Here is a 213,698-nt window from a genome sequence, read left to right as displayed (position 1 = left end):
CTGGCCAACATGGTGAAATCCCATCTCTACTAAAAATACAAAAATTAGCTGGGCATGGTGGCGCGTGCCTGTAATCCCAGCTACTTGGAAGGCTGAGGCAGGAGAATTGCTTGAACCCGGGAGGTGGAGGTTTCAGTGAGCCGAGATCACACCACTGCACTCCAGCCTGGGCAACAGAGCAAGACTCCGTCTCAAAAAAAGAAAAGAAAATGTCCTTATTACAGTCTCAGGTTTCTCTTGCCCTCTGTCATCCTAGCAGTGTGGCTGGTTGGTTGGGATCTTCGTGTCCCGTCTCAGCACACTCGAGCTCTGAAGTGAAAGTGAGGAAGGGCAGGGATGGGGGCACTTGAGCACATCCTGGGCCCTCTGACCTCAGACCCAGGCTCTGCCCCACCAAGTGACCTTGGGCAGGGTACCTTCTTTGAGCTTCGTTTCCTCCTTGGTGAAGGCGGATAATAGTGTCTGCCCTGCACACAGATGTGGACGCAGAAGCACGTGGTGCCTGCCGGGCACGGGAGTGGTGCACAGGGCTCACTGCTGTCGGGAGATTGATTGCTGTTGTGGAAACGGGAGGGTACTTACAGAATGAAGCACATTTTTTACATACACTACAAATGAGTGTGTGCTTTTTAAATGGATTTAAAATTCAAATGCAGATCTGCAGTTTAATCTCCCAAGTGCTGATTTTTCCATGTATAAAGTAGGAGAGTGTAACAACGTATCGGAGTGAGGGGCTAGGGAGAATGTGTATGTGACCTCGAGTACCTGGCATGTAACACTCAGTATTACACTCCTGCTATTTCTCCAGAGCAGGTGAAACAGACGGCCAGGAAGCACACGAAGAGACACTCAACATCACTGCTTATTAAGGAAGTGCAAATCAAAACCACAGTGAGACGCCACTTCACACCCACGAGTTCGGCTAGATACAAAAAGATCGCAACAAGCGTTTGCAAGGATGTGGAGAAATTGGAGCCCTCACACTGCTGGTGGCAAAGTGGTAACACAGGCAGGCAGGTCGTCAAAAAGTTAAACATGGGCCGGGTGCAGGTGTCTCAAGCCTGTAATCCCAGCACTTTGGAAGGCTGAGACAGGCAGATTGCTTGAGCCCAGGAGTTCACGACCAGCCTGGGCAACCTGGTGAGACCCTCTCTCTACAAAAAATACAGAACAATTAGCTGGGCATGGTGGTGCGTGCCTGTGGGCCCAGCTACTCGGGGGGCTGAGGCAGGAGGATCACTTAAGCCCCAGAGGTCAAGGCTGCAGTAAGCCATGGTTGTGCCACTGCACTCCAGCCTGGGCAACTGAGCAAGACCCTGTCTCAAAAAAAAAAAAAAAAAGATAAACATGGTGTTACCATTTGACCCAGCAGTTTCATACCCAGGAGAATTGAACACATATGTCCACATAGAAACTCGTACACAGAAGCCAAAATGTGGAAACCCACGTGTCCATCAACAGATGAACGGTTAAACAAAATGTCCATCCATAGAACGGAATATTATTCAGTCATAAACAGAATGAAGTACTGACACATGCTACAATGCGGGTGAACGTTGAAATCAGTAGGTTAAGTGAAAAGCCAGTTACTACATATTGTGCGATTCCATTTATACGGAATTTCTAGAATAGGCACATCCATAGAGACAGATAAGTGGTTGCTTAAGACTGGGAGGGAGGGGGAAATAGGAGATGACAGCTAATGGGCAGTTTTATTTTTGATGTAATGAAAATGTGCTTACATAAGCCGAGCAGGCATAAAAAGAAAAAGTACCCTAAGATTGTGATAATGGTACAATTCTGTCAATTGCATAATTGGTGGATGATGTGTGAATTATGTCTCTTACGATAACAACTTTACTGGCGTTACCAGAAAAAGATAAAACAATTACATTCCACATTTGTAAGTTTATTGTATATTTATTGTAAATGTGTTGCATATTGTATTAGTCTGCCCAGGACTGCCATAACAAAATACTTCAGATTGGGTGGTTTAAACAACAGAAACTTGTCTTTTCACAGTTCTGTTTTCTGGAAGTCCCAGATCAAGGTGCTGGTCCGTGTGATTTCTGGGGAGGGCTCTCCTTGGCTTGCCGATGGCCTCCTTCTCTGGTGCAGGCACGGGGGGAGAGCAGGCGAGCCCCTGGCGTCTCTTCTCAGAAAGACGAATCCTGTTGGATGAGGGCCCCACCCTCAGGACCCATGTAACCTTAATGACTTCTGTAGAGGCCCCATCTCCAAATACAGACATGCTGCAGTTAGGTCTTCAGCTATTTAGGGAGACATAAACGTTCAGGCTGTAACTCCTATCAGGTGTATTAAGTATATTCACCCCTGATTTTAATAACGTTCTCACTGGTGCTTTGTGGCTGCAGTACAGTTGAAATCATAATGATTTGGACTCTGTATTTCAAGTTTATCTCATTATGTACCTACTGTCTACCTTGCCCTGACCTAAGTGCTCTGCAAGCAATTTTCTTAAATCCTTACAACCACTTACCAGGTAGATATTTGGCAGAGAAGAAAACTGAAGCTTAGATTTCCCCAGGTTACAGCCAGCAACAGAGGATAAGAATTTGAAACCTAGGCCTGCATGGCTGCCAAGCCTTGCCTCGTCTGTGGCACTGTGGTGCTTTAATCAAGTTGGATATACTAGTGGCTCTCTGGGTACCTAGTGAATTCTATTTCCCATCTTCCCAGGATGGCTTCTAGGCAAAGTCCAGAAATTACTTGTGGCAGCTAATGCAGGTGACAAGCCCCTAGGTACAGAATAACCAAGTCCCCTAGAGAAACTGGCAACGTGTACACTAAGAAGTAGACAAGAATAGTGCAGCATTGTTTGGAAACAATATTAGCCAAATATAAAGTAAATCATCAGAGGACTATCAGGCAGCAGTTGGAGACTGACCTAGAGCGACACGTGTCGACATGAATCTCAGTACTGAACAAAAAAGCAAGGGGCAGAAGGCTACAGAGTATGGGGCCACTGACATACTGCTTTAAGACTTTCAGAATAAACGTCTGAAGGTTATGATGCCAGTGTGTCTGCAGGAAACTTGGTTAGGTGTCTGGGGGAAGACTGCCTCTGCTCTGAGCGCACGCAGAGAAGGGATGAGGACTTCAGTCCACCAGCAGAAGCAGAGCACTGCCATCTCTGCCTACCTGAACAGACCACACCCAAAAATTAAAATGCAGGGTGAATTCACGGCTCACCAGCTTTCTGACCTGGAGGTTCAGAGGATCCCTGGGGAAGCATCCGCGTGGGCACAGGTGGGAGGACCTGCTCAACATGGGCGCTATTCTGCATCGTTTTTCTTTCTTTCTTTCTTTCTTTGAGATGTTGTCTCGCTCTGTCGCCCAGGCTGGAGTGCCGTGGCACAGTCTCGGCTCACTGCAAGCTCTGCCTCCCGGGTTCACGGCATTCTCCCGCCTCAGCCTCCCGAGTAGCTGGGACCACAGGCGCCCGCCACCACACCCGGCTATTTTTTTTTTTTAGTAGAGATGTATTTTTAGTAGAGACGGGGTTTCACCATTCACAGGATGGTCTCGATCTCCTGACCTCGTGATCCGCCCACCTCGGCCTCCCAAAGTGTTTGGATTACAGGCTGAGCCACCGCGCCTGGCCTCTGAATCATTTTTTCTATGTCATTTTTACTAATGGCTTTAAACATGCCTGTGATCCTAGCATTCTTTTGTGGCATGTTTACATTCAGCATCAGAAGCTGCGAGAATGCCTACAGTGCCCTGATGAGGTTCGGGTTGCACTGGGTGGCCTCAGATGCCCTGCAGAGGAGGCACTTTGGGAGGCCGAGGTGGGTGGATCACCTGAGGTCAGGAGTTCGAGACCAGCCTGGCCAATAAGGTGAAACTCCGTCTCTACTAAAAATACAAAAACTAGCTGGGTGTGGCCGGGCGTGGTGGCTCACGCCTGTAATCGCAGCACTGGGAGGCCAAGGTGGGTGGATCACCTGAGGTTGGGAGTTCGAGACCAGCCTGGCCAACATAGTGAAACCCCGTCTGTACTAAAATACAAAAATTAGCTGGGCGTGGTGGTGCATGTCTGTAGTTCCAGCTACCTGGGAGGCTGAGGCAGGAGAATGGCTTGAACCCGGGAGGTGGAGTTTGCAGTGAGCCAAGATCATGCCACTGCACTCCAGCCTGGGCGACAGAGCAAGACTCCACCTCAACAAAAGAAAAGAGCATTTGGAAATTTATTATTCCTGAGCAGTTTTCATGCAGCACGGAGGCAGCAATTCCCATAGTGAATAAATATGGGATTATATGTTTCAAGATGAAAGCAGTCAAAAGATATGAAAACGGTTGACATAGTTTGCTAATAACCTTACCATTTGTTCTTTAATTGAATTTTCAATGCCAGCTTGCACCATTAAGTCATTGACATTCTTCTGTAAGTCCTCAATGCGATTTCCCATTTCTTCCAGTACAGTGTTAAGGAGCTCTGCGTAGAGCTGGAGTCCAGAGCCGCCAAGGCACAGCCAGGATGTCCTCAGAGACTCCGCCTCCCATGGCACATGCAACTTTTGAAATGAGGGAATCAACGACAGGCCTAGTGTCCATGCAAATCAGCTTCTTTCCCTGAGTTTTCCTCAGTGTGTCCCTTTAACCTTTAAACCGTGAGCTTAGAAAACGTGGCTCCCCTTGCTTGGACATGGATTTGGGGACAGGAGATTGTCTGGTATATTTTAGTCAAACTCTGGGTGTGTAAAAATAAATATAATGGAATTAACTCTTTTTTGTTTGTAGGGTCTTGCTCTTCCCCCAGGCTGGAGTGCAGTGGTGTGATCACAGCTCACTGCAGCCCTGAACTCCTGGGCTCAAGCGATCCTTCTGCCTCAGCCTCTTGAGTAGCTGGGACTATAGACTACCACCCAGCTGAAATTAACTAAAAAACTAACATTTGTATGGTTTAATTTTATGTTTAAGACTCATTTTTGTCCTGTGGGAACCCATTTACAAAATCAAAAGTTGCCGGCACACAATATTTAAGGAATATATTTAATTGTGTAGCATGAGCTCAAATTGGGCAAGTCTTGGGGCAATTGTGACCCTTAGCTAGATTTGCTCCAACTCCAAAAAAAATTCGATTCTCATTCTGTTTGATTTCATGTTTCTAAGACAAAACAGTGAGTTGGTGAAGTTAAACTAAACTAAACAAAGTTTGGGAGAGCCATATCTGGGATCCTGTGCTTCAGTGTTATGCTCTGTGGGGTCTGTGGTCTAGGGTGCACTGTCCGGTTGGGGACTGATGGAAGCCCCACTGGGAAGTGTTACATGTTTGTGTTTTTGTCCTTTATACTTGCCGCACAAGACATCCTGTGTTGCCAGTCAAGCAGGAGGTAGAGCTTTTTTTTTTTTTTTTTTTTTTGAGACGGAGTCTCGCTCTGTCACCCAGGCTGGAGTGCAGTGGCGGGATCTCGGCTCACTGCAAGCTCCGCCTCCCGGGTTCACACCATTCTCCTGCCTCAGCCTCCTGAGTAGTTGGGACTACAGGCGCCCACCACCATGCCGGGCTAATTTTTTGTATTTTTATTAGAGACGGGGTTTCACTGTGTTAGTCAGGATGGTCTCAATCTCCTGACTTCGTGATCTGCCCACCTCGGCCTCCCAAAGTGCTGGGATTACAGGCGTGAGCCACTGCGCCCGGCCGGAGGTACAGCTTTTGCTATAGGTGAGGGGTAATTAACACATCAGGAAGCCACATAAAAGCACAGAAGTAAATACTGGGAAATCCTAAGTAAACTATTACCTACTACTAGCAGACCACAAAAAGATACTCCATGATAATCTACCAGTCCGAAAGAATCACAGCATTTGTTAAAGGTAGAAAAGGATATTTCTGAGGTTTAATGTTGCCGTCAGAGCTTGAAAATGTTCCTGAAGTTCCTGAAATAGATTTTCTGCCTGAAAAAATAAACCGTAAGACAGTTGAATAAATATTTACTGTTGGCATATGAGTTTGTTTTTTTTTTTCTGACATGAAGTCTTTTGTTGCCCAGGCTGGAGTGCAATGGCGCGATCTCAGCTCACTACAACCTCCGCCTCCTGGATTCAAGTGATTCTCCCACCTCAGCCTCCAAGTAGCTGGGATTACAAGCGTGTGCCACCACGCCCAGCTAATGTTTATACTTTTAGTAGAGACGGAGTTTCACCATGTTGGCCAGGCTGGTCTTGAACTCATGGCCTCAGGTGATCTGCCCACCTTGACCTCCCAAAGTGCTGGGATCACAGGCATGAGCCACCACACCTGGCCCACGTATGACATTTTAAATATCATGGGATAAGGCCGGGCGTGGTGGCTCACGCCTGTAATCCCAGCACTTTGGGAGGCCAAGGCGGGCGAATCAGGAGGTCAGGAGATCAAGACCATCCTGGCAAACTAGGTGAAACCCCGTCTCTACTAAAAATACAAAAAATTAGCTGGGTGCAGTGGTGGGCGCCTGTAGTCCCAGCTACTTGGGAGGCTGAGGCAGGAGAATGGCGTGAACCCGGGAGGCGGAGCTTGCAGTGAGCTGATATTGCACCACTGCACTCCAGCCTGGGCGACAGAGTGAGAGTCCGTCTCAAAAAATAAAAATTAAAAAAATAAATATCATGGGACAAACCCATCCATAAATCTGTTGACTTCTGACAAAGGTGCTAAGGCCTTTGGATTCAGAGGGAAAGGAAAGTCTTTTCAACAAGCAGCGCGGGAATCATGAGGGCCACGTGCAGACGAGGCAGGGACCCATCCCCCTCCTCACACCACACACCATGAATGCAGGAGGATCACACACCTTGGCCCAGAGCCAAGGCCATAAAGCATGCAGAGGAGGACGCAGGAGAAAATCTCGTGACCCTGCGCGCCTCAAGAATTCTTATGAAATTACTTACCGGGTCATACAGAAATATCACCATTGCTACTGAAAGCGTTTCCTGTTTATATACTGCTTTGTAGTTTACAGACTGACGTCCCACACCATTCACGGTGTAATCTACTCCTCACCCTGCGACTGTATCCAGGGTGAGATGAGAACAGTGAGGCTGAGAAGCACAAAATTCTCCCAGCTGGGGGTTCAAGATCCCAGGGAGCCCCACGTACCATGGTGTGAATCTAGAATCCCGTCGACATAGGAGGAGGCCCCACCTCTGAACCATGCCAGGGCTTTCTACCTTTGTCAGGAAATTTACGTTAGGGTTTGCACAACGCCCAACACATTCCTTCAAATTCCAGGTCTCTTCCTCACAGCCAGTCCTCTTGTGGGCCTGGAACTCTTTGGCAAGTAGGAAGGCCCGGGGGGCGGGAGGATTTCCCGGAAAAGGCCGGAGCCCTGGGCGCTGCGACACTCGTGGGTCCCCTTTCGGGCACCCTTTGGCCCAGTTGTTTCCCCACTGACCCCGACCTCAATGCCCCCCAGTACTGCAGGGCTCCCCCGAGGACCGCAGGGCCCCCCAGGACAGCAGGGTTCCCCCCTGCACCTCAGGCCCCCCCAGGACCGCAGGGTCCCCCAGGTCTTCAGGGGCCCCCCCAGGACCACAGGCATCCCAGGCACTCAGGACTCCTCAGGACCACAGGAGTCCTCAGGATCGCAGGCCCCCCAGGACCTCAGGGCCCCACGAAGACCGCAGGGCACCCCCAGCACCGCAGGCTCCCCCCCAGGACCTCAAAACCCCCCAGAACCGCAGGGGCGCCCCCATCCAGAGAGAAGCAGGAGTGGGGGAGGGGCTCACCGCGTCCCGCAGCGCGCGCCCGCCGGGGGCTTCAGGGCCCCGCACGTCCATGTGGACCGCGGGCCGGGGGCGTCAGGGGGGGTCCCGTGGGCCGCGCGGACCCGGCGCGAGGTGCCGTCAGCTAAGCTCCGCGATTCCCGTATGGGCCGCCGGGAGGCCTCGGGCGGAGCGCGCTGCGTTCCAGGGCGGAGGCGGGGCCGGAGCAGAGAGGCGGGCGCTGCACCTGCAGGGACGCAATGTCACCGAGCGGCCGCCTCGGAGGACTGGTCCGCGCCCCCAGGCTCTGCGGCTTCCCGAGCCGAGCCGAGGCCCCGGGACGGCCTGGGCGGAGCCGCCTTACTCAAGAGGGCCCGTGGGCGCCACCGGCCACCTACACCCCCAAAATGCTCCGCACGGGCAATGCATGGGCCTCGGTCACCCCTGCTGCGTTTTTCAGAGACGGGGGCTCGCTCTGTGGCCCAGGCTGGGGTGCAGTGGCGACTATGGCTCCCCGCAGCCTCGACTTCTCGGGCCCAAGCGATCCTCCTGCCTCGGCCTGGCCGGTAGCTGGGACCACGGGCGCGCGCCACCAGGTCCGGCTAATCTTTTTTATGTTTTGTAGAGACGGGATCTTACTATGTTGCCCAGGCTGGTCTCGAATTCCTGGGCACAAGTGATCCTCCTGCCTCGGCCTCCCAAAGTGCTGGGACCGCAGGCCTGGGCCACCACGCCGGGCCTTCCCTGGCCTCTTTCACACCTGGGTTGTGGCTCGTCACCTTGTGGGTGACCTCCCAGGACGGTGTTTTAGGGTTACCAGTCTTGTTGCCGTGTCTGTGCCCCTGTGCAGCGCTGTGGGAACAGGGCTATGTCTGGTCACCCCAGCATCCCTAGGGCACAGCCCAGTGACCACACCTGGAAGCTCTGGTGTCTCCATGTGCGGATAAATAAAACACAGCCACCCAGCACCACCGCTGTGGCGTGGCGGTTCCCGCCAGGTTACTTCAGGGCGGATGTCTGTGGCCTGAACCCTAAAGGCCAGGCGGCGAGTCCAGGCCACGGTGCCCAGCGAGGAGCAGGTGTCCCTGAGAACCCAAACAGCCCGGAGGGGATGTGAGAACCACCACAGAGAGCAGGCCCATCACACAGACGGCGCAAAGAGGCAGAAAATTAGCTCAAAAGCAGCTTAGGGACAGAAGCACGCTCATCTCTAGAGTTGTCCTGCTGCCCACGAGTGCCCCACATGTGAGTCCTAATAAACTCACCTACTCACCAAGCTGGACTCCGCCCAGTCATTCTTTGGTCTCTCAGCAACTCCCACTTTAGGGTAAGGTTTTAAATGTGATTCTCGGTTTTTCTCATTACAACCGGTCATCAGGAAAACACAAACCAAAACCACAATGAGCTCCCACTGCAACCCACCAGCATGGCTAGAATCAGAGAGACAAACGTAAGTCCGAGAGGCGTGTGGGGATTGTGGCCCCCGCCCCACGCAGCCGGTGGGCTGTGAAAGGCTGCAGTGCTGTGAAAAAGTCGGGTGGGTCCTCAGAAGTGAAGCAGTTTCCACAGGGCCCAGCCGCGCCACCCCTAGGCATATACCGAAGGAAACCACAGCGCGAGTGCACCAAGTCTACTTCAGCATCAGTAATGCTCAAAAGGTGGAAACCACCCAAATGTCCACCCCCGATGAGTAGGTGACAAAATGCAGATGATAGAATATTCCTCAGCCACACAAAGGAGTGAGGCGCTGACGCACGCTACGAAGCAGGTGGGCCTCTGGAACAACGCTGGGTGGCAGAGGCCAGGCGTGAAGACCCTGAGTGGTAAGTCCATGGAGAGTTGGAACAGGCAAGGCCACGGAGACAGAAAGTTGACTGCTGTTGCTGGGGGCTGCAGGGACGAGGGACAGTGCGGAGAGATTTAGGAGGTCTGGGGTTTCTTTGTGGGGGGACAAAAATGTTCTAAAATTAGATCGTAAGAAGGTTTCACAACCCTGTGAATATACTCAAAACTGTTGAATTATGCCCTTTAAATGGGTGGATTTTGTGGTATGTGAATTACATTTCAATTAAGCTGTTAAAATTATTTTTTAAAAGCATGGCCATTTTGCCACTTTTTGTGTGCTTTTAGCATCCTCCTCTTTTTTTCTGTCTCTGAGAGAGGCTGAGATACAAACTTAGTTGTAGGGGCCAGTGTGGACGGCTGAGAAAGACGCGGTGTGGGTGGAAAGTGGCTGCTGTGCTGTGGCTCCCGGCCCACTCCCGGGACCATTCAGGCCTAAGGAATCCTGCCGGGCGGCTTCTGGCTTCTCAGGAAAGCCAGTGTGAGTGGCTGCTGAGGAGGAGGAGGAGGCAGGGCCAGAAGATGCCACAGTACAGGGTGGACGGCCTGCACCCAGGAAAGCCTGCCTGGCGTGGGGGGCAAGGAGTACAAGCCGGTGGTGTTTCCATCAGAAACACACCTCAGTGTCAAGAACCAGAAGTCACTCAAGCTAACTTAGGGGAAAAGCAGGAAATTACGCCTGTAGAGAGGAGGCAGACACAGCGGGCTGGCGTCAGCCCCTCCAAGCTCTTCAGAGGGCGCTCATCTCTGGAGGCGGGAGGAGATGGGCAGTGGTGCCCCACGGCAGGGCCACGACAGGGTTCCTCATCAGCCCACAGGCAGCTTTCCTAACCACAGACAGCTAAATGAGCAGGGAGCCAGTCAGACTGCCCTCCTTCCTCCCTTCCAGAAAGTTCTAGAACACCCACTCTTGCCTTACTCTGCAGGCACTGAGCTCCCGGAAGCTTTACTCCAGGGACAGCCCAGCATCAAGCTCATGGCTTCAGGGGACGGCTCCCTCGTGGTGGGGGCAGGCGCAGACCCAAGGGCTTTCAGTGTCTCCAGGGCGGGGCTGCTCCCTGGCTGCCGCTCTTCCCTTATTCAGGCGGAGCAGGGACCACAGAGCTCTTGACAGCACTGAGCTCACCAGTGACTTACTTTGGACAGCCGTGAAGGCAGACTGGCGTTGGGACTTTGGAGAGCTTGTGGGCATCCCGTGGAACCCGTTATCTTCAGATGTTCACTGGCTGACTCTGGGTGCAGGTTCAAGCTGGGCACCCTGTCCTCATGGGCTATGCGTTCCTAACCACAGACAGCTAAACGAGCAGGGAGCCCCACCAGCCCACACGAGCCTGGAACTGGCCCTGCAGAAGACGAGACGAGCCTGCCTCTGACCTGGGAACGCCTCTCTCCTCTCCAGCCGGCATCGGCCAGGCTCATATGGGGCCGTCCCTCCAGCCCTGGCTGCTTTTTCAGCTCAGGCTTCTTGGACAGCCCGAGTAGGACCACCCAGCATCGCTGCACACAGCAGCCTCAGGCCTCACCGACATAGGCCGGGTGGTCTGCGGAGATGACAGGACTGCCTTTCTTTTTTCTGGGATTGGGTTTTGCTGTGTCACCCAGGCTGGAGTGCAGTGGTGCAATCATAGCTCACTGTAGCCTTGAACTGGGCTCAAGGGATCCTCCTGCCTCAGCCTCCCGAGTAGGTGGGACTACAGAGGCACGCCACCATGCCCGGCTACTATTTTTTATTATTTTTCTAGAGACAGGGATCTCCATATGTTGCCAGGGCTGGTCTCAAACTCCTGGGCTCAAGTGATCCTTCCACCTTGGCCCCCCAAAGCGCTGGACTTACAGGCACAAGGCCACGCTGGCCAAGGACTGGCTTTCGAGCAAAGCTCTTCAGCTGGATCTGATGGAGACAACACAGTGAAGGGGTGGGTTGCCCCTCCACACCTGTGGGTGTTTCTCGTTAGGTGGAACGAGAGACTTGGAAAAGAAAGAGACACAGAGACAAAGTATAAACAAAAAGGGGGCCCAGGGGACCGGCGTTCAGCACACGGATCCACACTGGCACCGGCCTCTGAGTTCCCTTAGTATTTATTGATCATTATCGGGCGTGGCAGCAGGATAATAGGATAATAGTGGAGAGAAGGTCAGAAGGTAAATACGTGAACAAATGTCTCCGCATCATAAACAAGGTAAAGAAAAAAGTGCTGTGCTTTTGATGTGCATATACATAAACATCTCAATGCCTTAAGGAGCAGTATTGCTGCCAGCATGTCCCACCTCCAGCCCTATCTCAGTAGATGGAATATACAATCGGCTTTACACCGAGACATTCCATTGCCCAGGGACGAGCAGGAGACAGAAGCCTTCCTCTTATCTCAACCTCAAAGAGGCATGCCTTCCTCTTTTACTAATCCTCCTCAGCACAGACCCTTTACGGGTGTCGGGCTGGGGGACGGTCAGGTCTTTCCCTTCCCACGAGGCCATATTTCAGACTATCACATGGGGAGAAACCTTGGACAATACCTGGCTTTCCCAGGCAGAGGTCCCTGCAGCCTTCCGCAGTGTTTTGTGTCTCTGAGTACTTGAGATTAGGGAGTGGTTTGAGGTTAGGGAGTGGTGATGACTCTTAACGAGCATGCTGCCTTCAAGCATTTGTTTAACAAAGCACACCCTGCACAGCCCTTAATCCATTTAACCCTGAGTTGACACAGCACGTGTTTCAGGGAGCACAGGGTTGGGGGTAGGGTTACAGATTAACAGCATCTCAAGGCGGAAGAATTTTTCTTAGTACAGAACAAAATGGCCCTCTGCTCAAATTCTACAATGCCAATATGGACTGCAGGTCTTCAAAGTGGTCTCCTCTACCTTAGGAGCACAGCAAGAAAATGACGTGCATTCTCGATTTCACAGCTACTGGAGGAGTCATCGGCCAGATCGGCCTAGCAGTTGTTTCTTTTTGACCCGATAAAATTATGTTTAGAATAGCTCTCAGTTTTCCTGCTCATGTTTGGCTTAGGATAAATATAGAAATTGTGCCTTCCTCAGCATATGCTGCCTGGGTGGCGCATGAACTGACAAAAGAGAAACTGCCGAGTACTAGCCCAGGATGAATAATTGACCATGGGAATCTAAATATTAAAGAATATTAATGTGTATTCTGAAGTTACAGAAATTAGCCAGTGTTTCCCTGGTGTGAGGACAGACAATTGGGAAGAAAACAGTCTGGGTAAGACTGAAATAGCTAATTACGCGAGCGAAGATGCAGACTACAAGAGCAGAATGTAGACATGAAACAAAGCTTTAAATTAGAAAACCGAAGTTTTATTTTGGATAGCTGAAAACGTCCCAGTCCAACCAAGTGTAGGGTGCAGCTGTCTTTATGAAGCATGGGTGCCCATGGAGGTGCCCAGTTGCCCCTCGGATCCAGTGTGGATGGCCTTGTTTCTGAGGCCCTAAATCTAAGACGCTGCTGATTTTAGGGTGCACTGTTATTATCAGAAAGGGAGAAACGCTGCCAATTAAACGTTAAGTTCAGTTCTTATTTTATACTCATTAAAAGAGCTCTTTTATAATTATTGATGCTGGTTGATGGATACATGCCTTTCATTATGTTACTCTCTTTTGTGTTTGAAAAGTTTTATTTAAAAATTATATAAAAGGAGTTCTTTTGGGTATAGATTTGGGTATACAGATCTGAGTAGAGACTGTTGCTCCTTTCTTTTTTTGAGACAGGGTCTTGCTCTGTTGCCCAGGCTGGAGTGCAATGGCACAATTACAACTCACTGCAGCCTTGACCTCCTGGGCTCAGGTGATCCTCCCACCTCAGACCCCTGAGTAGCCGGGACTACAGATGCACACCACTGTACCCCACTAATTTTTGTATTTTTAGTAGAGATGGGGGGGGGTCTCGCTATGTTGACCAGGCTGGTCTTGAACTCCTGAGCTCAAGGGATCCACCCACCTGAGCCTCCCAAAGTCTTGGGATTATAGGAGTGAGCTACCGCACCTGGCCCGCTCTGTTTTATTGATTCTAAAATAATTGCAATATTTTCATAAGTTTAATTTTCATTGTTAATGCAGTATCAACCAACTATTTTCTAATCCCATTAATTATTTACTATGCAATTCTGGTCCTGTTTGAGTAAGTGGTCTTTCCAAGAAGTCATGATTGTGGGTAATGAGGACCTCCTGTACCATGCAGCTTTTGTGGGTGTGAATTTTAAAACAGTGGCTCTCAAATATGGCTACACATCAGAACTTCTGGGGAAGGCTTAGAAGGCTTCCCTGACTGGCACAGTCCCCTTTATCAGTGCTCTGCGGGTGGGCCCGGGCACTTGAGCATTTGTGGTTTTAAAGCTGCCCAGGGGTTTCGGTGTGTGACCGAGTGGCTTAAGCTGTGGAATATAGCTTTAGACCTGTGGTAGGGAGGGCAGCACAATGGAAGTATTTTACATCAGAAAAGTCCCAGCTCCTCCTACTGTCCCTTGTGACATTTTGTCCACAAGCTGTAATCACCCAGTACATTGTTACTTTATGGCTTTTAACAGTTGTCTTTAGATCAATTAAGAATAACGAGGTTGGCCGGGCGCGGTGGCTCACACCTGTAATCCCAGCACTTTGGGAGGCCGAGGCGGGCGGATCATGAGGTCAGGAGATCAAGACCATCCTGGCTAACACAGTGAAACCCCGTCTCTACTAAAAATACAAAAGATTAGCTGGGCATGGTGGTGGGCGCCTGTAGTCCCAGCTACTCGGGAGGCTGAGGCAGAAGAATGGCCTGAACCCGGGAGGCGGAGCTTGCAGTGAGCTGAGATCGCGCCACTGCACTCCAGCCTGGGCAACAGAGCAAGACTCCGCCTCAAAAAAAAAAAAAGAATAACGAGGTGGTTCACGTGTATAATCCCAGCACTCTGCGAGACTGAGATGGGTGGATTACCTGAGAACAGGAGTTCGAGACCAGCCGGGCGAACATGGCGAAACCCCGTCTCTACTAAAAATACAAAAAATTATAGGCCGGGCACGGTGGCTCACGCCTGTAATCCCAGCACTTTGGGAGGCCAAGGTGGGCAGGTCACGAGGTCAGGAGATCGAGACCATCCTGGCTAACACAGTGAAATCCCATCTCTACTAAAAATACAAAAATTAGCTGGGTGTGGTGGCAGGCGCCTGTAGTTCCAGCACCTGAGAGGCTGAGGCAGGAGAATGGCGTGAACCTGGGAGGCGGAGCTTGCAGTTAGCTGATATTGCACCACTGCACTCCAGCCTGGGTGACAGAGCGAGACTCTGTCTCAAAAAAAAAAAAAAAAAAAAAAAAAAAAAAATTAGCTGGGCATGGTGGCATGTCCTTGTAAGCCAAGCTACTCAGGAAGCTGAGGCAGAATTGCTTGAACCTGGGAGGCGGAGGTTGCAGTGAGCTGAGATTGCGCCATTGCACTCCATCCTGGGCAACAAGAGCAAAACTCTGTCTCAAAAAAAAAAAAAAAAAAGAAAAAAAAGAAAAATGAGAGACATTAATTCTCTTCATTTATTCTGCCTCTGATGCTTTTCCTTTCCTGATGTAGATCTAAGCTTCTGACCTGTATCATCTTCCTTGTCTCTTCTCTAACATTTCTCACAGGGCAGGTCTACCGGCAATACATTCCCTCAGTTTTTGTTTTTCTGAAAAAGTCTTTATTTTTCCTGCACCTTAAGGATACTTTTGCTATATGGAATTCTAGGTGGGCAGATTTTTTTTTTTTCAACTGCAACACTTTAAGGATTTCACGGCCAGGCGCAGTGGCTCACGCCTGTAATCCCAGCACTTTGGGAGGCCGAGGCAGGCAGATCACGAGGTCAGGAGATCGAGACCATCCTGGCTAACACTGTGAAACCCCGTCTCTACTAAAAATACAAAAAAATTAGCCGGGCGTGGTGGCGGGCGCCTGTAGTCCCAGCTACTCGGGAGGCTGAGACAGGAGAATGGCGTGAACCCGGGAGGCGGAGCTTGTAGTGAGCCGAGATTGCGCCACTGCACTCCAGCCTGGACAACAGAGCGAGACTCTGTCAAAAAAAAAAAAAAAAAAAAAGATTTCACTCTACCCTTTTCTTATCTGCATGATTTCTAACAAGAAGTCCACTGTCATTTTTATTCATATTCCTCTTGTTAACTTAAAAAATCACACAACACTGCATTTAGAAAAGGAGACTATTTCTTAAATAACTTGCAAGATAGACATCCCACAAGACCAGACACAGGCCCTTCAGAGGAGGAGAGGATGGGGCAGGAGCTTTATGCTGACTTGGTTGGCTAAACATACTTAACAGGTTACATGAGGAGCTATGAATATTCATGAAGGGGGTCTGGCCATATGTATCATATCACCCATGTTCACTTTGGGGTGGAGATGTAACATTTAAATGTATCACAGTCAGGCCCTATACATCAAAAGGTCTTTCTAAGACTCAAAGGCACTTGGTGCACAGAGTTTGTAAACCAGCCGGGACCAGCCATGGTCAGTGGTCTCTTACCAGGAGAGTTACTGAAATCTGTCTCTTGTCTTGTCAGAGGTGTAGCTGTGGCTGGTGGACGAGGGTTCAGTCAGGCAGGTTTATTCAGTTTGAATGTGACAAGCCTAGGTGTGGTTTTTTGTTTTGTTTTGCTTTATGTTTTTTGTTATTTGTCCTGATGGATGTTCTGTATGTTTCCTGGATCTATGGTTTGGTGTCTGTCATTAATTTGGGGACATTCTTGCCATTCCGCCATTTCTCCTGCCCCTTCTTCTCTTTCCTCCTTCCGATTCTCCCATTGTACCAATCGTATCCTTTGATGTTGTTCTTGGATGGTGTTTTCTGTTGGTGTAGTAGGCTGTTCTTGCATTGCTGTAAAGAAATACCTGAGACAGAGTAATTTATAAAGAGAAGAGGTTTAATTGGCTCACAGTTCTTGCAGGCCATACCAGCATGGCACCAGCATCTGCTCAGCTTCTTGGGGGCCTCAGGGAACTTTTACTCATGGCGGAAGGCAAAGTGGGAGCAGGCATTTCACATGGTAAAAGCAGGAGCAAGAGAGAGAGAGAGTGAGGGTGTGGGTAGGTGCCAGACACTTTAAAGAAAAACAGATCTCGGGCGGGCGCCGTGGCTCATGCCTATAATTGCAGCACTTTGGGAGGCCGAGGTGGGTGGATCAAGAGGTCAGGAGTTTGAGACCAGCCTGGTCAACATGGTGAAACCCCATCTCTACTAAAAATACAATAAATTAGCCAGGCATAGTGGCGCAAGCCTGTAATCCCAGCTACTTGGGAGACTGAGGCACAAGAATCACTTAAACCCAGGAGGTTGCAGTAAGCTGAGACTGTGCTGTGCTACTGCACTCCAGTCTGGGCAACAGAACGAGACTCCGTCTCAAAACAAAAACAAAAACAAAAACAGATCTCACATGAACTCAGAGTGAGAGCTTACTCATCACAAGGGGATGAAGCGATGGTGCAAGCCATTCATGAGGAACCCGCCCCCATGATCCAAACACCCCCTGCCAAGCCCCACCTCCAAAACTGGTGATTATAACTCAACATGAGATTTGGTGGGGACACACGCTCAAACTAGATCAGTTGATTTTTTTTTTCATCCCCTTTTCTCCTTGAATTTCAGTTTGGGAAGTTTCTGTTGACTTATCTTCATATTCACTGATTCTTTCCTTCATTCTGTCTAGTCAACTAATGAGCATTCTTTATTTCTATTGTGTTTTTGACTTCTAGCATTTTTTTTTTATTATTGTTTCCATCTTTCTGCTGACATCACCTATCTGGTCTTGCATGTTGTCTAATTTTTCTGCTAAAGCCGGTTTATCCAGGAGTTTCTGCTCTGGGTGAGCAGCTCTCAGGTGCTGTCTCTCCCTGGATGTGCCTGTCTCTTCAGAGCAGGGTGCCAGTTTGTCTGGCAGCCTTAGTTCTCTGATGGGCCCATGAAAGGCTGCCCTGCTATTCTTTGCTGTAAGGATGGGGGTGGTGACTGCCAAGCACGTCACATGACACCAGTTGAAGTTGCGGAACTTCTGAGCCAGGCTCCTAAAGTGAGACTTCCAATCCACCTTCCGTACAGGTTTCCTTAAAAAATGGGGTGCGCGACCAGCAAGGTGGCTCACTCCTGTAATCCCAGCACTTTGGGAGGCCTAGGTGAGAGGATCCTTTGAAGCCAGGAGTTCAAAGACCAAACTGGCCAACATAGTGAGCTCCCCGTCTCTATAAAATAAATAAATAAATAAAATAAAAAGAAATAGGCTGAGTGAGAAACAGTGGCTCCAATCTTCCTCTGATGTCCCAGCTCTCAGAACAAAGTTGCTTTGTTTGCTTTTCCTTTTATAAGCACCATGTGTTAGGCAACTTCTTAAGTGGTTCCCTGAGGTATTCATGCTCCTACGTGACACCTTAATCTGCACCGGGCCAACCCAGTGACCTGTTTCTCATGAGCAGAGCCTGGAAAGCATGAGGCACAGCTCTGCTTCCTCTGTGTCACAGCTCTGATCTTGTCAGTCACTCATTGGCTCCTGCAACAAATGACCACAGCTAAGTGGCTTTTACAACAGCAGAAGTTTATTCCTTCACAGCTCTGGAGGCCAGAAGTCCAAAATCACTTTTAATGTGCTGAAATCAAGGCATTGGCAGGGCCAGGCTCCCTCGCATGGCTCCTGGGGAGAATCTGCTCCTTGTTTCTGGGGCCTCTGGTGGCTCCGGCGTTACTTGGCTTGTGACTGCATCACGTCCATTTTCAAGGCTCCATCTTCATCTCTGCTCCATCTTCCCGTGGCCCTCTCTTCTGTGTGGCACCAAATTTCCTTCTGCCTCCCTCTTACAAAGATGCATGTGGCCGGGCACGCTGGCTCATGCCTGTCATCCCAGCACTTTGAGAGGCCAAGGCGGGAGGATCGCTTGAGGCCAGGAGTTCAAGACCAGCCTGGCCAACACAGAGACCCTGTCTCTGTTGTATTTATTTATTTTTGAGATAGGGTCTCACTTTGTCACCTAGGCTAGAGGGCAGTGGTGCGATCCTGGCTCACTGCTGCCTCAACCTCCTGGCCTCAAGCAATCCTTCCACCTCAGGAGTAGCTGGGACTACAGGTGCACACTACCATGCCCAGATAATTTTTCTATCTTTTGTACAGACGAGGTCTCACCATGTTGCTCAGGCTGGTCTCGAACTCCTGGGCTCAAGAGATTTACCTGCCTCAGGCTCCCAAAGTGCTGGGATTATAGGCGTGAGCCACAGTGTTTAGGGCCCACCTGGATAATCCAGGACAATCTCTCTATCTCAAGATCCTTAACGACATTAGAAAAAAAAATTGTTTTCCCATACGAGATAATATTTACAGGTTGCCTGGATTAGGACTTGATGGCTTTATAAGGGCCATTTTCCAGCCGTGCATGGCTTGGTCGGCTTCTCTTGTTTGCAGAAAGCTATGTGACAAGCGCAGCACCTGCAATGAGCTGTGATTGGCTGATGTAGACTGGGGGTGGGGGCTCGGACCCCCGGCAGGTGGTGTTCGAAAAGGTACAAACTCACTCTGCAGTCATCAACTCACCTTTCGGGGTCCCTCTGAGGCGTGAGGCCTGTGGGGTGACGTCCGAGCATGCCAGATTTCGTCCACTGAGCCGGGCTCCTGGAGGCCCGGTGCACAGATGCAGCTCTAGGCCCCAGGCTGCGGGCACAATTTGCCCCATGCTTCCACAGCCTCTGGATTTAAGATAACCGAGGATAGCGTCTGGGACCCCAGTGCTCCAGTGAGGGTCAAGGAGGTCCGGAGCTTACTCCAACCTCCAGGGCAGAGAAGACAGATGATCCCAAAGGCTGCTGGGCTCAGGGTAGGGCGCGGCTGAGCAGGGGCAGCTGCTTTTTCTCTCCCAGGCTTCCTGCTGTGCCTTTTACTCACCTCTACGTTCCGGGTGCTGGGGCTCCGCAGCGCTGGCTCTAAAGAACTCCCAACGCCAGCCTGGGGGCGCAAGGCAGGAGCGCCCTGTTTCCTCGATTGTTGGGGATTTGCTCCTAGTTAGGTGGTGACTGTCCTTATGATCCCCGATAAAACCAGCCGGGCAGGGGGCAGGGGGCCGGGATCGTGGAGAAGAGGCCGCGGCTGGCGGGGAAGCAACCCTCAGCGTGGACCCCTCAACCTCGCGGCTCGCCCCTTACCCGTGCACCCCTCGCCTCACACCCCCGCGCCCCTCACCCAAGCGTCCCTCACCCTTCACCCGCCCGCCCCTCACCCTACACACACCCGCCCATCACTCGCGCACCCTTCACCCCTCACCCAGGCGCCCCTCACCCCTCACCCGCGCGCCCCTCACCCTTCACTCGCGCTCCCCTCACTCTTCACCCGCACGCCCCTCACCCCTCACCCGCGCGCCCCTCACTCTTCACCCGCACGCCCCTCACCCCTCACCCGCGCACCCCTCACCCCTCACCCCTCACCCGCGCACCCCTCACCCCTCACCCTTCACCCGCGCGCCCCTCATCCACGCGCCCCTCGCCCTCAGTCCTCACCCGCGCGGGCCAAGAGGGTCCTGGGCGAGGGCAGCTCCCCGCGGGCGGGTGTGGGGCTCGGAGTTGGCTTGGCATGCGAGGCCGGCAGCAGGGCTTCACGCACGCCTGGCCCCCGAGTCTGTCTTGAGGCTCAGGAGCTGCCTTTTCTGCAAATAGGCGCCCAACGGTTCAGCCCGGAGAACTACACGGGGATGGGGAGAGGCCGCCCCGCGTTTCTGCAGCGACAGCGACCATGGCCGCAACCACGATGATGACAATGGCCACGGTGACGGCCGCGCGTCCAGCCGGCCCCCCGGTGACGGCCCCGGCGCATCTGCTCGTGGGGCACTTGCATCGGAGCGGAGACCCGCGGGGGGCGCTCCGTTTTCCGAGACCCCGGCCGCCTCCGGGCGCTGCAAACTCCGAGCCGGGTCCCCGGGTCTCCTGGGTCAGGACAGAGCTGGACGAGACTCGTCCCCGGGCGGCCCGCATTCAGGACACGCGTGAGGGGGGCGTCCGGACCCTGCGCCCCCGGCCCTCCAGGACGACGCCCTCCGCTTGGATGGCCGCGCGCCGGGACAGCTGGAGACGGGTTGACGTGGGCGCCAGGCCTGAGGGACCGGCCCCGCCCGGCTGGTATTTCCCGACCGGGCGGGAGGAGCCACGCGCCCCCACCGCCCCGACAGCCCCGGCTCCCGGCCCCGCCTGGGCCCGCCCTGCCCAGCGCGCTCTAGGACACCGCGGCGCCTCCTCACAGCTCCCGCGTGGGCGGGGCCCGGCATTGTGACGTCACGGGGCGGGGTTTCCCGGCGCCTGAGCGGACTGACGCCGAGACGCGCGCGGGTAAGCGGCGCGGGGACGCGGGGCGCTGGGCGCGGGGCGCTGGGCGCGGGGCTGGGGGCGCAGGTAAGGAGCGCGGGGACGGCGCGGGGTCCTCGGGGGGGCGGCCTAGGGCGGCCGAGGACGCAGGGCCGGGGCAGTTGGTCGCGGCCTCCAGTCCCCTGGCTTGGTCCTGTGGGGTCCCCGGCCCGGCACCTCCTCCCGCGAGCCGTGCGCCCCCATCCTGGGCCTGCGCCCCCTTACCCCGAGCCGTGCGCCCCCATGCTAGGCCCTGTGACCCTCCCCCGAACCGTGCGCCCCGATCCTGGGCCCTGCGCCCCCTCCCCCACCCCATCCCGGGGCGCGCGTGGACCCCCGCCGGCTAAGCGCACCTGGGCGGTGACCCCAGGGGCTTCGCCCATCCTCGACCCCGGCGCTGGGACCCCTCCCTAGCCCCCTCCGGGAGCGTCTCGGGACCCCCAGACACCCCCACGTCCCAGGCAGGGGCCGCGCCTCGCGCGCCCCGGGCCCCGGTCGCCCCCGCTCTGCTTCGGGTCCTGCGGCTGGCGCGGGTCGGGTCGGGTCCGTGCGCGCCGCCCCAGCCTCCCTGGGCGGAACTCGAGCAGCTCCCCGCTCCCCGCAGGCCCCGAGGCCGCAGGAGCGCGCGGAGCGGCGATGAGCAGGCGGCCGGTGGCCCGCGGGGCGCGGAGCCCGTGACAGCCTCGGCCAGGCGGGCGCTGCGATGGAGGCCGAGGGCCTGGACTGGCTCCTGGTGCCACTGCACCAGCTGGTGTCCTGGGGCGCGGCCGCGGCCATGGTCTTCGGAGGGGTGGTGCCCTACGTCCCGCAGTATCGGGACATTCGCAGGACGCAGAACGCCGACGGCTTCTCCACCTACGTGTGCCTGGTGCTGCTGGTGGCCAACATTTTGCGGATACTCTTCTGGTAAGTTGGGGGCTTGCTTTCCTGGGCTGCACCCGGAGAAGAGGGTTTCTCCTTTGGGGTTTCTGGTTGAGGCCGGGGGAGCAGCAGCGTCCACACCTCCCGGCCGGGCCAGCGTCCCACTCTGCCGTGGATGGGGTACGTGGCTGCAGGCAAGTCACTTCTTAGGGTGAGATTATTTTTCCAGAAAAACGGTGGGGTTGGAGCACAGAATCTCAGAGAAAATCTCCAGATCCGCCTCCTCGCATAATGTTCCACATGGGTACTTAGCAGGGACCTCTCAGCTGGGCACTGGCCTAGGCCTGCCTGTGGAGAGGAGCCGTTCCTGCCCTCCTTTTTCATGTTGTATAGTTTTTCTTTGTTGTTTTGAGAGAGGGTCTTGCTCTGTGGTCCAGGCTGAAGTGCATGATGACATGACAGCTCACCGCAGTCTCCACGTTCCTGGGCTCAGGTGATCCTCCCATCTCAGCCTCCCGAGTAGCTGGGACCACAGGCGCACCACCACACCCGGCTAATTGTTTTTTTTGTATTTTTTGTGGAGACAGGGGAGTTGGGGGGGGTTGTCTCACTTTGTTGCCCAGGCTGGTCTCGAACTCCTGGCCTCAAGCATCCCTCCCCACTGGGCCTCTGAAAGGGCTGGGATTACAAGCTGAGCCACGGTGCCTGGCCTGCCTTATTTAAATAGGAAGTCACTCTCTCTGGAGACTGTCTTGTTCCTCTCCCCAACTTCCTCTTTGTATTTGTATTAGGCTAAGGAAATTGAAATTAATTTTAACAGTTGTTGAAGCCAGACATAATTGGGAGGGTGAGTTTTCAGAGGAAATGAAGAGGTCTCACAGCTGCATTCTAAGGCCAAAAACGTCTGGAATTTTTCTTTCTTCCGGGTGATCCCAGCCTCTCTGTCCGGGCAGATTGGACGGTGTCTGCTGCTCTTCCTATGAAGAGGGCCTGGTGGAGGGGTGGAGAGGAGTCCAGGCAGCTGGTGTCAAGAACTCTGCTTCTGACTCTGGTCACTGAGTAATCACGCACCTGCTGCTTTGCCTGTTAGTTTTGTTTTGTTTTTTTTTTTGAGACAGAGTCTCGCTCTGTCGCCAGGCTGGAGTGCAGTGGTACAATCTCGGCTCACTGCAGCCTCTGCCTCCTGGGTTCAAGTGATTCTCCTGCCTCGGCCTCCTGAGTAGCTGGGACTACAGGTGCCTGCCACCATACCCAGGTAATTTTTGTATTTTTAGTAGAGACCAGGTTTCACCATGTTGATCAGGATGGTCTCAATCCCTTGACCTCATGATCCACCCACCTTGACCTCCCAAAGTGTTGGGATTACAGGCGTGAGCCACCGCGCCTGGCCTGCCTGTTAGTTTTTAAGTCAACCTTATTGAGGTGTGATTTGCATTCCATGAAATACACCCCTTTCGTGTCCATTTGATGAGTTCTGATGCTGAGGTGTCCCGTGTTCATGAGCCGGGGTGCTCCCTGCTCCGTGGCCTTCATCCCAGCCCTGGCCCGGGGTGCTCCCTGCTCCGTGGCCTTCATCCCAGCCCTGGCCCGGGGTGCTCCCTGCTCCGTGGCCTTCATCCCAGCCCTGGCCATGGGCAGCCATTGGTCCATGTGTCCCTGGGTGTTAGTTTTGCCCCTGCCAGGGATTTTTAGGTGAGCGAGTGGGTTGGCTGCCTCTTCCCCAGAGTTGTCTCTGAGGCAGGGAGGTTTGTCCCCTGCAACCACCTTGGAGGAGGATTTTGGGTCCCAGTCCCGTCTCGAGGTTTGTCTCTGGGCCAGGCTGCATCTGAGGGAGGTTCAGGGGTGCTCATTTTGGAGACTCCTTCCTTCTTTCCCATCGCCTGCTTTGGAGACGTGGCTGGCGGTGCTGCAGTGGCCTCAGTGAGCGTAAGGTTGACTGGAAGTAGGTTTCTAATTGTCTAATGCTGTTGTTTACTTTGAGTGCATGTTGTGGGGGTTGGGGAGACGCTGGTCGGCAGGCCACCTGCTACAGCCCCAGCTCACGTGTGTGTTGTGAAGGAGCACTGCACTCATCTTTAGGGTTATAGAATACATTTTCTCCAAAATAATGGAGGAAAATTGCCTGAGAGTGGATAACCATATGGGAAAGAAGTTCCGCTTAGAGGTTTCCCTCCCCAGTATGCTCATGGTTCAAAGTTGCTAAAAGAAAATAAATTAGGTTGGGCACGGTGGCCCGCTCCTGTAATTCCAGCACTTTTGGAGGCCGGGGTGGGAGGATCACTTGAGGCCAGGAGTTCAAGACCAACCAACGCAACACAGCAAGACCTCGTCTCTACAAAAAATTGAAACATTAGCTTAGGTGTGGGGGCATTACCTGTAGTCCTAGCTACTTGGGAGGCTGTGAAAGGAGGATCACTTAAGCCCAGGAATTCGAGGCTGCAGTGAGCTGTCCTCCAGTCTGGCCAACAGAGAGAGACCCTGTCTCAAAAAAAGAAAGAAAAGAATGTATCTAGTGTCCATCTAAGTATCTGGTTTGGAGAAGTCAGAGATTAACCCAGTTTCCTGGCGCCATCTTGTCATTGCCTCATGGCCTAACTGGCACTGACGTAGAGGTTTGAAGCTGGGACTGGGAGTTCTTGCTTACAGGCCTTGGAGAGACACTTGAGCTCTTTGTGGAGCACAGGGCAGCCTTCCAGGGAATTCTGAACTTTGTCCATGGGTCTCTTCATAGAATCAACATCCTGGGCTGTCCTGGTCATGCATGGCTTCCGTGACCACTGAGTGCACATGCAGGGCCCCAGTGTGTTCCAGAAGATGGTGGGATGAAAGCGGGGAGAGCAGAGGGCGCTCGTTCCTGCTGGGCGTCCCTCCAGCCTGAGGATGCGCCATCCCTGCACTCCACACAGCGAAGCCCACCTCCCTACCTACCACACATCCTCTTGTGCCCACCAGGTCCCCAGGTCCTGCTGTGCAGAGGGGGATGATGACCCCTTCTGTTTCTCTCTTGGGAGCCTCTTGTGACCCCCACTCCTGGCTTCCCCTCTCCAGGCTTTGTAGGTTCACAGCCTCTTTGATTTCATGGTTTGTAGGGCAGAGGATTTCTGCTTTAGCAGAAGTGACACGCGGGATGCATCACACACAACCCCAGCTCCACGCATGCGCACGCACACTCGGTGTTTGGGTTGGGGGTGGTGGGAGCAGGAGAGCAGAGGTGGGGCGGGGGCAGGCTCCGGTGAGAAGGGGCTGGGGTGGGGGCGGAGAGCAGAGGTGGGGCTGGGCTGGGCTCTGGTGAGAAGGGGCGGGAGACGGGGAGAGCAGAGGTGGGGCTGGGGCAGGCTCCAGTGAGAAGGGGCCGGGGTCCAGGCAGAAGGGGCTGGGGGGAGTGGGTGGGGGGGAAAGCAGAGGTGGGGCTGGGCTGGGCTCTGGTGAGAAGGGGCCGGGGTCCGCCAGCACAGTGGTGGAGTTAGAATCTTCACGCTTCCAAAGCTGTTGGGGCATGGTCCTCAGAGCTCCAGTCCCTCTGGGCAGCTCCCCGTTGGGGATTTGGGGTGCATGGCATATGGGGCTCTGCAGTCCTGCAGGGGCTGCTTTAACAGTACAAACCCAGGGATTCTGAAACATAGGTCACTCATGTTTTTGTGTCTTACAGTCCTTACTACCATTTTGCAAAACCAGCATTCAGCAGATCACACTCTGCGGAATGCCAACATTCAGGATTTGGCAGGTTGGTGCCAGAAGCCAGGAGAAGGGCTGAATGATGCCTCATAGCTGGCGTTTGCCGGCTGTGAGTATGTGGAGGAAAAGCGGAGAGGCCAGGCGGGGATCAGGCCACACTGGGCTGCAGGGCCCTGGGAGCCTCAGCTCCACCCACAGTAGCACCCAGGCTGGAGCACTCTTAGATGGAGGAATGAAAACATTGTATCAGAGAGGTCATAACATTTTGTTACTAAAGGTGATAGCTTTAGTGGTGCCTAAGAGTAGATACAAAGCTACAAAGCTTCTCTTCTGCTGGATTTTTTTTTTCTTTTAGACAAGAGTCTCGCTCTTGCCCAGGCTGGAATGTAGTGGCACAATCTCGGCTCACTGCACCCACCGCCTCCTGGGTTCAAGCAGTTCCCTGCCTCAGCCTTCCAAATAGCTGGGATTACAGGCGCCCGCTGCCACGCCCAGCTAATTTTTGTATTTTTAGTAGAGATGGGGTTTCACCATATTGGCCAGGCTGGTCTTGAACTCCTGACCTCGTGATCCACCTGCCTTGGCCTCCCAAAGTGCTGGGATTACAGGTGTGAGCCACTGTGCCCAGCCCTGCTTGAGTTTTTCTGTGAGATTTTGGAACATGGAGAAGTTTTTCTGTGGGCCTGGTCAGTTATGGGGCACCCTCTCTACTGTCTCTCCCTGTGGATGGGCACCTGGGCATGATCACCTGCAGAGTCCACCTTAGACGAGGTATCTTGGTGCTTCCCGAGGAGCAGGCTCCTGCACCACACAGGTGGGCTGCCTGGCACCTGCCGTGAGAAGAGGCATGGGAGTCACGCCCTCCGGCAGGAGAGGAAAAGTGCTCTCCTGAGTTCATGGCCAGCACAGACTGTTATCACTAAAGGAAGAAAAAGTTAAGTTGAGAAGTAAATGTGGCATCTATTTTAATTAGCTTTTAAAATTACTAATGCTGCTGGATTCTGTTTCGTTTTCATTTTGTTCCTTGTGCATCTTTTGTGGAACACTGTGCTTTTTGAAATTTTGTGTTTTTCTTTGTCTTCACCCTAAAATTAGTTTACTATTCACCTCCGGGCACCCTCTCACTTCATTTTAAAAGGCCTCATTCTTTACTGTGCATATCGAGTTTCTCTAGATTTGATTTTTGATGTGTGGATTATGGGGAAGCTCAAACCTTGATTCACCCGCCTCCTCCTTCGTCTGGTCATTCATTGCTTCTGTTAAACATTTAAAAAAATGCAGGTGGCCTTTCACACAGAGTGGCCAAAATGGCTCACGTGCAGCCTCATTGCTGGAGGTGAACGTGGTGTGAAGTGGCCTCCGTGTGTCCCAGGGGACTGGCCTGTTTTAGATGCTTGCCCAGCGTCACCTCCTCAGCCTCAGGTCTCTGTGGGTGGGTTGACCAGCACCCAGGCCGCTTGGTAGGCAGTGGAGAACGGCCCTGGAAGTGACTGTGAGCTTGGCTGTATCCTCCAGCCTTGGGGGTTGCGATCTGTGCTTTATGGTGCAGAGGCTGAGGCCTGGAGGGGGCCGGTGTGGGGGCTGGAGCCAGCCTGTGGGCAGAGTGCCCGTGCCCCCTGCACTCCTGCTCCTGCAGTGTCCCTGCACCTCCGGCCTGTGCCTCAGGCCCAGAAAACCCTGTTCAAGCTGCCTCTTTGCTGCTGGCCGTCCTCTGTCCTTGGGCCCATCACCCTCCCTTCTTCTCTTTGCCTCTTAGTCTTGCCTTGTGTGTTTCTCAGAGGCTTCCTAGGGAAGCATCCAGTAAGGCAAGGGGACCATGGTGGCCCCTGCTGACCTGGGTGATATTCCTGGAGGTACAGCTTGTGTGCCTGCCTGCCTGGCCCCCTGTCCACCCTGGGCCAGTGCTGCTGACCTGGGTGAGATGCAGCTTGTCTGCTTGCCTGTCTGGCCCCCTGTCCGCCCCAGGCCCAGGCTACTGTTTTCTCTGCCCTTCCCTCTGCTCCCTGAGTCTCTGTGACCTCAGGCAGCTGCTCCCTCTGCTGAAAAGCTCCCAGGAGACAGGGAAGGGCCTTGGTCTCTGAAGCCAGCACAGAGGGAATCAGCATGGCCACCCTCTGAGGACTGCATCCTGGCTCCCTGTCCTCCCAGGAGAACGTCTGTGGCTTTTTCCTGGTTGCTGTGGGAGCCTCACCTTCAAGTGGAACCTTCTTACCTGCTGGGCTGGCTCACCTGCTGAGGGGGCTACGGGGTTCCCCTTGTTCCTGCTCTGAGTTGATAAGGCAGTGCTGAGGGGGCTATGGGGTTCCCCCTGTTCCTGTTCTGTTGATAAGGAGGTGCTGAGGGGGCTGTGGGGTTCCCCCTGCTTCTGCTCTGTGTTGATAAGGGGGTGCTAAGGGGCCTATGGGATTCCCCCTGCTTCTGCTCTGAGTTGATAAGGGGGTGCTGAGGGAGCTGTGGGGTTCCCCCTTCTTCTGCTTCTTGTTAAGGGGGTGCTGCATGGGAGCTGGAGAGAGGTGGGGGCTGTGGTGGTTGTTGCTAGGTCTTCCAGTTTTTCAGAAGTTGGGAAATGAGGCTGTTATGTAGGATCTCCTGACTTTGACATGTTGGTGACCAGTTCAAGTTTTGAAAATTCCCTTCAGGCCAAACTGCAGGCTGATTGAGATTCCCGCGCTGGAACAGTCAGGGGTTGGGGCTTTCTATGAGTGCGTGCCACACAGCCCAGCCTTGGAGGTGGTGGCTCTGCAGGCACATGTCCCAGCTCTGTGGCGGCTCTGGGGAGGCAGAGACCGCAGGGAGGCAAGAGACTGCCAGTCATTGGCCTGTGGTTCTGCCCTGCAGAGGCTCCTAGCTGAGCTGAAGAGATGCTCAACCCTGGTCAAAAGTCAGCAAGAAGGCCTGGGAGCCTGCAGCTAGAGGAGCTCGGGGCCAGGGAGGCGTGGGGGCGGGGGTGGTGCAGAGCCTTGGCTGTCTTCTCTTCTGTGGGAGTGTGTGTGCATGTGGGAATTTCGCGTCTGGCCCACCTGCTGCTCTGCACACGATCCCCGCCTTCCCCAGGCAGGAAGCAGGGCTGCTGTGAGCTAGAAACTGGGCTTCTTGCCTGGTGGCAACCCGGAGGCTGCAGGGAGGGCCTGGGGCACCTGGGCTGAGCTGTGGGAGGGGACTCAGGGCCACTAGACCCGGGTACCAGTGCCTGGGCCACTGGTTCTGGGGAGCGCCAAATGTGCCGAGGGGTTCTGAGTCAGGCTGTATGGGGGTCTTACGGCCCCTCCCTGGAGCCCCACCCCACCTGGAGTCTGGGAGATGGGCAACAGGTGCCTGGTCACTGTGGTGTTTGCCAACTCCTGGGCTCCTTCCCCGGGATGCCGCTTGGGGCCTGGGAGAGGTGGAGTGGGTGGGCAGTCTTTCCTGCTGCAGGTTCGGGACTGGGAGAGGCGATGTGGGTGGGCCTGACACAGGGTCTCTCCGGCTGCAGGTTCAGGACTGGGAGGGGCGGCGTGGGTGGGCCTTCCTCCTGACCCAGGTGTCTCCCGCTGCAGGTTCGGGACTGGGAGAGGCGATGTGGGTGGGCCTCCCTCCTGACCCAGGTGTCTCCCGCTGCAGGTTCGGGACTGGGAGAGGCGGCGTGGGTGGGCCTCCCTCCTGACCCGGGTCTCTCCCGCTGCAGGTTCGGGACTGGGAGAAGTGGCATGGGTGGACCTCCCCCCTGACACCGCGTCTCTCCCGCAGGTTTGGGAGGCGCTTTGAGTCCCCGCTGCTGTGGCAGAGCGCCATCATGATCCTGACCATGCTGCTGATGCTGAAGCTGTGCACCGAGGTCCGTGTGGCCAACGAGCTCAACGCCAGGCGCCGCTCCTTTGCAGGTTGGTGGCCGGCGCTTCGGAATAAAGTCCCAGGGAATCAGGGCGTAGGTGACTCTGGTGAAACAAAAGCCACTCTAATCTGTCCTGATCCAAGCAGCTTTCATTTCACCAAGTGGTGCTGTTATCTCCAGCTGATAGCGTTTTCAGTATGTTAAATGACTTCAGTTAAACGGTTTATGACTTGAAGCAATTCAAGATAATAGTTTCTTCACTGGAAGTTGGGTGAGGCCTCAACACATCTTCACGGTTCCTCTTGGCTGTGAGCGCCATCCCAGACGCTTTCTGTGTCAGAACAAGAAGTGCTCACCTGTGCCTGGCCCATCAGGTCAGACGGTACCAGGTCAGGCGTTTCGTCTGTGTGCGTGGCCTGTACACAAAACACACCCTTTCAGTTCTGCTGTGACTCACGGGCTACCTTAGCCAGGGTCTTCCTCACAGACCTTGTTAAACAGACCCCGAGTCACCCCGCAGGGTCAGGCAGCCCCTTTATCCGGAGCACACTGCAGTGTTGACAGCTGGGCAGGACCAATTACATGCTCAGCACACCTGGCTCCTTAACCTTTGGCAGCTTAGAAAATAGAAGATACTTCTTCCAGTTTTTGCCTATTGCACAGTTTGTTCCAGTCTGAACTCTGTTTGAACATGCAGGCTGGCGGGCTTCTTGTGTGCAGGAGGGTTAAATCCTTCCTTTTGTTTTTCTTCTAATTACTAAATCTAAGACAGCACTCACTTTGGCTTTGAGAGAGAGATTGATCTCAGCCATCACTTGGAGAAGAGTATCTTCCCAGAGTTTAAGTTTGGGGCTTCTGTGGATTTGAGCTCTTGCCGGGGAGCTGTGTCCCTGTGTTTCTATTCCTGACCACTACTTCTTCCTGTTGGAGAGGATTCCCACCTCTGCCTTTTTGTCTGCTTCTGTTTCTAGACTGAGGTGACTGTGTGCTGCTTTCAGCCTCTGTAGAAACCAGACCAGCCTCCAGCCAGTGTGACCTGGGCCAGTTAGTGTCGTTGGGGCCACAGAGATGAGCTCCAGCGTCTTTTCTGCGGTGTTGTGTTCTTTCTCCCCATTCACGCCATTCTCCTCTCCTCTGAGTCTCTGCTCCGTTCCCTTCTATTGTGTTTTGGGTTTGAAATTACACCAGAGATGGTGCTGATGATACCACAGATCTTGCCTAGAAAGCAGGCTTTCAAGAACCGGCCGGATTCCCCGCATGAGGAGTTGCGGTTTTACATTTCTGCTTAGGTGACTCGGTCTTGCTCCCCGCAAGGCTTTTGCTCCTTCTCTGGACCTGAGCTCCTCATGGCGTGTTCCCTGCCCCTTTGAACCTCAGTATTTAACTTGGAACAAGAATGTTCTCACTGTGGGAGGGCCGGCTGGCCGAGAGAACGGTTTGTGCCTAAGATGCCCAGTGCGTTGCTGGGTGTTTCTGCTGTCCTCGGGCTCTGGACATGAGGCCAGACCTTGTGACCTTGCTGGCAGTGGCTTGATGCGAGGTCCCAGAGACGGCAGGTTGTGAGTGTCTAGGCAGAGCAGCCAGCGTGGGGTTTAATGTGAGTGTGTGTTGGAACACTGGGATACCCCTAGAAGCGGCATCGTAAGCTCCCCACCTGCATTCATTTTACCAGCAGGTGCAGGTTCAGGCTTGTCTCAGAGGAGAAGGGAGTGGGATGGTGGATGCCTGGCGTTCTGTGTCACTTCTTCCAAAGGAGTACTTCTCTTCTGGTTACCCAGGATGAGTTAAAAATGTGAGTCCCAGTTTCCAGAGCTAGGCCTGGAATCTGAATTTTAAACACCCTCTGTGGGTGTGCAGAATAATGGCCCCCAGAGACGTCCGTGCCCTGATCCTGGGAACCTGTGATGTGCCACTGTACATGGCAGAGAGACTCTTGAGGGGGCTGGTCCTGGATTATCCTGTGGCATAACCTAATCCCAGGGGTCCTCAGACGTGAACAAGGGCCGCAGAGGAGATGGTGAGGTGCTGGAGCTGAGGGCCTGGCTCTCTGCCATGGGTCGGCCGTCGCTTTACAGGCAGCAGAGCCCCCGACCACAGGGAGCTGAGTTCTGCCCGTGCTTGAATGGGTGGGAGACACAGCCTTGGTTTTAGTCCAGGAGACCACTGGGCCTCCGGCCTCCAGAATTAAGATAATCAGCCTGCATTGTGGCTGCCACGTTTGTGGTACCTTGTTACGGAGGCGATAGGAAGCTGGGGCACCCTTTCCTCAGGCCTGGAGTATTTGGGAAGCAGTCCAGGGCCACCACGAGGGGTAGGGGGCCAGGCTTCTGGGGTCAGCCTGGGTGACCTGTGCCTGCCCTCCCTCGGGGAGGACTGAGAACCAAGCTGCATGACTCCTGGGCCCCAAATGACCTCAAGTGGGACATCCACTCTTGAGCTCTGTGTCCTGGGGTGTAGCTGTGTGTGTTAAAGAATTCTCAAGATTTACCTCTGCAGCACTCTTAACATTGGAGTCCGGTTTGAGTTTATACATGTCCACATCCCCTTGGTGGACGGGCCAGGCCTGTTCCTGCAGGGCGCCTTGGTGAAAGGTGTGGGCTCATGTCCTCTCATCTGCCAGGAGAGGGGAGGGCAAGGCAGGAACATCACTGGAGTTCAGACTGAAAGCTCTGGCTTCTGGCCGCCCGATCGGTAGCTCCTGCAGCACAGCCCTGTGCCAAGCAAGGTGGCCAGCCTTGTCTTCCTGTCAGCGGCGTCACCTTTAAGGGAAGGTTGTTGGCTCTGAACATGTTCTGTTTTTTTTTTAAGCTTTTAAGTTCAGGTACATGTGCAGGTTTGTTATATAGGTAAATTGCTTGTCACGGGGGTTTAGTGTATAGATTATTTCTCTAACTCCTGAACTCCTGACCTCAAGTGACCCACCCACCTTGGCCTCCCAAAGTGCTGGCATTACGGGCGTGACCCACGGCGCCCGGCCAGTGTGCAGATTATTTCATCACCCAGGTATTAAGCCTAGTACCCATTGGTTATTTTTCCTGGTCCTCTCCCTCCTCCTGCTCTCCAGCCCCCGACAGGCCCTAGTGGCTGTTGTTCCCCTCTGTGTGTCCATGTGTTCTCACCATTTAGCTCCCACTTACGCGTGAGAACGTGCGGCATTTGGTCTTCTGTTCCCGTGTTAGTTTGCTAAGGATGATGGCCTCCAGCTCCATCCGTGCTCCTCTGAAGGATACGATCTTGTTCTCTTTTATGGCTGCATCGTATTCCGTGCTGTATACGTACCACATTTGCTTCATCCGGAAGAAAATCTAGATGATTTTCATTGATGGGCATTTAGGTTAATTCCAAGTCTTTGCTAGTGTGAATAGTGCTGCAGTGAACATACGTGTGTATGTGTCTATAGTAGAATGATTTATATTCCTGGCGTTTATACCCAGTACCGGGATTGTTGGGTTGAATGGTATTTCTGGTCTTTGAGGAATCACCACACCATCTTCTGCAATGGTTGAGCTAATTTACACTCCCACCAACAGTATGTAAGTGTTCCTTTTTCTTCACAACCCCACCAGCATCTGTTATTTTTTTTTTATTAATAGCCATTCTGACTGGTATGCGACGGCATCTCATTGTGGTTTTGATTTGTGTTTCTCTAATGATCAGTGACGTTGAGCTTTTTTTCATATGCTTGTTGGCCGCATGTATGTCTTCTTTTGAAAAGTGTTCATGTCCTTTGCCCACTTTTTAATGGGGTTATTCATTTTTTTCTTGTAAATTTAAGTTCCTTATAGTTGCTGGATATTAGACCTTTGTCAAATGCGTAGTTTGCAAAAATTTTCTCCCATCTGTAGGTTGTCTGTTTGCTCTGTTGATAGTTTCTTTTGCTATGCAGCAGCTCTTTAGTTTAATTAGCCCTTTGTCAATTATTGCTTTTGCCAGGTACATTCTTGAGCCTCACCCTGAGGGTGAGGACATGCCAAGGGGGACCATGGGCCTTGAGAGGCACAATTCTTGGCAGACCGATGAGGACATGAAAATAACTTATGAGGAAACGTTTGAATAGCTGCATTTCACTGTGCTCATGGATGGTCAGACGACCTAATGAAATAAAAGCGGAAATGTTTTCCAGCTATCTTTTATAGGGATTTTAAGTTTTGAAGGTCACAAATTCAGTTTGAAAGTTAATATAAAAGAAACATAAATGGTATTAAGAAAGAGTAGGTTACTTAAAAAATTAGATACATAATTTGTTGTCTGATTATAAAGAACAGTGCATGCTCATGGTAGACATTTGGGGAAGACAGAATATAAAGTAAAACAGCTTCTGGCCGGTCGCAGCGGCTCATGCCTGTAATCCCAGCACTTTGGGAGGCCGAGGTGGGCGGATCACGAGGTCGGGAGTTCGAGACCATCCTGGCCAACATGGTGAAACCCCGTCTCTACTAAAGATACCAAAAGTTAGCTGGGCGTGGTGGCGCGTGCCTGTAATCCCAGCTACTCAGAAGGCTGAGGTGGGAGAATCACTTGAACCCTAGAGCTGGAGGTTGCAGTGAGCCAAGATTGGGCCATTGCATTCCAGCCTGGGCCACAGGGCGAGACTCCATCTTAAAAAACAAAACAAAACAAAAAAACAGCCTCCACCCCACCCTCCAGAGGTGACTACTTTGAACCTCGTGGCATGCTTTCCAAGTCTCTTCCTTTTTTCTTCTACAGTCGCCTTTCACAAAATTGGCATAATTTTCAAAATTATGATCAGACTTTAAAAAGAAACCCTCATTCCACTGAGATGTTTTCCCAAGCCCTTTTCGCTGTGAGTCAGGGTCAGAGCCCCTCACTGGAGGGAGATGTCCCACAGGGCCCCGAGTGCCCAGCCTGAGGAAGGCAGGGCTGGCATCAGCACGGTGCAACCCCTGGGTAGAGCTGAGCCTCTTCGGCCAGGCCATGGCTGACTGCGGTTGGGAGTGAGTGCACACCTGTCTCTCGTGTGCTGGGTTATTTCTTTTTACCTTTCACTTTGCATTATGGAGAATTTCAAGCGTTTACCAAGTAGGTAGGGTGGCATAAAGCCCCGAGGGTGATTGGACCCACAGTTGCATTCAGGTCTCCTTCCTGCAGGTTTTTCTTTTTTCTTTCTTTCTTTCTTTTTTTTGAGACAGGGTCTCACTCTGTTGCCCAGGCTGGAGTGCAGTGGTGGTGTTATCAAAGCTCATTATCGCCTTGAATTCCTGGGTTCAAGCCAAGCGATCCTCCCACCTCAGCCTCCCAAAGCGTTGGGATTACAGGTGTGAGCCCCTGTGCCTGGCAGTATATACAATTTTGTTGTTTAAAAATCCGTGGGTTCTCCCTTAGCTCCTCTCAACTTTGCCCGTGGTCTGTATTGCGGCATCAGTGCCACCTGCATTTTTAACAAGATTGCTGAGTACTCCTGCAGGCTGAGTTTTGGGAAGCCCTGCAGTGGAGATGGCACTCCTGGTGTTTCCTCGTGTCTTTATGTCCCTGGGATGTGGAGAAGGACAAGGTGTTCTGTCCTTGGCTCTTTCTGTGAAAGAGCATTTTAAAAAGATAACGGACCCCGAGGCCCTATCGGATCCAGGTTTGGTTCTTGTGTTTCGCAGGATGGTTGCGTCATTCCATCGGAGGTGCGTGTGGTCAGCGGCCACTGTGGGGCTCATGCTGAGGCCGTCAGCTCATCAGGGGCTGCAGGATGTTTGTTGTCTGTTAGCTGGAGCCCCTCTGCAGAGAAATGGGCGGGTACCCATTGTTCGGCTATCCACAGGTGTAATTTATAAAGGAAATGCGGGTCTCTTTACCAGTTTTCAGAGTTGGTTCCCTAGCATCTTGCCATGATGAGTGCATGTTTCTGAGTCATTCTGAACATGTGAGTTGGACGTTTGGTGTGTTACTGGATTATTATGCTTGTTAACGCTCCAGTTCTTCCCTCTGGCCGGGGAGCCGCGTCAGATGCTGCTGGGCCCTTTCGACCCAGCATGAGGGGTCTCGCTTCTACACAGGATCCTGGTATAACAGGGTGCTCGTGTGGCGGCTACATCTCCTGCCCCAGACCTAGAATCCGTCGTTTCTCCAAGGAGCTCTGGTATCTGGGACACAGTGTTTGGAGACCACGGCCGAGGCATGTGTGAGGGTTGGCCTACAGGTTGATTTTTTGGCTTTTTCAGTGGATGGAGCTAGGGAGTTTTTTTTGGTGAGGTGAAATACTTCATGAGTGGACACCAATTCTTTCCATTTGACTTCAAACCTCCAGGCCTGGCCGTGTCGCTTAGCCTGAGCTCTGCCTCCCTTCTGCCCTCAAGGACCCCACAAATAATGGAATGTGGCATCCTCATGCCTCCCTTAGCCCTCTCTGTGCACGGCAGTCTGAGGGTCACCATGCCAGCGCCGGCCTCCCGGTTACTGAAAACGTTTGTTTTATTGGGGGTGGAGGTTTATATGCTCAGGATTGCACATCCTCAGGACACTTCCCGCTGGGAACGGAGGTCAGGTCGCTGCTGCATGTTACGTCACCAGGAAACAAACGCACCTTGTCAGGGGTGCACCAGCAACTGGATACACGGGGTCATTTGTTTCATTTTAAATATTGCTTTTATAAAGTTTAACTTTGTTTTATCATGTACTTTTTTCCTTTTAAGTTCCTCTTAGGGGTTATTTGAGAAATAATTGTCTGTGGCTCAAAGTCAGGTGGTTGAATTTACTTGAAATTTGTCCCAAATCTCAACACTCAGAGTTCCAGGCTGGAGGCCAGGGAGAGGGAGTGGCTGCTGGTTAGTCAAGGGTTTCTTTTTGGGGTGCTGAAGATGTCCTGAAATTAGATAGTGATGGTGTTTGCACAACTGTGGATATCCTAAAAACCATTGAATTGTACACTTTAAACAGGTGAGTTAGTTATAGTTCAAGAAAGCTGGAAAATGTGTTGTATGTAGGGGTCATGTGCCATCTTGCATGCATTTTCAGGGGTTTATTGAGATTCTTGGACGTCACATTAGGAATCCCTGTATCTGCCTGTGTACCTCCCATTGGGGGCTCGCCTGGGCCACTGTGATCATGTGCTCTTCCCTGGTCCCAGGCTGTCTGGCACCTCCCTGTCACTATCACCCCTGCACTCCCCATACACGCCGTACCGACAGGGTACAGTGCAAACCTTTCTTCATGTGCCAACAGCAGTGGTCTCCAGTCGTGACATGGACCAAAGTCCCAGGAAGCAGGTGATGGCCTCTGTGGCCCAGCCAGCCTCCTTCCTGCTGGCCATGTGGAACCATAACTTGTTGTGTCTCTCTTGTTCCAGTCTCTTTGGCTACTCCACAAGTTACCCCAAATCTTAGGACTTGGAAGGACAACAATTATTTTGCTTGTGAGTGCATTTTGGACAGAGCTTGGCAAGAATAGCTGGTCTCTGCTGTCCTCAGTAGCATCTGGGGAGGCTCAAAGGCTAGGGCTGCAGCCCTTGAAGCTCATTCTCTTGCTTTTTCTCTCTCTCTCTCTCTCCCTCACTCGCTCTTTGGCATGGCTGGTGCTAGCCATCTATCTGCTAGGACCTCCACCCAGGCTCTGCTGGGACACCCACCAAGTCCTCCTCATGAGACCTGGGCTTCCTCACAACATGGCGGCCAGGTCCCAAGGGGGAGCTACCTGAGAAAGCAGGTGGAAGCTGTATCTTTTTTATGACCTAAGTCTTGGAAATCACAGCATTGCTTCTGTGGACTGGAGTGGTCACAAGCCCACCCATGATCAAGGGGAGAAGACACTGACACCACCTCCTGATGCCGAGTGTGGAGGAAAAGGAAAATGTTGCTGGGCCCTTTTTGGATCCTGAGTGCCTGGTCTGGAGGACGTGTTCAGCACAGATTTGTGGAAGTGTGTGACTGTTGAAAATGTTCCTGGCAGCTCTCTCAGCATCAGAACTCTGCATTCCGTCCTACACAAACGTGGATCTGATCACACTGCTTTCCGGGCAAGGAGCCTCAGGTAGCTTGAGGCTGTGCCTAGGACACAGCCTGGTGTGGGATGTGACTCTGCAGCCTGAACCATGTCTTTTTCCCCAGCCTGCCGGCTGGCTGCCTCCCACCATTGCCTGTTCACAGTCACACCTGGATGTGAGAAGGGAAACAGTGTGGACTGAGCAGTCCTGCCTTGGGTGGTCCCTCCCTCCCACCCCTTGAGGATCTTGGTCTTTAGAAGAGGCGCCCGTGGAGAGGGATGTTGTGTAAATCAAAGCAACAGAGAGGACGAGCTGAGGGACCCATAGAATCCAAGAGGCAGTGCTGGGGGAGGCTGAGGGAGGAGAGAAGACTGCACTTTGTATGCTGCATTGGTTTATAAAACCCTCAAATTTGGTAGAAATATTGCAGTTCCTGCCTTGTGAGTGGAACAACACCCTAAGTCCAAGTAGCAGAGGGCAGAGGTCAGAGGTCACCTCGTATTTGCTTTTAGCTGTTCACTTGCAAAATTTCCATTTTAAGTCTACATTGCCTGGGGCAGGCAAACACAACCTTTGATCCTACTTCTGCTTTCTGATCCCAGGACTTATTTGAGTCTCTTGTTTATCAACTGTCTTCAATCCCAAACCCCATGGGGCTTCCCAGGAGCCACCTAGAGGCCACACTGTTTTCCAGGACCTTGGCTGCTGTCTTGTCCTGGGGCTGCGCAGATAGGGAGGTTGACTTATAACCTGTCATTGCCAGTGCTGGGCCCTGGAGGGTGCTGGGTCCCTGTCACATTGTCCCTGTGTCTGTGTTTGTGCAGAGGTGCTTGTCAAGTGCATGTGCGGAACCAGCTGTCCTTTTACAGCAGAGTGTACTCTGAAAACAGCTTTATCAGGCAGCCTTCTGAAGAGTTTTGACCTGGGGCAGCTATATTGCAGCCGCAGCTTGCATACAGATGAGTTTCTAGGAAAAGGGAAGCAGGATCTGCCTGGCTGCTTTCCATCAGCATAGCACGCTTGTGACGGGCTCCCATGCTGCCTTTCTCCCGAGAGATTAAATGGAAATGTGGTAACTTTCAATTTTTGGCTCAATTTTTCTCCCATTCTCCCCATTCACTTTTTTATGATATTGGAAGAGGTTAGGTTTGCAGAAAAATAGTTCAGAAAGTGGGTTTTCTAATGCACAAAAACCAAAATCTTGTGATCTTTCTATTCTGGTTTGTTTTTTTTTTTAAAGAAATGCAAAAAGTTCTGGGAACACAGCTGTTTACCCATGTTAAAACCAGTATGTTTCTGTCTTTTTCCCCTTTCTGTTTCTGTCTCCCTTTTTAATGTGTAGCTGCAGATAGCAAGGATGAAGAAGTCAAGGTTGCCCCCAGGCGGTCCTTCCTGGGTATGTACCCTGCGCGTGCACTGCCCGCAGCACGTTCCTTTTGCTTCATTCCTGCAGCTGTACTTCCTCCTGTTGTTGCTTCCATCTGTGCATGTGCGTGTGTCATCTTACCAAGCGTGGCCGAGTCTACAGCAAACTAATCAACTCCTAGCTCTGCTGTTTTCAAGCATGAAGTAGTTACTAGAAGCCTGTCCATGCTCTTCTGTGTGTGGGGAGATGGGGGCGGGAAGGGGAAGCGAGAGGGAGACAGGAAGGGAGGAGAAAAATTTAGAAGACAAATTTTGGACTTTGTTAAATTTATTCCAAAGTATTTTATCCTTTTTGATGCTATTGTAAATGGAATTGTTTTCTTAATTTCAGTTCTGCTGCTTCATTGCTACTTTATAGAAATGTAATTGATCATTGCATGTTGATCTTGTATCATGCAATTCTGCTGAACTGGTTTGTTCTAAGAGTTGTTTAGTAGATTCTCTATATATGATTCTGTCATTTGCAAATATAGTTTTAATTCTTCCTTACCAATGTAGTTGCTTTTATTTCTTTTTATTGCTTATCCTGGTTATAAGCGGTGAGAGTGGATGTACCTATCTTATTCTTCATTTTAGTGAGAAAGCATTCCATCTTTCATCACTAAGTAGATGTTAGTTAATGGATTTTCCATAGTTGCCCTTCATTAGGTTAAGGCAGTTCCCTTTTATTCGAGTTTGTTGGGTGTTTTTATAATAAAAGAGTTTGCCAAATGCTTTTCGTGTCTGTTGAGATGATCATGTGGGTTTTATTTTTTATTCTACTATGATGATGTACTACATTGATTGATTTTTGTGTGTTGAACCAACCTTGCATTCTTGGGATAAATCCATGTGGTCATGGTGTCTAACGCTTTTTATCTGTTGCTGGATTTTATTTGCTAGTATTGTATTGGGGATTTTTTGTATCTGTATTTGTAAGACATAATGGTCTGTAGTTTTCTTGTGATGACTTTGTCTAGATTTAGTATTAGGATAATACTGGCCTTATAGAATAAGTTGGGAAATGTTCCCCTCCTTTTCTATCTTTTTAGAGTTTGCAAAGGGTTGACACTAATTTCTCTTTAAATATTTTTAGAGTTATCCAGTGAAGCCATCTGGGCTTGGGCTTTTCTTTGTGGGAAGTTTTAAAATTATGAATTCAATCTCTTGTTATAAGTCTATTCAGATTTTTTGTTTCTTTGTAAGTCAGTTTTGGTAGTTTGTATTGGAATTTTTCCATTTCACCCAACTTATCTAATTTGTTGACATATAATTTTTCTTAGTATTCCCTTATAATCCTTTGTATTTCTGGAAAGTCATTAGTAATGGTTCCTCTTTTATTCCTGACTTTAGTAATTTGATCCCCTCCTTTCCTTTCTTTTTTTGGTCAGTCTAGCTAAAAATTTGTCAATTTTTTGTTCTGGTCAAATAGCCAACTTTTTAAAAGGTGTTTCTTTTTCTTTTCTTTCTTTCTTTTTTTAACACAACACATCCACATTGCCCATCAAAGAACCAATTTTTGGTTTTGTTCATTTTCTTTATTGTTTTTCTATTCTGTGTTTTATTTCACTCCAATATTCTTTCATTCGTTATGCTTGCTTTGGGTTTAATTTACTCTTTTTCTTAAGGTGGAGGTTAGAACATTGATTTTTTTTCTTTCTTCCTTTTTAATGTAGTTATTGACAGCCATAATTTCTCTCTAAGCAGGTGCTTTACCTGGATCCTATACTTTGGTGTGTTGTGTTTTTGTTTTCATGCACCTAAAAGTATTTTAAAATTTACTCCAAGATTTCGTCTTTGACCCACTTATTAGGAATGTGTTAACTTCCACATATTTGTGAATATCCCAAAATGTCTTCTGTTATCGATTTCAAATTTATTTCCATTATAATTGTAGAATATACTCTGTATTATTCCAGTACTTTTATTTATTTATTTTTAATATTTGGAGACAGAATCTTGCTCTGTTGGCTGTGGTGTGATCTTGGCTCACTGCAACCTCCGCCTCCTGGGTTCAAGCAATTCCTGTGCCTCAGCCTCCCAAGTAGCTGGGACTATAGGTGTGTGCCACCGTCCCTGGCCAATTTTTTTTGTATTTTTTGTAGAGACAGGGTTTTCACCATGTTTACCAGGCTGGTCTCAAACTCCAGAGCTCAGGGCACCCACCCACCACAGCCTCCCAAAGAGCTAGGATTATAGGCATGAGCAACCACGCCCAGCCAGATTCCAGTACTTTTAAATAGAGGCACATCTTATGGCCTAGCATATGATCTGTCCTGGAGAATATTCAGTGTGCATTTTGCTGTGGTTGGGTGAAGGTGGAGGGTTGTCTGTTAGGTCAAGTCTACGATTTATTGTTCTTCTGTGTAGTTGTTACGTCCATTACTAAATGTGGGTGTGGAAGTCTGTAACTATTTTTGAATTATCTTTTTCTCTTTTCACTTCTGTCAGTTTTTGTTTGATGTATTTTGGGGCACTGTTGTTTGTTAGGGACGTATATGCATATTTTCTCTTTTGACGTCTGTGTCTTCTGACGTTAGTGTCATCACATGCATGTCTCCTGTGGTTGCCATTTGATATATTCTTTCCATTGTTTTACTTTTAACTTTTTTATGTCTTTGAATTTAAAATGAGTCTTCTGTATACATATGATGGATCTTTAAAAAAAATCCATTCTGGCAATTCTGCCCTTTGATTTGATTATTTCATTCACACTTAATGTTATAATATGTTCAGATTTGCATCTGCTACTTTACTTTCTGGTTTCTGTATATCCCATGCCTTTTCCCCTTAGCTGGTGCTCCTTTACAGCTTTCTTTTGTATTAAGTAAATATTTTCTAATGTAACATTTTAATTTCTTTAAATAATGTTTTCTGAATTATCTTCTTAGTAGTTACTTGAAGGCTTACAATATTCATCTTAACTTATCAGAATCTACTTCAAATTTATACTAACTTAATTCCAGTGACAGGAACCTTACTCCTACATGGTTCGATTTCCTCCTCCCTTTTTAAATGGTATGATTATTATACATATTTTGTCTACATATATTACAACCTAACAATATATTTTTCTGATTGTTCCTTTATATACATTTTATGTCATTCAAGAACTTGAGAAAAGAAAGGAGAACAAACATATATTATGGAATTATTATATTAACCTTATTTACCATTTGTGGTTCCTTTCATTTCTTTCTGAGACTGAGTTACCATCTACAGTCATTTTCTTTCTCTAATACAGTTTTGATCCCATCTCATTTGTGCTATTAATATTATTGTCAAATATATTACATTTCTTTATGTTAAAGGCCCCCAAACAATACAATGCATATTGTTTCATGCAGTTACTTTTCAAGTCAACTAAGAGAGGAAAGGAGAAAACATGTGACTGATATCATCTTTTATAATAACTTACATCATTGTCTTTACCTGTACTCTTTTTTTATGTGGATTTGAATTGCATCTGATGTTACTTGTTTTCAGCATGAAAAATTTGTTTTCTGTAAGGTCTGCCTACTAGCAACAGATTTTCTCAGTTCTTGTTTATCTGGGAATCTTTGTTTTCCCCTTATTTTTTAAAAAAAGTTTTACTAGATGTAAGAATCTTGGTTGATGATTTTTTTTTCTTTTCAGTGCTTTGAATATGTTATTCCACTGCCCTCTGGACTCCATTGTTTCTGATGAGAAGTCAGCTGTTAATCTTATTGGGGTTTCCTTGTAAGTGATAAATTATTTTTCTCTTGCTACTTTCAAGATTTTGTCTTTGTTTTTTGACATTCATCATTTAGACTGTGATGTGTCAGGGTGTGGATCTCTTTATCAGGCTTGCAATTTGTTGAGCTTCTTGGGTATGTGGATTAATATTTTCATCATATTTGGGAAGTTTTCAAAAGTCATTATCTCCTTGAATTTTTTTTTCTGCTCCCCTCTCTCCTCTCCACAATCTCACCCATTCTGCATGTGCTGGTGCCCTTTCCTGTCATCCCACCTTTCTCTGAGACTGTGTTCTTTTTTCTTAATTCTGTTTTCTGTTTGTTCTTTAGGTTGCATAGTCTTTATTGATATTTCTTTGAATTCACTGATTCTTTTGCCAGCTCAGTCTATTGTTGAGCCCTTATAGTGAGTTTTAAAATTTTAGTTGTGCTTTGCAATGCCAGAATTTCCACTTGGTTCTTTTTTTAGAATTTCTGTCTCTTTATTGATAACCTCTATGTGATCAGTTGTTGTCATCATATTTTCTTTTAATTCTTTATGCATGGATCCCTTTAGTTATTTGAACATATTTATAATAGCTATTTTAAAGTCTTCTTCTACTGAGTCCAACACCTGTGCCTCTTCAAAAGCAGTTTGTGTCCTGCTTATTATTTTTTTCCTGTGTGAACCACACTTTTCTGTTTCTTTGTATAACTCATTTTGTTTTCTTGTTGCAAGCTGGACATTTTAGGTAAACTATAGTAGCAGCTGTGGATACAGATTCCCCCACTTGGGGGAAGGATGACTTACTGTTTGCTTGTTTGTTTTGTGATTTGGCTGGACTAGTGCAGTCTCTGGACCTCTTCTCCCTCAGATGTGGTGGTTCTGGCTGGCTGTGACCCTCCCTGATCTTCCCGTTAAGCTTCTGGTGGTCAAACCAGCTGTTGGCCTCCACTCATTGATGGCTGCTGGCTGATTTGATGATGCCCTGGGGGATGTATTCCCCACAGCTGGGCAGGGTGGCCATTGGGGCCAGTGTTTGGTGGTGGTTCTGTTCCCAGGAGTGCTCCTCTTGGTTGTCCTTTCTGGTTCTGTTTGATAAACTTTGAGCTCATCATGGAGCTTCTAGCTCCTCTTAGTTGCTGGCTGCCGAGGTCTCTGTTGTTTTTGTTAGCATCCTTACACTTGAACTTGTACCTGCTCTAAGTAGGGAGTCCCTCTAGGGAGAGCTACGGAGCTCTCTATCCTGATACCGCCATCCCCAGGACAGAACCTCTGGACCTCTGAGGGTGACAGCTCTGCTCTGAGTGCTGCATGGGAAGTGAGTTGTTGCCTCTGGTCTTCTTAGTTTGCCCCTGCTTGTGTGAAACCTCTGCCAGTGAGCAAGCTGAGGCAGGGACAAGGGATGCTCAGTGTCCTCTGCCCCTGCGCCATGGGTGGGGGCTGAGTGGAGGAAGGGAGCCTGGGCAGACAGGAGCTGAGCAGGCGATGAAGAGCTTGGGTGCCTGCCACTGCTGCAGTGGCACTGGGGGAGAGGGAGCCTGTCTTCTCGGTTGCCTGCTGGGAGTAGAGCTTTTGTCACATGGGGATGGGGAAGCAGGTTGTGGCCCAAGTGTCACGAAGTTGCTGTTCCTGCTGCCACTTAGGTGGTTTTCTTGGATAAGCGTTTCTCCATTCGCCGTGTGTCCCTAAGACACATTAGGGACTTTAAGTGGGTGCTGTTTGTAATGTTCACCAGTGGCAGTGATGTTGCTGGAGAGGGTCTGTGGAGAGCCTCGCACTGCTGTTCTGGAAGAGCCTACCGCCTCTGTTGTTTCTGACCTGGCTGAAACCCTGATGGCTGGAAGCATGAAGAAGGTTTCAGGCTGGCAGAGCAACGCTCTTGAGTTTCTGTTCAACGGCTGCATTGAGTAAACGCAGCAGCCAAGCATTCTCCATGGGGTGTGTCATGGAGGAACTCCTGGAACTGTCCTGAAGTCCTCTTTAGAAGTAGGTAGCCCAAAACTTTCATTTTAAAGTGACTTGGGGAAAACTGTTTATTCCAGTGCCATCTGGGCTGGGGCCTTTCTGGGCTGTTTCTGCTGTGTATGACGCTGTGTTTGTGTCCTGATTTCGGGCAGAAGCCGTTCAGGCTGGAGGGCCATGGCTCCCTTGGCTGCGGTGACAGCCCAGCCCCTCACCTCTCTCACCTGTCCACCGTTGGGTGCCCCACTGAGCAGACTCTGAGCAAATGAGGGGCCCAGAGATGTCAGTTAGGATAAAGGGGGGGAAAAGGCTCCTGAAGATGAGAGGAGGCTGAGAGCAGGCAAGGCCATTCTCCCAGGGCCTCCCTGGCTCTAGCTGAGGCGGCTGCAGGAATGTGTCTCAGCAGCTGTTAGGGCAGTGCGGCGGTGAGTGCTTGTCTGTCTGGGCAGCCTTGGGTTGGGACGCGGACGCCTGTCTCGGCAGTTGCTTGATTTGTCCTTGCCGAGTGGGAGGGTGTTTGTTTCCTGGGGTCCTCTTTGGAAGCTGGCACGGCTGGCCCTCCCGCTCTGGCCCTAGACGTGCTCAGTCCCCACTCAGCCTGTCCCACTCACTGGGGTTGGGGCGGGGGCTCTGTCACTCCCCGAGGGTCTCTGATGTGGGTCTCTCTGCGTCATCCTCTGGCCCCAGCTGTGTCGTCTGCCTGTCCCTGTTGCCGCCTGCTGCACAGGTGGCAGGATTAGAGGGGTCAGCGAGGCCAGTGCCGGCCTCGAAGGCTAAGAAGGGCATTTATACTCATTCTGCAGCAGGTGGTGTGGCCGTCTTTGTTAAAATCCTTTTGCGTCCCTGATCCTTAGGATAAAGTAAAAGTGGGCCCTGGTGGCCTCGGGGGCCTCCTGTCTGTGCTCTCCCGACTGTAGCCTGTGCCCCCTCAGGTCCCTCCAGATGAGCCCCTGTGTGCCCACCCGGGGTCCTGCTGAGCCCTGCCTGCAGCTCCGGGCCTGGGCAGTGCCTGTTTGTTCCCCTTCCAGGTGGCCGGGCCGTTTCCAAGGACAGGCTCTGCCTGCTCAGCTGGAGTGGGGTGGAGAAGCAGACGCAGCAGGTGGGGCTGGGACCTGCCCTGAAGGGCAGCTTGCAGGAGGCCTGGTGAGCCTGGACCAGGGATTTGAAGGAAGTGAGAAGTTTTTTCGTTTTTTTGTTTTTTCCTGGAGAGTCGATTTGTATTTTTAAAAATACTGAAACAGTCACAGAGTTAAAGTGGGAGTATGATACAGTTTAGCTGCTGGGAATGGCCGTCACTCCAGGGAGCGCCAAAGTGCTTAAAAGAACAGTTTCTTTGCCAACACTTGTGGTCAGTAACCTGTAACAGAGCTACAACTAGGAAAATTAGAGTGGTGGTAGTCACTTATTTAAGAAGTCATTCAGGTAAGCAGCTGCACCGTCTGTACCCCTTAAGTAGCAAAGAAGCTGTTACAGTCTTCTGAAAACTATCACTGTGAGTGCTATAATTCTGAATGTAATGTTTCTTAATTAGAATTCATACAAGAATCATGAAAAAAAAAAAAAGAGCAATTTCCTCCCCTGCAGAATGTCCCTGAGCAGTGTGGCCCAGGAGGCTCCGTGGCCTGGTGAAAGGCACCCTGTGGCTCTGGGGTGGAGCTTGGCGTTACCGAGATGCCATTCACGTCCTGTGAGCGCCCATCGAATGTGCGATCTGTGGGTCCCGAGGGTGCCTGCAGGGGTCTGATGTGCCCAGGTTCTTGTCGCATGGCAGTTCTCCGTTCAGTGTTCGAAACCAGTGCTGTGATGCCCTCCAGCCGTCCCAGTCCCAACAGGAAGCTCTCTGGCATTCTCTGTCCCTCTCATGTTTATTACTGGAAAGGGCTCCCCACCCAGACCCCAGGAAAGGACTCTTGGGTCTCGCACAAGAAAGAATTTGAGGTGAATCCATAAAGTGAAAGCAAGTTTATTAGGGAAGTAAAGGAATAAGAGAATGGCTACTTCATAGGCAGAGCAGCCCCAAAGGCTGCTGGTTGCCCATTTTTATGGTTATTTCTTGATGATATGCTAAACAAGGGGTGGATTATTCATGCCTCCCCTTTTTAGACCATATAGGGTAACTTCCTGATGTTGCCATAGCATCTGTAAACTGTCACGGTGCTGGTGGGAGTGTAGCAGTGAGGACGACCAGAGGTCACTCTTGTGGCCGTCTTGGTTTTGGTGGGTTTTGTCCGGCTTCTTTACTGCAAGCTGTTTTATCAGCAAGGTCTTTATGACCTGTATCTTGTGCCGACCTCCTGTCTCATCCTGTGATTAAGAATGCCTGACCGTCTGGGGACGCAGCTCAGCGGGCCTCAGCCTCGTCTTAGCCAGCCCCTGTTCACAATGGAGTTGCTCTTGCTCCAATGCCTAGGACACGTTGGCCATCAGATCCTCTTACACCAGGCTCTCTCATGTGCTCCTGTAGACGTGAAAACATGACCTGATGAGAAATCGGATCTTCCTTACCCATTAGGAGACAGTCTCCTGGTGCACATTCCCCAAGTGGTAAAATTGCTTTTTAATCCAGGAGCAGTTGGACTGGAGCTGGTCTGTTCCCACAGGGCTCCCCATGGGGGGTGCTGGAAGAGATCTGTCTGTGAGTTGAGGGCAGCCACGCCCGTGCGACGGAAGCTTCTGAGGATCAGCTGTTCTCTGCTCAGTGCATGCCAGGGTGGGCCTCTGGTGAGCCCCCCAAGCCTGGAAACATTCGTTCAGCATTGAATGCCTCGTTTTCAAGCCTTATCTTTGGTGCCGCTCTCTAGAAACACATCTCGGGAAGTCACGGCGTGTGAGTCTGCACTGCCGGCTGTCAGCTGTTCTGTTGGCACCTTGCGTGACCACGGGTGTGCATCCTAATTGCGTTCTTGCCCTTTTGTTCTTGTTCTCAGAGCCCCTCCTCTCCCACAGCCACCTGCCCTCTTGGATTTCTGTCGGGCTCAGCAGTGCGGGGGCCTGGCTGCTTTGGAAAGGGGGGTGCCCTCCCCTCCCAGGTCCCTCGGAATAGGGCCAGCTCTTCTGGGAGGACTGCCAGGCGCCTCTCTCTTATTTGCGGATTTAAAAAACTATCAATGAAAATCTCCTGACACAGGAATCTCTCAGAAGTGCAGAAAATGTTCTTTTCCACCCGACAGATCAGGAGTCACCATGCCCACCAGGTGTCCCCCGTGTCCGCCGACTTCTCCTGACTGAACTTAGAGATCTCATTTCCCGCTGTCTGAGCCACCCCAGGTCAGCCTCAGCCAGCGTTTTCCTTACCCAGCTCCTCCCCGCCACCTGCTCCGATTCCCCAGCACATGTGAGCTGACAGCTAATGGTAGATGGCTGCTAAATTTATTTCAAATTGTTCTGGATACAAATGACAGCACCTTAATTCCCAGACTTGCAGTTGAAGGAACTATTTTCAACTTCAGCATCAGAAAATGCTGGATAAGTATTTACTAATAAGTAATAAGTAGATACTTTTTAATAAAACAAGTAGATATGTCTGCATCTTTTGGTATAAGACAAGTCACATACATTAAAATTTTCTATTTCGTTATGCATTCAAATTAGAGAGATAATTTACATAACATTCAAATTAGAGATATAATTTACATAACATAAAATTCACAATTTTATCACCATTTAAAAGTGCACAGTTCGGTGGTTTTTGGTGTATTTACAGAGTTGTGCAGCCATCACCACCGTCTCATTGGGGGGCCTTTCATCAGCCCCAAAGAAACCCCTTCGAACCAGTTTCCTTCTTTTCCCCAAGTTCCGCCTTCCCCCAGCCCCGACGGCGGCTCGTCTGCTGTCTGTGCGCTCGCCTGTGCTGGACACTTCATGGGAACAGACTCATTAGCGTGTGGTTCCCGTGTCTGGCTTCTGTCACTTGGTGTCCTGTTTCAAGGTCCATCCGTGTTGTTGCATGAATCTGCCCTTTCTTCCTTTTTGTGGCTAATACTCCACCGTGCACCAGGCCACATTCTGTTTGGAAATCTGCCCCCACCTGCACCCACGCATCTCAGCTGCCTCGCCTCGTGCCTCTCACCCTGCTGTCCCTCTGCCATCCTCGGGAGCCTCTCCGCCGGCCCAGGAGTGGTAAATGCACGAATTGAGGGTGTTTGGGGTGTGCGGTTAAGCTCGCCAGTGCCTTTTTTTTTTTTTTTTTTTTTGAGACCAGGTCCCACTCTGTCACCCAGGCTGCAGTGCAGTGGCACAGCCATGGCTCACTACAGCCTTGAACTCCTGGGCTCAAGGGATCCTCCTGCTTCAGCCTCCCAAGTAGCTGGGATCACAGGTGCGCACCACCACACCCTGCTAATTTTTTATTTTTTTTTTGTAAAGATGGAATCTCATGATGTTCAAGACCTCCTGGACTCAAGTGATTCTCCCACCTCAACCTCCCAAGGTGCTGGGATGACAGGTGTGAGCCACTGCGCCTGGCCATGTTTTAGATTTCGATGGAGTCCAGTTTATCTTTTATTCTTCTTTTGTTGCCTGTGCTTTTGGTTTTACAGCTAAAAATTCATTGACAAATCCAATGTCTTGAAGTGTTTCCTCATGTTTTCTTCTGAGAGTTTTAGTTTCAGGTCTTATTTTTAGGTTTTTGATCCATTTTGAGTTAAATTTCGTATATGGTATAAGGTAAGCATCCAGGTTCATTCTTCTCTCAGAAACTGTTTAGTGAGGATTTTCTGTTAGTCATTTGCCAATTGACTCCTTCCTGGGGAAACTAAAATAGGTCTCCCAGAGATGGACCTTAGACCTGGTTTTCCCAAGTCCCTTAAACCCTCACCTGGCGTCCTGTGTCCGCAGCCCACCCGTGCACAGCCTGCCCATCCACCACCTGCCCATGCATGACCCACCTGTCCACAGCCCCCCTGCCTGCCCGTCCACCATCCACCCATCCACCACCCGCCTGTCCATAGCCCGCCTGTCCACTGTCTGCCCATTCACAGCCCCCCGCCTGTCCGTCCACCCGCGCATCCACTACCCACCCATCCACCACCCACCTGTCCACCACCCGCCTGTCCATGGCCCCCCGTCCTCCACTCACCCGTCCACGGCCCCCCCCATCCACCCCCTCACCGTCCACAGCCCCCCTGTCCATAGCCCATCCTGCTCAGCCCCCCTCACTGCAGCTGGGCTTCTTCATGAAATACACAGGATCCCACGCCCTGCTGCGTTCTGGGGGGTGCCGCATACCATGCCCATCCTTCCTCTGGCCTTGCTTCCTGTGCAGCCCCTTTCCAGCTCGGATGCCGAGCAGCGTCTCACTCAGAGTGAGAGAGGGTGGAGCAGGAAGAGAGGCACAGATCTAGGGTCCAAGGGGATGGGGAGAAGGTGCACAGCCTGGCCACCCCTGCCCTTACTGCACTGCCAGCCCCACAGGCAGCCAGCCCCTGACACCCCTGGCCTCTCTGCCCTCTGATGCCCCCAAGCCCCCCTAACCTCACCACACCCCAACCCCCCCAATCCCTCTATCCTCACCCCTCAGCACCCCCAACCCCCTCGACCTCACCGCCTCCCATCACCCCACCCCTGCAGCCCATGCCCTGGCCCTGCTGCTGTAAGGAGAGGTCAGGTGCGGGCCTTGCAGGCTTCTTGGCAGGTTTGTCTCCGTTCACCTTTTCCCTGCCGCTGTGTCCCCTGGACTGCACATGTCCACCTGCCTCCTTTAATTTGCTAATTTCTGAGAGTGCTTATGAGTGTGGTTTCTACAGAATACGGCATCTAGCAAATGACATCGTGCAGGAGGGATATGGTACGGATTTACTGAGCCGCACCGTGGCCGAGGCGTGTTGTAGAACTCAAGATCAACTCGTTGAATCCCCAGAATGTCCTAGGAGTGGTCTCTGTCTCTTCCTGGTAACATCTGAGGAACAGGAGACCGTGGTTAACCCGAGGGGGGCTGCGCCCCTAACCCAGGCGTCAGATCCAGTGCAGGGCACTCCCTGCACTCTACGGCTTCTCAGAGATTAAGATTAATTTGAAGGATTTTAGCTTTTTTTTTTTTTTTTCCCAAAGAGACAAGTGTCTCTTTGTTGCCTAAGCTGGCCTCAACTCCTGGGCTCAAGCGATCCTCCCTCCTTGGCCCCTGAAGAGCTGGGACTGTAGGTGCCCACTGCACCTGGCCTGATGTCAGCGTCTTTTATGTTGAGTTATTATTTGTACCAAGGCTCCTTCAGGGGGGCATGATCAAGAACACATGGCTCCTCCCTGACTTTGACCTCTCGCTCAGTTCCCATCTCTCCTCACCGACCCTGACCTCTTACTCTGTTCCCAAGTTCCCGTCTCTCCTCCTCTGACCCTGCCCTCTCCCTGGGTTCCCGTCTCTCCTCCTCTGACCCTCGGCTGCCCCTCATGCTCTTGCTCGGTTCCCATCTCTTGTCACTGACCCTGACCTCTTAGTTCCCAACTCTCCTCCGTGACCTTGACTTCTCACTTGGTTCCATCTCTCCCCACTGACCTTGACCTCTCCTCAGTTCTCGTCTCTCCTCCTCTGACCCTGACCTCTCCCTCGGTTCCTGTCTCTCCTCACTGACCTTGACCTCTCCCTCAGTTCTCGTCTCTCCTCCTCTGACCCTGACCTCTCCCTCGGTTCCTGTCTCTCCTCACTGACCTTGACCTCTCACTTGGTTCCGTCTCTCCCCACTGAGCTTGACCTCTCCCTCGGTTCCTGTCTCTCCTCACTGACCTTGACCTCTCCCTCGGTTCCTGTCTCTCCTCACTGACCTTGACCTCTCACTCGGTTCCGTCTCTCCCCACTGACCTTGACATCTCCCTCGGTTCCTGTCTCTCCTCACTGACCTTGACTCCTCACCTGGACCCTAAGCTGTGCTGAGGCTGCTTCTCCCTCTCGCCCTAGACTTCGACCCCCACCACTTCTGGCAGTGGAGCAGCTTCTCGGACTACGTGCAGTGCGTCCTGGCCTTCACGGGTGTGGCGGGCTACATCACCTACCTGTCCATTGACTCCGCCCTGTTTGTGGAGACCCTGGGCTTCCTGGCCGTGCTGACCGAAGCCATGCTGGGTGTGCCGCAGCTTTACCGCAACCACCGCCACCAGTCCACGGAGGGCATGAGGTAGGCCGGGGATGCCGCCACGGAAGCACCACTGCTCCAGAGGCACCACGTGGCTGCAGATTTGGTAAAAATCAAACGCCTGTGTGTCTGGCTGTGTATTTCCCACGTTGACCTGTGAAGCTGCCGGTTAAAGAATAGCAGGTTTATAGGCCTTGGCCCCTCGACCTCGCGCTGGAGCAGATGAGCTTGTGTGGGCCGCATGAGGGGCAGCCGAGACCCAGCACGGGGTTGGGAGCTGCTCCTTCAGGGCCGTTGAGACGGAACCTTCCAGTGGGAGGGATGTCCGAGTGCCTGGCCAGACGGGGCAGGAGGAGTGCAGGGCAGCCAGCCTGGCCCAGGGTCAGGGCGGGTCTGGTGGGGCAGGGAAGGTGGTCTGGGGGCTGCCTTGGACACTGTCCTCGGTCTTTCCCCACTGGCCCCAGCACGGCCTCCGGCCTCTGAGGTATGTGGTAGAAGGCTGGGCAGGCTGACGTTCGGAACCACAGACCATGCCTGGGCGCCCTGCACCAGTGCGTGCCTGGACGTCCCCGTGACCGCCAGAGGTAGGGCACAACGTGAGCAGCATGATGCCCACGGGCTCAGTCAAGGTCCTGGATGGAAACTGCATTGTAATAAAAACAGATCTGCTCGCTGTGGCGGGGGCAGAAAACTCTAGTCCCTCACACTTTCGACCCCCAGGCCCGCTCCTCACTGAGAATCCCCCCGGTGCCCGCTCCTCACTGAGGACCCCCCCCGCTGCCTGCTCCTCACTGAGGACCCCCCCCGCTGCCCGCTCCTCACTGGGGACCCCCCGGTGCCCGCTCCTCACTGGGGACCCCCCCGGTGCCCGCTCCTCACTGGGGACCCCCCGGTGCCCGCTCCTCACTGGGGACCCCCCCCAGTGCCCGCTCCTCACTGGGAACCCCCCGGTGCCCGCTCCTCACTGGGGACCCCCCCCGGTGCCCGCTCCTCACTGGGGATCCCCCTGGTGCCCACTCTTCACTGAGAACACCCCGAGCCCCCACACTTTGCTTGAGTCTGGTCTCCGACACAGATGCTGAGGCTGTGATTTGGAGGGAATGTTATTCTTGGATTTGTTATTTGTGGGAAACAGCCTGGAAGAGAGGGGCTGACGCGTTTTTGTGTTGGAGAACGGGTACCCAGGGGCCACAGCACTCTCTTGAGGGCTTTCAGAGACCTCTGAGTATTTGCAGGTTTGGTGTGTGGGCAGAGATGTGAGGGCCGGGGGTCGTGTGTAGGTTCAGTTGCCCGTGAGAGGTAAAGGTAGGAGGGCTTGTCGTAGGTGTGGGGTGGTGGTAGGGGGTGAAATGTAGGTACAGGTCAGGGTTATAGGTGTGGGTTGCAGTTACGGGTGTATGGTGTAGGTATGGGTGTGGGACGTAGGTACAGATGTGAAGTGTAGGTATGGGTTGGGGTGTGGGGTATGGAGTTCAGGTGTGGGCTGTAGGTACAGATATGGGGCATGGGTCCAGGTGTGGGGTGCTGGCATGGGTATGAGGTGTAGGTATGGGTTAGGGTGTGGGGTGTGGGTTGCAGTTATGGGTGTGGGTTGTAGGTAGAGGTGTAGGGCATGGGTCCAGGTGTGGGGTGCTGGCATGGTGTGAGGTAGGTACAGGTTGGAGTGTGGTGTGGGGTGCAGGTGGGGATTGGGCTGCCCTGGTTGGTGTGATTACAGTGAATCAAGACCAGGGGGGTTGCTGGGGTTTCTCGGGTGAGGGTGCATGGAGGCCCGAGAGGGTGTCCATGGCTGGAACAGGCTCCCTCACTGTTGGGTTGGGCAGTGGCAGCCCTGAGGGCTTCGGTGTGGGGCCCAAAAGGCAGGGATGCTCCCAGAGAGAAAGTGGGTCTCAGGGCGGGCATCGTATGTAGGCTCCCCGGCTGGACGTGGGCCTCGTCCGGCGGAGTGTGGCGTCCCCAGCCACCCCACAGCTGGAGATCCTGTGGGCAGTGCCCGCGTGCTGAGCTTGCGACCTGGAGATCTGTGGAGGTGCCTGGGTGCCAGGCCTGTGCCCTCCAGAGCATCACCACAGCCTCGTGGTGAGGGTCTAGCGGATCCGGACACCACATGCCGGCCTCCTGGCCCCTCACAAGGAGCTGGCCGTGTGTGGCCTTGGCCTGGCGAGGCCTCTGAGGGGGCTGCTCACAGGGGCCCCAGGCTTGGCAGGAGCCGTTGCTCTCGATTCCAGGGGAGCAGGTTTTGCTGTTCAGCGCAGGCATGTTGTTCAAGGTCTCAGCCCAGGGGCTGCCCCGTCGGCTGGGGGGACGTGGGAATCCTCTTCAAACCCGAGTTTCCAGATGCTGGCCGAGGCGGCCCTGCAGGCAGGCCTGTCTTAGGCCCCGAGGTCTGCTCTTCTCACACACGGGGAAGGCTCCAGAAATGCCTGTGGAAGGGGGGTCTGTGTGTGGAAGAAACACATTGGATGTGCTTTTCCTGTTCTCACTCACTTCACCACAAGCAGCACACACACTTCCGTGTGCAGGTGTCTCCCCAGCACCGAGCAGGCAGTCGGTCCTGCGGCAGGCACCGCCGGTTGTCCTGACCCAGAGACAGCGCCAGATGCCACCCACACTTAGACACCCATCACAAATCTGGGCCTCTGGAACTTCTGGGCCATGTTAGAGTTCCATGACCCCTCCTTGGGCTCTGTCAGCTTGCTGGAGCGGCTCACAGAGCTCTGGGAAACATGGTTACTGATATTTTACAAAGAGCATTTTAAAGGACAGACATAAACCGCCGAGTGAGGGGATACACAGAGGGAGCTGTGGAGGGGTCCCCAGGCAGGAGCTTGGTCTCGTGGAGTGGGGCTGTCGCCCTCCCGGCACACAGATGAGCTCCTGTTCACTCTCCTGCCGGCTCCCGCAAATTCAGCTCTCCCCGGAGCCTCCCAAAGCCTGTCTACTTGGGAGACCTCATTGGATAGGCGTGATGGACAACGGTGTTGAAATGTGATTGGACCTAAGGGTGCGACGTGGACCCAGCAGGGTCTGTTGAGATTCTTCTGTCCTCTGTGCAGGCTCCTTCCTCCAGGATGTCGGCAGGACCCTCTCTGGAATGAGGGTTAGAGTCCTGCCTGGGCAGGTGAACAGAGGGCAAAAGGTCAGAGAGATTCTGTTTTCTGAGGCCTAAAGCACCCAACGTCATGACAAGAGCTACAGAAGCACTGTGGGTACGGGAGCACCACGGGTATGGGAGCACCACGGGTACGGGAGCGCCGCGGGTACGGGAGCACCGTGGGTGCGGGAGCACCGTGGGTATGGGAGGGTGCGGGAGCACTGCGGCTATGAGAGCACCGTGGGTATGGGAGCACCACGGGTATGGGAGCGCCGCGGGTACAAGAGCGCTGCGGGTACGGGAGCACTGCGGGTACGGGAGCACCGTGGGTATGGGAGGGTGCGGGAGCACTGCGGCTATGAGAGCACCGTGGGTACGGGAGCACTGTGGGTACGGGAGCACCGTGGGTATGGGAGCACCACGGGTACGGGAGCACCGCGCGTACAGAAGCACTGTGGGAGTTAGCAGCCTGGAACCGTGGATGAAAACCCGTGTGTGTGGGATGCGGATACACTTACACACATGTAAAATAGTATTGGGGGTGCTGTGTGGGCGAGATGGGAGCCGGGGTCATGGGCCTTTGCCTGCATTCTTCTCCTTGGCTGCGGAACTTGGAACGTGTCTCAGGGATTCCAGGAGGTGCAGGTGTTCTACCTCTGAGTTTGCCCTGCTCCCTGGGTGAGCGCCAAGCCCCTGTGAGATCACCTGGGCTTCCTTCTGCTTTTATAAACCTCAGGTGTGGCTGGGGACGGGATGTCACAGGCACCCCATCTCCCCATCGGGCCACAGGAGGCTTGGCCTCTGTCCCTGCCGGGAGGGCCGGGCAGAAGACGGGCGACCCACACAGCTGGCACGTTGTGAGGGCTTGGATGGAGTCCTGAGGCTGAGGGAGATGGAGCAGTCTCTGCGGAGGAAGTAGGCAGTGAGGTCAGCCAGCTTCAAGTGCGGGACCGCTGAGACCCTGTGCATCCTCGTCAGGAAGGGGGACCAGGAGCAGCAGCGTGGGGTCGGCTCGGAGTGATGGAGTGTGTGGTTGTAGTTATGGTAATGAGCGCCCCGGAGAGTCTGTGCACTGAGGCCCTGGCCTGGCCCTGGGGGGGTGGGGAGGGGGTGGGGCTGGCCCCGCCCGTGCTGCCGGCCATCCTGCGGCGGGGAGCTTCAGCCCTCCCCAGGCCCAGTCTGCGCTTTTAAGAGTGACCATTGGGCGGTTTTCCCACTGGAACACAGAAGGCGTTTGCTGCTAGAACACACAGCCAGCCTGACCCCATGCCTGCCAGCCAGGCAAAGTCTGGGGTCTGCTTGTGGGGACGTTGCCTCTGCATGGCGTGAGGGAAGGTTTTGGGAGGGTTCTCACTAAACGGGAAAGGGAACAAGACCACTCCAGGCCCAGCCTTTGTGCCGCACGTCCTTATTTCTGCTGCTCTGACGCCGCGTTTCACCTTGGCCCTGGGTTTTAGCATCAGCCGAGTGTGAATTCTGGAGGCCCAGCAGCTGCCTTCCACCACCTGAGACGCCACCTGGCAGCCTGGGCAAGGCAGGGCCTGCAGGGCTAGGGCCGGCGACCTGGGGGCTGTTCCTGAGGCTCCCTCTGGGCAGGGCTGAGTCTGGAGCCGGCTCCACTTGCACGTCTGAAGCTCCGTCTGCTTGGGCCTGTGGGCCCTGCCCACCTTCCTCCCTTGGCACTGCAGCTTGTGGGGCACAGGGTCCCCACCTCTGCCCCCCTTGCTGTGTGGTCTTCTGGCTTCTCCGCATGGGTCCAGGCCACCGCTCCGTGGATCTTCAGCCCTCCCCGGCCTGGGTTCCACTCGCTCTCCAGACGCAGCTTGGGCAAGGGGGTGTCTCTCCCCTTTGCCACTTCCTGGGTGCTCCTGTGGTACCTGCCTGTTCCTCCGGGGCCACGGCAGCCTTGGGGTGGGCTGGAGTGACCCCCCACTTCCTGCTGTCAGACCACCCCCCATCTGGAGGCAGGTCAGAGACGTCTCAGGTTCCTTTGTGCTCCGATCTGCCTGATGGGGGCGTCGTGGTACCCCCAGCCCTGTCAGGAGTTGTGATTCTTGAAGCCATTGTGGGTAGTGGTTTCTGAACGCAGGTTTGATAGATCATGTGTGCTTCCTGTATAATCTCCAGGGTCGTGTTTAAGATGACGTATTTAAAATGTGCACACACACGTACTTAACAGATACCCAAAAAACCAAGACTTTGGGCTGGGCGCGGTGGCTCACGCCTGTAATCCCAGCACTTTGGGAGGCCAGGGCAGGTGGATCACAAGGTTAGGAGTTCAAGACCAGCCTGGCCAAGATGGTGAAACCCCGTCTCTACTAAAAATGCAAAAATTAGCTAGGTGTAGTGGCAGGCGTCTGTAATCCCAGCTACTCAGGAAGCTGAGGCAGGAGAATCACTTGAACCTGGGGGGCGGAGGTTGCAGTGAGCCAAGATCGCGCCACTGCACTCCAGCCTGGGCAACAGAGTGAGACTCCATGTAAAAAAACAAACAATCAAGACTTTGGTGGCGAATGGTGACATGAGCCTGAAACGTGACAGCCTGAACTTCAGCTCCTTTTCTCTGGGGACCTGCTAGTGCCACTGCCCTAGGTGAGGGAGGCGTAGATGCTGCCTGGAATCTTCCCTGGGACCCACAGCCTCAGCTCCACATTAAACCGAAGGTCTCTAGGATGTTTGATAGGAAGTGACTCAAGAATTCCCGAGTTGATCTCGTAGCAGCCCTGCTTCTGGAAAGTCCTGTGTCTCGTGTACTTGCACACACGTGCACAGGCCGGCATGCACAGTTGCCTCCATGCACACGCGCGCACACACACACACACAGCCATGCACACACGGTTTCCACCTGGGAGCAACTGCCGGAGGCATTTTTGAACAGTGACTTCCCTTTAGAAAATACTACGTGGTTGTAGTTTCTGAACCAGTAATGAGATGTGATAAAGCTTCAGAAACAGCTTTGCTAATTAACACAGCAGGCTCCGAAGGGCGGATTTTCTGAGAGTGTTTGCATTCCTCTTCCTCCAGTTTTTACTGGATTTGAAGACTGTTCCCTGACAAGGATTGGAGGGTGAGGTGGGTGTAGATGATGAGGGCAGCGGGGGTGCGTTGGTGTTGACAGATGGGGAGGAGCCTGAAATGCGGAATACAGACACCGTGGCTGTGGAAGAGCCTGGGCAGGTGCCTGTGTGGACCCCAACAGTGTGTGACCACCGTGGCCGAGTGAGGATGGGTGACCAGGCAGGTGTGGCACGGTGCCTGCAGCAGGTGAAGCTGAGGCTCAGGCCGCCCCACAAGGAGAGGATTTGAACTACGGCAGTCCTCACCCCTTGGGGCTGCCCCTGTCCAGCCAGGACATGGGCTGGATCCAGAAGCCGAGCTCTTACCCAAACTCTAGAGCAGGCTGTGTGGGTCCTCAGCCTCTGGGCATGTGGCATGTCTCCCCTGGGGCCACGTCTTCATGACACTCAGAACCCCCCCTCACCCACCGTGCCTTTCCTTATGCGTTTGATGCAGAGCAGGCCCCTGTGGTTCTGAGTGGAGTGAGTGCTGCACAGGACGCCTGGGTTAACAGGAAGCAAGCTCGGTGCACGCAGGCTGACCCATGTGACAGGAGGGTTCGGCGGAGGCTCTGGAACATTACAAAGTGTGACCCGCCTGAGATGTGACTCACATCACAGCATACTCACGGGGCTGCCAAGCCAGCACCACGGTCTCATTCCAGAACATTTTCCGCACCCCAGGAAGCAACCCCGCGGCCACTGGCAGTCATTCCCACCGCCCCAGCCTCCTCACCCCCGCTGCCACTCCTCCACTTCCCATCTCCATGGGCTTGCCTTTCAGGACACATCACATCAGTGGTGCCTGGTGACACGTGGCCTGGCGATACGTGGCCTGGCGATATGTGACCTTGTGCTTGGCGTCTTTCCCTGCACTTCGTATTCTCAGGGTTCATCCATGCTGCAGAAGGGGTCAGCGTTTCTTTCCTTTTTGTGGTTGAAAAATGTTCCTTCCATAGATTTGCCACGTTTGCTCTTCCGTTCTTCAGCTGAGGGACATTTGGTTGTTTAACGTTTATGCTGTTACATGTGATGGACACTCATGAACGAGTTTTTATGTGGACGTAGTTTTCCCTTCTACCTGGGGGTGGAATCGCCGGTTGGATGTCACCCTGTTTCATAATTTGCAGAGCTGCCAGCCTGTTTTCCGTCCCCTCCCTGCTCCCGTCCCCTCGCTGCTGCTGTCCCCTCCCTGCTGCCGTCCCCTCCCTGCTGCCATCCCCTCCCTGCTCCCACTCCCTCCCTGCTCCCGTCCCCCCCACTCCTGTCCCCTTCCTGCTCCTGTCCCCTCCCTGCTGCCATCTCCTCCTGCTACTGTTCCCCTCCCTGCTCCTGTCCCCTTCCTGCTCCATCCCCTCCCTGCTGCTGTCCTCTCCCTGCTGCCTCCCCTCTGCTCCCGTCTCCTCACTGCTCCTTTCCCCTCTCTGCTCCTGTCCCCTCCCTGGTCATGTCCCCTCTCTGCTCCCGTCGCCTCCCTGCTCCTGTCTCCTCCCTGCTCCTGTCTCCTCCCTGCTCCTGTCCCTTCCCTGCTGCGTCCCCTCCCTGCTCCCGTCCCCTCCCCTGCCCTCTAAATGATGTAGCTAGGGGGGTGGGGGGTGGCTGGGATTCCAGTCCCCGTGCCATGGTGGTGGAGCCATCTTCTCTGACAGAGCGTCCTGGCAGCTGGAATGTCCCCGCAGCCAGCAGAGCCCAGCCCAGTGATGGCTCCGTGCCTGCAGCTGCCACCTGTGCGTCAGGGCCCCGGGGACGCTAACAGTGAGGGAGCCGGGCGGTGACCTGGGGACAGGGACAGGTGGTCCTGGGATCAGGCTTCAGCTGCACGTCCTGCTGGCCCCCGTCTGACCAGGGCTGTGTCCCAGCTGGAACTCTGGAGCCCTCTGTCTTTGTTGGTGTGTGCAGACCTGAGCTCTGCCACTGCGGAATCCTCACGGGGAGTGGGCCGGCCGCCTGCCTCCTGGCCTGCCTGGCTCCCTGGGGTTCTGTGTGTTGGAGGCGTCAGCAGGGAAGGGGACGGAAAGATGTCCAGGCCCCCACTGGCCCCTCAGGGCTAACCAGCCCCCTCCTAGGGTGGGCTCCGAATGGGCCTGGGCTCTGCCTGTGTGGCTGGGGCCTCAGGAGTGGCCCCGACCCCCGATTTCCCTCCAGACAGCAAAGCAGCCCAGGCTGTTCCAGGCTCTGCTCCTCCTTCCTGGGGGCTGGGCTCAGGCATCACCTTCCCACTTGTCCCCACCCGAGGCCGTGGTGTGGGTGCTGCAGTGAGCCTCTGAGCCCTTCCCCTGCCACACCTGGCAGCCAGGGGCATTCCAAGTTGCAGACCACATGGCTTTACCTGATTTTACAGTGGGAGCTAAAAGCTGTCTCTCTAGGTCTGGGTTGCTTGCTTTGACTGTTTCACTGAAGATAGTTTGAAAGTTGTTCACAGTTAACTTGTGTGGCCGCTGTGTGAGGAGGGACGTTGTCTGTCAAAGCAGCCAAAACAAATGTGCCCTGGCCTCCTCCGTCTACACTGGAACATGTGCCCTGGCCTCCTCCGTCTACACTGGAACACGCCCAGCCATATGGGAAACCCTGGGCAAAATAGACACAGTCGGCAGATTCTCCGGGGTGCCACGTTTCTCTATTTTACACCTGTCTTTGGTCCTTTATATAGGATTTGTATGGTTCGTATGGTCTCTTTTAGAATGAGAAAATGTTAAATTACAGCTTAAACTTGCCTTAAATTACAGCTTAGTTCATTCATGTGTGATGCGAAAAAAATGCTCAAATTTAGAAGAGAGTGAACTAGAAAAAGTCTTGTAGTGAGATGGTGGGGAAGGTTGGGGACTCTGTTGTGAGATGGTGGGGAAGGTTGGGGACTCTATGGTGAGGATATGGGGAAGGTTGGGGACTCTGGTGTGAGATGGTGGGGAAGGTTGGGGACTCTATGGTGAGGGTGTGGGGAAGGTTGGGGACTCTGTTGTGAGATGGTGGGGAAGCCTGGGGACTCTGGTGAGGTGGTGGGGAAGGTTGGGGACTCTGTTGTGAGATGGTGGGGAAGGTTGGGGACTCTATGGTGAGGATATGGGGAAGGTTGGGGACTCTGTTGTGAGATGGTGGGGAAGGTTGGGGACTCTATGGTGAGGGTGTGGGGAAGGTTGGGGACTCTGTTGTGAGATGGTGGGGAAGCCTGGGGACTCTGGTGAGGTGGTGGGGAAGGTTGGGGACTCTGTTGTGAGATGGTGGGGAAGGTTGGGGACTCTATGGTGAGGATATGGGGAAGGTTGGGGACTCTGGTGTGAGATGGTGGGGAAGGTTGGGCACTCTGATGTGAGATGGTGGGGAAGGTTGGGCACTCTGGTGAGGATGTGGGGAAGGTTGGGGACTCTATGGTGAGGGTGTGGGGAAGGTTGGGGACTGGTGAGATGGTGGGGAAGGCTGGGGACTTTGGTGAGGGTGTGGGGAAGTCTGAGGACTCTGGTGAGGGTGTGGGGAAGGTTGGGGACTCTGTGGTGAGGTTGTGGGGAAGGCTGGGGACTGGTGAGGTTGTGGGGAAGGCTGGGGACTCTGGTGAGGTTGTGGGGAAGGTTGGGGACTGTGGTGAGATGGTGGGGAAGGTTGGAGACTGGTGAGATGGTGGGGAAGGTTGGGGACTCTGTGGTGAGATGGTGGGGAAGGTTGGGGACTCTATGGTGAGGATGTGGGGAAGGTTGCGGACTCTGGTGAGATGGTGGGGAAGGTTGGAGACTGGTGAGATGGTAGGGAAGGCTGGGGACTCTGGTGAGATGGTGGGGAAGGCTGGGGACTCTGGTGAGGGTGTGGGGAAGTCTGGGGACTCTGGTGATGTTGTGGGGAAGGTTGGGGACTCTGTGGTGATGTTGTGGGGAAGGTTGAGGACTCTGTGGTACTCTGATGGGGAAGGTTGGGTACATTGTGGTGAGGAAGACTGGGGACACTGTAGTGAAGTTTCTGGACTCACCCTTGAACTACACATGCATAGATCTGGCCCTAAACTACATCCCAACAGCTTTGTGAACTCAGTGTCATTGTGGACAGTTGACTGCTTAAGTCCCAGTCTTGTCTCTGAGTGTTGCACATGAAGGACAGATCCAAAGATCAAAAGGAAGGTTTTGAAATGGAATTAAATTGAACTGCAGTCCACCAAAAACAAGTCAGACCTCACACCCTGAATCTAACCACATGAAGTGCTTGGTGGCAGGAAAAGCAACACTGTTGATAGGACCATGGAAGACTCACATCTCACTGCATAATGTTCAGAATGTCCAAGATAAAAACCAAAGTTATGTATGAAGAGTTAAGAGTTTCTCAGCTGCCAACGGAAATGACAGTCAATAGAAACCAACTCAGGCTGACAGATCAGACTTATCCAAGATTTTGAAGTCACTGTTGTAACTGTGCTCTAACGGGTAAGAGCAAATGTTCTTGGAATGAACAGGAAGACCAAACATCTCCATAGAGAAATAGAAGTTTAAAGAAAACCAAATAGATAATTTTAAATTGAAAAATACAATAATCTAAATAATAATGTATTTCATGATAATGTATTTCATGACACAACTGTAGAATGGAGATGAGAGGAAATAGTGAAGTTGAAGGCAGATCATTAAAAAATGTCCATTCTGAACAGGAAGCAATTGAAAAACAGTAACAAAAACATGAATAGAGTCAGGGACAAATTCCAAAGGTCTAATATTCTGTCATCTGAGCCCAGAGGAGAGGAGAGTGTGACACAGAGGAAAAATAGCTGAAGAAATAAGGGCTGAAAACACCCAAAATTTGGTGAAAGACAAACATAGATGTAAGAAGTTCAGTGAATCCCAAACATATCACATCACAATCAAACTGGTAAGAATCAAAGTCAAATAAAAAATGTCGAAAGCAGTTAAGAGGAAAAGGATCCAAATTACTATGGGTTTCTCACCAGAAACGAGGGAGGTCAGAAGGAAGTGGCACATTTTTCAGATGCTGCAAGAAAAGAACGTTTGACCCAGAATTCTATATTCAGGAAAAAAAAAAAACATTCCTTTAGGAATCAAGGCAAAATAAAGACCTTCTCGAATGAAAGGAAACAAAGCGAAGTCATGGGCAGCAGTGCTACTCAACAGGAAATACTAAAAAATGTTCTTCCGCTGGAAGAGAGCAACTTGGGACTCCAGGAATGAAGGAAATATAATATATATATTTTTCTTCTTAAGTTATTTAAAATATGTGTGAAAGTTAGCAAAAAATACAACATTGTCTGGTGGGGTTTTTAGTGAATGTAGCTGTACATGACAAGTCCAATGTAAAAGAGGGAGATGATAGTGAACTTGGTGCTAAGACTTCTGCATTCCACTTAAAGTAATAAAATATTGATCCTAAGGAGACTTTGACAAGTTAAATATATTATAGTCCCTAGAATAAGATTTTTCAACAGCAGCACTATTGATACTTTGAACTGGAGAATCCCTTATTGTGGGGGGGACTATCTTGGTATTATAGGATGTTTAACAGCATCCGTGGCCCCTACACACTAGATACCAGCAGTGTTCCTCCAGTTGTGACAACTAAAAATGTCTCCAGAAATTGCCAGATGTTTCCTTGGGCAGGGGTGTGAGGATGGGGTCATAATCACTCCCATTTGGGAACCAGTGCCCTAGAGCACTAAAAGAACTATACAGGCCTGGCACGGTGGCTCACGCCTGTAATCCTAGCACTTTGGGAGGCCGAGGTAGGTGGATTGGCTGAGCTCAGGAGTTTGAGACCAGCCTGGGCCACGTGGTGAAACCCATCTCTACTAAAATACAAAACATTAGCCGAGCGTGGTGGCGGGCCTTTGTAGTCCCAGCTACTTGGGAGACTGAGGCAGAAGAATTGCTTGAACTGGGGAGGCGGAGCTTGCAGTGAGCTGAGATCACGCCACTGCTCTCCAGCCTGGGTGACAGAGCGAGACTCCTTCTCAAAAAAAAAAAAAAAACAAAAAAAACAAAAAAACTATACAAAGAGATACAGTGAAAAATCAAATAGATAAATTAAAATGGGATATTTTAAAAATTTCAAATAATCTAAAAGAAGGCAGGAATAAAACCGTAGGGACAAGCTGAGAACAAAAAAAATTAAAATGGTCGATCTAAATTCAAACCTGTCAATAATAACATTCAATGTAAATGGCCTAATCATACCAATTAAAGGACAGCAATGTTCAGATTAATTTAAAAAGAAACACAAGACTCAGCTACCTACGGTTTACAGCAAACTCACTTGAAGTCTGATTACATCCATGGCGGATGCTGGGGTGCAGGATGTATTGACCAGGAGGCCATGCAGTGAGAGATGCATATATGAATCAAAGAAAGCTTGGAGTCGCTGTATTAATATCAGGCAAAGTAAAGGACATTTGCCTTGAATAAAAAAGGACATTGCATCATGATAAACTGGTGAGTTCACCAAGAAGATACAACAGTTCTGAGTGTGTATGCATGGAACCCCAGAGCCTGGAAGTCCATAAGGCCAGAACTGACAGAAATGCAAAGACAAATCCCCAGTTGCACTTAGGGACTCCAGCTTTCCTCAGTAACTGATAGAAAAAGCAGACAAAGTTAGCAAGGATGTAGAAAATCTGAACACCATCAACAGCCAAGTGAACGTGCGCATTCTTTTCAGATGCCCGTTGGGCATTCACCAAACACACCATATCCTGGGTCATGAGAATTTTTTTAAAAGAACTGAAATTGTGCAAAGTATTTTCTACAAATATAATATAATTAAGCTAGAAATTAATAGCAGAAATAGATCTTAAGTCTCCAAAGGTTTAGAAGCTAAACAACACACCTTTAAACAATCTGTTAAAGAGGATGTTGAAAGCAAACTATTGAAAATATTTTGAACTGAAAAATACACCACCATATCAAAATTTGTGGGATGCAACTAAAGCAATGCTTAGAGTTAAATGTGTAGTATTAAATACTGACTTTAGAAAAAGAAAGTTCTCAAATCATCAATCTAAGCTTAAGAAACTAGAAAATGAAATGCAAAGGAACCCCAAGCCAGCAGAAGGAAGGAAATAACAGAGCTAACACCAAGCAACAAAAATGAAAACAAAACTGCAGCAAATATAAAAAACCAAACCGAAAGCTGGTTCTTTGGAACAAATCATTAACTGATAAACCAGTGTCCAGAATGACAAGAAAGCACAGATCCCCAGTATTTGGTATGGAAGAGGATATTCTGTAGACCCCACAGGCATCAAAAGAGTACAATGAACAACCTCATGCCCATACATTTGAAAACTTGGATAAAATGGACCAATTCCTTTAACCCAAGAAGAAATAGCTTGAATCTCTCTTAAATAGATAACCCGTATCTATGAAGGAAGTTGTAGATGCATAATCTAAAGTCTGAAAAGGCTCTTTTTCCAGAGAAGCCAGAAATTGTGTCTGTGTGTGGGTGTGTGTGTGTTTACACAGAGTTACCAACTGATTAAAAACAAAGTGTTGAAACTCAAGTGTGAGCTGATGCTGCATGCCAAGTAAAGCCACGGGCTTTGTGTGGGAAGTAGCCTGTCCCTGAAGCAGGCGTGGTGGTGGCTTTCAGGCCTTGAGTCTTGTTCGCAAGCACATCCTGGGAAATCTCAGCCGTGTGTGAAGGTCAGGCGAGCGCTCTGTTTCCCATCCTGGTGTGAGGGGTCAACCGGAAGCTGTGTGGGGCGAAGGTGACCGGCGGCAGGGTCACCGCGCAATGCTCGGGCGCCTGCTGTGTGCATGGCTAGCGCAGGAAAGGCAGGCGCCTTTGCACCGGGGCTGTGGTCCCAGGCCCGGAGCCCCACCCCAAGTCAGCTGTGCAGCCCTGCCTGGGCCTAAAGCAGGCAGGGGGGGATTCCGAAGCCTGGGCTGACTGCTGGGGTGTGTGAGAGGCCGAGGGGCCCGCACCACCTTCCCCGGTGCTACCCAGGCACCACCCTGTCTTTTTGTCTGTGGAAGAGACTGGATTTTGTGGAGCTGGAGCTGCATCCAGGGGAGGACACATCCCAGAGAATAAAAAATGGGAGGAAAATGCCCTCTGTGGGTCAGGGCCTTATAATTTAGCTAAACCGACGCAAGTGGAAACAGTCCCAAAGCCTCCTGGTTTTTCCCAGTGGGTGTAATGATAAAGCCGGATTTATGTTCTCAGAGGCCAACAAGATGCTCCAGAGCCGAGCACTGTGGGCTTGGGAGAGAGGAGGGGGTGCAGATGCCGGCTGTCTCCTGCGGGTTCCTAGCTCCAGCCCTGAACACACCCGGCCATGGCTGTGCCTGAAGACCCTCACGCAGGGCGGCTACGGCACCCAGGTGCCCACCCTGGCTTATGAGCGGGACGGACGCCCCAGGGTGGGGGAGGGCTGTGTCCTGTCCTTTCTGTCCAGGCAGCGCTCCCCACCCAGGCTCTGCCTCTGGCTTCAGGAGCTGTGGAAGGGTCAGCAGCCGCTGATTTAAACATTTCACACGGGAAAGTGCAGCAGCACTCATGTTCACTGCTAGGCAAGCCAGGGCGTGAACACAGCGGTGGGGGAAGCGTGTTTGGACTAGGATGGTGGGTGGCGGCTGGTCCCTGTTCACTCCAGGAAAGGAAGGTTTGCATCTATCACCAGGGAGGGAGGCTGGCAGAGACCCAAAAGCAGCTGCTCTGCTCCACTTGGCTATGTGCCTGGGGGCACAGATCTGCGTCCTCAGCACCCTCCCAGGCCTGGCCCCTCCCAGAATCGCCACCGCCCACCAGGGGCCCTGACCTCAGCTGCTCGCCCTGCTGTCCCCTGTAGCCTCGAGCTGGTCTCACTGTTCTTGGGCTTGCAGAGCCCCAGCCAGGCGGCAGCTCCTGAGGCCACAGAGAAGTCAAGGGTGGGGGTTGCATAGGACAGGTGGGGTCAGGGTGTGTCCTTTGGCCCCCTGGGGTGTCCCTGACCCCTTGGGGTCAGGCAACACTCCCCACCCAGGCAGGCCCCAACCTCCCAGGGTATCCCCCTGACCCCCTGGGGTGTCCTTGACCCCTGGGTCACCCTGTAGAATGGGTGTCCCCTCAAACCCCTGGGTGCCCCCTGAGCCCCAGGCCTCCCCGCCGACTGCCTGGGGGTCCCCTTAGCCCCCTGGGTGCCCCTGAGCCCCAGGTCTCCCCACTGACTGAGCCCAGGTTGCCGCCCTCCCCACCGCTGACCACCTGCTTGTGTCTCCACAGCATCAAGATGGTGCTCATGTGGACCAGTGGTGACGCCTTCAAGACGGCCTACTTCCTGCTGAAGGGCGCCCCTCTGCAGTTCTCCGTGTGCGGCCTGCTGCAGGTGCTGGTGGACCTGGCCATCCTGGGGCAGGCCTATGCCTTCGCCCGCCACCCCCAGAAGCCGGCGCCCCACGCCGTGCACCCCGCTGGCACCAAGGCCCTCTGACAGTGGGGAGGATGAGGATGTGGGACCGCCAGCCGCGGGCACTGGTGGGTTCTGACCTCCCCGCGGGGAGAGTGGGTGCTGTGGTCCCTGCAGGTGTGGCGGAGACGGGGTACGGGCATTGGGGTCTCCATCAGCCTCTGTGGGGTGTCTCAGGGTGGGCGGTGGGGCTGGGACGCTGTTTGTGCTCAGCGGGGACAGCCAGGGTCGATTTGGCCCCGAGGGTTTTGGATGTTTTTAGGGTGACATAAAAAGCAAGTGTTTTCCCCGTTTCCTCTTATGAAACACCGTCTGAGCCCAAGGTACACATTGGGCGGCCTGCAGGAACCTGCTCCAGGTGGACACACGGGCCAGCAGCCGCCAACCTTGAAGCTGGGGTGACCTCAGGAGACCCTGTAAGGCCTGTGAGCGGAGCCCTTGACCCCGTGACACCCTGGCCAGACACCCTGCTTGGACTGGGGTGGCCTCTGCTACCCAGGGGTCTGGCACGGGGGAGGGCCGGGGCTTTCTCTGCCTGGTACACACGGAAAGGCGGCTGTGTGGACGCAGGGTCACCGTGCTCCTGGTTTTCTGACAGTCGGTGTTTCCTGGGCCTTTGGAGCGGCTGCCAGGCCCGAACGCCTTGTGGATCTGCTGTGTCCAGCCCGGCTGAGCATCGCCAGGGCTAGCTCATGCTGCTCTTGTCAGCCTCTGGTTCTCCTCGAGTCCTTGGGGACGTGGCAGATGCCAGCGACCATCAGACAACGTGGAGGCCCTCATGGGCGATGGCTGAGGGGGCCGAGCTGAGGCTGTGCACACGCAGTCCACACGTCACTCTTGGGCTCTGCTGGCGGAGATCCCCTTCTGGGTGCAGACTGCACCTCCGGATGCAGTTTTGATGTCCATCTTCCAGGACGGTCTCGGGTCCAGGGAGTGGAGGGGGCTGCCCCTGCCGTGCAGGTCCTGGCCGATGGCGCCTTACCCTGCTGCCCTGGGCTTTTGGCCTGAAGCAAATTCCTGAGTGGGGTACTGGGGCCTGCCGCATCCTGTCCTGTCCACTGCCCACCCCCGTGTGCCGGCTCCCTCACTTCTGGCTGCAGTGGGAGCCGCCAGTCTGACCCTTGTCACCCCACGCTCTGCCCCCACCCCGTTTTCAGTTTAGCAAGAGATCACACCACGTCAGCAGCCTTGCACTGACCGCAGCCGGCCCCCAGGCCTCAGAGTTCTGGATGCTTCCGTGCGGCTCCAACAGGCATTGTCTTCCCTTCCGCAGGCGGAGGGGCCGCTTCCCGCAGGCATCTGAGCTCTGTGCCGGGGCCGTGGCCATGGGAAGATGTTTCACGCTGCCTCCTCCTCGAGTCTTCCTCGGAAACACTCTTGAATGTCTGAGTGAGGGTCCTGCTTAGCTCTTTGGCCTGTGAGATGCTTTGAAAATTTTTATTTTTTTAAGATGAAGCAAGATGTCTGTAGCGGTAATTGCCTCACATTAAACTGTCGCCGACTGCAGGTGCAGTGACTGCTGAATGTACCCCGTGTGGCGACTTGGAATCAATAAACCATTTGTGGATCCTGTGTGGTATGAGTTGACCCTGGGCAGAGGGAAGGATCTGGCTGTGGTCCTGGCCTCTGCCCAGACACACCCTTGTAGCCTGGGCCACCTTAGAAGGCCCCTGTGTGACCTGGGTTCCTCCAGGGCCCCAAACAACAGCCCAGCCCCCTCGACCTGTCACTGGCCTGTGCCTGTGGGCCGGCAGCCCGGGGGTCCTTTTGGCTCCTCACAGACGGGTCTGGCACTGCCTCTAGCTGCCCTGGCCACATCCGCCCTTCTGCCTTCCACCACCGAAGGCTTAGAGCATGGGAAGGGTCTCCTGTAAAGGCCAAGAGAAGTGTTTCCAGATTTGCGATCTTGGAGCAGCACATACAGATGGAGCTGTGTGTGCACAGCGATTTTTTCTGTGCAGTTTACATTGAAGGCAAGATGTGAGTTTCTTTGTCCAGTAAAAAACCAGGTGTGTGGGTGCAGGGCAGGATTTGGGTTGAAGGGCCCATCTGGGTACTAGGAGAGGGCACAGGCCACGTCCAGGCAGCAGCCTGGGGGAATACTGGAGATGATGAAGGCTAGCGTGTCTGGAACGTCTCAGATGCAAATCGCCCTCCTCAAGTGCTGGCAGGCGGTGCCAGATGAACCTGAGATCTAGCGCAGGGATGGGGTTGTATGTCTTCAGGGTGTGGAGATAGGCGGTTCTTGGGGACCACTCTGGGTTTTAACAGGAAATGGGAGCAAGGTCTCAGCCCCGCACTGCAGGGGCCGTGGCAGGTGGGGGCAGCGGTGGAAATAGCTGCGTTTCTGAACTCTCAGGTCACTGCCACCCTGTGATGCCTTCTGATGGTTTTAAGCAACAAGCACCAAGGAAGCAGGAGGCCGAGGAAGGCTCCCAGTGAGGGCCCCTCCGTGGGAGAGAGTGGGTTGTGAGAGCCTGGGAAGTTCACGTTCCCCTCACCCCATGAGGAAACTGAGACCTGCCCTGAGCCCCAGCCCTGTGCCCTTCCCAGGGGCTTGTGTGAGAGAGCGGCCCACCGGGCACCTGTAGAGTGAAGAGGATGCCCAGGGGCTGGGTGGGCCACTTGCTCAGGAGGAAATGTACCCCCACCCCAGTCTCAGCACAACTGCCTGGCACCCCCATCCTGGTGACCCAGGGTGGTCTCCGGTGGGCCCTGGTCCTGGAGGGCTCCAGGATTCCCCCACCAGACCCTGCAGCCCAGGGTGGGGAGGGGCAGGTCCGAGACCTCCTATCCCCCGTCATTCCCCACCTCTGACCTGGCCCTCACCTCTGACCTGACCCTCCGAGGAAAAACAACTTGTGTTTATTTCTGGGGGTCTTCGTGGTGGTCAGCACCTCACCACACAGGAGGAATCCTTCTGTCTTTGGGGGTCACCAGCAACGCTGGGACAAGCAGCAGAGGGTGGGGGGCACCGGCCTCCGCGTGTGGTCCCTCGGGCTGTCCTGCACGGGCCTCTCAGACCGGTACCAAGCTCTGCTCATTCCTGAGCGACACCCAAGGCTGTCACTGTGAGAGGGAAGCCCTCAGTGCACAGCCAGTCCCCAGACCCTCCCCCGCGCTGTGTGCCTGGCGTCCCCGGACCCAGCCATGTCGTGGGCACCTGGGGCACCAGCTGACCTGCCTGTCGGGGGAGGCGGGTCTGAGCCCCAGGTGGTCCCGGTGGGCTGTTGCCTGCCATGGAGAAGGGGCTGGGGCTTGCACTCAGGCACTCACCGGGGCCATGCACGTCTCCTGCCCTTTCTCCACACCTGCGTCCCCTACAGACTCCTGCTGCCGTGTAATGGACAGTGGGACCCTCTGGTGAGGTGTCCCCCTCCTGCTTCGGGCTGCGACCACCATGTCTCAGGTTTCCTGGATGAACTCATTAAAATGAAGCATAGAGCAGCGCGATGTCGAAAGTTCCTTCCCGAGGAAGGAACTGCAGAGAGTGGCCCAGAAGAACAAGGCCATGTTCTGGGACAGGAGGGTCCCAGAAGAACAAGGCCATGGAGGGGTTGCAATGCCACATGCAAACCTTGTGCAGAGGGAGTGTCAGGAGGCCCTTGTCACCCTCCGGAGGTCAAGCCTTGAAGATTCCCTAGGGAGGTGGTGTCAGGGGATGGAGGTTAGAGGTCAGGGCTGGAACCCTCTCCCCCGACCCCCGAAAGGGCGGTTACTGGGGTGGCACTGGGGGTGCTGTGAGCATTGGCTCAAACCTCTGTCCCATCCCTGGGAAGGTGATGTGGCCTTGGGCAGAGGTGGATGCGGAGAGCCTCCTTCCGCAGGGACCTGCCCATTCCGGATGCCATGGGGGCTTGGCAGGGGCCGTGCTCCCTCCTCCCTGGCTGGAGGCAGGAAAAATCAGAAGGGGGATGAAGTCATCCACAGCAGGCGTGGAATCTCTCGGACTTACTAAATTTATTTTTAGCTAGGCGTAGAAAATTAAAAATCCAAGGAAAGGGGTGGGGCAGGAGGACAAAGGCCAGTGACTTTGCCCAGCGCTGCCACGGGGAGTCAGGCAGGGCCCCGCCAAGTTCTGGGGCTGCTCACGCACGAGGGCCGAGGACGCGGCCGGCAGGAGCCGCTCCCCCAGGCCAGACGCCCCCCACCCCTTGGCGCACCTCGGGGGTCCCGACGCTGCAGCTGGAGGGGTCAGGGGGTCTCCGTGCGGGCGGCGCAGGCGTCAGCGCCCTGCCCGCACCCACAGCGCATCCGCGGAGTCGTCGGCCAGGCCCACGCTGTCGGGGCCCTGCGAGCTGTCCTCGGTGGCCGTGGCCGAGTGCGTGCTGTCCTCCTGCAGGGCCGGCTCGGGGCTGGCCGCGCGCTGCTGCTGCTCCTTGAGCTCGGAGTAGGAGCGCGAAAAGGTGTGGAAGATGGAGGTGACCGGGAAGGCCATGAGCAGAATGCCGCTGAGGATGCTGCTGAGCGCCACCACCTGCCCGGGCAGGCTGCGCGGGACCATGTCGCCGTAGCCCACGGTGGTCATGGAGATGACGGCCCACCAGTAGCTGGCGGGCACGCTGGAGAAGTCGCGGCGCGCGCCCAGCTCGCGCTCGGCCAGGTGCACCAGTGGCGCGAAGAGCGCCATGGCCACGCAGAGGAACAGCAGCAGCAGCCCGAACTCGCGCGCGCAGCGGCGCACGGTCAGGCCCAGCGAACGCAGCCCCAGCGAGTGGCGCGCCAGGCGCATCACGTAGAGCACGCGCAGCGCACGCAGCAGCCGCAGCACCAGCCCCGCGCGCTCCAGGAGCTTGGTCCCGCCCGGGCCTGCCGCCAGCCCCAGCAGCAGCGACACGTAGAACGGCAGGAGCGCCAGGATGTCGATGATGTTGAGCGGCGCGCGCAGGAAGGCGCACTTGCTCTCGGCCTGCAGGGAGCGCAGCAGGAACTCGAAGGAGAACCAGGCCACGCACACGGTCTCCAGCACGAACAGGCTGCGGCACTTGGGGGAGCACTCGCCCTGCGGGGAGAGGGGACACGGGGTTGGGGGCGCAGGCCTCTTGGAGGGCTGGGGGCGCCTTGCCCTTCCTTTCCCAGGACCAGAGGCGTCCCCCAGGCCACCCTTACCGCCCCAACCCACGGAAGCGGGTGCAAGGGATATTGACAAACAGGCCCAGTTCCTGTTGGAAAAACCCAGAAAACCAGCAAGATTTCATGGTGATCACTTCGGGCTTGAGAGCGGATGCGCTTAGCTGACCCAGGAAACTGGTGAAAATAATGTTAAAACCCCTGACCTTTTAAAGCCTTGGGAAATGGTCTTAAGAGCAAACAGCAAACGAAGAAACATCTATTTATATGTGAAAATTCTGTAAGAAAGGTGAGCATTTGTGGTATCTGTGTCAAGACTGCATCCTCCTTCTCAGCTTGGCCAGGGGGAGACTCCGCGTGGAATGGCTGCAGCCACGGACACAGCCCCCCACCCCCACCCCACCCACAGCTCCCAGTCAGGAGGGCTTCTTCCCTAGAAAGGGGCTGACATCAGCATCTCACATTTCCGCCCTCAGCTCCTGGGGCTACGTCCTTGGGGAGTCCGGTGGAGGGGTGGGGCTCCCTCCTCCTGCCCAGTCCCCACTCTCGTGGGCGGGAGGCTGGCCTTGGGTGTGGCACACTGAGAAGGCAGGGCCTGACTGCCCTTGCTGCAGTGATTCCAGGCCAGGAGAGGCCAATGGGGTCTCAGGGTGCTATGCCCCCATCAAGCTCTCAGCTCCTAGAGAGGGAGGGTGTCATTCACACTGAGGCTCGCAGCTGTCCCCATCCCCCAAACCCCTGGCTCACTCTCAGCTCCTAGAGAGGGAGGGTGTCATTCACACTGAGGCTCGCAGCTGTCCCCATCCCCCAAACCCCTGGCTCACTCTCAGCTCCTAGAGAGGGAGGGTGTCATTCACACTGAGGCTCGCAGCTGTCCCCATCCCCCAAATCCGTGGCTCAGAGATTCCTGCCTGGAGGGAGATGAAGGAAGTAATCTCTTCTCAAAGGAACTGGCTTCATTTGCAATGGAACATGAAGAAGTTTACACCGAAGGGCACTCTCAACGCTATTGGAGGTGGTGGTGAAGGGAATTAGGATTCATGCGTGTGCTGACCATGTAGCCTAGACTGCAGGCTGGCTAGGGTGCCGGGGAATGAGGGGAGAAGACAGCTGGCAGGAGCCCTCCTGGGGTCAGAGCAATGTCAGGCACACTCAGAAAGCAATGAGAAGGAGCTGCGATATGAGCAGGTTGTAAAGGAATAAGAGAGCTTTCAGCTGGCTGCTAGGAGTTTAACTACTGGGTGTGGTCAGTGAGACAGAGAAGAGGTTGCTCCCCAAGCCCTGTCATCCCAGGGTGACGGTGGCACAGTGGTGCTTCGACACCGAGACTGTTGCTGGGGAGGAAGAGGGGCACACAGGCATCACAACAGTAAGCCAGCCAGTCACCAAAAGACTAAACCAGTGAATAACAGGCCCAGGATGGGGACTACCCAAAGGGCTAGAATATCTTGTCTAAAATGTCTAGTTTCTAACAAAGAATGACAAGGTATGTGGAGGAGGAGGAGGGAAAGAAGAAAAAGAAAAAGAAGGAAAGTATGACTCATACATTAGGAAGAAAGCAACAAAAACTGCTGTGAGAGTGACCAAATGTCAAATTTAACTGAATGAGATTTCAAAGCAGCCACTATCAATATGTTCACAAAACTAAAGGACGCATAAATGAACGTGCCACAAATAGAGGCTGTTGGTAAAGAGACGGACATTTAAAAAAATACCCAAACGGAAATTCTGGAATTGAAAAGTGCAATAATTGAAATAAAATAATTTAAAAATCACTAGAAAAGCTTAAAAGTAGATTTTAATTGGCAGAGAAAAGAATTAGTAAACATGAAGAGTTTGACAGGAATTATGCTGGAGAATAGAAAAAGAATAAACCACACAGCACTTTGGGAAGTGTGGGACACCATTATATGCACCAATATATGCATAATGGGAATACCCAAGGAGAGGAGAGAAGGGAAAAGAAAAACTATGCAGAGAGATAATGCTGAAAAAAAAAATTTTTTTTTAAACAATAACCTACATATCCAGGAAGCTCAATGAACTCCAAGCAGGATAAACACAGAGGCCCGCAGGTGGACACATCATAATACAAGTAACGAAGGTCAAAGACAAGGAAAAAGTATTGAAGCAGCAAGACCAAAATGAAGATCACTTACAAGGGAACTTCACAAATAAATGGCTGACTTACCAGCAGAAACACTGCAAGCCAGAAGGCAGTGGGATAGCATATCCAAAGTGCTCAAAGGAAGAAAACCCTGCCAATCAAGAATCCTATATCCAGCAAAGTTACTGCTGAAAAATGAAAGTAAAAAATAAACACTTTCCCAGGTAAACAAAAATAGAGAGAATTCACTGCTAGCAGACCTGCCTCACAAGAAATACTAAAGAAAGTTCTTCAGGCTGAAAGCAAGTGACCCCAGATGATAATCTGGATCGACACAAAAAGTGTAAGTAAAGGTAATTATGTAATTAGAAAAGACACTATAAATGCATTTTTTAACGGATTTGAACAGCAACTATATAAAAATAAGATGTATATAACATATTAAGCTTGCAGCATATAGAAATGTAATATATGTGCAATGTATTTGCCAATAAAAGCACAAAGGAGGTGTGTGGGAGCAAAGGTGTAATGGTCTAAGGAAATGACAGATAGTGAAGCAAAGGCAATACCTGTAACAATGTGTATCACTACAATCGCACCAAAAGGGAGAAAAGTGAATACAGCTATATAGGCATAATATCTCCATCTCACTGGAATTACGCACAAACCTGAAGCAGGTTCTGATTATTTGTGGTAAACTCCAGAGCAACCACTAAAAGAAAGAACTAAAAAAAAAAAACTTTAAAATATCATTAGTGGGCTGGGTGTGGTGGCTCATGCCTGTCATCCCAGCACTTTGGGAGGCCAAGGCAGGTGGATCACCTGAGGTCAGGGGTTCGACACCAGCCTGGCCAACAAGGCAAAACCCTGTCACTACTAAAAATACAAAAATCAGCTGGGTGTGGTGGCATGCATCTATAATCCCAGCTACTTGGGAAGCTGAGGCAGGAGAATCGCTTGAACCCGGGATGTGGAGGCTGCAGTGAGCAGAGATTGTGCCACTGCACTCCAACCTGGGCAACACAGTGAGACTCCATCCCAAAAAAAAAATACATATACATATATCATTAGTGGAATTAAAATGCTCCATTAGAAAATATTCACCCCATGCAAAAGAAAGCAGTTAAGGAAGGATACAGAAACAACGTGCTCTGTGAGGTGCATGAAACAGAAAATAAGATGTGGCAGACACAGACCCAACTATATCAATCAAAACATTAGATGTGAATGGAGTGAACAACCCAATCAAAAGCAGACAGAGACCCAACTATATCAATCGTTACGAATGGCGTGAACAACCCAATGAAAAGCAGACACAGACCCAACTATATCAATCATTATGAATGGAGTGAACAACACAATCAAAAGCAGACACAGACCCAACTATATCAATCGTTATGAATGGAGTGAACAACACAATCAAAAGCAGACACAGACCCAACTATATCAATCGTTATGAATGGAGTGAACAACACAATCAAAAGCAGACACAGACCCAACTATATCAATCGTACCATTAGGTGTGAATAGAGTGAACAACCCAGTGAAAGGCGGACACGGACGCAACTATATCAATCATAACATTAGATGTCAATGGAGTGAACAATCCAATTAAAAGCAGACACAGACCCAACTATATTAATCATAACATTAGATGTGAACGGACTGAACAACCCAATCAAAAGCAGACACAGACTCAACTATATTAATCGTAACATTAGCTGTGAATGGAATGCACAACCCAATCAAAAGTAGACACAGACCCAACTATATCAATGGAACCATTAGATGTGAATGGAGTGAACAACCCAATCAAAAGCAGACACAAACCCAACTATATCAATCATTATTAATGGTATGAACAACCCAATCAAAGGCAGACACAGACCCAACTATATCACTCGTTATGAATGGAGTGAACAATGCAATCAAAAAAAGACACAGACCCAACTATATCAATCATTATGAATGGAGTGAACAACCCAATCAAATCAGACACAGACCCAACTATATCAATCGTACTATTAGATGTCAATGGAGCGAACAACCTAATCAAAGGAGACGCAGACCCAGCTATATCAATAGTACCATTAGATGTGAATGGAGTGAACAACCCAATCAAAAGCAGACACAGACGCAGCTATATCAATCATTATGAATGGCGTGAACAACCCAATCAAAAGCAGACAGAGACCCAACTATATCAATTGTAACATTAGATGTGAATGGTATGAACAACCCAATCAAAAGCAGACACAGACCCAGCTACATCAATCATAACATTAGATGTGAATGGAGTGAACAACCCAATCAAAAGCAGACACAGACCCAACTATATTAATCATAACATTAGATGTGAATGGAGTGAAGAACCCAATCAAAAGCAAACACAGACCCAACTATATCAATCGTTATGAATGGAGTGAACAATGCAATCAAAAGAAGACACAGACCCAACTATATCAATCATTATGAATGGAGTGAACAACCCAATCAAAAGCAGAAACAGAACCAACTATATCAATTGTAACATTAGATGTGAATGGAGTGAAGAACCCAATCAAAAGCAGACACAGACCCAACTATATCAATCGTTATTAACGGCATGAACAACCCAATCAAAAGCAGACACAGACACAACTATATAAATCATTATGAATGGCGTGAACAACCCAATCAAAAGCAGACAGAGACCCAGCTATATCAATCATAACATTAGATGTGAATGGAGTGAACAACCCAATCAAAAGCAGACACAGACCCAGCTATATCAATCATAACATTAGATGTGAATGGAGTGAACAACCCAATCAAAAGCAAACACAGACCCCACTATATAAATCGTAATATTAGATGTGAATGGAGTGAACAACCCAATCAAAAGCAAACACAGACTCAACTGTATCAATTGTAACATTAGAAGTAAATGGAGTGAAGAACCCAATCAAAAGCAGACACAGACCCGACTATATCAATCGTTATGAATGGAGTGAACAACCCAATCAAAAGCAGACACAGACCCAACTATATGAATTGTAACATTAGATGTGAAAGGAGTGAACAACCCAATCAAAAGCAGACACAGACCCAACTATATCAATCGTAACATTAGACGTGAATGGAGTGAAGAACCCAATCAAAAGCAGACACAGACCCAACTATATCGTTATTAATGGCATGAACAACCCAATCAAAGGCAGACACAGACCCAACTATATCAATCGTTATGAATGGAGTGAACAACCCAATCAAAAGCAGACACAGACCCAACTATATCAATTGTAACATTAGATGTGAAAGGAGTGAACAACCCAATCAAAAGCAGACACAGACCCAACTATATCAATCAAAACATTAGATGTGAATGGAGTGAACAACCCAATCAAAAGCAGACACAGACCCAGCTATATCAATCATAACATTTGATGTGAATGGAGTGAACAACCCAATCAAAAGCAGACACAGACCCAACTATATCAATCATTATGAATGGAGGGAACAACCCAATCAAAAGCAGACACAGACCCAGCTATATCAATTGTAACATTAGCAGTGAATGGAGTGAAGAACCCAATCAAAAGCAGACACAGACCTGACTATATCAATCGTAATTAATGGCAAGAACAACCCAATCAAAAGCAGACACAGACCCAACTATATCAATCGTTATGAATGGAGTGAACAGCCCAATCAAAAGCAGACACAGACCCAACTATATCAATTGTACCATTAGATGTGAATGGAGTGAACAACCCAATCAAAAGCAGACACAGACACAACTATATCAATCATAACATTAGATGTGAATGGAGTGAACAACCCAATCAAAACCAGACACGGACCCAACTATATCAATCGTTAAGAATGGAGTGAAGAACCCGATCAAAAGCAGACACAAACCCAACTATATCAATCGTTATTAATGGCATGAACAACCCAATCAAAGGCAGACACAGACCCAACTATATCAATCGTTATGAATGGAGTGAACAATGCAATCAAAAGAAGACACAGACCCAACTATATCAATCATTATGAATGGAGTGAACAATCCAATCAAAAGCAGACACAGACACAACCATATGAATTGTAACATTAGATGTGAATGGAGTGAACAACCCAATCAAAAGCAGAAACAGAATCAACTATATCAATCATAACATTAGATGTGAATGGAGTGAAGAACCCAATCAGAAGCAGACACAGACCCAACTATATCAATCGTTATTAATGGCATGAAGAACCCAATCAAAAGCAGACACAGACCCAACTATATAAATCGTTATGAATGGAGTGAACAACCCAATCAAAAGCAGACACAGACCCAACTATATCAATTGTAACATTAGATGTGAAAGGAGTGAACCCAATCAAAAGCAGACACAGACCCAACTATATCAATCAAAACATTAGATGTGAATGGAGTGAACAACCCAATCAAAAGCAGACACAGACCCAGCTATATCAATCATAACATTTGATGTGAATGGAGTGAACAACCCAATCAAAAGCAGACACAGACCCAACTATATCAATCATTATGAATGGAGTGAACAACCCAATCAAAAGCAGACACAGACCCAACTATATCAATTGTACCATTAGATGTGAATGGAGTGAACAACCCAATCAAAAGCAGACACAGACCCAACTATATCAATTGTACCATTAGATGTGAATGGAGTGAACAACCCAATCAAAAGCAGACACAGACACAACTATATCAATCATAACATTAGATGTGAATGGAGTGAACAACCCAATCAAAACCAGACACGGACCCAACTATATCAATCGTTAAGAATGGAGTGAAGAACCCGATCAAAAGCAGACACAAACCCAACTATATCAATCGTTATTAATGGCATGAACAACCCAATCAAAGGCAGACACAGACCCAACTATATCAATCGTTATGAATGGAGTGAACAATGCAATCAAAAGAAGACACAGACCCAACTATATCAATCATTATGAATGGAGTGAACAATCCAATCAAAAGCAGACACAGACACAACCATATGAATTGTAACATTAGATGTGAATGGAGTGAACAACCCAATCAAAAGCAGAAACAGAATCAACTATATCAATCATAACATTAGATGTGAATGGAGTGAAGAACCCAATCAGAAGCAGACACAGACCCAACTATATCAATCGTTATTAATGGCATGAAGAACCCAATCAAAAGCAGACACAGACCCAACTATATAAATCGTTATGAATGGAGTGAACAACCCAATCAAAAGCAGACACAGACCCAGCTATATCAATCGTACCATTAGATGTGAATGGAGTGAACAACCCAATCAAAAGCAGACACAGACGCAGCTATATCAATCATAACATTAGATGTGAATGGAGTGAACAACCCAATCAAAAGCAGACACAGACCCAGCTATATCAATCATAACATTAGATGTGAATGGAGTGAACCACCCAATCAAAAGCAGACACAGACCCAACTATATCAATCGTTATGAATGGTGTGAACAACCCAAACAAAAGCAGACACAGACCCAACTATATCAATCATTATGAATGGAGTGAACAACCCAATGAAAAGCAGACACAGACCCAACTATATCAATCATTATGAATGGAGTGAACAACCCAATCAAAAGCAGACACAGACCCAACTATATCAATCGTTATGAATGGAGTGAACAACACAATCAAAAGCAGACACAGACCCAAATATATCAATCGTACCATTAGATGTGAATGGAGTGAACAACCCAGTGAAAGGCAGACACGGACGCAACTATATCAATCATAACATTAGATGTCAATGGAGTGAACAATCCAATTAAAAGCAGACACGGACCCAACTATATCAATCAAAACATTAGATGTGAATGGAGTGAACAACCCAATGAAAAGCAGACACAGACCCAACTATATCAATCGTAACATTAGATGTGAATGGAGTGAAGAACCCAATCAAAAGCAGACACAGACCCAACTATATCAATCATACTATTAGATGTGAATGGAGTGAACAACCCAGTGAAAGGCAGACACGGACGCAACTATATCAATCATAACATTAGATGTCAATGGAGTGAACAATCCAATTAAAAGCAGACACAGACCCAACTATATCAATCAAAACATTAGATGTGAATGGAGTGAACAACCCAATGAAAAGCAGACACAGACCCAACTATATCAATCGTAACATTAGATGTGAATGGAGTGAACCACCCAATCAAAAGCAGACACAGACCCAGCTATATCAATCGAACCATTAGCTGTGAATGGAGTGAAAAATCCAATTAAAAGCAGACACAGACCCAACTATATTAATCGTAACATTAGATGTGAATGGAGTGCACAACCCAATCAAAAGCAGACACAGACCCAACTATATCAATCATTATTAACGGCATGAACAACCCAATCAAAAGCAGACACAGACACAACTATATAAATCATTATGAATGGCGTGAACAACCCAATCAAAAGCAGACAGAGACCCAGCTATATCAATCATAACATTAGATGTGAATGGAGTGAACAACCCAATCAAAAGCAGACACAGACCCAGCTATATCAATCGTAACATTAGATGTGAATGGAGTGAACAACCCAATCAAAAGCAGACACAGACCCAACTATGTCATAACATTAGATGTGAATGGAGTGAACAACCCAATCAAAAGCAGACACAGACCCAACTATATTGATCATTATGAATGGCGTGAACAACCGAATCAAAAGCAGACACAGACCCAACTACATCAATTGTACCATTAGATGTGAATGGAGTGAACAACCGAATCAAAAGGCAGACTGGATTTTAAAAAATAGTTGAACTATATGTTGTCTACAGGAGAGACACTTTAGATTCAAATACAGAAATAGATACAATGTAACAAGATAGGAAAAGATATATCATCCAAACAGCAACCACAGGAAAGCTGGAATGACTGTACTAATAGACAAAATAGACGTTAAAACAAAAAATATTATTAGAGATAATATGTAATGATCAACAGGTCAATCCATCAAGAAGATATAACAATTAAAATGTATGCACCAATAATACAGCAATAAGTAAATGAAGCAAAAACTGAACACAAACAGAAATTGAGAAAGAGACATTCCATAATAATAGTTGGAGACTTCAATACCGCACTGTGTTGTTTTTTTTTTTAGACGGAGTCTTGCTCTGTCATCCAGGCTGGAGTGCAGTGTTGCGATCTCGACTCACTGCAACCTCTGCCTCCCAGGTTCAAGTGAGTCTCCTGCCTCAGCCTCCTGAGTAGCTGGGACTGCAGGCTTGCACCACTGTGCCCAGCTAATTAATACTGCACTTTCAATAATGGGTAGAACAAGTACACAGGAGAGTCAAGGAAACAGAAGGTGTGAACAACACCATAAGCCAAATGGACCTCACAGACATCCGTAGAACATGGCACCGGACAACTCAATATACATTTTTTCAATGTGCACACGGAACAGACTCCAGAACAGGACATATACCAGGCCACAGAACCAACCTCAATACATTTAAAAGGATAGAAATAATACAAATATACTCTCCATCCACAATAGAATATTAGAAATTAATAACAGGAGAAAAATTGGGAACCTCACAAATATGTGGAAATTAAACATATTCCTAGATAATCAAAGAGGCCAACCAAGAAATCAGAAGGCAGTCAGACTTGGAGATGAGTAAGAATGAAGACACAACATATCCAAACTTATATGGTGCAGCTAAAGTAATGCTTAGAGGGCCAGCGTGGTGGCTCATGCCTGTAACCCCAGCATTTTGGGAGGCCGAGGCAGGAGGATCACTTAAGCTCAGGAGTTGGAGACCAGCCTGGGCAACATGGTGAAACCCCATCTCTACGAGACATACAAAAATTAGCTGGGTGTGGTGGTTCATGCCTGCAGTCCCAGCTACTTGGGGGGTTGAGATGGGAGGATCCCTTGAGTCTAAAAGGTTGTGGCTTCAGTAAGCCATGATGGTGCCACTGTATTCCAGCCTGGGTGACAGAGCGAGACCCTGTCTCAAAAAAAAAAATAAAAATAAAGAAAGAAAAAGTAATGCTTAGAGGGACATTTATAGCTTTCAATGCCTATAAGAAAGAAGAAAGATCTCAAATTAATAAGCTCACACTCCACCCTAAGACAACTGGGAAAACAAAAGTAAATAAAACTTAAAGCAGGTGGGGGAAGGAAATAACAAAGATGAGAGCAGGAATTAATGAAACAGAAGACAAAACCCATAGAGAAACCAATGAAACCAAAGGCTAGTTCTTGGAAAAGATCAACAAAATCAACAAATCTTTAGCTCGTTTGAGCAGAAGAAAAAGAGAAAATTCCATTGACTAGAATCAGAAGTGAAAGCGGAGATGTGATTCATGCTCTTACAGACATAAAAAGGGTGATAAAGCAGCACTGTGAATAATCGTGCGCCGTCACAGTAGGTAACAGGTAAAATGGATCCATTCACAGAAAAACAAACTACAGAAACAAGAGGAAGGAACAGAATCTGCACAGACTAATCATCAGTGAAGAGACTCAGTCAGAAACCCTCAAACTATCCACAAGAAAAGCCCAGGGCCAGATGCTTCACTGAATCCAGCCAAAGGGTCAAAGGAGAATATCCACAGCCACAGAAACAACGATGTCTTGTCCTCTGCAGCTGGAGGCTATTATCCTAAGCAAATTAACGCAGAAACAGAAGACCAAATACAGCATGTTCTCACTCGTAAGTGCGAGCTAAACGTTGGGTGCTCATGGACATAAAGATGGCAACAGCAGACACTGCAGACTGCCAGTGGGGAGGGGGAAGGGGCAAAGGCTGGAAACGTGCTGTTGGGTGCTGTGCTTGGTACCTGGGTGACAGGACCAATCCTACCCCAAACCTCAGCATCACACAATATGTCCGGGTAGCACACCTGCACACATACCCCCTGAACCTAAAATAAAACCTGAGATTATTAAGCAATTAAAAAAATTTTATTCATAAAAAAGGAATTAATACCAATTCCTCACAAACTATTATGAAAATACAGAAGTGGAGAGAATGGTTCCCAGCTCATTCTATGAGGCCAACATCACCCTGATACAAAAACCAGATGAAGTATCACAAGAAAACCACACGTGAATACCGATGTTAAAAGATTCAAGAAAATATCAACAAGCTGAATTCGGCAGTGTAGAAAAAGAATTAGACATCAGGACTGAGTGGGATTTATCCCAAGGATGCAAGGCTGGCTTAACATCTGAAAATCACTTAACGTGATACATCATATCCATATTATATAAAAGAAAAATCACACAATCATGTCAACTGATGAAGAAAAAAAGCTTTTGACAAAATCCAACATCTTTTCATGACAGAAACACTCAACAAGCAGGAAACCTCCGCAAAAAGGGCATCTATAGAAACCCCACAGCTAACATCACACGTGGTAACGAAAGACTCCGTGCTCCCTCCGTTCAGGAACGAGACGCTAACGCCTGTTCTCGTCACTTCCAGTGGACTCTGTACCGGATGTTCCAGCCAGGGCGATCAGGCAGGTTAAACAGAATGTGCACAGACGCCTACTAGGCCAATGAGAAGGTCATGTCATGTTGGTTCACAAATGACAGGACCTCGTATATAGAAAATCCTTAGGAATCCACTAAGAACATCCATTAAAACTAGTGAGTTCAACAAGGTTGTAGAATATGCGACAACAATCAATTTTATCTCTATACACTCGCAATGAACGATGTAATTCCCTTCACAACAGCATCAAAAGGAAGAAATGCATCAGAATAACTAAAACAAAAGAACAAAAAAACTTACACTTTGATAACTACAAAACACTGTTGGAAGAAACTCTAAATTTTGACCATTTGATAGAGAAAGAACAATTTGTTATCAAGCGGTACTGGGGTGCCTGGATGTCCACACACAAAAGAATCCAGCTGAGCGCTTACCTGAACCATACGCAAAAATTAAGAAAAAATGGACCAAAGCTCAAAATGTGGGCGCTAAAGTTACAGAACTTTAGAAGGAGACTTGGGGTAAAATCTTCATGACAAAGGATTAGCCAAGGGCTATGAGATATGGCATCAAAAGCACAAAAAATTGATAAACTGAACTTCATAAAAATTAAAAACTTTTGTGCCTCAAAGGACAACAGCAAGAAAGTGAACAGACAACCCACACAATGGAAGGAAGTATTTGGAAATCAGATATTTGATAAGGGACTTGCATCCAGGATAGATAAGAAACTCTTACAGCTCAATAATAAAAAGACAACCCAATTTAAAATTGGGCAAAGGAGGGCCAGCGTGGTGGCTCATGCTTGTAATCCCAGTACCTTGGGAGGCCAAGGTGGGCAGATCATTTGAGGTCAGGAGTTTGAGACCAGCCTGAGTAACATGGTGAAAACCTGTCTCCACTGAAAATACAAAAAAAAAATAGCTGGGCGTGGTGGTGGACGCCTGTAATCCCAGCTACTCGGGAGGCCGAGGCACGAGAATTGCTTGAACCTGGGAGGTGGAGATTGCAGTAAGCTGAGATTACCTGGGCAACAGAGTGAGACTCTCTAAAAAAAAAAAAAATTGGGCAAAAGGTCTGAAGAGGCATTCCTCAAAGAAGAGCTCTCAACTGTCAGGAAGGACATGAAAAGATGCTTGACATCACTGGTCATCAGGGAAATGGGAATGAGAACCGCACAGCGGCCTCAGGAGGAGGACGCCACCGTCCCAGCCCCACCGCGGCCTCAGGAGGAGGACGCCGCCGTCCCAGCCCCACCGCGGCCTCATGAGAAGGATGCTGCTGCTGTCCCAGCCCCCCTGCAGCCTCAGAGCCCCAGATGTGGGCTGGGGACCTTCTCAGGAGTCTGCAGCCTGTTGGCACAGCTGGTGGAAGCCCCGTGGACTGGTCCCAGCGTGCCACCCCAAACGTGGTCCCCACCGCGTGGACGGGACTGAATCTGGGCCTGGCGGGTGCTCCCCATGGCCTCCTCCACCCGAGGCCTAGGTCTGGGTGCTTCCCGTGGCCTCCTCCACCCCCGAGGCCTAGGTCTGGGGTGTGGGTTTTGTCCTAGCATTTTAAAAACTGTGGTAAAATACATGTAACAAGACACCATCTGAACCGTTTTAAAGGGTGTTAAATGCATTCAGAATGTTGTGTGGCCTTCACCATCTGTCTCCAAGGCTATTACCCTGTGAGCCCGAGATGGTGGCCCCGTCAGACATCCACTCCCCATTCGCCTCCCTCTGCAGCCTTCTCTGACCACGGACCACAGTGAAGTCTTGATCGACATTCAAGGCGGGTGGGCTGCTGCGTGGATCCCTGGCTCCAGTCCATTCCCGAACCTCACAGGCCCTGGGAAAAGTGGGGGAGCCACCCCCCGAGCCCCAATCTGTGCCCGAGGGAGCCCCTGCAGAGCCCCTCCCACCTGGCAACGTGTCCGGGTGCAGGAGGCTCGTGGCCAGAGCTCAGGGGCCTAGGCGCTCTGAACCACCGGGGCTGTGAGCCCTCGGGACGCCAGGCTTGGGCATCCACGGTGTGTGAGCCCCTGGGAGGCTGGATGCGGGTTTGAAACCCTGATGCGCCCAGCTGGGTGGGGGGGGCATTGGGACTTGGGTGGTTAGAAAGTTCTCAGCTCAGGAGGTGCCCAGGCCGAGTCCTCCCTCCCACGTCTGTCTCTGTGAGGCAGTGACCAGGAGGTGGCAAATTCAGGCCGGAGCTCAAGACCCGTGAACCTTGAGACATCTGCTGAGAGGAAGCAGCACAGGGCATCTCAGCACAGGTCGGCCCCAAGGCAGCCCCGTGGCTCTGAGCCCAGTGTGTCCTGGAAACAGTCCCGTGGCTTCCGGCCCAGGGCGGCCTCCGCCTCTGCTGTCTCAGCATTTCCGTCCCTGTGTCCTGTCCCCATGTCCTCACAGGCATCTCCCTCATGTCCCCTCCCTGTGTCCCTGTCCCTGTGACCCTATATCCCCGTGTCCCTGTCCCCATCTGTCCCGTGTCCCTCCCTGTGTCCTTGTCCCTCTGTCCCCATGTCCCTGTGACCCTATGTCCCCGTGTCCCTGTCCGTGTCCCTAGGCATCTCTCATGTCCCCATGTCCCTGTCCCTATGGCCCTATGTCCCTGTCCCGTGTCCCCATGTCCCTGTCCCCATGTCCCTATGTTCCCATTCCCATCTCCCTGTCCTGTGTCCCCATGTTCCTGTCCCTGTGTCCCCACAGGCATCTCCCTCGTGTCCCTGGTGTGTCCCCATCCCATGTCCCCTGGGCAGGTCACTGGGTTGCACACCCAGGACTGAAGCCAGGCTGGCCCCAGGGCACTGTCCTAACCACTGGTGGATGCTGCCTTCCACGCAAGCCCTTCTGAGGAATCCTGTGTCCCTGGCCGGGCATAGGGACCGGTGGGGCAGGAGCGCCCCCCTGCCCACAACAAGGAGGGGCCCAGTGCAGCTGCAGCCACAGAGCCAGAAACCACCTGGACCGGGTCTGCCCGTGGTTAGAAAGAGACCACCCGCAGAACCACAGGTGGGATGGTCGGCGGGCACGTTTCCGGAACTTTCAGCCCAGAAAACAGACCCTGATTGATCAGATTTGATGCACCTGGTCTACTTGGCCAACAATCAGGTCAGAAAAAAAGTCTACGTTCAGCCTGGCTCACCCAGCTTTGAGGCCCGCACAGCCACCGCCCTCTAGATTGTTTGGCTTTTTTTGTGCTTTTTAACAGATGTTCACGGTTTTCTGTGGGGTCCCAGGGCCGGCTCCTGCGTGCCCTGGCTGGGCGGGCACCTTCAGACTCTGCTCCACAGCCCTGGGCTGCTCCGCGATGTTCTGTGCTCTGAGCAGGCCCTCCTGGCAGCTTCTGCCCTCTACTGTCAGGGTGGGGTCTGTGGTCTCGGGTTCAAGGGATGGGGACTGTGAGGGGTGTGAGCAAGGACCCCGAGAGCTGGGCAAGTGCTTCTTTGGGGAGGGAAAGTGGACCGCACACTCAGAGATCAGTGTGGGTTTCCCAGCCCTGGTGTCAGGACGCTCTGATTATCACAGTTTCAGGGATGGTGTCTTGGCTGCATCACCGACCTGCACGCTACTGTGTTTCTGTGAATGGGAAAAGCAAGTTTGCTCCCACGCACAGGAACCTGTGGGTAAACCGCTCCCGAGTTCCTGGGCCCCGGGATGAGCCCCCCCGAGGAACACAGAGCCGGGCGGACCCCTGCCCCCGTGGCTCCCCATCACGAAGCCACGAGTCTGTGGGCCTCGGGCGTGTCCGGTCTCTTTGGAAACCACAAACATTTCTCAGCTCTAGGTAGAAAACACAAAAAGCAACGATGAAAGGAATCCCAGAATCTAGAATTCCTGCCCCATGGGCCTGGGGAGCTGCCACGCCCAGGCCCAGGCCCAGCCCCAGCCCTGCTCCTCCACTGCATCGGGACATCACAGACTGGCTCTCCCCCAGGGACCCAGTGGCCGGGGCTCCATCCCACTGGGGGAACCAAGGAAGGGAACCAGCCAGTCCCTGCCAGGCCAGGGCTGAGCACAGAGGCGCCCTCACCGGAGGACGGGAATCCAGCAGTGGTGGGGGCTGCAGAGCTGGGGGCCTCCTTGAAGGACTGAGAACGGGAGTGTGTGTCATTAGGTGGGACCTAAATAGGGCGAATTCTCTTGGGGGTGCAGGTGTGGGGCCCACAGGGAGGGGCGGGAGGAGGGCTGAGAACAGGGACATGGGGCATGGGGAGGGGCATGGGGACGGAGCCCCTGTAGCTTCTGTGCTGTGCTGGGGAGCTGAGCTCTGGCTTCATGCTGGCAGAGAGAGGTCGGCCTGTGCCACGGAAATTGCAGGCGGGAGGCTGGTGGGAGAAGAGGGCCCAGCCTCCGGGAGGCACTGGGAGAAGAAAAGATGGCAGGGCGGGGGTTGGGATAGAAACGTCAGGACGTGGGGACTGGCTAGACGGGGGCGGGGGACGGTCCCCACCCAGGCACACCCGAGTTGGGGGTCAGTGGGCCGGGCTGCATGGAGCCCTCGTGGACGTGCCGGTGGGGACGCCGGTGCAAGTCTGTGCTAAATGGCAGAAGGGGCTGCAGCCGCCAGGACGGGCCCTGTAAACGGCATCATCCACTATCACCAAAGCAAAAACGAAAACATGCCTGCTGGGAACGCTGTGAGCTCACCAGCCAGCGTTTACCCAGGGTACCTGGCAGTGGAACAGCTGGCTTCTAAGACATATAAGCACATCCTCACCTTTACCAGACAGACACGTCTTCACCTTTGCCAGACAGGCCCCTCCTCATCGTTTACTAGAAGGTTCTCTGCTGAGTTGGTCCCCAAGCAGCCACACAAATTCAGCCCTGTCCCCACCAGACAAGCGTCCCCTGGGTCGCGGCCACAGCCAAGGTTCTGGGGCCCAGGGTGGTCCAGGCGGGGCAGGGTATAAACTCGTAAAACTCTGCACTAATATATTTTAAAAGCCTTCAAAGACTGTGTGCACTTTGACCTAGAAATTCTATTTTGGGGAGTTGTCAGGGAACGTCAGAAATGGGCCCAAAGATTTATGCAAAAGGACCTGCTCGCTCATCAGAGCTCAGCTTTATGGGTCTGGACAAATCACGGTCCTGGAACCACCACTACCGCGAAAACGCAGCGCAAAGACGCAGGACAGCTCCCCCAGCTTCCCCCCGCCGTTCCCTGCCTCACAGCCAGACCCCGCCCACCCGGTCTTGGCCCCCAACCCCTGGCTTTCCCAGGTATCCCGTAGACGGGATCGCAGCGTGGCTTCCGGGCCTGGCCTCTCCCGCGTCAGGCCCTGCGAGCCCATTCGTGCTGTCCCGGGCACCCACCCTTTGCTGCTTTTCACCGCGCACTGTGGATGCACCGGGATTGATCTGGCACCTGCCGTCGCGGTCCGTGTCGGCTGCTTCCGGGCTGGGCCGTGCTGAATAAAGCCGGCTGAACACTCGCTCTGTACGTGACACACGCTGTCCTTCCCGCGGGTACGTCCTGGGCGTGGGCGCTGGTGTGCGATGAGCGCAGATGTACCCGGCCTCCGCGTGCCACGCGCAGGTGTACCCGTCCTACGCGCGCCACGCGCAGGTGTACTCGGCATCCGCGCTCCACGGCAGCCTCGCCACTCCATGGCCTGCAGGTCCTGAGCCTTGCCGGCCGCGCACCCTCCTTTGAGCTTGCTGCTCTCGGCTGGTTTTTAGATCAGGGCCCTTCTAACATGTGAGTGACAGCTCCTGTGGCTTAACTTTGTATTTCCCTAATAACAGTTCAGCGCTGTATTTGCCATAGGCGTGTCTTCTTTGGTGAAGTGTCTGTTCAAAACTTTTGTCCCTTTTAAAATCAGGTTATTTTCTTACGGTTGAGTTTATACAGTTCTTTATATAGTTTAATTACAAGTCCTTTGTTAGATATGTGATTTACAAATATTTTCTCCCAGTCTGAGGCTTGTTTTTTCATTCTCTTAACAGTCTTCTGTGGACAAAAGTCAAAAGAATTTTTTTAATAGAGATGAGGGTCTTGCTATATTGCCCAGGCTGGTCGTGAACTCCTGGGCTGAAGTGATCTTCCCGCCTCGGCCTCTCAAAGTGTTAGGGTTACAGGCCTGAGCCCCCTCCCTAGGCCAGGAGTTTTAGATTCTAATGAAGTGAAGCCTATCCATTTTCATATTTCATGAATCGCGCATCTGACGCCACGTCTGGGAACTCCTTCCTTACTCTCCATTGGCAAGGCCACCTCTATGTTTTCTTCTACAAGTTTATGGTTTTAAATGTTACATGTTTAGGGCCACGGTCCACCTTGAGTTGAATTTTTGTATAAAACGTAAGGCATGGGTTGTGTTTTTTTAAAATATGGGAGTTCAGTTGTTGTAGCCCCATTTGTTGAAAAGACGATTCTTTCTCCGTGCCCGGCCTTTTCCCTTTGCCAAACGCCGGCTGGCCCCATTCATGTGGTTCTATTCCTGGACTGTGTCCACGACCCCACGCCTGTCCTTTCCCCACACTGTCCTGCTGTGGCTTCAGAACAAATCTTGAAAGCAGGCAGTGTTAGTTCCAACTGCTGCTTTTTCAAAACGGTTCCTAGGCCTTTCCATAAAGATGTTACAATCAGCTTGTAAATATTGCAGAAAATGGGATTCTGAATGGGATTTCACTGAATCTGGAGATGGACTATGGGGAGGGTGGACATCTTAGTCACACCGAGTCTTCAGCGCGTGAGCACTGCAGGCCTTCGTTGATTTCAGTCTTTATCAGTAATTATCAGCTGTATTTAGCTGTAATTATCAGCACGTAGATGGATCCTGGACCTAGGCTGTGAGACTTGCACGTAAGCAATTCATGGTTTTTGGTGCTATTAATGAACTTTAAAAAATTTGAATTCCAATAGTTCGCTGCTAGCAACTCCCTTAATTTTCTTAAGCTTTTTTGTGGGTTTCCTGGGAATTTCTACACAGGCAGTTCTGTTCTCTTGCTTTCCAATCATACGGCGTGTTTCCACATAGGCAGTTCTGTTCTCTTGCTTTCCAATCGTACGGCGTGTTTCTACATAGGCAGTTCTATTCTCTTGCTTTCCAATCGTACGGCGTGTTTCCACATAGGCAGTTCTGTTCTCTTGCTTTCCAATAATACGGCATGTTTCCACATAGGTAGTTCAGTTATCTTGCTTTCCAATAATACGGCGTGTTTCTACATAGGCAGTTCTGTTCTCTTGCTTTCCAATCATACGGTGTGTTTCCACATAGGCAGTTCTGTTCTCTTGCTTTCCAATCATATGGCGTGTTTCTACATACGCAGTTCTGTTCTCTTGCTTTCCAATCGTACGGCGTCTTTCCACATAGGCAGTCCTGTTCTCTTGCTTTCCAATCATACGGCGTGTTTCTACATAGGCAGTTCTATTCTCTTGCTTTCCAATCATATGGCGTGTTTCCACATAGGCAGTTCTGTTCTCTTGCTTTCCAATAATACGGCATGTTTCCACATAGGTAGTTCAGTTATCTTGCTTCCCAATAATACGGCATGTTTCTACACAGGCAGTTCTGTTCTCTTGCTTTCCAATAGTACGGCGTGTTTCTACATAGGCAGTTCTGTTCTCTTGCTTTCCAATAATACGGCATGTTTCTACATAGGCAGTTCTGTTCTCTTGCTTTCCAATCATACGGCGTGTTTCTACATAGGCAGTTCTATTCTCTTGCTTTCCAATCATATGGCGTGTTTCCACATAGGCAGTTCTGTTCTCTTGCTTTCCAATAATACGGCGTGTTTCCACATAGGTAGTTCAGTTATCTTGCTTTCCAATAATACGGCATGTTTCTAGATAGGCAGTCCTGTTCTCTTGCTTTCCAATCATATGGCGTGTTTCTACATAGGCAGTTCTGTTCTCTTGCTTTCCAATCGTACGGCGTCTTTCCACATAGGCAGTCCTGTTCTCTTGCTTTCCAATCATACGGCGTGTTTCTACATAGGCAGTTCTATTCTCTTGCTTTCCAATCATATGGCGTGTTTCCACATAGGCAGTTCTGTTCTCTTGCTTTCCAATAATACGGCGTGTTTCCACATAGGTGGTTCAGTTATCTTGCTTCCCAATAATACGGCATGTTTCTACATAGGCAGTTCTGTTCTCTTGCTTTCCAATCGTACGGCGTGTTTCTACATAGGCAGTCCTGTTCTCTTGCTTTCCAATCATATGGCGTGTTTCTACATAGGCAGTTCTGTTCTCTTGCTTTCCAATAATACGGCGTGTTTCCACATAAGTAGTTCAGTTATCTTGCTTTCCAACAATACGGCATGTTTCTACATAGGCAGTTCTGTTCTCTTGCTTTCCAATAGTACGGCGTGTTTCTACATAGGCAGTTCTGTTCTCTTGCTTTCCAATCGTACGGCGTGTTTCCACATAGGCAGTCCTGCTCTCTTGCTTTCCAATCATATGGCGTGTTTCTACATAGGCAGTTCTGTTCTCTTGCTTTCCAATAATACGGCATGTTTCTACATAGGCAGTTCTGTTCTCTTGCTTTCCAATCATACGGCGTGTTTCTACATAGGCAGTTCTGTTCTCTTGCTTTCCAATCATATGGCGTGTTTCTACATAGGCAGTTCTGTTCTCTTGCTTTCCAATCGTACGGCATGTTTCTACATAGGCAGTCCTGCTCTCTTGCTTTCCAATCATATGGCGTGTTTCTACAAAGGCAGTTCTGTTCTCTTGCTTTCCAATCATATGGCGTGTTTCTACATAGGCAGTTCTGTTCTCTTGCTTTCCAATCATACGGCGTGTTTCTACATAGGCAGTTCTGTTCTCTTGCTTTCCAATCATACGGCGTGTTTCTACATAGGCAGTCCTATTCTCTTGCTTTCCAATCATACGGCGTGTTTCCACATAGGCAGTCCTGTTCTCTTGCTTTCCAATCGTACGGCGTATTTCTACATAGGCAGTCCTATTCTCTTGCTTTCCAATCGTACGGCGTGTTTCCACATAGGCAGTTCTGTTCTCTTGCTTTCCAATCATATGGCGTGTTTCTACATAGGCAGTTCTGTTCTCTTGCTTTCCAATCATATGGCGTGTTTCTACATAGGCAGTTCTGTTCTCTTGCTTTCCAATCGTACGGCGTGTTTCCACATAGGCAGTCCTGCTCTCTTGCTTTCCAATCATATGGCGTGTTTCTACATAGGCAGTTCTGTTCTCTTGCTTTCCAATCATATGGCGTGTTTCTACATAGGCAGTTCTGTTCTCTTGCTTTCCAATCATACGGCGTGTTTCTACATAGGCAGTTCTATTCTCTTGCTTTCCAATAATACGGCGTGTTTCCACATAGGTAGTTCAGTTCTCTTGCTTTCCAATAATACGGCATGTTTCTACATAGGTAGTTCAGTTCTCTTGCTTTCCAATAATACGGCATGTTTCTACATAGGCAGTTCTGTTCTCTTGCTTTCCAATCGTACGGCGTGTTTCTACATAGGCAGTTCTGTTCTCTTGCTTTCCAATCGTACGGCGTGTTTCCACATAGGCAGTTCAGTTATCTTGCTTTCCAATCATATGGCGTGTTTCCACATAGGCAGTTCAGTTATCTTGCTTTCCAATCGTACGGCGTGTTTCTACATAGGCAGTCCTATTCTCTTGCTTTCCAATCGTACGGCGTGTTTCCACATAGGCAGTTCTGTTCTCTTGCTTTCCAATCGTACGGCGTGTTTCTACATAGGCAGTCCTGTTCTCTTGCTTTCCAATCATATGGCGTGTTTCTACATAGGCAGTCCTGTTCTCTTGCTTTCCAATCGTACGGCGTGTTTCCACATAGGCAGTCCTGTTCTCTTGCTTTCCAATCATATGGCGTGTTTCTACATAGGCAGTCCTATTCTCTTGCTTTCCAATCGTACAGCGTGTTTCTACATAGGCAGTCCTGTTCTCTTGCTTTCCAATCGTACGGCGTGTTTCCACATAGGCAGTCCTGTTCTCTTGCTTTCCAATCGTACGGCGTGTTTCCACATAGGCAGTCCTGTTCTCTTGCTTTCCAATCGTACGGCGTGTTTCCACATAGGCAGTCCTGTTCTCTTGCTTTCCAATCGTACGGCGTGTTTCCACATAGGCAGTCCTGTTCTCTTGCTTTCCAATCGTACGGCGTGTTTCCACATAGGCAGTCCTGTTCTCTTGCTTTCCAATCGTACGGCGTGTTTCCACATAGGCAGTCCTGTTCTCTTGCTTTCCAATCGTACGGCGTGTTTCCACATAGGCAGTCCTGTTCTCTTGCTTTCCAATCGTACGGCGTGTTTCCACATAGGCAGTCCTGTTCTCTTGCTTTCCAATCGTACGGCGTGTTTCCACATAGGCAGTTCTGTTCTCTTGCTTTCCAATAATACGGCGTGTTTCCACATAGGCAGTTCAGTTATCTTGCTTTCCAATCGTACGGCGTGTTTCTACATAGGCAGTTCTGTTCTCTTGCTTTCCAATCGTATGGCGTGTTTCTACATAGGCAGTTCTATTCTCTTGCTTTCCAATCGTACGGCGTGTTTCTACATAGGCAGTTCTATTCTCTTGCTTTCCAATAATACGGCGTGTTTCTACATAGGCAGTCCTATTCTCTTGCTTTCCAATCGTACGGCGTGTTTCTACATAGGCAGTCCTATTCTCTTGCTTTCCAATCGTACGGCGTGTTTCCACATAGGCAGTTCTGTTCTCTTGCTTTCCAATCGTATGGCCTGTTTCTACACAGGCAGTCCTGTTCTCTTGCTTTCCAATAGTACGATGTCTACTTTCCTTGCTTCACTGCTCTCTCTAGGACTGCCAACAGGTGCTGAAGAGGAGTGGGGAGCAGGCATCCTTGGGTTGGTCCCAATCTTAGCGGGAAGACATTCAGTCTTTTGCTATGTATGTTGTTAGCTGTAGGTTTTTTTTGGTAGATGTTCTTTATCAGGAAAAGGAAATTCCCTTCTATTCCTAAATTGCTGAAAGTGCTGTTTTAAACATCATGAATGGATACTGAATTTAGTCAAACGCTTTTTCTACATCTGTTGAGATGAACAGCTGGCATTTTTTCTTTGGTGCATTAATATTGTGAATTACATGGGTTGGTTTTGAGTATCGAACCAAGCTTGCTTTCCTGAGAAAAACCTCAGTTGGCCGTGATGTGCTGTGCTTTTTATGTCTTTACCAACCCCGATTTACTGATGTTTTGTTGAGGAGTTTCGCATGAGTTCATGGGAGACACTGGTCTTTGTTTTTTCTTTTCTTGTCATGTCTCTGGTTTGGTATCAGAGGAGTACTGGCCTCTTGGAATGAGTTGGGAAGGGATGCCTCCTCTTACATGTTTCTGGAAGAGACCATGTAGAATTGGTGTTATTTATTCCTTAAATTTTTGTTAGATTCACCAGTGAAACTACCTGGGCCTGGAATTTTCTTCCTGGAAGGTTTTAAACTATGAATTTAATTTCTTTAATTACCATAGGATTATGTTATTTATTTCTTCTTGAGTGAATTTTGGTGACTGAGCATGTTTTTAAGTTAATTTTTGTTTTATCAAAGTAATTGTACATATAATTTTTTTTTTTTTTTTTTTGATACAGAGTCTCACTCTGTCACCCAGGCTGGAGGGCAGTGGCGCGATCTTGGCTCATGTGATATTCAAAACCAACCCATGTAACTATCCCTACTTCTAAATGCTGATCCGGCCATTTATTGGCATATTAATGTTACACATTTTGGGTGACTTTGTAGAGTTGAGAATCTGGGTCTCCCACACACCCCACCTTCAACCACCATAACTGTAACCTCTTTTCTGCAGACATTGTTACATCCCATTTTTGGGGTAAGATAACTCATGCGCGTTCACAGTGTTAAGAAAATGTGAACATGCTCATTACTGAGCCAAGTCGTGCTCTACAATTACATTTTTTTCTCATAGAATGTTTTGTTTCTCCTGAAGTTTTATGGTTTCATTCCAGAACTGCTTAGTGCCACCCGCCTATGACCCTGGGGGCCCCTTCCTGTCCTGCCTTTGGTGGGACCTCGTTTCTTCCCTCTCACCATGGAAGCTTTTAGAATATTCTTTTTTCCCTGAAGTTTCAGGATGAGACGCCTTGACACGCGTGCGTTTCCATTCAGCCTTGGGGATTCGTGCACTGGTTGGGATAAGTCCGGTGTCTTGAATTCTGAGCCAATTCTGAACCATAACACCCTTTCTCATTCTTGCCTTTCTGGAACCCTGGTAGGCCAGAGCGGGACTTCTGGATTAACCTCCCAGCGGTGCATCTTCCCCCTGCCTTTTCATCTTTGTCTTTGAGTGGTATCTTCTTTCCTAAATGTGTACTACTTCTTTTTTGATTAGGGTAATTCCATTTTTAACTTCTGAGAGATTCTCTTCACCCTCCGTTCCTTTTTCATGGCGTCTTGTTCTTGTTTCATGGACACAGCCCTGCTCTGCCCTCTTGGCGTCCCTGATTATAACTCCTGATGTTTCCTGTGTTTCCCCAAGCCCCATGTCTATCCTTCTTTCAGGCTCCATTCTTTCCCAATGTGCCTCACTTCCTCGAGATGGGGGCGCTAAACTGCTGCTTGGACGCCCTGTAGCCTGGGTGGGGCTTGCCAACCACTGGGTTCACTGCCAGTGTCCAGACAGTGCTGGCCTTCGTCAGGCCCTGTGCACCAGCTGATGTCATTCTCCCCTTTGAGGTGCCCAATTCTGCCAAAGACAGGTCCTTTGGCTCCTGTGGGGGCTGGAGGTCTGGCTGCAGCCATCCTGGGCAGGGAGGGGTCTATGGGCAGGTTCTCCCTCAAGGCCTCCTGCAGCCTGGCACGCTACCACCCTCCAGGGGCCTGACCCCCACATCCGGGTCTCCAGGGAGGCAGCATGGGGCCAGGAGCTGGGACAAAGACGGGGGAGGCAGGAGCTGAGCTCACCACCCATTGTCGTCCCCATTCCAGCCCCAGTTTCTCCCATAGTTGCTGGGATAACAGAAGCCTCCAGAGCGGCCCATGGTGGGCTGCCGGCATCTCCCACAGGTCTCGCTCCACAACACAGCCGTCACCTTCCACAGCCACGGCCACCATCTTCCTTCGTGCGGAAAGCACCCATCGGTCACTGTATCCATTCCTGCCTGCACCGTCCATGTGGATTTACACTCTTTTCTCCCTTTACAATCATTTCAGTTGGGTTCAAGAAGTCAGAGGAGGTCAAAAGATGTAGCCAATCCATTACCTAATCAAAAGTCCAAGTATTATTTTTATTAGAAAAAAAAATCAGGAACTTAAATGTTCTGTATGAAAGGAGAGCAGGCTGAATAAATTACGGAACTGCCAAGGGGAGGAATGCAGCACAGCTGTGTGGAGGGCTGCCCTTGGGGAAGATTTGGGGCATCAAGCGCCCCCCGCACACTGCCACGTGGGCATCCGGCGCGCCCCGCACACCGCCACGTGGGCATCCGGCGCCCCCCGCACACCGCCACGTGGCATCCGGCGCCCCCCGCACACCGCCACGTGGGCATCAGGCGCCCTCCGCGCACTGCCACGTGGGCATCAGGTGCCCTCCGTGCACTGCCACGTGGGCATCAGGCGCCCTCCGCGCACTGCCACGTGGGCATCAAGTGCCCACTGCACACTGCCATCTGAAGCAGCCAGTCACCAGGCAGGATCTACACTGAAGTCTCAACTAGAAAATATGTGTCAATAGGAAAAGACCAGAAAGGCAGTCTCAGAACCCTTCCTGTGGCTCTCTGTGTGTAATGGGACTAGTGAGGGTTCAGCTTTTCCTCCCAGGCATTTACACATTTCCTGGCACGTTCACACCACGCGGCAGCGCCGGTGCCATCGGGAACCGCAACGTGGGACGGACAGTGTGGGGACAGCTGTTCTGACAACAGTCTCAGGACGTGGCCACAGGAACCTGGGTGCCAGGCGGAATGGGCATGCAGCCCGGTGGGCAAGGGCAGTGGAGGATGGAGTGGGGCCAGGCTGAGCAGGCACAGGGACCGTGACCAGCTGCCTTTGAAAAACTAAGTGGGTTGGGAGCCCTTCTCAGAAGGCGAGGTCTCCGCTGACATGGTGTCCACCCTGGCATCAACCTTTTATTCCCTAGTGACAGTAAACAGAAGGACCGAGCCACATTCCCCCAATAACCACGGCTGCAGCTGCACTTGTCACCCCGACCGAGGCTCCAGAGATGCCAAGTGTGGGTGCTCCTGGGCCTCTGTTCTCAATTCAGAGCACAGAAGATTCTGCGGCTTCAGCCTGCCAGGAACGAGGCTGATTCTGAGTGCCGTGACTCTCGGGGGGGGACGGGGGTGTGAGAACAAGGGGGTCAGGGAAGGCTGGGTGCACTTGTCCCCAACGGCGGGGGAGGGCTCAGCATGCAGGGACCCCGCAGCTCGCGACTTTCCTGTTGGGGTCTGAGGTCTATTTAGTGTGTAGTCAAATCCTCAGCCTTCTGCGTCCCTTGGCTGCTGCCTGTGTATCTCTTGGAAGCTTTTTCTCCTCCACCAACCTGTCCACCGGGCAAACAGCCACGGCCACCGAGAGCCGGGAGCCAGCCGCTGGAGGGACCCAGCCTCACCAGCAGTCATTTGCTCAGCAGCGACTCTGTCCGCAGACTTTAACCCTTCGCTCCCTAAGTACCTGAAAGAAAATAATTATTGACTCATTTTACTAACTATGAATTCATAACAGTCTGACTTTGAACTGAATTGAGGTTTTTTCTTTTCACTCATCTACAGAAAAGGCCTCTTGCGTCAAATGAAGACAGAAAAGCAGAATATTAAATGTATGTAAGGGAACAAACTGTTTCAAAACAGCACAACAGGCCTTTGCCTAGAATGTGCTCGCCTGGAATTATCTGCACCGAAGCAGACGTGTCAGTTCGATTTCCTGCGCACCCTGCGTTAACTCGTTTTGTGCCTTCGTGTCTGGAGAAAATCGGCACAGCTTCCCCTCGGCATTCTGTCCTCTCACCCTCCCCTGGCTGAAATGAGCCTGGCCGTCCCAGGGCCCCCTGACCCCAGCACATTCTGAGGTTTCCTCTGAGCACGGTGTTCTGTGCCAAACACCATGAGAGGCATCTGCAAGAAGGACGCGGAGTTGGTGGCCCGGGCCCGGCACGGCTGGTGCCCAAGAGCGAGACCAGGCGGTCTGCAGGTGCAAGTGCTCATGGTGCCAAGGGCGTCGTTGATGATTCACCCAGCTGTGCCGAGAGAGGGGGCCGGCCCTGCCCTCAGGGCACCAGCGTCACAGACACAGGTGAGCAAGCTGCTCGCAGAGGGCACCACTGCCTGTGGATGCAGAAGAGGGCATCCTTCCCAGGACAGAATCGTTCCAAGTCACGAGTTAGAATTCAACTGGGTCGAACAACGGCTCAGCACCTGCAGCCCCTGTCCTGTCCCTGGGCCGCTGGTTTCCACTGCTGTTTCCCGGGAACTGCAGCCCACAGCAGTGGCCATGCCGCAGGTGACTCCTCTCCATTAGGTGCTCTGCACCCAGCCCAGTCCCACCAAGTGCCCACACAGCGTGCTTGCAACTTTCCACAGCGCCAGCCCGATCATCCCTGCCTGGCTGGGGCCCTTCTGAGAGGCCAGCTCAATCATACCTGCCTAGTGGGGCTTTTCCGCAGCGCCAGCCTGATCACACCTGCCCGGCAGGGCTGGGCCTGTCTGTGGGTTTCAGTCCAGCTTCACTGTGATGGCAGCGGCACCAGGCAGGTCCTGGATGTGGCGCCAACACCCACTGCCCCGGCAACAGCAAGGTCCAAAACGCCGCAGACCTTCCGCTGCTGTGGCCCGTGAGCTGCGGGCACTGCACCAACCCCAGACCTGGGCAAGAAGCAAGTCAGCTCTGAGCTCCTGCCCCCGGGGTGCTGGGCAGTGTGCCCGCCTGGGGACTGCGTGCCGGACATCGGTGCAGTGGGGAATCTGTTCTTACTGGCTCAACAGGAATTTTGATTTAGGAAAGAAGCAATCCCAACTCTGCATCAGTGCGCTGGGCATCGGGGATCGGGGGCATTGGGGATCGGGGGCAGACACTAAGTGGGCTGCAGGCCAGTCCGACTGCTCTTCACAACCGCCTCCCCCATCAAGGTTTTCTGCACTTAATGGGGGCTCAGGACAAGTTCAGCAGCAGAGACCCAGGCCCCCCAGCAGGCAGAGGCCCCGTGAACACCACAGTCTTGCTCTTGGCCAGACTTGCACCTCCCCGACTCAGGACCGCTGTCCCCAACCCCGTGCCAGGGTCTGCGGTGCTGCCGTGTAGGGCGGGAAGGTCTGTGGTGCCACCGTGTAGGGTGGGACGGGAGTGATCTCTTTCCTCCCCATTGTCAGGGTCACGGCTGACCCCATAACAAAGGCCGACAGGAGAAACACACGACAAACTCACAGTGGGAGTTTTACTGACACAGGAGCCTTCGGCATGAAGACCCTGAGATTTAGGGAAACAATCTCTTTGTATGTGGAGGTTCAGTGAAGCTGGAGTGGAAATGGGATTGGCAGATGGAAGTGTGTGCTCGGTGGTGCTAGACCAAGGGGAGCCCCCAGGGCCGCCTGTGCTCCGTGGTGTTGGACTGAGAGGAGCCCCCAGGGCCGCCTGTTCAGATTTGGGCTCTGGGCAGTGCTCTTTCTTCCCGTGATGGGGCAGGACCCTCTGGAATGGGGGTCTGAGGACCCCATCAGACAATGTATGGCAATCTCCTCATGGCCAGGCCTCACACAGAAGAGTGGGGAAGTTAGGGGGATAACTCCGGCTAGCTTTAAAAGGGGTTGTGGTTTCTATGACCCACCCTGGCGAAGAGATTCTAGTTTCTCTGGTAGCCTTGGGTGAGATGGAGGCTGGGAGATCACAGGGCAGAAGGTGGGGAGCTGCTTTGCTGCAGAGGCTGTCCCGCTGGGGTGTGGCTTTCTGAGCCCCATCAGTCTCCTCAGGGCCTGTCACATACCTGGAGACGCCCCTCTCCTGACACCCTCCAGGAACCCCCACTCCTACCACAGGAAGGAATGGCGATGGGGAAGAGGGAAGCCTGAAGTCCCGGCCTGCGCTGGCCAACGGGGCAGGAGCACACGTGACCGTGGCAGAGCCCTGGAAAGGGACCCGGTGCCCCTGGAAGCTCTCCCACCACCGCGCCTGGGCCGGCCTCCTGGAGAGGAGGGAGCGGAGACACACCAGCTTCCACCTTGGAGACCCCAGTTGATGCGGCAAGGACAGAGCATGCCAAGCCCAAACCCAGCCTCAGAATGACCCGCAGACAGACAGCTGCCATCTGAACCCAAGGAGAAGCTTATGCAGTAGGAGAGAATCAATTCTGGGGTGGGCCCCCCGCTTTGCACTTTTCTCTTTGTTCTCCAGAATCCACCGTCATATCTTCGTACACATTTCTCTAGATTTTAAAGATTATTTTGTGAGAGTCCAAAACACCCACTAGGACTCTGACTGACGCGCCGTAAGTGTGTGTGTTAATTTGGGGAGTGGCTCCCCCCTCGGGGCAGGTGTGCCCCGTTCACTCCTTTCTTCGCCTCCGCTGTGACGGCACTGCTCCCGATAGACACAGAACCTCTCTTGCTGAGATTATTTCTAGGCCTTTCATATTTTTGTTATTAGGGTGACTGGAATAGTTTTTCTATTAAGTTTTCTATGACTGATGGCATAGAGGAAGGTGGCTGATGGCGGTGGCTGTACAGCTTTTCTTCAATCGGCCAACAAAACACAGTTCAGGAGCAGAATCCCTACCTCAGCCTGTAATGGGGAAAGGCGGGAGGCGCTGTGAGGGCCGAATGTGAGGGCCAAGGATTCCCGAGGCAGTCAGGAGACAGCGCCTGCCTGGCCTCTTGACCCCATGCTTGACCTGAGGCTGTAACCGGATCAGTTGTTCCCACTGGGTTCTGGGGCAGGCAACTGTCCTCGGGATGTCCCCGTCAAAGCCCGAAGTGGCCCGAAACGTGTCTGACTCTTCAGTGGCCTCAGCATGAGCATGTCACTGACAAGGATGTCCCCTCAGCAGCGAGGCCGGTGCCTCTCACAGGCTGGACCTGGACACCGCAGCTGCTGCCTTCTTTGGGCTAAATCCACTCCCCACCAAGTCCCAGGAGCCTCCTGGCCCAGTGAGGCAGCTCAGCGGACACTGTCGCCAGCTCTAACCGCGGCCGCTCTGTGGCCTCCCCTGCTTTCCTCCCAGACTCCTGCTTTCCAAATCGCAAAGTTCAGATGCCGCGAACAGACACTGAGGACATGGGGTGTGCCGGCTCCCAGGAAAACGCTCCCGTCCAGGGCTCCCCGCCAGACAGCTAGGGCCAGCTCCCAGGAAAACGCTCCCCTCCAGGGCTCACGGCCGGACAGCTAGGGCCAGCTCCCAGGAAAACGCTCCCGTCCAGGGCTCCCCGCCGGACAGCTAGGGCCAGCTCCCAGGAAAACGCTCCCATCCAGGGATCACGGCCAGACAGCTAGGGCCAGCTCCAGGAAAATGCTCCCGTCCAGGGATCACGGCCAGACAGCTAGGGCCAGCTCCAGGAAAACGCTCCCGTCCAGGGCTCACGGCCGGACAGCTAGGGCCAGCTCCAGGAAAACGCTCCCGTCCAGGGATCACGGCTAGACAGCTAGGGCCAGCTCCCAGGAAAACGCTCCCGTCCAGGGATCACGGCCAGACAGCTAGGGCCAGCTCCCAGGAAAACGCTCCCGTCCAGGGCTCACGGCCGGACAACTAGGGCCAGCTCCAGGAAAACGCTCCCGTCCAGGGCTCACGGCCAGACAGCTAGGGCCAGCTCCCAGGAAAACGCTCCCGTCCAGGGATCACGGCTAGACAGCTAGGGCCAGCTCCCAGGAAAACGCTCCCGTCCAGGGCTCACGGCCGGACAGCTAGGGCCGGCTCCCCGACGCCCCTCACAGCTGCATACAGGCCAAGCGCAGGCTGGATGTGCTCAGAGGGGCCGGTGGCCACGCAGAGGATCTGGGAAGACTGACAGGAGGTGGCTGGGGGGGGGAAGGGGGGCGGCAGGAGCGGCACCCGTGGGCCAGCACGGGGAGTGACAGAGGGAACGGGAGTGTGGGGGAGGCCTGGGGAGGCGGGGAGTACACAGAGACCCCTGCAGGGCACAGAACTGAGAAAAACAACAGCCTGGGAAAAAACAAAGTCCACGAAGAAGAAAGGGGAAGTCTCCCAAGTGATATGGACAGGAGGCGAGAAACGCTGGGTGGAGAGGGTGGTCCCCCGAGAGGGCCTCAAGCCTGGGACCGAGGCCCAAAGCCAGAACTCTCATTCCTGTTTTCCTGCCCGAGTGCTGCCTTTCCAAAACCACCCTGGCCCACCCTGCCGCCCATCCTGTCCCCAGGCCCAACCGGCAGAGCTACCTGGCTTCTTCCTAGCAGGTCCTTTTGTGAGCCTCCCCACTATTTCTGCACACTGACCACTCCTGCTGTGTCATCAGAGGAGGACAGCGCACGCTGGCTCCCGGAGGGGCGGTCCCCACCCCACAGACCCTCCCCATGGCCGCCACACAGGGGGCCACACGAGGCTTCACTTCCCTCGTTTGCAAAAGGGGAGAGAGACCTCGCTGTGTGATTCTGTGTGCTGAGCACTGTCCAAAGCAAGGCACGTAAATTATTCAACTTAATCTCAACAGCTTTGAAGAATCTGCATTTGGTTGGTGAGGAAACAGGCTCAGAATGGAGAGAATGTTTCAAGCCCTGCCGCTGTCAGAGCCAGAGCTGGATGGGAGCGCCAGTCACACTCAGAGTCTGAGAACTAAGCCAGCCCGCAACTGCGCCTCGTACTGTAGCAAGAAGAGAGACCGGAGACCTGGGAGGGATTTTATGGAAAAAGAATTGGCCGGGCGCGGTGCCTCCGCCTGTAATCCCAGCACTTTGGGAGGCCAAGGTGGGTGGATCACCTGAGGTCAGGAGTTCAAGGCCAGCCTGGCCAACATGGTGAAACCCGTCTCTACTAAAAATACACAAAAATTAGCTGGGCGTGGTGGTGCATCTGTAATCCCAGCTACTCGGGAAGCTGAGGCAGGAGAATCACTTGAACCCGGGAGGTGGAGATTGCAGTGAGCTGTGATTTCGCCATTGCACTCCAGCCTTGGTGACAGAGTGAGACTCCATCTCAAAACAAACAAACAAACAAACAAACAAAACTGAAGCTTTGAAGCTTTTATATCAGGGATTTTAGCTTTTTTTTTTTAAAGTGAAAATCCAAAACACAAATCTTCTATGTTTTCCCCATCAAATCTGTGCAGGAAGCAGAGCAGAGAATGCAGCCTGTTAACTTCCTCCCCTGCCCATGGGGTTTCCAGGCCCTGCCGTTTGCAGGCCTCCATGAGCCTCTGCAGGGTCTCTGATCCCTCCACAGGGGTGCCAAGGGCTGAGGGGTGTGCGGCCGGCCGCACGTGCAGGAGCGCTGCCATCACTGGGCCCTGCCCGCCTCCCAGAGCTCGGTCCGGTGGCATTGTGCGGCCCCAGAGCAGCTGGCCCCGGTGACACATCTGCTGCGGGTCCCCACTCGGTGCTGGCAGGAATTTGCTGCCAATGTCGCAGTGGCAGACGCTGCTGACTGGCACCTGCCTCCCTGGTAAAGAGCAGCCGCAGCTTTGCTCAGGCCTGTGGCCTCTGGGTTAGGATGTGATGCCGGCCCCTCCGCACCGCAGACGTCCAGGCCAATGGGACGCAGACGGACGCAGAGGCTCCGCCAAGGCGTCACAGGGGGCCGCCTTCCCCTCCCTCTACTACCCTTGGGTGGAGACTGGTGGTGTGGGAGCCTCCCAGACGCAGGGGCCACCGGCTGGTCCTGCACTGCCCACTCGACTTGCTGCCGCAAGACGTCAGCCCCGCCTGACGTCCCCCGAGATCCTCAAGTTTGGATCTGTTGTGGCCCTAACACAGCCCTTGTTATACCACATGGATGGGAAGGGGCCATGGCCCAGAGCAGCTGCCCTAGGAGCCCCACTGCCTGCTCTTTCTGAAGAAATCAGCTCTGAACGCAGAACCTGCCAGCTGGTGCTCAGGTCCAGGACAACTCTGCCTGCGGTTGTAGGCACAGGCCACACCCCACGTCCTGTCCACACCCTATGTCCATCCTTGCCATGAGGCCGGTCAGGGCTCCAAGGGTCCCCCACAGGACAGGCTGCGACAGACGCAAGCACGTTTTGCGCTGCCAGGAGGCGGGAGGTGCGATTTGTCAGCTCATAAGGCTTAGCCTCACGCAGGTGCAGGTGGACAGAACACCCTCACGGCAGACCCCGGAGGCCTGCGCCTGACGCGAAGGCTGACCCTCCCCAGTGCAAGGGACTCCTCCTGCCTGGCCACAGGCTAGGACCTTTCTCCTGCCTCAGGCTCGACGGAAACCACAGCTCTGGTCTCTCGGTGCTGGTCTTTGGGTTGGAACTCAGACCCAGGCTCTGCTGGTCTCAGGTGTGCTGACTGCAGCGTGGGGCCTCCAGCCTCCAGGACCGGGTGAGCTGACGCCTGCCAATCAGCCACACCCTTTCATCCTGCACCTCTGGAGAACCCTGATCAACACAACTTGCAATCCACAAAACTCGCTCTGTGAGCTGACACAACTCGGTGTCTGTGACGTCTGCCCACGTGCAGAAGAAACTTGGCCACCAGCTTTTAAAGCTGTTGCAAAAATGTTCTCAGTGAATTCAATGCTTCAAATCCCAGTCATGAAATCTATAACTAATTATACTGGTCTCAATTTAATCATGTGAGTTTAAAAGAAAAAATCAATTCACAGAGCCAAAAATCAGCCTGAATGTACAAGGAAGCAATGGATTTTGAAAAACAACCTCCAGCCAGAAACTTCCACCAACAGCGGGCAGGTCTCCAGTGAGCAGACGCACAGTCTGTCCTGGCCTCCAGCCAGCCCGTGGGTGCTCACACCATCCAGGCCGCACAGCAGCCGCCCAGCGCAGAGGGAGCGCGCAGCTCTGGGGGCACGGAAACTGCCACCACCCATCCCTCCAAAGCGCTCCGGATCCTCACGGTGGGCGTCACCAGGCCACATCCACCGGCAGGAAGCCAACATTGGTGCAATCCTGACCATGGAGAGCCCACGGGACCCCAAAACCACACCACGTCATTGCAATCATCAAGCCCTGTCGCTGTCAGAGATGACAGAAGACACCGCTCCCTGCCGATTATTCCGCAGCCATTAGGGCCCATGGCAGCTGAAGCTCGTGATCCCGTCTGTATGTTCACAGGGCGCCTTCGGCGTGGGGGGCTTCGTCTGGGAGCAGACGGTGGGGAGCAGAGAGGTCGCTCGGCCTCCTCCACGTAGCTGTCCACAGCCTAAACTCCCGAAGGCCACAGACTCACTGGAGGTCCCATGAGGGCAACGGGGAGCACAAGCGGTGCCCACCCCCAGGTGGCTGGGGGCCCAGAGGTGGGAGGTCCTGCCTGGCTGAGCCTCCACCAGCTGGAAACGGGTGACAACTCCCACTCCAGCTCTGACCTCAGACCCGTCTGTGTCCCTACAGCCTGGATTAAAACATCCATGCCACGGCTGCGGGCCGTCCCGCGTGGTGGTGGCAGCGGCTGAGGTGTCTGCAGGTCGTGACCACTGGTGACCTCTCCTAGGAAAGATGGCGAGGTTGGGGGTGCAGTGGGTGTGTTTGGGTTTAGAATGTACTTTTTGAGGGTCAGAGAATCCAGGATAACTTTGGGGGCCACAGATGTTTAGGATTTGGTTTGTAACCTCTGTGGCCACAGGCAAGATAAAGAGTTGAGCAAATCACCCTAACGCCTGGCCACGAAGATGCTGTGGGTTTGGGATAGAACGGATTTTCTCTCCTGGGAAAGGCCCAGCAATGGAGTGAACGATCCCACGTGAGAAGGCAGAGGACAGAGCCTGCTTGGACAGCGCAGGGCGGGTCCAGGTGTCCACCTTCCGGTCCCCAGGGCCGTCCCAGCACATCTGTGGGCCAGTGCGTCCCCTGTGGGCTGGGACTCAACAACTGCTCCCAGTCCAGGCAGCCCAGAGCCAAGCACACACTGACAAAGCCGGGTTCTCAGGTCCTGAGCACTGCTGGGGACACACGGGCGTGCTCTGCTCATACATAACTGAGGCTTCCTATTTCTTCCACACCCACTGTGTCCAGCAGACCAGGCGTTTCCGTGGTCCCTGAGCCGAGCCCTCCCCACAGGGAGCTACTGCCCCTGTGCAGGTCGCAGCCCAGGGGTGGGAGACTCAGCGCGGGGCGGGCACTGAAAGCAACCAGCACCCTGGGCTTCCCTCATTCTCCGAGGTACCCAGGAGACCCGGGAAGCTGTCCCAGCTGGACTCTGGCTCGGGGTCTCCCCAGTGTCTGCAGGGCTGTGTGTAGGGGTGCTCACGGCTCCTGCACCCCTACCCCTGCACCTGGGACAGCACAGTGCGTGCGGGAAACCCTGTGGAAGCCGACCCGTGTGGTGGCCGGACTCAGCCTCCCGCACACATCCCATCAGAGAGCTCACATTCTGTCAGTAACACCGACTCCTAGTTCTCAAGAACTCGTGTCCTGACGAACAGCATTGAAGCGCTCGCACCCACGTGCTCTCCAGAGAGCACCGAGTTACGGTCCCACCGCCGTCCCTCAGCGGCTGGCCTGGGATGGTCAGCCAGTGATTTGGCTCCTCTGAGGCTTGAGCTGGGCTGGGACTTGCACTGTCTGGGATTCAGCATGTATTTATTTAATTAAAGTGAGGCTGAGCGTCTTCTCACGGGAATCACCATCATTTTACGGTTCCCACATCCCATCAATCAAGTGGACAGAAGGTGACGTCCTTCACCAGCCCCCAGCTGGACGCTTGGAAGCACCCTGGCTTCCGGTTTTGTTACATCACCAACACGTCAATTCTCATGCTTTGAAATATTCTCTTAGGACAGGAGTGAGAACCACCTTTTCTTGGCTCTTCACCCACACAACTGAATCGCTTCAGAAAGAGACCTTCAGTCAGTCAGCAGCAGCTGCAACACTCGGACGCGGGTCACCAGGCCCCACGCGGAGGGCGACTGCTTCTTAACCGGACGCTTGGACACGGGTCACCAGGCCCCACGCGGAGGGCGACTGCTTCTTAACCGGACGCTTGGACACGGGTCACCAGGCCCCACGCGGAGGGCGACTGCTTCTTAACTGGACAAGCGATTTAGGGGCACGTGCCAGGAGTGTGAAGGGCTGGGTGCCAAGGAGCCCAGGGTTGTCCCTGAGAGGATCTGGGGTTTTGGGGTGCACAGTAAGGGTTAGGGCTGGTGTTCCTGGGGTGACTTCTGTAGCTGGGGCAGCCCAAACTTCTCCTATTCTCTAACGTGACACAAATGAATTTTCCCTCCTGGATATTCGACCGAGGACAGCCAAACACTCCAGCACCTTTTGGAAGCACGATCAGGACCTGGACCTCATGGGGACGACGGGGGAAGGCAGCCCGGCCGCCAGACACCCAGACTGCAGGCGGCAGCCGACTTCCAAACCTGTATTTAAGTCACATTGGCACTCGGGCCGCGGGCTTGGGTCAGTTCAGCTCCTTGCTGTACCCTTCAATGAGTGTCCCCCAGGGAGGCAGGGGCTCTGCGGTGCTGACGGTGGGTGCTCTGCCCCGAGGGGTGGAGGGGCCTCCACGCAGTCCAGGGAGGCCGGTGCCGAGGGGAGGGGTGCCCGACCCCCACCGGGTGGGGTGCTCTGCCTCCTGGTGTGGCCATCGGAAAACGCAGGGAGACTTTTTCAGGGCAACACTCAGCTACGCCCGTTCAGACAGTCATAGCCCCTTCTCCATGAATGTCACCCTCTGGCAACACAAACCCCCAGGCCCAGGGCCCGGAGCTCACGGTCCCTCCCCAGACACGACACACACTGAGCTCACGGTCCCTCCCAGACACGACACACGCCGAGTTCACGGTCCCCCCCCAGACACGACACACGCCGGGCTCACGGTCCCCCCCCAGACACGACACAACGCCGGGCTCACGGTCCCCCCCCCAAGACATGACACACGCTGAGCTCACTCCTTCCCCAGACATGACACATGCTGAGCTCACTTCTTCCCCAGACATGACACATGCTGGCAAGCTTTTGCCTTCTCTTGTCTCCTCATGGTAACATAGGTTGACCCACAAGGACATACACTTCTGCCCAGGCCTTGTCAGGTTAGTGGGACAGGACGGATGGGGCAGGAAGTCTAAGACAGGGGCAGGAAGATCCACACCCAGATCTAGTCACCCAGATCTCTCAGCACCCAGACCTCAGCACCCAGACCTCTCAGCAACCAGACCTCGGTACCCAGACCTTGGCACCCAGACCTCTCAGCACACAGACCTCTCAGCACCCAGACCTCAGCACCCAGACCTCTCAGCACCCAGACCTCGGTACCCAGACCTTGGCACCCAGACCTCGGCACACAGACCTCTCAGCACACAGACCTCTCAGCACCCAGGCCTCTTAGCACCCAGATCTCTGAGAACACAGACCTCTCGGCACCCAGACCTCAGCACCCAGACCTCTCGGAAAACAGACCTCTCAGCACACGGACCTCTCAGCACACAGACCTCAGCACCCACACCTCAGCACCCACACTCTCAGCACACAGACCTCTCAGCACACAGACACACAGACCTCAGCACCGAGACCTCTCAGCATACAGACCTCTCAGAACACAGACCTCAGCACCCAGACCACAGTACCCAGACCTCTCAGCACCCAGACCTCTCAGCACACAGACCTCTCAGCACCCAGACCTCAGCAACCAGACCTCTCAGCACCCAGACCTCAGCACCCAGACCTCTCAGAAAACAGACCTGTCAGCACACAGACTTCAGCACACAGACCTCAGCACCCAGACCTCTCAGCACAGACACCTCTCAGCACCCAGACCTCAGCACCCAGACCTCTCAGCACACAGACCTCAGCACCCAGACCTCTCAGAAAACAGACCTCTCAGCACACAGACTTCAGCACACAGACCTCAGCACCCAGACCTCTCAGCACAGAGACCTCTCAGCACCCAGACCTCAGCACCCAGACCTCAGCACACAGACCTCTCAGCACCCAGACCTCAGCACACAGATCTCTCAGCACGCAAACTTCTCAGAACACAGACCTCAGCACCCAGACCTCTCAGAACACAGACCTTTCAGCACCCAGACCTCATACCCAGACGTCTCAGCACCCAGACCTCAGCACCCAGACCTCTCAGCACACAGACCTCAGCACCCAGACCTCAGCACCCAGACCTCTCAGCACTCAGACCTCTCAGCACCCAGACCTCATACCCAGATCTCTCAGCACCCAGACCTATCAGCACACAGACCTCTCAGTACCCAGGCCTCAGCTCCCCAGACCTCTGCACCCAGACCTCTCAGCACACAGACCTCAGCACCCACACTCTCAGCACACAGTCCTCTCAGCACACAGATCTCTCAGCACCCAGACTTCTCAGCACACAGACCTCTCAGAACCCAGACCTCAGCATCTAGAACTCAGCACCCAAACTTCTCAGCACACAGACCTCTCAGCACCCAGACTTCGGCACAAGGTCCTCTCAGCACACAGACCTCAGCACCCAAACTTCTCAGCACACAGACCTCAGCACCGAGACCTCAGCACCCAGACCTCTCAGCACACAGACCTCTCAGCACCCAGACTTCGGCACACAGAACTCAGCACCCAAACTTCTCAGCACACAGACCTCTCAGCACCCAGACCTCGGCACACAGTCCTCTCAGCACACAGACCTCGGCACACAGTCCTCTCAGCACACAGACCTCAGCACCCAGAGCTCTCAGCACACAGACCTCGGCACCCAGACCTCGATTCCATTGCCGGAAGCCTTCCTGGCCCTGGCACTGTCCTCCAGCCCTGAAACAATGGGGTTGGGTCTCCTTGGTCCAGAATGACCAAATGTTACACAATTCTCTAGGCCCCGGATACCCAATATTTTAGCTCCACGTTGTCCAAACTTTGAAGGCCTGATGGGCTGAGCAGTTTCCGGTGGCCTGTGGACCGGATGCTGCTTCGGAAACTGAATGTAACTTGGAGCCTCTGTTGTCTCCCGCTGGGGGTGGAGGTTGGCCAAGACCACCATCAGCGGCGCTCCCTCAGCCCGGCCGCCTCCAGCCCGGCCCCGGCCCACCCCAGCCCCGGCAGCCCCCAGCCCGGTCCTAGGCCCTGGCCGTGGCTGCCCCCGCGCCCCTTCCCCCACCCACCTCCCCGCAGCCCAGATCCCAGCCCAGCCCCAGCTCCGGCCCGGTCCCCGCCACCCCCGGCCGCGCTCACCCGCTCCTCCTCGGCGCGGATGTCCGGCATGGTGCTCAGGCAGAGGCCCACGGCCGTGACGGCCACGAAAGACACGGACACGCAGGCGAAGAGCTTGCCCGCCAGCCCCGAGTGCGGGTTGTCCACCACGTCGCGCAGGCGCCGCCGGCCGCGCTGCAGCCGCCCCCGAGGTCCCAGGGCGCGCGCCGGGCTCCCCTGCGCCCCGCCCTCGGTCGGCCCCGCGCGGGCCTCGGCCGCCTCCTCCTCGCGGCGGCGCAGGCGGCGCAGGCAGCAGCGCTCCAGGCGCGCCTCGTCGATGCCCCAGTAGGCCAGCTCGTCGCGGAAGGCCAGCGCGCACGGGCCCCGCAGCAGTCGCAGCTTCCCTGCGCGCAAAAGCGCCACGATGGCGCGGAAGGCGCACGGGCTGCGGTCGAAGAAGAACTCGTCGCGGCTCACGTCGTAGTCGTCGCACACGCGCAGCAGGTCGTCGTGGCCGCGGCAGGCGCGCAGGCGCTCCAGGCGCGCGAGGGGGCATCGCGCCAGCGCGGCCCATGCCAGGCGCACGCGGCAGCCGCCCACGTTGATGATGACGTGCCGGGCGCGGGTCCCGCCGCCGCCGCCGCCCGGGGAGCAGGGCCATGGCTCCATGCGCAGGGCCGGACCGGACCGAGGGGCTCCCGCCCGGCTCCTGCAAAAGGAACGGAGCGCGTTAGGGTCGCGAGGGCTGAGCTGGGGGAGCGCGTCCGCCCGCGGGGATCCAGGGGCCGGGCCGGCACCGAACCCTCGGAGGTGAGCTCGGAGACCCCTCCGCCCGCCCACTTCCCGCTCCTCCGCAGGCCCGACCTCTGCACCTGGTCCGCATGGGGGACCCTCAAGCGTCCAGCGGACCCCGCCAGGTGGCGACCCGCCTTGAGTTATCACCAAGGGAACAGCCGGGTTCTTACACTAGGGGGCTTGGAACACGGGGTGGAACGGAGCTTTCACAAATCGACGCAAACTCCAAAGAGCCAGATGTTTCAGGGCGGACCCCACCGACCGGTGAGGACGCCGTGATGTCTGGAGGGAGAGACGCAGTCCTAGCTTAGTTTCTCACGGTGTGTCCCGCGGACCAGCCACGTCAGATTCAGCCAGGGGGCCTGCTGGAAAACGGCATTCCTGGCCCTACTCAGCATTCTGTGAGGCGGAGAAACTGCGGAATAAGGAGCTCCAAAAGTCCATCCCTACCTTAACACAATGGAAAACCTGGTGAAAACTGTCGAGTCAACTTTTTTGGAACTCTGGAAACTAACCAAAAGCTTGCACCAACCGTGGGGCACTGAGAAAGAACAGCTGAGTCTTCGTCACAATAATAAGCTTTGTCGCTCCCCAGCTCTGCGGGGACAGCAACAGCCTGCATTCCCGGTACCAGCACTGGAAGGAGAAGCTACAGGACTCTTTGACTAGGAATCGTAATTACTTTGGCTCCGTGGAAGACTGGCTCAAACTCCTGCCTTCATCTCCGGTGTCTTGGAACTCCGTCTGTGCAAAGGCAGCCACCTGGGGAGTGTGTGTCAAAAACATTGATAGGAAAGTGTTTCAGCCATTGCTGCCTGAGGCAATGGATTATGGTTGCCGCCACAGGCTAAACAAAAAGCTGGGGACGAAAGGCTGGGGAATGAGATGATTTCGGAAATAAGGGCGTGATAAAGTTCTAAGAGTTCCCGGGAATCTGGAATGCCACGCACATGCCTCGGCTGCGCACATGCCGGGAAAAACCCGAGAAGTCCCTTAAGTGCCCCCTCGGGCTGACCTTCAGATTCTGCGAGCAGGAGGTGATAAGACAGAGGCTTGACCAGCCTGGATGAGTGCTGAAGGTTGCTCCAAGATACGCAGAGCCCATCTGCAAAAACAAGTTTCAGTTTTCATTACAGACGTTTAAGAATCTATATGTCCCATCACTTGCTGCCCTCTAAGCTATTGGAACAGACATCAGTGGCCACATCAGACAAAGAATATGGACTTTACAAAATTAGTTCACAAAAGTTACTCAACAAACCACAGTAGCTACAAAAACTCCTGGGGAGAGGGGAGAGTCTGATTTCCAGAACTGCCACTTATTAAAAATTTCATTTCCAACAAAAAATTACAAGGCATACAAAGAATACAAGAGTGTAGCTCATAGACAGGAAAAAGGAACTAAAACAGAATATCACTGAAGAAACACAGATATTGGACTCACCAGAAAAGACTTCACATAAGCTTATTTAATATCTTCAAAGAGCTAGAGGAATTTGTGAGAATGATGTCTCACCAAATACAGAATATCAATAAAGAGACAGAAGTTATATTAAAAAAAAAGTGATAGAAATTCTGGTGTTGAAAGTGTAATAGCTGAAATGAAAAGCTCATTAGAGGGTCTCAGCAGCAGCTATGAACACGCTGAAGAAATAAGCAGAGAAACTGGAGATACATCATTTCGTGCTATCCTATCTGAGGAGCAGAAAGAAAACAAGTGAAGAAAACGGAACAGAACCTAAGAGACCTGCGGGACCATCACATGTACCAGCTTTTGCATAGTGAGAGTCCCGAAAGGAAAGAGGGAACAGGGAAGAAAGAATATTTGAAGAAATATGGTTTAAAAACCCTCCAAATTTGATGAAAAACATTAATCTACACATCTAAGAAACTCAACAAACTCCAAGTAAGATAAATTCAAAGACATCCACACTGACACACCACAAACTGTCTAAAGACAAAGACCCGGCACAGTGGCTCATGCCTGTAATCCCAGCACTTTGGGAGGCCGAGGCAGGTGGATCCTCTGAGGTCAGGAGTTTGAGACCATCCTGGCCAACATGGCAAAAACCTGTCTCTACTAAAAATACAAAAATTAGCGGGGTGTGGTGGCAGGTGCCCGTCATCCCAGCTACTCGGGAGGCTGAGGCAGGGAGAATTGCCTGAACCTGGGAACGGAGGTTTCAGTGAGCCGAGATCGCGCCACTGCAGTCCAGCCTGGGTAACAGAGTGAGAACTCCGTCTCAAAAAAAAAAAAAAAAAAACAAAAAACAGAGAGAGAGAAGAAAACAGAGGCAAAAATCCTCCACAAGACATGAGCAAAATAAATCCAGCTTCATATTAAAAGGATTATACATGATGACCATTTGATCGTTTACCATAGAGATTTATCACAGGAATATACGGGTGGCACAATACACAAAAATTACTATAATACGCTCATTTATAGGATGAAGGGGAAAATCATGCGATAATTTCAATAGATGCAGAAAAAGGATTTGACGAAGTCTAACATCCTTTCCTGATTAAACAAAAAACTCAATAACTAGGTCTAAAAGAGAACTTCCTCCACATGACGAGGTCCACGTAGGAAAAACTCACCGCTAACTCCATAGTCAACGGTGAAAGACTGGATTCTTTCCCCTAAGACCAGGAACAAGACTGAAATACCTGCTCTCATCAGTTCTACTTAACATTGAACTGGAAGTTATAGTCAGAAGAATTAGGCAAGAGAAAGAAATAAAAGGCATCCACACTCAAAAGAAAAAAGTAAAACTATATTTTGAGATGACTTGATCTTATGATCTTATGTACAGAAAACCTTAAAGAACACACACGCACACATACACACACACACGCGCGTACACACACACACACACATCACTATGAGAATGGGTTCAGCAAAGTTGCAAGACATGAGATCAGTAAAAAAAATCAGTTATATTTCTATACAAAAGCAATGAATAATCGGAAAAGGAAGTTTAAAAAATTCCATTTATAAGAGCATCAGAAAGAATAAAATACTTAGGAATAAATTTAACCAAGGAGTGGAAACTGAAACCTACACTGAAAACTGAAAACTACAAACATTGGTGGAAGAAATTTTAAGACTAAATAAATGAAAAGACATTCCATGCTCATGTATTGGAAGACTTAATATTGTTAAGATGGCAATCTTCCCTAAATTGATCAACAGAGTCAATCCAATCCATATGAAAATCCCAGTAACTTTTTTGAAGACATTGACAAGTTGAACATTCTATTGACAAGTTGAAAATTCTATTGGAAATGCAAGGTAGCCAAAACAATCTTGACAAAGGACAAAGTTGGAGGGCTCAAACTTACTTGATATCATTTTATTACATGCCTCCACCTAAATCTTGTGTCGAAATGAGATCTGTTCGTTTAAAAGTGTGTGGTACCTACCCCCCAACCTTGTTCTTGCTTTCACCATGTAACGTGCCTGCTCCCCCTTTGCTTTCTGCCATAACTGGAAGCTTCCCAAAGCCTCCCCAGAAGCTTAGCAGACGTTGGCACCATGACTCCTTTACAGCCTGAAGAACCATGAGCAAATCAAACCTCTTTTCTTTATAAATTACCCAGTCTCAGGTATTCCTTTATAGGAATGCGAACATGGACTAGTACATTACTACTTACTCAAACTGAGTATAAAGCTACAGCAATCAAGAGTGTAGTACTAGCATACAGAGAGACATAAAAATCAATGGAGCAGAATTGAAAGTCCAGAAATGAACCCATAAATCTACCGTCAGTTCACTTTTGACAAGGTCGTCAAGACTATTCAATGGAGAAATAATAGTGTCTCCAACAAACGGTTATCCACATGTAAAAAAATAAAGTTGGACCCTGCTATCGTTTGGATATTGGCCTCCAAATCTTATATTGGAATTTGATACCCAGTGTCAGAGGTGGGGCCTAATGGGAGGGGTTTGGGTCATGGGGGCTGATCCCTCACGCATGGCTGGGTGGTGTCTTCATGGTAATGAGTGAATTCTCGCTCTATGAGTTCACTCCAGAGTTGGCTGTTGAACCCGCCTGGCACCGCTAGCCCTTGCTTCCTCCATCTCCGTGTGGTCCCTGCACACACCAGCTCCACGCCATCTTCTGCCATGACTGGAGCTGCCTGTGGCCTTCCTCAGATGCAGATGCCTGATCTTGAACTTTTCCAGACATCGGAATCATGATGACATCACAACCTTCTTTTTAAAATGCATTACCTGGCTTCAGGTATTCCTTTATAGCAACACTGAATGGACCAAGATGCCTACATCACACTATATATAAAAACTAATTCAAACTAGATCAAAGACCTTAATGTAAGAGCTAAAACTCCAAAACACACGTAGAAGAAAACAGACTGTACATCTTCATGACCATGGATGAGACATTGGTTTCTGAAACAGAATGCCAAAAGCACAAGCAACAAAAGAAAAAAAGATAAATTGGACTTCATTCCAATGAAACTCTTGTATATCAAAGAACAGGACCAGGAAAATGAATGACAAGTAACAGTGGAAAAAAAAGAGCTGCAAGTCACATATCTGATAAGAGTCCAGTATCCAGAATGTTAGGAACTCTTGGAGCTCAACAACAAATGACAAACAACCCAATTTAAACATGGGCAGAGGATTTGAATAGATATTTCTCCCGAGGAAGTATGTGAATGGCTAATAAGCACATGAAAGGTGATCAATATCATTAGTCATTATGGAAACGTAAATTAAAACTACAAGATACCACTTCACATCCACTAGGGTAGTTATAATCAAACAAATGGAAAAAAAAAACCCAACAAGTGTTGGAAAGGATGTGGAAAAATTGGACCCCTGTACATTGCTGGTGGGAATATAAAATGTCACAGCCACAGTGGAAAACAGTCTGGCAGTTCCTCAAAAATTTAAACATGGAGTTCTCATGTGACCCGGTGACCCCACTCCGAGATGTACACTCAAGACAAATGAAAACATGTGTTCACACAAAAACTTGTACATAAATGTTCACAGTGGCATTACTAGAATAGCCAAAAACTGAAAACAACCCAAATTCCATCAACTGATAAACGGAGAAGCAAAATATGGGCCTCCATACAGGAATGTTATGCAGCCACAAACAGGAACCAAGTGCTGCTAATGCCACAGTGTGGATAAAACCTATGCTAAGAGAAAGAAGCCAGGCAGAAAAGGTCACATATAGTGGGAATCCGTTTATATAAAATGTCCGAGCTGGGCACCGTGGCTCACGCCTGTAATCCCAGCATTTTGGGAGGCTGAGGTGGGTGGATCACTTGAGGTCAGGAGTTTGAGACCAGCCTGGTCAACATGGCGAAACCCTGTCTCTACCAAAAAATACAAAACTTAGCTGGGTGCAGTGACGGGCGCCTGTAGTCCCAGCTACTCAGGAGGCTGAGGCAGGAGAATCACTTGAACCCGGGAGTCAGAGGTTGCAGTGAGACAAGATCACGCCACTGCACTCCAGCCTGGGAGACAGAGCGAGACTGTCTCAAAAAATAAAATAAATAAAATAAAATATCCATGATAAGTAAATTCACAGAGACAGAAAGCCGGCAAGGGGGTTCCAGAGGATGGGAAGAGGGGCGATGGGGAGTGACTGCTAATGGCTCAGAGTTTCTTTTGGGACGATGAAAAGTCCTGGAATTAGATAGTGGTGATGGTTGCACAGCATTGTTAATACACTAAAAACCACAGAATTGTGCACATAAAAATGGTAAATATAACGTTATGTGAATTTTATCTCCATTTATAAAAATCATTCTGAGTGAGTAGGTCTCGGGGGGATCCAGTAACACGCAAGCCTCATCGCTGAGGCTTGAGAGCCGCTGCCTTCCACCGTCAACGTCAAGCCCTTTTTCTGGTTGTTGCTGACAACTGTATCCTAGGACCTCTGCCAAGTAAAGCTGAAACCCACCACTACGGCAACTCAGGAACCAGAGAAGAGGGGGCGTGGTGGGTTTGCTCAGTGTGGCTCGCAGACTGCCCACGCGACCCGAGCGTGTGATTCACTAGAGATTTTAGGGGGAAAAAGTCAAATGAAAAGGAAGGAGTGAGGGAAAGACAGTCTAACAAAATGGCATCAGTTAGCTTGCCAGTAAGAGCTCAGCACCCAGTGAAGAATTGCATAAGTCACTTCTGAATGGGAGAAAGCTCCTTGGATGACTACTGCAATGGAGGCCAGGAGAGAAGCGCTCCAGAATCACCGGGACCACGCGTGCTGTGACCTTCAGCGCCAAGTTCGCTGCATGAGAAGAGGGGGGACGTGGTCAGGATTCAAATGGTTATGTGTGCCTCTATGCCCCAAGGTTCACTCAGTGAACATGTGATCCAAACCTCTGTGCCAGGCACCCCATGCCAAGGACATGGCCTGAAGCATAGATCTGAGGAACACAGACAAGTCCGATTCATCCAATACTACACAGGGCTGTGGGGGCGGCTGCGGGGGGCGGCTGCGGGGGGGGCGGCTGCGGGGGGGGTGGCTGTGGGGGCGGCTGTGGGGGGGGCGGCTGTGGGGGCGGCTGCGGGGGCGGCTGTGGGGGCGGCGGCTGCGGGGGTGGCTGTGGGGGCGGCGGCTGTGGGGGGGGCGGCTGTGGGGGGGCGGCTGTGGGGCGGTGGTTGTGGGGCGGTGGCTGTGGGGGGTGCGGCTGCGGGGGGGGCGGCTGTGGGGGGGCGGCTGTGGGGCGGTGGTTGTGGGGGGTGCGGCTGTGGGGGCCGGCTGCGGGGGGGGCGGCTGCGGGGGGGGGCGGCTGCGGGGGGGGGTGGCTGTGGGGGCGGCTGTGGGGGGGGCGGCTGTGGGGGCGGCGGCTGCGGGGGTGGCTGTGGGGGCGGCGGCTGTGGGGGGGGGCGGCTGTGGGGGGGCGGCTGTGGGGTGGTGGTTGTGGGGGGTGCGGCTGTGGGGGCCGGCTGCGGGGGGGGCGGCTGCGGGGGGGGGCGGCTGCGGGGGGGGGTGGCTGTGGGGGCGGCTGTGGGGGGGGCGGCTGTGGGGGGGGCGGCTGTGGGGGCGGCTGTGGGGGCCGGCTGCGGGGGGGGCGGCTGCGGGGGGGGGCGGCTGCGGGGGGGGTGGCTGTGGGGGCGGCTGTGGGGGGGGCGGCTGTGGGGGTGGCTGCGGGGGCGGCTGTGGGGGCGGCGGCTGCGGGGGCGGCTGTGGGGGCGGCGGCTGCGGGGGCGGCTGTGGGGGCGGCGGCTGTGGGGGGGGCGGCTGTGGGGGCGGCTGTGGGGGGCGGCTGTGGGGGGGGCGGCTGCGGGGGCGGCTGTGGGGGCGGCGGCTGCGGGGGCGGCTGTGGGGGCGGCGGCTGCGGGGGCGGCTGTGGGGGCGGCGGCTGTGGGGGGGTGGCTGTGGGGGGGGCGGCTGTGGGGGCGGCTGTGGGGGCGGCTGTGGGGGGGCGGCGGCTGTGGGGGCGGCGGCTGCGGGGGCGGCTGTGGGGGCGGCGGCTGCGGGGGGGCGGCTGTGGGGGCGGCTGCGGGGGCGGCTGTGGGGGCGGCGGCTGCGGGGGTGGCTGTGGGGGCGGCGGCTGTGGGGGGGGCGGCTGCGGGGGCGGCTGTGGGGGCGGCGGCTGTGGGGGGGGCGGCTGTGGGGGCGGCTGTGGGGGCCGGCGGCGGGGGGGGTGGCTGCGGGGGGGGGCGGCTGCGGGGGGGGTGGCTGTGGGGGCGGCTGTGGGGGCGGCGGCTGTGGGGGCCGGCTGCGGGGGGGGCGGCTGCGGGGGGGGGCGGCTGCGGGGGGGGTGGCTGTGGGGGCGGCTGTGGGGGGGGCGGCTGTGGGGGTGGCTGCGGGGGCGGCGGCTGCGGGGGCGGCTGTGGGGGCGGCGGCTGCGGGGGGGGCGGCTGTGGGGGCGGCTGTGGGGGGCGGCTGTGGGGGGGGCGGCTGCGGGGGCGGCTGTGGGGGCGGCGGCTGCGGGGGCGGCTGTGGGGGCGGCGGCTGCGGGGGCGGCTGTGGGGGCGGCGGCTGTGGGGGGGTGGCTGTGGGGGGGGCGGCTGTGGGGGCGGCTGTGGGGGCGGCTGTGGGGGGGCGGCGGCTGTGGGGGCGGCGGCTGCGGGGGCGGCTGTGGGGGCGGCGGCTGCGGGGGGGCGGCTGTGGGGGCGGCTGCGGGGGCGGCTGTGGGGGCGGCGGCTGCGGGGGTGGCTGTGGGGGCGGCGGCTGTGGGGGGGGCGGCTGTGGGGGGGGCGGCTGTGGGGGCGGCTGTGGGGGCCGGCGGCGGGGGGGGCGGCTGCGGGGGGGGGCGGCTGCGGGGGGGGTGGCTGTGGGGGCGGCTGTGGGGGGGGCGGCTGTGGGGGTGGCTGCGGGGGCGGCTGTGGGGGCGGCGGCTGCGGGGGCGGCTGTGGGGGCGGCGGCTGCGGGGGCGGCTGTGGGGGCGGCGGCTGTGGGGGGGGCGGCTGTGGGGGCGGCTGTGGGGGGCGGCTGTGGGGGGGGCGGCTGCGGGGGCGGCTGTGGGGGCGGCGGCTGCGGGGGCGGCTGTGGGGGCGGCGGCTGCGGGGGCGGCTGTGGGGGCGGCGGCTGTGGGGGGGTGGCTGTGGGGGGGGCGGCTGTGGGGGCGGCTGTGGGGGCGGCTGTGGGGGGGCGGCGGCTGTGGGGGCGGCGGCTGCGGGGGCGGCTGTGGGGGCGGCGGCTGCGGGGGGGCGGCTGTGGGGGCGGCGGCTGCGGGGGTGGCTGTGGGGGCGGCGGCTGTGGGGGGGGCGGCTGCGGGGGCGGCTGTGGGGGCGGCGGCTGTGGGGGGGGCGGCTGTGGGGGCGGCTGTGGGGGCCGGCGGCGGGGGGGGCGGCTGCGGGGGGGGGCGGCTGCGGGGGGGGTGGCTGTGGGGGCGGCTGTGGGGGGGGCGGCTGTGGGGGCGGCTGCGGGGGCGGCTGTGGGGGCGGCGGCTGCGGGGGTGGCTGTGGGGGCGGCGGCTGTGGGGGGGGCGGCTGTGGGGGGGCGGCTGTGGGGCGGTGGTTGTGGGGGGTGCGGCTGTGGGGGCCGGCTGCGGGGGGGGCGGCTGCGGGGGGGGGCGGCTGCGGGGGGGGGTGGCTGTGGGGGCGGCTGTGGGGGGGGCGGCTGTGGGGGGGGCGGCTGTGGGGGCGGCGGCTGTGGGGGGGTGGCTGTGGGGGGGGCGGCTGTGGGGGCGGCTGTGGGGGCGGCTGTGGGGGGGCGGCGGCTGTGGGGGCGGCGGCTGCGGGGGCGGCTGTGGGGGCGGCGGCTGCGGGGGGGCGGCTGTGGGGGCGGCTGCGGGGGCGGCTGTGGGGGCGGCGGCTGCGGGGGTGGCTGTGGGGGCGGCGGCTGTGGGGGGGGCGGCTGCGGGGGCGGCTGTGGGGGCGGCGGCTGTGGGGGGGGCGGCTGTGGGGGCGGCTGTGGGGGCCGGCGGCGGGGGGGGCGGCTGCGGGGGGGGGCGGCTGCGGGGGGGGTGGCTGTGGGGGCGGCTGTGGGGGCGGCGGCTGTGGGGGCCGGCTGCGGGGGGGGCGGCTGCGGGGGGGGGCGGCTGCGGGGGGGGTGGCTGTGGGGGCGGCTGTGGGGGGGGCGGCTGTGGGGGTGGCTGCGGGGGCGGCTGTGGGGGCGGCGGCTGCGGGGGCGGCTGTGGGGGCGGCGGCTGCGGGGGCGGCTGTGGGGGCGGCGGCTGCGGGGGCGGCTGTGGGGGCGGCGGCTGTGGGGGGGGCGGCTGTGGGGGCGGCTGTGGGGGGCGGCTGTGGGGGGGGCGGCTGCGGGGGCGGCTGTGGGGGCGGCGGCTGCGGGGGCGGCTGTGGGGGCGGCGGCTGTGGGGGGGTGGCTGTGGGGGGGCGGCTGTGGGGGCGGCTGTGGGGGCGGCGGCTGCGGGGGCGGCGGCTGCGGGGGCGGCTGTGGGGGCGGGCGGCTGTGGGGGCGGCTGCGGGGGCGGCTGCGGGGGGGGTGGCTGTGGGGGGCGGCTGTGGGGGCGGCGGCGGGGGCGGCTGTGGGGGCGGCGGCTGCGGGGGCGGCTGTGGGGGGGCGGCTGTGGGGCGGTGGTTGTGGGGGGGGCGGCTGCGGGGGCGGCTGTGGGGGCGGCTGTGGGGGGGGCGGCTGTGGGGGCGGCTGTGGGGGGGGCGGCTGTGGGGGCGGCGGCTGCGGGGGCGGCTGTGGGGGCGGCGGCTGCGGGGGCGGCTGTGGGGGCGGCGGCTGTGGGGGGGGCGGCTGTGGGGCGGTGGCTGTGGTGGGGCGGCTGTGGGGGGGCGGCTGCGGGGGCGACTGTGGGGGCGGCGGCTGCGGGGGCGGCTGTGGGGGCGGCGGCTGTGGGGGCGGCGGCTGCGGGGGGGCGGCTGTGGGGGCGGCTGTGGGGGCGGCGGCTGCGGGGGCGGCTGTGGGGGCGGCGGCTGCGGGGGCGGCTGTGGGGGCGGCGGCTGTGGGGGGGGTGGCTGTGGGGGGGGCGGCTGTGGGGGCGGCTGCGGGGGCGGCTGTGGGGGCGGCGGCTGCGGGGGCGGCTGTGGGGGCGGCGGCTGCGGGGGCGGCTGTGGGGGGGGCGGCTGTGGGGGGCGGCTGTGGGGGCGGCGGCTGCGGGGGCGGCTGTGGGGGCGGCGGCTGTGGGGGCGGGGGCGGCGGCTGTGGGGGGGCGGCTGTGGGGGGGGCGGCTGTGGGGCGGTGGCTGTGGGGGGGCGGCTGCGGGGGCGACTGTGGGGGCGGCGGCTGCGGGGGCGGCTGTGGGGGCGGCGGCTGTGGGGGCGGCAGCTGCGGGGGCGGCGGCTGTGGGGGGGCGGCTGTGGGGGGGGCGGCTGTGGGGCGGTGGCTGTGGTGGGGTGGCTGTGGGGGGGCGGCTGTGGGGGCCGGCTGTGGGGGGGCGGCTGTGGGGGCAGCTGCGGGGGGGCGGCTGTGGGGGGGCGGCTGTGGGGGCCGGCTGTGGGGCGGTGGCTGTGGGGCGGTGGTTGTGGGGGGTGCGGCTGTGGGGGCGGCTGCGGGGGGGCGGCTGCGGGGGGGGCGGCTGTAGGGGGGCGGCTGTGGGGGCCGGCTGTGGGGGGGCGGCTGTGGGAGCCGGCTGTGGGGGCGGCTGCGGGGGGGGCGGCTGTGGGGGGGCGGCTGTGGGAGCCGGCTGTGGGGGCGGTGGCTGTGGGGGGCGGCTGCGGGGGGCGGCTGCGGGGGGGCGGCTGTGGGGGGGCGGCTGTGGGGGGGTGGCTATGTGGGGCGGCTGTGGGGGGGCGGCTGTGGGGGCGGCTGTGGGGGGGCCGGCTGTGGGGGGGGCGGCTGTGGGGGTGGCTGCGGGGGGGCGGCTGTGGGGGGGCGGCTGTAGGGGGGTGGCTGTGGGGGCCGGCTGTGGGGGGGCGGCTGTGGGGGGCGGCTGTGGGGGGGTGGCTGTGGGGGCCGGCTGTGGGGGGGCGGCTGTGGGGGGGGCGGCTGTGGGGGGGGCTGCGGGGGGGCGGCTGCGGGGGGGCGGCTGCGGGGGGGCGGCTGTGGGGGCGGCTGTGGGGCCGGCTGTGGGGGGGCCGGCTGTGGGGGGGGCGGCTGTGGGGGCGGCTGTGGGGCGGCTGTGGGGGGGCGGCTGTGGGGGGGCGGCTGTGGGGGCGGCTGTGGGGGCGGCTGTGGGGGGGCGGCTGTGGGGGCGACTGTGGGGGGGCGGCTGTGGGGGCGGCTGTGGGGGCGGCTGTGGGGGGGGTGGCTGTGGGGGGGCAGCTGTGGGGGCGGCTGTGGGGGCGGCTGTGGGGGTGGCTGCGGGGGCGTGGCTGCGGGGGGCGGCTGTGGGGGCGGCTGTGGGGGGGGCGGCTGTGGGGGTGGCTGCGGGGGCGTGCCTGCGGGGGGGCGGCTGTGGGGGTGGCTGCGGGGGCGTGCCTGCTGGGGGGCGGCTGCGGGGGGGCGGCTGCGGGGGGGGGCGGCTGCGGGGGGGGGCGGCTGTGGGGGGGCGGCTGTGGGGGCGGCTGTGGGGGGCAGGCAGAGAGGTCCACAAAGCAGGAGAGCTCCTCTGGGACGGAGGGCTGGCCCAGCAGAAGGGCTGGAGCAGGGCATCTGGTTTTATTCAAAAGCAATCAGCTGCTTAGGTCATGGAAACCTGCTGCGGAGATTTCCCGAGCCCTACAAGTCAAGCGCTCTGGGGGATTAAAGGCTCTGAAGGTTCCAACCTGCCGGCCTCCCCAGGGCTCACAAGACGGAGCTCCCTAATGCAGCAGGAAGTCGTCTGAACGTGCTGCCTCAGGAACTGCCCGGAATAAGCAGCAGCTGTCCCAGTTTGTCGAAGAAGCCTAGCGTGCAAACCCAGCTGCTGGAGCCCTTTGTGGCGTGGCAGACGGCCCCGTGAGCTCCCCTGTCCTCTGCGGTCCCAGGCGCGGTTCGGAAGGGGCTGCGCCTGAGTTCTGGGCTGCCTGTGAGGCATGCCTTTGACAGGTGTGTGTCAACAGTCACCAGAGTCTCAGCTTTACCATCAGCAGAAGGCACAAGAACCCACCAAGAAGACCCTCTCTCTGAAATGGAAAACGATAATCCCAGTACGACTTGAGGTTTCTTGCCCTTCTGGCAGGTTCTGGGTTTACCTGGCTCTGTGAAGGTACAGGGTATTCTCTTTCAGGGAACCGGTGAAATCACAGCTGAGACCAGCGGCTTCGACCTGGAAAATGAACATCCAGTTTCACCCTAAGGGACAGAGAGTCACCTGCGTTATTACTGCGGAGCATCGTGGCTCTGACGCCCCACCCCTCCAGTCCCCGCGAGCACACACACCAGGCTTGCAGGACAGGTTGACTTCCCTTGTAGCCAAATCCATTGCATGCTCCATTTTTTTGTAGGCAGGGATGAATAATTATTAAAATAAGTGGATAATCAGGTATAACCTGGAACTTTTGCTGTAAAAGGCTTTCTTCCTCCCAGAACATACATTTTAAAATATGGACATAAGTTATATGCTACAATAGAAATGTTCTAAAGCTAATTACTTGATTTAGGAGATTACAAAGTTACTTCTGAAAGCTCTGGAGTTCCTCCCCATTCTCTGCAAAACGTCAGAAAAAGAAAGACAACGCACAGCTCAATAGAAAAAAATGGGCCAACTGACATAAAGTTCACATCAAAGGGGGAAAAGGCTTCCAACATATGAAAAAATGCTCAATTTCATTCATAAGAGCAAAAATAAGCATCTTGAATTGCCACAGGTATTAGACTAGATCAACCAGTTTGACGACACACTCTTGTCAAGAGTGTGGGGTCTGGTTCAGTGACGACAGAGGTGAACGGGAACGGCCGTCACAGCACGAGGGCAGAGGCTGAACTGATCTAAGGAAAGCAGGGGCCGTGCAGGGTCCCCTCCACGGAGGGTGATCGGGAAGGAAACCCACCAGCCAGTACCGGAAGGTTTCAAGGCCTCTCTGCTTGGCCAGGTCAAAAACAATGCTGTGTGTCTACGAGCCTAGCATGCACAGTGGGGTGAGGCTGGAATTTTGGTGGGTGATACAGCCAAGACATGATCACGCACAAAGGTGGTCACAGGCCAGTGATACCCCTGAAACTGACAGAACCAAGCAGAGAACCAGTCAAAGCGGCAGTTCCCAGCAGTGGGGGTGATTCTGCCCCAGGGCAGCCCGCAAGGTCTGCAGACATCTGTGATGGTCACGACTACTGTGACTGGCATCCAGTGGGTAGAAACCAGAGACACTGCCAACACCCTGCACAGGACGGGCCCCCAGAGCAAAGAAGTTTGCAGCCCAATGTCAGCAGGGCACTGGCCCAGAGGCACTCTCAGTTCAAGCCTCATGGGATTCCCACAGACAAAGCCCCAGCCAAGATGAACTGAAACTAAAATGACAAACCACACACAGCAACAGTCCACCATGAGCACATGCCAGCACACACAGCCTCCTGGGAACTTTAGAAAATAGAATTACAGAAAATAATGAACGAAGGAATTAAAAACACTAGGGAAAGCAAAGACATTACAAAAAATAAAACAAACAAAAAACAAAAAAAACCCCAGAGAATCTAAATAAGAAACAAAATTAGAAATGAAAAAGTACAGTCGGTAGACAAGATTGACCGTAGAAAGGTCTCACGCTGAGGACTGTCTCCTGGAGGCATCGGGGTCCACAGGAGACAAATATTACAGAAAAGTCACACATGGAGGAGGAGGTAAAATCACCAAAAGTGGTTTACCAGGAAGCTCAGAAGGGGCAAGAATAAGCCAATGAGGCCAGGCACGGTGGCTCACACCTGTAATCCCTGTACTTTGGGAGGCCAAGGCGGGCGGATCACGTGGTCAGGAGATCGAGACCACGGTGAAACCTCGTCTCTACTAAAAATACAAAAAATTAGCCGGGCGTGGTGGTGGGCACCTGTAGTCCCAGCCACTCGGGAGGCTGAGGCAGGAGAATGGCGTGAACCTGGGAGGCGGAGCTTGCAGTGAGCCAAGATCACGCCACCGCACTCCAGCCTGGGCGACAGAGCGAGACTCCGTCTCAAAAAAAAAAAAAAAAAGCCAATGAAAGGCAATGTATAAAGACTTGGATTTTACCAGCCTTACGGAAGGCAGGAGGTCTATCATTAAAGGCTCTTTGAGGATGAGGAATCGTGCACCCCTGGGCCTTCCACGGGGACCTCTGTAACATTTACTTTTAAAATAAACGTAACCAGGGGAAATTGATGCCGAGCTTGGGGAATGGGAAAGCTCTTGTGTTTCTGCATGTGAGTGTTGTGACGGCGTCCAGGCAGGACACGGCACCCAGGCACACACGGCCACTGCTGCCCTCACACAGGGGCTGGGGGCTCTGGTGAATGGGGCTGGGACAGTGAGGCTCTGCCAGGCAGTGATGGAAGCAGAAGGCCGGGCTCTGCTCCTCCTGTGGACAGGCAGCCCCCTGCCTTCCCTCCGCGGCCAGTCCTGGATGCCTGAGCCCACGACCAGGAAACAGTCGTAGGCGCAGCCAGTGCTCCCCAGGGGCCGCCTGCAGAACGGGGTTGGAACCAGGCAGGGCTACCCTGGACATCGGCCTCCTCATTCCTCCCATGCGTGGTGGATTCCATTGGAAACTGGTCTGTGCTGTTTCACAGGCTGGACCCCGAGGTTGGAAACCAGAGGGGGAAGCCCCCTGAGCCAGCTCCCCACTTGGCCCTGAGGCCCACAGGGTCGAGGCACCTGCCACTCAAGTAGTGCCCGCCCTGGGGTGGTGCCCATCTCGGGCCCTGGAGGGAGCCACATCTGTCCCCGGCGCGGGGCCATCCCCCCAGCACAGATGTTGAGGCTTTGGGCCTGGCCTCTAGTCCCACTCAGGCCTTCCGCCAGAGTCCTTGGGGGTCACCCACAGCTACGCGCTGCTGACACCGGCTGCCTGGCATCTGGAAGCTCCTGACTCGCTGCAGCCTCTGCTCTGAGCTTCCTGTCCGCTGCACCCACAGCCCTAGCAGGTTCCTGCCCCCTCCTCTTGCCCTCTGTTCCCAGCTCAGCGACCAGAGGGGCCTCCTAACACTGCACACCACCCTCTGCTCAAAACGCCAGAGCTCACAGCCCTAACTAGGCTGGTCTGTCCTGCCTCTCCTTGCTCCCCTCGGCACCCAGGCGAGTCCCGCCTCAGGCCTCAGCACAGCCATTCCTCTGCCTGAACAGCTGCTCGGTGATGCCTACGGTGACCCCTCACCCCATGGTGACCCCTCACGCTCGGCGTTTGCTCAAACCTGACCTCTCGTCAGACTCACCTGCACCACTTGGTTCACGCTGAAGCCCAAGCCCACCTCACTTTGCTGCGTTCTTTCTTTTCTCCCCTAAAGGACTAAATGATTAGCGCATTATTTTTACCCAGTGTTATTTTCTGTCCACTCCCGCTAGGATGTAAACGTCTCGAGGACATGCCCACTGTCCGCTTTGCCCACCCTCGTATTCCTGGGAACACTTCAGGGCACACACAAGTGACCAGGACGCACTGCCGCAGGGACAGACAAGGGAAGGAATGGTCTCAGGCTGCCTGGGATGCTCTCGGCGTCCAGCACACACGGGGCATCCACGCGGTGCCGTGTCCAGCCCAGGGCCTGCCCTATGGTGGGAGTGGGTGGAACTGGTCTGCACTGACACAGGTACCCCCAAAGAAATGACAAAGACTCTGCTAAGGTAGGAGGCTGCATCCCCACACGGACATTGCTTTGTACCAGAAAGAATCCTGAACTGGGCAGGAGGCCCGTCCTCACAGGGACACTGGTTTGTACCAGAAAGAACCCTCAACCGGGCAGGAGGCCTGGACTTTAATTACGGCTCCGCCCCTGATTGGCCGGGAAGCTGGAGAAGTCACTTCGTTCCCCGTCGGTGGCTTCAAAGTCCAGCTCATCTCCAGAGGGTGGCCCACGCCCAGGTGCAGACGCTGGTGAGCCGCCATCCGCATGGACAACGGTGATCTTCGAGGAATGCGATCGTCACTGTCGGGGCGAAGCCCAAGTGGTCCCAGGCACCTCAAAGGAGGCTGGAACTGGGCTCCCAGTGGCCCCTGTACTGAGATGCTCTCTGCGAGTGCAGGGGCTGAGAGCTAAGGGAACGCTTCCCCCGCTTCCTTAATTAAAGTCGAAATCGCTTATGCACAATTAAATAGATTCTGACCGTGCACGGGCTCTTTAGACATGCTTTGATATTACAGACATAAAGCAAAGATTAAGTTGAATACAAAATGTTCCTCATGGGGTTGAACTGTTCAGAGCAGGCATCGTTTGCGCTGCTGGAGATAGATGGCGCGTTATTGGAAATAACGATGCCCGCGCCACGTTTTCCCCGGGGCGGGCGCTTGGGAAATGGGAGCGCGCTTCCCCGAAACAAGGTCACTGGAGGCGGGGGACCCTGCTGGCGGTAGTGAAGTGTCACTCATGCACACACAGCGCTTCCCATCCCCCCAATTCCGGCCCCAACCCAAGTCCTCACAGGATGTCTAACGAGCAGAGCCTCATTGCAGCGTTAACAATTAGAGCGAGTGCAGACGGACCCAGGTGAGTGCCGCGGCCCGCAAGGGCCAAACAGCCCTGAAAAACGGACTTAATTTTGCTAAGCCTCACATTCTGCATCTATAAAACGAAAATAAATCCTAATAGAATAGCACCTACCTTACAAGGCTGTTGTGAGGACTGACAGCCAATGCAGATGCCTAGAATAGTCCTGGTGCATAAGTCCTCACACGCGCACGTGCACACACGCTCATATTCACACACACCCATTCACATGCACATTCACACACATTCACACAATGCACATTCACACACGCATTCACACACTCAGTCACACACACACATACATTCACACAGGCATACACATTCACACACATGCACGTTCACACACACATACATTCACACAGGCATACACATTCACACACATTGACACATTCACACAATTCACTCACACTTGCACACCGCACATACACACTCTCACACACCCGCACATGCACACACACAGCGTAGCTTGAAAAGGCTATCAGGTCACTTCCTTGAGATCAAGGGTAGTATCTGCAGTGTCTGCTCTTACTGGTTTAATATCATGTGCATCCTCTGAGTGTCGGAGGCCCTCCAGCCGGAGCTACTCCATCTTGACTGAGGGCTGGAAAGTGAGGCTGGGACTTCCTGGGCTGACTCCCAGGAAGTTGGGTATTCCTAGACTCTAGATGCTTATGGCTACGGGAACAGATTGATAACGTTTACTAAACAGACCCAGACTTAGGAGTGTCCTGATATCCCGATATCTTGAGAACAGAAGCATTCCCAGTTTTGCTTTAAAGATAATATTGATTCTTGCAAAATATACTAATAAAGAAAATCAATCCTTTATCACAAACCCTTGTAGCAGAGCACATCTCCCTATGATCTTTTTTTTGTCTTATATATAAACAAGCATTGTACGCGTTCCTCCTCTTACTCTCGGGAACGTCCTGCTCTGTCTATGGAGCAGCTGCCGATTCACCTTTACTTTCTTAATAAACTTGCTTTTGCTGCACACGGCAGACATGTCCTGAATTCTTTCTTGCACAAGGTCCAAGAACCCTCTCTGGGGGTCTGGATTGGGACCCCTTTCTGGTAACACGAAGACTCCACGGATGTTCGGCATGAGAGCTGGAACCGCAGGCTCCGTCCACTCTGTGTGGCTACCTGGTCTTGAACCACCTGGTCCGGCGCCTGCCCTCGTGGGTACAAAAGCAACGTGCGTTTGAGTTCTTACTGGGCCATGATCTCTCCTAGTTTTATACAAAGAAACTCACAGAAAAGGATTTACACTATGAAGCCTGTACGCTTAGTAACTTTAAGAAGAAACTCATCATAGCTAAAACATTTCAGATTGTCTTACTGTGAAAACCCAAAGAAAGGCAGAGAGGCCAAAACGCATTCTCAAAACGACGAGCAGGAAAGGAAACAACAACAGAATCGAGGGGAAAGAAGAGAAGGCTCAAATTTAAAGATGAAGATCAGAAAAGAGAATAACATCAGATCTGGTAGAGAAGAGAACGTCATGAGAAAACACTCTGGATGGCTTCATGCCAATAAAGACAATAAAACATGGACTAGAATTGACTTCAGAAATAGGAACTCTGAATAAAACATGGACTACTAGAATTGACTTAAGAAATAGGAACTCTGAATAAATACAAAATTGCTAAAGAACTGAAAGAGTAATTACAAATCTCTTTACAAATCAAACTCAAATGACTTTATCAAGAGTTCTACCAGATATTCAAGGAACAGAATAATCCCAATTTTATACAAACTTTAATCACCTCTGCATGGAGAGGGAGGAAGATGTGATTAGAGAGAGGGAGGGGCTTCGGCTGTATGAGTAAAGTTGATATTTATTTATATATCCATGTATCCATGCATGTGATTAGGCAGAGGGAGGGGCTTCGGCTGTCTGGGTGAAGTTTATGTTTATTCCATTTATCCACGTATGTGTGCACGTGTGTGCTGGGTACATGGATGAGGGTAGCGGGGAGGCAGAAGGTCAGGAGAGCCAGGACCAGCGACCCCGGCGGGTTTTCACAGGGCCCTGTCAGCCCTTTAGGTGCGCGGGACACTCCTCCTATGGCCAGGTGGGGTCTCCGTTCCCTCCCACTGAGCCTGGGTGGGGTCTCGGGTTCCTCCCACGGCCAGGTGGGGTCTCGGCTCCCTCCCACTCAGCCTGGGTGGAGTCTTGGGTTCCTCCCACTAAACCACAGCGGACCTCTCACTGTGTGATTACGTGGGGGGTTCTCAGAGAGGCTGGGTCTTCCACGCGCTCCTGCTCCCAGGCCACCCAGGGCGGCCGGCAGCCAGCATCAGCCCCCAGCCACGCGAGAACAAGGCTTCCAGTGGCCCCAGCCTCCGCTCTGCCTCCAGCCGAGGCCCAGACTTCACGCAGCAGAGAAAGGCAAGCGTCCGCGCTGGGCCCTCAGAAATCCTGGCCCTCAGAAACCACGACAGCTAAGAAACAACGGTTGTCTTTACCGCTGCGCTTGGTGTAACCCGCTGCCAGAACAGGAGGCTCCTAGGCTGACGCAGAGGAAGGCGGGGAGAGAAGGCAGGTGCGGCCTGTCCAGATGCGGCTCCTGCACGTGGACGACCTTGCTCTGGATGAGGTCGGACGCGCCTGCCCCAGCACAGGGCAGAGGATGGGGTCAGATGGGGGTGCAGGGCCCCACCTTCTGAGCCAAGAGGGGCGCCTGTGCCCCCCAGAAGCTCAGCGCTGGGAGGGCGGGTTGTGTGTGATTTGTTTTCTGCTGCCCGGGACATCGCCTGCGCCTAGTCAGAGCTCAGTGAGAACATTAGAATTCCGAATAAAGGAATTAGGGGCTAAGGACCGGACCACGCTCGGAGCCCCTCTGGGGAGGCTGTGGAGGTTGAGGGGTCCAGGCTGCGAGGTCTGGGCTCCCTCTAAGGGAGGCTAACTGAAGACAGGGTGGGGCTGGCAGAGGGGCTCGATGTGGAGGCGGGGCCTGGCGTGCAGAGCGGCCGAGTGGCCTGCGTGGGAGGGAGAACTCGGGCCCAGGCCTCTCCTGTGTCCGCACGGGTCCCGTGTCCAGGAAGCACTCATTATCCACGGCTCTTTTACTTTGTTGATTCAACAAACACAGAGAAATTCACAGGCGCCAGGCAGTCATTAACCCCTAACAGCCTATGCCGTGGGTACAAGGGCCCCATGCGGACCGAGGCACAGAGGGCTGAGGCCACCTGCCCGGGGCCACTCCTCAGGGAGGAGGCTCTTCCAGCCGGGCAGTCTGGCTTCACCGGGAATGCCGCGGCCTCTGGGGAACGGATGCTCCCGGGGGCAGGCATGGCGACAGGATGCTTTTTCAGCGAAATACACAGAACAGTCCAGCTGTGCCCCAGCCCGTGGGCCACCGTCCCCACCTCCTTCCCCCACGTGGCTGCTGCCCAAAGGCAGAGCTGTGGGTTCCACTGCGTCCCCGGAAGTGTGTGCGAGTCTCAGCCCCGGGACCTGTGAGACGGACTTCATGGGGAAACAGGGTCTTTTCGGATGTGGCTAAAACAAGGCCCCTAGGGTGGGCCTGAGTCCAGGGACGGGTGTCCCCATAAGAGGGGAGAGGCCGACACTGAGGCCGTGGGATGCAGAGGCCGAGGTCACAGCCAAGGAGGGCTGACGATGGCCGGTGCTGCAGGAGCCCGAGCGGCAACGCAGGTCCCTCCCCAGCGGTTCAGAGACAGCACAGGCCTGCGGACCCCTACTCTGTACTTGGGACTCCCGGGGTTGAGAGAATACATTTCTGGTGTTTTGGGCTGCGCAGCTCTAAGCAACGAATGCAGCGGGTTAGGGTGAAATAATTATAATATTTCCTTCCAAGCAAAAGGCAAACCCTACTTAGAAGCATATGCGTCACCATTAGCCTCAGGGATCGAGGACAGATGAGGTTCGCGTTCATCACTGGCCCCTGGCAGCTGCTGAGCCCACGCTAGGGTTTCAGACATTCTGCCTTCACCGGGAGAAGCTCTGCAAGTTCGCTGTGCTCAGGGCCCCAGGTCAGGGTCCATGCACCGCACCCCATCCCTCACTCCCTGTTTGCCCAGGATTCCTCCCTGCCAATCCACTCCTTCAGTCCCAAGGAAAACAGTGACTATTTTGTTTAAATCTGGCTAAATACACATAAATAAATGAAATGGACTCTCAAGCAGTTTAAATTAAATTGTGGCTTAACTGGACCACAAGTTTAGTGCCTCGGGCATTGTGTCACCACCATCCCTGATCATGAGCCCGGCCCAGGGGACACGTGGCCCCACTGCCGCCAGCAAGCCAGGTGCCAGCCTCCAGGATGCCAGAGCAAGTGCGGTTCTACATGCAACATGAGTGTGTGTCACCGGGAAAAGCTGCAACTGCCACTACCCAGAGTATCAGGATTTTTCAAATGTAATCAATAAGGAGAAGTCACTGGGATATAATAATATTTACCATTCTGAGTTAAAATTAGAATCTCTGTACGTGCTTATTACATACATGGATGAGGGCTCATGGGGCGGGTGCTTTGCAGTTAGTGGGGCTGTTAATCTACATGAGCAAGACCCACCAAGGCTTCCACAGGGAGCGTGGTCCGCACTGCCGGGTAAAGATCGCTCAGCGTGGTTTCCAGACCAGGGCTTCTCGACTGGGATCCACTGCGACCCTCAGTTCCCACGGGGCACCTGGCAATGTCCAGGTTTTGATTGTCTCGACTGGGGATGCTCCTGGCATGGAGGCATGGAGGCCAGGGATACTGTTCAACACCCACAGTGCCCAGGATGGCTCCCAGCAAAGCTATCCGACCCCAAACGTCCACAGTTCCAGACGGAGAAGCCCCACATCCCAAGGCACCTGGGGGACCTTGTACGAGGCCAGGAGGGCTGACATCCGAGGAGGAGCAAAGCAAGGAGGAAGCTCAGAGGATTTTTCACTGAAGCTCAGAAGCCAACTGTTCAGGACTTAAAGCATTTGTCATGCAGTAGATGTTGCCAGATAATCCAGCCATTGCAGATAAATGCTTTTATCAGCCGCTGCCTGCCTCTGTTCTGGCATCTTCACAAATTTGGTTCATGTGTCACTTACCTTCCCCATGTCTTCTTACCACCGGCTGCCCTGTGGCCAAACGAGTTTGTTTGCAGGAAATGAGACCCTTGTGACCCACACACACCTTTCAGGAAGACTATTCTAGGCTCCTCAGTGGGGCCTTCTTCCAGATGCACACTTTGCCTTTCAGCTGGAACTGTTAACCTCGGCGGTGACACGGGTTCACAAACAGGGCCATGCGACAACTGGAAAAACCGTCTAAACAAGATGACTTCTTCAACCAATCAGTGAGCATACGACTGCAGCTGAGAACTGTCTAAAATACAATGTATCTAACTTCAGTTCCAGGCTAATATTTAGTGTGCCAATGAATTTTTTATTTTTCAATTCTTACTTGTCCTATCAAGAAAAACATTAGATGAATTAAGACTATAATCACCCATGGGTTAAAAAAAAAGCCAAACATAATACTTTTGAATAAAATATGACTCAGGAGATTTTTGTTGTAAACTAAAGATGAGTAATATTAGCATCATTCCTGTAATCTCTTTCTGATACACATATGAATTCACATGTGAGTCTCAACTATTTTGATTTGAAATACTTTTATTTTCTTTCTTTTTTTTTTCTGAGACAGAGTCTCACTCTTTTTTTTTTTTTTGAGATGGAGTCTCGCTCTGTTGCCCAGGCTGGACTGCAGTGGCACGATCTCAGCTCACTGCAAGCTCCACCTCCCAAGTTCATGCCATTCTCCTGCCTCAGCCTCCCAAGTAGCTGGGACTACAGGCGCCCGCCACCACGCCTGGCTAATTTTTTGTATTTTTTAGTAGAGACAGGGTTTCACCGTGTTCGCCAGGATGGTCTTGATCTCCTGACCTTGTGATCCACCTGCCTCGGCCTCCCAAAGTGCTGGGATTACAGGCGTGAGCCACCGCGCCCAGCCAAGACAGAGTCTCACTCTTTCGCCCAGGCTGGAGTGCAGTGGCGCCATCTCAGCTCACTGCAAGCTCCACCTCCTGGGTTCATGCCATTCTCCTGCCTCAGCCTCCCGAGTAGCTGGGACTACAGGGGCCCGCCACTACGCCTGGCTAATTTTTTCTTTGTATTTTTTAGTAGAGACGGGGTTTCACTGTATTAGCCAGGATGATCTCAATCTCCTGACCTCATGATCCGCCTGCCTCGGCCTCCCAAAGTGCTGGGATTACAGGCGTGAGCCACTGCGTCCAGCCACTTTTATTTTCTATATGCCAAAGTTCCATAAATTATAAAGGGGTTTTATTTTTCATAAATACACACGTGTATAAAATGAAGTGTATAAGATCTAATTAGCAAGGTTTTGGTTCTGTTCAGAAGAGAACTTGCTAATGAGATCCATTTTTAGCCATGTTTTTGACTGAGAAATTGACAATTATTTTTCAATTATGATTTATGGGACACAATCTCCAAGTCTATAATACACATAGAAATTTGGTAATTAATAACTCTTATCCACAAAGCAGGGTATGTACAGTACAGCTGCATATAATTGCTCCAAAAAGTTTCAAAATCAAATTTTGAGGTAATTGCAGATTCACATGCAGTTGTAAGAGAAAATACACGGGCACCCTTGCACCCTTTACTCAGTTTTCCCCGTGGTAGCCTCCCCAAAACCGTGGAACGCCTTCTCCACTGGGACGCCGACATGGACACATCCAGACACAGAGCTCTCCTCACACCAGGGTCCCTCCTGCGGATTCACAGCCACACCCCCTGCCTTCCCAGCCACCTCCTCCTGAACCCCTGGAAACTGTTCATCTGTTCTTCATCGTCATATTATCATTTCAAGAATGTTATGAATGTTGAACCACACCCTACGTAACCTTTTAGGATTGGCTTTTTCCATTCAGAATAATTCCCTGGAGATTCATCTGGGTTGCTGAATACATCAGGAGTTCATCCCTTTTTACTGCAGAGTAGTATTCCATGGGATGGATGCACCAGAGTTTGTTTAACCACAAGTGGGAGAACATTTTGGTTATTTCCAGGATTTGGCTGTTATGAACACAGTGGTATAAGCATTTCCACACAGTTTGCTTTTCCTCTCTGGGATAAATGCTCATCAGAGCAACAGGTTTTACTTTTGATAAAATTCAATTTATCCTTTTCCCCCTTACTGACTGGCTAGTTGCATATTTAGTTTTTAAAGCAACTGCCAAATTCTTTCTGGAGTGGTTGTACTACTTGACATTCCCATCAGCAATGTATGAGAGAAACAGTTTCTCAGCATCCTTGCCAGCACTTGATATCACCGTTTTTAATTTTAGGCATTCTGATAGCTGTGTGGTGACATCTTATTGTATTCATTTGTCCCACTTTATTGATGTCTAATTAAAAGTGCACACTGTAGTGTTTTGATATATGAATGCATTGTGCAATGATTACCACAATCAAGCTAATGAATATATCCATCACTTTGCACAGTTACCATTTTGTGTGTGGTGAGAACATTTAAGATCTACTCTCTTAGAAAAATTCAAGTATGCAATATAGTATTATTAGCTATAGTCACCATGCTGCATGTTAGATCTCTGGAAGTGATTAATCTTGTATAACTAAAACTTTGTACCCTTTGATCAACATCACTTCCTCCACCCCCAATCCCCTGGCAACCACCATTCTCTCTGCTTGTGAGTTCAACTTTCTTAGATTCCACATACGAGTGAGATCACACATTACTGTTTTTCTATACCCAGCTTATTTCACTTAGCATAACATCCTCCAGGTTCATTACACATTTCTCAAGGCTGAATGATGTTCTGTTGTGTGTGTGTCTCTGTGTGTATATGTCAACAACATGTTCTTCAGCCACTCATCCATGAATGGGCACTTAGGTGGATTTCATATCTTGGCTATTGTGAATGATGCTACAATGATCATGAGAGTGCAGATATATTTTGTCTGATATAAGTATAACCACCCCTGCTCTCTTTTGGTTACGATTTGCATGGAATATCTTTTTCTGTCTCTTTCACTTTCAGCCTATGTATATCCTTAAAGCTAAACCAAGTCTCTTGTAGGCAGCACAGGGTTGGATTTTATTTTAAAATCCATTCAGTGATTCTATGTCTTTTGATTGGAGAATTTCATCCATTTAAATTTAAAGTAATTATTGATAGGTTAGAAATTACTACCACCATTTTGTTAATTGTTCTCAACTGTTTTGTAGTTCCTTTGATTCTTTCTTCCTCTTTTGCTGTCTTCTTTGTGATGTGATAATTTTTTCATAGTGTATGCTTTGATTCCTTTCTCTTTCTCTTTTGTGTATCTATTACAATTTTTTTCTTTTTAGTTACCATGAGGCATACATAAAATATCTTTTAGTTGTAACAGTTTATTTAAGCTGATAACAACTTAACTTCAACTGTAAACAAAAACTATACTTTTTCTTCTCACACATTTTATGTTATTGATGTCACAATTTACATTATATATTATGTATCCATTAACAAATTACTGTAGCTATACTTATTTTTAATACTTTTGTCTTTCTACTTTTATGCTGGGGTTACAGGTGACTTATGACTCACCATTACAGTATTAGAACATTCTGAATTTGACTATATTCTTACCTTTACAGTAAGTTTTATCCTTTAATATTTTTTCATGCTATTAGTGAGCTTTCATTTCAATTTGAAGAACATTCAGCATTTCTGGTAAGGCAGATTTAGTGGTGATAAACTCCCTAAGCTTTTGTTTGTCTGGGAAAATCATTATCACTCCTTAATTTCTGGAGGACAGCTTTGCCAAGTATAATATTCTTGGTTGACTTTTTTTTCCCAGCACTTTGAATATATCATCCCACTCTCTCCTGGCCTGCAAGGTTTCTGTTGAGAAATATGCCAATATTCTTATGGGGAAGTTCCCTTATATGTGATAAATGGATTTCTTTGCTGCTTTCAAAATTCTCATTGTCTTTGACTTTTGAGAATTTTATTATAATGTGTCTTGGTAAATATCTCTTTATATTTAATCTATTTGGGGTTCTTTGGGCTTCATGGATCTGGATGTTTATTTCCCTCTCTAAATTTGGGAAGTTTTCCATCACTGTTTCTTTAAATAAGCTTTCTTCCCCTTTTTCATTCTCCACTCCTTCTGGAACACCTATAATGCATATATTGATTTGCTTGCTGGCAGTCCATAAGTCTCTAGGATTTCTTCACACTTTTCTTGCTCTTCTGATTGAATAACTACAAATGTCCTATCTTTGAGATTGCTGATTCTTTCTTCTGCTTAATTGAGTCTACTGTTGAAATCTCTATGGATTTTTCAATTCAATCATGCATGCTTTATCTCCAGAATTTCTGTTTGGGTCTTTTTTATGCTTTCTATCTCTTTGTTGTTGAACTTCTAATTTTGCTCATGTATTATTTTCTTGATTTTTGTTTAGTTGTCTATTGGTGTTCTCTTGTAGCTCACTGAGCTTCTTTAAGATTATTATTTTGAATTCTTTGTCAGGCTGTTTGTAGATCTCCATTTCTTTAGGTTTCATTATTGGTGCTTTATTTTGCGTATTTGGTGATGTCATGTTCCCTGATTATTCATGATCCTTGTGCCCTTGCATTGGTATCTGAGTATTTAAAGAAGTAAGCACCTCTTCCAGTCTTTATAAACTGGCTTTGGCAAGGAGAGCCCTTTATCAGTCAGCCCACCCAGAGATTATTTGGGCAAGGATGCTTCCATATGAAGGCCTGCTGCTGGAGTCCTCAGGCAGGTTAGCTTGCTGCCTGGGTTTACAAGGGCCAGCTTGGGGCCTGGGTCCATGGGACAGGCCTGGAGTTTGGGTCTGCATGAGTAGGCGGTATCTGGGTCTGCAAGGGCCAACCTGGTACCTGGGCTGCAGAGGCCACCCTTGTGCTGGGGTAGGCCTGGAGCATGTGGCTGCGAGGACTTGCCTAGAGCTAGGGTGGACCTGGAGGCTAGGCCTGTAGCTGCAGTCCTGGCACCTGGGTCTGCAGGGGCCAGCCTGGCATCAAGGTTCACTCTGGGGAGGGGGAGGGACCTAGTATTGGGGTCCACAGTGAAGTTGAGTGCTCGCTTCGTTCTCCTTCCATGTGGAGAGTATCTCCATATTGTGCTATGTGGACTTGGGGGAAGAGTGGTATGAGTTAATGTGAAACTCTCCTTCCTTTTTCAATGAGTCTTTCCTTATTCCTGTGCTCCATTCAGGTGCTAATCTCTCACCTGGATTCCTTAGTTCTTGTGAAGGTATTTTTGTGTGTGGATGGTTGTTCAAACTGTTTCTCTAAGAGTATGAAAACTGGAAACTCCTATTTTGCTATCTTGATGACATCACTCCTCACTGTCTTTTAATTTGCATGTTCTTAATAGCTAGTGACATTGAAGACCTTTTAATGCACTTCTTTGTCATCTATTCTCTTTGGTGAAATATCTTTTCATGTGTTTTGCTCATTTTCTATTTGGATTGTTATTTTGCTGTTGAGTTTTGAGAGTTTTTAAACGCATTTTAATACTAGTACTTAGTTGGGTATATAGTTTGCAAATATTTTCTCAAAGTCTACAGCTTATCTTTAAAACCTTCACACAAGGTCTTTTGCAGAGCAAAATATTTGAATTTTGATAAAGTCCAATTTATCCTTTTTTTCTTTTATTGGCTGTGCTTTTGGTGTCAAGAATGATTTGCTTAGCCCAATATCTCGAAGGTTTTCTTCTGTTATTATTTATTTATTTATTTATTATGAGATAGGGTCTTGCTCTGTCACCCAGGCAACACCAGTGCAATGGTGTGATCATGGCTTGCTGCAGCCTCTATCCAGCTCATTGCAACCTTGATCTCCCAGGCTCAAGCAATCTTCCCACCTCAGTCTACTGAGTAGCTGGGACTACAGGTGTGCACCACCATGCCTGGCTGACTTTTTTTTCTTTTCATAGAGACAAGGCCTCACTATTTTGCTCAGGCTAGTCTCGAACTCCTGAGCTCAAGTAATCCTACCCGCCTCAACCTCCAAAAGTGCTGGAATTACTGGCATCAGCCACCACAACCAGGCTTCTCTTGTTATTTTTGTAATGTTTATAGTTTTATTGTAAGTCATGATCCATTTTGAGTTAATTTTTGTATAAGGTGTGGGATTAGGTCAAGATTCATTTTTTTTGGCTTATGGATGTCTTATTGTTTGTTGAAAAGGTTATATTTACTTTACTGAATCACTTTTGAACCTCTGTCAAAGTTAATCAGGAATTTTTTTGTGGATCTATTTCTGGGTTCTCTGTTCTATTCCACTGATCTATGTACATATCCCTCCACCAATACCACAAAGTGTCAATTATTATAACTATATAACATGCCTTGAAATCAGGTGGATGGATTTTCCCCACTTTATTCTTCTTTTCCAAATAATTTTACCTATTCTAGTTCCCTTGACTTTCTATATAAATTTTAGAATAATCTCATCTATATATTTTTTAAATCACTGGGATTTTGATAAAAATTGTGCTTAACCTCAAATTTTTATATCAATTTGGGGAGAACTGACATTTTTAATAAGCTAATTCCGTAAATGAACATGATACATCTCTCCATTTATTTAGATTGTTTATTTCTTTTATTTGCCTTTTGTAGTCTTCAGCATTAAAGTTCTATACGTGTATTGCTAGACTCATACCTAAGTATTTCATTTTGTTGAACAATTGTAAAGGGTATTATATTCTATGTTTAATTTTGATATCCATGTGTCTTGCTAGTGTATTGATTTTGTATGTTTATCTTATGTCTTGCAATCTTGCTGAATTCATTTATTAGTTCTAAGAGGTTTTTTTGGCTTTTTGTAGATTTCTTGGGATTTTCTGTGTATACAATCATGTAATTTGCAAATAGGGGCAGTCTTATTTCTTCCTTTATAGCTTATATACATTTTATTTCATTTTATTACCTACTGCAGTGACCAGAGCTTTCAGTTATATGTTGAATAAGAGTGATGAAAGTGAGCATTTTTGCCTTGTTCTCCATCTGAGGGGAAGTACATTCAGTCTTTCACCATTAAGTGTATGTCAGCTATAGGTTTTTGTAGATACTCTTTATCAAGTCAAGAAACTTCCCCTTGATTCCTATTTTCTGAGAATTTTTATCAAAAGAGGTGTTATTCAAAAAGTTTTTTGCATCAACTCATAGGATTATGTGATTTTTCTTTAGCCTGTCAATATGGTGCTTACAATGATTGAATTTAAATACTGAATCATCTTTGCATCCCTGGAATAAACTCTCCACTTGGCCATGGTGTATAATTCCTTTTACGTATTGCTGATTTCTATTTGCTAATATTTAATAAGGTTTTAATGCATATACCTGAGGGATATTGGTCTGTAGTTTCCCTTTCTTGTACTGCTTTGAATGGTTTTGGGATCAGAATAATACTAGTTTTATAAAATGAATTAGAAAATGTTCCTTCCTCTTCCATTTTTTGGAAAAGACAGTATAGATTGGTGTTAATTCTTCCTTAGATGTTTACTCAGAGGTTTAGTTGTTTAGATGTTCTCCAGTGAAATCATCTGGGCCTGGAGATTGCTTTTTCAGGAATTTTTAATTTACAAATTCAAGTTTATTAACAGTTATAGGACTATTCTCATGATCTATTTCACACTGGATGAATTGTGGTAGTGTGTATTTTCCAAGGAATCGGTCCAGTAGATCTGGGCTGTCAAATGTGCATGTAGAGTTGTTGGCAGGGTTCCCTTCTCACACTTCTGATGTCTACAGGGTATGCAGTTATGTCCTCTATTTTGTTCCTGACGTTGGTAACGTGTGTCTTCTCTCTTCTTAATTTTGTTGAGCTTGCCAGGAATTATTTATTTATTTATGCATTTAGAGTCAGGGTCTTGCACTGTCGTCCAGGCTGGAGTGCAGTGGCATGATCATGGCTCACTGCAGCCTTGACCTGGGCTCAAGTGATCCTCTCCCTTCAGCCTCCCAAGTAGCTGGGATGACAGGCATGCGCCCACATATTCTGCTAATTTATTTTTAAATTTATATTTTTGTAGAGGTGGGGTCTTGTCCAGGCTGGTGTCGGATTCCTGACTCAAATGATCCTCCTGACTTGGCCTCTCAAAGTGCTGGGGTTACAGGTGTGAGCCACTGCATCTGGCCAAGTTTATTCTATTGATCCTTTCAAAGAGTCGGCTCTTTGTTTCACTGCTTTTCCCTATTGTTCTACTGGGCTAAGCACCATTGACTTCTGCTCTTCATTATTTCATTCCTTCTACTTGCTTTGCTCTTCCTCTTCTAGGTACTGCAGGTGGGACCTGAGATTGTACATTGAGGTTTTTCCTTTTTTCTAATGTAATTTCCCTCTTGACACTGTATAGCTTGGTCTCACAAATTTTGATATGTTGTGTGTATATTTTCATTCTGTTCAATGTATGTTTTGATTTCCCTTAAGACTTCCTCTTTGGGCCAGGTGAGGTGGCTCATGCCTGTAATCCCAACACTTTGAGAGGCTGAGGTGGGAGGATCACTTGAGCCCAGGAATTCAAGACCAGACTGGGCAACACAGGGAGACCCCATCTCTACAAAAAATTTAAAAATTAGCTGGGCATGGTGGTGCACACCTTTGGTCCCAGCTACTCAGGAGGCTGAGGTGGGAGGACTGCTGGAGCCCCGGAGGTCAAGGCTGCAATGAGCCATGATTGCATCACTGCAGTCAGCCTGGGCGACAGAGAGACATTGTCTCAGGAAAAAAAAAAAAAAAAAAAAGACTTGTTTGGCCCAAGGATTATTTAGAAGTATGATTTAAATTTCCAGTGTTTGAAGATTATTCTATTATTGATTTCCAGTTTTATTCCATTATGGTCAGAGAACCACACTGAGAACACTTATATGATTTCAGTTCTTTTAAATTTGTTGAGATTTGTTTTATGGTATACTTTTGATATGGTTTGGCTCTGTGTCCCCACCTAAATCTCATCTTGATTTGTAATCACCACATGTCAAGGGAGGGACCTGGTGGGAGGTGACTGGATTATGGGCCAGTTCCCCCCTGCTGTTCTTGTGATAGCAAGTTCTCCTGAGATTTGATGGTTTAAAAGTGAGGCACTTTCCCTTCACTCACTCTCGCTTTCTCCTGCCACCATGTGAAGAAGGTCTGGCTTCTCCTTCACCTTCTGCCATGACTGTAAGTTTCCTGAGGCCTCCCCAGCCATGTGGAATTGTGGGTCAATTAAACCTTTTTTCTTCATAAATTACCCAGTCTCAGGTAGTTCTGTATAGGCGTGAAAATGGACTAATACAGAAAATTGGTACCTGGAGTGGGGCACTGCTACAAAGATACTTGAAAATGTGGACACAACTTTGGAACTGGGTAAAGGGCAGAGGTTGGAAGAGTTTGGAGGGCTCAGAAGAAGACAGGAAGATGTGGGGAAGTTTGGAACATCCTAGAGACTTGTCGAATGGTTTTGACCAAAATACTGATAGAGATATGGACAATGAAGTCCAGGCTAAGGTGGTCTCAGATGGAGATGAGGAACTTATTAAGAACTGGAGTAGGGTCATTCTTGCTATACTTTCACAAAGAGACTAGTGGCATTTTGCCCCTGCCGTAGAGATCTGTGGACCTTTGAACTTGAGAGAGATGATTTTTCTCTCATGGAGAACCTCTAGTAGAGTAAAGCAGAGGGGAAATGTGGGGTTGGAGCCCCACATAGAGTCCCCACTGGGGAACTGCCTAGTGGAGCTGTGAGAAGAGGGCCACTGTCCTCCAGACCCCAGAATGGTAGATCCTCCAACAGCTTGCACCATCTGCCTGGAAGAGCCACCATCACTCAGAGCCAGCAAGTGAAAGCAGCCATGGGGGCTGTGCCCTGCAAAGCCACAGGGGCAGAGCTGCCCAAGGCCATGGGAACCCACTTGTTGCATCAGTGTGACCTGGATGTGAGACATGGAGTCAAAGGAGACCATCTCAGAGCTTTAAGATTTAATGGCTGACCTGCTGGGTTTTGGATTTGCATGGGGCCTGTGGCCCCCTTTTTTGGCCAATTTCTCCCATTTGGAATGGGAGCATTTACCCGATGTCTGTTCCTCCACTTTATCTTGGAAGTATCTAACTTGCTTTTGATTTTACAGGTTCATAGGTGGGAGGGACTTGTCTTATTTCAGTTGAGACTTTGGACTTGGACTTTTGGGTTAATGCTGAAATGAGTTCAGACTGTGGGGGACTGTTTGGAAGCCATGATTGTGTTAAAATGTGAGGACATGAGATTTGGGAGGGGCCAGGGCTGAATTGATATGGTTAGGCTCTGTGTGTCTACTCAAATCTCAGCTTGAATTGTCATCCTCATGTGTTGAGGGAGGGATCTGGTGGGAGGTGATTGGATTATGGGGGTGGTTTCCCTCATGCTGTTCTCATGATAGTGAGTGAGTTCTTACAAGGACTCATGGTTTAAAAGTGTGGCACTTCCCCTTCACTCACTCTGTCTCTCCTGCAGCCATGTGAAGAAGGTCTTGCTTCTCCTTTACCTCTCGCCATGATTGTAAGTTTCCTGAGGCCTCCCCAGCCATGTGGAACTGTGAGTCAATTCAACCTTTTTTCTTCATAAATTACCCAGTCTCGGGTAGTTCTGTATAGCAGTGTGAAAATGGACTAACACAACTTTGGTATATGTTTCATGGTTACCTCAAGAAAAAGGAATATTCTCCTTTTGTTGAGTGAAGTATCCTTTAAATATCAAATAGATCTGTTGGATGATGATGTTATCTCCAACCACAACTGTGAATGTTTCTACTTTAAACTCTGTCATCCTTTGGTTCACATATTTGGCAGCTCTGTTGTTTGTGCATATACATTAGAATTGCTATGTCCTCTTAGATCCTTCATTTTTACATAACGTTTCTCCTCTGTCTCTGGTAACATTATTTACCTTGAAGTCTACCTTATCAAATACAAATATAGCCACAACAACATTCTTTTGATTAATGTTTACATGATGTATCTTTTTGTCTCCTTTTATTTTCAACCTGCCTATATTGTTATATTTGAAGTGACTTTCTTGTGGACTGCTTATCACTGGGTCATGCTTTTAAACCCACTCAGCCAATGTCTCTTTTTAGTTGATTTTTGTTTTGTTTACACAATTTACACCTACTAAAATTATTTGTACGTTAGGACTTTAATCTTCCATTTTGTACTGTTTTCTGTTCTCTGTTCTTTATTTCTGTTTTCTTCTTCAGGTTTCCCTGTGGATTACTTCACTACTTGACAATTCTATTTTGATTTATCTTTTGTGTTTTTTGTATCTGTTCTAGGTATTGCATTATACACACACAACCTGTCATGGTCCACTGGTGTTATTTTACCAGTTCAAGTGAAGTGTAGAGACATCACTTTCCTTTATATGTCCCACATCCCATCTGTAAATAATAGTCTTACACATCCCTCTACCTGCCTTAGAGCCACATCAGGAATTTTCACAATCTTTACTCCCACCATCGAGCAATTCAGAAAACTCACGTGGAGAAGGAAAGTCTATCGCATTTACTCACATTTTCCTCATCATGTTTCCCCTCTACCATTCTACCTTCCAGTTCACTGACTCTTTTATACGTCCACTCCGTCTACCACTGAACCTATCCATTGAGTTTCCCATTCCATTTATTGTATTTTTACATCTAAAATTCCCATTTGGTTTTATTTTATATCTTCTATTCCTTTGCTGAGACTATTTCTCATCTGTTTCAAGCATGTTTGTAATTGTCCACTGAAGTATTTTTACAACGGCTGTTTTAAAATCTGTGCCCAATAATTTCGACATTACTATCATCTTAGTGTTGGTGTCAGTGGCCGTTGACTGTCCTTTTCATCAAATTCGAAATCTTTCTGGCTCTTGGTATGAGGGCTGATTTCCATGGAAACCTAGACATTTTGAGCCTCTCAGATGCTGGCTCTGCTGCGGCTGGCTTCCTTTGGCCCTGCTCTGGCAGGGGAGAGAGAGACAACACCTCTGCTGGCAGTGGGGACAGAAGTGCACATTCCCCACGAGGCTTCTGTTGACATCCATGGTGAGGGAGGGCTCCTCATTACCAGTGGGTCGGGATGGGGGTTCCTACTCCCCACATCTCTCTACGGACACGTCCCTGGCTGGGAGGGGTGGGTGTGTCTTGTTACTGCTCCCCACACGGGTGGCCGACACCATGGGTGTGGGTGGCACAGACGGTTCTGTTAGACAGACTCAGTATAAACAAGAGGGAAATACTCCATTGGCCAGAGGACTGGATGTGAACACACCCAGCATGGCTCCTGAGTTTATTCGGTGATGTGCCTTCTCCACTGAAGGTGCACTCAGCCATCAGGAACCAGCTCCTCCTGCTCAAGAATGTTTCCTGTGGGAGAGTGGCTGACTCCTGACAAGGAAGTCTGTTGGGAGAAAAGCTGAGTGTTGGGAGAGAAGCTGAGGCAGGGCTTGCATGTCTGCTAGACTTGCTGGCTTCTTGCTTCTAGCACTCCCATTATCTCAAGCAGCCATAGGTCTCTCATTCACTTGATACACTGGTTTCCTTTGAAACCCCACATCCCCACCAGCTGTTTGTTTGTTTGTTTGAGTACCATTAAATAGCGTGGGCTCCCAGAGCTCGGTGGACCCCGGTCCCACTTTCTCTCTCAAACTGTCTTTTTCTCATTCCTTTGACTCTGCTGGACTTTGTCGCCCACGACCTGCTGTTGGGTCTGATCACCCCAACAAAGTGTGGGTGAGACCTGAGGCCTTGTACCGGAAATGATGGATGGGTGTGTGTCAGAAGGATGTGGCCAGCACAAAAGATGTCCTCCCAGAAACTGAGAGTCTAAAACCATAATGGCTGCAACCTATTGTAAAACATGAGTCAATAATAAAAGAAAGAAAACCCCCATTTGCCACGTCGGAGGACAGGACATTTGCTCAGTGCCGGTGCCGCCGAGGCAAACGGGTCTTTATCAGGGTTCTGAAGCCTGATCTTTGGTCCAAGCCGCTCTGACGCTGGCTGGGGCTCTTGCTGCAGGTCACCAGCTCACCTTCACTGATACCGACCTCGACACGCTTTAACGTGAAGGGGTTTTAAAGGTAAACCACGGGAAGCACCGCCCTCTGCCACTGCACTGGGTGGCCTCCTCAGCCCACCGTCCCCTGGCCGGAGAGGCACTGCCCTGAACGTTGCTGGCCTGGGCTGCCCTGTCTCAGGAGCTGTGCTGCCCAGAGCATCTGTGGCCAGATGTGCACAACTCTGACCCTCTAGCAAGGATCGCCACCCTTGGCCTTTCTCTTCCTGGCCCACTCAGCAGAACTGGCTCAGAGCAGAGTTTGGCCACACTTTGCCACAAAAGCCCAGGCTGCAGCTTGAACACACACAAACTCGCTGTTGCAACACTTCCCATCACAGCAGCCAGCCAGATGCTGCCACACTGGGCAACACCTAATTACTGATGTTCATTTGTTCATTATCCATGCGTTTATACCACATATTTGGACTTAGCCTTGTTTATCCGTGGAAATGACGTTGCAGCAAAGGTTTGTTCTTTGAAACTGTCATAGCCAAAGAGATTTGGGCTTTGTTCTATAAACTTGCAGGTTTTGTTCTATGAACTTATACTTTCTGATTTCTTACTTCTCAGACATGATGCTAACAACATGCAATTGAAAGAAAAACAATTAAAATCACAACTAAAATTACCAACAACTATAACAGTCAAATCAAACTGCAGCAAGAGGCAGGGTACAGTGGCTCATGCCCATAATCCCAGCACGTTGGGAGGCTGAGGCAGGCATATCAATTGAGCCCAGGAGTTTGAGACCAGCCAGGGCAACATAGTGAGATTTTTGTCTCTACAAAAAAATAAACAAGAAATTAGCCAGGTGTGGTAGCACACACCTGTAGTCCCAGCTATTTTGGAGGCTGAGATGGGGGGATTGCTTGATCCCAGGAGGTCAAGGCTGTAGTAAGCCAAGATCGCACCACTGCACCCCAGCCTGGGTTACAGAGTGAGACACCATCTCAAAAAAACAAAAAAACCCTGTAGCAAGAGAGATTTAGGTTAGATGGTAAGACATTCTTAATTATAGAGCTTGAGGAACACTGAAGTAATAAGAAAAAATTATACAAATTTCAAAAAAAGTTATAAAATATCCTTCATTGCCAATTTTAAAGGAAACCAGGCTACGTTCCTTGGAGACTGGGTGCAGCCCAGGCTCATAGCAGGGGAGCAGACAGCAAGGACGTCCCAGCCGTTTATACTCCAAGGCTCACCGTGATCCACCTTAAGGTGCCAGGGGCTTAAGGAGCAGACGCAGGAGCCCTCCCAGAGGAGCCACAGGAGAGATTGTATGTACTTCTGAGAACACGTTGAAGCATGTAACACTCTTCTAAGGCTGCTTAGCACTGTGCAAAGAGGAGTCTTGCCATACAGGCTGGAAAAGTCTGTGGCCCGAGGGTCCTGAGAGCAGGATCTGGCTGTGGCTTGGGCAGTCCCAGGTCTCCTCTGGAAATCAGGGCGAATGATCTGCATGGCTCTCCCAGTTCCAAGGTTTCATGAATACCAGAAAAGAGTGGAGAAGAAGGGAGGAGTGGGGTTTCAAAAAACAGCAAAAGAGAGTGGGGAGAAGATAGAGGAGGGAAGTAGAAGAGAAGGTTGAAAAGGAAGAGGCCTGGGCAGGTGAGGAAGGGCAGGTGAGGAAGGGCAGGTGAGGATGGGCAGGTGAAGAAGGACAGGTGAGGATGAGCAGGTAAGGATGGACAGATGAGAGCAGGTGAGGAAGGGCAGGTGAGTGCAGGTGAGGATGGGCAGGTGAGGAAGGGCAGGTAAGGATGGGCAGGTGAGGACGGGCAGCTGAGGAAGGACAGTGAGGATGGGCAGGTGAGGGCAGGTGAAGAAGGGCAGGTGAGGTCTCACGGGTGAGGATGAGCAGGTGAGGAAGGAGGGGTGAGGAAGGGCAGGTGAGGAAGGAGGGGTGAGAAAGGGCAGGTGAGGATGGGCAGCTGAGGTCTCACGGGTGAGGACGGGCAAGCTATGAGCAGCGGATAGATGTACCTCGGAGTAGGCTCGGAACCAGGGGGCGGTGGGCGAGTGTGGGGAAGCCACGGACACCTGCTCTTCCCGGGGGTGCCTAGCTATGGAGAAGCTTCTGGTGGGCATCCACCCAGCCCTTTCTAGACATTTGCTCTGACGGCTGCTCCTTGCATTCCAGCTCCCAGGTGGAGGTCACAGCGAAGGAGAAGAGCCCAGGCTGGGATGTGAGTGCTGCTCTAAATCAGGGTTCTACAAAGCACCCAGGAGACAACCACCTAGGCCGCCCGCCAGGTAAGGGTGGGGGTGGGAGGACGGCACATCCTGAAGGGGGCTCTCCTCCTGACAAAGGCTCTGTCTGCAGGGAACCCTCCTGACAAAGGCTCTGTATGCAGGGAACCCTCCTGACAAAGGCTCTGTATACAGGGAACCCTCCTGACAAAGGCTCTGTATGCAGGGAACCCTCCTGACAAAGGCTCTGTATGCAGGGAACCCTCCTGACAAAGGCTCTGTATGAAGGGAACCCTCCTGACAAAGGCTCTGTATGCAGGGAACCCTCCTGACAAAGGCTCTGTATGAAGGGAACCCTCCTGACAAAGGCTCTGTATGCAGGGAAGCCTCCTGACAAAGGCTCTGTATGAAGGGAACGCTCCTGACAAAGGCTCTTTCTGCAGGGAACCCTCCTGACAAAGGCTCTGTATGCAGGGAACCCTCCTGACAAAGGCTCTGTATGCAGGGAACCCTCCTGACAAAGGCTCTGTATGCAGGGAACCCTCCTGACAAAGGCTCTGTATGCAGGGAACCCTCCTGACAAAGGCTCTGTCTGCAGGGAACCCTCCTGACAAAGGCTCTGTATGCAGGGAACCCTCCTGACAAAGGCTCTGTCTGCAGGGAACCCTCCTGACAAAGGCTCTGTATGCAGGGAACCCTCCTGACAAAGGCTCTGTATGCAGGGAACCCTCCTGACAAAGGCTCTGTCCTCAGGGAACCCTCCTGACAAAGGCTCTGTATGCAGGGAACCCTCCTGACAAAGGCTCTGTATGCAGGGAACCCTCCTGACAAAGGCTCAGTATGCAGGGAACCCTCCTGACAAAGGCTCTGTATGCAGGGAACCCTCCTGACAAAGGCTCTGTATGCAGGGAACCCTCCTGACAAAGGCTCTGTATGCAGGGAACCCTCCTGACAAAGGCTCTGTATGCAGGGAACCCTCCTGACAAAGGCTCTGTATGCAGGGAACCCTCCTGACAAAGGCTCTGTATGCAGGGAACCCTCCTGACAAAGGCTCTGTCCTCAGGGAACCCTCCTGACAAAGGCTCTGTATGCAGGGAACCCTCCTGACAAAGGCTCTGTATGCAGGGAACCCTCCTGACAAAGGCTCTGTATGCAGGGAAGCCTCCTGACAAAGGCTCTGTATGAAGGGAACGCTCCTGACAAAGGCTCTGTATGCAGGGAACCCTCCTGACAAAGGCTCTGTATGCAGGGAACCCTCCTGACAAAGGCTCTGTATGCAGGGAACCCTCCTGACAAAGGCTCTGTATGCAGGGAACCCTCCTGACAAAGGCTCTGTATGCAGGGAACCCTCCTGACAAAGGCTCTGTCTGCAGGGAACCCTCCTGACAAAGGCTCTGTATGCAGGGAACCCTCCTGACAAACGCTCTGTCCTCAGGGAACCCTCCTGACAAAGGCTCTGTATGCAGGGAACCCTCCTGACAAAGGCTCTGTATGCAGGGAACCCTCCTGACAAAGGCTCTGTCCTCAGGGAACCCTCCTGACAAAGGCTCTGTATGCAGGGAACCCTCCTGACAAAGGCTCTGTATGCAGGGAACCCTCCTGACAAAGGCTCTGTCCTCAGGGAACCCTCCTGACAAAGGCTCTGTATGCAGGGAACCCTCCTGACAAAGGCTCTGTCCTCAGGGAACCCTCCTGACAAAGGCTCTGTATGCAGGGAACCCTCCTGACAAAGGCTCTGTATGCAGGGAACCCTCCTGACAAAGGCTCTGTCCTCAGGGAACCCTCCTGACAAAGGCTCTGTATGCAGGGAACCCTCCTGACAAAGGCTCTGTCTGCAGGGAACCCTCCTGACAAAGGCTCTGTCCGCAGGGAACCCTCCTGACAAAGGCTCTGTCCGCAGGGAACGCTCCTGACAAAGGCTCTGTCCGCAGGGAACCCTCCTGACAAAGGCTCTGTATGCAGGGAACCCTCCTGACAAAGGCTCTGTCTGCAGGGAACCCTCCTGACAAAGGCTCTGTCTGCAGGGAACCCTCCTGACAAAGGCTCTGTCTGCAGGGAACCCTCCTGACAAAGGCTCTGTATGCAGGGAACCGTCCTGACAAAGGCTCTGTCTGCAGGGAACCCTCCTGACAAAGGCTCTGTATGCAGGGAACCCTCCTGACAAAGGCTCTGTCTGCAGGGAACCCTCCTGACAAAGGCTCTGTCCTCAGGGAACCCTCCTGACAAAGGCTCTGTATGCAGGGAACCCTCCTGACAAAGGCTCTGTCCTCAGGGAACCCTCCTGACAAAGGCTCTGTATGCAGGGAACCCTCCTGACAAAGGCTCTGTCCTCAGGGAACCCTCCTGAAAAAGGCTCTGTCCTCAGGGAACCCTCCTGACAAAGGCTCTGTCCTCAGGGAACCCTCCTGACAAAGGCTCTGTATGCAGGGAACCCTCCTGATAAAGGCTCTGTATGCAGGGAACCCTCCTGACAAAGGCTCTGTCCTCAGGGAACCCTCCTGACAAAGGCTCTGTCCGCAGGGAACCCTCCTGACAAAGGCTGTGTCCTCAGGGAACCCTCCTGACAAAGGCTCTGTCCGCAGGGAACCCTCCTGACAAAGGCTCTGTCCGCAGGGAACCCTCCTGACAAAGGCTCTGTCCTCAGGGAACCCTCCTGACAAAGGCTCTGTCCGCAGGGAACCCTCCTGACAAAGGCTCTGTCCGCAGGGAACGCTCCTGACAAAGGCTCTGTCCGCAGGGAACCCTCCTGACAAAGGCTCTGTCTGCAGGGAACGCTCCTGACAAAGGCTCTGTCCGCAGGGAACCCTCCTGACAAAGGCTCTGTATGCAGGGAACCCTCCTGACAAAGGCTCTGTCTGCAGGGAACCCTCCTGACAAAGGCTCTGTCTGCAGGGAACCCTCCTGACAAAGGCTCTGTATGCAGGGAACCCTCCTGACAAAGGCTCTGTATGCAGGGAACCCTCCTGACAAAGGCTCTGTATGCAGGGAACCCTCCTGACAAAGGCTCTGTATGCAGGGAACCCTCCTGACAAAGGCTCTGTCTGCAGGGAACCCTCCTGACAAAGGCTCTGTCCGCAGGGAATGCTTGGGGGTCTCATCACTCGGGAGTCTCTTCGAGGCATCTCTCTCGCTGGCCTCCGGAGCTGGGGCGGTTCTGGAGGGACCCATGGCCAAAGGCCCTTCCTTTGCTTCTTTCCCCACATTCCATCACCCTTCCTACTTTGAACACCACCTGCGGTTTATGTAAGCTGAGGAATAAATGTTTTTGCAGGTATCCGTGTTTTGAGATATTTTAAGTGTGACAGTTAAATTGGAAAAGATGATGTTCCAGTGAGCTCTGGCTGGAGGCCTCCCTTGCAGACATGTTTCCTGCCACCGGGCTGTCTGGTGTGGGGCTCGTCACAGGCGCCCCTTTCAAATGGTGCCATCCTGTAAGAACCCTGCCAGCACTTCTCAAAGCCCTGAAACAACCCGTCACGTTCTGCTTTCAGCGGAGGTGTGTTGACCCGGGATGAACCCTTAGCAGATGGACACGATTCGTCTTCTCACAACAGGTCCACAACCACACACCTGGGTTCCACTGGGCTCCGTGGAACCTGCAGAATCTACTCATGGCCACGTGGATCCACCAGTCCTAGGTTAAGAACTCCTACTTCAGGGGGAACACTTTCTATTTATTCCCATGACCAATTTAATCACAGCGTGATGGTTTGTGCCTTTTTCTCAGACAGCATCCCCACTCTCCTCCACAAAAGCACAGAATCTCCAAGTGCAAGGCTTTGACAAGACAAATGAAAACATAATAGCTTCGCAGAATTGGTACCTTTTTCTTATCTCGTCTCTGCCTTTTCCTAACAAGTTAGACAGATGGGAGTATCACACCCTGAAATGTAAGAACAATGACCTGGAGGCTCAGACACAAGGCCCCTGTCTTAAGGCCAACCAGGCTGCCCTGGGTGTGAGCTGCCCCGGCACCATCTTTCCACACAGGCCCTGAGCCCAAGCGGAGCCCCCAAACAGCCAGTACAGTGTAGAGATGGTGGCAGAGGCCCACCGGACACAGGGAAGCAGAGGCTGACCGGTGTGAGGCAGAGTCCGACCAGCTGTAGAGAGGCAGAGAAGGACCGGTGTGAGGCAGAGACTGACCAGCCATAGGGAGGCAGAGACGGACCGATGTAGGCAGAGACCCACCGGCCATAGGGAGGCAGAGACGGACTGGTGTGAGGCAAAGACCCACGAGCCATAGGGAGGCAGAGGCTGACCAGCTACTTGACTCACTTCAAGTAAAAAACAATCACCTGAGAAACACGGGCCATGAATGATGCAACAGAGAAGGGGCAGGTACTTGGTCACCAGGGAGTGACACGTGCAGATACACACACAGACACACAAGACACACACAGACACATGTACACACAGACACACACACACAGATACATGCAGACACACACACAGACACATGCACACACAGACACACACGCAGACACATTACACACAGACATGTTACACACACATGCACACATAGACACCCACACACAGACACATGCACACATCATGGACATGTTACACCCATGCACACAAATTCCTGTAGACGGACACACACACACATAGACATGCACACACAGGCACACACAGACATACACACAGACACATGAACACATCATAGACACGTTACATACATCCACACACCCACATGCAGACACATGCACACACAGACATGCACACAGATAGACACACTGATGCACACACACACAGACATGCATAAACACGTTACACACACTACACAGACTCATGTAGACACATATGCACACATTCATGCACACGCAGACACATTTGCACACACACCACACACTTGCACAGATGCACACAAACATGCACACACTGATACATGCAGACACATGCACACTAAGACACACACACCTGCACACACAGACTCATGCACACACTGACACAGGCAGACATGCAATGACGCAGTGTGCACACACATACGCACATGCACACGCACGCATGTCATGTCTTTAAGTATTCCTACATGTCTGTATGTCTAAGAGTTTTAAGAATATTATGTTGGGTGCAGTGCTTCATGCCTGTAATCCCAGTACTTTGGGAGGCCGAGGTGGGCGGATCACCTGGGGTCAGGAGTTCAAGACCAGACTGGCCAACATGGTGAAATACCATCTCTACAAAAGATACAAAGAATTAGCCGGGTGTGTTGGTGCGTGCCTGTAATCCAAGCTACTTGGGAGGCTGAGGCACAAGAATCACTTGAACCAGGGAGGCAGAGGTTGTAGTGAGCCGAGACAACGCCACTGCACTCCAGCCTGGGCAACAGAGGGAGACTACATCTCAAAAAAAAAAAAAAAGAAAGAAAGAAAGAAAAAAGAATATTATGTTCCAGTATAATTCTAACTGCTAATTCTGTTTAAACATATAGGTAAAAGGATTATAATTGGTACATTGTTAAAACTGTTTTTGTCTCTGAAGTAGTTATTTGCATCAGTATTTTTCCTGTGGAGCCACATGGAGAGACTTGGGTCCAGCCCACCAAGCTGCATTTGCAGAGCTGCGGCACTGGGTGGGCGGGTAATAAGCGGGGTTCCAGGGCCTGCATTCAGAGGAAGCGAAATCCAGGGGGGAGGCTGAGTCCCCGCTCTTCTCCCCGCGCTTCCCGCTCCATTCTGAGCCCCTCCTCTGCTGGCCTCTCAGACACTGGGACTCCAGGGCCTCTCCCACACCCTCCTTCCTCCACGAACACAGGCTGCTGGAGGTCCTAAAAATTCCCAACACCACAAGTTTGAGAGCCGCTGTGCTGAACTACCAGTCCCCAGGCCCTGCCCCACTGGTGGGGCCGAAACCCTGGCTGGGGCCAGATGACCTCTCCTAAGATACCATCTCACCTGGAACTCTGACCAAGGAACAGAACTCTTTAGAGGCACGATGCTGACACCGCCAGGGAAAACGAAAGGAGGCTTAGTTTGAAACCCTCACGGTTTCCTGCAGGGATCCCACCCACATCTCCTGCCCTGGGGGCTCCGGAGTGGACACAGGACCACTGAGGCCTGGAGGGTGTCGCTGGTCTGGCCCGAGCCCCAGCTCCATGACCATGTGGGGGCGCATCTGCTAAGCTTCAGTATCTGGGAGTCCCCAGCCTGTCCCCAGGGAGGCTTGAGGCTGTCACCACCCCATAGAGGAGCAACAGAGGCTGGCGCGGCCCGGCCCCTGCATCGCCGGGGACGCCACGTCCTCACAAGGCACCAAGCAGCAAAGCTCAGCGTCCTGAACAGAAAGCGGGCAGAAACCAAGGCGAATTTCCTAGAAACTGTAATTAAACTTTTACATTTTAATAATTATAATTTTTAGTTGGTAATTTCTTTTTCAATCAATTTTATCAAACAAGTGATTAATCACTCCCACACCTTCTTTCACTGAACGTAATGACGTAACGCGCCGAACTAACCTTCCGTGAGGAGCTGCTCACTCAGTTCTTTCACTGGATGCAATGACGTAACGCGCCGAATGTAATCTTCCGTCAGGAGTTGCTCACTCGGTTTTCACTGAACGTAATGACGTAACGCGCCGAACTTAACCTTCCGGGAGGAGCTGCTCACTCAGTTCTTTCACTGAACGTAATGACGTAACGCGCCGAATCTAACCTTCCGTGAGGAACGCGCCGAATGTAACCTTCCGTGAGGAGCTGCTCACTCAGTTCTTTCACTGAACGTAATGACGTAACGCGCCGAATCTAACCTTCCGTGAGGAACGCGCCGAATGTAACCTTCCGTGAGGAGCTGCTCACTCAGTTCTTTCACTGAACGTAATGACGTAACGCGCCGAATCTAACCTTCCGTGAGGAGCGGCTCGCTCAGTTGTGAAGCTTCGTGCGGTGGGCAGCTGGGCAGGCCTGGGAAGGGAGCAGAACGGGCGCCGTCCCTGAAGCGCCTGGAGCCTGGCTCTGGAGGGGCCTCCACACACCTGCTTTCCCTGCAGCTCTGCCTGCCTCAGAAGGGAGCAGGACCCACCTTCCCAGAGCCAGGCCCTCGGTCCCCGTCTGACGCGACCCTTCTCCCACGGAGGCCTCGCGCCTCAGATCACAGTTTCAGCTCGACTCCCCGGGTTTCTGGCCTTGCCAACGGCCACAGAGCTCCCGGCCCTTCCTGTCGCCCACAATGTGTCAGCGCCCGCTTCCTCCAAGGTCAGGGCGGCCGGCAGGGCACAGGCCCCGACGCCGAGAGCTTCCTCTTAAGCTGCAGCCTCCACCCAGGCCCACGTCTCTATGGGGGTCATGCCCTGGACACAGCGTTTCAAAGAAAGGGCAGGTCCCAGAGCGGCCGAGAGGGCGACAGGTGTCCGCGCTCCCACCTCCCGTCCATGGGCAGACGCATAAAGAAACTTCCGGAAGGAAGGCCACAGACGGGCTGACAGTGCACGGTCAGGTCAGGTGATTTTTACTTTCTTTTTTCTGTCCTTCTGTATTTTCCCCCAGACGATACAGGTAATTTTAGTAACTGGAAAAAGGAATAAAAACGATTCTAATCTTAGAGGGAAAATCACATGTGACAGGTTTTTACAGAAAGAAACTGAAGCCCTATGAAATGACAGCGTGATTGATCTACCTTCGTATTAATCCTTATTGACACTTCATCTCCTGAAGCTTGCGCCCCGTCAGTCAAGTTGATGTTCACCGACAGGGACTTGGTAAAAACTCCGTGGTTTCTGAGCCTCCTCGCTGAGGGGAGCTTCTGTAACTCTCAGGCGTTAAAGCTATTTTTTATGAAGAGGCATTTCGTCAGCAAACAGCAGAAAAGGACAGGAAAGATGTTTTTATGGACCCAGACATCAGCGCATTCTTCGTAAACTGACGGTAAACACGAGTCTGTGATGTGCTGCTTTGAAAACAAGGCTTATAGCTGTAGGATGACTTAGGGATATTTTCCCATTCTTCAAGTGTCTTCCTTTTTCTTTTTTAAAGCCACATTTTTATATTCAAGAAATGTAACGTTTGAAACAGACTGAACAATCAGAGGAGACACTGTGCAGTCCTCTATGCAAACACATTTGAAAACCCAGAGGAAGTGCAGATGTTCTCGGGAAACAGAGACACCAAAAACTGTCCCATGAGAGTTAGAAACTTCAGCAGACCCATTTCCATTGAAGAAACAGAAAGTTACTACTGACTGTCCTATACAAAGCACTAAGCCCCGACAGGTTTACAGAGAATTCTCCCAAGATTATAAAGCCCAGATAGTCTCCATGCTCTACAAATTATTTCAGAACACTGAGAAGGAAGGAAAGCTCTCTAGTTCATTTTATGAAGTAAGCAAACACTGATATTTAAACCAAATATAATAAGAAGAAAGAAAACTTAAGTTCAATATCACTCACCAATACCAATGCAGAAATTCTGAACAGAATATTATTAAACAGAATCCAATGCCTCTTAAGAAAAAAAAATACTACGACAAAGTAGAATTTGTTCCAGAAGGTGCAAAGTAGGTTCAGTGGTAGGAAATCCATTAACATCATGCACCATAATAACAAATTTAGGTAGAAAAGTCATGTAATCATCTCCATAGATACCAAGCAGCCTTTGATGAATACTCAGGGCATTGATGGGTATTTCACCAGCACCGGCAGCCTGTGTTAAGTTCTAAAGCCGCTCTCTTAATGGAGAAACACTAGAGGCATTTCCATGGCAATCAGAAACAAGGATACCCACTACCTCTGATATATTTAACATTATACGAGAGGTATTAATGAATAAAACTAGACAGCAAAAATCAATCAGAAGCATAGAGCAGGTAAAGAAGGGGTGAAACCGTCTCTCTTTGCAGATAGGATCATCTTATACTTGGAAATCCCAGAGAATCAATGACAAAACTTATTTATTGAATAAAAAAATTCAGAAAAGTAGCAGGCTATAAAATCAACAGCCTTCCTATACACAAACAACAAAGAACACAATCATTGGAAAAGTCCATTTATGGCCAAGCACCGAGGCTCACGCCTGTAATCCCACACTTTGGGAGGCCAAGGTGGGGGGATCGCTTGAGTCCAGGAGTTCAAGATCAGTTTGGGCAAAATGGCGAAACCCTGTCTCTACAAAAAATACAAGAGTTACCCAGATGTGGTGATGCCTGTAGTCCCAGCTACTTGGGAGGCTGAGAGGTGGGAGGATCATCTGAGCCTGGGGGGCGGAGGCTGCAGTGAGCCAAGATCGTGCCACTGCACTCCAGCCTGGGTGACAGAGTGAGATCTTGTCTCAAAAATTAAATTAAATTGATAAAAAGAAAGAAAAAGTCCATTTACAGTAGGAAAAAAACATGTAGGAACAAATTTCACAAGGAATGTGTACTGTTTTTACAAGAACAAATTTAAAACACGAAAGTAAACATGAACAAATGGAAAGCGAGCCATGCTCCTGGACAGGAGACTTGGCGCTGTGGAGGTGGCTTCCTCTTGGTGTTAGCTCATCAGTTCCACTCAATCCCAGTAAAACAGGGTAAGCTATTTTATGGAGTTGGACATGTCGATACTAAGGTTCAAATGTGCATAAAGAGCTGGGCACACGTGGAAAAAGAAAAACAACAAGGGGAAAAACTCATATAGCATGAACTCTTAAACATCAGGGGGTGAAGGACCAAAAACCCCATCAAGAAATGGGGAAACACATGAACAGGCCACTCACAAAAGATAAAAATGACTCTCACACGTATGGAAAACATGTTCAAGCACACTCGTAATCAGAGAAGTGCAGATTAAAACAATACTGAGATACCATTTCTCACCCATGAGACTGGCAAAAATTTAAAAATCCTACCACAACCCCTGGCCTGGCTGTGAGCAAACAGCGCTCGACACGGGGCACAGCTCTCAGGAGGGAGGAATGTGGCAACATCCGGCTGGCTAATGACCTCTGTGCAACCCCAATTCTGGGAGTCAGCCCTGCAGAGATGAAAAGGTCCACATGTGGTGTTCACAGCAGCACAGGTGGAGATGGCAAAACCCTGGAAACAGCCCAGTGCCCGCACAGGGCAAGGTCGCTGAGTAAACGCGGGTGTCTACACGGTGGGGCACGTGCCGGAAGGAGGAAGGTCTGTAAGGCCTGCCACGAGATGACTTCCAGGACATTAAGTGAGAAGGCAAAGTGAGAAGAAAGGCAGAGATTTGCCACCCATGGTGTAAGACGGGCCAGCTGAAATGCACAGGTGCCTGCCTGGCTGTGCAGGAGGAACAGAGGAGGATGAACAGAAACTAAGGCTGTCTCCCCATGGAGGGAGGTGGGAAGGGCCTTCCAGAGGCAGTGACTCCTAAAGCCTTGGGGTGCTCCGCACGCTCTTCACATGCCACAAGTGAGCCACACCCACACGCAACACCAACGCCCACGATAAACCCAGGTGCCTCACAAGGAATCCACAACCCCACGGAAGCGTGGGGAGACAAGGGCTCTCCCAGGTAATTGTGGAAAATGTGTTTCCATGAAATCCGGAGGCTAAAGACTAGAAGAGCCACACTCAGCAGGCTCCAGTCTCTCGGGGTGAGCACAGCACACGTTGGAAGGCCCAGCACGGTGCTCACACCTGTGATCTCAGCACTTTGGAGGCCAGGGTGGGTGGATCCTTTGAGGTCAGGAGTTCAAGACCTGCCGGGGCAACACAGCGAGACCCCCATCTCTACAAAAATTAGCCAGGCATGGTGGCTCACGCCTGTGGCCCCAGCTACTCGGGAGGCTGACGTGGGAGGATGCTTGAGCCCTGGAGGCTGAGGCTGCAGGAAGCCATGACTGCACCACTACACTCCAGCCTGGGGGACAGAGTGAGACCCTGTCTCAAAAAAATAATAACTTTAAAAAGTATCAATATTGTGAAAAACAAAAACGAAAAACAAACTGGAGAGCTATTACAGACGGATGATGGGAACGATGGTGAGGGGCCCTGGACAGAACTGTGGCTCTAGTATGAAGAACGCGGTGACATCTGAGTGGGGTTTTAAAGTAGTGACCAGGGCGGGACCAGTGGGAATCCCTGGTCTGGACCATTCTGCCAACACTGGAGGAAGCTGGGTGGGAGACATGGGAACCTCTATGAATCTGCAACTTTCCTATAAGTCTAAAAATCGTTCAAATAAAAAGCTTTTAAAAATCTAACATTTCCTGCTTAAACCCCAGGACAATGGTACAAAAGGCACCTTGAGTCTGAATTTGACAAGTTTTACTGAAGCCTTCACATCCCAGCCCCAAATATCAGTGCTGGGATTTCCTCACAACAAACCCATCTGGCACATTCACTCAGCCCACTTCTAGAATGGCCTACAAAAATCTTAACAGTGCTTTTTTGCAGAAATGAAAAAGCCCATCCTAAAATTCATATGGAGTCTTAACGGACCACGAATAGTCAATACAATTTTGAAAAAGAAGGGCAATGATAGAGGCCTCACACTTCCAATCTCAAAGGTGCTGCCAAGCTATGGCGATCAAGATGCGTGGCCTGGCATGTGGACAGACAGGGCAGTTGAGGGCAGAGCAGGACGCCCAGAGATGAGCCCTACACCTATGATCAAGTGATTTTGGGAAAAGAGTGCCAGGACCATTTAATTCAGGAAGGAGGCCCTTCCTAATAAATGGCACCAGGAAGATGGGGATGTGCTCACACAAAAGGGTGCAGCTGAGCCCTACCCCACCCCATATACACAATTCAAGTAAAAGGCCAGGCGTGGTGCCTCATGCCTGTAATCCCAGCACTTTGGGAGGCCGAGGCGGGTGGACAATCTGAGGTCAGGAGTTTGAGACCAGCCTGGCCAACATGGTGAAACCCCGTCTCTACTAAAAATACATAAATTAGCTGGGTGTGGTGGTGGGTGCCTGTAATCCCAGCTACTTGGGAGGCTGAGGCAGGAGAATCACTTGAACCTGGGAGGCAGATGTTGCCGTGAGCCAAGATTGCGCCACTGTGCTCCAGCCTGGGTGACAAGAGCCAGGCTCTGTCCAAAAAAAAAAAAAAAAAAAAATTCAAGTAAAAATGGGTTGACGGCCAAAATTTACGGATAAAACTATAAAACTCTTAGAATAAAACATGTGGTCAAATCTTCATGATGTTGGATTTGGCAATGGTTGCTTAAATGACATCAAAAGCACAGGCAACAAAATAAAAATAGATCAACTGAGCTTCATTCAAATTAAAAACTTCTGTGCATCCGAGGACACTATCAACAAAATGAAAGCCCACAGACTGGGAGAAAATATTTGCAAATCACATATCTGATAAGGGCTTAATATCAAGAACATATAATGAGTTTCTCTAAGTCAGTAAGTAAAGACAAACAACCAAATCTAAAAACGGGCAAAGGGGCTGGGCATGGTGGCTCACACCTGTAATCCCAGCACGTTGGGAGGCTGAGGTGGGAGGATCACTTGAGTCCAGGAGTTTGAGATCAGCCTGGCAACATAGCGAGACCCTCTCTCTACAAAAAATACAAAAATTAGCTGGGTGTGGTGGTGCACGCCTGGAGTCCCAGCTGCTCCAGGGGCTGAGGTGGGAGGATTGCTTGAGCCTGGGAGGTTGAGGCTGATTGCACCTCTGCACTCCAGCTTGGACAACAGAGTGAGACCCTGTCTCTAAATAAATAAGTAAATAAAATGGGCAAAGAACTTGAATAGCCTTTTTTAAAAAATGTACATTGTACCCATTTGAACAGACTTTTCTCCAAAGAAGATGCACACATGCCCGGCAAGCAGATGAAAAGATGCTCAGCATCACTCATCATTAGGAAAAATGCAGATATGAGCTATCGCTTCACATCTGCCAGGATGGCTGTAATAAGAAAGACAGACCATCCTGAGTGCTGGTGAGGAAGGGAGATACTGGACCCCTCAGGATTGCCGATGGGAAAATGGCTCAGCTGCCATTGTCTAAAAGTTAAGCAGCAGCATCGGCATCTGGCTCAGCATTTCCCTCCTAAGAACATGCCTGGAGGAAGTGAAAACAGGAACTCAAACAGAGGATACAAGCGCCGACGTTCAGAGCAGCATCAGTCCCATTAGCCAAATGATGGGGACAGCCCACGTGTCGCCAACAGAGGGTGGACGCACACAGTGTGGGGTACCCTGCACGAGGGCACTGCCCAGACACAGAATAGGAGGAGGTTCTGACACGCGCCTCCTTCGGAGAAGGAAGGAGCTCCTCCTTGGAGCACGGCTGGAGCTGGAGAGCGTTATGCTGAGTGAGAGAAGCTGGACACTGGAGGACCAGCACTGTGTGATTCACCTACATGAAATCCCTAGAATAGCGGGGTTCATAGAGAAAGCAGAGTCGACCTTACCAGGGGTTGGAGGTGGCACTATGGGGGAGTTACTGCTTAGTGGTTACAGATTTCCTGTTGAGGGCAATGGAAGAATTTGGCAAAAAGTGGTGGTGCCTGCACAGCACGGCGGTTGGAATTCATGCTACTGAACTGTCCACTTGAAATAGTTAAAATGGAATACCTTAGGTGATGTGTATTTTACCCCAGTCACACCAAGGAGCCGTAGGGGAGGTGGACGGCCTCTATTGCAGCCTGCTGGCTGTGAGGCCTGGCCGGGTCCCTGGCTGAGCGCTCAGCTCACCTGTAGGGAGGACGGGGCTCACACAAACCCCGCAGCGTGAACATTGTCCATAGGTGACACCCAGGCCCAACACAGCCCGATCTGAAGGGACACTGAGTGCCAGCTGCATGCCTTCTGCCAGGAGGGTCTGGTGCCCAGGGTGGTGCCAGGTGGGACAGGTGCCGTGGGGACCCCAGGCCTGGCAGCAACGGCTCTCCCTAGAGACCCCCAAATCTGTGCCCTGAGGCTCAGCCTCACCCGTACAGCCCCCAGGAAGGGTCCCTCGGTTGGTGAGGCTGCCCTCCCTGTGCCAGCTGGGCTGTGGCTGGCCCGCCTGAGCTGCTCCGTGGTGTCCTGGGCTGCACCCGGGTAGGGCCTGCCTGGTGTCTCTGCAGGCTGCCGGCCTTCTCCCTCTGACACGTCCTGGGTGCCCTCGCTGGCCTCGGTGAGCAGTGAGAGGGGTCCTATCACCCCATAGCTACCGTGGAGCTGCTGCCTCCTCTGCTGTTGCAGAACGAGTCTCTCTGCTCTTTCTTCTTCCCTTTTGTTTTTTTCATCTCCTGATGCTATTCTTAGATGTCTGTTTTCTCATTCAACACCCAAATGTTTGTGGAGCCCCCGGCAGAACTGGGCACTGTGTCGAGTCCTGATGCCTCTTGGACATTAGTCACCAATGGCCGCATCTCACAGGCGAGCTCAGTGCTCGGCCAGACCTGCGGACCTTCGGCTCTTCATGGCTGCTGGGTGCTTCTGGTGGCTGGAGCTGCCAGGGGCCCCTCTTTGCTGCCTGGGAATGAGTCTCCCCTAAAGCAGCCCCAAAGCCCCCACGGAGCACCCTGCTGGAAAGTGCCTCCCAGTCATTTCTGCCTCAGGACACGGACGTCTCTCGCAGGTACGAACTGATTTCTGGGCGGTTCCTTATTAATCCTAAATCTTCAGACCAGAGAGTGCCCAGCCCTTGAACGAGCAGTTTCCGCATCGGAGATGCTGGCGGGAGGGACTGTCATACATGGTGACCCGACTGATGGGCTGGGGTCATTTAATTTTTATATAATTTAACTGTGACAGACTTCTAAAAATAGCTTCATCACCTGTCTCAGGAACATAATTCTCAGTTAAGATAGTTTCCTGACGTGCTGTTGCTTATTTGCTAGAAAAATCGAGGGGGCCAGGCAGCAGGGGAGGAGGGAGGGGCCGCCCTGGGGCTGGCTGAGAGTCTGCAGTCGACCCTGGCGCATCTCTCGTGGGCTGGCCAAGGTGGGCATGGGCCGGGCCTCCAGCCTCCACGCCCCTCTTGGGCTCCTCACCCGAGTGTGACCTGGTCTCTGGGGTCTCACTCAGCCGTTTCCATCTGTGCCTCCTGGGAGGAGGCTGGGGGTGGCGTCTCCCGCTCTGATGAGTCAAGCTTCCTTATTAGATCTCATTGCCTCTCCCGGGTGGCCACAGCAGCCACACATGGATCCAGGACAGGCACCACACCCACCCTCTGTGGCTCGTTCTTCCTGGCCTGAAGGTGCTGCCTCAGGGTCTGTGTTCTGCCTAGGGCCTTGGCCGTCTGTCCTGGGGCGAGGGGCAGGCTCCTGCCCACCTGGCGAGGAGGCAGCACCCACCCTGAGCCCTTGGGTGGCAGGTCCAGTAGGGTGTCCCCTTTCTCTGCACCCATGCACCTCAGGAAAGAGCCCAATTCACCACCTCACAGCACCCTCAGGGCACCCCCACCCTGAGACCTGGGCTTCCACGGGCTCAAACCAGGAATGAGAGAGGGGTCCTCACAGTCAGGTCCGAGGGTCTGAGAGTGAGTGGGGAAGGCGATGTGGGGCCCACCAAAGCTGTGAGGCCACAGGAGGTTGTGGCCAAAAACCATGCTGTCCCACCGAGGGGCAGCTGAAGGTGGGAGGTGTGGAGGGAGGGCAGAATGGGGCCTGCTGCCCCTCCACTGACTGTGCCCTCAGGGACAAGAGTACAGCTGTGTGTGACATGCATGTGACAACCCGCGTGTGTGACAGCCAGGTGTGACAACCATCTGTGTGAGAACTGTGTGTGCAAACCATGTGCAAACCACATGACAACCACATGTATGTGATAATCATGTGCAGCAACTGTGTGTGTGAGAACTGTGTGTGACACGTGTGTGACAACCATGGGTGTAACGGGTGTGACAACCATGTGACGGCCATGTGACACTGTGTCTGACAAGCACATCTGATAACGTGACAACCATGTGTGACAGCCAGGCATGACAACTGTGTGTGACATCCGTGTGACAACCATGTGACAGGCATGTGAGTGGTGGCCGTGTGGCAGCCGTGAGGCAGGCATGTGAGTGGCAGCCGTGTGACAGCTGTATGACAGCTGTGTAACATCCATGTGGCAGGCGTGTGACAGCCGTGTGGCAGCCGTGTGACAACCATGTGACAGGTGTGTGAGTGGCAGCCGTGTGACAGCTGTATGACAGCCGTGTAACATCCATGTGGCAGCTGCGTGACAGCCATGTGGCAGCCGTGTGACAAACGTGACAGGCATGTGAGTGGCAGCCGTGTGACAGCTGTATGACAGCTGTGTAACATCCATGTGGCAGCTGCGTGACAACCGTGTGGCAGCCGTGTGACAACCATGTGACAGGCATGTGAGTGGCAGCCGTGTGACAGCCATGTGACAGCCGTGCCTTTCAGGCCATGTAAAGGGACCTGAGGCCGCTGCGTCTTTTGCTGCCGCCTCCACACAGCCTCAAGGCACTGGTTCTGCTCAGTAACACAATCGGTAACTTCTGGATTTGTGACCTGGTGTGTCTGGTCCCCGGTTTCTTTCTCTGCTCACCCCAGACTGGGCCCTCCACAATGCACTGTGGTGTCACTCAGGAAACAGCGAATGTTTCCCGATCTGCCACTCAGCCAGGTCGGCGAGAACATCGTCCCAGGAAAATTTCACATTTGTGAGAAACAGCAAATGACACGTTGCTCACACCATTTGCACGCCCTAATAGCCTTTTAATTCAATGTGAAATGGGCCCATTATCCATTTCTGGAAGAAAAACAGGGAGCTGGAATAACTCAAATGTCTCATTCCCACACCGTCCACATTTGGAAAACCAACTTTGAAGAAGTTTTATTAACAATCATCAAGGCATACAGGAAAGGGAAAAGAGCGCCCGTGCAGGGCTGGGGTGCCACCCCCACCCACAGCGGAGCCCCCAGAGGGCAGAGAAGGGGGAGGGGAGGGGAGGGGGAGATGGGCAGCCGCTCCGCTGAGAACAGACGTGCTGGGTCCTCCGCCGTCAGGACCCCGCTACCAAGTCCCACACCACTACAGCTGCTGCAGGGTCCCCCACGGCTGCCGCCGCTGAGGAGGTAACTCGGGGGCCGCCAAATACCCTGTCAGCAAGGACACCCCGAAATGCCACAGAGTCCCTCAGCCGATTCTGAACAGTGTGGCCTCATGAGGATTAAAGCCCAGGTCACGGCACGGTATGTTTTGATGTTTCTTATTTTTCTCTACATCAGTTTGTCTAAACCAGTCTTAGATGTTCATCTGCATAAAAAGCAATATTCCAATTATAAAAGTAATCCGTGGAAAAATAGAAAATCAGACAGTACAATAAAAGCAAAGAAAAAAATACCCAATCCCACCACCAGAAACAGCCACCATACATTTTGCAGGACGTCTTTCCCTCTCGTCTCTGCATAGTTTTACGTGGTCGCCAAATTCAGTGTTTGCTCAGCAATGTTGGCTGCCACCCCCCTGTGGCAGCGCGGCTCAGCTCCAGGGCGGTGGGTGCCATCGGGGCACACGGGCCAGCGGGGAGCCCCGGACTTGGGTTAGAACAGCTGCGTCAGGGAGCAGGGGACAGGGGACAGGACACTCACGCTGAAGGGCTTCCTCAGACCCCTTTCCTAACAGCCCCTCTTTTCTCCCTCCCCACGGGAAATCTGCTCCCGACAGAATGGTTTAGCAAGGGAGCAAGGTGGAGAAGTTGGGGGTTTGTGCTGTGGGCAGGGACAGCCGGGCACAGGGCTCTAGAGCGAGGTCACGTCTTTGCTGAGCGGTGGTTCCTTCACTGACCTCAGGAATCCAGCAGAAATAAAGTTTTGATTCTTCTTTGATTCCACTAGAAGCCATCACTGAACACTCCCCAACACTCTCATAAACCATTTAAGGATTTTTTTTTTTTTTGAGGCAGGGTTTCACTCTGTCACCCTGGGGCTGGAGTGCAGTGGTGCAATCTTGGCTCACTGCAGCCCTGACCTCCCAGGCTCAAGTGATCCTCCCACCTCAGCCTCCCAAGTAACTGGACTACAGGTGCCTGCCATCACACCCAGATAATTTTTTCTATTTTTTTGTAGAGACAGCATCTCACTATGTTGCCCAGGCTGATCTTGAACTCCTGGGCTCAAGCAATCCTACCACCTCTGCCTACCAAATTGTTAGGATTACAGGCGTGAGCCACTGTGCCTGGATATAAGCATTTTGGTGGAAACTGCGTAATACCTCACCCTGAGGATGGATCTTAATTTACTTACATTTCCCTATTGTCAGACATTATTTTGATACTAAAGTTCCATGCTAGTTCATGAATACTGCAAAGAACATCCTTTTGCATATTAAATTCATTTTCTCTGGGAAGACTTCCTGACCCTAATCTGTTTATATTTGAAATTACACTACTAAAACATAAATGTATTTTCATCGTAAAAAAAAAAAAAAAGCACACAGGGTAAAAGCACATGGCCATCCTCACCCTTCCCCCTTCAAAACAAATCCGCTCCCCACAGGTAACTACTTTTAAGGTGACTTACTTATTTACCCAGAACTTCTACTAAGCCTTTATGTATGTACATATACATTTTTAGAATTAAACCTTTTGAGATTAATAATAGATTAACATGCAGTTGCAAGAAACAATACAAAGGGATCCCCTGTACCCTTTACCCAGTTTCCGCCAATGGTGGCCTCTTGCAAAACTGCAGTACAATCTCACCGCCAGGACTGATGCTGACCCACGCAGGCAGAGTCACTCCCGCCGCCCCCTCCCAGCTCTGTAAAACCCTGGCAGCCCCTAATCTGCTCTCATCTCTATAAGCTTGTCCTTTCAAGAATGCCGTGTAAATGGAATGGCAGAGTCTGATTATTTTGAGACTGGCTTTCTTCACGCAGCATAATTCCCTGGATATTCATCCAAGCTGCTGTGTGTACCGATAACCCATCCCTTTCTACTGAGAGTATTCCGCAGTACAGAAGTGTGATCATCGAACTATCACCTGTGGAAGGGTCTCTGGGACAATTCCAGTTTTTGGTTGTTAGTAATAACATTATGAAAATTTGTGTCTAGGTTTTTATGTGAATATATTTTCCATTTCTCTGGGGTAAATGCCCAAGATCACAATTGCTGGGTCATATGGGAGTGACATGTTTAGTTTTATCAGAAACAGCCAAACTGTTTTCTAGAGTTGCTGAGCCATTTTACATTTCCAGCAAGGCATGAGAGGTCATTTCTCTGCATCTTTGTCAGCATTCAGTGTTGTCAATATTTTCTATTGATTTCAGCCACTCTGGTAGATGTGTAGGGGCACAGTGGTTTTAATTTGCATTTCCCTAAAGGCTGACGGTGCTAGGTGTCTTTGCACCTGCTTGTCTGCCTTCCGTGAGTTTTCCACAGTGAAAGGTCTGTGCACACATCTTGTACATGTCTAACTGGACATGTTTTGAATGTTTGTTTACCGGTGATTTAGAGAGTTCTTTATATATTCCAAACTTTGGTCCTTTAGTGAATACGTGGTTTGCAAATATTTTCTCCCATTCTGTAGTTTTACGCTTCATGCTCTTAAAATGTCTTTTGCAGGGCAGTTTTTAATTTTGATGAGGTCCAATTTATCAAGTTTACTTTTTATGGGTTATGCCTTTGTTGTCAAGTCTAAGAAGGCTTTGCCTACCCCTGTGTCCCAATGAATTTCCCCTATCTTTTCTAGAACTCTTATGGTTTTATGTTTACATTTAAGTCTGTGATCTGCTTTGAGTTGATTTGTGTAGCAGGTGGAAGGTTTAGGATAAGCTTCTCCATCCTCCCTCCACGCCACCCCACCCATGGATGACCAACTGCACCTACATCATTTCTTGAAAAGGCTTCAGATGTGGATTTTTTGTGGATGTTCTTTATCAAATTGAGGATCTACTTCTAGTTTTCTGGGAGTTTTTATTGTGAGTAGATATTGGATTTGTCAAAAGCTTTTCTGCATCAATTAATAAGATTGTATATCTCTTCTGTTGATATGGAGTATAGTGTTTGATTCTGAATGTTGAACCAGACTTGTGTGCCTGGATTAAATCTCATTTGGTGCAGCAACTTTATTCATTGCTGGATTCAATTTCCTAATATTTTGTTGAGGGTTCTGCATGTGAATTCGTGAAAGATACTGGTCTATAGCTTTCTTTTTTTATTTTTAAATTTATTTATTTATTTATTTTAAGATGGAGTCTCGCCCTGTCACCCAGGCTGGATTCCAATGGCGCGATCTCGGCTCACTGCAACCTCCCCCTCCTGGGTTCAAGCGATTCTCCTGCCTCAGCCTTGTGAGTAGCTGGGATTACAGGCATGTGCCACCACGCCTGGCTAATTTTGTATTTTTAGTAGAGACGGGGTTTCACCATGTTGGTCAGGCTGGTCTCTAACTCCCAACCTCAGGTGATCCACCCGCCTCGGCCTCCCAAAGTGCTGGAATTACAGGCATGAGCCACTGTGCCTGGCCTATTTACTTATTTTTGAGACAGAGTCTCGCTGTGTCACCCAGACTGGACTACAGTGGTGCGATCTCGGCTCAGTGCAACCTCTGCCTCCTGGGTTGAAGTGATTCTTGCGCCTCAGCCTCCTGAGTAGCTGGGAGTACAGGTGCGCACCACCACGCCTGGCTAATTTTTGTATTTTTAGTAAAGATGAGGTTTTGCCATGTTGGCCAGCTTGGTCTTGAACTCTGGGCCTCAAGTGATCTGCCTGTCTTGGCCTCCCAAAGTGATGGGATTACAGGCATGAGCCACCGGGCCCAGCTTATAGTTTTCTAGTTTTCTTTTTTTGTAATGTCTTTGTTTAATGTGGTCGCCAGGTATGGCTGACCTCATTAAACCTCACATTGAGTGAGGAAGGGTTCCCTTCTCTTCTTTGAATATTTGGTAGAATGAATTCTTCTTTAAGTATTTGGTAGAATTTTCCAGTAAAATCACCGGGTCTGGAGATTTTTCAGGACTTTTTAAGAATTAATTCAATTTTGTAACATATTATTAATATTACTTCGAGACCTTTTGTCTCTTCTAATCTAAGCACTGGATGTTATAAACCTCCCCCAAGAACTGTTCCGACTGTATCTCACATATGCTGCTCTGTTGTATTTTCACTTTCATTCAGTTCTATGTGTTTCGAATTTCCCTTTGAGACTTCCTCTTCGACCCATAGATAATTTTAAGGCATGTTATTTAATTTCCAAGTATCTGGAGATTTTCCTGTTGTCTTTCTGTTTCCTGAATCTGTAGATCTATATCTTTTGCCAAATCTGGGAGGTTTTGGGGGCATTCTTTCTTCGAATACTTTTTCAGCCACACTCTTTCTCCTCTCTTTCTGGGGCCTGATGATACAAGTATTAATACTTTTGTTATCGTCACACAACTCCCTGTGACTCTCTGCCCATGCTTTCCAGTCTTTCTTCTCTCTTCTGTTGATGTTGGGTAATTTCTGTGGGTCAGGTTCACTAATTCCATCCAGCGTGATCTCCCCTTTACTGTTCACCCCATGCAGTCAGAGTTTAAAAAACTGTTGTTATATATTTCAGTTACGTGATTTCATCTTTTTCTTTTTTATATCTTTCATTTCTTTGCTAAGATTTTCTATTCCTTCATTTGTTTCAGGAAAATACATGATTGGTGAAGCATTTTAAACCCATCATTGATTGGTGAAGCCTACTTTAAAATAGTAGTCATATAAACCAACATCTGATTCAGCTTGATGTTGGTGTCTGTTAATTGTCTTTTTTCATTTATGTTCTGGTTTTCTTGGTTCTTGGTGAGTGAATTTTTTTTATTGTATCATGGACATTTTGGATATTTATTCTCTTGTATGTGGAATCCAGTTGTCCTAGCACCATCTGCTGAAGAGACTATTCTTTCTCCATTGCATGGTCCTGGCACTCTCATCAAAAGTCAGCTGACCACACATGTATAGGTTTATTTCTAGAATTGCAATTGTATGCCATTGATCAATATGTCTCTCCTTATGCCAATACCACACTATTTTGCTTACTGTAGCTTTGTAGTAAGTTTTAATAAATAGTGTGAGAACTCCAACTTTGTTCTTTTTAAAGATTTTTTTCACTTACTTTGGTCCCTTGTAATTCCATATGAATTTTAGGATCAGCTTGTCCATTTCTGCAAAAAGTCAGCTAAGATTTTGATAGGAATTGTATTGAATCTATAGATCAGTTTGGGAGTACTGCCACCTTAACAATGTTAAGTCTTCCTATCCGTGAACATGGGATGTCTTTCCATTTCTTTAGGTCTGTAATTTCTTTCAGCAATGTTCTGTAGTTCTCAGCATACAAGTCTTACACCTCTTTGGTTACATTTCTTGCTAGGGGTTTTACTCTTTTTGATGCTATAGTAAATTGTCTTCCTAATTTCCTTTCCAGGTTTTTCATTGCTAGTATACAACAACACACCGAGTTTTGAGTATTGTTTGACTCTAAGTTCTGGTTTGTTTTTGTTTTTGAGAAGAGCCTGACTCATGCTTCTAAGGTTGGACAGTCCTCATCATTCAGGGACTGTGCATATATTTACTTCTAGTTTTTTTCTACGCTTTTTGGTTTGTTTTGTCTTTTTATACAGCGTCTCACTCTGTCACCCAGACTGGAGTGTGATGGTGTGATTGTAGCTCACTGCAGCTTCAAACTCCTGAGCTCAAGTGATCCTCCCACCTCAGCATCCCAAGTAGCTGCAACTACAGGCCTGTGCCAGCACACCTGGTTAATTCTTTTTTTTAGAGACAGGGTCTTTCTATGTTCCCCAAGCTGGTCTCAAACTTCTGAGGTGATCTTTCCACCTTAGCCTCCCACAGTGCTGGGATTCTAGGCATGAGCCACTGCATCTGGCTACTTTGTTTTTTAATTTTTGATTTCTACGTTTCCTGCCTTTACTCACCAGCACTCGGCATCAGTATTTGACATGAGATGGGACCAAAGCTGGGTTTGCCTGCCCTGTAGAGCTGTGCTGGGCAGCCCCCAGCAAACCCCCTCCGGGACTAGGCGTGGTGCTTCCCCCCTCCCCACTGATCAGAAATTCTCCAGTCTCATCTTGGTCCTCTTTGTCCACCCTCTCTTCTCTCTTTTCCAAGGCTTCCTTTTCAAGTTTCTCTTTTTGTCCCTTTCACCTGATTTTTTTCCTTTAGACTATTACCAACCCCCCACCCCCGCCTCCATCTTCCCTGGCTTTTAAATCAGATTCTGCCTTTGCACATGAGAAGCCCAGCTGGGTGCTGACACAGGTTCTGAGGGATGCTCCCTCGAGGTTTCATCCTCATTGGCCCTTCCACCCAGGCCCAGCGCAATGGGCGGGCGGCTCCGCGAGGCTGGCCCTGTGGACGGCGCTGAGACCAGAACCCACAGCCAAACGCCAATGAGCACAGGACTCCGCCCACCAGCCCCACAACCCCATGAGCCCCGGAAAATTGGAGCGTCACGATAGTGGGAGGAGAAGCTTTAAAACCGGCACCAATGAAGGAGACGCAGAGGGCAGCCGCGGGCATTTGGCCACATTCTTGTTTTTTCTGGACGCGGTGACCACAGCTCCTAGTGTGCAGTAGGACGCCTGGGCTGCAGCATCCGAAAAGTACGTCTTGAGTGGGCGTGAAGATTGCCTTCTGGGGAGCGAGGTTTAGAACCGAAAGCTGCATAAGCGGCAGGTGCGCTGGGCACCCGGAACGTGGAGTGTGGTCAGTGAGGCCCCGGCAGCTTCTCAGGGCGCAGACTCTGGGCCTATAACGTGGACTGTGGTCAGCGCGGCCCCGGCAGCTCTTCAGAGCGCAGAATCTGGGATCGTAACGTGGAGTGTGGTCAGCGCGGCCCCGGCAGCTCTTCAGAGCGCAGAATCTGGGATCGTAACGTGGAGTGTGGTCAGTGAGGCCCCGGCAGCTCTTCAGAGCACAGAATCTGGGATCGTAACGTGGAGTGTGGTCAGTGAGGCCCCGGCAGCTCCTCAGAGCGCAGAATCTGGGATCATAACGTGGAGTGTGGTCAGTGAGGCCCCGGCAGCTCTTCAGAGCGCAGAATCTGGGATCGTAACGTGGAGTGTGGTCAGTGAGGCCCCGGCAGCTCCTCAGAGCGCAGAATCTGGGATCGTAACGTGGAGTGTGGTCAGTGAGGCCCCGGCAGCTCTTCAGAGCACAGAATCTGGGACCGTAACGTGGAGTGTGGTCAGTGAGGCCCTGGCAGCTTCTCAGGGCGCAGAATCTGGGATCGTAACGTGGAGTGTGGTCAGTGAGGCCCCGGCAGCTCCTCAGAGCGCAGAATCTGGGATCGTAACGTGGAGTGTGGTCAGTGAGGCCCCGGCAGCTCCTCAGAGCGCAGAATCTGGGATCGTAACGTGGAGTGTGGTCAGTGAGGCCCCGGCAGCTCTTCAGAGCACAGAATCTGGGACCGTAACGTGGAGTGTGGTCAGTGAGGCCCCGGCAGCTCCTCAGGGCGCGGACTCTGGGATCGTAACGTGGAGTGTGGTCAGTGTGTCCCCGGCAGCTCCTCAGAGCACAGAATCTGGGATCGTAACGTGGAGTGTGGTCAGCGTGTCCCCGGCAGCTCCTCAGAGCGCAGAATCTGGGATCGTAACGTGGACTGTGGTCAGCGCGGCCCCGGCAGCTCTTCAGAGCGCAGAATCTGGGATCGTAACGTGGAGTGTGGTCAGTGAGGCCCCGGCAGCTCTTCAGAGCACAGAATCTGGGATCGTAACGTGGAGTGTGGTCAGTGAGGCCCCGGCAGCTCCTCAGAGCGCAGAATCTGGGATCGTAACGTGGAGTGTGGTCAGTGAGGCCCCGGCAGCTCTTCAGAGCACAGAATCTGGGATCGTAACGTGGAGTGTGGTCAGTGAGGCCCCGGCAGCTCCTCAGAGCGCAGAATCTGGGATCGTAACGTGGAGTGTGGTCAGTGAGGCCCCGGCAGCTCTTCAGAGCACAGAATCTGGGACCGTAACGTGGAGTGTGGTCAGTGAGGCCCTGGCAGCTTCTCAGGGCGCAGAATCTGGGATCGTAACGTGGAGTGTGGTCAGTGAGGCCCCGGCAGCTCCTCAGAGCGCAGAATCTGGGATCGTAACGTGGAGTGTGGTCAGTGAGGCCCCGGCAGCTCCTCAGAGCGCAGAATCTGGGATCGTAACGTGGAGTGTGGTCAGTGAGGCCCCGGCAGCTCTTCAGAGCACAGAATCTGGGACCGTAACGTGGAGTGTGGTCAGTGAGGCCCCGGCAGCTCCTCAGGGCGCGGACTCTGGGATCGTAACGTGGAGTGTGGTCAGTGTGTCCCCGGCAGCTCCTCAGAACGCAGACTCTGGGCCTATAACGTGGAGTGTGGTCAGTGTGTCCCCGGCAGCTCCTCAGAGCGCAGACTCTGGGTTCATAACGTGGAGTGTGGTCAGTGAGGCCCCGGCAGCTCTTCAGAGCACAGAATCTGGGATCGTAACGTGGAGTGTGGTCAGTGAGGCCCCGGCAGCTTCTCAGGGCGCAGACTCTGGGCCTATAACATGGGGTGCCCGTCAGTGGCGCCGGAGCAGCTTCTCAGAGTGCGGACTCTGGGGCCGAGGCTGAGGTGGGGGCTTCACAGCTGGACTTGCTTCTTCAGCGTGTGCTGCGGCAGGAGGGAGGAAGGGCTGGCCCAGGCGTGAGAGCATTAAGAAGAGAGAATTAGTGAGCCTGGGCCACGTACATGGGAGTCACACCAGTTTCTCATCTGTAAAATGGAGTGAATGCACGAGCGCAGAGGCGTTCTAAAAATCCCGGTGGGGTGGCGTGTCAGAGCGGTCCGCGGCGCTGAGGTGGTCACTGAGCGCTTGCTTCTCTTGTGAGGGCGCTGGGTGCTCGGGCGTTTACGGTAGAGCAGAAAGGCTCATCATCTATGTCCTGGGGCAGATGCAGGGAGCGTCGGCAACGTGAGGAGGGCGTGAGGTTTGCTGGCGGCACCCCAACACGAACAGGCTCAGAGAGTGCATCAGGCTCAGAGGACCTCACTTTCATGCAAAAACATCAGACTACGCGACGAGCTCCCAGTATCCCTGAGCCACCCACTCGGAACCCTCAGTCCATCTGCATGTGTGACCCTGAGGTGCAGACAGATGCAGGCAGGCTGAGGTGGGTGCTGACCCTCGCTGGCCAGACCAAACCCTCCCGGGGTCAGTTTTCTTCTCCACAGAGGTCTGTCCAGCTCAAAGGCGCCCCTGAGCTCTCTGCAGCCCAAGGCTTCAGGCTATTTCTAACATTTAAACATGAAGAAAGATGAGGAAGTTTGCCCCTGGTGGAAATCTGAGACCCCACACAGACCCTAGATCCATGAGTAAGGGTGGAAAGAAAATTCCATGTATGCATTTTCTCTTTCTAGCCTTAAGTCAATGCAGATTTTTGAAAACTGCCCTTGAAATGAAATGGAAAGAATGTTATTTTCTTCTTTATTAATTTTGCGTGGAGTGGTTTTGAAGCCCTTAGTTCTGGTTTTATTTGAGAAAGCGTCACCATTACAGTCTAAAAAGGAAAGCTTCATGCACTAAAAAGGAGAGAAAGAGGCCAATTCATCAGTAAATCAAAACACCCTAAGGAAGAGTTAGAGAATCCATGTTCTGATGCTTCCTCCTAGCAAGTATTAATTTTACCAATATTTTTCTAAAAACCATCATTTGAGAGATAAAAGACAACCTCTGATTCTAAAATGCTTTCTTCTCAAGGCCTGGCTGGAGTTAAGTGAAGCATTTGAAGGATCCTAGAATAATTTCCATAACTCAGGGGCCCCCAGCAACCAGTGAGACCATGTCGCAGGCCATGCAGAGCACGGTTCAAGAAACACCCATGAGACCGTCCACTACAAACTCTCAGGGGGCTTGCTGATGGCCCCACGCCCCAAACCCTGACACAGTGGCCTTGTCTGAGACCATGAATGCTCAGGGGGCTTCCCGATGGCCCCATGCCCCGACCCCCGACACAGCGGCCTTGCCTGAGACCACAAACGCTCAAGGGGCTTGCTGATGGCCCCACACCCCAACCCCCAGCACAACAGCCTTGCCTGAGACCACACAGTGGCTTCCATGTGAGTTTCGTGGGCTGGATGCCTGGCTCTCAGCCCCTTTGAATGAGGGACCACTGAGTCCCACTGGGTGAGATTGAGACCTGCTGTCCTGCACCCTGGCAGGGAGAGGAAGACCCCAGGCAGAAACTCATCCTAGAGACAGACTCCCACCACCTGTGTGGACTATCCCAGCCGCCTCCTTCCTCTGTCACCCTAACGTCCCAAAGCTCTGTGTGAACAGATGCAAGCTCAGGCCTGGCTGGATCAATCCACCTGTCACTCCCTGGGGCCTTCACTCCGGTCTCTCATCATTTTCCTTTTTTCTTGGCTCTGCCCTGTCCCCTAGGCGCGTGTGTGTGCACGTGTGTGTGTGTGTGTGCATGTGGACCTGCGTCTGTCTATATTTCCTCCTCCCTCACAACTAGACTCTAGATTTTAGCAGGTGGAGACATTTTTCTAGCTCTAACTCAGCACAGAATCCAGCTCACACTCAACTCAGAAACATCTGCTAATTTAACTTCCTCTGGCCCTGCAACCACACATGGTGGATGAGGCCGTCAGGTGAAGAGGCTGCAGCCCTGCAGGGCGCCAGGTGGTACATGGCCACCAGGACCACAATGAAGACCCGAAGGCGAGAAATGTGACAAACAGTAGACAGGAAGCCACTAAGATCATCACTGAGAAACAGACAATAGAAGGAAAAAAAAAGGCAATGAAGAAAAACGTTCAGCCTTAGCCAGACATCATCAAGTGCAGCGTTTTCTAGAAACTCGACCTGTAGCCAGTGCACTTTCGTGTGGGTGCAGCCAGCAGGGCCCAAGTCTGGAGGAAGCTCCGCAGGTGCCAGCCTCATCCCGAGTACGCAGCAGGCCCTCCTCTTACACCTCCTGCCACGTGTGTGTTTCCTAATGACCATGTATCACTTTTACAGCAAAAAGCCACGTATTTGGAAAATTGAGAAGAGGTTAAAGCACTGAAACGCAGTGCGGTGAGGCTGAGAATGAGAAGGATGCATCTGGCACAGCTTTCCCGAGAAACAACCTGGCATAATGTGTAAGACCTTAGTGTTTCTAACTTTTGACGATATGCAAAGTTTCTTCAAAGATGTATCTACAAATACGTCCATGACAGTGGTATTTGGAACATCAACAAACTGGAAACAACCTACATGGCCAATAACTGGAGGACACAGAAACAGAGTTTGATAAATCCAAACAAAAGGATGCTTTCAATATAACACGATGTGAAATAACCCCAAACATGTATGAGAGCCTTCACCCATATGCATGTGTGCGTGTGTGTGGTCATTCTATAAATACACATTGAAACTATCCTAATGTATTAGCAGCTATTACCTCTGGACAGTTGCAATCTTACGCAAGATTTTTAAAAAGTAATTTATACTTCTTTTTAATTTTCATTTCCAAGTCTTCTGTGATAAAAGTGTACTGCTTTTAGAATGTGAGAAAAAGCAATAAAAGGCATTTTAAATTGCATTTGTTGTACCTGGAAGCCTGAAGAGGCCCTCCACTTGTTCCCGTGGGCTCACTGTTGGCTTCTTTTTGATGCCACATTCCCTTTGGTGTGAAATGATTTCTTCAGAGGCTGACAACCACGGTTCACATCAAAGAGCATCAGCCCAGACTTGACTGAAGCACAGACTCCAGGAAGCAGCGGTGCGTCAGCAGCTCTGGGGCTGGGGTGTGTTTCTGCACCTTGGCTCAGGACCGGCCACGGGTGCACCTGAGCACCCATGGGAGGGCCCCCCACAGCCACAGCCTCTCAAGGGAAGGACCTGGGCCTCTGACACAGCACTGGCTCCAGCCAGGAGTCCCAGGTGTGTGGCCTGGGTGCTGAGTCCCCCCTAGAGCCTGGTGCAGCACCGGCCAGCAGGAGCTCAGCACACCGGGTGCATACCCCATGCAGTGATCAGTGGGTGCTGGCGGGCAGACTCCAGCAGGGCCAGGGTCCAGCGGCTGTGGCTGGTGCCTTCCAGCCTGGGCAAGAAGAACATGCTCTCAAATGCCCTTTTCTTGTGGCCTTTGGGAAACAGGTCACATAGGCCTGCAGTGAAGGTGGCCAGATTTAGGGTGGGGTTGAGCAGTGCCTTTCCATGGGGCCTCGGTGCAAAGAATGGCACAGACCCCGAGGCAGCAGGTGCTCTGGCCACCCCATGATCGTGCTCCCAGGTCTGGAGGCATTCAGTGCCATGCAGCACTTTTGAAAGGAACAAGATCCCCATGTTGAGGAATAATCTGCCACCAGCAAAGGACGGGCCTGCTGCAGGCTGGAGCTCCCTGAAGGTGAGATAGGAGTGACACGGCCAGGCCAGGCCTAAGATTCTGATCCACCGGCACCAACCCCGGAGAAACCAACACGGAGGCCTCAGCATGGCCCCGGGGCCATCACAGTGAGGAGAAACTTGGAGGCAGCCCAGTCTCAGGCACCTGCTGGCATCCTGGAACCTTGGCCGGGACTGGGGCCTGTGGTCGGGAGACGTGGGAGGGCCCCGGCTGAGCTGTGAGGGCTCCTGGACAGGAGGGCAGGCTCCCTGCCGGGGCAGGATGGGAGAAAACGCCTCCTCTGTCAGCCCAGCAGAAGCCTTGGGCCACAAGTGGTGAGAATCACGGCCAGCCCTGCAGGTTCTCAGGGAAGAAACACGATCGGAGCCCCCAGAATCACAGGCCCCCTTGTCGGTCCCCAGCACTGCACACCCACGCCTAGCCACTGTTTTCTTCACCCTAGAATGTTTCCGTTTCTAATTTGGCAAGTATTAAAGAAACCAATGATACATATTTCCTATCTTCCCTCTTCTAGAAGATGTCTTTTCTTTTGGCAGAAAACAAGGGAAAATTAAATCAAGGAAATTTGTTCACAGTCAGAAACTGTCATCTTGAAGTGGCTGTGAACGTCCGGGAAGAAGAGCTGGAGGCCTGGAGATGAGGGGGCTGGCCCTGCCCTGTGACTACAGAGGTGAAAGAGCTGGAGGCCTGGAGATGAGGGGGCTGGCCCTGCCCTGTGACTACAGAGGTGAAAGAGCTGGAGGCCTGGAGATGAGGGGGCTGGCCCTGCCCTGTGACTACAGAGGTGAAAGAGCTGGAGGCCTGGAGATGAGGGGGCTGGCCCTGCCCTGTGACTACAGAGGTGAAAGAGCTGGAGGCCTGGAGATGAGGGGGCTGGCCCTGCCCTGTGACTACAGAGGTGAAAGAGCTGGAGGCCTGGAGATGAGGGGGCTGGCCCTGCCCTGTGACTACAGAGGTGAAAGAGCTGGAGGCCTGGAGATGAGGGGGCTGGCCCTGCCCTGTGACTACAGAGGTGAAAGAGCTGGAGGCCTGGAGATGAGGGGGCTGGCCCTGCCCTGTGACTACAGAGGTGAAAGAGCTGGAGGCCTGGAGATGAGGGGGCTGGCCCTGCCCTGTGACTACAGAGGTGAAAGAGCTGGAGGCCTGGAGATGAGGGGGCTGGCCCTGCCCTGTGACTACAGAGGTGAAAGAGCTGGAGGCCTGGAGATGAGGGGGCTGGCCCTGCCCTGTGACTACAGAGGTGAAAGAGCTGGAGGCCTGGAGATGAGGGGGCTGGCCCTGCCCTGTGACTACAGAGGTGAAAGAGCTGGAGGCCTGGAGATGAGGGGGCTGGCCCTGCCCTGTGACTACAGAGGTGAAAGAGCTGGAGGCCTGGAGATGAGGGGGCTGGCCCTGCCCTGTGACTACAGAGGTGAAAGAGCTGGAGGCCTGGAGATGAGGGGGGCTGGCCCTGCCCTGTGACTACAGAGGTGAAAGAGCTGGAGGCCTGGAGATGAGGGGGGCTGGCCCTGCCCTGTGACTACAGAGGTGAAAGAGCTGGAGGCCTGGAGATGAGGGGGGCTGGCCCTGCCCTGTGACTACAGAGGTGAAAGAGCTGGAGGCCTGGAGATGAGGGGGCTGGCCCTGCCCTGTGACTACAGAGGTGAAAGAGCTGGAGGCCTGGAGATGAGGGGGCTGGCCCTGCCCTGTGACTACAGAGGTGAAAGAGCTGGAGGCCTGGAGATGAGGGGGGCTGGCCCTGCCCTGTGACTACAGAGGTGAAAGAGCTGGAGGCCTGGAGATGAGGGGGCTGGCCCTGCCCTGTGACTACAGAGGTGAAAGAGCTGGAGGCCTGGAGATGAGGGGGCTGGCCCTGCCCTGTGACTACAGAGGTGAAAGAGCTGGAGGCCTGGAGATGAGGGGGCTGGCCCTGCCCTGTGACTACAGAGGTGAAAGAGCTGGAGGCCTGGAGATGAGGGGGCTGGCCCTGCCCTGTGACTACAGAGGTGCAAGAGCTGGAGGCCTGGAGATGAGGGGGCTGGCCCTGCCCTGTGACTACAGAGGTGCAAGAGCTGGAGGCCTGGAGATGAGGGGGCTGGCCCTGCCCTGTGACTACAGAGGTGAAAGAGCTGGAGGCCTGGAGATGAGGGGGCTGGCCCTGCCCTGTGACTACAGAGGTGAAAGAGCTGGAGGCCTGGAGATGAGGGGGCTGGCCCTGCCCTGTGACTACAGAGGTGAAAGAGCTGGAGGCCTGGAGATGAGGGGGCTGGCCCTGCCCTGTGACTACAGAGGTGAAAGAGCTGGAGGCCTGGAGATGAGGGGGCTGGCCCTGCCCTGTGACTACAGAGGTGAAAGAGCTGGAGGCCTGGAGATGAGGGGGCTGGCCCTGCCCTGTGACTACAGAGGTGAAAGAGCTGGAGGCCTGGAGATGAGGGGGCTGGCCCTGCCCTGTGACTACAGAGGTGAAAGAGCTGGAGGCCTGGAGATGAGGGGGCTGGCCCTGCCCTGTGACTACAGAGGTGAAAGAGCTGGAGGCCTGGAGATGAGGGGGCTGGCCCTGCCCTGTGACTACAGAGGTGAAAGAGCTGGAGGCCTGGAGATGAGGGGGCTGGCCCTGCCCTGTGACTACAGAGGTGAAAGAGCTGGAGGCCTGGAGATGAGGGGGCTGGCCCTGCCCTGTGACTACAGAGGTGAAAGAGCTGGAGGCCTGGAGATGAGGGGGCTGGCCCTGCCCTGTGACTACAGAGGTGAAAGAGCTGGAGGCCTGGAGATGAGGGGGCTGGCCCTGCCCTGTGACTACAGAGGTGAAAGAGCTGGAGGCCTGGAGATGAGGGGGCTGGCCCTGCCCTGTGACTACAGAGGTGAAAGAGCTGGAGGCCTGGAGATGAGGGGGCTGGCCCTGCCCTGTGACTACAGAGGTGAAAGAGCTGGAGGCCTGGAGATGAGGGGGCTGGCCCTGCCCTGTGACTACAGAGGTGAAAGAGCTGGAGGCCTGGAGATGAGGGGGCTGGCCCTGCCCTGTGACTACAGAGGTGAAAGAGCTGGAGGCCTGGAGATGAGGGGGCTGGCCCTGCCCTGTGACTACAGAGGTGAAAGAGCTGGAGGCCTGGAGATGAGGGGGCTGGCCCTGCCCTGTGACTACAGAGGTGAAAGAGCTGGAGGCCTGGAGATGAGGGGGCTGGCCCTGCCCTGTGACTACAGAGGTGATCAGGCAATCTCATGAGCGTTAACTATTTTTTTTTTGAGACAGAGTCTTGCTCTGTCGCCCAGGCTGGAGTGCAGTGGCGCGATCTCGGCTCACTGCAAGCTACGCCTTCCGGGTTCAAGCGATTCTCCTGCCTCAGCCTCCCGAGCAGCTGGAATTACAGGTGCCTGCCACCATGCCCGGCTAATTTTTGTGTTTTAGTAGAGATGAGGTTTCACCACGTTGACCAGGCTGGTCTGAAACTCCTGACCTCAGGTGATCTGCCCGCCTCAGCCTCCCAAAGTGCTGGGATTACAGGCGTGAGCCACCGCACCCAGCCAAGCGTTAACTTTTAATGCATTTTATTTCATCAAAGCATTTTCACTCCATTGCATCAATTGCTATGATGTTAAATAAAATGTACCGATATAAAACTTGTCATAGAATTTTTTCCTGTTAATCTGCACACAAAGACATCCCCTCCAAAAGAACAGGAAAAAAAAAAAAAAAGCCAGGAACTCTCCTCCCAGCTGCAACAGATGCATGCTAGAACCACTGTACGCTCAGAATCTGTTATCTGCCAGGTTGGGGGTGGCTCAGGTGTGCACACAGGGGTCAGTGCCAGGAAGGGTGTCCTTGGGGTGTGAACCTGAGCTGGAGAAGGAAGGCAGGGGAGCCAGCCAAGTGTCTGCTTAGCTGTGGGTGAAGAAGTTACAGCCAGACCTTCCCCACTAGGGCCGATGCTGCAGCGGCCGGGCTGGGACAGATGTCGAGGCCAGGGTCTCCGGACTGGAGCGGCACGGCTGGGACAGGTGTCGAGGCCAGGCTCTCCGGACCAGAGCGGCACGGCTGGGACAGGTGTGGAGGCCAGGCTCTCCGGACCGGAGCGGCACGGCTGGGACAGGTGTCAAGGCCAGGCTCTCTGGACCAGAGCGGCCGGGCTGGGACAGGTGTCGAGGCCAGGCTCTCCGGACCAGAGCGGCACAGCTGGGAGAGCCGACCTTCACTGCTCCAGGGTCCCCAGACGCCCCTCCATGAGCCGCGTCCACCTGCTCTTCTAAGTGCTTTTTGAACATTTCTAAACCGCAGAGAAAAGGTGAAAGGATCCCTTTAGCTGTCTGTATTTGGGCAGCTCTTTCCATGATTTTAAAACCCACAGTGAGAAAAACATTTTATGCTGTGACCAGGAACACACAAAACTAACTGCACAGTGTATGAAATGCTCATATTTTCTGTCTATTCCATCTCACTATGAAAACGCAAGTCACATCCACAAATCACCATTTCCAAAACTTCTCAGAGATGAACGTCATGTAGGATATGTGCTAAGAATCAATTCCAGGCCCACCCTGACCCACCACCTGGGACCCCTGGCGAAGGGGTCCCCAGTCCCTGGCTAAGTGGCTTCCCATTAACCAGGTGATGAGTGTGATGAGAAACGCGGGCAATGAATCCCTCCACGCGAGGGCGGAGACACGGGTGAGAGCACCCTGCTGGGGGCACAGGAGCCCCTCTGTGCGCCGCACCCAGGAGCTCAGCCAGGAACAACTAGGACCACACAGCCTTTGCCACTGCACTAATCCTATGCAAGAATACATTTGCCTCTTCGAGCTGGAATTTAGTAAAAACTGCTGCCACATTCAGATCAGCCTGAAGGTTTCTGAAGCTACACTGGGCCCCATAATTCTAGCCTTTGATTTCATGTGCTCACTACTCACGTCTAATCTAAGATTTAAACTCCATCGCTTAACTATCTGAGAAGGTTAAAAATATCCAGAAGGCCATTGAACTCTGGGAACTGCCTCGGAGGGCTCCCGGGCCCAGCATGTGCGTCCCCTCCTTCCCGGGCCTGGGTGAAGGGTGGGCAGTGCGGGGCAGGTGTGGCCCCTCCACAGGCCCCGGCTGAGGAAACCCAGCAGGGATGGAGGACCTGGACCTGCTGGACTAAGAGATGTGAGGATCCCCTCGGGGAAGGAGGACACAGAGCTGGCGAGGCCTGAGGCCCTCACAGGTACCGGTTCTCACACAGTCTCAGCTTCCTTAATTGACAAAGGCAACATAAAGGTCTTCTGCGCTATTTTTATATTACATTTCAATTAGCCTTTTTCTAAACTCATAATCAAATTAAAATACTGCATGGTTTCTTTTTGAGGGAATGTATTACTGATTTTGACACAGGTCAGGGCGTCATCATTCAGTTCAACCCTCTCATCTGACGTGGCGGGGATCAGAGACCAGCAGTTAAAGCCCTGCCCAGCATCTCTTGGCCGCCCCGGACATCCGCATGGCTGTCTGCAGAGGGAGGCTGTCTGATAGTTCACAGTGCCTCAACAGCACGGAGCTCCTCGTGGCCAGACTGTCGGCAGCTGCCTGGCATGGTCTCCCATCACGTGAAAAGGCTGAACCGGCTGTTGATAAGATTTCTGTTAGCAATTCTATGAGTCTGGGTGAACTCCTGGCCCCACTGGGGACCCATTTTGACTTGACATTTGCTTCGGGTGCCCCTCGCTGTGGTTCCCCAAGCAGACCTGTCCCTACAAACCAGCCGGCGGGTGAGCAGAGCCTGCGGGTGCCCGCAGGACACGCCAGGCCGACTGCAACCATAGGCACCAGCCCACCTCCCGTCTGCTCAGCGCCGCCCGCCCGGGGAAGGAACTGCTGAGGCTCCTGCCGGAAAGCCGCGGCTGTGAAGGAGCCAGTGCTGTTTCTCCGACACCAGCAAGGACCCTGAGTGCCTCCCACACGGGAAGGCGGGGTACATGTCTCGTCAGAGGCAGGCTCTGATTCAGCTGGTTTAGGGGGCCGAGATTCTGCCTCCCAAGCCTCATCTGAGGAAGGGGGTCTTAAACTCCCTCAGTCAATGCCCGCCCTCGTTGGGCTCATGCCTACCGGCTGGGCTACCTGATGGCAGCACCCGTTTGTGTCTGAGCGACCTCACTGGCAGCAAGGGCCCCATGGCTCCTTTCCTTACCACCAAGAACATCCCTGACCAAGCGTTAGCCCTAAGATATCCCCATTCATTACAAAATTACCCATCCGTGGACAGGCGCGCAGTACTCAGACACAGGTGGCCGTCCCTGGATGCCCTGCGTGTCCTCGTCCTGCAGGCCCTACCACCCCTCCCGGCCCCCAGAGCTCATGCCTGTCGGCACAGCCCCATCTGCTCCCTTCACTCCCGCCCCCACGCCTGCCAGGGCTGCAGAGAGACGCGCCTCCCACGACAAGCAGCCCTCCGTTCCCGCTGCCCTCCAGGTGCCTGCCTGAGACCCACTTCTTCCAGAAAAGCAGCCCCCAACCATCAGACAAAGGAACAACAAAGCTGCGCAGATCCTCCCGAGACATTCAGAACCCAAGCACCTGCTTTTCACCAGGGCAAACCCCACCACGCTATCGTTTCTGACCAGCCTGTTCCTACCAGCATGACCCATGAGTGGAGGCACCTGCACCTGTGACTATAGCCATGCAGCCCCAGCCGCACGCTGGGCAGAAACCCCGAATCACAGCTCGGCCACCCGCCCCCCACACACTTCCTGTGCGCCTGGCACAAGCAGGGCTCAGCCAGGCGCTGAAAAGGGAAAGCTGAGCAGCCTCCTGCCTGTGGCAGCTGAGAACTCACTTCCCTCCTTTTCTTCTCATGCCTACAAAAACACCAATTTTTGCCTTAAATTATCGAAATCTCAACATTTAAAACACACTTTTGCAAAGTGGACTCTAACAACTGGCAGTGGCCTTGGACAGACCTGGAAGTTGTTTTTGTCACCTCTCCCCAGGGAAGATGCGGACACAGCAACCCTTTGTGGCAACAGTGGATAGTCCCGAGAATGTGACATCTAAGGTGACCTCATCCCCAGAATGTACCACAATGCCCCCCAAATTCCCTAAGAGAGCCCGGCAATCCCATCCCTCTGACTAGGAATTCCTAAGGAAGAACCTTCAGAGGCCAGCTGTGTACCCTGCACCATCCCAGAGAACAGGGGTGGGGGAGGAGGGTCCCCTCTTCCGCGGTTCTGCTTGGGGTCTCGGGAAGCCTCCTGGACTCTCAGCAGAACGAAAACCACTCAGGGCTGAGTCCGTGCCCCTGTGGCATGTGGCCCGCGGGGTCACCCAGCTGCCTGGGCAGGGCTGAGGGTGGAACAGCCTCTCCACTTAATCACTCCGAGATCTCCCAGCTGGGTCAAAATCCATTATTTACAACCTGCCCGGCGCTCACTTTGAGCACACGCGGAAGCCAGAGGTCTCTGCAGGCAGAGAAGGGGGGACCCATGAGGCTCCCGCAGGGAAAGGACTTCCTGGAATTCTCCAGGCAGGTCGAATTGCTCCCAGCCCCTTTGGAGGAGGTGACAGAGGGGTCCCCGCAGCCCCTGCTGTGTGGGGAGACCCCGGGAGCCAGGCGCGCGGGCGGGGGCTCCACCGGTCACTCCGAAATCGCAGGATGCCCCAGGGTCTCCGGGACTTGTGGGTTTAGGGGAACGTTCGGGACGCGGAGCGGGCCCAGTTCACCTGCCGGACGCCCCCTCCGTCCATCCGAACCCGGGAGCCCCGCAGGAGGGACCCTTCTCGTCCCCAGTGACCACAGTCCGGACCCGGGCTGCGCTCGGCGGGCAAGGCTGGGAGCTCCCCGGGCCGGAGGACGGGGCGCATGGGCTCCGGGGTTTGCAGAATTCGCGGCTGCGGGAGCTGGGTCTTCTCTCCCCCAATTCGGGCCGCGCCCCGGCTGGTCGGAGGAGGCAGAGTAGGGGTGCGGCCGTGTGTCCGAGCGGGAGTGGGGCGTTCATCTCCGGGGAGAAGGGGGACCGGGAAAGGCGCAGCGCGCCGAGCATTCGCCCACACCCCGCCCGCTCTCCGCGCGAGCCGGGTGCGCCCCCAACCGAACCGGGGCGGGCGCCGGGAGAGTCGGGTTTTCCCGAGACCCGCGCCCCTTCCTCGCCTTCGGCTCACCCGGGCTCCCGCAGGACCAGCGCGAATAGACGGGGCGATCCGCGGCCGAGACCTCCATCCACGCGCGCGGCGCGGCCAGACCGGCGAGCGCCTCCGGCCCGACGCCCCCCTCGACTCCCGGACTCTGGGCGCTGAGCAGGAGGGGGAGGCACCAGCCCCGCCCCGCCCCGAGCCGCCCCCGCCCCCTTGGCCCGAACAGGGGGATTCCAAGGTCCCCTTCGACCCTCCCGCGCCCGCGCGCACCGCGCACCCGGAGAAGAAGCTGCGCGCGGAACCATCAGACAGGAGCCCGCGCCCCCCGCCCCACCGCCCACTGCGGCCCCGGCTCCTTCGCCGCGGACCCCCCCCCCCCCGGCCCCACGGCGCGCTCAACTTTACCTGCGGTCCAGACTCCGCGAGCTCCGGGCTCCGCTTACCCGGCCGGCGGCCTCCTCGGGGCGGAGCGCGGCGTCTCTGGAGCCGGCATCCCGGACTCCGGCGCCGCCCCGCGCACCGCCCCCGTCCCAGCCTTCAGTGGCGCGGCGCCCCCTCGCGACATCCGCGGGTCCCCAGGAGCGAGCCGACCCTCGGCTGGGTTTGGAGCCGGGGCCAAGTTCACTTGGAGGGAGCGCGGAGCCCACCCAGCTGCCCTTGGGGGGCAGGAGGCCCAGGCCCCACTCTGCACACCGCCCCCACCAGCGCACGCCCTGGCAGGGGCACACACGCTCACACTCACACAGGTGCACACTCACATCGGCAATCTGTGCAACTCATACGCTCACTGCCACACTCATAATCACACACACAGGTGCACACACATCGGCAATCCGTGCAACTCACACGCTCACTGCCACACATAATCACACAAAGGTGCACACTCACATACTCTCATAACCCCAGTCATTCATACTCACGTACATGCATACACACACTCATAACCACATTCATCCAGGCACACATGGACACACTCATACACACACGCACGCACACTCACACACAAACACTCTCAATGTCATTCCAGAGGCACGGGCTGCCTCCTGCCTGCTGTGACCACTCCAAAGCAGCCTTTGGGGTACAGGGGAAGAGACGAGGAACCCGGCCCAAGACTCTGGAAGGACAGGACTGTGGGTTTTCAGTCAACAGCCAAGGCACTTCTCGTTGAGCGGATCCCCAGGAGACGCCAGCTGTGAGGACTCCGGACGCTTCTGTGGGATGGATCCTGGAGCCGCAGCGGAGCCTCTAGTGAGTGGATGTTTCTCATTTGCATCCACAAAAAGGAAATGTTCCTCTCCAGCTCCAGCCGGAGCACCAGGTCTTGGAAGGGAGGCTCTTCTCCATGGAAACATCTACCGGATTCAGAGCAGGAGGTGCCTGCACTGCTGCCCCTGAAAGGGCAGAGGCTGCTTTTCTGGGGGGCAGCTGGTGGTTAGCGGAGGCCTTTGAGGCTGAACAGATCTGCCCCTGGGGACATTGCCCTGGGGATCCAGTGGACGTTTGCAGCTGCAGGAGGCAGAAGCAGCCAGGACCCCTTTATCTCAGAAGCCCCTGTTAAATACACTCATTAGAAAAGTAAACAAGATAACTCAGATTGCGCTGTCTGTGCTGGAACGCAGGGGTTGCCCTACAGCTGGTGGTTTGGACGTGGGGGTCTGAAGGGTTTCTCTGACCTCGGTCTGTTCTTCTTGGTCCAGTTCAGCCCTGGCTGCCTCTTTCAGACCCTGCACCTTGACCCAGTCTCTGGTGGCTGTGACCGTGCAGAGTGCAGTCAGCCCATCACCTCCCTTTTGCAGACTCTATATCTACTGATCCAACCAAAATGCTCACCAGCCTTTCCAGGCACCACATCACGTTTCAGGCAGCCCTGGCTTGCTAGTCAAAGCTCTAGGTCTGTGCAGTTGTTGGGTTTTTTCCCCCATGATTTTCAGTTACTTGATTCTTTAAAAGTCTAGGTTTTGTATATTACAATTTGTCCCTAGTACATTTTATTTCGGTAGTTTTTATTAGGTTAAACTTTTTCATGAGCCTTGTCAGATGTTTCAGAATCTTAATTCTGTTATGCAGCTTATTAGCTTCCTTCTCATCTGAAGCCATTGGACAACTGCTCAGTCGAGCTGGGCCATCCAAGTCATCAGCATAATTCATGTTTCCAAAAAAAGGGGTCACACCGGCAAGCCCGGGCCCCCGAGCACTGCCTGGACGCCAGCTGCGACTCCACGCCCACCCTGCTGATTCATTTCCCATTTTGTTTGGGAGGATGTCAGTGGAGACTTTCAGAAATCAAAATACAATGAATCAGGCATCTGAACTAGTAAACCTGCCAATATCACACAAAAAAGACAACAAATAATGTGGTCTGTTTAATAAGTTTTTTTTAGTATTGGCTAATGTTCACCAATCTGGGGGGGTGGTGGTGCTGCATGAACCCCGTCGGCCTGGAGTGGGGAAGGTCTGTGTACCCTGGACCGAGGTCCTAACACGTGGTGCCTCAGTTTCCTTGTCTATAATAGCAGAATGCACTTCGCTGTTTTACTAATTAAATGAGACAATGCTAGGACATGTCTGGCTCACGGCAAACAAACAAACAATGATCATCATTATTTTAGGTGCTTGCAAAACCTGTCACAATCTGGAATGTTTCCAGAATGCTGAAACACTGAACACATCTGCAAACTGAGTCTTGAAAATGGGACCTTGAACTTACAGCGAGGACGCAGTGCGGCATCCTGCCCAAGGGCAGTTCACACCTGCACAGCATGCGGATGAAACACGTCCCTTGACAGGCGATTTGTACAACCCATTTCCTTCTCCCTGTGATCCTGTAAATCGGTCCCGTGTCTCTCGGACGTGGGCAGGCCTCGTGTGTGTTTTTCTCCCCCTGTGATCCCGTAAATCGGTCCCATGTCTCTCGGACGTGGACAGGCCTCAGGTGTGTTTCTCTCCCTCTCTGATCCTGTAAATTGGTCCCGTGTCTCTCAGATGTGGACAGGCCTCAAGTGTGTTTTTCTCCCCCTGTGATCCTGTAAATCGGTCCCGTGTCTCTCGGACGTGGGCAGGCCTCGTGTGTGTTTTTCTCCCCCTGTGATCCCATAAATCGGTCCCATGTCTCTCAGACGTGGACAGGCCTCAAGTGTGTTTCCCTCCCTCTGTGATCCCGTAAATCGGTCCCGTGTCTCTCAGATGTGGACAGGCCTCGCATGTGTTTCCCTCCCACTGTCATCTTGTAAACTGGTCCCATGTCTCTGGGACGGGGCCTCGTGCGTGTTCCTCGTAACTCGTCTCTGTGCTCTTCTCCTCTCCCTAAGCCGCAGCCTTCCTCACCGTGTGCGTCTCCTTCCTGTTCATGGTTCCTGTTGCTCCGTCTCTGAACTTTGGATGTTTCATGTGTTCCCTTTCTTCTGATTGTTGTTGACAGCAGACTTAGGCAGACACTGAGGGTGCTGGGCCTTCCAGATGCTCAGGTCCCAGGACCCCTGCACTGTGATGTCCTAAGAAAGCACTGGTGATGGGCTTCAAGGACACAAGGATGCGGGGACAGGGCCACAGAGGGTGGTACTCGCTCCCGTTCATGCTCATGACTCCCCTTTCTAAATCACACACTCACTGTCACACTCACAATCACACTCACACAGGTGCACACTCACATCGGCAATCCGTGCAACTCACACACTGCCACAGTCATGCACATGCATCCACACACTCATACCCACATTCATCCAGGCACACATGGACACACTCATACACACACACGTGCAGGCTCACACACACACTCTCGTACTGTGGTCATCCCAGAGGCACAGGTCCCAGGTGACGCGCCTGCACCTTCCTGTAGCTTCTCTTTTAGGAAAGGAACAAACACTTTAAGATGTTTTTTGTCTGTAACGCGTGCTCATTGTAGAAAATGTGTGAACTTTTTGTGAAAAACACAAATAAGAAAATAATAAATCACTTCTAACTCCCATCTTCATCATCCAAACTTATCCCTGTTAACATTTTGGCACCGAAACACTTTGGTCTCTTTTTTTGTTGTTTTTGTTTTTGTTTTCTGAGACAGGGTCTTGTTCTGTGGCCCAGGCTAGAGTGTAATGGTACGATCATAGCACCTCCTGGGTTCAAGTGATCCTGCCACCTCAGCCTCCTGACTAGCTGGGACCACAGGTGTGCCACCACACTCAGAGAGTTTTGTTAGTTTTGGGGGAGACACAGTCTCACTATGTTGCCCAGGCTGGTCTTGAACTCCTAGGCCCAAGCAATCCTTCTGCCTTAGCTTCCCAAACTGCTGGCTTACAGGTATGAGCCACTATGCCTGGCCTACTTTGGTCATTTTTTATGTAAAAATAAATTTTGGTTTATTATACAAAAATCGCGTCATAAATATACACTGGGCAGGGTATACACACTGCACAAAAGGAAATGCACACTTTTTATTTTTTCCAACACCATTTTAAATAGATCTCCATCCTGGGGATGCTGCCACACTTTAACTGAAACTCTATTATTTGACATTGATGTTTTCTCCAATTTTTCACTATCTTAAAATACTCTGCCATAAACATCTTCACAGACAAATCTTGACCCACTTTCTTGACTGTGGTGACATTGCTGAATCCCAACCAATGTATTATTAGAGGAAAATCCTTGGTGTGAACATTACAATTGAAATTTTATTTCTTCAAAAAAATAGACTAGTGACTCCTTCTTGTAATCCCAGCATTTTGGGAGGCTGAGGCAGGAGGATTGTTTGAGCCCAGGATTTCAAGACCAACCTGGGCAATATAGCACAACTCTGTCACTACAAAAAAAAAAAAATTGAAAAATTGGCTGAATGTGATGGCACATCCCTGTAATATTAGCTACTTGGGAGGTTGAGGTGGGAGGATCACTTAAGCCCCAGGAGTTGGAGGCTACAGTGAGCTGTGATTACACCACTGGACATCAGCCTGGGTGGCAGAGAGAGACCCTGTCTCAAAAAAAAAGAAAAAAATTAAAAAGAAAAAAGAAAAGAAAAGAAAGAAAGGAAGAAAAGAAAACGAATAGCAAGCCTCTGTGTCCACTGGCTTATCTGTCTTGGGTGCTAAGCCTCTTGGGCAGGGGCACCTTCTTATCTGTGTCCTTGGGCCTTGGCATGGGCCGGGCTCTGAAGCATGTTGTCGGCAAGCGTTCACTGAAGGTGGAAATGAGGAAGTGGATGGTACTGTCATAAACTTAGATGTCAAATTACTTTCTTTACTAGTATTTTCCAAATTAGTCATTTTCTTCTAGACATTTACTATAATTTTCATATCTTGGCTGATTTTCAAAATAAGATGATATATTCTGCAGCTTTTCCGAGGTAGGATTGACACCATACAAGTCACCCATTTAAGTTGCACCATTCAGTGGTTTTCAGTGTATTCAGCGCGTGCAGCCATTGCTACATCCATTTTAAAGCATTTTCACCACCCCACCGAGAAACCTGTGTCCCTCAGCCCTCCCGACCTCCGCCCGCTCCCTTCCCCGTGCGTGGTACTGAGGGGACCCAGGAACTCACCTTCTGCAGTGCGGGAGAAGCTCCCACGGACGTCGGTCCCCGGGCTTCTGTCTGTCTTTCGGACACGTTCATTCTCCTGAACATCTGCCTGGCTCTCCGCTCTCTCCCTTTTTTTCTGTTTCTTGTTCATGGGAGACAGGGGCCCGTTTCTGGCATCTGCAGCCTCCCTCTCTGCGTGCTGAGGGGAAGAGGCTGTGGTGTGGCGGGGCTTGTGGCCCACTGGGCAGCTGCTCGAAACGCGCGTCCTTCTGTTTCCCGGTCCCTGATGTGTCACCCGCGTTTACAGTGTCGTCTGTGTCCGTGCGGTTCCCCCAGGTGCCCGCAGGCCCATCCCTCCCCCAGGAGGCGGGTGCTGCCCCCGGTACCTCTTCTCAGCGCCAACCGGCTTTGACAGCAGACGCTTCACCTCACAGGGAACACAGGGTCTCTCTGCAGCTGTCTCAGGCCTCCTCCTCTGTTCATTACTTTAATCTCTACCCTAAATTCCCTAACTCCACCTTTACTGTTATTCTACTTCCTCATCTTAACTTGAGCTCCAGATGGGAAGCGGTCCACTGAAACACGCACACGTTCCCTCTGCGAGTCCCCGGCTGCCCAGCGCATTCTTGGCGAGGGAGACGACTGTGCTCTGGGGTCTCGGACCCACGTGTGGTGCAGAGGATAAGACCACCTTCCACTCGGCTAATAGGTGTGCTCCTGAAATTTGTGTAAATTAAAACATTGAAAGTGGATTCAAATGTAAACACGAATCTGGTGGGCTCTCTGACGAACAGCTCTTCATGCCAGATTCTTTTGTAACGCAAGCACTTGCGTTCTTACCGAGCTGTTGGCAAGGGAGCAGTTTCATACGTTCAGTTATCTCAGCCCAGGGGGCATCCCAGCAGTGACCTGCACCTTCTGTGATCACTTCCTTCCCTCTTGCTGAAAGCAAGCTGCATGTGGTTGAGGCCAGCAAGCAATGCTATGCGGTTTTCATATTTCTGAACGTTCCTAATCAGTGTCCTTAATGGACAGCTTACGTAACGCTTCCCGATAGTGCCTTTGCTATTACGAAACGTTCCTGATGCAGCAAGCAGCCGGCGCTTCCTCCGAGCATCTCACCGTTTCATTTAAACCCACAGTGGAATGCAGACGTCCTTCCTGTCTCTGTCAATTTTGTGCTGTGAATGTAACATTCCATTTCACTACTGCCACAGTTCTGGGAAATGGCCTTGGATTTGATGAGGAAACCCCTGTAAGTTATTTGCGCTGTCCAGCCCTGCACCGTGTGCTGTGAAAGGTTGTGGGTGACTGGGGCTTCCTTTTGCTCCCCAATTACGTGGCATCCATGACATTCTCAACAGAGGTATTTCTCTTCTGTGAATGGAGTGGTTTACCTTTATGTAGTTCAATAAATATTTGTTCACATGTTGTGTTAAGCACCTACCCAGTGCCGTGTGCCAGGCGCTGCAGTGCCTGGACATGCACCAGACACAGCCTCTGCCCTGGAGAGGCTGGAAAACTCTGTGGAAGAAAACAACACCCTATGTAATTAGCTGCATTGAAAGCCACACTCGGGAACAATATGATGATAAGACCCAAGGCCAGGAGGTGCTGCTGTCATTGCTCAGGAAAGATAATGGCCCAACAGCGTCAGCTCCTCCTGTAAAACGTGTTTGAAATTCTACCAAAAACACAGGCTGCCACCCCCCGCCCCCTACCAACTTCGATCTCCACAGAAAATTTGTTCAGATCATAGAGGCAGGAGGCAGCACTGAGAAAGAGGGAGAATCAGAGGGAGAATGGAGGGAGAAAGTGCTAGAGAGAATGAGAGGGAGGGAGAGAAAACCAGAGAGGGAGAGAGAGAGGGAGAGATGGGGTGGGGGGCAGGGAGGGAGAGAAAGGAGAGAGGGAGGGAGGGAAGGAAGGAGGGAAGGAAGCAGTCCCGTCTGTCCCTCAAACCCCGTTAGAGCAAGGAGCCATTCTCAGATGAATAACAAGCTGCAGGCATCTTGGCCTGCCTTGGAAGCAGCCACCTTCCCGGTAACAAGTCAGTGCATCAGAGCAGGTGCATGGAGAGAACAGGTGTTTCCTGCAAATGACAGTGAGGATGGCACGAAAGAGCCTCAGTGGAACGGGTGAGGCAGAAAGTAAGGGAGTCAGCACCCACAACGGTGGTGGCCCAGCCTCCTGGGATGGGACTGGGTTTTGGGTCTGCATGTGGGGACCGGGTTTCAGGGTCTGTGTGGTTTCTCCCTAACTGGAAAAGACTTGCCTCCTTCCTCCACTCCCAAACCCTGGACACTCTGGGCCAGCACAGCAGCCCCTACAGGTCTGAGCTCGGTCTTCCCCTGTCTCCCGCCTCCTGTCCACCCCTTCAAACTCTCCAGCTTCTCCCAGAGGACGCCACTCCGCGGCAGGTGCACAGTCCTTTGTGTGCTTATCTTTTAAACATATGCTGCCTCTCCCTCCATGAGTGGCAAGACCACTGCCTATAAGGACACGTGCATTTCAGGCAGAAACGCGCTTACGATGGGAGGCTTCCTCCATGCGCTGCCGCCTCGCATGGGTGCTAACAGCGCCCTTGCACCGCATCCTCAGAAGGCCCCGCCACGCTCTTGTGTCTCCTGCCCGTTCATTCTTGCAGGACAGCTCCGGCACCCTGGGCTTTTGGCGGTGCTCTGCTGGGGAGCGGGATCACTAGTCTCCGGGGCCCAGGGTGAACGCAGGAGTCCCCTGGTCTGACCACACCAGTCTACGGCCTCGCACCTGCCCATGGTGAGAACCGCAGCTCCACAGCGGGCGCTATGGAGCCGTGCTCCCCGGGACAAGGAGGGGCACGGACGTCCCTTTCCTTGGCACAGGAGGCACCTCTGAGCAATTTAGGAATTTCTGTACTTCTTATGAGACTAGAGTCCGGTCATGGCCTCTGGAATACCAAGGACAAGACGAGGTTCCTGCGCAAAAAGCCTGGGGCCCGGGAATTTCCCGCAGCGGCCCCTGTGGAGGCTCCTGTCCCCGCCAGCGTCCAGCCCGCGAGCCCGTTCCTCATTCTGCCTCTCGCGTGTGCACCGCACTGTGCGCCCACGGCTCTAAGGCCCGGTCCGTGGATGGGCTGCTTTCCTTGCGGGGAGCCTGAGCCGGCCGGGATCCAGGGCCTCCTGTGCCGCTCAGGGCAGTGCTTGGCCTGTTCACGTCTTGCCCCCGCGGCGGGGGGCATGCGGGGCCCCCTGGGAGCAGCGGAGCCGTGGGGTTTCTGTCCTGGGAGGGCACGGAGGTTCCGTGGGAGGTGCCTCGCTCAGATTCTGTGGTGAGCCCACCCGTGCTGCTGACTCACACCCGTGTGTGCCTGTGTGCCCAGGTCTGTGAGATGGGAGTGCGTGTGCAAGTGTGCTTGAGTGTGCATGTGCGAGTGTGCAGGTGTGCACGTGTGAGAGTGCGTGTGTGCACTGTGCGCATGCGTGAGTGCATGCATGTGTACGAGTGTGCGTGCATGTGCATGGTGTGAGTGCATGAGTGCGTGCATGCATGTGGGTGTGGTGTATGTGTGTGCATGTACGTGTGTGCATGTCTGTGCGTGCATGTATGTGTCTGTGCGTGTGCATGCGTTTGCATGTGAGTGCGTGCCTGTGTGCATGTGTGCGTGCATGCATGTGTGGGTGCGTGTGTGCATGCACGTGCATGTGAGTGTGCGCGAGCGTGTGTGAGTGTGCATGTGTGCGTCTGAGTGTGCATGTCTGTATGTGTGAGTGTGCATATATGTGCGTGCTCTCTCACCGTGCCTCGCCCCAGTGTGTGCAGCGCTGGAACCAGGCGCCCTCCCGAAGCCTGGGCTGGCGTTTGCGCGGTGCTGCTCTCGGGCGCTGCCAGAGCAAAGGCCACGCTGTCTGTGGGAGAAGCCCCGGGGCCTGCACCTGCCCTGTCCAACCACTGGGGCTCCGGTCCCCAGAACCCAGAGACCCTGAGCCGGGCCGACACAGCATCCCACAGGGACGCGGCGACCGCCGCCGGGGAGGGCCCATGAGGAGCAAAGGCGAAGGAAGAGCAGCCCCTGCTCCTGGGGGTGGCCGGGAAGGGCGGGGCGGTTCCCTGCGCGGGGGGCCAACGGGGGGCGGAGGTCATTCGCACAGGGCAGACCCACCTACGCCCTGGGTGCGACCCCGGGTGTTCCGAAGAAATGGATTAATTTTACCTTTCATTAGCAAACTGGCCATATTGTTTCTAAGGGGGGCGGGGCTGCCGTCCGGATCTGAGCCAAATGTTTTCTCTCCCTCGGGAATCTCCTGGGTGGAAGCCACTTTGACTCCTTTGGAGGAAGCAGCCCCCTCCCCAGCGCCACCGTGGAGAAGGGCTGGGTCCTGCGGCCCGCGGCGGAGCGGGGGGTGTGCGGGGTTCCACGCGCAGGGTCCCATCCACCCGAGGAAAAGGGGCTTCCGCAGAAAAACCCACAAAGGCAACGGGGGCGGCAGCTGAGCCTCGTCCGAGCTGGGCCTGCTGGACGGGAGCGCGGGGCAGGCGCGCAAAGGCCGTGCAGGCGCCGCGGAGGAAACGCGCCCCCTCTGCGTCCTGAAGCGGGTCCACCGGGCCGGCAGGGCCTGCGCTGTGCGCGAGGATCTTCTGCGCTCCGGGGACGCGGCTCGCGGGCGTCTGCGGCCCCCCTAGGAGGGACCCAGGACGCCGCGGGTTGGACCGGGCTCCCGCGTGGCGGCCCCTACTCTGAGCACTCGGGCAACCCTTGTGCGCCGCGAAAACCGGGAGCGCCTCGGCCGTCAGAGGCTTCGCGACAGCCTCAGCCCGTGTCCCCCACACCCGGGACCCCGCTCTCCCGGGGCGGCCTTCGCCTGCGTCCCGCCTCCCCCGGGTCCGGGAAGCGCTCGCCCCGCTGCGCAGACCCCGGCGTCTCCTCCCTGGCTGGGCCGCCTTGTCAGGATAACATGTTCTAAATTAGCCTGTGCTCCGGGAATATTTGAGAGGCTCCTTCGCAGAGGACTAAAATAAAAGTGACAAAAAATGTAAATATCGAACATTTGAAAAAACTGTTCAAGCTCACTTATAATTAAAGAATGCAAATTAAAACAATGACACTTTTCCTATAAAATTAGGCAAGTATCTTCTAACTGCCCCAGCTATCCGGTTCTGAAATTCTCTCCTAAGGAAATAAACGAGAGCCGAGAAAGTATCGGTCCAAGAATGTTAATAGGCATTACATCCGCAATATTGGAAAACTGGGAACCGTGGAGATGTCCAGCCTCAGGGGGTTGGATGGAGTTCAGACTTCTTCGGGGTTCAACCACGTGGTGCGCGCGGCCACTAGCGGGGTCTCTGAAGACTTTTTCTGCACCGGGCACCCCTCAGGAGCTCAGGTGAAAGGCAGGACAAAACTGCGCCTCACCGGATGCTGACCCTGGTCACCGACGCTCTCCTGTCCCCCTGTGGCTCCACCTTGGAGAACCCACCTGGCTTTTCCGTGAGCTTCACACTCGTCCGAAACCCGGGATGTGTGCGACACGCGGCCGAGGGTTGCTGGATGCCTGGAGGCTTAGTGCCCCTCACACCTCTCAGCACCTAAGCAGGCCTCTCACACTCAGCAGGAACGAAAGAGAACAGGAGGCAAAGTCACACCATCTCCCCGCTGCATTTGAGGGATTCGGATTCCCCTTCCTGCTTCTTGGTATTTTCCGTATTTTCTACAAACAACTTGTGTAACTTCGACAGTCATAAAACATGGAAAGCATACGACTTGAGGAAAGGGGACCCTGGGCACTCTCTGGTCTCTGTCCCTGAAGCCACATTCACTGGGATAGGAGGAGCCGCTCACCCACGTCAGACTTTTGGGGTTTAAGCTGTGAAAGCTGCTGATTTACCCCAGTGGCATTTTACAAGCAGGTTATTTCACAGCTTTGTAAAATACTGAGAATTTAAAGTGCTGCTCCTGACCACAGAACAACTGAGGGAATAAAGTTAAACAGAAAGACCCTAAATTTCAGACTTCCTCAGATAAAAAAAAAGGAAGGGGAAGGAAGGAAAAATAATTCTGGTTGATGTATTTCCAACTTCAGGTCAGATAAAAGAATCATAGGCTTTGCAAAAACACTTCCCATTCGCCTGGTAGGCTACTAGACAGTGATGATTTTACTTTTTTATTTCTATAGTTTGCCCCTTTACTTTGAGCCCCGGCTCAAACCAGTCCGTGGGGCACATGCCCTCTCCCTGTGTCTGGCACTGCTGCCCCATCCTGGCCCTGCCCCAGCAGGTGCTCATGCAGGGAGACAGAGGCTGATGGTTCCAGGCTCCATCTTAGTGGCTCCAGTGAAGAGAAGGTTCTGGCAAAACTCCCTGGCTGGTGTGGCTCAGGTGCCGTGTTCTCAAGGATGGCTATTGTGGCCAGGGGCACCAATGACCCTGACGAACCGGGCTGAGTTCCCGGGCAGTGGTGGTCGGGTCTGGCCGAGCCCCGTGCTGTGGGACCCCATGGGGAATAGCTGAGATCCGGGGCAGTGGTGGTCGGGTCTGGCTGAGCCCCGTGCTGTGGGACCCCATGGGGAATAGCTGAGATCCGGGGCAGTGGTGGTCGGGTCTGGCTGAGCCCTGTGCTGTGGGACCCCATGGGGAATAGCGCTGTGGCCTGTGACAGCTCAGTGCCAGGGACTTGACCCAGTGACAGCAGGCCAGGCTGTCCCGCCTCGGCATGGCATGTAGGCCTGTGGCTGGGCTTCCCCACATGGGCATCCTGTGTGTCTCGGGGTGCCAGCAGCAGGCCGGCCCCACCCGCTTGATGCCAGTGGGACCCCCCGCCATGCTGTGCAATCAGAACTGCCTCCAGGCATTGCCAGTGCCCCTGGGGTGGGATGAGGGCAGGGTTGACCTGAGGGGACCGTGCACCTGCATGCCCACCCCAAACTGTGTTAAAATAAAGGAAATCGGGCTGTTTTAGAGCTGAAATGAGATTTTAGTTGCTTCTACTTAATCTTAGAAGTCATCTGGTCCCTTCTCATTGCACAGGTGAGGAAGGTTTAGTAAGGCCTCAGATACAATTTAGAGGAATAGAAAAGGCAAAACCCTGTTTATGTTCATTGTTTGGGGGCTGAATATTCATGGCCACAAAGGAGAATGTGATCCTGACAGGTTCAGGGGGTGCGGCCGGCTCACTGGAGAAAACAGGTTCGGAGGGTGCAGCTGGCTCAGGAGCTGCCGAGCAGCCCCCACCAGGCTCCCTGGCAGGCAGCGGCAGCCCCCAGAGTGAACGGGCTCTGACCACCCTCCAAATTCCCAGCCCCCAAAATGGGAATTGCAGGGGCTAAAAATAGAGATGTGGGCTGTTATGAACATAGCTCATCTCCTTTCTTCAAGCTGAATAATTCCAATTCTGTCAGCAATTTTTCATGAGATTTATCTGCCAACACTTGAGTAATCCATGTGGCTGTGGCTTAAGTCCACCCTGAGTGTTCCCACGCTGTTAAGTTGTGGGGTCCAGAGCGGGACCCAGCACTTAAAATTCTTGCAGCATTACCACCGGGGGCCCTGGGAAGGGAGCACGCGTTACCGCCGGGTGCACTGGGAAGGGAACACGCGTTTCTGTAGCATCTGCATACAGCGGATGCCGTCAGGAACTGGGGAAGGGGAGCGTGCGGTGGCTCGGCCAGGGGCCACCCCTGCTCGTCCTTGCGGAGCACAAGCCGATGCCCCAGCCGCTTTGACTCAGAAGTCAGCCAAGCCGCAAACCCGGGACGCTCTGCCTCACAGCACGCCGGCGGCTCAAACCCACCCCGGAAACACTGTTTGTCCACAGGGACACAGGTACCGTGAGTTGTTTCCTATTATTGTAAAACAATTCACTTTCATTCACTGAAGAGCTTTCCCTAGTTACGCCCTCAGTCCAGGGCCGTGTGCTGAGCTGTGACAAAGAGGGTCTCTGTGATCAAGGTGTTTCCGCTTGTATGCGGGAGATGGCACAGAGACAGGTGACAGGCGTGACCACCCGGGAGACAGCACAGAGACAGGTGACAGGCGTGACCATGTGGGAGACAGCACAGAGACAGGTGACAGGCGTGACCACGCAGGGAGGCATGGCGTGCACAGCAGCCAAGGACAGGGCTGTGTCTGTCATCCACACCCTATGGGGGACCGGCCCGGGCGAGAGGCACAAAGCATTTAAAGGCAACTTTGATATGTGGGGAGGGCTTCATTTCCGAATTCTTTCCTTTTGGTGAAGCAGTGGGAGGGAAGAGGGGTTGGTTTTCTGGAAACTCAGCTCCCATTTGTCATTCCCTCCTCAGTCACTGAGTTCGTCTTTTCTACACTTCAACCCCAGCGCCTGCCTGTCACAGGCCCCAAAGTTACCAGGCTGCCATCAGCCTCGGCCCTTGTTCCCACCCAGCGCGCCGAATGTCTCCGCTTCTTCCCCTCCGCGTCGCCCCAGTGCCTCCACGTGACGTCGTGGGGCCGGTCGCCCTTTCGTAACCTACTTGTAGGATGCACTGGGCAATGCCAAGTGTATAGACGCTCTTCCCAAGTCTACGCCCCGGGTGGAAAGTGTCGCCATCCTTGTGACGTCATCCTGTGTGATGTCATCCTGTGGAACAGGCACGTCACGGTGCCATGGACAGGCGCCGCTGCTTGTGGGGGTCTGAGGATGCCACAGTTTGGCTGCAGGCTGCTTTTGCTGCCCTTTGCCCCCTCTTCCTGCTCCCCCTCCTCCCCCAGCGGTGTGCATTTTCCCATCTGTTATCAGAAGTGGGAAATGTAATCACCAGCTGAAGCATCACAAGGGCAAATTTTTCCTTAGTAACTGGCAGGAATGCTGGTTCCGAGTTTGCTTTGCATACAAATGTTTGCTTGTTGGATGGTGAGATAAATATCAACAAGAAGCAGCTTTAAAAAGACCCCTTTAGCTGGAGGGCATTTTTGAGGCTTCCCCGTGTTCATCAGCTCTGAGGCATGAGCTTGGCTCCATGCACACCCCGTGACACGTGGACTCCTGGGTACTACAGGAGCCATGCCTCGGAGACCCGGCTTCTCGCAGAGACGTGGTGCAGTAGGAAGCTCGGGTGCGTTTAGACGCCCAACAGAGATTTTCTTTTTTTCCTTTTTTTTTTTTCAGACAGAGTCTTGCTCTGTGGCCCAGGCTGGAGTGCAGTGGCGCGATCTTGGCTCACTGCAAGCTCCGCCTCCCGGGTTGACGCCATTCTCCCGCCTCAGCCTCCCGAGTAGCTGGGACTACAGGTGCCCGCCACCGTGCCAGGCTAATTTTGTGTGTGTGTGTGTGGTTTTTGTTTTGTTTTGTTTTGTTTTTGTAGAAACGGGATTTCACCGTGTTAACCAGGATGGTCTCAATCTCCTGACCTCGTGATCTGCCCACCTTGGCCTCCCAAAGTGCTGGGATTACAGGCGTGAGCCACTGCGCCCGGCCACCCAACAGAGATTTTCAAAGGGAGTAAACCTTGCCGATCAGGCGGCACGCTGCTGCCAGGTGGGCTGGGTTATGGGTCTGAGCTTTCCCGGCGGGAGCAGCAGGGCCAGGCGGAGCTCACGGGGATGGCACGGGAGCCACCTGCTAGCCCAGCCTGCAGCTCCCAGTGACACTGGACAAGGCCCAGTAGACGCCGGGTGGGAAACGGAGGACAGCCACCACGCGCCGCCCACAGAGGGCGCTGCGCCCGCAGCACGGGGTCTTGTCCCACACGACTCAAGGGCAGAGTTCAGTTCTGTGCTGGCACCAGGGACACGGTCTTGGAAAGCAGGAAGACCTGCTGCGCCAGAGCCGAGAGGAGCCAGGCAGAGCCGCTCCATCACCCACCAGCCGACGGCACCCCAGGGTGGCTCTGAAGCCCGAGTCATTCGCTGTACGTGTTTTGAAAGGGGAGACTTCTGTGAAGCATCGTTTATTCAGAGGGACCACGATGGCCTCATCTGTCTGCTTGTCTGTTACGGTGAATGGGTATGAAGGGCCCATCCCGTGCCGGGCCTGGGGCTGCTTGCTGGGGGGCCGTGAAACCTCAGGGCATCTACACCCGGGCACAACACACACAGCTTATAGAGAACAGGCAGGTCAACCTGACCACGGCCAACACCTGACTCTGGAAACAGTCACCTGGGGAGCAGTCGCCGGGCTGCAGAGTCGGTGTTTCAGCCTGAGAGGGAAGCTGTACGCTGGGGGGCAGAAGCCCGGCATCTGAACTGTTCCCCTGCCCACATATTTTACTATATTTCCTTACCCCTCAACACTTATGAACCAGAGATTATGAGGACCAAAAATACAAAGGCTCTGCAGCTTTTCAAACAGGTACAGAGAGCGATGGTGGGCGCTGCGAGATGCTGGGGAGGGCTGCTGGGGATCTCCAGGCAGGTGCAGCGACCAGGGAGATGTTTGCCACTGATGAGAAAAAATGCCAAATGCTGCTATAGTTGTAAAATGTGGGGTTTTGTTGTTGTTTTTGTTTTTTTGTGTCAAATTGGACTCTGGCCAAGTTATAAAGGGGAACATTTGAATTTTAAAAGGAAATGCAACAGCCCTCTGGATCTAGAGTAACAGCAGGGCTTGTGGGAGACAAGCGTTGTTATGAAGCGTGCAGAGGGAGAAGGTCCCTCCTAAGGTGCCCTTCGTACAGCCCTTTGGATCTAGAGAAACACCAGGGCTCGTGGGAGACGAGCGTTGTTATGAAGCGTGCAGAGGGAGAAGGTCCCTCCTAAGGTGCCCTTCGTACAGCCCTTTGGATCTAGAGAAACACCAGGGCTCGTGGGAGACGAGCGTTGTTATGAAGCGTGCAGAGGGAGAAGGTCCCTCCTAAGGTGCCCTTTGTACAGCCCTTTGGATCTAGAGAAACACCAGGGCTCGTGGGAGACGAGAGTTGTTATGAAGCGTGCAGAGGGAGAAGGTCCCTCCTAAGGTGCCCTTTGTACAGCCCTTTGGATCTAGAGAAACACCAGGGCTCGTGGGAGACGAGCGTTGTTGTGAAGCGTGCAGCGTAAGAAGGTCTCTCCTAAGATGTCCTTTGTACAAAACCCGAGCGGGATTTAAAGGTCCCCACATTCCCGCGTCTGTTATGGTGGAAGACGAGCCCTGGAGTGCCACGTGCCCTGCCAGACAGCGGGGCCTGGGCCACCATTGGTGCTCCCAGACGTCTCCAGGCCTTTCCCTCAAGGATAAGCCTCATTGATGCTTAGCTGGGACTTCTTCCCTGGCGAGGAGGGCACCTTGGGGGGATCAGGGATGCTGGGAGCCAGTCCTGGCTCTGCTTCCTCCTGGCCGCCCCCACCACCAGGCATGCTCAACATGCGGAGTTGGTGTGGAGGCCGGGGCTGCATGCTTGGGACACGATTGAGGAGAAAAGTCACAGAGGAGGTGGCACGCAGTTCTCAGCGCCCGGGCCTCGGCGAGATATCTCCAGACCAGCAGGGACAGGAGGTCACTTCATTTGCAAAGGCAACCTTAGAGCAGCTCCAGTTTTCAAGGACATGATATGTTTCATGCCACGAGGTGGCTGTTTATTCAGTTCTGAAACCAGGGACCTTCTCATTGGCTTAGCCCTGGCGGGGCACGTGGTGGCCGTGGTGTTAACTCCAGGGAGGGTGCAGGTCAAGCTGTGGTTATTTTGGAGCCGGGCCTAGCAGCACAGTGGTGATGCCTGCACAGTGGTGACGCTGCTTTTCCTGCTTGACCTGTGAGTGATGGGCGGATTACTGCACTCAGATGGAACCCTGAAGGAAAAACAGTCTGGAGGCTCAAGGCTCTCAGGCTCACCTGTTATAACTGGTTTGCATGTCTCATACCAGGTGATCACACGGCCAAATATTCTTGGGGAATTCTGTTTACATGCAGATTTCTTTATAATTCTTACCGTTTGCTTAATACGTATGTGCATGTGTGAGTATACTGGAAATACCTGAAAATGTGCAATAAGCTTCATAGGGAGAAAAAGGAGGGCAGATTGAGATGCAGGTGAGAGAAGGGGTGTCCGCCGCTCTTGCCTCCCTGCCTGGACGTGAAATGTGGAGCCTCGCCCAGTGCTCAGTGTCTTGCCTTTCGTTTTATTTATTTTTTTTTTTGACTCAGCATCTCACTCTGTCGCTCAGGCTGGAGTGCAGTGAGGTGATCACGGCTCACTTCTGCCTCAAACTCCCAGGCTCCAGCAATCCTCCCACCTCAGCCTCCCAAGTAGTTGGGACTATATGCGTATACCACCACGCCCGGCTGACCTGTTTATTTTTTGTAGAGTTGGAGTCTCACCATGTTGCCTGGGCTGGCCTTGAGCTCTTGCACTCAAGTGATCTGCCTGCCTTGGCTTCCCACAGTGCTGGGATTGCAGGCGTGAACCACTGTGCGTGGCCGGGACTTACTTAGGATTTTTAAGTGACTAACAGGGTCCCAGTCCGGGAAGCCCCTGACTAGCATTAAAGGGCAGCCTCTGGAGGGTGGGGGCAGCAGGGTCTAAGATGCAGGAAGCAAAGTCCTGGCTGGACCAGGGCAGACAGTGTGCACCCGGCCAGCACTCATGTTCACAGGAGTCGCCGCTTCTTCCTCCCCAAGGCTGGATCCGGGGTGCTCCCTCCCAATCCTCCGGCTTCTTCAGTGCCCAGAGCTGAGTCCTCTCAGGCCACGGCCGGTGTCTGTGCTTGGCCTTCCCGGACGGCCTCTGGCTCCGGATTCTGGTGCCAGGTCAGGGGCCCGCCCACACTTTGCACAGGTGACCCCTTCCTTTTGTAAAGACCCACTTGGGTTTCCTCTCCTGCGCGTCCCCTCCGACCTCCGACCTCCCAGTCTGGGCCCGTGTGCGGGGAGTGACGTCAGTTATTTTTCTTGCCCTAAACCGCCCTTCTCATAGGACCAGCGCCTCCCTTTGGAAATCACTTCTTCTCCATCAAACCGCACGTTTTCAGTGGCAGAGGACTGTGATTGGCCCAAGGGTGGCTGACAAAAGGCTTTTAAACCACGGCGGAGGCTGAGGCCCCGGGCTTTGGAGTCTGTGCAGGGACCTGACAACGTGCACTCCATGATGGAGTCTTCCGACGGCCACACTGCCTTGTGCGCCGCTGGGGGGCTCGTGGGTGGTGCGCGTTGGGTGATGACCAGGCAGATGCTTCCGTCTGGGGCCAGGGGCTCGGCCAGGCCGGCAGGGCGGCTGCTGGCTGCAGGCATTCCGCAACGTGGGCGCTGTTCCAGGGGGCTTTACTGTTGAAGGGGGTGTGGGCTGTTGCAACCCAACCCACAGCACTTTTCTCAAGAGTTGTGAGAACTCGAAATTAAGCCACACACGTATTTTCAGAGCCCGTGGCGAGCGATCGGCCCACCGACCCCACGTGACTGAACGGGAGAATGGCTGGGAACGTGTCATCCTGTTTTCCCCCAAACCGAGGGGGATGTGGATGTCTTAAGACAACAACCCCTCCGCACGCTGCACGTGGGGCCGGGTCCAGGAATAATCTTTTAAAAGGCACGTATGTATTTATAATGTAACATATGCAAACAAACTTAAGTTCCTATGCGCGTGGGTGTCATGTTTGTATCTTTTTCTGTTGCAGAAGTGGAAAACCACAGCTAAATACATACATCTATAGCTTATGCTGTCTTCAGCATACACCTTTTTTTTAATACCTGATCTCTTTGACATACTTCACATAACAGATTTTTTAAAGACAACGAACTTTGGAACAAGAACCCCTTATTGTTACTCTGTGTGCTGTTCTGATGAAGGTCCTCAGGTTTTCTTCTCTCTCTTTACCTTCTGTTCTCAGACAGCTCCTGGGAGCTGCAGCCCTGAGGAGGCTTTATCTCTGGACACTTGTTTTTGCACCGTCCCTGCAGGGGGTCCGGGGCCGCCCCATCCCCTCACTGTCTGACTAAACCACACAGAAGGTTAAGCAGCAAATTCGAGGCTCCCTCCTCAGAGATGCCTTTTTAAGTAAGACCCAGTGTACTCAGGCTGAGATCAGAGCCCCTGGGCCAGGCGGCCGCGAGTGCTTCTTGGAGCCGGTGAGCACAGACTCGGTGTCGTGAGATCGTGGAGCAGGCCTCTCCCTCTGCATCGGGGCTCAGGGCTCAGCAGGGACAGGGAGCACACAGCGGCTCCACGCACGGCAGCAGGGCAACCACGACGACTACAGTGCAGAGTGCGCGGCCTCGGCCTCAGCCTCCGGCCCCTGCACGGCCTGTCAGCTGTGTGGTCTCCTAATCATGTAAGAGTTGGAGAGTCAGGAATCCGGGAAGAAGAGCTCACGCCCCCTGCCCTCCTCTGGGCAGACCTGGAGCTGCTAATGCTGCAACATGCTCGTGCCTCAAGGGAGCACCACCCCGGCCTCGGCAGTGATGAGGCTGCCCAGCTGCACGGGGAGGCCACGGACCAGAGGTCACAGAGGGCAAGGCTGTGGAGAGCAGGAGAAATGAGAAGCACCTGGAGCAGGAGTTTCTCAAATCAGGAAGGGACAGGAGCATGGAGGAAGAAGAGCGGGAACTTGCAGAAAAAGAACCAAAGACAGACACAGCTGCAGACAGGTTTCACCTCTGCATGCAGGTGCACAGCCTTTTCATTCCTGTCTTCATATTAAATATCGTTTTCCCAGGCTATCCAACCCAGAGGACAGCTAACACCCGAATGTGAACGGCTGTGCAGTGTGAGGCTCACCTACATGGCACAGACCCCACCAACACTCCCCAAAATATCCACCACTCTCGGAAGTCTACAAGTCCCACTTGAATTTTTTTAGATAACCTCATTTCCTGCTGCCTTCCCAACTGTGTGGGAGCCATTCAACACGATGGCTGTCACCATCCTCCAGGACAGTCCTCCACCCTAGAGCTGTCTCAACCCTCCAGGACAGTCATTCATCTTAGAACTGTCTGCATCCTCCGTGACTGTGCTCTACCCTAGAGCTGTCACCACCCTCCAGAACAGCCCTTCACCCTAGAGCTGTCACCACCCTCCAGGATAATTCCTCCACCCTAGAGCTGCCTCCATCCTCTATGACAGTCCACCCTAGAGCTATCTTCGTCTTCCAGGACAGTCTTCCACCCTAGAGCTATTGCCATCCTTCATGACAGTCCTTTGCCCTAGAGCTATGGCCATGCTCCATGACAGTCCTCCACCCTAGAGCTGTCACCATCCTCCAGGACAGTCCTCCACCCTAGAGCTGTCTCCATCCTCCATGACAGTCCTACATCCTAGAGGTGTCTCAATCCTCTGTGACAGTCCTCCACCCTAGAGCTGTCACCACCCTCCAGGATAATTCCTCCACCCTAGAGCTGCCTCCATCCTCTATGACAGTCCACCCTAGAGCTATCTTCGTCTTCCAGGACAGTCTTCCACCCTAGAGCTATTGCCATCCTTCATGACAGTCCTTTGCCCTAGAGCTATGGCCATGCTCATGACAGTCCTCCACCCTAGAGCTGTCTCAATCCTCCAGGACAGTCCTCTATCCTAGAGCTGTCTCAGTCCTCCAGGACAGTCCTCCACCATAGAGCTGTCTCCATCCTGCATAACAGTGCACCCTAGAGCTGTCTCCATCCTCCATGACAGTCCTCCACCATAGAGCTGTCTCCATTGTCTATGACAGTCCTCCACCCTAGAGCTGTCTCCATTCTCCAGGACAGTCCTCCACCCTAGAGCTGTCTCTATTCTCCATGACAGTCCTCCACCATAGAGCTGTCTCCATTCTCCATAACAGTGCACCCTAGAGCTGTCTCCATCCTCCATGACAGTCCTTCACCTTAGAGCTGTCTCCATCCTCCAGGACAGTCCTCCACCCTAGAGCTGTCTTCATCCTCCAGGACAGTCCTCCACCCTAGAGCTGTCTCCAGCTCACTGCAAGGTCTGCCTCCCGGGTTCATGCCATCCTCCTGCCTCAGCCTCCCGAGTAGCTGGGACTACAGGCGCCTGCCACCATGCCCGGATAGTTTTTTGTATTTTTAGTAGAGACGGGGTTTCACTGTGTTAGCCGGGATGGTCTCAATCTCCTGACCTTGTGATCTGCCCACCTCGGCCTCCCAAAATGCTGAGATTACAGGCGTGAGCCACCGCGCCTGGCCAGGCTGTGCTCTCTTCTTCACTAAGGGGGGCGGCTGCGTCCTGGATGGGAATGAATGAGCTGAGCGGTGCGTTTCTAGGCTGCACAGAAGCTCTGGCCAGGCCGGGCTGCTCTCCACCTGTGTTTTGAAACAATTGGCTTTTTCAGCAAAAAAAGAAAAGACAATGTCGTGTGTTTTTTTCTTCTTTTTTGGTGCCAAAAGTACCTGGTGAGTCACTTAGACCAGTGATATTTCAAACGTCCTCATTATTATAACAATGTTGTCGTTATTACTACTTTTATCTATCAGGGAACCCCTTCCTCAATCCAAATCCTGTGTGGAGATCCAGCCTGGATACCGACAGATGGGTGTGCCAGGGGCACTGGAGCGCCACCCCTGATCTTCCTGGTCTTTCTGCACCCCCAGGCACCTGCGAGGGCCTCGTCCTGAGCCTGGAGCCCAGCAGGACCCGCTTGGATGGTTCCCCTGCTGTCTCCTGGAGCCAGAAGCGCCCGTTCTCAATGCTGCTGTCTCTTCTGCACCAGCGAGTAGACTCTGAGCGCCCACTCTGTGCTGGGCCCTGTGACGGAGACAGGAAGGGCCGGGAGTGGGGGCTTCAGTGAGGCGCTTGGGGAGTGCGCAGGGAGAACGGAGCGCCAGAAACCTCAGGGGAGGAGTCGTAGCTGCTACGCCAAGACCGTGGCTGCAAAAACAAAGGCTTGTCTCCGGTGAACCTGTGGGATGTGGGCCACAACGGGTCGCTGGGCTCCCCCTGGGCGCTGCCAATACCCCGGGCTCCAGGACAGGCGCCCACGCCAGCGGCCTCAGCACAGGGACGCAGCTGTTTGCTTCTCTCTGAGACCTCCTGGTCACGTCCCAAAGCTGAATGGTCCTTCTTGTCCCTGGCAAGTACCAGTTTTACATCGTGCAGCGTTCTGAGCGGGCGATAGAATCCATCCCGCTCTGCCCCACCCAGGACGGGACCCGCCCATCGTCCACGCTGCAGGCGCCCCTTGCCGTTGGTTGCTCAGGAGCCGTCTCAGTTGTCTGACTGTCACGGTACCAAAGTGCTGGTGTAAAGTGACCCTCATTTTGCTTAATAATGTTTGGCCCCAAAGCACAAGAGCAATGATGCTGGCAATTCAGATCTGCCAAGGAGAAGCCGAAAGTGCTGTCTTTACGTGGAAAGGTGAAAGTTCTCGGCTCAGGAAAGACAGGAAAAAAGTCACATGCTGAGGTTGCTAAGAATCCACCAAAAGAAGGAATCTTCTATTGGTTAAACTATTAGCAAGGATAAAGAAGTCAGTGCATAGCGCACATACCGGGCTTCCGGCATAGCACACGTACCGGGCTTCCGGCATAGCACACGTACCGGGCTTCCGGCAGGTGTAGGGGCTCGGAATGTGTCCCCTGAGGACAGGGGCCACCGTGTTACTGACTCAAAGCATCCCCTCCCATGTAGCAGAAATGGGGTCCTTCCACCAACCTCTCCCCAGCCCCTCCCCACCCTGGAGCCCACCCTCCCACTCCTGCCTGAGTTCGACTTCTGTTGACTCCACGTGTGAGATCATGCGACGGGAACGGTGCGGGACACCTCCCTTTACAGGAACATTCAGGTGTTGATTGATGTGCCGGACTGAACACTCCACGCTCTGGAATAAGACCCTTTCTTTGTGACCTGAAATGGCCTTAAGGTTTGGGTTTAATGTCGCCTCTGTGGGGTTCCGAAACACCATTGGGTTGATTTATCCGGGACTGGGTTGAGGGGGCTGCCCTCGCTTGGTACGTTTCAGAGGAACATGGTTTCTTTAAAAGTGTTCCGAGTATGATGGTATCAGGCTGGGTTCAAAAAAACCCTTTGGGCCAGATGCCATGTTGTGCGTGCACCTGTAGTCCCAGCCAGCTGGGAGGCTGAGGCAGGAGGATCACTTGAGCCCAGGAGGTGGAGGCTGCAGTGAGCTGTGATCACAACACTGCACTCTAGCCTGGGCGACACAGCAAGATCCTGTCCCAAACAAAACAAAACCCCCACAAAAGCCTAAAGTGTAGTGGCTGACAAGCAACAGCATCATTCGCTCAGAATCTGCAGTCTGGGTAGGATGGGCAGGGCTGTGTGAAGCCTTGTGCACACCACACCCGCCGACGGTGGCTACCTGCATGGTCCTGAGGCGTCAGGCCACCCCTCCTCTCGCCTGGGGCCACTGACCACGGCCACGCCCGGGGGGCTTGTCTGCTTCACCCGGTTGCCCAGGTGGGGGCCCACTGGCCGGGCCACAGGTATGTGAGGTCCCTGCTGCAGGTGGCCAGTACCTGGGGCTCACTGCTGCCGCCGCCCCACCCGGCACCCTCGGCCGTGACCTCCACTGCTGGTGCAGCTTCGCCTCTTCACCCTTAGTCACCGTTTGCTGCTGTTCCTTTAACATTTTACCAAGGTGCAAACCTTCTCGAGCCACAGACCTGCTGTGAACGCAGCTTCCTCTTTGACTCACGGTAACGTCCAGGTCCATAAAGTGGGGCCCAGCAGCCCCTGCAGAAACATGTGCACGTCCAACATCATCCCGGGAATGCGGGTGGCTGCCCTGGGCTCCAGGGAGGACAGTTTTGCCAGCCCAGCAGCCCCTGCAGAAACATTTGCACGTCCAACATCATCCCGGGATGTGGGTGGCTGCCCTGGGCTCCAGGGAGGACAGTTTTGCCAGATGCGACTCTTGGAGCTTCTTTTCTTTCGGTGTCTACAAACAGTCCCACTTCCTTTGGGCCCCACGATTCAGATGGAAAACCCACTGCCACTTCAGCTGAGGTTCCCTGCAGGCCGTGAGTCCTTCCCCAGGCTATGCAAAGCGTTCGTCTTCATCTTTAGTTTTTAGATGTTTAATTCTGGTGTGTCTGGGTTTGTCCTACTTGGCACTGTGAGCTCCTTGGATCTGCAGGTTTCTGTATTTTGCCAAACGTGGTGAGTCTTGGCCACGACGTCCCCGACTTTCAGCCTTATGTTCCTCCCCTTACCCTGGGACTCTGAAGATACACATGTTGGATACGAATATCTGCGCATTTTCCTCAGCCTGCTTTCTCTGGGTTGTTCAGATGGGTAAATTCTGTGGGTCTTTCTCCTCCACTCTGTGATGAAACCCTTGCCGAGGAGCTCGGGGAGAAAGAGTGCTCGTTCCTCCGAGGCGTCCACCGCCTGCGGCTCTTCCCACAGATCAACAGTCAGAGCTCCTCCAGCAGCGTCGGGCGTCCGTGCAGGAAAAGGACAGCCGAAGGGTTCATCAAAACCAAAAACGAATGCATTTTACACGTGATGTCGCCTGCAGATAGCAGGCTTTCCTGGGACATGAGGCAAGTGCTTCGGGGAATGCAAGGGTGTGGGGAGCTTGTCTCCGTCCTAACCTTGGTTGCCAAATTCACTTTGCTTATGTGTTCTAACACCGAGACCAGGGAAGCCACTGGAAGGATCGGAAACCACGCAATTCCAAGTGCGGTACGTTCTGCCTGTCGGAGACTGCGACTTCTGGAGAGTCGGGTGGCCAGGGCAGTACCTGGGCAGGAGGACCTGGCTGGGCAGGCCGAGTGCTGGTTTGGGAGAGGGGTCCGGCCTGCAGTCAGTGGGAAGAGGGTGCCCCGGCTCTGAAGCTCCAGCTCCCAGTGACTCAGAGGCCATCCCTGCCACAGCAAGGTCAGAAGACACTGAGAGCCGCCTGGGCCAGTGCGGTAAAGAAAGGTGCTCCTCCTGCACCCTCAGGAGCAGGGAAAGAAGGGGTCATGTCTGAGGTGCAGGGTGGGGGCGGCACCTGCCCTACACCCACAGCGCCTTCCTCTCTGTGGTAGCTGGACAGCGTCATGTGCCCCTTCCTGCTGCTTTCCAGCTGGCAGCCCTGGGAGTCTTGGTCAACGGTGCCCCTGCCTGGGCAAGGGGTGGACGGCCCGGTGTCCAGGGGAGGGGAGCTCGGGCCTGGGGGTCTCTGGGGCTGGTGGCCACAGCCTCCTGACTCCACTTTCCTTCCCAGCCAAGGATGAGGTTCCCGGCAGTGAGCGGGCGGCAGCGTCTCCTCACTTCCCCCATGGACCCAGCAGGACAGCACCTGGGCCCTATACTCAACCTGCCTCTCCTCACGTCGCCCACATGGACGCAGCAGGACAGGACCTGGCCCTGCACCCGACCCTCCTCTCCTCACCTCCCTCACGGACACAGCAGGACAGGACCCGGCCCTGCACCTGACCCTCCTCTCCTCACCTCCCTCACGGACGCAGCAGGACAGGACCCGGCCCTGCACCTGACCCTCCTCTCCTCACCTCCCTCACGGACGCAGCAGGACAGGACCCGGCCCTGCACCTGACCCTCCTCTCCTCACCTCCCTCACGGACGCAGCAGGACAGGACCCGGCCCTGCACCTGACCCTCCTCTCCTCACCTCCCTCACGGACGCAGCAGGACAGGACCCGGCCCTGCACCTGACCCTCCTCTCCTCACCTCCCTCACGGACGCAGCAGGACAGGACCCGACCCTGCACCTGACCCTCCTCTCCTCACCTCCCTCATGGACGCAGCAGGACAGGACCCGGCCCTGCACCTGACCTTCCTCTCCTCACCTCCCCATGGACTCAGCAGGACAGGACCCAGGCCCTGTGCCCAGGCGGGCTCTCACCTCCCTCACGGACGCAGCAGGACAGGACCTGGCCCTGCACCTGACCCTCCTCTCCTTACCTCCCTCATGGACGCATCACCTGCCTGATGACCTGGGGGTTGACGTCCCCAGACGCTTGAAACAACAGCCGTGGTGTGTGCTGTGCAGGTGTCCCGGTGCCGAGATGCACCCATTAAAACCTCCCTCACCCAGCAGGGTCCTAACTGCCCCTGTTCACGGCCCTCACAGGCAGAACAGTTCCTAAAGGCTTCCTGAAGCCGTCTGTCCCGGTTCGAAAACACCCTCTGTGAATTGCCCTCCTGTGCCTCTCGGAGGTGGGGCTTTTAGAAATGGACGAGGCCGTGGGAGCTGCCGCCTTTGGGGCCTGGTGCGGGGGCAAGGACACAGCGGCCACTGCATGCGTTCAGAGCCACGAACTCCGTTGCAGGAACGACACCTCCCTCCCTCCCTCAGGTATTTAGGAAAGAAATGACCGTCAGAATAATTAGCCTTTAAAGGCAATGTGCTAGAAGGTTCCAGGGTCCCTATCACCCGGGGAAAGGAGTGATTCCCCTCCCCAGTCTGCAGGGGGGCGGCCACGTGGCTGCTGTCAGTACGGAAGGCTCAGGAACAGGAGGGAGGAGGCTGAAGCCCCCAGTGCCGTTCTTCCCAAAGCACCGCCCTCCACCATGATTCCGTGTTCTCTTCTGGACGCCACCCGTCCTGGGGTCTTTCTCCCACGCTCCAGCCTCTGCCAGGCCGGCTGCTAGCTCCACGCTTTCTTGCTCTGGGAACGGGCTGTGTACCAGCCTCCCAAGGCAACTAAGGCTCCAGGTGCCCTGCTGCTCCTCGGGGTGTCTGTGAAGCAGGCAAGGCGGCCAGGCACGGGCAGGTGGGGCCTCCCTGTGGGCTGGGAAGCTGCAGGCATCCACGGGCTTGGGACGCCGGGGACTGAGGGCAGCCTGAGAGCTGGGTCCCTGGGAGGACAGCATGGAGGGGAGGCCAGTGTGGAGGGGAGGCTGGTGTGGAGGGGAGGCCTGTGTGGAGGGGAGGCCGGCGTGGAGGGGAGGCCTGTGTGGAGGGGAGGCCTGTGTGGAGGGGAGGCCGGCATGGAGGGGAGGCCTGTGTGGAGGGGAGGCCGGCGTGGAGGGGAGGCTGGCATGGAGGGGAGGCCTGTGTGGAGGGGAGGCCTGTGTGGAGGGGAGGCTGGTGTGGAGGGGAGGCCTGTGTGGAGGGGAGGCTGGCGTGGAGGGGAGGCCGCCCTGCGCCTTTGGATTCCGACCCCAGCCCTGGGGAGCTCACCGCAGCACCTGCTCCCCTCACGCTGGGAAACATCACACACGCTCACTCCAGATCCCGCCAGCTGAAAGCTGACATCGAGTGTGAAAAGCAGCGGAGAATAAAAGACATTTTCTATGTTTCTCGTCTGCTGCAAGCTTTCTGTGCACATGGTTTCACCCGGCCCAGAGGCCCATCGGGCCCACTCTGGAGCAGACGCTGCCTCATGCCCCCGGGTCTCTGCTGTGAGGAGGAGGGAGGGGACAGACCTCCATGGCGCCACAGTGTCCTGGGGAACTGAGGCGAGTCACAGAGGCTGCAGAGGAAAGTGTGAACTTGTCACAGTGGGGGAAGGACGTGTTGCCGAGGCCAGGCTGCAGGGCTCCCTGTGCCTCCCAGCCCCGCACCTCCTCCCTCTGGACCGGCTCCCACAAGGACATCCCACCCGGTCAGCAGCCCACGGAGGCTCCCGTGCAGGGACCACCCCCTCCCCGTGCTGGGCCGGCTCCGGGACCA

At 53.0% G+C, this 213,698-nt stretch overlaps 3 protein-coding genes and 1 long non-coding RNA gene across 17 annotated transcripts; 1 reads left to right on the top strand and 3 right to left on the bottom strand.

Moving 5' to 3' along the window:
* Positions 1-1,888: 1,888 nt before the first annotated feature.
* HSBP1L1 (heat shock factor binding protein 1 like 1) lies at positions 1,889-7,981 on the bottom strand. The gene is made up of 4 exons (XM_016933972.4): positions 7,729-7,981; positions 5,856-5,922; positions 4,347-4,441; positions 1,889-2,270 (listed from the first exon to the last, which is right to left on the bottom strand). Exons 1-4 carry the CDS (start codon positions 7,777-7,779, stop codon positions 2,259-2,261), a joined length of 225 nt encoding a protein of 74 aa, XP_016789461.1. The 5' UTR covers positions 7,780-7,981; the 3' UTR covers positions 1,889-2,258.
* A 3,563-nt stretch (positions 7,982-11,544) lies between these two features.
* LOC107969546 (uncharacterized) lies at positions 11,545-20,274 on the bottom strand. The gene is made up of 3 exons (XR_010152008.1): positions 20,047-20,274; positions 19,439-19,639; positions 11,545-19,242 (listed from the first exon to the last, which is right to left on the bottom strand). It is a non-coding gene; the product is annotated as an uncharacterized LOC107969546 (long non-coding RNA).
* A 519-nt stretch (positions 20,275-20,793) lies between these two features.
* SLC66A2 (solute carrier family 66 member 2) lies at positions 20,794-68,375 on the top strand. Of its 13 annotated transcripts, none has more exons than XR_008540692.2 (7): positions 20,794-20,868; positions 21,488-21,789; positions 29,146-29,279; positions 38,500-38,553; positions 51,112-51,328; positions 66,620-67,219; positions 67,402-68,375. XR_008540692.2 is itself a non-coding variant. In XM_054671880.1 (7 exons), the coding sequence occupies exons 2-6, from the start codon at positions 21,587-21,589 to the stop codon at positions 66,825-66,827; spliced, it is 816 nt and encodes a 271-aa protein (XP_054527855.1). In that variant the 5' UTR covers positions 20,794-20,868; positions 21,488-21,586; the 3' UTR covers positions 66,828-66,871; positions 68,077-68,375. The 13 variants fall into 13 exon arrangements, 9 of the variants coding, with proteins under 9 accessions (XP_054527855.1, XP_054527856.1, XP_054527858.1 ...); XM_054671880.1 differs by having other exon boundaries at positions 66,620-66,871; positions 68,077-68,375; XM_054671881.2 differs by having other exon boundaries at positions 66,620-66,871.
* A 2,371-nt stretch (positions 68,376-70,746) lies between these two features.
* Positions 70,747-186,291, bottom strand: KCNG2 (potassium voltage-gated channel modifier subfamily G member 2). 2 transcript variants are annotated; one of them, XM_016933960.3, is made up of 4 exons: positions 186,178-186,291; positions 123,861-123,960; positions 110,647-111,313; positions 70,747-71,805 (listed from the first exon to the last, which is right to left on the bottom strand). In XM_016933960.3, the coding sequence occupies exons 2-4, from the start codon at positions 123,947-123,949 to the stop codon at positions 71,029-71,031; spliced, it is 1,533 nt and encodes a 510-aa protein (XP_016789449.1). In that variant the 5' UTR covers positions 123,950-123,960; positions 186,178-186,291; the 3' UTR covers positions 70,747-71,028. The 2 variants fall into 2 exon arrangements, with proteins under 2 accessions (XP_016789449.1, XP_016789452.1); XM_016933963.4 differs by having other exon boundaries at positions 123,861-123,934.
* Positions 186,292-213,698: the final 27,407 nt, after the last annotated feature.

This window comes from Pan troglodytes, chromosome 17 (assembly GCF_028858775.2).
Source record: "Pan troglodytes isolate AG18354 chromosome 17, NHGRI_mPanTro3-v2.0_pri, whole genome shotgun sequence".
Taxonomy (NCBI): domain Eukaryota; kingdom Metazoa; phylum Chordata; class Mammalia; order Primates; family Hominidae; genus Pan; species Pan troglodytes.
Note: the sequence above shows the minus strand (reverse complement) of the source record. Positions and strands in the feature narration are given on the sequence as shown.

Excerpts from the sequence above, each read along its gene's own strand:
- KCNG2 (XM_016933960.3), bottom strand. The coding sequence starts at position 123,949 with ATGTTCATTTTCCAGGTCGAAGCCGCTGGTCTCAGCTGTGATTTCACC. Across the intron at positions 111,314-123,860 it reads CTGTACCTTCACAGAGCCAG|GAGCCGGGCGGGAGCCCCTC; the intron begins GTAAACCCAGAA and ends TTCCTTTTGCAG. Across the intron at positions 71,806-110,646 it reads TCCGCGCCGAGGAGGAGCGG|GGCGAGTGCTCCCCCAAGTG; the intron begins GTGAGCGCGGCC and ends CTCTCCCCGCAG.
- SLC66A2 (XM_054671880.1), top strand. The coding sequence starts at position 21,587 with ATGGAGGCCGAGGGCCTGGACTGGCTCCTGGTGCCACTGCACCAGCTG. Across the intron at positions 21,790-29,145 it reads ATTTTGCGGATACTCTTCTG|GTTTGGGAGGCGCTTTGAGT; the intron begins GTAAGTTGGGGG and ends TCTCTCCCGCAG. Across the intron at positions 29,280-38,499 it reads CAGGCGCCGCTCCTTTGCAG|CTGCAGATAGCAAGGATGAA; the intron begins GTTGGTGGCCGG and ends TTTAATGTGTAG.
- HSBP1L1 (XM_016933972.4), bottom strand. The coding sequence starts at position 7,779 with ATGGACGTGCGGGGCCCTGAAGCCCCCGGCGGGCGCGCGCTGCGGGAC. Across the intron at positions 5,923-7,728 it reads GGCGCGCGCTGCGGGACGCG|GCAGAAAATCTATTTCAGGA; the intron begins GTGAGCCCCTCC and ends TTATTTTTTCAG. Across the intron at positions 4,442-5,855 it reads GGCAACATTAAACCTCAGAA|TGGAAGAAATGGGAAATCGC; the intron begins ATATCCTTTTCT and ends TTAACACTGTAC.